Source organism: Euprymna scolopes, chromosome 43, assembly GCF_053919585.1.
Source record: "Euprymna scolopes isolate OS-2025 chromosome 43, ASM5391958v1, whole genome shotgun sequence".
Taxonomy (NCBI): domain Eukaryota; kingdom Metazoa; phylum Mollusca; class Cephalopoda; order Sepiida; family Sepiolidae; genus Euprymna; species Euprymna scolopes.
Window position 1 is genome coordinate 36,591,222 of NC_136524.1, and position 236,489 is coordinate 36,827,710.

General features: G+C 31.0%; 3 protein-coding genes across 5 annotated transcripts in view; 2 read left to right on the forward strand and 1 right to left on the reverse strand.

Annotated features, from left to right (window-relative positions):
* Positions 1 to 19,315: 19,315 nt before the first annotated feature.
* Positions 19,316 to 125,816, forward strand: LOC145268292 (chromatin remodeling protein domino-like). 2 transcript variants are annotated; one of them, XM_080123698.1, is made up of 52 exons: positions 19,893 to 20,273; positions 22,705 to 22,735; positions 33,164 to 33,292; positions 34,654 to 34,926; positions 35,664 to 36,514; positions 46,781 to 47,048; positions 50,907 to 51,216; positions 52,283 to 52,604; positions 54,928 to 55,068; positions 55,422 to 55,629; positions 57,334 to 57,413; positions 58,315 to 58,470; positions 60,932 to 61,064; positions 61,518 to 61,649; positions 61,837 to 61,976; positions 63,078 to 63,182; positions 63,497 to 63,674; positions 64,528 to 64,664; positions 66,007 to 66,117; positions 66,420 to 66,671; positions 67,969 to 68,105; positions 68,726 to 68,912; positions 69,212 to 69,409; positions 70,414 to 70,540; positions 70,666 to 70,863; positions 73,732 to 73,914; positions 74,773 to 74,895; positions 75,688 to 76,011; positions 76,873 to 76,994; positions 77,354 to 77,667; positions 78,265 to 78,467; positions 79,614 to 79,783; positions 80,416 to 80,612; positions 80,761 to 80,875; positions 81,565 to 81,759; positions 82,492 to 82,674; positions 83,909 to 83,992; positions 89,477 to 89,611; positions 102,949 to 102,984; positions 103,912 to 104,068; positions 104,893 to 105,125; positions 105,663 to 105,890; positions 107,037 to 107,321; positions 108,246 to 108,443; positions 110,445 to 110,639; positions 115,750 to 116,023; positions 117,347 to 117,459; positions 119,005 to 119,124; positions 120,606 to 120,815; positions 121,371 to 121,527; positions 123,955 to 124,065; positions 124,682 to 125,816. In XM_080123698.1, the coding sequence occupies exons 4-52, from the start codon at positions 34,677 to 34,679 to the stop codon at positions 125,476 to 125,478; spliced, it is 10,083 nt and encodes a 3,360-aa protein (XP_079979824.1). In that variant the 5' UTR covers positions 19,893 to 20,273; positions 22,705 to 22,735; positions 33,164 to 33,292; positions 34,654 to 34,676; the 3' UTR covers positions 125,479 to 125,816. The 2 variants fall into 2 exon arrangements, with proteins under 2 accessions (XP_079979825.1, XP_079979824.1); XM_080123699.1 differs by lacking the exon at positions 22,705 to 22,735 and having other exon boundaries at positions 19,316 to 20,273; positions 46,781 to 46,883.
* Positions 125,817 to 152,597: 26,781 nt separating this feature from the next.
* Positions 152,598 to 186,286, forward strand: LOC145268290 (transmembrane protein 47-like). The gene is made up of 4 exons (XM_080123697.1): positions 152,598 to 153,109; positions 169,720 to 169,891; positions 181,608 to 181,760; positions 185,827 to 186,286. Exons 1-4 carry the CDS (start codon positions 153,080 to 153,082, stop codon positions 186,042 to 186,044), a joined length of 573 nt encoding a protein of 190 aa, XP_079979823.1. The 5' UTR covers positions 152,598 to 153,079; the 3' UTR covers positions 186,045 to 186,286.
* A 49,901-nt stretch (positions 186,287 to 236,187) lies between these two features.
* Positions 236,188 to 236,489, reverse strand: part of LOC145268293 (angiopoietin-4-like) — a 111,212-nt gene continuing 110,910 nt past the window's right edge. For both annotated transcript variants that reach the window (XM_080123700.1, XM_080123701.1), the window contains exon 5: positions 236,188 to 236,489. This exon is cut by the window's right edge and continues 721 nt beyond it. The gene's annotated coding sequence lies outside the window, so the exon portion shown is untranslated.

The window sequence follows — 236,489 nt, forward strand, 5'->3', positions numbered from 1 at the left end:
AGAATGTCAATCCAGTTCATGGAGAGAGAAAGCGTATAAAGTGTACGTACTGTCAGTTAGCTCTTTGTCCCACATAGTAGCAAATGGCGTGAGGCACGCCAAAAAGGCACGCTGTCGGTTCGTAGACCGCCCAGCTAGGAAGCTGGTCTGAAAAAAGGCTGGAAACAGTGCGTACATGGGCGCGTGTGTGAGTATATGTGTGTATGTTAGTGTGTGTGTGTGTGTGTGTATACACGTGAATGTGAGTGTATATACGCGAATGTGAATATATGTACGTGTGTGTACATGTGCGCGTATGTATATGACAAGTAATATAGCTCGAGATGTGAATGCATGTTTTTGTGTGAGACTAGAAAAGGCTCCCACAATCTAAAACAACGCTTCTGTCTTTACATCATCAATGCTCTGATCCCCATCTGGCATAAATTGAAATGGATGGCTCTTGTCTTGGAGAGGCTCCATGTTTTGATAAGCTTCTGGGCTTGACCATTACTGCTGATCTGAAATGGAACACGTGCATCAAATCTGTTGCCAAGGTCGCTGGAAAAATAGTGGGGTCCTTCTACCACTCCAGTAAATATCTCACTGCTGATGCAATTCTCTATCTATATAAAAGCCAAGTACGTCCAAGGATCGAGTACCGATGCCATATCTGGGCAGGAGCTGTTAAAAACAGCTTATTCTGCCTTGACAGAGTACAAAATATACTTCGTAGCTTAGTAGGGGATACCCTTTTCTCTTCTCTCAGAAGAGATGTTGCGAGCCTGTCTTTGTTTTATCGTTATTTCCATGGCAAGTACTCATCTGAGCTCCAATCTCCCCCCCCCCCAATCTTTCACGAAAAACACCCATCTAGCTGAAACCACTGTCAATAATTTTCTCCACTCTTTATCTGTGCCTAAATCAAAATGTAGATTCCATGAAGGAGATTCAGTTTCTATCCGTCGCGGTTACTACCTGACGAAGGCCAGAGGAATAGTTGGCCGAAACGTCGTGAAACAACAACTAATAAAAATGAGAATAATAGTCTGCAATAAAAATAAATTAATATAAATAATTCTCATCTCAATTCAATGAATTCCAATTAAAATAATATATAATAATACCAAAAGTCCATCTTGAAATTTGCAATTGCATTACATTTTATGTTTTATTTTACTTCTGACAAGCTAAAAACCCTTGTCTCTCCTCGACGTAAATACACCCGACAAACTCGACAAGCAGCAAAATCCCACCCCTACACAGTAAAGATCCCTAGATGTAAGAAGGCCTTTTACTCTAATAGTTTCTTCCCTAGAACTGCTAGATGTCCGGGTTCCTGCTTTCCCAACTGTATTGACATGCAGAAGTTCAAGTGTAATGTGAACAGACGTCTTGCTGTTCAACTCCCTACATAGTATCCCTGCAATTTATGGCCCCGATAGTAGCCCCCCCCCCCCACATCAAAGTGGCAGTGTGCCTTTGTTTGGGGTGAAAGCGGAATAAAAATAAAAAAAAATTTTTTTTTAGTTTAAATTTTTGTGAAAATGCTTTAAAATCTCTAAAAGTTAAAATATAAATAATTTTCATATAATGTTTTTGTTTTATTTAAAAAGCAAATTGTCCATTTAAAACAAATAGCTATTTTTTTTTTTTTTTTTTAACTAGCTTCAAAGCTCATTATTTGAAAAAAATCCTGTTTCTAATTTGCGATAAGAATTGATTATTCGTCTTCTTTAGACTGCTGTACTCATCTTGAGTGTTATTTTTACAACGTTTCAGTCGATGTAACCTCCAACCTTCTTCAGGTGTATCTCGCCAAACCCAGTCTTTGCTATTTTATTTTTTATTTCTTTATTCACAGACTATTATCCTTATCTTTATAGTTGCTGTTTTAAAACGTTTCGGCCAACTATTCCTCGCGACGGGATAGAAATGCAGAATCTTTAACAGTATCTTCAGTAATTACTGCCTTTCATAGTTATTCAGGTCCTGTGGCACAGTAGATAGACGTAAATCTCTACAGTTTCAGGTGAGCATTGTCTGAAGATAGCGGTTTCAATCTTACCCGAAGCCGGCCAGAGTGAATGATTTATTTATATCGGAAATTATGTCAAGTGCATTAAAAAGCATTGAAATATGCTAATATATATATCACATCATGCCCATGCTAGTTATGTTGTCTGAAATAGCAGCTGCAGTGAATGTTTTTTTAGGTGTCAATTTTTGATTGTACAAAAGTTTAAATAAGCACTAACAGTCTGATGCTTTTTCTCTTGTTGAAAAGTTTGTATCTCAAAATACACCTTGGAGCCAAATCTCTTTCCCAGAAGCATTCTTTTGAGGTCTGTAAACAGCAAATAGTAACTGAGATGGGGAGGTGGAAATCTGAAAAATAGGGTGAGTTCAAAAGCAATTCAGTGTACACTTCATTGCCATTGTTGAGATCAAATTGTGAAAAGGTGCATTGTCTTAGTAAAAGAGCACTTTTTATTCATTTGTGGCAGTATTTTGGTGATTTCTTCCATTTGTGGCAGTATTTTGGTGATTTCTTCCAATAATGCTATATAATGTTCGTTATTGATGGTAATTTTTTTTTTGTAAGATAATCAATGAAGAAAATCTCTTGCACATCCCAAAATACAGAGGCCTAAACCTTAGCTGCTGATGTTTGTGTCTTTGATTAGCTTTCACTTGTAAACTGGTGCATCCATATATATTATTTACTTGGAATTCATTATTGAGATGAGTATTATTTATTGCAATAACGACTAAAAAAGATGAGGATAATAGTCCACAATAAATAAATTAATAAATAATACTCATCTCAATAATGAATTCCAATTAAATAATATATATACCATTCGGTACGGACCCGACTATGGAAGATCAGATTATAAATAAACGTGGATTTATAAGATCAAAATATCCAACCTTAATCGCCCTTCGGGGCCCAAGGCACAGTGGTTAGAGACGTTGAATCTCTACAGTTCCAGGTGAGAATTGTCTGAAGATAGCAGTTTCAATCCTAACCAAATTAGATGTATTGAAGAGAGAGGACCAAACCAAATCAGAGGCATAATAGTGTTTAGTTTAGACATTTTTAGCAGATTTTAGCTCCACCTCCGATAACATGAATTTATCCATAAAGAGATTCATTCTTGCTGTAGCTGTCCATTTTAAATGAGTGTTTAGTGTTTAGAGTTTGAAAAACCAGTGCTTGTGCATCTATTACTCTGCTATTTTTAATAGTATTTTCAAGTTAAATTTAATTTTTATGAAATTTTTGTTTATTAAATTTTTAGGTAAAAGTACAGAATAGTTACAATACAACCTCCTTCCCATATTAAGAATGGCTTTCTAAATAAGTTATTTTAGCACAATAATGCACACATAACAAAAAACATTTAAAGGAGTTTCCTTATTTACTTGCATTAATCTTTGTGGGTTATCTGATTTTAAAACTATAATTTTAGAAGCAAAATACTGCTTAAAGACAATTACTCCCTAAAAATAAAAGAAATTAAAAATTGATACTAATTTTCTGCAAAGTATTTTTTATAAGTAGAAAAATTTGAAAATTTATGTGGTTATGTTTCGTAAAGAAATGTGTAGAATAAACTTGTATGGACTATTTTTTTTTTTTTTTTTTTAATATAACTGGAGTATTACCATATTTTAATAAAAATTTCAAATAGAATTTGATGTGAAATATTAGGTTGGTGCAAAAATAATGTTTTTGACGTTCGTTTAAACGTCCAAAAAATGCCATTATTTTTGCACCAACCTAATAGAAAAATAAATTAAAAAAGATAAAACAAATATGTTTAAATTCACGGCAGACACTTGAAATATAATAATACATATTTTAAACAAGTCTTTTTCGTTTTTTCTTTCGAAATAATGCAGCCTAAATCGTAATGTTTTCAAATTAAATAATAAACAAACGTTAATTTTCAATATCAATAACGAGCATGTTTGCGACAGTGAAATCTAAAATGTTTCCACTCCAAAAAAGTTCCTGAAATGAAAAAGCGAACTTTGGTCGTTATTATTTAAAAAAACATAATTTTGCCTTTACAGTTAATATTTATTTTATTAATTCATTATCCTCATTCATTTTATTTAAAAATGTAGTTTAAAACATATTGCAAATAATGATTCCATTTTCTTGGGTACGGATTGTTTTGATGACGGGACGTTCTTAACAATACACCGAAAACTTTTAATCGCTTCAGTTTTTCAACTTTTAAAGTCATTTCCTCAAACAAAGATAACGATTTTGAGGAAAATATTTTGTGTAGGTCTTTTCTATGTCAAACCCCAACTATCATCACCATTGCCTCACCGGGGTTCCAAAATCGACCTGCCCTAATGTGCAAATGTAAAATGGTTACAGGACTGATTAGGAAATAATACTTTATCGAACACAAATTCAAATTTATTAAAACTTTCATCGAACCAATATCATGTATGTCGCGTTAGCTCAGTTAGTTAAGGCCTTAGTTCATTATCTAAACGTTTTGGGTTCGAATCGTGGTGTGAGACGTTTTTTTTTGTTTTTTTTCGATTTTTTAAATTTAAATATTGAACCAGTGTTATTTAAGCCATTTTTCACGTAACGTTCATTTTTCTGCTTTTCTTTTTTTTTTTTTTACTTCGCTTATTCTTATTTTTAAAACTTTCATCGTAGCTTAACTTAAATAATTGTATTTGTAAAGTAATAACCCGATTAGGCTTACATTTTGGCATGTGTGATTTGCATATAGATTTATGTATCAAGCCCAGAACTTATTGTGTGATGTGTTACAGCACAAGAAATATTCAGTTGCCAATTTATGTGCATTCTACAAAAAAAATAAAACATCCTTTTTCTTTCATCTGCTTCTTGTGGAAAAAATAAGGGAAGGACCAATGCCGAGAAGTTTTACCGGTTTTACCCTGAGGCATCTTTGACTCTGCCATTTTACGTTGTTACTGGGAAGAGTGGTGGGAGATGCTGGCCCTTAGATGTATATGGAACATGCCTTGTGTGTTAGTGATTCATGCACACCGCTTTATTCGAGACAGTTCTGAGAGATGCCGACGCTGTCCGTGTTCTGCGGTGTTCCCTGTTTGCCCAGTAGTTTTCTTGTATGGCATCTATTCATGTTACGTGATGAGGTAGGTTGCTAGCAGTACCACGGTGAGCACTTTATCTGTTACCAGTTGCTTGCTGATGTACATGCACCTTCCAAGTCAGGGCGTGGTATGAGGTATGCTGTGGATGGGGGCCTCTGCTGAATGCAGGTGTCGTTGGTTCCTTTTGGAGCTTGTCCAACATCTCTCCAGAGAATCAATGCGTCGTATTTCTTCAACTAGCAGCTATCTGACTCCTGAGTTAGGGTCGCGAAATAACAAGCATTTTGCAATCTTTATATTGGCCCTATCTCGGACCATCCAGCCCAACTATGGTCGGAATTAAATTTTTTCAAACAACATACTGCCAAAACAAATTTGAGTACTCAATTTCTCCTTATAGAGGAAACACTAGAACATTCTCAGATCATTTGAACTCTCATTCTTCATGAATATTTTATTTCATATTATCTTAACAAAGTTGCTGATAAAAGTTATTTATGTTGTATGCATATAAAGTCATTCTTCTTTTCTTTTGATAAGGTCCTATATTCCACAATGTTATTGGGCAATGGAGATAATGTTGCAGGTTCGAATACAAGTATCGATCATTTCAACTTTTAGCTTTGAAATATGGATAGGCATTAAAGACTTTACAAATAGAAATCTGAACATGTATATATATATATATATATATATATCTTCTATATATATAAAAGCGAAAATGTATGTATGTGTGTATGTTTGGATTAGTGGTGGGACGATTAATCGGAATCGTTAATCGTAAGAATCGTGTATTTTGGGAGGTATCGGAATCGGAATCGCATCGTTAAAAAATACCTTAATTTTCCGATTCCTTCATTACGATTCTTTTAGTCTGATGTTGAAAAAAAGAAAAAAATTTCCTGATATTTCTAACCGCAAGAGAGAAATAAAAAGAAACCTAAGAAATTCATTATTAACAGGGCAATGCTTAGTGCCCCTCCCTTACAAGGTTCATTCATTCAGATCTATTGTAATCAAAACTACAAGAGAGGTAACTTGAAAAGAAGTATGCAGGGCTCTACATTGCGAGTAAAAATAAAAAAAAAACGCTTATCTTTTTGGCAATTGTTTTTTTTTACTGACAAATCTTCTAATACTGAATAAAAATGCTTTTTCAACTTATATTTTCTTAAAATAAAACGAGCAAAGTCAAATTATTTAAACAGTAAAAGGTTTAATAGAACAATATACTTTTTTTTTCTTTTTTTAAAAGAAGGCTTTTGAAAGAAATATCTCTAAAATGAAATTGATCACGTTGTATTATTTTGCAAAGTTTTGACAGTAGTCGGTTTCTTTTGAAGTTTCAAAAAAATCGACCCCATACCTATCTCTTCCAAACCTAAAGTTATTAAATAACCCCTTCCTTAATTTAAGGGTAATTAATTCAATTCAGTCAAGTTTTTTTTTTGTTAATTTCATTGAAATAAAATCCATTATTTTTTTTTCTCCAGAAAGATAAAACCCTGAATTTGATTATATTAAAAGTAGAATAATATAATCTTTTTTCTAGAATTTTAAATTGAAAATTAAAAGGTTTTGCGCAGTTTTTTGCCGAACGAAAAAGAAATTAATATATATATATTTTTAAAAGGTTTTGTAATCAATTAATTTTTATATCTAAATAATATTTACGATTAATTAAATAATTTCATTTTAAAAAGTATTTATAAATAGAATTTTACTAAGGACTTATAGTTTAGCAATATTGAACCGCATCAACCATGTGTGAATTGAACACAGTCAACCAAAAAAAAAATTCAAAAGAAAATGCATATTTGCATTTCATTATGTAAACTTTTATACATTGGTTTCAAAAATTAAATTCTATAAGTTTTTTTTGTTAACTACCGGTTGGTACAATTTACCGCCCCATCCCTTTATATTTTTTTCTTTTTGTCTTTTTTAGCGGATTATTTTCAATTAATTATCCAAATAAGTGACTAGCTTTAAAACAAAATTTAATAGTAAATTATTTGTTTACAGATAAACTGAATTTTCTAATATGGCCAAAAGTCCAAAAAAAAAGTCTTTTTGAAGATGATGAGTTGAAAGCCATTTGCAAAGTCTGTCAAATTAAAATATCGCGAGGAATAAAACCATCTAACATGACCACAACCAACATGTTAAAACATTTTACTATGAAGCATCCAAATAAATTGGAGGAGCAAAATAAAAAAGAAAAGGGACAAAAAATTACCAACTAGTCACTCAGAGCAGTTTTATTAGTGAGGGTCGAAATCGCAGTGTCTTTTTTTTTTTTTGCCTACGTCACCATCTAGGTGTCACCATTTTTTTTAACCCTCCTTAACTTCAAAGAGTAAATACAATATATACAACTAAAAAAATAATTTAAAAAAATGCTGATTCCATTCATGAAAAATTCTTTTAACTAAAAATTAAAACTTAGGTAAAGATAGCTGACTGACAGCAACAGGAGCACTGGTTAACTACTGAACCACGTGGAAAGGTGTAGGGGGGGGAGGAAAAAAAGGAAATTAAATGATGATAATAAATTATGATAACCGTCTTTGAAAGGCACTAAACTCCTAAAATTTACTTCTTTAAAATTTTAGGCGGCACTCCCCGGCGATTTTAAAGCGCTCTCTCTCTCTCTCTCTCTCTCTCTCTCTCTCTCTCTCTCTCTCTCTCTCTCTCTCAAAAAAAAAAAAAAAAGATTTAATTTTTAAGTTTGGGAAAGATATATTTATTATAACCAAATTCCTGTATGAAGACTGGATCTACTTTATTGGACGTTAATTTGTGAGATAAGTAATTTTTCAATGTTTAATATGTTTTAAAAGTTTCAATTATCAATTAAATTTTTTTAATTGCATTTATTTTTCAATTATTTTTTAAAAAAAACAGGGTTTTAAATGTATTTTTCAAGGTAACAAGCTTCGAAAGAAGTCTAATAAAAAAAAATCACTTAATTCTTAATTTTGACAACCCTGAGAATTTAATTATTAAAAAAATATTGAAATGTGACATTTTTTTATTTAACATTTCTATTAGTTCAATTAATTTTCTTTCAATAATTCATTTCACTCAACAAACTTCACCATTTTTTTTTTTTTTTTTTTTTTAATCTTTTTCTGTAATTTTGGTAATTATGTTTGCTCAATTTTATCTAGTATTTCATTTGTTTTTTATAGTGGTATCATTTTTATGTGTTCCTTTGATATACCCTATTTCAAAATTAGTTTGGCTAAACTTATTCTTCATGTTAGAAACAACGTGTAAAAGCAATGAAAAAGTAAGAAAAAATAATAGGTGTTAACTACTCCTTGTGAATTATGGAGGTCTGAAGAACTGCCGTCACAAATACAACTATCAATAGCACAGAGTTTTTTTTCCATTTCCTTTCCACCGTTCAAGCCTACCTTTATACTAAAACTATTTTTTTTCTTTTACACCTCCAAACAACCGGCCAACGTTTTTTTTTTTTTTTTTTTTTTTTTTTTTTAACAGGGTTGTTTTGATCTACCCCCCACCCCCACCCCACCCCATCAACACACATCTCCAAACATGTAGGCAACGCCGGGTACCCCGCTAGTATAATATAAAGCTGAACGTCTGTTTGTGTCCAGTCACGAATAGGCTCCTATATGGTTTACTATTATAGAAAACTAATCACAGATGATGATAGAAGATGTATCGAGACACAGGAATGGGTATGTTTGATCTGGCATAATGATGATTCATTAAAATTGTTGGGTCTGCATACGCGCCTGGTCCACAAAGTATGGAAATAAAAAATTAAAAAAAACGTTTACAAGTGCTTTTGATATAGATGTACATAATACTTTGATAAGTATGTTTTAACTTAAATAGGGAGAGTATAATAAAATTGTGGGGTCTACGTTCATACCTGGCCTCCATAGAATGGAAATAGGCACAAACTTTAATAAAGACATTTCATATCTATCTGCGTAAGTATACTTTGATAATTATGTTTCAGTTTGAAGAAATATGATATAATAAAATTATGGGGTGTTCGTTCGCACCTGACCTCCATAGAATGGAAATATATCACAAAGTTTAACAAGGTTTTTTTAATATAAATCCACAGAATATTGTGATAAGTGTTTCAGTGTGAACAGGTATGGTATAATAAATTATGGGGTTTATCTCTTTTATTTTTACTTTCATCATATTTTGCATTGGTTTTTGATATCCCCAAATTCGAAGCTATCTCTTTACAACCCTTCCTTTTCATAAGCTATCATACTTTCATAAATCAGAGTCGATTTTCTGTAGGCTGTTTTTGAACCCAGTCAACAACGGGTACTTTTGCTAGTATATATATAAAGGCAAAATGGCCACATGCATTTTTTGTATGTCCGAGAAAGGCTTTTGTCAGGGGGTGATGGGGGTCCCGAGAGTGTTACTATTTTCAAGAACTTTTCATATACTCCCTAGATCATAATATCTACAATTTGCAAACGGATGTCGTCTCTCCATTTATTTTGATTGACTTTTATAAAATTCATGCTATTCCATCCTTTTGCGTGTTTGTTTGTCTTGTTTGTATAAATAAAGTGAAACTAATCGAAGCAAAGACATCAGCTGCCTTTCATGCCAGGACGTCTTAAAAGCAATTAGCTTTGATCAGTGTAGGGGAAAACATTCACATCAGGCAATAGCTATTTATTTGAGAGTTCCCCCTTTTTCGGGGGAGATTGGTTTCCCCAACATCGTGGGAAAACAAATAAATGAAACGGCGGAAAACTGAACTGGCCTTCAGCCAATGCTCATTTCTGCACCTGCGTGATTCTGAACTTATTGTTCAAGTCAACTTTTTGATTAACATCACTTAATTTGACCGCTTTTCACTTCCTGTGGCATTATAGCGTCGCGGTAAGATGTCAGGTTTTCTTTCACTTTCTTTTCCACCTTTGCGTCACAGGTTCATCACGGGTTCGAGCCTGCCTGCCGGCCAACACTTTTTTTTTGTGCTCAATGCATCTCCAAACACCCAAACAACACCGGGTACCCCCGCCAGGTACCTCTTGCATCATAATGCAGCGGTAAGATCTCCGTTTTTCTTTCACTTTGTTCTTTTCCGCGTTCAGGTCACGGGTTCGAGCCTGCCTGCCTGCCTATTAACACTTTTCTTTTTTTCTTTTACACCTCCAAACACCCGGGCAACACTGGGCACCCCCACTAGTTTATGATATAAAAGGCAAAATGGGCGCACGTGCTTGTGTACGTCTGCGAAAGGCTTTTTGGTCTGCCTTCTCGTGTCGGTTACATTTATGGAGAAGTTTTCTTATACTTCCTAGATCGTAATATTTGAGATTTTTTTTTTTTTTTTACACCTACAAACACTCGGGCAACACTGGGCATCCCTGCTAGTATATTATATATATCTATGAACTGTATTTGTGTGTTCATTGAACGACATATATATATTTTGTTGGACACTATATCTAAATGTCTATAAAAGTCTTATTCATCCGATGAGGCTTTTTTTCATTAAGGACTGGAATTAGCTTTTAAGGACATACTTGGATGCTAATGTTATTTTATGAATAAGCATATGGTGGCAAGATAGAAACAGACAAACAATAAAAGTTTAATTTTAAGCGATTGATTGCTCAATCATTTATTTCTAAAAATAAACTTAATAAAAGTAAAATTCACAAGAAACACTCGTCTAGCTGTAAACACTATCAATAATTCCCCCCCCCTCTTTATCTGTGCCTAAACCTAAACGTAGATTCCATGAACAAAGCTTCTTTCTTAGAACTGCACGCCTGTGGAATTGTCTTCTGTTTTCCTGCTTTCCGGCTGACTACAATATGGTTGTGTTCAAGTCTAACGTAAATAAGTTCTTGATGAGCCGTTCCATATAAGTTATCAAATTTACCAAATTTTCATTACTAATGATTACTATATTGTCCAATTTCTACTGTACACTTTGTAACCCTTATCTTTGAGTGGCCTCTTGGCCTTGATAATGTGGTGATTCCTGTGTAAAAAAAAAAAATAAATAAATAAAGTGTTCTTCAGTTGAACAACAGTTTGTCCCTGCTGATAAAGTTATTCATTTCAGCATAGTTTTTATCGGCGATAGAGAAGCGTTAATGTTGTTCATGTCTTTTTTTGTGGATAAAATATGTCGATATATGATGTTCTTTGCTGGGTTTGTATGATAACAAAGTCGAAGAACAAAAGTTTGTTTTTGTTTTTTTTTACGTGGGGGGGTCACCACTTATCAAGGCCCGGAGGCCACTTGGGGATAAGGGTTATTGTGTGTACAGTAATCAATGAGATAGTATTGTAGTAATCATTAGTATTGGAGATTTGATAGTGTCTTACTTAAGGGGGCGGTTTGTCAGGAATTTGTCTATGTTGGATTTGAATACATCCAAGTTGTAGTCAGGTAGGAAACAGGCAAACGGAAGAGAGTTCCACAATCGTGCACTTTTGAGAAAGAAGCTCTGCTCATGGAATTTACGTTTGGATTTAGGCACAGATAAAGAGTGGGGAAAATTATTGACTGTAGTTTCAGCCAGACGGGTGTTTCTCGTGAAAGATTGGCGAGGGGGGACGAGAGCTTGGAGCTCAGACGACCACTTGCCATGGAAATAACGATAAAACAAAGACAGGCTCGCAATGTCTCTTCTGTAGGAGAGAGGCTGCAGGGAGGAGAAAGGGCATCCCCCACTAAGCTACGAAGTCTATTTTGTACTCTGTCAAGGCAAGGCTGTTTTTGGCAGCTCCTGCCCAGATGTGGCAGCAGTACTCCATCCTTTGACATACTTGGCTTTTATATAGATAGAGAATTGCATCAGTAGTGAAATATCTTCTGGAGCTGTAGAAGGATCCCACCATTTTCCCAGCGTCCCTGGCAACAGATTTGATATATGTGTTCCATTTCAGATCAGTAGTAAAGGTCAAACCCAGAAGCTTGTCAACACATGGAGCCTCCACAAGACAAGAGCCATCCATTTCAATTGGGGCCAGATGGGGATCAGAGCGTTGATGATGTAAAGATAGAAGCTTGGTTTTGGATGCATTAAAAGTGACCAGCCACCTCTTCCCCCATTGTACCACGTGCTCAAGATCAGAGGAGAGAGAATTAGAGAGAACTTTGTCATTTACGGCCTTTGATGTGTTGCCATAGATGGTTGTGTCATCAGCATAGATGTCAACGAATGATTTAAGTATGTGTTTTGGGAGATCATTGATGTAGATCAGGAAGAGAGTTGGGCCCAGGATGGACTCCAGCACTAATAGTGTGGGCCTCTGATTTCTGCCCATCAACCACTACTCTTATGAACCTGTCAGAGAGAAATGATTTAATGATTGAGAAAACATTTCTAGTAATACTGTAGCTGGAAATCTTGTGAAGTAGGCCCTTATGCCATACCTTATCGAAGGCTTTCAATATGTCGTTGCAAAGCGGAAACCATATTGCATATCACTAAGAAGGTTGTTTCTGTTGAGGTGGTTGACTACTTCTTTATTTAATATGGATTCCAACAATTTGCTCATGACACACAGGAGACTTATTGGTCTGTACTGAGAGGGAGATGACTTTTCACCTGAATTTCTAAATACAGGGCATACTGATGAGGTTTTCCAGGGTGTTGGAAAGCACTTCTTAAGGCAACGCTTAAACAGTTTTGTAAGTATGGCGGCAAGTTCTTGTTGGAGCTTTTTCAGCACTATAACTGGAATGCCATCAGAGCCAGTTGCTTTACTGGAATCAAGGTTCTTGATTAGCTTGGTGACCTCACGCACAGATATTTGTATGTTGGATAGTGTGTTGTCTGTTATAGGAGGAAATACAGGGAGTTGATGACCATTGTCGCATAGGGTAGAATTAGCTGCAAAGTTCTTGGCAAATAGTCTGGCCTTGTCTGATGCAGACGAGATGACCTCAGGTCCATCGATGATAGTTGGGATAGAACGCACGCTTCTGTTCAAGATCCTGTTTGCTATTTGCCAGAACTGGTGGGAACCAAGCCGCTGCTCAGCTACTTTGGATTTAACAGACTGAGCATATAGCTCTCTTGCATGTTTTATTACTCTTTTACAGTGGTTGCTGGCAGTCCTGAAAGCAGCTTTAGTCTCAGTACATCTATTACGTTGGTAGCTATGGAAAAAGTGATTTCTTTGCGCAATGGCAGCAGCACATTCAGGGGAGAACCTTGGCTGGCTGTTAGGTTTTTGTTGGAATTTTTTAGATGGTATGAATTGGTCTATGCCTACAATTAACCATTCAGTCAGGTCTGATACTATAGAGGACACATCCTTTTTAAACATGGAATGCAGAGGCAGGTCAGATATGAATGTACGGAAGCTATCCCAGTCAGCCATAGAGTATCGATATATAGTACGGTGGAGAGGTACGTCTGAAGACTTATTACATTTCATTTTTATCTTAACTGCTACAACAGTGGTCAAAGGATTCCAGAGGAGATAGAACGGAACATGAACACAGCTCAGGGGAAGTTGTGAGGAAAATATCTAGAAGGCTTGCATATTGACCGGGTGTATCGGGCACATGGGTGGGTTCGTGAACAATTTGAGTGAGGTCATAGGAAATGGCAAAATCATGACAAAACCTCCCCTCGGCATCAGTTTTATTTGAGTGGGTCAGCCATTCCACATTATGGACATTGAAGTCACTGCAAATGTGGATGTTAGCTGAAGGATGAGCAGGCAGGATGTGGTCATTTTTCTCAGATACGCTCTTAAAGATAGTTACCCCACTGTTGTGGGGACGATAGAGGGCAAATATAAATGCAGTGGTGTAAGCTAGTGCAACCTGGAAGCACATATAAGGTAAATTAGGATCTTCTCTGGAGATATCCCTACCACATGGAAAGCCATCTTTGATGTAGGCACATATTCCATGCCCATGGCGATCTTGGGGGTCAGATTTAGATGTTAAGTTATGAATTCGTCTAGAGAAGTGGTTGGCCCTATGCCAGTTTCGCTTAGAAAGAATATGTCCAGTTTTGTCTCCTGTAATTGTGTTTCAACCTCTGGAAGGTTGGAACATAGACCCCTGATGTTGGAGAAGGAGACCTGGTAATAGAGGTCTACATTGGAGGATGGGGTTCTAGGTTTATTCATGTTTCTTTTTTGCAGATTTGTCATGATTGTTGAGGTTTTGGAGTTTGTGGAGCAGGTCGGTAGACTTGGTTGGAGCAGGACATGGAGGGAAAATAAGAGAAAAAGACAAGAAATTCTTTTTTTTTTTTTTTTTTTTGTAGCACAGGATAAGGTAAAGCCGTAACAATTACCCACTAGTATGGCATCGAGAGGCCCTACCAGAAACTACTGTATGATCCAGAATCCATTCACCAAATGGCAATACAGCAGCCCCGGTACTTTGCACCTGCTGATAGGACAGCCTCTTTAGTGGTTAATCCAAGGTTCAGGTTCCTGACTATCAGGCGGGTAACGTCAGCCCAGATGAAACGTTTACCTGCAGCACCCTTACTAGTGACATAACCACATCGATAGACATAGAAACAGAAATTTTCCGACATCTCAGGCTACTCTTTACAAAGTACTAGCGACCTGGAAAGCAGCTTTTTCTTCACCCTTTGTCAGAAAAATCATTCATTGGAAATGAGGACTGAAGGACGAAAAAGAAGAAGTGAGTTACTGGAGCTGCCGATAACACATCCATATGCATTATCTACTCTCCATTGAGAAAAAATAAATAAATAAAATAAAATAAAAAAAAAAAAAAGGTGAGAAGGACTTATTAATATCTACCCCATCTCCGGCTTAGGATAGTACTTGAAGATAGTCTCCCCTCCCATGGATACTTTTGCCTTTATCTAGGTCGAGCTGGGATGTTAAACCATTCCAGCTCCACCCCATAATAAATATGCTAATATGGAACTTTTATCAAATTGAAAAAGTCTGGTTATTTTTAACTCGTTTAAAAAGCTGGTTAAGAAGTAATACCTTTAGGGTTATGTATTAACTTTAGCTAGAAGTAATGCATACTTTAGAAGGAAAAAAAAAAAGCCGCGTGTTTTTGAGTTCAGATAATATGCAAATATAATTTGGGAAATGTTCAATTTCATGGGAGACTTTTTTTTTTTTCTCGTTTTAAATATAAGAAAAGTATTGGTTAATAATAGTATTTTTGACAAAGATTTAGGAGAAAGATGAGAACACAAGACAAATATTCAGGATTAAAGTCAAACCTGTGATAAGGAAAAAGAGAAAAAAATAAAAAAAGTAAACATGTTAGTGTTTTTAAATTAGTAGGCGGCAAAAGTTACGAACAGAAAAGTTTCTTAGCTTTTGGGACCGTAGAGTTCGACTTAGCTTGGAGTCGATAGCTTGTTTCATTGAGGAATGTTTGAATGGGACAACACAGATTTGTCGTCTACTTGTTTGAAAATTTTGTTCCTCTCACGTTTAGATGCGGCGGTTGTTCAGTTATGCTTTATGGCTTTGATTCTAAACTCGGTACAGATTTGTTGTCTGTCACTCAGCGATGTCCAATTCGTTATCAGTAGCCTTCGTTCCCTTTGGGCAAGTTGTCATGTCTCCTGGTGTAGGTAGTAGCAGCATTACTAGTAGTAGTGCCGTCAACGGCTCTAAAATTAATTTTGAGGGTGAATTAATTACCAACACAACATTGCTGGGAAAAACTAAAAAGCTCAAAATATATGTATTAAAAATATGTATTAATAATAGTAAAAACCTGTTAGGCTCCGATTGGATGAACTTATCTCCACATTTTGCAAAAAAAATAGAAGCCTGCCCAGCAGAAACTAAAAAACTAATGACTAGCTTTAAAGAACAATTCCCAGATGTGTTCACTCCTTGCCTTGGAAGGTATACAAAAATGGGCACGGATTTTAAGTTGAAACCGGGCATGCAACCGGCTTTAAAAAAAAACAAAAATGTAACGTCCCTTTCACATCCCTGAACAAAATAAATCAAGTACTGAACAGATTGGAAAACATAGGTAATCTGTCTAAAATTTCGCTGGCAGTCTACATAAAAAAAGGTCCGGAGAAATCCGCGTTTGTGTCTTCTCGACCAGACTCATCGGGTCGTTAGAATACGTCTACTATCGATTACCCAGCCCGGAGGAAGTATTCACATAATTAATGGCGGCAAGTTTTTTTTCTAAGATCGACCTGAGCGATGCTTATTTACAAATTCTAATAGAAAAAAAACCTGGGAAATTTTAAATGATTCACGTCGAACCTGGAAAATTAAAAGTCGCATTGAAAATTGGAAAGCGTTGTCAAAGAGAGAATTAAGTGAGTCATGTCAAACTGCGAGGGTTGAAGATATGATGAAGTGAGTCGGACTTTTTTGTCTTTTTGTTTGTTTATAATTCCCAGTAGGATTCGTTGGATTTCTTTAACTATCGTCGTCAAATGAATGTGTTGGAATGTGATTCAGTCTACTTGTAGGTATTAAAAAGTTGTTTCTAAACAAGGAATTTGGAATGAAATTCGGTTATATTTGCTGAAAAAAAGTCGCCGCTGTTAACAGAACTTAAAATGCAATTCAGACGACTTGTGCGTATTAGAGTCGTCGTTTCTCAACGAGGAATTTAAAATGAAATCCTGTTCTGTTGAAAAGAAAAAAAGATGTGGTTTTTAAGCGAAAATTATTTTATGAAAGTACAATTCGAGTTGGATTTTATTGAGTTTGAAAAAAAAGTCGTCGCTGTTAAAAAAAACTTATAATGCGATTTGGACGACTTGTTTGCATTTTTTTTTTTTTTTTTTTTTTTTTTTTACACCGGAATCACCACTTATCAAGGCCCAGGGGCCACTCGAGGATAAGGGTTAATGAGTATACATTAGTCAATGCTATTATAGCATAGTAAACATAAGTAGTAGGAATTTTGTAAATTGGATTACTTGGGGATGGGTCATCAAGAACTTGTTTACATTGGACTTGAAGACAATCAGATTGTAGTCAGCTGGAAAGCAAGCAATTGGAAGAGAGTTCCACAGGTATGTAGTTCTAAGAAAGAAGCTTTGTTCATGGAATCTACATTTAGGTTTAGGCACAGATGTCATTTTCACAATTCTTTGGTTAATGTAACCTCCGACCTTCTTCAGGTGTATCTTGTTGAACTTGGGAATTTTTCTGTCAATCTCAGGAATCGGCACAGAATTTCACAAGGACTGCTGGCATAGTGGATAAAGTACTAGATAAATTAAGTTTTAAAGTTACACTTTTCTGGATATTATAGGTTCAATCCTGCTGTGTTTAAAAGAAAAGTTGTCGTTATTAAACGAAAATTATTTTATAAAAATACAATTATAGTTGGATTTTATTGTTTGAAAAAAAAGTGGTCGCTGTTAAAAGAACTTAAAATGTGATTCGGACGACTTGTATGTATTGAAAAGCTATTTTTCAGTGTGGAATTTAAACTGAAATCCTGTTGTGCTGAAAAGAAAGCTGTTTTCAAACAAGAGTTATTTTATGAAAGTACCATTGGAGTAGGATTTTATTTTGTCTATGAAATAACAAAAGTCGTCACTGTTAACAGACCTTAAAATGCGATTCAGGCGACATGTTTGCATTAAAGCCGCCGTTTATCAACAAGGAATTTAAAAAGAAATCCTTCTGTCTTGAAAAGAAAAAAAGGTGTTGTTTTTAAACGATAGATTCATTTTAATGAAAGTACGATTTGAGTTGGATTTTTTTGTTTGTTTTTGAAAAAAAGTCATAGCTGTTAAAAGAATTTACAATGCGATTCAGTCGACTTGTATGTAAAGTCGTTTTTAAATGAGAAATTTTAAAAATTAATTGCTATATGTCTGGCCGTGGGCTAGCTGTGTCTAGCCATGTAGCCCCACTTTTGCTAAGGAGTATCCGACAAAGACAGATACTACTTCCCTACCTAGTTTATGATCATGAGATCAGGGAAGAGTGTAGGGAAAATTTTGGTGTGACTGCAGTCATGGAGGCGGACTGCTAAGGGTGGCATGTGTGAACTCGAAACCCGACCAACGGGATACAGAAAGGCGACAAATCATCAGGTTCAATTGCGTCTTAATTTGCATGAATGAGACAATATTAGGCTGGCAGTGAAGAGGTCAGGAACGAGTTGAGTCGAGTTGTGTTCTCGAGAACCAGAGTGAACGTGTTAGAGAGGAGAATGTTGCCAATAATCCAGTCCAGGTTCTCTAGGAAAAATGTAGAAAGGTGTTGTGTTTAACTTTTTATACTATACACTGGCTTTCTCTAATTAAATGAAAGAAACTATTAAATGGAGATTATGTTCAATGAAGAGTTGTTATTCAAATATCACATTTATTGTGCTGTTCCTCTCAATGACTTAAAAATACTTAATTATTTATTGCTTATTAGTTTTCTTTAATAGTTACAGAATAAAATGTTATTCGAAATCGTTGTAAAAAAAAAAAAGTTAAAACTTAAAATGCCCAAGTTGATTCAAGAATATTTATTTGTAAAGTTTTCATTAATAATTGCTTTCAAATAGATACATTTATAAAATAGTAAAGAAAAAATAAAAATTCAAAAACGCTTACACAATATTTGAAGACCAAACTGTTTGAAAAATTATAACATTTTCTTTAATAATTATTATCAAATAAATATTTTGTTAAAATAATCAGAAAAAAAAGAAGCCAAATTCTTAAAAAGGCCAAATACAGGCTAAACTGTTTTAAAAAGGCCAAATTCGGGAAATTTGGCCCTAAAAAGGCTAATCTGGTAACCCTGAACTCCTATTCAGTACAGCAGATTAGGAATATATGCTCGCAGCAAATTCCGGAAATTAAAAAAATATATATATAAAAAAAAATAATTAGAATAATATATAACAAGTTGAAAATATACAAAAAAAAAATTGAGTGTGTATATATATATATATATATATATATAATTTTTTTTTTTTTTCAAAATTAAAGTACAATAAACGAACATACAGAATATCTAATCTGTGATTCTGTTGCACTAGAAACTCAGAAATACATATTCCCGCAGCAAATTCAGGAAATATTTTTTAAAATAAGACAAATAAATATAATTTAAATAATATGTAGCACGGTGAAAATACAAAAAAATACTTGAGTATATAAAAAATGTTATATTTTTAATGAAAGTACAAAACACGAATATAGTGAATATCTAATCCGTGATTCCGTTGTACTAGCAGCAGCAGCAGCAGCAGCAGGAGGAGCTCAGAAATATATGCGCGCAGGCGCATTAACCCAACCGAGAGCAAAGGAGAAAAACGTCTTAGCGTGTCAGTGTGTAGTCGGGATTTCTTTCTACCATATATTCATACATACACATACAAAGCAGTATATATATATATATATATGCTTTTACGAACAGAAACGTAAATTCATCTATGTATGTACGATTATTATTGATTATATATATATGTATACGAACACAAATCTGTATACTCCGGTCTTGACGCACACATACTTACGAAAACTGCTTCGCATTTCTTTTTAATGGTTATATACCGTTAAAAGGATATACACTTGAACTTATACAAATAGATAATAGTTATAAAAATCTTAATTAAGGTTATTGTCATATTTGTTCGTATTAGCATTGCGTACTATATTACATACATTAACCGGGTTTTTTTTTTTTTTTGCGGACATTTTATTCTATCGCATTGAGTAATAATGATTGGCTTGAGTTGGCTTGAGTAATTTTTTTACGTTTATTTTTTAATCGTCCATAAAACTTTTTTTTTTTATATTAAGCTATTTTTAAAGAGACTTATCGTTTAGAGGCACAACAAATATAGGCTGTATTTTTCCGTCTCTTTGTGCCATGTGGTGTACTTTTTTTTTTTTTTTTTAAGTAATTGTGCTCAACTATATTAACGTTTCCTCCTTATACGCGCGTACATGTGTTGGAGCCTCGAGTCTTCATATAACTCATAACTGCCTCCGCATACACACATACTTAGTCTCCACATACAAATACATACGTATACATATATGCACGCGCATATACGTTTGCATATATATCGATCACATGTATAGTTATTTTTGAGATTTTAAAGAAACCAGGAGTGAAAAGACTTTTTCCCCCCCCTTAAAAAAATCTGGACAAATTCAAAGGAGGAAGAAGAAAAGACGAACAAGCCATGGAGATGGGACAAGCTGGGAGATCTCTAACAGGTGCCTCTTATTTTTTTATTTATTTATATATATATATATGTGTGTGTGTGTGAAATATTTATTTCATTGAAAAATGAATTTATCTCTGAATTTTATTTTGATTTGTTTTGAATGAAATTGAGTATTTGTGAAAAAAAAATTAATTTAACTTGATTTTTTTTCTTTTTGCTAAAGTATATATTTTCATCGCTTTGTTTCGTTTATGTATCGTTTTATGAATACTTTTTACAAAAAAAAAACAAAGGGAGAACTAAACTGAAAATTATTTTTTGTTTTATTTTATGTACCTTAAATATATTTCTGCATTATATACGTCGGTTTGTTTCTTTCTTTCGATTTTAGAATTCAAATCTTATTCACAATCTTAAATTTATCTTTTCATTAAACTAAAAAATGAGAAAGGAACAATTTCAACGGTACAAATTAAACTAAATCCAAATTATATTATCTTTTATTGCATTTATTCTATTGTCGCTACAATGTAAAAAAAAAAAAAATAAATAAATAAAAATCACCCTATTTGATTTCTGTTAATTTACATTAAATTTTTCTATTTCGTTTTAATGTTAAGCGATGCAATATGGCGGTGACTAGTATCGCAAAGCTTCTTGCTCCATTTTATGGGGGAAAAACACTAATCCACTCCTTTAATCGTTGTACAAATTTCTACGATTTATAGTTTTTTTAATTTTTTTTTTATTCCTGTTATATTATACATTAAAAATCATTGCACAAACCAAGGAAGCTATATAATTGTACAATTAAAAAAAAAGAAAAAAACGAGAGACGGAAACCATCTCAAATATTCTTTTTTTCTCTTCCCCCCACTACACGTGCACACACGCAATTTTCAAAATGGCGGCCGCTCTTCTCGCTCGCGATCTATTACTATTTTCTAGTTTTCTGTCTTGATATTTCCCCTCCTTGACTTCATTGTTTTAATGCACAACACATATTTTCTGAATATTTTTAGGAATAATCATATGTATATAAAATATTAATATTTGAATTAGAAATTTATATTTTATATAAAGCTTCCTCCTTTGTGTGTACTTTTTTTTTTTTTTTTTTTTTTACTATTGTGATGTGAAAACAATTTGGTTTGTGTTCGCTTTGAACGTCCTAAATTCCTCTTCTCGCACAACGCATCAAATTCTATATAATGAATCAATTTCTTTTTTAAAATCACATTTAAAAATTAAAATCTAAATTAATAATTTTAAAACGTTCGTGTTCTGTTGCATAGTACCAACTTTTATATTTAGATCTATCGTCTTTGAGTTAGGGTTAGAGCTAAGGTTAATTAAAACTTATTTTTGTCTTAACCAATAATTTCTTTCTTTTTTTTTTCGTTTTAATATTAATTAAAAGAAAATTAAGTAAAATAAAATTCTTCCTGAATACTATCACTTTGTTCCTACATCGTGAATTGTGGTGGAATGAAACAGAAACACCGTCTTCGTCTTTTGAAGTAGTTTTAAGTTATGAGATTTTTTACAAAAAGGGGAGGTATGTTAAATGTTTACTTTTCTCTAATCAAAACTGTTTTAACCCTTTAAAATTCCCCAAAGAAACTTAAATTTGAAATGTCGCTTTCTTCTTTTTATTTATTTATAATAGACAATAAGATAAAAAGAAAAGTTATCAAAGGCAAAATTAAGTTACTCTTCTACCTGCATAAACGTTTTTTTTTTTTTTTTTTTTTTTTTTTTTTTTTTTTTTGTGCTTATGTATTTTTTGGTTCCGCGCTGTTTTTATCATGTTAAATTCGACTTTCACGATACCTTTTTTTTTTTTTAATTTTTTAAGTGGAAGCACAGAATAATTACAAAACCTCCCATGTTAAAAATGGCTTTCGAAATATTATTTCAGCGCAGTCGCAGTACCAAAAATATATAAGTAGTTTTTTTTTTTTTTTTTTTTTTTTTTTAAGTGCTTATTCGGTTAAAAAAAGTAATGTTAAATGCTATATAAAAACAAAAAATCGCCGATATGAGGGAGGGTCACATATATTTAGAATTTCGATAATTGCTTGTTACAGAATCGTCGGCAACATCTCATGCCGATGTCACGGTAACATTGAAATTTAATAAAAATCGGAGCTATCTGAATTTTCACGAAGTTCTCTATTGCGTTTTTACCCCTCTCCTCTACACTAAATTAAACTAAAAATAAACTACACGATTCAGTTCACCCTTACGCTTAGAGACTGTTCCAAAATTCATAATGATTGAATAAGTAGCTTAGGAGTGAATACAAATATAGCCATACTTAACTTTATATAGATACGTAAAATAATCCTTAATATGCTTATTGTTTTTAACGATTACTCTAAGAAAATTTCATTTTTCTTCGAACTTTTCGTTGGATGTACGTTTTGGTGCATTAAAATATTTACCTAGATTTGTCCAAACCTTATTTTTCTTTATAGTTTGCAAAATATATTTTTATTGGTGCTACTCGTAAGTTTCATTTTATTAAATTAACTTGACGAAACTCGCTAAAAAAATTAAAAAAAAAATATTTTATCTTTTTTGCATGTGGAGCAATTTTGATTTTTAAATGTTCAATTTTGATGTCTTTATTTTGTTTGTTTCGTTTTTTTCTTGCTTTTCATTTTTTTTTTTTTAAGATCAACATCCTTGTTTTGAAAAAAAAAAAAAAAAAGGCTTTCTGTTTCAGCTAGACGAAAAAATAAATCTTACATTTCCTCCCACGTTTTTTTTCTTTATAATGTTTGCTTAAATGTAAAATGTCGTTTCATAAAGATTTTTATTATAAAAGTTCAGGATCGCAGAAAATCTTGTGAAAGCCTTTGTAAACACGGGTGCTGATTTTAAAGAAAGCCTTTTTTTTTTTTTTTTTTTTTTTTTTTTTCTTTCGCTCCTAATAATATATTTAAGAAAAAAATCTTTTAGTTGAGTAACATTTTTAACAAAGAAACTGAGTTTTATATTAATAAATTAATATTAACCCAACCAGACCAGCAGGGGTGCCTCTTTCATTTTTGTTTTTTACTCATTGGCCTCCTGGCGTTTTTTTTTTCTCCAAATTCTTTGCAAGAAAGATATTTTTTTAAATATAATATAGTCATCCATTAAATTATGTATACACCCCCCCCCCAAAAAAAAAAGAACATACGTTTTGCAATAAAATGGATGAAATATTTGGATTCAAATTCCTTAAAGATTTTTCTCTTCAATTTATAAAATATACACGCTAGAGTGTTTTTTTTTTGGGGGGGGGGGGTTTCTTATATAGGATTTTAAAACTATTAATCCGTTTAATTATAGTATAAAAATACGTGAATTATACAATGACCAAGTTTTGTATTTGTTATTGATTAGTAGTAACTTGTTGCATTGCAGTTTTCCTAATAAAAATAAAAATGAAATATTTAATCAGAAATCTTATAAGAAATTCATAAAGGTCCGCTCTTTTACATTGTCTACATCGCATTATCTTCTATTAATAAAACTATCAGACAAGATCTCGTGTATCTGCGCGTGCTTCAACTTTGATTAGTAAATATAAAAAAAAAAAATGTAAGTTACGTAGAAATGAGAAAAACATAAGGTCACAATTTTATTTTAGATTAAAAATACGAATTAGATTTATTTTTAATCGATTGTTGCACCTAGTTTTAATAAATAACTTTAATAAAATATGGCGACTCATTGCATAAAAATTAAAAAAAAAAATAAGCGAAGAACATTTTCCCGAAAATGATGCTTGAATCCCATTTCTTTGTTTTTAAATGAAATTAAAACAAAGATCGTCTTACTATCGACTTAATGGGTGTTGGGATCTTTTTCTATTTCTAAGTTTCCCTCATGACCAAAGCTTTTTGAAATTAAAACGATTAATAGAATTCAATTAAACATTTTTCTCTTTCAATCAAGTTCTTATTCGAGTTATTAATTCCAAATTCGTTAATTTGCGTTTGTTTTAATTAATATATACTAAAACAATTTTGCAAAAATACATAAAATAACAAATAAGTCGAAATCGTTAAAGTTTCGTTTTTCATTTCAGCTTCGATTAAATCTTTTTCTAAAAGACCAACTGATTCAATGATACAATATTGGCTTGGCCTTCGGGACAAGATCAAAGTGTAGTATCTGTTCCTCAGATGCTGCACTTCTATTTCTTCTCTTTCGGTGGAGAAATCCTTCACGACTGAGACAATTTTTATTTTTGTACCTTTTCTCCACGTTAAAAAACGACCCTGGTGTCTAACTCTGTCCCGTGGGGAGGCATAGTAAATAGGTACAATAGTGGTGTGGCGCGCTCGAAACATTGTTTCTTTTGTTTAAATATTTTGTCGTATAAATTTTAATTCAAGCCAGTAATTTTTTTTTTTAAATTTTACACGATCACCATTAGATCTATATTAATAAAATTGCATTTATTTTATTTAGTTTTTTTTTTTATTAAAAAAAAAAAAAAAAAGAGTGTATATTAAAATTAACGTTTTAGAAGTCCGGCGTTCTTGCAGCGGAAAATTCAAAAGTAAACATAATTTATACCAAACGCAAGAAATTAATTTTAAAATATGAAAACAGATTTAGAGATTTCTTTTAGGTATTATTCTAAACAATTATAGGAGATCCAATCTCCCAGTTTTTACCTCCTGAGAAGGGATTTATTGCTAATTGCCGATAATTAGCCTAGTCAGGTATTTTTCGTAGACCGGAGTGAGTTTATGGTAGTAAAGCGGGTTTTTTGAAAAATCATCCCTAACGTTGTATTTGATCTAAAAAGGAAATGTTATTACCACTTTCAAATAGTCGAACATGAATACATGAATTGCGGTCGATTTTGTTTAGAAATACTCCCTAGCTACGATAAAAAGTTATTAATCCCCTCCACACACACCATGTTTAAATTTTTACAGGCAAATGCGAAAGTACAGTAATTATTTTAGTAATGAAACACCAACAAACATTAGTCATCGACGAAATCTTAAATTTAAATAACTTTAAGATAGTTTCTGAACTTTAAAATCAATTGTACAGGTTGATCAAAAATTTACTTTTCTTGCGGTTGGTTGAACTTATTAGTTTTTGTTTTCGATTTCTCGGCTGTTAACTATACTAAATGAATGAAAAGAATCCATAAAAAATTTGATTATAAAATAAAAATCTACCCGGCCGAATGCACTTTGGTTTATTTGAAAGCAAGTCAGACATTTTAATCTTTTTTTTTTATGTAATGGTTAAAAAGGAATAACTGTGTGATCCTTCTAAATTTCAAAAGAATTTAGAAAGTACTCATTTAAAATAAAGCGCAACAAAAATGAAACGACGATTAGATACAACTGCTATTCTAGAATGAGGAAAATGGTCGGGGCCTTAGATATTCGAAAATGATTCCGGAACCTTTAAATTATCGAATGTTTTTAAGACAATCCGTTTATCTTTTAAACTAAACAAAAACAGTATCGCAGATATTTTATAATATTAATAAAAAGCTTTAAAATTTGCTTAAGCAACAAAAATGTCCAATATTTCTAATCAGTTGATATTGTTCTTGTTCAGTGTTCACGTTATCTGGCGTTGGCCGGAAGTACCTTTACTTTCATTTTCTATGGCTTTTTTTTTTTTTTTTTTTTTTTTTTTTTTGAAGAATTTAAATTTACTTTACAGTATATCATTTGACCATGAAATTATTAAACTAATTCTTTTATAAAATTATAACTAACTTTTTATATTGTTTTTTAATTATTAAGAACCAATTTGCACGTTATAAAAATTTTGGAAGCTATTTTTTTAACCGTTAAGTTAATTTTTAACCTTTCGTTAATTTTGAAGAGTCACAAAGTAATTTACTTTATTATATAAATTGTTTGACTTGTTTACGAAGATACCAAAATGCACTCTGGCCGATTTAATTTCGTAATTAAATAGTTTTTAAAATGATTTTAAAATATTACATTACTGCATTTTTTTTATTTCAATAAATGAATTAAAGATTTTTGTGATCACAGTAAAATATGGACGCATTGACACGCGATATCATTACATTACGAATGTAGATCTTATATACGAATGGTGTAAAGTAGAAAATAATTTAACTGCCACTCCACTCGCTGGTTAAAAAAAAAAAAAGCAAGGTTCCCCGCCACTGCTGCTAGACAACTACGACCAATAAAGACATGACTCAGTTTTATGTATATTTACAGTGTAAGGGGACATGAAAAAAACACTCCTTATTTTCTCCCTCTTTTCTCTCTCCCTTGCTTAAATCTTATCTTTATTCTTATTCGTAACTCCGATAGTTACGTATTGGATTATAAAGAATGAATTTAATAAAAAAATATGCACATAGAATGAAATAAAACATTTAAGTACTATTTAACAAAAAATGTAGCTATAATTATGTAATCTAGAAATTTGAAAGGAAATCAAAAGCTGTCGAAATGAAAGTCATTTAAAGTGACTTCAAAATTTCGTAAGCTATAATTTTATAAAAACGAAAACATTACCCTAAGAATTAGTTAGGGGTTTATAACGATTAGTTCAATGAATAATTCATTAACCGAACGATGTTGTAACAATTCAAATTCAGCTTTTTAAATTCTTATCAAAAAAATTTGCTAAATAAAAACAATGATTCCCAGCCAACGTCAAGTAGCTGCAGTTATTCATAAATACAGTTCCGGCGCTATTTTTACTTTCGCTAGAACTAAATCTATTATATTATTTTAAATGATATATATTACAATTGTAATACTCTGTTGTGCGTAGCCTTAGTTATAACATTTTGTGTATTGTGTGAAACCTTTTTTGGTTGCCGCTGCTGTCGTTGCCGGCTTTGCTTAACGACAGCGTATCTTAAAACCATTGTCTATATTGAACGACTGCAATCGGAGAAACTATCTAAAATGTTATCTCCCATTTAAAAAAAAAAAAAAAAAAAAGCCTATCCTAAAAAAAATAATTCATAATGATATGGTGCAAGATTAATGTGCACATACACAGTACTATTTCACATATTTTATGTATACACTGATATTAGATGTAATACATTACCTATAGAGTTTTAATATTTGCTTTAACAATGCTCAATATGTGAGTAGAGCTTAAAGTGAGTGTCTAACAATTCACTGCAAAGAATGAAACGGACGTCCCTGTATGGAGTAATCGGTAATGTCACTATATAGGGTTTTTGGGTGATGTGAGGAAAATAAGGCATTATAAATATTGATAATCTTAAACATTATCACATATGGAGTCCTTGCGTGTAAAAAGTTTATTTAACCCATTGAAACTCGAGAATTGCACGGTTAAAATGTGTAAACATTCGATGAATAAAAAAGCAACATGACCTCCAGTTGTTGCAATTCGTTGCAATTTTTGCGATCAAAAAACCAAAATTGAGTCAAATGGAACGAATTGACAGGACTAAGGTGGATCTGTTCGTATCTTTATGAATTTATGTGGAGAGAGCAAGTGGCACAAATAAATTCGGTGAAATCCTTTGCATTTTGTGCATTTATTTTACATAAATTATTTTTCATTTTAAATTGAAACTAAACTTAATAAAGGTTGTTAAAAAGTTGCTTAAATTGTCATTCTAAGATGCAGAGGAAAAAATTATTCTAAGTAAAAAAAAAAAAAAAAAAGTTTAAATTGCCATGAAATGCAAAAATGATGCAACAAAGGATTTCTCCAAATTTATTTTTGCCACCACTCGCTCTCTCCACATAAATTCATAAAGATACGAATAGATTCACCTTAGTCCTGTCGATTCGTTCCATTTGACTTGTTTAAGATATTAAACATTTTTAATGCTTTATTTTTCTTATATATCATCCGCAAACCCTATTTAGTCATATTACCATTGAATTATAGATATATATTCATACTTATTGATCCATATATCCAGCTTGTATTAGATCTGGTTATGCAACTAAATTATAATAAAACTTAACTTTTGCTCAACCAAACAAGGCATATTACCATTAAAAAATAAGTACTTACCCTGCTTAGTGGTCAGATTTAAGACTTATCTTAAGTGCAGAGTTGTGCAGTAAGATGTTTCCTTCATTACATTTAACTCTCTGCATGATGGTACAGTTGGAAGCAGGGAAGGAATTCCAAAGGCAAGTACTCGAGGAAAGGTACTATTAGAGTAGACTGCTAGTTGATTGGGTGTAATTATGTTAAGGAAATACCACTGCAGAAAGTTCACTGAGTACATTCTGTGAAAGTACTTGTAAAACGAGCACAAAGATGTCACATTGGGCTGGAGGTTTGGTAGGCAGTGTACCTTTTGGGTCAGATTTTTTCCCCGCACTCTATCCAAAACAATTTTGTGGTTGGTGCACCAGCTCAGATATGACAACAATAGTCCATGCATGGTTAAATGGCGGCTTTATAGAAATATAGAATACTGGCAGATATAAGAAATTTTCTATCTCAATCTTTCAGCAAATTTTGCAATATTTATTTATTCCAACTTGGGGTAACTACCTGACAATGGTAGTCCAAGGATTTTCAATGTTGGAATCTCAAGATAGGCACTTTTTCTCAAACTGGTTGGAAAAGTTTCTTATAATTGTTAAATGAAAGATGCTTTGTCTTGGTAGCAATGGATGTGAGTAGCAATTTTTGTCCAGATTCTATTACAGACTGGCTCTCATTTCTAAGGATTCAGCTATTACCTTAAGTATGAGTTTGATTTGAAAATATGTTGAGAATAGACCATGGTGTTATTAGCAAATATACCCATCTTGAACATGATTTTATTGAGAAGGTTGCTTATGTAGATGAAGAATAATAAATGTTCAAGTTTCGACCCCTGGGCAACAACCGCGTTAGTGTTATGTTTGGATGTATGGCCATCAAGAACAATCTAGACTTTTTTTAAACTAAAGTTACGATAAAAGAAGAGGTACTATTTAAAATTGCTGCAAATCATTTCTTTTGTTTGCATATTTTAAACTAAAAACGAATCAGAAATGACTTTTCTAGAGCATTCATCATCAAGCCGAAATATCAGCTGATGTGATAATCAGTCCAGTAATACCATACAAATTAATTTTTCTGAAGAGATCTTGTCAATCTTAATTGAATGAAGATTTGACAAGAATTTTGAAGTCAGTTTAAATGACTTTCTATTCAACAGCTTAAATGCTTTTCAAATTTCCTGTACTTGCAAAGCAGTTCATTTTTCTTTTTTTAAACAACTATTAACAAATGATTTAAATAGCTAAACTTGTTTATTTATGAGAAAACCGAAGTGTGTAGATAGGATGTAAAGTTTTATTTTATGCTGTTGTATTTAAGATTTCAATAAATATTTTTACAAAATGTAATGTTTATTTATCAAAGTTATGTTTATGCGAGGAATACACACGTGAAGTTGTCTGATAATATTAATAATATTGAAATTTAATAAAGTAACATTTCACTAAAATAGCTTATTTATTTCTGATTACTTTGGAAAAATTAATTCAAAGTTTTTTAGTTTTATAAAATCTAAATTTTTCAAGTTATTTTTAGCTGAATATCAAATAAAATTCTAAGTATTTTTAGCTTTTGTGATTGAAGTACTTTGAATTGAAATGCAACGTTAACAAAGAATGTTATTTGAGATTTTAGTTTGAATTGAAACTGTTTTGGAACAAATGTGATACTGTTAATTTGAATAAACAAAATTACAAAGTTCTTCAAGTCTTTTAATGTATGTTGGATTTTGTACACATTTATTAAAGAACTGAGGTTAGTGTATTTTTATTCAAATCATTACTAACAAGTATCCAAGATCTTTTCATATGATTATTTTTAGTTATACAAAATTACATTATTTTTGACATTGTTCTCAAATCGTATTCTGATGAAGTACAATCTCAATAATACTCAGGAAAAAGAAACAATATCCAAGAAAAAACGTTTTTCAAAATTAAAACTTCAAGTGTAAATATGTTAAATACCTTTGTAAAATATGAAATTATATACACATCACTGTTTATCATGTTACGCAATCTGGGATTTTCATGAAGTATTTCTGCAGATTTTGCAAGTTATGAAAATAATTTATTTTGTATAACTAAAAAACATATCTGGAAATGGCTGGCTGGATGCCTGGCATTGCCCGATCACACAATATGCTTAAACATGATATTTTAATTCATGATTGCATATGTATTATAGAATCAATTCTCTATTGAATATTATATATTACGAGGAATGATTGGCCCGATGGACTAATTCGGAAAAAAAAAAAAAAAAAAAAGGATATAAAAATGATAATGTCGTTCATCAAATTCCATCTGTTTGTTTACAATATTATGTCAGCTGATATTTGGCTTGCTGATGAATGCTCTGGAAAGTCATTTCTGATTAATTTTTAATTAAATATGCAAACGAATAGATGATTTGTGGCAATTTTAAATGGTAACTCTTTTATCGTAACTTGAACTCATCAATGAGCTATATTTCCAAATGTCAATAATTCTGTTTTTTTTTTTTGTTTTTTTTAAGAAATGATGTGCTAAGATTTTATCTCCCTTGCCTATGTTACATATAAAAATTCCCTTGGAAAATTTTTTTTTTTTTTTTTATCTTTAAGAAAGAAACTATTTTTAAGATTGGATTTTTTCCAATTCTTATCGGATGAATTTCTGTACAAAACATCTAAGAACACTGCCAGACATATAAATTAGTTTTGTGTGAAATTTGCAAAAGACAGGTTTAGCTGTTTGAAGAAACTCACACACACACACACACACCCAAGTGACTTTTATATAATAGTAGAGATTGTGTGCTCTTTGTATGCAATATGATTTGAAAATAATTTAAATCTTCAATATATTTAGATATACATAACCTAGAAACTTGTATTTAAATTATATATTGAAAAAATGTTTTGAATAATATTTAGTAAAAAATATTGCAACACTCCCCCATTTTTAAAATTAGAATCGGTAAATATATGATTTGAACATTTTTTTGTCCCAGGTTATATATCTATTAGTATTCAAATTCTGTATTCTGTTTGTTTGTCCCCTTGCACACTGAATGACAATAAAACAGATGGAGAGTAGTTAGACGCTGTAGATAATGTCACAAAAGGTGATTCATCAGAAAAAGGGAGGATATAATTTACAACTAAAACTGGATCATGTCTGTATGTTGCGATAATAAGTGACATCACTAAAATGCTGATAACCTCAGGGTCTGGTGTACTATTAAACTCTGTATCTTTTCATCATGCATACAAAAGGATATCACAAAAGCATATGAGTGACAGTTATGTCATCCATTTTCAAATAAATATATAAATGAATGAACTTCATTTATATATTTATTTGATGGTTAACATAGTATTAATTTATGAATGCATATGTTTTGATATTACTGTACATAAAATATTTGGAAACTCCAAAAGGTTTTCATAAGGACCCGCACAAACCAAACTTTATAACAAGTACTAATGTTGAGTTGCCATTCAGCAATATTGGATAGCATCACAAAAGGCAAATATCTTAAATCAAAATAGTGAGAGCAAGAAATGGTGTAAATAATTAGAAGGGGAGAGGGTGATAGATAAAAAGAATGACTACTATCAAGGAGTATATATATTTTTTTAAATAAAAAGAAATAGCTATCCAAGTTACAAATATTATATATATGCACACACCTGTAAAACAATACTACTGGGACATGTCTAGCTATTGCAAACTCAATTTAAATAATAAAAAAAGAAAATGTAAATTATCATTCAGTGAATTTGGTTCATTTGTTTACGTTTGGATAAACAAGCCAAAATATTGTTTAATTCTTGCTTTGTAATCAGAACCTCTCTCATCTAATCTATTTTGTTGGCCTCTCTGCAGAGTAGTGTTTGAGACAAATTTCACACTTTTTGCTAAAGAGTAACTCAAAGTTCAAAATGCATTTGTATTTTTGCTGAATATAGCTTATTTAAAGAAACCACCTTGAGCATTCACTGCTGTTCTTAGTGTCTTTAAAAAAAAAAAAGACCTTAGAAATCCACTAATCCCTAGAGTTTCAAATTTTACAATTGGTGCCTTTCTCAAGTGCACAATCAGGCGAATTGAGAAGTGGGAAGATGCTCACTCTGAAGTCATGGAAATTCTCAAACATTTGGCACTAAGCTGAATCCTGTTGCTACACATAAGCATAATGTGACCCTCACTGATTACACACCCAAAAGGCCAACAATTTGAGGGAACTTTGTCTTTATGACATGTAAAACTTTGTGCAGAATGTTGGTTAGCAATGCCGGGTTGTGCAACTGGTCCTAATAAGAACCAGTATCTTTGTTGATTAGGAGTTTTTTAGGTTTCGTTAGATGATTCTCTTGGGCTTTGCTGGGGTTTACTCTTGCATGAACAGTAGTGGAGATCCTTCTTAGCGCTTTTTTTCTTTTTTCATAGTTGCCACTCATCACAGCTATCTCTCTTGTCATGTTCTGTATTACTTTATCTGGATCTTGCCAAAACATCTCTGAATTCCATTGTGCAATAAGAACACCTGTTATGATCTTTTCTGCTAACCACTGCTTCTACATGTCTGTTGCAATTTTAATTCTCCACCTCACAGCTTTCCAAGATATTCAAAGACCGCTGAGCTATAACTAAAATTTTCTGGCACAAATCAATATCCTGGTGCTTCCTGTTGTTTATGGTCTTCAGCATGAAAGAATATATTAAAAAAAATCAAATTTGTCTGAAACATCCTGTACATCTTGTAATTTTAAGCATGTATATTTTGGAAAACACTGCTTGTTAACATAACCTCCTTTGCTCCTTTTTCAATTACCGAAGACTGAAAAGTGGTGGAATTTTTTCAAGCATGTGATGAAGATCTGTGATTTGCAAATAAATCATGTCAAGTTTTTAATGTCTTCTATTACAGAAGAAAGCTGAATAATGTTTAATGTCAACCCAAATCGGTTACAGGCTACACATAAAATGAGCCAGATGTTATAAGTGGCAACTTGAAATTGAAAGCAAGTGCTCTGTTTGGGCAACAAGTTTATTTCAGGTAAAGATTGTTGTATTCTTAAAGTAATAAAGTAATAACTATTTTCTCTCTCTCTCTCTCTCTCTCTCTCTCTCTCTCTCTCTCTCTCTCTATATATATATATATATATATATATATATATTCTCTCTCTCTCTCTCTCTCTTAAGTGTAACTATTAAATTAACAAAAAATAAGAAATAGACAATTATATAGTATGAATAAATCAGATTTCTGTATTGATAAACTATTGGGCAAGATCTTGATTATTGCTTATAGTTTTGATAAATCTTTAAGTGTTTTTTCTCTTGATGGGTTAATGGGTTAGATATTGGTATCTCTACAATTTTCTATCACTTTTGATTTATCAAACTCCAACTGTCTTTAGCTACGAACTCTGTTCAATTAAATATCTACCCGCTTTTGGTGGGTCACCTATCTCTGTTAAAATACTTTTCTAATATCGTCTGAAGACATTTTTTTATACATGACTGAGCCAATCTTATACTTTGGATAACTTCCGCAACATCAGTCACCAAAGATTAGAAGATGTATACTGATGAATCAATCAAATACATCTTCTGTCTGATCATTTTATGTCCTAACACAACACTAGACATTTTATCATTCTTTAGTACTTAATCTTACTATTGAGTGAAAACCAAAGTAAAATGAGGGAGAAATAAATTTCACTCTTCAGAACTATCGTATGGTCGATGTGAATGTCAGACTAGCGTGTTGTTGGCAATATCTGGACAAACTGCAAGAGGCTGCACTTTGCATAGTTATTCGCAGCAACCCAAGGTTCTCTCTTAATTATTCTATCTTGGTGGACATGGAGTCATTTGTGTACCTTTGGTCCATTGTTGTTCCATCTGAGTAGGGTACAGCAGAGGTTGATTGTAGAATTTTGACTGTTAGATTTCTCCTTTGGGCATCTCTAATGATCGTTGTAGGATATTGGGAGATCTCAATATTCATGAAGAGGCATCTACTAATCTTATCTGGTTGATCCTTTCTATAGCTGTGAGATGTGAGTGTGGTCTATCGGTAGAAGCTGGAAGTTTTTTTTACAATGGCTGCCTCTGTTTTATTTGTATTGCTCTGGGTTAATTGTGTCCCAATTACTGTTCTTTATCAACATTTCAATCTAGGTAGTCTCTATCATCTGCCTTGTTGGAGCAATGTCTGTAATGTAAAAAAAAAAAAAAGTATAGGCTATTCAACTTTGAATTATTTTTCTTTAAACCCTCTACACTTTATATTTTATAAAAATTCTTTTATGATAATCTCTAAAGATATTCTTTCTATTTAGAACAAACTTTTTCATTATTTATAAATCAACGACTCATTATTATATAGGCTAATTTCATTCATGTTTACAGCGAAAAACTTCCAGCTTGCTACTATGCAGCGAGGCAATGAACTTGGAGATGTCTTGAAGAAATCTGCTGCTGTGGCTATAGATACAACAGTGTCGCCAACCAATGTATCTGTGACCAACTTTCAGTCAGCATTGGCATCTCAGCCGAGCCAAGCAGCTACATTTAACCAGGGCGGATTACAGCATTATGTAATTGCCGCTCCAATTCAGAGCGTGCCTACTGCCACCACGGCTGTTGCTGCCGCTGTTGCACCACCAAACAGACAAGCTACTGGTAAGTCTTGTTCATATCAAATGTAGAACAGATTAATTCAGGGTCAGGTTAGGACATTTTTTAATGTAATAAATATATTACAATTTCTAATTTCTTCATAGTTTCATTGAACACATTTCTTTTTGACATTAAAGAATAAAATTTTAACTTTTCTGTTGCTATAAATGAACATTTAAATTTTTCCTTGTGGTTTTACTTGAACAGGCCTGCTGAACCATTTGCATATATTAAATTATAAAAGTATATATCACGATAAATTTTTTTAGCTGGGGGAAACAAATTTTCCACTTTTTTTTTACAGTGGTGAGTTCTTTTTGGTAGGATTCTACTTTTTTTTTTTTTTTTTTTTTTTTTTTTCAGAGAAATCATATTTTAAGTTAAAATACACACTGCGTTTTCAGATAAGATAAATCTGATTTCTGTCAAATTTTTTAGCTTTTTTTGCGTCACTGACTCAATTTTTTTTGTCTTTCTTCCTTTATTAAAATACTTTGGTATTAATTGGTCTAGACTGTGGAATTGGCTATCCCTTGTTCAAATCCACATCTAGTGTGGTCATATAAACTATCTGCAACTTGTGTTCAACTAATTTTATTCAATGAGTATTTTCTTTGGTCATAAACTAACCCTATGAAGATTTTTTGCAGTCAAGCCAACAATCCAAACGATTTAAATGAAATAAAATGAATTATTACTGTTTTGCTTATTTATTAATTTTTTGTTTTTATTTATTCTAGATATATTGGGAGCATCATCATTAACACCTACACAGAATTTGCAGCCAACACAAACGCAACAAGCTGTGGTTGTCACTCAAGGTGGCTCCCTAACGGCTACTCATCCAACTCTATCTGTTCAGGATGCCAACACCATCCAGCAAGTTCTCTCTCTAGCTGCTTCTTCTGCAGCAGGATTACAGCAACAGCAGCAGCAGCAACAACAGCAGCAGCAGCAGTCTCTCTCTGGCAGTACTATCCATCATCATGGACAACAATTACAAATAAGTTCAACCAGCACGGGAATACCTCCTCTCTCAGTCTGTGTAACTAATCACCATCATCCCCAACAACAAGCACAACTAGGATTTAGTATGACTTTACCAACGTCTCAGCGTGTTGCTCAGAGACATCCTAGTGGGCAGGCAAAAGGAGTCAGTGTTCCTTTAACATCTGATGCCAGTGGAGTGACTACTGGTACATGTTCCTCTGTAGATATTACACCCATATTGACTACGAGCACAGGTAGTTTTCCCCTGACTGTTTCTTCAAATACAGTTTTAAGTACAGGTTTGCCACCACCAAGGAAACGGATTAAATTAGAAGAGAAACCTCCTGGCACACCGGAAATTGCAGCATATAGGAAAAAAATTCTTGATCATAAACGTAAAGAAATGTCCGAATTAAAAGAAAATCACAAAGAACATTGGACAGAACGTTACTTCTTAAAGAATAATGGAAATATTATGGACTTGTTTCATTGGAAGAAACGGCCAACGCCTCAGCTTATTCAGTTTTTAAAAGATAAAAATTTGGATAGTGACGATAATGACGATGCCATCACTACTGAACCAAAATCTTCACAAGCAGGTGTAAGTTTTTTTTTGTTTTTTTTTTTTTTTTTTTTTCGTTTTTTATTTATTTTTTAATAATTCTGAATGCCTTTGGATATGACTAATTTTATGCCTTGTTTTTTTATTTAAAAACTGTTTTTTTTTTGTTTTTTTTTTTAAAGACAATGTAACTTATTTGAAGGGTATAAATGTATATCATCATACTCAAATCTTGGAACCAGTAGGTTAGATATAGAAATTAGAATGTATTAAGATTGGAAAATGTGATGGGTAACTAAAATAACGAAAATTAATGAAATCTTTGTAAAATAGACTAAAATCCTTAGACTTTACTTTATACAATAGAAGAATGGAACCATACCTTTTAGATTTTCATTCACTTGATATGATTTTGAACAAATTACTTAGAGTGAATTAGAAATACAGATATAAAAATGAAATTGTAGATGTTGGATCTTTATAAGTTATATAAAAGAATTTGATCTGTATATTTTTATTCTGAGAATGTGTATGTATATATATATATATATATATATAATATATATATATATGCCTGGTCTTAAAATACACTTCATTATATTTTAATTTATGGAAATTTCATGTTTATTATAGAGCCAATTCTCTATTAATTATTATATTGTATGTATGTATATATATATATATATATGAGTGGTGATTTCAAAATTTTAAAAAACTTGGGTGTCATCAGCTAGAATCAAAGCTAAAACATTTAGCTTTCCAGTGTTATTCACTATCATATGACCTAAAAATAGATATCAGAACTTAAATTAAGATAGTTTAATTTATAAATGTATATTTGCGCACACGTAGAGGAGCACTTTAAGTTGACTTAGACCTGCTAAGTTCTAATGTTTTTCAATTTTGACCTGATAGTAGCTATTTTTTATCAAATTTATTTCACAGGTCCGAATCCCTTTCAAGTTTCAAGTCTGTAGATTAAAAATTGAAAGTAGTTTGATAGAGATCACTCCATACGCACACACGCTCACTTTTGATGCATACAGATGTGTGTATGTGGTAAAAAGTTAATGTAAAACTATTTTTAAATAGTTTTACACAAGATTTTTAGCACAATGTTAAATAACTTTTATTTTACTGAATACAAGGAGTGATCTTTTTATAGCAAAAAGTTGTTAGTCTAAAACCCTTATGTCTGTATAGGTAAAGAAAAGGTAAACAATATGGAGGGGCTTGAATAATGACAGGACTAACAAATTTTATGTTGATACTTGAATGTATAAACATTCTAATTTCTTCAGATGTTTTTTTTAACAGCCTTCGTAAAAAAAAAAATATATTGTTCTATTAAACTTTTGTTTAAATAATTTAACTTTGTTCGTTTTATAAAAAAAAAAAAGTTCAAAAGATATTTTTCACTCAGTAGTGAGGTTTGGAAGATTGCCCGTGAAAGAAATTCAATCGCCAAAAGATAAGCGTTTCATTATTTCTAGTTGCCACTTTGAAAAATCACTCGCAAATGCGACTGTTTTACTCGCAATGTAGAATGATTAAAAGTGTAAGATCTATAGAAATGTAGAAAAAATTTAATTAAAGTTGAAAATAGATTGTTTAAAATAAGATGTCCAAAGTCACAAATAAAAATCAAACAAAAAGACATTTGAATACAACCCAATAAACTTTTGTTCTGCTGTTTTGTCGTTGAAGTCGTTTTATAACATCTTGAACTACTGTGTAATAATGTTAGGATGAAACAAAAAAAATTCAGTTTTCTGGAAAACAGTTTTGATCACTATGCAAAAATGTTTTCTTACAAGTAGGAGGTAAAGTTTAATTATTAAAATCAATCATCTGTTTAAGATGTTTTATTTGTAAGAAATATATATATATATATATATATATATATATATATATATATATATATATATATATGCTGCATAATTACATTGACAGACCAGTTCTCATTAGATCATCAAAGTTGAGCAATATTGAGCCTATCACACAACCTGATGGGTGATCATTTGCAAACATAAGGCACTGTGTGTAGGATGTCAATCAATATTTCCCCTAACCTGAGAATGTACACGTGACTGGCAACTGCTGGTGAATTTGATATTCCCTAGACACTTCCTCCTTTTAAGGGAAGCCAGTTCAATCCATATAGGGTTAATGCCACTAGTATATTAAGATTTCATAAGTCATAAGATGGCATTTCTGTAACCATTCACCATATTTTATTGCAAAGCTCAAATTTATAGAAAACTTAATTCCTTGTATGTGCATATTAGTATCTATTGTATGTTTAAATGTGTCTGTATGGGTGTATCTAAATCTGCTTATCTGTGTTCATGAATGTAATCCCCTGTATGTTTGTATGTGTATGTATTGGGTAGTTGTAATACTGTTACATAATTGTTGAAAGATTTTAAAATAAAAATGTAAAAAAAAGAAAAATATTGTCTAAAGTTTAATTGTAACCATTTAAATGGGGGGAAAAATGGTTTAGTGACACTGATAACTCGCGTGTCTATATTCAAGAAAATGAGTCCCAACTAAATATATTAATAAAATGTGATCATTTCTTATGTCTTTGTTTCCTACATCAATGTAACTTACACATGTACCATTAATCGATTAATTAAATGAAATCATTTGGCTTCTGTTGTCTGTCAGTGGCAACTAGCAGAACCCACTGGCTTTAATTGTCATCAATGTTGGTTAGTGATGATTATTGCTGGTTTTGTCGATTACTGGTGTTTTCTGGTAGTCACTGGCTGCCTTTGCAACTGGAACTTGAAATTGGCCATGCTTCAAACTGAAATCGTCTGTCTTTAACTGTCAGGCACTGGCATCCACTGTCTTTCAATAGATGCTTGTGACGGAGAGTCATGATCACTAACAGTGCTGTATCAAGGCGTTTACTAGCAGATCTTAGCTGCCTTTATTAAAAAGGTTCCTGGCATACAGTGTCAGTCACTGGCAGCTATGAGCATTATCAGTCTCCATGGGATTGCTCTGAAATAAAATTGAGGCAGTTATTTTCATTTACTTGTGGGCACTGGCTTCCTCTGCAATTATCGCTCATGACAAGTGTATGACTGCTCTGATATGAAATTGAATGTGTTCACTGTCTCTTTTTGACAGAGGTGGGCACTGTCAGACAAATCTATTGTCTCCAAATGTCAGGCACTGTCATCCACAGTGGTCATTGCTCTTTTAAGGTGGTTACTACCACTTTACAGCATGGGTGGGTACTTGTGCTATTTTGTAGACGTGATGTCCGAATTTGATGTAACTGTATACTGTATAAACAATAATGCTGCAATGTTTTTATTAAATTGTTAGATGAAAATACTGAATGCTCACAAAAATCCTTGTTCATATTCTACATGAGCATATTAGAAACAAAAAACGATTTTTTTTTAACATGCAATCAAATTGGCCTGAAAAAAAAATGTGAAATTGTGATACACAATGTAATAACACTTATATTTTTGCATAAAACAGACAAATGCAAAAGTTTTACTGTTTATTTCATTTTTTTAAATCTACCATAATAGACGATATAGTACTTGTGTGTGAATATTTCTTTTCTCTTAAAATATTTCAAGCTAAAATACCATTGGTATAATAAAGAAAACACTTAAACATGGTTGCTAACGATTATTTAAAAAAAACAAAAAAACACGATTCCGTTTTGGTAAGAGGAACGTTAGTACATCATTAAGTGATTTTCAAATGAGACCCGTCTTAGCAACTTATCCTTATTTGTTGAATACTGAAAATAATAATAGAAGTAGTATTAGGAATAGCAGCAAAAAAAAAAAAAAAAAAAAAAAAAAAGTAATAGTATTTAGATAATCTATGAACTATATACGGTAATATCTCTTTCTATAAAAACTACAGAACACTAGTAATATTAAACAAAAAGACAATGTTTATGAAAGTGTTAGGCGAAGCTACTTAGTCATTGTGGTATCCAAGTCAGCATATTTCCAGAAATTGAACCGTTATATTTGTTTTACAATATAATTTTTATGTGGTATGGGGAAAGTAAAGAACAAGTAAGAATGGTATTGTTTTCAACAGGAGTATTAAGTTTTAAAATCAATAAAATAAAACAAAATATTAGCAACAGCAAAACAAATCACAATATTAGTAATAGCAGTTAGACAATATAAGCTTTGTGTGACTAAGGTATTTGCTGTGTTCTGAAATATGAACTGCAAAAAATACTGTACTATATTATTAATATAGGAAAAAAAATTTAAAACATACATGAAAGTTAGATTTTCTGGAAAATGGTGTACTGTTAGGTTCACACTAACGAAAGTATTTGTTGTTGGGCGACGACTGTGTGTGTTTGTGAAAGTTTAACTGTTCGGAAATTGCTTATTCCGTTATTCCTTAATTCCAAGAAAGCATATGCTAACAACGAATGAAAACTTGCCGGCACTATTGCAGGGAGCAATCCTTATTTCTAGCCTTGTTGATGAAAGGATTAATATGAAATGTATAGGAATAAAAACATAACATGAACGGCATTCTTGTTAGAAGCTGTGCCTAATATAGACAAGTTTCCAGTTACATTGAGGAAAGGAAGAGAAGAAAACGGTGATCAAAAATCTTGCTACCGTTAAATCTGACTTAATGTGGAATGTAACTCGTGTAAGAATTGATATGATTGTTTGATAACGGGCAAAAGTGAATAATATGCACAAAACTAACAACTGAGTTTATATGTTGCATTTGCAAAGCTGTGGCAGGTTTTCTCAGAGGAGAATAATTGTTTTTATTTTATTAATATAGATAAAATAATTATCTCTGGCTCATTAATGCAGCTGACTAGACTGAGGATTGACCCTGTAACCACGGAGCTTGTGGTTAGATGTGTTACTGTTATGCTACAGTCTCAACTGATATTATGTCTATTTTATCACCTTATACTTAGTTATTCCTTCTGGTAGTTGTCTCCCTTACATTCTAGTTGTGTCACATTCAAGGAATGTGGACAAATTATATATAATACCCCCAACAAGCAGATGCCACAAAACCTATTCTAATAGTCACCACCACCACCTCCCCGAACTGCTAGACTTTGTAATTTCCTTTCGGGTTCCTACTTCTCCGGTGTTACTTGCATACAGAAGTACAATGTAAATAGACAGCGTGTGTAATGTAAGTTTATTGTAAATAGACATCTTGCTACTCAACTCCCTTCATAGTATCCCTGTTATAGCTCCCTACATCAAAGTGTTTGGGGTGAAAAGGCTATATATATATATATATATAATCTCCGCGTTCTCTTACAGAAATACAATTATTACAACAAAAAACGAAAAATAAAAACTCTACATATATAAGTGAGTTCAGTTGTGACAATACCAGAATTAACTTTGATATAACACTTATATAAAAACAAATGATGCTATTATGGAAAAAGATGGACATTAAGACAATTGGTTAATGTGCCCATAGGCAAGGATCTCCTGTCATGCAATCAAACTTCATAACATGAAGACACAGGTATGAGGTATACAAGCAAAAAAACGAATCCATTTGGTGTCCGTTTTGCATGCAAGCATGTGGTGAACAGCTTTTAGAAATTGATTTCTAAAGCATTTTTTCCCCTGATGAGATATGCATTCTTTTAAGTCCATCCTTATCACTTCCTTTCATGTTTTCGTTGGGCTTCCCCTGTAAACTGAACCTGCTGCACCAACTGTTGTGTATCAACTCATCCATTCTTTAAATATGGCCATGCCACCAAAGTCTTCTGTTTTGCATACATCTTAGACGGCAAGATTTAATTCTTATCTGAGGTCATTAGACCTAAGCCTGTTTTTTCACATTGCACATCTACTGTATCATTCTTACATCACTTTGTTCATACATCTTTACACTGTCTATACATGCGTGATACTCTTTTCTCAGTCAACAGTGGTAATTGCAATCTGTGCCATACACTTTGTTTGTGAATTTTTTTAATGAGGATTTGATTGTTCGGAGTATTCTTCTTGTCTATCTTGTCAGCAATATCCATCTATTACATATTTCCTATATTCTACTAAAATAGTTTTAAGATTCCTAAAATTCATATTATTGTCAAGATGAACCCATGGGACAACAGATAAAGAGTTAATTAGTTCTAAGTAACATCCTTTTGGAAGTTAAAGGTTGAATGCTGAGTATAGGTGATGGTAAGAATTGCTTGAGATTTTTACCTCGTCATGGAACAAAAGTAGTGTACCTCTATGGATTTAATGCGTACAGTTTGAAATTCTGTACAGATTCCAGAGTTAAGCAAACCCATCAACGTCTGCTTTTACATTGGCTGAAAAGCCGTGAGAATAATCAAGATGTGATTGTGTGCCATTTTAAGTAATTTTTTATTTGACAGTTTAAATACTTTCAAATTTCCAAGGGTTATAAAATAATTCTTTTATTTTTTTAACTATTAAGTTCAAATATCAGACTTATTTCTGAATAAAAATCAAATAAGTACAGGGGCATCAAGTGGATAGTTCTGTAACAATGTTTGTTGGCATTACATTTAAATTTTTGCATGTTGATGCAGCCAGAAAGCAGGCTAATGGCTCATGGTAAGAAGCTATTAGAGTAAAAGTTTTCTGGCATCTGGAGCAAAGGGGGGGATTTTGTTGATAGATGGGTTGTACTGCAATATTAATGCTGAAAGGGCACCAGTGCCGCAAGTTCTTAGGAACACATTCCATTCAAGTACTTGTAAAACAAATACAGGAATGCAACATTGGGATTGGAGATTATTAGATTAAAGGCTCTCTGTTTGGATCCTGCATAAGAGATACTCATGGTGACAACACTATATGCAGGGATGAATGATGATTTTGTAAAGATATGTAGGATACAGACAAGTGAGTAGCTATCTAGTATATTAGAGGGAGTCCACTTTTTTTTTTTTTGTAGCAACCTTAGGTAATGTCTTCTGTGTAGGTCATTCATCTTACCTGTGAATGTTACCATCCATTTTTATGCCCCCCCCCCTCATTCCACTACAAATTGGAAGTCATTTTCTAAAGATTCAACCATTACTTTGGGTATCTGTGTTTGATTTGGCAGATGTTGAGAATAGTGTTGTCATCAGGTTCAAAGATCACCAACCCCCTTCCTAGAGAACACTTATTTTAATGTCATGTTTAGATGTATGGCCATCGCAAACAACCTTTCTTTTGGTTAAGAAAGATCTGATTATATTAAATATTTATCCAGTAATATTGTACAAATTTTTAGATCTTCATGTCAAATCTTGTCACTGTTCAGATATCCACAGTAGAATGGGTTTGTCTGAATCTATACTGTTGATCTGAAAGGATAGCATTAAAGAGGTGCTTGACTATCACTAGATTGATGAATGATTCACAGATTTATGGAAGCGCAGGAGTAAACTGATAGGGTGATTAATTTTGCAGATTGGTCTTTTCAATAGGGTTCTTGAAGGTTGTTACCACAGTCAAAATTTCAGCTATCAGGGAATCAAGATTTGGCAAGCCATATATAGTTTGAAAAGGATAGGTGCCCACGCAGCAAAGCGTTTTTTTATAGCAGGGATAAGATCAGGTTCACATGCTTTAAAGGGATCATGGTTTTTATATATATTTGAACTTAAGAAACAATGATAATTGTTGAGTGTGGCAATGTCTGCATGGCAGTGGGAAATTTAAGAGGGAGTGATTTTTGGAGACCAAGATGAGTTCCTGCTTGAACTGCTGAGCAAACCTTATCAGTTGCTGTGCAAGTGACATCAGTGATTAGATAGCAAGGAATTATTATCCGTTATTCAGTACACTATTATTGACTTTTCCATGAACTCGAGAGTTCTTAATTTGTGACTCAATGCTTTCTTTTGATGATCTTAGCTACAGTTATTACATTTTTACAATGATTATATGCTAATCTACCATTAACACAGTGATGAGTGCTTCTGAGTAGGTTATGAGCATTCCTTACACCAGCCTCAGCTAGTGTAGTGCAGAATAGGTCAAGAAGTGAGCCTTGCTGATCCTCCCAATCTGGGAGGTGGATCAGTAAATTGACAGTCTGCAAGGGAATATGCAATAAAGAAACTACTTGCTGTTACTTAACTGCATCTGTAAAGTCTGAAAAACTATAATTATTCGTATGGTTTCTAAAATCCCTGAATACATGAATTTGGGCACTTGTATCAAGAGTGTTGCATTAATTTCTGATAGAAACCTAATCAAACAAGAGCAAAGTAAATATAAATAATAAACGCTGTAAAAAGATTAATTTGAAGTACATGTAGGCCAGATCATCTGCTTCTAGACTCGGGTATGAAATTGGTATATTCAGTTTTTGCCAGATTGAATAATTACTTTCTGAATAGACGAGTGCATATTTAATCCAGTAATTATGTTTCTAAAATGGTAATAAAATATATCATTGTAATTTTTAACCTACTCAAACTGCCATCAATAATTTAGACTGCCGTGTTGAAACAGCAATTTTTGTTACACCAAAATTAAAATATATATTTCTATTGCCATCTAAGCTAACTAGTTTGCTAGCCCTTCTTGTCTCATACCATCTAGCCAGCTCTGGTCGTCTCTCACGCCATTTAGTTAACTAGCTTTTGCTAGATATAGATTAAATAATATTACTACCATGGTAATATGTGCTATATTTTTTTCCTTTGTTTATAAAAAGCTTAGTGAATGGGGGTTTCTTTTAAGAACATAGTCATGGAAACTTAGTAAAAGATGGCTCACTTTTGCTTCATCTTCTTATTCTTTCTCTTTGCTTCGTCCTCTTTCTCTTTGCTTCGTCCTCTTTCTCTTTGCTTCGTCCTCTTTCTCTTTGCTTCGTCCTCTTTCTCTTTGCTTCGTGCTCTTTCTCTTTGCTTCGTGCTCTTTCTCTTTGCTTCGTGCTCTTTCTCTTTGCTTCGTGCTCTTTCTCTTTGCTTCGTGCTCTTTCTCTTTGCTTCGTGCTCTTTCTCTTTGCTTCGTGCTCTTTCTCTTTGCTTCGTGCTCTTTCTCTTTGCTTCGTGCTCTTTCTCTTTGCTTCGTGCTCTTTCTCTTTGCTTCGTGCTCTTTCTCTTTGCTTCGCCCTCTTTCTCTTTGCTTCGCCCTCTTTCTCTTTGCTTCGCCCTCTTTCTCTTTGCTTCGCCCTCTTTCTCTTTGCTTCGCCCTCTTTCTCTTTGCTTCGCCCTCTTTCTCTTTGCTTCGCCCTCTTTCTCTTTGCTTCGTCCTCTTTCTCTTTGCTTCGTCCTCTTTCTCTTTGCTTCGTCCTCTTTCTCTTTGCTTCGTGCTCTTTCTCTTTGCTTCGTGCTCTTTCTCTTTGCTTCGCGCTCTTTCTCTTTGCTTCGCGCTCTTTCTCTTTGCTTCGCGCTCTTTCTCTTTGCTTCGCGCTCTTTCTCTTTGCTTCGCGCTCTTTCTCTTTGCTTCGCGCTCTTTCTCTTTGCTTCGCCCTCTTTCTCTTTGCTTCGCCCTCTTTCTCTTTGCTTCGCCCTCTTTCTCTTTGCTTCGCCCTCTTTCTCTTTGCTTCGCCCTCTTTCTCTTTGCTTCGCCCTCTTTCTCTTTGCTTCGCCCTCTTTCTCTTTGCTTCGCCCTCTTTCTCTTTGCTTCGCCCTCTTTCTCTTTGCTTCGCCCTCTTTCTCTTTGCTTCGCCCTCTTTCTCTTTGCTTCGCCCTCTTTCTCTTTGCTTCGCCCTCTTTCTCTTTGCTTCGCCCTCTTTCTCTTTGCTTCGCCCTCTTTCTCTTTGCTTCGCCCTCTTTCTCTTTGCTTCGCCCTCTTTCTCTTTGCTTCGCCCTCTTTCTCTTTGCTTCGCGCTCTTTCTCTTTGCTTCGCGCTCTTTCTCTTTGCTTCGTGCTCTTACATGTCCATCAAAAAATGATCCCCTCCCCTGACATGCGCACACACACACACACACTCGTTGCCTTTCTTTTTATTTTTATTAGTTGAAACTGATCGAAATTATTTTAGAAATTTTTTTTTTTTTCTTGCTGCCTGTTTCACATTAAAAATATTTTCTTACTCTTATGCTTCCTGTTGACAATTGGGATTGAATCTGTCATTGTCCTCTACTACCTGGTCAGTACTGGTAATAACCAACAATCCAAGATCATCTATGTTTTATTTACTGATCAGTACCAGATTGCTTAAGAAAGGTTACTAAATCATAAATTAAATCCTGATAGATTTTTCAATTATAGAAAGCGTTTTATTTTACATTTTTCAATATAACAACTTGTGCAAATAAATTGAAATGTCGTTAATATGTATATATTTTTTATTTTTTATTTTTAAATAGATAAAGAATACAGGAAATGTTGGAAATATTTTGTCTTCACCGAGTATGCCGACCAGTGTATCAACGACACTTACGCCCACGCTGGCTGCATTGACACAGCAAGGTATTGCAGTATTTCAACTTGCAACATCTCCTCTCACCCTTAATCCTGGTAGTTTGGAGTGGCTACAGGAGTTTCAGAGACAGATTTCTTCACAACACCACCAACACCAGCTACAACAACATCATCACCAACATCATCATCATCACCAACATCATCAGCAGCACGGTATCTCCACATTTCATATTGCGAAGGCATTCAATGTGGCTGGCTCAGCGTTGTCTGTCTGTTACGTGTGCTTTAAGAATGGCTTTTCAGTCCAAAAAAAAAAATACAAAAAAATATGGCATATTCCTATGTTGTGTGCATGCTATTATAGTACATCAACATTATTTCTGTCTCTAAACCTTCTGGAAAACTCCTGGTGCCACCAAAACTTTCCAGGATGTTTGTTTTGATTGATTTATATATTTTTTTTTTTTTTTGGTTTTGTTTTTGTTTTGTATTTATGTTATTTCTTTATTTTGTTTATGTTGCATAATTATTTTAATTTTAACCTTAGTTTTATGGCTTTATCAATTTCAGCAATATATGTGAATACATACACAAAGCATCACACTATATTAAGCTAATCCTATGAGGAAATATTAAAAACGCTTCACAATTCTTTTAAGCATTGAACAATTTATTTGGTTGTACATAGGAAGAGAAAAAGTCTTTTCTGTACGATCAACTATTTAACATATAGTTTGGTATACAATACTAATGAAGTGGTGGATGAGACAGCATCTTGATAACCACATTCGATTCCATACATATATATATATATATATATATATATATATATATATATATGCGTGTCTATTGATAATGGAGATTTTGAATCTGTCTGAAACCAAAACTACTATTTAAAAATTATTTCAACCTACATAAATTAGTTTAGTGATGACAGGGTTTAGGAATTTCAGATTTTATTAATTAATTATCCAAATTTAAAAAAAAAAAAAAAAGTTTAAATGAATTTTGAATATAAATAGTAACAGGTTGGACCCCCACATGTACATTTCTTTACTTTAATGTATGAATTATGCAAAATTGTCTCACAGTAAAACACATTCATCTAATATCTAACAGCAATTACGAATGTGTACTTTGATAGATGTGTGTTACTGTGACTAATATTAAGTTTATTTTTGCTTTTTACTGCAAAAACATTTAAAACAAATGTTAAATTTCATTTTGATTTATTTTTTTAGCATAACTCTTGGCCTTCAGGACAAGATCAAACTAGTATCTGTTCTTCAGATGCTGCACTTCAATTTCATGTTCTGTCAGTGGAGGAGAAATCCTCCACGACGGAGACAATTTTTATTTTTGTTCCTTTTCTCCACATTAAAAAACGACCCCGGTGTCTAACTCTGTCCCTTGGGGAGGCATTGTAAATAGGAACTCTTATCCAGACTTATTCCTAAAAGTCTTGATATGAAGTTTTACTTTACACAAATTCTCAGCTGATAAGTAAACATTTTTACAACTTTTCTTATTTATAGTTTAATTTACTTAAATTAACTACGAATTAAATAAATTAAAAAAAAATCAAGTTAACTTTAACTGTTTCTTTGACATTTTAGTATAAACAGAAGAAATATGTCTGAATTTACCAATAAGTATTGTTTCAGCATGAAATCGTCTAATCTAAATCAAAAAAAAGTATAAAACTTCATTGAGGTTATTTTTAACAGGGTTGCAAAGTTGAAGGCTTTTGGTTGGAATCTAACTTGTAAGAATGCTTAGAGTTGGGCATTTTTAATATCTGTAGAAATGGCAGTTGTAAAATGAGTTAAGTTTGATGTTTTGAAATTCTGAGATTCTGGCTTTAATTCAAATCTTAATTATTCTGTCTTGAAAGTTCTTCATAACCTTTTTGCTAGTTCTTATATAGAACTAGCAGGGTTATCTGATATTGATCAGGTTCAGTGTGAAATAGCATCACACACAGCAACATATTACTTGAACCTTGATCTTATCTCAGCTAGATATGTTATATATGCTAATACTCTTAACTGAACATCTATAAATACATTAATTTCATTGTACCAACATATTAAAGTATCATTAGCTCCTTTACGGACTAACTAGAGAAGCAGAAATACTTCCATTATTTTCACATGCAAATTGTATGAGAATGCACTTCTGAGTATGTTATTGCTTCATGAAAACCTTAGGTTATTTTATATATATTTAAATTTCATAAAAATAGGGTATATTCAAAGTTTTAAAGAGATTATGCCTTTATAGCTCCTTTAGAGGTGCACTTAAAAATTTGGGAATACTTCTATTGTCTTCCCTGGTAAAATTTTACATAAAGAATGCATTTTTAGTTTTTTGTAAATTCTCTAATCTTTTATTTTCCTGGGATCACACACAAACATTGAACTTATAGCTTTAAAAAAAAAAAAGTGGAATTCAGAAAATTTTGCTTAATAATTATGAATCCGAATCAATACAAATCTGTAATATTTGATTTCTTTCAAATAACAGTTTATGCTTTCTAAAATACTCCAAACAAGCTGACATTTGGAGAATATTATCTTATGCCTATTAACACTTTCATAAAAGTTGGTGGTATTTGAATCTTCACGAAAGGATTCCACTTCATTTTTATAAAAATTATCAGTTTAGCATTGAATCCTGTACATGTACACATATCTAACTTTATATAGATATACATTCGATCACATTGTTATATTGCTTTCAGTTTGCTTTGACAGCTTTTGGAATGTGTACCATCATACATAAAATGCTTTGCTTTAATGACAAACGTTACATATGTATTTTATACTTTAAGCAAAATATAGTTGATCATTTTTTAGAGATTAATTTTCATTGAAACTAATTGAAATCTTATTAAATACATCGCCTTGATATTTGCTTTGCATGTTTTATGTATTTTTAATGTTATTACAAAGTATATTTCTTTAATGGAGGGTACATGCTGCCATTATGAATCTTGGTGCATGCAGTATTTAAAAAAACAATATTTTTCCCAAGAAAATTATTCTTGAAGTTCGTCAAACCATAATCACCATATTTGTTTAATTAATCAAATTTTATAGTATCAATTTCATTTTATAATAAACTATTAAACTTATGTACTATAATTCCCTAAACACAATTCTTTATACATGGTGACAATAAAATAGTACGTGCATTATGAGTGCATATCTCCTTAAAGGAACGTGTAAGTTAATATGTAATGTCTACACCTACCTGGCATTACCAAGTTTTTACTTTCACCTTTAGTTGTGATCACAATACCACCTCTCACTCCCACCAACAGATTTTTTGTTCATAATTTTCTTAAAGGAAAATTCTTTTAAGCTTTGCTAAGTCATCATTGTTGTGTAAGCATTACTCGATACTGTCTCTCTAATTATTGTCCAGAATTTTCCCTAGTGGAACAAAACTGATATTCCAAAAATCATGTAAATTGATTAATTTCATTTTTAAATAATAAAATCAAATTTTAGTATTAAGCGAAGAGGGACTGTCCTGCATCGCCATCTTCAAGAAACAAAAGGAGACAACTCAATGACTCAAACTTATGAGCTCAGAATTGTGATGGCTATAATTTCCCTATTAACTGTTTAAAAATTATCTTTATAAAAATGAAACTACTTAATCAATTTACATGATTTATGGAATGTGAGCTTTTCGTTCAGTCATGGGTGCATACATAGGATTTTTCTATATTTGTGTTTTTTAATGGGCGGGGGGGGGGGTCTGAACAACCACTTTTTATTCCCCCCCCCCCCCCCCCAAAAAAAAAAAAATAAGTTAATGTCTTAATTGAAACAAAGCATGGTATTGTTAATTATGAACGAGTTAATTAAAAAATTTGTAAGATTAAATATTATGTATTTGACATTTATCCTATTGAACTTTACCTTGTCTTTATTTGGTTAAATTGAATTTTCCCTTGTATTTATTTGTTTAAAGTAAGATTTTAAACATTGCTACAAAATCAATTAAATAAAAAAAAAATTGTTCTTAATTTGACTTTTTTAAAAAATTTTATTTTGCCAGGTACTACAACAAATTTGCCACCTGTCCTGACCAATTCTCCCGCCAACAGTGCAGTTAGTACTTCTAACGCAAGTTCTACCGTACCTACAGCGACTGCTACTGGTACAGTTACAACCACCACAGTTACAACAGTCTCAACTACGCCCACTGCTACGGACAGTTTACCTGGAACATCTACCATCACTTCACTAATGTCACCAAAACATTCACTGACATCTCTAACGATGTCAACAAAGAGTGCTGCAGATATGAAAACACCATTAGCTCAAAGTTCTCACATGATTAAAAGTGCTCTTTTATCCCCAACAGTGTAAGTTTATAATTTAGAAAAATTGTATTTCAAATAAAGTTTCTTATATAAGGCAGGCAAACTTTAAAAAAAAAAAAATTTATAGCTATATTTATTTGCAAAAATCATTTATTTTCCATAGTTGCAAAAGTATTTAGAAAAGATGATTTGCATATGCTACTGTTTAGACCTCCCCCCCCTTCTTTTCCTTCACGGTACGGATTGAAGCCTGCTGCCTACTACCACTTTTTTTTTCTTGCTCAACCAACACCCTTACACACACCTCCACTTTTTTTCCCCGCCTTCGTGTCACCGGTTTGAGCCTGCCTACCTACCTACTACAACCTTTTTTTTTTTATTTTTTTTTGCTCCACACCTCTTCAAACACTCAGGCAACGCTGAGCACCCAGGCTTTTATGCCTATAAAAGAAAGCGAGCTGCAAGTTAGAAATTTTCAAATGTATTTAGGAGAGCATCTTGATAATAAGCAGTCACAGTATCCATAAACTTTGTCAATGGCCACGAACTGGTGACTTATCAAATAGAATTCATTGGTTTTGTCAGTTACCTTTATTATTTACCTTGGGGGGGTACCCTTGTGTTCAATAAGTGCCACACCTCTACATGAAACTCGACTTTGTGTCATTTCTAAAACAAATGCTTTTATTTAATTCTGATAGCGCTCGACACTGGATTAGCAATTATATAGATCCTTAATTTCCTATATGACACAAGCCCTTGTCTAGCTATCACAATTGCAAAGAACATCTGTATACCTAAAACCAAATGGAGCTTCCATGAATAAAGTTTCTTTCCAAGAACTCCATATCACAGAACTGCTTTCCTGCTGACTACGGCAGTTGTCTTCAAGTTCAATGTCATAAATACTGGTTGAACAATCCTCTGAAGTGAAATCCTTCCTTTTCCACATATTGTATCCAAAGTGTCTATAGTTTACAAACATAAGCAACTTTATTTGATGAAATTAGTTTAGTTGTATAAAAGATCTGTTGTATTAAAATATATGTAAATGTGTTTTTGTTTCTTTTTTCTGGTCTTATAAATATTCACCTTTTTTTTTCTCCAGTGGCTCTCAGTGTCCTAGAACATCTAAATCTCCGACATCTCCAGCTCACAGGCTGAATACTCGACAACAAGCGATATCAGCTGTGTACGACAGTGCGATAGGTTCACAAGAAGCTATTGTGGAAAGAGCCAAACAGGAAGCTCAAGTCATGCACAGAGTGGCGGAACTCAGGAAGGATGGATTGTGGTCTGCCCGCCGCTTACCAAAAGTACAAGAACCAACTCGAAACAAGGCACATTGGGATTATTTATTAGAAGAGATGCAGTGGTTGGCAGCAGATTTTGCTCAAGAGAGAAAGTGGAAGAAAGCTGCTGCACGAAAAGTAAGTATAAACATTTGATGAATGTTAAGACAGGTTTACCGTATACACTTGTGTATAAGTAGAATTTCTGGGAGATAATTTTAAGGTTATTTGGGTGGGGGAGGGGTCTTATTGGTAAAGTTTTTGGAAATGTTAAAAAGCGGTTCGGCACTAGATCATAATATAGAAAACCCCATTTTGTTGGTGCATTCAGTATATACCAGTAATCCTAGTAATTTATCGCATTTCTTCCAAACCCAACTACAGCGTGTTTGCCAGCATGTAAGCACATGTGCAGTTTTTCAGTGGGAGGCTTAATAATTGAAATAGTTCTCAAAATGTTCACTCTCTAGATGTAGCTATAGGCCTAAGTTCAATTTGATATGGTGTTTTTTTTTTTTTTTTTTTTTTTTTTTTTTTTAATAGGTTAGGAAATGTAGGGTTTATATATTGTTTTCCCCTAAGTTCAACAAGTTTTAACAATTTAATGGCACTTAACACATGCGTTCACACTGTTACAATATATTATGGCTCGTGCAATGTATGCATTTACGCTATGGTATATGATATAAATTATGTCTAAAAATAGTAACTGCGCCTGGAATCTACAGCATGTCATTGATCAGAATTTCTAATTAGCAACATTTGCGTTCGTTGCATGTAAGTGTGCAGCAGATTGGTTCTATATATGAAAATCAAGTAGACCACACTTGCGTAAATGCATGTATCGCTTGCGGATGCTGAGAAATAATTTGTCTTTCAAAAAAAAAAAAAAACACCAAAAAGAAAATTGTGTTAGAAATAGTTAGATGAACCATTTAATTTGTCTATAATCTAGTCGACTTAGACACAGGTAATACCTAAAATGAAACAATTTTTGGTCTTAAAATGCACATCGACTTATACACAAGTATATACAGTTTATATTTTATTTTTTTTTATCTTTGGTCATTTTATATTTTAATCAATTTTGTTTTCCCATTAAATGGGAAAACTATTTCATAGAATATATAAGAATACACAAATCAAATTCCCTTAAATCTTTCTTTCAATTTTTTTTATTTTGTTCTAGCTGGTAGGATTCCAGACATTCATCTATCTGACACATATTTCCACCTAGAGATTTTTTAAAACTTCTAACTGTCCCTTTAAATGCAATTGTTTGTAGTTCTTGTACTTGGTTCACTGGGTATATTTGCTAGGTAGTTTTAAAAAAAAAAAAAAAATTTTTGAGTCAAGTTCCTGAAGATCTTACTAAGATTTTAGTTTCTTTTCATGTTCTACATTAAAACCTTGGTATTTCATTATTTTTTTTTGGCCTCTGCTTTGTTTATCCCAGTGTCATTGGTGCTAACTTGTACTAAGGTTGCTTCTTTCTTATCTATATCCACTATGCCAGGTTTACTTCCAAATCTTGTAAATTCATAATTTTTTCATTTAATAAAATGTCTCTAGATTGATAGTGTTTCTAACTAAGCAATTTTATCTATAAATTCATTACAATTAAATAAAAAAAAAAAAAAATACCTAATTTTGTGGTGGATTACATTTTTACTGAAAATTAGTAACTCCTGAGACCATTTTTCAGCAGATGAAAAGCTGTAATTTTTTTTTTTTTTTAAACTTATTTTCTTTATATAAAGTATGTTTTAATAAATATGCTTGATTTTTTTCTAAGGCCACAATTACAATTAATAGTAGGCAAAATTTAAACAAGATTCTCAGAATTTCTTTGTAGAGTTTAGATATCCCATGCACACCTGTGAAAATTGAAGTATTTTAATGAAATCATAACACTGGTATTCCTGAAAATTCTGTTTCTTTGGAACATTTTAAAGAATTGTCACAGCGATAAAATTTGGCATAAACCCTTTCCCTTATTTGAAAGTATTATTTCCAATTTACAATAATGACACAAGATTTCACAAATTTTAATTTCTTTGGATAGACTAAGTCAGTTAATGCGCTAAGACTTTCAATCCACTTTTTGAGTTAAAATATTTTTGCTATATATCAAATTTTAACCACAGGTAGAGATATTGATATTCCAACAGTTTCATTTTCTTTGGGTACCATACAAATTTCTTTTAATGGACGTATATCTCATAAAAAAAAAAAAATAAAAAAAAGATTCAGAAAGAAATATATTTACCAAAAGCTATTTAAAGCTGAAGTTGTGAAAGACTTGGTTGTTATAGATTAGAAAACACCTTTGTGCACCTTAATTTTGATATATTCCATTTACCATGTTGAAATGTAGGGTGAATTTGTGAATGTTACTTTTGAGGAAGAAATTCATAAGTTTAATGACTTTTATAATGATTTCTATGCTTTTCTGTTGCAGTTGTCTCGAATGGTTGCTAAATATCACCAAGAGCAAGAACAAAAAGAACAAAGAGCAGTAAAAGAAGAAGCCCAAAAACTGAAGAGAATTGCTGGTCAGATAGCAAAGCAGGTGAAAGAGTTCTGGGCAAATATTGAAAAGGTGAATATACATACACTCTCTAAAATTCCAGCTTATTAGAGGTTGTCCCAAATTCCTCCTATATTTAAAAACAAAAATACAGTAACATGTTTATGATGTATGTACCAACAAACAAATAATCATATTCCAAATCAAGTAGTTTTTTTTTTTTTTTTTTTTTTTTTTTTTTTTTTAATTTTAGTTTTATATATTAATAATTTCCAAACACAAACATCTTGAGGTATTCATAATTTGCATATTTTTAAACAGTTTCTAATGAATTAATATTATTTAATATACGTTTGTAATTTGCATTGTCATGTTTTCTTTTTAAGATTTTATTTTATTTTTTTTCTATTTCAATTTTTTTCTAGGTTGTTCAATATAAACAGCAGACACGACTAGAAGAGAAACGGAGAAAATCTCTAGATCTTCATTTAAACTTCATTGTCGACCAAACAGAAAAATATTCATCTTGGTTAACAGAAGGACTAACAAAGTCTGGTCGGGGAAATAGTGTTTCTTCCTCTGTTGTTGGATCTATATCAAGTACTCCCGAACATTCCAGCGCCAGTGGTGATGGTAAGTAAAATATTTTATATCTTTCTAGGTATGTACATTAGATATTAGGAAAGAGTTTTGAATATATTCTATTAGCTTTATTTAAAAAAAAAAAAATATTCACTTTAATGTCTGTTTTAAATGTTGGTATGCATGGATGTTTTTTTTAAGTCCTCTTTTATTTCCTTCCATGTTTTCCTTAATATTTTTCTGTGAACTGAACCTGCTATATATCATCACACTGCATACACGTTTTCTGGCTTGACTGATAATGCTCAAAAGTAAGGCTTAAAAACTTGTTTTAGTACTTTAAATTATTAATTGCAATAAATTGATAAAAAAATTACATTACTTTATGGAAGCAATTACCAGATTATGCTTCAATTTTTAATACCGAAGCCAGAGTTCTAACTTAGCTCTAAACCTCATTATTTACCTTGTCCATGATAAATTTATGATATTCTCAGATTCCTGATTAGTACTTGAATCCTTAAAAAACTAAAACTTAAATAACCCACTAACCGTCAATCTACTACAAAGAAAAAATACCCCCCCCCCCCCCAAAAAAAAAAAAATTAATAAAAACATCAAATACTGCTGAATCCAGTCATTTTGGATTTCAAGGAAATGAAGACTGACATGGTCGCCAAAAACTTGCTGAAACTTAATAAGTAATATGAAAATCCCAACACAGACTACAAACCACTTAATATCATTATGAAGAAATGGCAATACGATTGGAACACTTATAAAAACAAATTCTTTAAAAATAATCCCATACTTAATGAAACCCAGTGTCCAGAAAGTCACGCAAAGAGGAAATGATTTTGTTCTATTTTTGCATAGGACATGCACACACAACTCATTCCTCCCTTATGGAAAATGAACCCCCTAATGCTTGGCATCCCAAGAACACTTCACTTGTAAAGCACTTTTAAATTGTGGCAATCTCACATATATTTGTCAAAATTTTTTATGTCAACAATATGAAAGAACTATTTTAAAAAATTAACCCTAACACTTTTCATTAAAAAAGCAAATCTGTACAAGAAAATATAATCCTAACCTAACCTGACTCAATTTGATAAATTACTCAAAGAACCTGACATGACCCAACAAATAAATTGAAGAACCTAACTTGCTTTAAGAAAAAGTTCTAATTCAATAAATGGTTTGGCATTAAATGACTCACAGTGGTGTTAATGTGCCATAAAATGCCAATAAACCAAACATAAAATGATTTTTAAGGTTTTTTTTTTTTTTAAATATTTAAAAAAAAAAATGTCAAGTTTCAAATTTTATTTAATCAAAAGTTTATGGAAATTTTGCATATGAGGACAAAAATAATTTAATGTTTTTATTTGAACACATTAATTTAATAGTAATCTATTTTTAATAAATATAATTGCATTTCTGATTCAAATGGCGAGAACCTAAAGTTCCTTTGGTTTGGAGGCCCTAATTTGGGAGCTTTGAGAATGATCGCCACTTGGTTACCAGTATGCTTAGGTTTGTTATTAGTTCAAAATTTATTTAGCTTTAATTGGATATTTTATTTATACATATATATATATATATTATATACATTAGTTTTTGTACAATTATATAATCCTCCCAGCTTAGCCAAAATATGCAACAGGAGGGAGCATGTGTTTTCTCATTTGTATTTGTATTCTCTGGACTACTGTTCTCATTTTTTTAATGTCATTTTCTTTAATCTTGTAGATGACTTTGAACCTGATCAGAGTGAAACCGATGATGAAGAAACTATTGATCGAGAAGAGAGAGAAACTGGAAATAATGAAGTGAGATTACTTTTCAATTTTGCTTACATATTTACTTATTTTAATTTTTTTAATTAAAAAAAAATAACAAATGTGTAAGATGTAGGCTCTTAAATCACACTTGGAGTTATCTCTTTGTAATTTTGGTGATGAGAAAGGTAAGAGAGTGATAGGCATGCAATTTTGAGCTTTTTAATAATGCATAAAACAACAATGCCTATCAATATGAGCTCGTTTAAATGTCAAACATGTAATATCTTAATTGTTTTATCATTCCAGATATAATTTTATTTTTTTCTTATTTACATAATCAGATAGCAATTCACTTTTTAATTTCTTAATTTTTTCAAAAAAATTAAAGATAATAGTTAATTAAATATATTATTCATAAGAATTAACTAACTTTCAATTACATTTACACTACGACATTGAGTAATAAGACAAAGTATGTTTACTGAAGTGGGATTAAAATCTATTTTTAGTGAACAGTAATACTATGGTATGTTACAATTTCTAAATTATATTGATACAACTTGTTGTTGCTTAGGGTCTGTTAATTTCAGTTCTTTTAAACTTTTGACTGAAAGAGTAAGTGACAAGCAGCTATTTTTTTTTTTTTTTTTTCCTGTGAAAATATCACTTCAAACTTTTATTGCATTTTGTGTGTGTGTGTGTGTTTTAAAATAATTTTCTGACTTCCTACTTTTTACTTTTGACTGGAGTCAGTGTGAGTGCATTTAAAGAAATTCTCGAATTCGTCAAGAGTAGTAAGATTTTCAGAAGTGTTTTACGACAATAAGTTTTTCAGGTGATTCTGGCAGATGGACAGATTTTTCATTAGTTGAATGGTATTTTAAAAATTTTTGTTTCTAACTGTTTATTAAACTTAATAATCTAATGTGATTTTTTCTTCCCCCTCCAGACAAATGTTCAAGATGAAATAGCATTATTAAAAGAAGAGAGTAGCGTTCCATTGGAAGAATTGTTAAAAATGTTACCTGATAACATCCTGGAACAAAGACATGCAGAAGAAAATAAGTATATTGAATCTGCAATAGCAGAGATGTCTGAATATGAGGTAAAGAAAATTTCTTTTTTTTTTTTTTTTTTTTTAATATATATATAGGCATAACCACTTATCAAGGCCGATAGACCACTCAAGGATAAGGGTTAAAGATTGTGCAGTAGTCAAAAGGACAATATAGTAATCGATAGTAATGGCAGTTCGGTAAATTTGTTAACTTAAGTGGAACGGCTCATCAGAAACTTGTTCATGTTGGACTTGAAGACAACCATATTATAGACAGCTGGAAAGCAGGAAAACGGAAGAAGACAATTCCACAGGTGTGCAGTTCTAAGAAAGAAGCTTTGATCATGGAATCTATGTTTAGGTTTAGGCACAGATAAAGAGTGGGGGTAATTATTGAGTGTTTTCAGCTAGTCTAGTGTTTCTTATGAAAGTTTGGTGAGGGGGAACCATAGATTGAAGCTCAGTTGAACACTTCCCATGAAAATAACGATAAATCAGAGAAAAACTCGCAACATCTCTTCTGTAAGATAGAGGTTGTAGAGAAGAGAAAAGGACATCTCACACCAGGCCACAAAGTCTATTTTGAACCCTATTAAGGCAGGACAAGTCTTTTCTAGTAGCTTCTGCCCATATGGGGGGAAATGGGTCACTGTGACCTATTTAACCCCCAAATAGCTTAATGAAAAAGTACTTTATATAGTGATTTTAATTTAATACACTAGAACCCTAGGATGCAGCGTTAAAAATGTAATAAAATACAATATAGTATATAATACACATGTATATAATCAACATAACACAGTAAGGCAGTGCAAATACTGTGTAACCAGAGGCTGGAAAAACATTGTATTCCACACTGTAATCTAAAAAAATAAAAAAACATATCCTGGGGTTCTACTTTTTAAATATCAATAATTATATTATTCACTTTTCTATCTAATTTCATTGTGGTGTGAAAAAGTTGCAACACCATCATCACCATCATCAACCATAGCAAGTCCAATTCCTTGCAGTTGGGAGCCTGGAACAGACTATTTTTAGTTGGTCAGGTTGTTTGGTTCAGATACTTGTTATTTTGTTCAGTTTTGTCTCCAGCTGGATAAGAATTGGTCAGAAGTACAGTCAAAGGTTGAATTGTCTGGGAACTTTTATTCAAAGCAAACGTTCTTCAAAAAGTAGAGTTCCTCTCCTTTACTGCTGATTGTATTATCCCTGCTTGCAAACTGCTTAAAGATTTTCACATGTTTTCTCCTGTTGCTTCTTTGGAAGAAAGGAAAACCGTGTTTAAACTCGTCCGTACTCAATACCTGAGGGAGGAAGGCATCAGAAGTGCCGGCAGTTTGTAGACCTGCTGAAAGATTGACTGTTCTGGGTCTCACTTTGTTACAAGATAATCTATCGGTCCCTGCAGTTGAGAAAGCCTTTCCTAACCTCACAACACTCTTTGGTCTGGGGACTGGAGCCCTTGTATGGCCTACAAAGAAATTATAGGGAATTAGTAGTAGATACTGCTTCATATCTGATTGGATAGTGTCTGTAATTGTTGGAGATCGGCTCTCAATGGAGTTGGGTGCAGTTTAGTTATCTAAACAATTTTAAATATTTTCTGCTTGGTGACTGGTTTAGAATGCACTACCCCTTGATGTCTAATTATGCAGATTGACTAAGGAAGAACCCTTATTCCAATGCTGTGAGGAGAAATGGATGAGCATGCCTATTTGACTTGCAGCAAAGTGTCTGGGAGTATGTCAGGGTGACAGTTCTTATCAATGCTGAATAGCCGGTGATCCTTGATGTAGCATTCATCCTCAGAAACAACCTGCTGTGGTCTAGGGAGAAAGGTTAATGTAAAGTGCTTAGTCGCCTCCCTACATACATTTGCACACTTCCTAAATATGTCAAACCATAGGGTTGAAAAGAATTTGTCAAATTCTTGTCTTTCCTAGCATTCTCAATGTGTATATAAACTGATCTGTTGTGCATGAATTTGAAGATGTAAATTTTAGTCTTGTGTTGGGAAACATTGCAACACTTTTTTCTCCCCGATCCAGAAAGGTTGTTGGTTTGTGATATTAAAAATTAGATGTATTATTCTTATTTGGATTCTTTGGACTACTGTTCTCATCTTGAGTGTTATTTTCACATTTTGGTAGATATAACCTCCAACCTTCTTGTTGATCTCTGAAATCTGCATAGAATTTCAAACAGAATCCTTAATTTACTTCACTAGGGTAACATGCTCTCTTTCCGTCAGCCGTGATTGAATAGAGGTCCTAAGTAATTTGCAATTGTTTTTCAGTCATGCACACTGAGAATTCAACCTTCAGGAGAATACTACTTTATAATAGTTTTTCCAGATACTCTAGTCACTGCATCACGGATTAAAAAAAACAAAAAAAAACAAAAGTAAAATCAGAAACATTAGACGTTTATTTAATTTTTTTTGTAATATTTAAATAACGTTTTCACTTACATGTTAAAGTTTATAATACTTCATTTATTTCCTTAGAACAAAATAAGCGACGAAGAATTTCAGACAGATGATCAGGAGGAGGAAGATGTGGAAGATACAATTGAAGAACAAGAAATGCATGAAAACAAAGAAGATCATGCGGAAGAATTATCAGAATTGCAAAAAGAAAGTAAGTTTATTTTTTATTCATGAATTTTTTGCCTGAAACTTGTATAAACTGTTAAATCTTGAAAGTTTTTTCCTTAGGTGACTATAAACAACGTTGAGTTAAAAGTTTATTTCATTGAAGAAAGTTTACCTGTACCCTTCTATCATGTTGGCCAATTTTAAAGAGAAAATAAGTGAATTTTGAAAAATTAATTTTCTGAAATTCCAAGCTTTCCGTCAGTTATTAGTTTTGTCATCACTAAAGTCTTAAGGAATTTAGGTAAAAATGACTTTGTACAAAATTTTACAAGTGGATGAATAGGAAAAATAACACAGAAAATAAATCTCACAAGTTTATCAAAATCTTGGATATATAAACGTTTTGAAAAAGTTGTCTCCCCCCCCCTCTTTCTCCCTCCCCCTCTCTTTCTCATTTAGATTTGAAATCTTTACATTTTCATCTTTGAATTTTTAGGTGAAATGTCTATGGAAGAACTTGTAAAGAAATATGAAGGTGCTTACAGCAGTGATTTTGAAATGGCTAAAGAAGAATCTGCTGCTACAAGTGATGATGATACAGAAGAATATGCTGATAGATCTGAAAATGGTTTGTTCATATTTATTTATATTACACAGATTAAATTCCAACAAATTTTAAAATGAATGAAAAATAAAATATGGCAAATGGCCACTTCAGTATTTTTACTGTGATTCCTTTTATGGTATAGTCATTTTTATAGCGTTTTATTATGTAAAAAAATTTTTTATTTTCATATATTTTGAATGTATTTCAGATGACACGGAGGAGGAGGAGGAGGAGGAAGAAGAGGAGGAGGAGGAGGAGGAAGATGCTGCTAGTAGTAATGATGAAAATGAAGAAATTGGTTTAGAATATTTGATGCATCCAGAGATACAGGAAGGAAGTGAGACTAAGGCATGGAACATTTTTTTTATTTATTTAAAGAAAATCTAAATGTTAAAAACATCTCTTAAAATAGCTTAATTTTCTTGATTCATTTATTGAAATTGCTATTCATGCGCAAAATTGGGCTGTTATGTTTCACATTAAAAAGTAAAATTATTTTATTTATCTTTCCTCAAATCAACATTGTTCATACACTTCATCACACACACACACACGCGTGTGTAATAATCTAAGCATGTAATGAACTTGATGCTGTGCGAAAAAAACATGTCTTAGTAACATGTTTTAATTTTAGTAACTGTTCGATTATGAGAAGTTTCAGAATGGACGAACTTTGGCAATGTGTTATTTATGAATTTGAAAGATTGTTATATCTATGTGCAATTACGATGGGTGTAATCACAGTATCTGTGGAAAATGTAGATTTGGTCTGTGACAACTGGTAGAAGTGTTAGCACTAAATAGAGAGGAAAGTAGGGACTCCTTCCTCTAAAGATGTTGCGATTGTGATGGTGTTGCTCATCGGATGCAATGTAGCATTTTATTATCACGACTGAATGTATCTAAAATGGTGTTTGAAAGCTACATAAAAATATTGGCTATTAGGCTAGATGTGTTGAATTTTTATCTGACACCTGTTTGAAACCTATTGATACTTTGGTCCAGAGGGGAATTTCTGCAGTTATTTTGTTATATAGGAGATATATATATATATATATATATATATATATATATATATATATTAGTCAGTTTTGATATAAAAATGGGCTATATTTATCTGGCGTTGTCAGGATGGTGACATTGATGCATTTACTCCTCAAAATAGTAGTCTGAATTGATACAAGAGTAAAATTAAGTTTTGGATTTCTCTTTTACTGACGACTCAGCAGACAGGAGAGATGAACTTCAATATCAGAACAGATACTATACTTTGTTCTCAAATCGGCAAGAAACAGACATGGTTTGATAGTTTTATCAAAATACAGTAATGTAAAAAAAAAAAAACAACAAAAAAACAAACTTCAAATCAATTAATAACATGAATAACATAAATATCAAATTAATAAACACATTTTCTCAAAATATATATTCCTTAATTTTTAATTATAGGCTTGCTCGGCACCTAAAGGAAAAGTTCCAGGTAAAGAGATCACAGACATTGCTGCTGAAGCCTTGAGTTTACAGCCAAAAGGATATACATTGGAAACCACTCAGGTAAGATGGCTATGCATTACATCTCTTAACTTTATATTTATGAGAAAAAAGTTCAACTAAGTAACTGATTTTTTTTCAATATTTTGTTTTGACAATTCATGCTAAGTTAGCCAGAATGTGGGGGTTTAACTAACTTCACTATGAATGAGATAATGCTTGAAAAGTAAAAATATTGTTAATGTCTGACATCATAGATATATATATATATATATATATATATATATATATTTTTTTTTTTTTTCTTTTTATTACATCGCAGACTTTTGCATTTATTTCTTTTAAAAATTAACATAAATTTTAAAATTTTATTTCAGGTGAAAGTTGCCGTCCCATTCTTGCTAAAACACCCTCTTCGTGAATATCAACACGTTGGGCTGGATTGGTTAGCCACCATGCATGAAAAAAAACTGAATGGTATTCTTGCTGATGAAATGGGTTTGGGTAAAACTATTCAGACCATTGCATTATTAGCCCATTTGGCTTGTGACAAAGGTGATTTTTTTTTTTTTTTTTTTTTAAATACTTTCAGTTGTTAAAGGATAAATTCAAACTTTTATTCTTGCAAATGCTTTGTAGATTTAAAATAATTAAGTTCAAGCACAACATCTTAATTATATTAAAGAACAAATGCATAAATCAAATAAAAAAATTCTTAACCAGTGTTACTAGTAAAATACCATTTCTAAAATGTCTATTTTTCAATCTTGCGTTGTATATATCAATCAAGATTTCTAGTCTGTAATACTGAATTTGGGAAATGGGGTGGGACATTGAGATAACATACAGTACCAATGTAAATTTTAGGAGACAAAATAAATTAAATATTAAATTGGCCCATTTTGTTATTCTAATTTCACCAGCTTTTAATTTTTTTTTTTTTCTAATAGTTTATTTTCTGTAATTGTCACATTTAATTGTAATTTACCTGTGTGGTAATAAATCTTAAAGTAGATATGTTAGTACATGCAACTATTTAGAAATTTATTACTAATTTTTATGTTTGATAGCATAGTATTATCCTAGCTACTTTTTTTATATCTATAAATCCCAGCTACTTTTTTTATGTCTATAAATCCCAGCTACTTTTTTTATGTCTATAAATCCCAGCTACTTTTTTTATGTCTATAAATCCCAGCTACTTTTTTTTATGTCTATAAAGGTGTGGGGGAAGGAACATAAAGTGATTTCAGAATGAGGTTGGAAAATACATGAATACGATTGAGAAAATCTGACCTATACCATGTTTTGTTGATCAAATTATTTTTATCATATCTGTCTATATCTTTAGCTTAATTTTTTTTTTTTTTTAATCTCTAATGAAAGTTTTTTTTGTTTGTACTTTTAGGCGTTTGGGGGCCACATTTGATCGTGGTGCCAACGAGTGTGATGCTCAACTGGGAAATGGAGTTTAAAAAATGGTGCCCAGCATTTAAAATTTTAACATATTATGGTAATCCGAAAGAAAGAAAAGCTAAAAGAACGGTAAGTTTTTTTATAAAAGGTAAATCGCTTTCCATGAATGCAAAACTATACCATCCTGACTGCAGTATTTCAGATCGAAAAAAAATTGCATGTCTTCATAAGAAATTGTTGCATAATGTGTCATTTGGTATGGCTACATCGCCCGTTATTGGTCATTCAAACCAAATATGTATCCTACATTGATGGTGGCCTGATCTTAGCATAAACAAAATGAAAACAGAAAATAAAATTTGTCTTCCATAAAATATCTAACCTTAGTCTGAAACAAGACAGAAAATGAAAATAAAGGAAAAATTTCATTTTTGGTTATTTTATTTGTTGGGATATATATGTCTCAATTTTCAAATCTGCATCCAACTAAGTGGGCAGCAACAGATGCAAGCCATCCAAGCAAGTTGTTTAAGTTGAAATTGATATAACTGTCTTCAGAGGTTCGAATGTCCTTAAAATGGAGGATCATTTTGTGTTAAATTTATATGCACAGTTGATTCTCCTTAAATTTAATTCTAATTTTCTTGCTTTTTTTCCTCTTCAAGTTCAAACATAATTGCCTTGAAAAACAATGTTTTTATTTTAAATTTGTGACCTGACTAGAATTAAGTCAAATTGATAAGAATGAATATTTTGCAATAAAATTTTATGGATTTCTAAAGATCTTCCTGGATAGATATGATTCCACAAAAATCTTTTTCACCAATTTAAATTTTGGAAAAAAAATTTATGGAAACTTACTGTATCACAACACTTTAACTTTGATAACTGATTATGGTCAAACTATTTGACAAACCCAAAGTACAAATAAGACATTTTTTTCCTTGATTTTGAATGCCAAACTTGCTCAAATTCCCACCACTCAGTGCATTAGAATTGAGTGAAACATGCAAGTAGCCTTTACACATTTAACATTGCTAAAACTTCAAAAAAAAAAAAAAAAAAAATACACACGTAAATAACATTAGTTCCTTTGGTTTGATGTAGCTTCTACATGATTTTACAGGGTTATTGCAATTTTGTCATTCCAGTTTTTAGTATTTTACAAGTTACCTTCAAAATGAAACTATTGGTCTTGAATATTACATAATAATAGAATGCTCAAGATAACTGGAAATTGCTTTAAATTTTAAGCCAAAAATTGTTTTTTACAGAACAAATACAGGGTATCAAATCCTAGAAAGCAACTATGAATAAAGTCAAATTTTGCTTTAAAGTTATATTAGTTAGGATTATGATTTAATTAGGGATGAGTCATTTATATACAAAGATGAATAATAATAAAAAATGTACTGTCAAAACTTATATGTTGTAGTAGTAGAAATTGCAGTATTTTCTATTGTCGTTGCAGGGTTGGACAAAAACAAATGCTTTCCACGTTTGTATAACATCTTACAAACTTGTAATTCAAGATCATCAAGCCTTTAGACGAAAGAAATGGAAATATTTCATTTTGGATGAAGTAAGTTATTGTTTTAATATTTATTTCATTCTGTATGTTTTGCTTAAGGTGTTCTCTCTTCAGCACACGCACACCTATCTGCAAATGCATACTCAACATGTTATGTACACATTTCTGATATTCAGCATTATTTTTTTTCAAAATATAGTTTTTTGATTTGCATTTAAACTAAAGTATTTGTTTTATAATTTATAAATATCTCCAATCCATTTCAATTTCAAGCTTTTATTCAATTTGTTACACTAAAGCATTGTTTGTTATTTTACTTTGAATAATTTGAATGTATTTTAAACTTTTAACAGGCCCAAAATATAAAGAACTTCAAGTCTCAGCGTTGGCAAACCCTCCTGAACTTCCAAAGTCAGCGACGACTTCTGTTAACAGGAACTCCCCTCCAAAACAGTTTAATGGAACTTTGGTCACTGATGCATTTCCTCATGCCAAATGTTTTTGCCTCCCATAAAGACTTCAAGGAATGGTTTGCAAATCCACTTTCAGGAATGATTGAAGGAAGTCATGAATACAATGACAATCTTATCAAACGTTTGCATAAAGTAAGCTTTATTTTTATTTTCTTGTCTTAAGAAATATGGCTTATTGCATTTTTATTAAATTTTAATGTTTTGAAAGTAGTTTTTAATTTAATTATCATTTTTTTTGTTTGCATTAAATAATTCTTTTAAATATGTAGAATTTATTCAATAACAGCAAATATTAATGTTTGGAACATTTCATTCATCAAAATGCATAACATTTACTTTTAATAGTAAGACGGACAGTTTTTAATGTGATGAAAAATGAATTTTGGATTCAGATATAAATAAGAATTGCTTAAGTGTTCAAGGATTTCTTCACTAACCTAGGATAAAAAAGGAAACCTATGTGAATCTAAAAATATCTAGTTTACTGAATTATCTACTAAAACAATACTTAGTACTGCAGTGAGGAAGAATCAAAACAAGGTTTTCCTTAATTGGTAGACATTTTGAACTTGTTTTTCTAAGTAAAAACATAAATATACAAAAATTTTTCTCCATTTCTGAAATAGTTTTAAGCAACAAGAAAATATTTTTAAAATTTAAAAAAAAGGTAGAATCTCATTTTGGTGGAAGAGGCTTAGCTGAGGGTATTTTCTAGAAAGTAGTTCACCATGACCTGTTTTTAGGGGAGAAAAATATTTCGTGATACATTTTCCAATGTTTTGATTTTTCAATGACTCTCATTCATTAATAGTTTACCTTTTAAAAATGCATATTTTTTATTAGTTCATTTTGTTTTAAAAGATTTCACTAGGTATTTGAATAAAGCCATTTTCTTTTGTGTCAAAAACTTTTGATATTGAAGTAGAATGGACCTATTTTTGAGATTCCCTTATATGCACTTTTAAACAAAAATGAAGATATTAAAGCAATAAAGTCTGAAAATGCACAGAAATGGATTTATAAGTCAAATTATGAAAGTAAGATCACTCTTATAACAAATTTGATTATTTATATCCCATAAGATATTTTGAAAAATTTACTTTTGTTGGAATCGTCCGTTTCACTGTCCTCTTATCTACCTTCATTATTACGTCTGATTGTTTTTACATGCTGTTGGAGTCATCAAAACTAAGGACTACTGTAAGTGGAGTCGAGTTAAGATAACCAATATTAAATTTTCAACCCCTTTAGAAGTCAATAAAGGCCTGTAAAAAAAAAAAAAGTATCATTTAAAACCAAAATATCATTAAAAAAAAAAAAAGAAATTGTATTTCACTCAATCTACAAATTTTTGATGACGCTTATTCTTACGTTCATATTTTTCCTGTCTTGTATTTTTTATACTAATCAATCTTATTTGCATTTTCAGGTTTTACGTCCATTCTTATTGCGACGATTGAAAGATGATGTTGAAAAACAAATGCCCAAAAAATATGAACATGTTATCATGTGTCGATTGTCGAAGAGGCAAAGATTTCTCTATGATGAATTCATGTCTCAGACTAAGTAAGTAACACTACCATAAAATACTGAGCACTTTTTTTTTTTCATCTGTTAGAAAAAGAATTTCTCATTTTTGTGTATTTATTGGCATAGAAAAAGTATATATTAGCACACTGTTTTGCTATTCATCATGATTCTATAGAACAAAAATAACCAATATCCACGAATTCTATGGGAACCCTGTGTCTAAGTTGCTAAAATTTTATAATGCTACCAATTTCTCCAATTATTTCGTAACTTTAAAAAGTTAAGAAATTGTACATTTACATGATTTTTTGTTTTGATGGATCTTAATCGGCTGTTGAATGGAAACTAGGCTGGTTTATGGTACAAATATTATTAATCAGATTGTTTTATTGAAATTAAAAATTTAATCAAAAAACTGAAACGAATAAAAAAATTTTTAAAAAATGCAAACATTATAATATTGCATTTTTTTCTGAGTCCTTCTCCACCTGGCAATATGTCCTCACATGTACCCTGTCAGGTAAATGCAGTTAGGTTCGTTTCATATACATTATAATTGTTATAGTATTTATAGAATAGACAATGTTTTGTGATGCACTTGATATTCTAAGTTGCTCATATTTGTACTTTTCTTTTTTTTCTTTTTCCTCCTATAGAACGAAAGAAACTTTAGCCACTGGTCATTTCATGAGTGTGATTAATGTGCTGATGCAACTTCGTAAAGTTTGTAATCATCCTAACCTTTTTGATCCACGACCGATAGTGTCACCTTTTCAAATGGAAGGGTTAGTCTATTCAACTGCATCCCAAGTTGTGAAAGCATTGGAAAAGGAACCTTTTGAGGTAAGATATTATCTAAACTATTTTTGTAACATTTAAATTTTTAGAAACTACTAAACAGCCTGTATCCAATTGGTTAAGCATTTATTTATGTTAGTTAATATATAATTTAACTTTGATTTGTTATTACAAAAATTAAAAATGAAAGGATGCCAGAATACAATGTGATGTCATAATAGACACTAATCCTCCTTTATACATCTCTTCCCCCACCTGCCACCTTATAAGATAAAGGATAGGAAAAACATTGTGTATATCAATTTAAAAAAATAAAACATTTTTTTTTTTTCTTCCTATTTCAGTCTGTTAATTTGCGGCTGCTCTATCCCAGTTTGTGTGACATGGAGTATGATTTACCTAAATTCATATCAGAGCGTGTTCACAAGCTACGAACCTCTCGAAATTTAATTTTAGAAATAGACAGCCAACCAGACCCACCTCTACGACCTAAGCCAACTAAATTAAAATCTTTACACTTGAAGAGTTCTTCTTTGATTCAGGTAAGTTAGTAAATTGTTTTCTCTTTTTCATGACTTTATAAGAATTATCTTTTTGCGATATTGACTTGAAACCTCATTTCCCCTTATTTCTATTTTGTTACTCTAATTTATCGTAGTATAATTCTAATTGGTAGATATTGTTTTATAAATTTTATTTTCATATCAGAAGTAAAAGATTTTCATTATTAATAATTGTATGGCAGTTTGATAAATGAGTGATTAATTTTAAGTGTTGAAAGTAATTCGCAATTGTATTTTTCACTGAGAATTAAACCTTCAATCTCTAGAAGAGTGTTATTTACAACTGAAAAAAATTTTTTCCCTCTAAAATACTATTGTGATCACTATTTAATGAATACTACTTTCATTCTGGGAAGAAAGCAAATTAACGTCTTAAATATTTAGAAAATGTGATTTCTCTTTTTTTTTTTTTTTTTTTCTTTTTTTTTTTTTTTTTTTTTTTTTTTGTTCTCACAACATTTTAGGCAATGTCATTTCCAGTAATTTACATTGGGGTTTGACTTGAACATGTGGTATGAAGGTTTTAAGCAATAATCAGTTTTAAGTGACAGTATTTTGAAGGCGTAATCCTCACTGCAGGCGATACTAAGAATAAAATAAAAGTTACTTAAGAATTCTACTTGGTGATTAATAGAGCGAGAGTATTCCAATCCCTGAATTAAATAAACGGAGTTAAAAATTCTACATAGATTCCCCGAGTTCAACAAGATGCACCTGAAGAAGGTTGGAGGTTACATCAACCAAAACATTGCGAGAATATCCAAAATAGAACAGTACTCTGAATAATTGAATACATCTTATATATTGTTGATCAAAATTTAAATTTTTATGCTCATTTTAGCCTGTGTTTATTACTGCATATCTGAACATCTATCCTGGATTTTATTTGCAAATATTTTGATTTATCTTTCCTATTAACCACCCTCTTTTTGTGAAACATTTTTAATATATTTTCGATTGTTTTAAAATCCTTTTTCATTTAGCCTGGAAGAGGTTCACCTGTATCAACTCCACAGACTTCTACAACTCCAACTACAATTATTGCTGCAAAACCAAATATAGTTAAACCTGTTACAGTTATACCTCAGGCATCTGTGTGTACAACTCAACGTAAGTGTTGCTTGTATTTTGTGTAAACAGGAAAAACGCTTCATGCGTTTTATATTTTTCATATTAATTACTTTAAAAAATTAACAATATAAAAAAAATTATAAAACTTTTTATTTCTATTTTAGCTACCATGCCAATTCGAATTGGATTAGTTCCTCAAATCCGTGCAAATATTCCACATCAACAAACTCAAAGTGGAGTATCTGGAACGCCATCATCAATTGCCGCTGTGGTTCTCTCTTCTGCTAGTGTAGGCACAACACCACAAACTCTGTCTCCTTTGCCCAGTTTTGCTACCATCCAAGCAAAAGTGCTACCTCCTGGTAAGTGAACTGTTCATTTCTAAGCAATCATATGTTACTATTTAAATGACATTGTATGATGTCTCATATAAATAATTGATTTAAACTAACTTTTAAAACTTTTCTTTTTTGATTAAATTTTTTTTTTTTTTATTTACTATAATTTTATAAATATGGAAATCAGCCTAAAAATAATTACTCCATACTTTGCACAAAATTTTAAATTTAGGATTTCATGTTTGCGTTAAGAAAAAAAAAAAACCCAAAAAACACTTATCAACGAAAATAAAATGATTTCAATTATCGCATGCGTTACACTAACTTGTCTTCACTCCTACATCACCCCAAAAATCTATATATTTTTTTGTCTATCTATATCACCCTCCTCATCTAGAAATTCTTGGCCACGACACAAAATTGCATTCGTTAGTAAATTTAGGGAGTTTTTTACACACCTGCACACGCATTAGTGTGTAGTCAGTCTTTGGTTGATATTACTTCCACTTAAAATACTCTTTTAAACACTCGATTTATATATTTGAATTCCACACTTGGAGAAACTGTTAAAAAACTAGTGTGCCTATAAAAACTTTTTTCTTTTAAATTTATTTTTCCTAATTAAATCAGTAAATGCATTTACCCCCTGATTAACTTATGGTTCTTACCCAGAATTTTCCTTATATTAAATAGCAAAAAGTGAGGAAAAATCTTTGTATATACCCATGAATGAATGAAAATATATTCTAAAAGTCACATAAATTGCTCAAACAGTTTTATTTTTATAAAGAAAATCATTTCTATGCAATTAATTGGAATTCTAGAAATCGGTCTCCAACATCATGGCAGAAATCTTGCAAATTGGAATTGTTGAATTATCCTTTGTTTCTTGAGATTATTTTTCAAGATGGTGACGTGAGACAGTTGTCCCCCCCCCCTTATTTATAAAATTTGATTTTCTTTAAAATAAAATTACTTAGTCGATTTACATGATTTTTAAAAAAATATTTTTGTTCTTTATGAGAGTATGGATTTTTCTTCATTTTTGCTTAAATATAGTGGAAATTCTGGACAAAAACCCAAGTTAAATTAAAATTCATTGAAATATATTAAGAACTTGAAACAGCTTTAGCAAAATGACTGGATTTAGCACTAGATTATTCTGACTACTAAATTTAGAAGTTTTTGGTTTTCTGATATGTATACATTTGTAGGTGTAAGGTGCATGGATGTTTTGTCATAAGTAGCACTGTGACAACAGAATATTCTTTTCACTGTTTTGACTCTTGAGTATAAATCCGTTGATATGTTTTTATATAAAGTGTAATTCTTGGTTGATTAACTGAGTCTGTGTCGGATATATACTCAAAGTCAAAACAATGAAAAGAATATGCTGTTGTCACAGCCCTAGTCATAAGTTAGCCGGCTGATTTCTATGTCCAAAGCTATTCATAATACAACCTATTTTAAATCTATTAATGTTTTGCAATTTCTTTGTTTTGTTTTTTTATGTTGATGAGTAATTTAAATTTCAACGACTATTCTCAATTTGTTATATTCAGAATGTTTTGGACCAATATAACCTCTGACCTTTTTAAGCATCTTTTCAAAATTTGTGCAAACTTGGAATGTAATTGTTAAAAGCTTTTTCTTTTTTTAATTTTTTTTTTTTATTTGGAGTAATCTGAATCTTGAAATTTCAATTCTTATGGGCAATAACTAAAAATAATATAAATTAACACTTCCTCTTTGTCAATGCTGATGGAATGAGAACAGTCTACATACATGGATTAGACAAAGGATTTGGTTCAATTGAAAGCTTTTTAAATTTTAAAAAATGCATTTGAAGATCGGAGGTTATACGAGTCGAAATGTGAATATAAAAAAAGATCAAAATAGTAATCTGAAAAATTGATGATTTTTCAAACTTATTAGGATATGTAATATTTAAAGACCAGAACATTTTTTGTAGAACAACTGTTCCATTTAAGAATGCTATTTAATTTGGTATTTAAGACTATTTTATTTGGTGTAGCATTTCGTTAGAATCATAAGTTAGTGATTCACTCAATTTAAATAAAATGCTGATACTTGACAAATGATTATATCTAAACATATTTTTTTTACATACTGAATTATTTTTCGCCTTAATTTTTATATTTCAATGTGTATGGGTATATATACATATATATCCCCAAACATTTGATTAAATAGTACAGACATATTATGTCTGCATATCTTGTTTTATCCTCTCAAGTTGTCTACTGAGTGTTTGAAACTAGCTGATGAATTCGCCATAATGGTTATGGACTTTTCGTTTATTCTAGAACCGTCATTGGGTAGTTAAGTATCAAGTAAATACAGCAAGCTATTAGCCCTTTTAATGGAGCTTTTTGTGGAACAGTTAAGATTAATCATAGTATTATAGCATTAGTATTATTAAAGATATTTTCATTGTATTAAAAAAAATTTATTTTATTTCTAGTATTTTCTATTTTAGTTATTAATCTTAACTGTCATGCTAAAATCTCATATTCAAGAGTTTACTGTCTTTACTTGATACCAACCTTGATGACGGGTCGAAAGTACTAGAGTTCATAACCGGCAAGTTTATCAGTTTAAAATTAGAATATTCATTAACTCATTAGCCAATTTCAGCAGATAAAAATAAAGATATTAAGACATACTATTTTTCCATACTATTTAACTAAATATGCTTGCCCAAATAAACATTTATATAATGGTATACTTGTTATTGTGAAATATTTTAATCAAATAAGATCAGCCTTTGATCACAGTTAAATCGGGTGAATCTAATGTCCATATTCATTTGTAAAAAAAAAAAAAAAAAAAAAATTATATTTGGGTATCAATTGTACGTCTTGAATCTAGGTTCACGTACAAATTTCATGACAGGTACAATACATACATCAACAGCAGTTGCAGCGACAACATCCACTTCCTCTTCAACGTCCACCTCTGTCCTACCTTCCCAACCCTTCACTGTTCAGATTCAACAAACAGACCAAGGAACCCGGCTTATGATCCCCACTGGCCAATTTTCTCAGTTTTCAAGTATGTATATTTTTTATGATCTAGTAAAAGATAAGACATGTATTTTTTTTTTTTTTTTTAACTCAACCATTTCAGAGTCATTAGATTATAAAATGAATGTCAACTGCTCTAGGTTAAATTAAAAATATAAATTTATATCAAATTGAATTTTAATTTTCAATATGTGATCCATTGGATAATTTTGTTATACTACCATTAAAAATAAACTGTAAATATGTATTTTATTGCGACAAAATCCCTTAACGCACTTGTCTTTCTCTTTCTTTTTTACATCACCCCTCTTTCTTTACCCCCCTTTCTTTACATCACCCCTCTCTTTTTTGCTTTACACCACCCATCTTTCTTTACATCACCCCTCTCTTTTGCTTTACACCACCCCTCTCTTTTGCTTTACACCACCCCTCTCTTTTGCTTTACACCACCCCTCTCTTTTGCTTTACACCACCCCTCTCTTTTGCTTTACACCACCCCTCTCTCTTTTGCTTTACACCACCCCTCTCTCTTTTGCTTTACACCACCCCTCTCTTTTGCTTTACACCACCCCTCTCTTTTGCTTTACACCACCCCTCTCTTTTGCTTTACACCACCCCTCTCTTTTGCTTTACACCACCCCTCTCTCTTTTGCTTTACACCACCCCTCTCTCTTTTGCTTTACACCACTGTTTTTCCTATTTGTCCTTATGCACTTATCTGTTCCCCTATCACCTATTTGCTTTCTCTTATCATCTAAAAATAAGTGTGCATGCTGACAAGCAATTAAGATAATGTCAAAGTTTTAGTATGTATGAATTTTATTTATTAATTGTAAAAAAAAAAAAAAAAAAAAAAATTATTTAAAAATGTCTGCTCTTCTTTTAGCCGGTTTCATTCAGATTGTTCAAACCTCATCTGGACAACAACTTATAGCTACCTCCACCCCTCCAGTACAGTCGGTAATTCCTGTACAAACTGTAACAACTTCCTCTTCTGCCATGCCTGTTGGTAAGTTGATATCTTTGATTTTCATTATTTCTCTTCACATTTTTATCTTTAATTATAAATTAGCAAAGTTAAATGTTTATATATATATATATATATAATCAACAATATTAGCATATAAGTAACATTGATTTTGTATTGACAAATGCATTTCTGATATATCACAATGCTGGCTAGAAACAGTTAGGTATAAAGAAAATAAAAAAAATTTCTTTATATATAAAGTAATTGTGATCTAAAAAAAAGGAAAAAATTAAAATAAAAATGTTAAAAAAATAAAATAAAACAAAGAAACTAAAAAAAAAAGCAAAAACAAACTTTGATCAACATTAAGTAAATACATCTATAATATTATCAAAGTTAAAGTAAAATACACAATATCAGTTTTATTATTAATACATAGATGAATAATAGTTTCTTGTTCAGAATTCAACCTAATTAAAAAAAATACAAAAACAATCTTTATAATGTACCCATCACAGAATGAAAAAATCACAAATTGATAGTTTTTTTTATATAAAGAAAATCATTTTTAGATGATTTGAAACAACTAATGCGAAATCATTAGGATTACAATTTGAATTATTGTGAGATTATTTGCTTATCCCCCCCCCCTTTTTTTTAACATGGTTTTTAGTTAAAAACAAAAGTACTTATGTGATTTTTGAAATGACATCTTTGTTCTGTGATGGGTAGGTACATTATAATGATTTTTCTGTGCTTTTGTTTTTAATTGGGTTGAATTTTAAGACTTAAATATCTTAAAAAATAACCATATTTTTGGTATATTTCCAGTGAATGGTCCTGGCTTAGTATCCAGTTTGTCATCTTCAAGCACATCTATTGCAAGTAGTAGTACCACCACTACTACTACTAGTAATACTACAGCAGTTACTTCAGCAGTCCCAACATTGGTAAAAACAGTTCATCTACCCATTACAACATCAGCAGCTACGGCAGGGAAACCTGTTATGAAAGTACAACCTCTGTCCACGGAACTTTCGTCAACAATGCAGTACCATTACCAACACCAACAGAAATCATCTCAGGTGGTGCTAGCCACTGCCACTGCTGCTGCCGCCACAACTACAACCACATCTTCCATGGCACAAACACTGGGTAGGTTTTATTTCAATAACATTATTTTCATTAAAAAAAAAAAAATAAAATAAAAATAAGAAATAAGTAAAAGGATAGGTTCTTGTCTAGAATTCCCCCATATTTAAGAAAAAAAAAAAAAAAAAAAAATCCATGAAAAAAAATGTTAAAAAAAAAAAAAAAAAAAAAAAATGCAAATCATTTATTTTTTGAGAAAATCGAGTAATATTAGGCAGCTATCTTGTCCACCATTTTGAAAACAAGCTTTAAAAACCAAAAAAGAATAAAACAAAGGACGATAACTTTCACAATAATGGAAACTTGTGAGATTTGTTGTAATGCCTACAAATTGCCATGAATTGCTTGAAAATGATTTTCTTGGAAAAAATAAAATTACTTGATTAATATATGTAATTTTACTGAATACGTATAATAAAGATGTTATTTTTTTTGTATGTAAAGACAATTCTGGACAAGAACTAAAGGATAAATATATCTTAAATTAAGCTTATGTATTTTTTTTTTTTTTTTTTTTTAATTATTTAGTAATGTTGGGTGGGGTGGGAGGGGTTCTAAAAAGTTTTCAAGCAGCTATTCCTTTATTTTATTTTTTTTTTGAGATGTGACTTGTATCAAGGCAACGCAGTGTAGATTATCTCCTATCTTATAATATGAAGATGCCCTATGGTTTTGTTGGTCAGGGTTTGTTGACTCAGAATAGTGAATTTTATTTTTTTATTAAAATTCTACTTGTTTATTTTCTATAATTTTATCCATGTTTTTATTTCATTTGGAACTGCCATATTTTGTATGCATCTCAACAAATATAATGAACATGAAATAAATAAAACACTGGTTTTTTTTTTTTTTTCTTCTATCCAGTTACATCAAGACCTACTGGTCATACCAGCATTTTTTACAAACATTTTTCTCCAACTACTACAAAATTACCAACAGCCACAACCAAAACAATTGTTCATCAGATAAGATCAGAATTCTACTTGGTAAGTATTCAAGCTTTTTATCCTTTTTTATTATATAAAATGTAGCTGTTTGTATGTTCATCAAAAAAAACATGCAACAAACACATTTTTTTATCAGTGTTAGTGTGGGGAAAAATATCTAAAATATAGGGAGGGGAGTCCAGGAAATAAGTCAGAATTGTATGTTTGCAGTTCTTTGGCATGGTTATTTCATAAATTTGGCCCTGGGAATGCTCTGTTCTTTATTGTAATCTTTTCTCAAGTTCAGTCATTGACTTTATTGCTTCTAAAATAATTTCCTTTAAAAAAGCTTATATTTTTTCTGTAAATATTTAACCTTTTCTGTTTCCTTGTATAACTTTTTTTTTCTTCTGTTGCAGGAATCTCTTCAGCAAAAAAGAAAGCAGTGCAGGAGGGAAAAATTGAATATGTTAGACCAAATAAACAAGAGACATTGTGATATGAATGTTGTTTATGGACAAAATTTATTAGATCATTTGAGTCTGATGCATCACCCAACAAATCAAGAGTCTACTCGTCATAATTGGAACGGTCATGGATATTTTCATTGTCACAAAGCCCATCTCGATTATTCATATAAATACAATTCCTTATGGTGTCGAACTGCAGCAATCGAAAAACTGGTGCATACTCCTGAGCAATATCTTGAAGAATTGTCAGATGTTTTATCTAGGTAACAACTTTTATAAATTCATATTCTTGTGATTTTGTTTTACTTACACTTTATGCTTATATTAAATGTAATTTCAAGAATCAATTTTTTCATGTTCACAAAATAAAGATGCTCCAGTGTATCCTATGCTTACAATGTAAACATTTAAAAAAAAAACTTGCAATAACCCTTATCCCTGAGTGGCTTCCGGGCCTTGATAAGTGGTGACCACCGTGTAAAAAGAAAAAAAATGTTTATACAGAACTGATCTGAGGCAGTTTGTAATTTTAAAAAAAAAATTATTTAGCAAAATAATCGCTTTCCTCAAGTGATTATTTTTCTTGACAATAAGAAGCTGATACACCTTTCAAAACTTCAATTTAAAACATTTCTACCCATTCCGATAACTTATTTTATTTGGAAATTTTTTTTTTCTTTTGATAGAACATTATTTACAAATAATCTGATAGCATACTACACATGATAGATAACCTGTGTGTATGATGCCAGTAGTAGGATTACCAATTTCCCTTGTGATTTTGTCAAGATTAAAAGCGATGTTGGAAAGAAAACCACTGTACTAAAGTATATTTTATTGGGTTTTTTTTTTTTCTCCAGATTTGTCTTTGCTATTCCATCAGTATCAAGTCAAGGGATTAGGCTACATGTATCACATCCTTCTGCATCTGTTACGGCTAAAGAAGATTACCAGAGATATGTTTTACATAAAGAATTGTCACCAAAAGCTTCTTGCCTTCACAAGAATCAAGCATCCATGGCTGTACAGTTCCCAGAACTTCGTTTGATACAGTATGACTGTGGTAAGTTATTTTGCTTTCTTACTGTTTAATATATCAATCTTTTTATAGCAGTGTTTTGATGTTATGGACAAAATGTCATGGACTTGGTTTACAGTATTATCAGCCTCTTTTGGGTTATTTAATGCCGAAACCTTAATTATTTAGGCTATTTAATGCCGAAACCTTAATTATTTAGGCTATTTAATGCCGAAACCTTAATTATTTAGGCTATTTAATGCCGAAACCTTAATTATTTAGGCTATTTAATGCCGAAACCTTAATTATTTAGGCTATTTAATGCCGAAACCTTAATTATAAAATGATAAATGGAAGTTAAATGTTAACGCTTCAGTAAACCTTGTGATTATATTTTGTTGTAGGTTTTTGTTCATTTTAGGAATTCAAAATATTTTCTTGGTCAGCCTTACTAAATATTTGTTGAATTATTTTCTTGGTAGTGTTTCATTCGGGTTTGTTCAAAATCCACACAACCTGTTAGTATGTATGTATGGTTCTTGGCATGTTATGCAAAGTTGTCCTTTCAGTAAATGATTGGTGGCCAACGATTGTCCTAGTTATTACCTTTATTACCCTTACGTTTATTACCCTTCTTGACATCTTCATTTTTGTGTCTTCTATTCTGATGATTAAAATCAAGATGATTACTTGTGCTGTTTCTCGTTGAATCTGAGAACTGGAAAATTTGTCTTTTCCTTGCTGATATTTAAACCTGTATATCTTACTTACACTTTCCATTTAATATTGATATTGTCTTTATGAAACTATCATCACCATCATAATATGTCGATTTTTATATGCTGCTATGCCTTGGACAACTTCTAGAAATTGATGTTCAAACTAACCTATCTTGGACCATGTTTATTTATCCTTTTTGTCTTTGTTCCTCCTTCCCACTTCCTCCCAATTGGAAAGATAAATCCGAAATCTCCATCTACGAGGTGAAATTTTGTGAATAGAATAACCCAGATGGAAGAAATCTGAGTCGATACTGAATGCTTCCATAGTTTCATAAGACACTCCACTATACGAAGGATATCATAGGAAACAAAGTTGATTAGTGAAAAAATTTTACTTCTGCATTTTATTGTTGCTTTCAAAATATATATTTTTTAATTATATAAATCTATCTATCTATAAACCTTTCAGGAAAATTACAAACCCTTGACGTTCTACTCCGGCAGCTGAAAACTGGTCATCATCGTGTGTTGATCTTTACTCAAATGACCAAAATGTTGGATGTTTTAGAAACATTTCTTAATTATCATGGTCATAGATATTTACGTTTGGATGGAACAACCAGAGTTGAACAGAGACAGGTAAACAACTTTCCTTTTTTTCTTTTTCCTTTTTTTTCTTTTCTTATCTTTTTTTTCCTTCTATTTTCTTTTTCTATTCATTTTTATTTTTCATTTTCTTTTTCACTTTTTCCTTTTTATTTTTCTATGTACAAATGTCAAATGTCAACCTGATTTGCATATACTGTGATTAGACTTGTGGTGAACAAAGGTTTTAAAAACAATTATTAATCCTTGTAAGATAAGGATAGCAAATTTTAATATTACACATAGAATAGAAATAACAAATACCCAACTTTATGTATTTTTAAAGGTGATTAATGAATCATTGTGAATTGAGGAACACGCATACCATGTATAAAAGGTCTAAATGTTAATTTTTATGCAAAATTAGGATGAAAAGGGGGAGAAACCCGCTTGCAAGAATTTAGAATCTGTTGATTTTTTTAATGAAAATTTAATAGGTATTAGACAAATCTAAATATTTCCAATATTTCCGTTTCTTTGTAGTAGTATTTTAGTTATTTTTAGGTGATAGTATAGGTATTAAGCTACAGATGTGTAAACACATTTTTTTTTTTTTTTGTGTGTGCTTATATATATATATATACTGTAGAATTAATATATTTCTATTTTTCCAATTATATTTCCAGGCCTTGATGGAGCGTTTTAATGCTGATAAACGTATCTTTGTATTCATCCTGTCTACACGTTCTGGTGGGATTGGTGTGAATTTGACTGGTGCTGATACTGTGATATTTTATGATAGCGATTGGAATCCAACGATGGATGCTCAAGCCCAAGACAGATGCCATCGAATTGGGCAAACACGAGATGTACATATTTATAGGTAAATATGGGAAACAAAGCTCAAATTTTTTTTTTCTTACTATTTTTTTCCCCCCAATTTATATATAAACTTATATACTTGTTTAAATACCTGTCTGTGTTTGCAAAGTAAAACTAGTTTATATATATATTTTTTTATTTTATTAAAGGCTCATCAGTGAAAGAACTATTGAAGAGAATATTTTGAAGAAAGCTGATCAGAAACGATTGCTCGGTGATGTAGCTATTGAAGGTGGAAACTTCACTACGGCTTTCTTTAAACAGGTAGAATTTTATTTTATTAGTATTTTTTTAATTATCTTTTTAATGTCATTCGTTAACTATGTTGAGTTTCCCAAATCTACCTATTTCAGTAGCTTTTTTGCCTCAACCACCTTTCTTTTTTTATTGCTATTTGATTGGATTTCTCTTTTCTGTCTGTCTCTCTCTTTTTATTTTTTGCTTTATCTTCAGTCAATCTCGTCTTTCCTCCCTCTTTTTCTTTAGAGTAGAAGAGAGAACCTACGTTATGAGAAGCAGAATGAGCAATAGATTTAATGGAAGTTTTAGTCGATTTCTTGTAAAGAATATCATCCATTAAAATCTTTCTCCATCTCTATGAATTTTTTTTGTTTATGTCTCAACCCTATATCTTTATAGTTTAGTTCTCAGTTGAATTACCCTCCTTGAAAATTAATGAACAACTATTTAAAGAAAATGTTTTAGTAATTTATCTATATATTAATTTATTTATGAACTCACTTAAATCACTATAAATATCAATAAAAACTGTTGCACGCACACACACAAAATTAGAGTAATAAGGAAAAAACACCAAATGCTAATTGATTGTAAATTATTAAAAATAGTTATACAAATTGGGCATATAGATAGCTGTTTGGCACCTTTTTCTCTATTATTCTCGATTTAAAAAAAAAAACTTATATTGTATTTTTTTTTTTTTTTTTTTTAAGAATACTATCAAAGAATTATTTGATGAACCAACTGGATTGCATCTTTTGGCAAAAGAGAAGGAAACTCGAGCACACCAACTTGAAAAACAACAATTGGAATCTCAACAAACCATGGTTCCTTCACCCAAAGTAGCCAAAACTTCACCTGAAGGAAGTACTGGCAAAGAAACAAATTTGACTAACCAGCTGGAACAAGTAAGTTTCATTTTGATGATTAAGTTAGTATTAAGTCCTGGCAACTCTCTCTTCAGGCCAAGAACCAAGTGTAGTATCTGTTTTGATGCTACACTTCAATTTTTTGTTCTGTTAGTGGAGAAATCCTTCACAACTGAGACAATTTTTATTTTTGTTTCTTCCTCACATTAAAAACCTACTTTGGTTCTAATTCTGCTCTCGTGGGGAGGCAAGTAACGAGCTAATAAAAAAAAAAAAAAAAGAAATTTGTACTTCCAAGTTCAAAAACTTGCCAGCAATAAGTGTTAGAATAGATTCTGACCCAGAAAACAGATTCTTCATTCTTTATTAGAAATATCACTCCTGGAACGTGAGGACTGAATGACAAAATAAGGGAGTGAGTTACACGATTGCCAAAAGGAACCCCAACATTCATTTTCTATTCTCCTTAATGCTTTCTTTTATTTCTCCATTTTGATAAGTATTGTTATAAATAAACATTGATTCCTTAGTATTTTTTGCAGGATACAATACAAACAAGTTTCATTAAAAAAAGAAATTGTTTTTCATATTTTACTTTGATAAAACTGCCAAGAATTCATAAATATTTTTTGATGTTCAAATTTCAATAGTTATCAGTAATAAATTTTTATTACTAGTAATGATGTTCAAATTGTGTAAAATAGCTTTAAAAAAAAAAAAAAAAAAAATTTCATCCTTGTCTAAAATGTCCTTTTATTTTAATGTTTATAGGCATTGTGTAAAGCTGAAGATGAAACTGATGTAATTGCTGCTGATTTGGTGATGGCCGAACAAAAGGCAGAGTTGGCTGAATTTGATGAGAATATTCCTTGGGATGATAAGGAAGCTGAGAAAAGGCTAGATGACGAAGAGACTTCTAAAGCAGAGATGGAACTAACACTTTTGGAAAAAGAGGTAAATTTTCTGTTTCAACTTGAGATAATCATTCTGTATTATATTTACTTCTACACTGGTTTTGTGGAGTCATACTCAAACAGAATTCAGTGCTGAAAAAGTTAAAGTTGCTAAAAATTGACAACTTCTTATGTGAAAAATAAAAGAAGAATGTAAACAAGCAGCAGTGTTCTTCAATGGAACGTAATTCATACTGGTCGTGATACTTTTGAAGTGTAGTCTGACGAACCAACCTGAGGTTGCTATGTGAGTCTGAACTTTGCGATGAGAATTATATTTAGAACAGTGTCATCGCAACCCCATCAACAGTCTAGACAGTTATTTTTAGCATGTCAGCGTGGCACTGGCACCATGTAATTTAATTGGTTGACCCTCTTTTTTGTGTGGAATGACAAAGGACCATGAGGTGTCCAAAAAGTTAAAAAAAAATAATAATGATGATAAATCAATAAATAAAATATAAGGTCAGTAAACTTCAATACAATGAACAAAGCGGATGTATCTTGGGATGATAGTAATTAATACCACAAAAAAACAAAACTTGTTCAAATAATCGGTTTAGCATCGTGTAAGGATTTGAGAAACAAATAAGAAATGGACTTTCTTTTACCATTGGATAAAAAGAAGAAAAAAAAGTAATAAACGCAGTAAAGGGAGTGCAAAACAGAACTGCAAACAATGATCAAATTTAAAAAGGAACTGATAGCGAAATTTGAAGGAGGAATATGCATGTCAGCACTTACAAAGGAATATAAAATGGCAGTGCAATTAAATGTAGGAAATCCTCATTTACAGATAAAAAGGGACCTATTCTTCAGTCAGTGTTATAACTTTGTACAAGACTTGAGTAAGTTTGACCATTTTAAAATTTTATTAATCTGAGCTAAGTCCGTATTTGCTTGTTTAGCCCAGGAGGGCAGTTAAACACATTTTTTTTTTTTTTTAATTGGGACAACACAATTCACCAAATAAAGGGAACTTCTGATTGGACAACAATAAAAATTATCTCCATTCTCAGTCTAGAAGAATTTTTCCTCACTAATTGAGAGCAGGAAAAATTAAGTGTCATTATAAGACCACCACACTCAGCTCCTAGTCAAATTTGAGGCTACCAACTCCACAACCTATGTCAATGTATTGTGTAATCATGTATTGAATGAATTGGCTATTATCAATTTTACTTATGAATATTTATATTCTTAGATTTTATCCAATTCTTTGTTTTCTCTTTTAGTTGTCTCCTGTTGAACGATATGCTGTTCTCTTTATGGAAACTCAAATGGAGCCTTTCTGTGCCGAGGAACTTCAAATGGCAGAAGTAAGTTTTATGTTTTCTTGGAATCAAGAGGTTTTAGTATAGAATATTCACCCATCTATACAATATGTTAAGACATTTCATATTATGTACATTACCATTTTTTATGTACAATTAAATCGTCTGATCAGCAAAGCTGGTGATCAGTGATTTATCTGATGTCGGCAAGGTGAACCATTCTAACTTTACTCATTTATCTGATGTCGGCAAGGTAAACCATCCTAACTTTACTCATTTATCTGATGTCGGCAAGGTAAACCATCCTAACTTTACTCATTTATCTGATGTCGGCAAGGTAAACCATCCTAACTTTACTCATTTATCTGATGTCGGCAAGGTAAACCATCCTAACTTTACTCATTTATCTGATGTCGGCAAGGTGAACCATTCTAACTTTACTCATTTATCTGATGTCGGCAAGGTGAACCATTCTAACTTTACTCATTTATCTGATGTCGGCAAGGTAAACCATCCTAACTTTACTCATTTATCTGATGTCGGCAAGGTAAACCATCCTAACTTTACTCATTTATCTGATGTCGGCAAGGTAAACCATCCTAACTTTACTCATTTATCTGATGTCGGCAAGGTAAACCATCCTAACTTTACTCATTTATCTGATGTCGGCAAGGTAAACCATCCTAACTTTACTCATTTATCTGATGTCGGCAAGGTGAACCATTCTAACTTTACTCATTTATCTGATGTCGGCAAGGTAAACCATCCTAACTTTACTCATTTATCTGATGTCGGCAAGGTAAACCATCCTAACTTTACTCATTTATCTGATGTCGGCAAGGTGAACCATTCTAACTTTACTCATTTATCTGATGTCGGCAAGGTGAACCATTCTAACTTTACTCATTTATCTGATGTCGGCAAGGTAAACCATCCTAACTTTACTCATTTATCTGATGTCGGCAAGGTAAACCATCCTAACTTTACTCATTTATCTGATGTCGGCAAGGTAAACCATCCTAACTTTACTCATTTATCTGATGTCGGCAAGGTAAACCATCCTAACTTTACTCATTTATCTGATGTCGGCAAGGTGAACCATTCTAACTTTACTCATTTATCTGATGTCGGCAAGGTAAACCATCCTAACTTTACTCATTTATCTGATGTCGGCAAGGTAAACCATCCTAACTTTACTCATTTATCTGATGTCGGCAAGGTAAACCATCCTAACTTTACTCATTTATCTGATGTCGGCAAGGTAAACCATCCTAACTTTACTCATTTATCTGATGTCGGCAAGGTGAACCATTCTAACTTTACTCATTTATCTGATGTCGGCAAGGTGAACCATTCTAACTTTACTCATTTATCTGATGTCGGCAAGGTAAACCATCCTAACTTTACTCATTTATCTGATGTCGGCAAGGTAAACCATCCTAACTTTACTCATTTATCTGATGTCGGCAAGGTAAACCATCCTAACTTTACTCATTTATCTGATGTCGGCAAGGTAAACCATCCTAACTTTACTCATTTATCTGATGTCGGCAAGGTGAACCATTCTAACTTTACTCATTTATCTGATGTCGGCAAGGTGAACCATTCTAACTTTACTCATTTATCTGATGTCGGCAAGGTAAACCATCCTAACTTTACTCATTTATCTGATGTCGGCAAGGTAAACCATCCTAACTTTACTCATTTATCTGATGTCGGCAAGGTGAACCATTCTAACTTTACTCATTTATCTGATGTCGGCAAGGTGAACCATTCTAACTTTACTCATTTATCTGATGTCGGCAAGGTAAACCATCCTAACTTTACTCATTTATCTGATGTCGGCAAGGTAAACCATCCTAACTTTACTCATTTATCTGATGTCGGCAAGGTGAACCATTCTAACTTTACTCATTTATCTGATGTCGGCAAGGTGAACCATTCTAACTTTACTCATTTATCTGATGTCGGCAAGGTGAACCATTCTAACTTTACTCATTTATCTGATGTCGGCAAGGTAAACCATCCTAACTTTACTCATTTATCTGATGTCGGCAAGGTAAACCATCCTAACTTTACTCATTTATCTGATGTCGGCAAGGTGAACCATTCTAACTTTACTCATTTATCTGATGTCGGCAAGGTGAACCATTCTAACTTTACTCATTTATCTGATGTCGGCAAGGTAAACCATCCTAACTTTACTCATTTATCTGATGTCGGCAAGGTAAACCATCCTAACTTTACTCATTTATCTGATGTCGGCAAGGTGAACCATTCTAACTTTACTCATTTATCTGATGTCGGCAAGGTGAACCATTCTAACTTTACTCATTTATCTGATGTCGGCAAGGTAAACCATCCTAACTTTACTCATTTATCTGATGTCGGCAAGGTAAACCATCCTAACTTTACTCATTTATCTGATGTCGGCAAGGTAAACCATCCTAACTTTACTCATTTATCTGATGTCGGCAAGGTGAACCATTCTAACTTTACTCATTTATCTGATGTCGGCAAGGTAAACCATCCTAACTTTACTCATTTATCTGATGTCGGCAAGGTAAACCATCCTAACTTTACTCATTTATCTGATGTCGGCAAGGTGAACCATTCTAACTTTACTCATTTATCTGATGTCGGCAAGGTGAACCATTCTAACTTTACTCATTTATCTGATGTCGGCAAGGTAAACCATCCTAACTTTACTCATTTATCTGATGTCGGCAAGGTAAACCATCCTAACTTTACTCATTTATCTGATGTCGGCAAGGTAAACCATCCTAACTTTACTCATTTATCTGATGTCGGCAAGGTGAACCATTCTAACTTTACTCATTTATCTGATGTCGGCAAGGTAAACCATCCTAACTTTACTCATTTATCTGATGTCGGCAAGGTAAACCATCCTAACTTTACTCATTTATCTGATGTCGGCAAGGTGAACCATTCTAACTTTACTCATTTATCTGATGTCGGCAAGGTGAACCATTCTAACTTTACTCATTTATCTGATGTCGGCAAGGTAAACCATCCTAACTTTACTCATTTATCTGATGTCGGCAAGGTAAACCATCCTAACTTTACTCATTTATCTGATGTCGGCAAGGTAAACCATCCTAACTTTACTCATTTATCTGATGTCGGCAAGGTGAACCATTCTAACTTTACTCATTTATCTGATGTCGGCAAGGTAAACCATCCTAACTTTACTCATTTATCTGATGTCGGCAAGGTAAACCATCCTAACTTTACTCATTTATCTGATGTCGGCAAGGTAAACCATCCTAACTTTACTCATTTATCTGATGTCGGCAAGGTGAACCATTCTAACTTTACTCATTTATCTGATGTCGGCAAGGTAAACCATCCTAACTTTACTCATTTATCTGATGTCGGCAAGGTAAACCATCCTAACTTTACTCATTTATCTGATGTCGGCAAGGTGAACCATTCTAACTTTACTCATTTATCTGATGTCGGCAAGGTGAACCATTCTAACTTTACTCATTTATCTGATGTCGGCAAGGTAAACCATCCTAACTTTACTCATTTATCTGATGTCGGCAAGGTAAACCATCCTAACTTTACTCATTTATCTGATGTCGGCAAGGTAAACCATCCTAACTTTACTCATTTATCTGATGTCGGCAAGGTGAACCATTCTAACTTTACTCATTTATCTGATGTCGGCAAGGTAAACCATCCTAACTTTACTCATTTATCTGATGTCGGCAAGGTAAACCATCCTAACTTTACTCATTTATCTGATGTCGGCAAGGTGAACCATTCTAACTTTACTCATTTATCTGATGTCGGCAAGGTGAACCATTCTAACTTTACTCATTTATCTGATGTCGGCAAGGTAAACCATCCTAACTTTACTCATTTATCTGATGTCGGCAAGGTAAACCATCCTAACTTTACTCATTTATCTGATGTCGGCAAGGTAAACCATCCTAACTTTACTCATTTATCTGATGTCGGCAAGGTGAACCATTCTAACTTTACTCATTTATCTGATGTCGGCAAGGTAAACCATCCTAACTTTACTCATTTATCTGATGTCGGCAAGGTAAACCATCCTAACTTTACTCATTTATCTGATGTCGGCAAGGTGAACCATTCTAACTTTACTCATTTATCTGATGTCGGCAAGGTGAACCATTCTAACTTTACTCATTTAAGAATGGATTGTTCCAAAATTTTAAAAGTTCCTTTAAAATAGCACCATTTTAAATAAGTACATCACAAAAAGTGACATTTGTACTTTGGATCTCAAGAATCTTTATCTGACAATCATTTTTATGGTGATTGAACGAATCTTTATCACTTTGATAATTAAATTGTTACAAGTTTAAATAACAATATAGAGAGAGACATGCTAGCTTTTATCTATATAAATAAAACAGTTGGTGTGTGTGTGTGTACATATTTTACTGATAGACTCTTAAACTACTAGTCATATGACACTAAAAGTAACAAGAAATAATAATCATACACCAAGCATGGTTTATAAGAGCTTTAGACCATCCTTGGTGTATGATTACTATTTCCTATTAATTTCAGTGTCATGTAGCCAGTTGTTTAAAGTTAAATATTCACACACACACACACACACACCTACTGTTTTATTTATATAAATGAACATCTTCTACATTGATCTCCAAAGGGGGAGATAATAAGTGGGGAACATAATATCATGACCCTCCCCTCCCTAAAAAAAGTTTAAAGAGGATGATATGGCAAGAAAAATAAGTGTACTAACTCCCCCCCCCCCACCTTTCCTCAAGACAAGATAAACATGGATAGAGGGCATCATGAGAAATAAAAATATACTGACCCCCCCCCCCCCCAAATACACACACACCATCTGTAAATAAGTATATCATGGAAATAACAGATACTACCATTAATTCTATCATCTCATAAAGGAGAAGGTAGTTCCTGGGAAGGTGGTATCATAGCAAATGCAACAGATGCTAATTCCCCTCCAAAAGAGGATGTAATGGGAGTATTACTAGTAGGATTTAGCTTTGGAATTTTTCACAAACACAAGCTTTATTTATTTATTTATTTATTGTAAGAAATTATTTTTGAAAAGATAATTCAGTAAAAGAATATATTCCATAAAACGAGTCTTTACATTAAATCCGTATGTCATGTAACGATATGTTGAAATTTAAATCCAATAAAGTTTTGTTTTCAACTGCATTATGAAATGTAGAAATCAATTAACAAATTGAAATTCTTAAAGGGAAAAATCTTTCACTAAAAAGATTTTTCCTTTGTAGACATGGTATGAAATATTTTTTAAAATCTGTTTTTGTGAATTGAATTTACCTATATTGTTTGCACTAATTTAAACAAAAAAAAATGTTTAGAATTATAACATACCTAAAAATCTTGAAAAGCTACGTTTGAATATGAATTTACCACAACAGTATCTGGTTTGATGTTTTTATTATACAGACGCACTAAATAGTTAAAACCAATCGTCATATGTTGTTTTGTATTTTCTACTTTCAGGAAGATATAGAATCTGCCAAAAAAGATTGGGAGTTGGCACGTCTTAAGGCATTGAAAGAAGAAGAAGAAATGAGAGCGGAATTAGAAGAGGACGAGATGCTATTTACGTACGCCAGGGATGATGCATACAATCAGGTGAAGAATAAATCTAAAAAGAATAAATCTGTTAAGACAAATAATAAAAATAAAAGCAGTAGTAAGGTAGCTAATTCTAAAAAGGTAGGGGTTGGCCGCAAAAGTTCTCGAAGATCTGCTGGTAGCTCAGACATTGCAAAGTCGAAAAGCAATGGGGTTCATGGTACAAAACGGTCATTGTCTAATAACAATGGTGCTAATTCAGATTCTGATGTAGTCGTCCCAAGCCGTGGTGGTAAAACTAAAGGAAATAGTTTTAAATCTGATCAGACCTCCCAAGAATCTGTTCATTCTAAACAAAATTCAAAGAAAGATACAAAAAATTCATCCACAAATACAAACTTATTGAATAAATCTAATGCAAGCCAAAAATGTTCTCTCCAAAATTCTATTGTTAATGCTAAATCTTCTGTTTCTAATTCGGTGACTGGGTCAAAAGCATCCACATCTAATTCTTCTAACCAAAAGATAAATCCTGGTTCAACTTCTAAAAAATCAAAAAAGACTAGTTTAAATAAAAAGGTTGCAACTCCAGCTGTTGCTAAGAAAACGTCTGGGTCTACAACAACAAAAAAGGGCAAAAAGTCACCTGGCACAAAAAAGTCACCTGGATCAGCTTCTGGAAAATCGTGTTGCTCTCCCTCATCCAAGAAGGTATCAGGTTCTCCCCTAAATAAGAAAATGCCTATTTCAACCAGTATAACTACTGTTGCTACGAATACTCCTGTTGCTGTTAGTAAAAAGGGGACAGGAACCAAAAAGGTATCAAAAAATAGTACTTCCAAGAAATTATTTGAAGTAACATCCTCATCTTCATTACCATCTCCATCTTCGGTAATGACAGCCTCGTTACAGGTGTGTTCTCCAATGCAGATGGTGTCTCTGGCTACTACTGCCAATTCACAGAGCACAATTATGACCTCCAGTTCACAAACGTTGCCAACTAGTGTGATCAGTACCCAACTTTTGCCAATTAGTACTGTTGATACTCCTGTGCTAACGACAACAGTAGCAACAACTTCAGCGACTAAAGTTCTGTTTTCTACTGGTACTCAAGTTATGTCTGCTACATCTGCAGCTACAAAAGCACTATCTTTTAGTGGTGCAAAGGTATTTCAGACTACTTCGCTTGGTACTCAGTTCATACAAAGAACATCAGCTGGGACTCATCTTATGCCAGTTATTACCACTAACACCAACCAGATAATGCCAGTGCCATTGTCTTCCTTGACACATAAAGTACCGTTAGCAAACTTTGCTCATAAAGTTCCTATAAGTCATATTACTAAAATGGTCCCTATTACACAAAAAGTTGGAACTTCTAAAATTACCAAAAAGGTTCAGATGAAAATTCCTGAAACGATCCTTTCTCAAAATATACAAGGTACCACAATTACTCAAAAAATACCCGTTAATGCGATAACACAAAAGGTTCCTATGGCTACTATTACGCAAAAAGTACCTATTAATACTATTACACAAAAAGTACCAATAAATACAATAACCCAGAAAGTACCCATAACAACCCTAACCCAGAAAGTACCGCTAACCACTGTTACACAGAAATTACCTGTTTCAACAGTGTCACAAAAGATGCCTGTTACAACAATGGCGCAAAAGGTTCCAATAACGACGATGATGCAGAAGGTGCCCATATCTACAATGACGCAAAAGGTACCCATAACAGCCATAACACAGAAGGTGCCGATGACTCAGAAAGTACCCATATCTACGATGACGCAAAGGGTGCCCATATCTACGATGACACAAAAGGTGCCCATATCTACGATGATGCAAAGGGTTCCCATTTCGACAGTGACGCAAAGGGTGCCTATATCGACAGTGACACAGAGGGTACCCATATCTACGGTAACGCAGAGGGTACCTATATCTACGATGACACAGAGGGTGCCTGTTTCAACAGCTACCCAAAAGATTCCAATAAATACACCTTCTCATAAGGGGCCCATAGCTACAATAACTCATAAAGTACCATTTACTACAATCACCCATTTACCCGTTTCCTCCATAACTCCAAAGATATCCACCCCATCTATTTCACAAGTTCCAATTACTTCTATTACTCAAATACCCGTCACCTCAATAGCTAATAAAATACCTACTTCAGTACATCAGAATGTTGGTCAAAAGTTGCCGATTACAACCATTACTCAAAAATTGCCCATAAGTACGCTAGCTCATAAGATACCAGTCACTATTGCTACTCAAAAATTGCCTGTATCTGTGCTTCAGCAAAAATTGCCAATGGCTATAGCAACTCAAAAAATGCCAGCAACTACTCTTACACAAAAGTTTATTGTTTCTACCCCCACTCAGAAATTGTTAGTATCCACTCCAACCCAGAAGCTACTTGTCCCCTCTCAAGGTCAGAAGCTACTTGTCCCCTCTCAAGGTCAGAAGCTACTTGTCCCCTCTCAAAACCAGAAAATGCTTGTTACTTCTTCGACCACACAAAAGATTCTGGTGTCTGCACCCACTCAGAAGTTGCTTGTTTCGGCGCCAACTCAAACCCTCTTAGTTTCCACCTCCCCAAGCCAGAAATTTCCCTTGTTGTCCACTCAAACGATACTTCCAAAGGCTGCTACTACTTTATCCACCCAGAACTGCCCAAATGTTGAGAGTGTCCTAACTGCCCCTGTTCAATATACGTCAGTTATTACGACCCCAATCACTACAGCAACATCATCGTTCACTCAGCCATGGTCAAATCCAAATCTTGTGATACGTACCAGGCGTGCATCTATGCAAGAGTCTAAGAAGCGAGCAGATTCTTCAGAGAGCCGCGAGCCAGATAGAGAAGGATTAAGTAACGAAAATGTAGAGCGCACTTTAAATGTAACGAATAATCTGAACAATATCAGTATAGATCTACCAGAGAGCCTACGCCTCGCAGATACAATTACGACTGATGGGGAGGGAAAACAGATATTAAAAATCTCACAGCAGCCTAACTCGAAACAGATTCAAAATATTAACGGACCAAAGTTGCCAGAGAAAATTACAACTTATTGTATAGAATCAGGAGATATATTGCCAGAGAACGGATGATTTAAAATAGATAATCAATAGAAATAATGTTACCATATATTATATACATATGCCGCCACCATTCTTAAATGTTTTTTTTTATTTTGTAAAAAAAAAAAAGTCCTTTTTTTTAACATTTTTTTATATATAAATATAACAAAGATTGTTATTGAATGAAAAGTAAAAATAACAAGGATTCTCTCCGATCTTGCAGTTTTTTGTACTGCATTAAAGTTTTTTTCAGGGCTTAATAATGTTGTGATATCTCATGGCGAAAAAAAAAAAAAAAAAAAAAAAAAAAAAAAAAAATCATGATGTAAGATTTTTATTTTATTTTCTTTTTTAATTTTTTTTTTTTTTTTTTTTTTTTTTTTCCTGTGAAAAATAAATGAGTGAACAAAACCTATCCACTTGTTATCAGCATCTCATTATTCCTGGTGTGTGTGTTATGTTGCTGTGTGTTGAGGCAAGGGCACTTCTTTTAATGATTCAAGGTTTTTGGTGTTAACCATTTTTATCAACCTAGATCATCTCATTTCGCTGGTGTGCTGCAGTACATGGAGCTCCCCATCCCACCATTTTTTTTTTTATTTCGTCTCCCCTTTTGAAACTGATCATTGCATAATTAGTCAATCGTTTATTGAATATTATGGTTATTTTAAAGTTTTTTTTTTTTTGTTTTTTTTTTTTGTACAATGACTTTACAAAAAAATTAATTTTATATTTCGCTTGTCATGTTCTTTATTCAACCAAAGTTTAATCGTTAAAAAAAATGCAATGACCAAAATCACTTATTTAGAACAAACAACATAAAACTTTTAATTTATACCCAATCTCCTAGATTATTTTCGTTCATTTTCGTAAAACTAAACCTCGCATAAGGACTTGTTTTATACGAGATATAATAGTTTTTAGCTTGTAAGCTCGGCTAAGATCACTTTTCAATTTAATATTAGCTTAATTTTCCTTTTTTTTTTTTTTTTTTTTGACAAATATTAAAATAAAAACTATTCTTGAAATATATTTAATTTGTATTTTTTTTTTAATCTTTGATCTGAGATTTTTTTTTTTTTTTTTTGACAAATTATTTCTAATTCATAGAATTAGTTAAAACTCAAGTTTTTATTAATTTTCTCTAAAGTCTATTGTCTCTAGATTTGTCTTCTATCTTTTTTGTATGTGTGTTGTATAAGTAACTAAAGTAACTCACCCTCAGTTCAGTAGTTGGTTTCATTATGTTTACATAGGTGCATACATAAGTATGTACTTGAAAACATGATTATGTATATATGCTTCTATATATAGTTGTTAGTCGGCACCAAATACCTTGTATCAAGCTGTGCCTCCCAGACAGCTCCTTACACCAAGGAAATGAGATGCTGATTAGCTGCAGAATCGTTAACATTCAGCTGTTAATCACAGGAAATATTTAATTTGCAATTTTAGGGGGGGGAAACATATAATGCTTGCACTGGTGTGCAGTTGTAAATAAACACTTAGCATTATGAGCAAGTGCAATTTTTCAATGCATTTCTCACTCCACTTTATTTGTTGAGTGTGTGTGTGTATATATATATATATATATGTATGTATATATATATATATATATATGTGTAATCAAATTAACTAAATCTTCATTTTTCAGAATTTATTTTTTTATTGTTCAGTTATATAACATTTACTAGATTTTTTAAAAATGTTTTTATATTAAATTTTAAGATACAATTTAAAAAGAAATAGATTCAAACAGTTTATGAAAATCTATAAAAATAAGGAAAAAAAGTCATTTTTATTTAGTACTATAGAACTTCACCAAATACCTTTGATGATAGAAGTGGCCAGGCTTGGAATGTTTTTATTCAACTTCTGAATATTATTACATTGAAGTTGAATTAATTTTTTTTTTTTTTTAGTTTTGATTGTTGCATGCTTTGTATATATTTATTTTAGCTGTTTTTGTTATGCTGTTTTTTTTAAATTATGATTTTTGTGCCATCTCTTATCGATAATATTTCAAGTAAGTATAAAAAAAAAATCTTTGGAATAGCCAATCAAAATAACCAAAACAAAGAAAGTCTGGCATAAGGGAGCATCATGTACTTAGTTTGAAAATGGAGAGTGAATAACGAACAATAGCAAGAATAAAAAAACAAAAAAAAACTAAAGGTCGTTCGACAAAATAGTTATTTTATGAAAAAGACTAAGTGGGTGGCAATTGTAGCAGTAGTAGTAATAAAGGTATATTTTTCAAGGACACTCAAGATTAGTCTAAAGGGTTACCCAAACAGATCCGCATATGCAACTTTTCGTTAATCTTTAATGAAATAGGCAAAAAAATCGTTTTATTATGAAGATACTTAAACGAAACAAGAAAAAAGGATGAAACCTTAAATTAAGAATAACTTTTTTCTTCAATTTTTTTCACTGATTATGTATTTAAAAAAAAAAAAAAAAAAATTCCAGAATGTTTGGGTTTGGTTTATTGAGTGGGAACAAAGGAGGCAAAAGTAACACCTGGAACATCTACCTTATAAAAATGTGTCCATTACTATTCTATTCAGGGATGGGACTTCTCAAATTCAGAAAAGGCAAACATTTACTTTCTAAAATTTTATTACCTAGATAGAGGTTTACGTATTCACAAATTATTTTCACCTAGAACTCATAAAAACCTACATATATAAATAATGGATCGAGAACTGTCACTTTAACAAAAATAATTTTTTTTTTTTTTATGTAATGTTTAATAAATTTTAAACAAAAGAAAGGTTGAACGATTAATATTGTGCATACAGAGATAATAACAAACTAAATTTAAATAAAATGAGTGACATAAAGAGGAAAATTCTGCAGTCCAGTGGTTGGAAAGAGCATTGGAGGCAATTCAATTTTTAATAAGTGCAGTGGAATTACTAGTAAGTTTAGAGATGGACCAGTCTGTAAGAAGTTTAAGACGATATAACTATCTTTGTGTGACAAAGCTATTGAGGTTGTTCAGAAGTTTTTGCTACCTAGGTGATAACATTGGAACGCAGAGAGGAGCAGGTGCTAGTGTGATTGCAAGAATTAGGAATAGATGAAATCTGCCATTACTAACCAGCAGAGCGTTACCACTGTCCACCAAGTGAAGAGTCTTATCAAGCATGTGTACGCAATGTGATGTATGGGAGATAAAATCTGGCCAGTGAGGGTTGAGGACATGTGTTGCATGGAGAGAAATGTGAAATTGATATAATGTGAGTCTTAGAATGACTGAATATGATCTCTCATAAGAAGATTAAATCTAGATAGTATGGGGAGATGTGTGCAAAACATGATACTTTGATATTATGGCTATGTTGAAAGAATGAGTGAGAGTTCTTGAGCTAGTAGATGTAGAAGGTTCAGTTCCTGGAGGAAGATCAAGAAAAACATGGAAGTGGCACTAATGGACTTGATAGATAAAGGGACCAAGACCTTGCTAAAGATAGGTTAAAAGTGGGCCAATATGTCAGCATGTAAAATGGGCATTAAACAACATGAGGCCTTTCAGATTTTATCTATTTAAAACTAGCAAATACATGCCCCCCCCCCCCATTTATTTTTGCTAGCCTATGAGTGTTGAATGTACATATACTACATTGAACAATGGAGGAGGTAATGATAAAAGATAGCATTATGATGAATTAACAGTACCTCCTTCACCTTCCAAAAAAATTAAGAAAGCTTGGGAGGACGATGCCATAACAATAAAACAGATGTACATTCCCCTACCCGCCCCCCCCCCTCTCAAGAAAAAGGAAGAATACTATGACTACTAAAAGATATACTACATAGCCCCCACCCTCCAAAGAGGAGGTAATGCTAGACATTTCACACACTCCTTTAAAAACAAAAGAACTTTGGAGAGTGATTTAACAAAACATATCCCTTCCAAAAAAAAGGGGGGGGGGTAATACCTAGGAGTTTTGTATGGCAATAGAACAGATGCTATACCCCTTTCCCTATTCTTTTAACTCTTCTATGTTTTCTAGGTAACTATGCTAGTATTGTATAAGGAATTAATGCTCCGTGGTCAAAAGCTTGTGATCTTGGTTTTAACGATTAATTTGAAACATACTGTGCCACTATGAGGGATTCTTGGTTACAAAGCCATCTTGGCAACTCTTTTAAAGAATGCCTATAACTTCTGTAATTTTCTTTGTATTAAAAAACTATTAATTCTAAATACCTAGCTTTTTTTTTTTTTTTTTTTACTTTTGTCATAAGGAGCTTCAGGTAAAGTTATTTTCAGTAGAAATTTATTTCTAGTTTTATAATAACCTATATTTAATGGGACCTCTTGTAATATAATTTTACTTATGTGGAGAGGGAAAAAAAATTAATAACAAAAACTGGTACATAACTTCATTACTTGTGATTAAAATTTTGACTTTAATAATAAATTTATAACAATTTTTTAAAGTTAAATATAAAGTATTAAAAAACAAAAGATTTTAAATTATCTAGTGACCTCTAGCTTTATGTGAGGATATAACATTAATGAAAGTAAACTTGAGAAAAAAAGATGTCTATTTTGTTTGCAAGACAATCTCTTGCAACCACTGTATTAGTTCGCTTCCAAGAATTCACACAAGTTCTAATATTATTTTAATGATCATCAGTTTATCATGACACACTCTTTCGGGGATTGAAAAGCAAAACGGTATATTAAATCATAGCTCCCAGCAATGTTAATTATAAAATCCCTTAAAAAAAACATTCCAACCATCAGATCTTTTTTATTTTATTTTCTCCAGATTAATTTGCTAACCTAGTCATGTTAAGAAAAAAAAAAAATTATATATACACACATTGATAAAGACAATTAACAAAATAGTCATTCAATTGCTAACTGCGTATGTTAGATTTCATGATTCTAAAAAGAAACGTTTCTCCGATTTTAAGTTTACTCACTCTAAGACTTTAACCAAGTTTCACATCTTATTTATCAAACTAATTTTGTGGATCTTCTATTTAGGAGACACATTTTACTAATTTTATCTCTTTTTATTTGAATAAATTTCAATTTTGCATAGTTGTTTCGACTATTCAAAGAAGTTAATCAACTTCATGGGTGGTTATAAGATATCAAGAAAATTAATAAATATTGGCCATTTTTAATACGCATTAGATATTTAGAAAGCTTGTTTCCAATCACATAAATATTTTAAAAATTGAAGTAGAAAATACACAAAATTTTGCAAGTTGAATTGATTATGGTGTGAATTTGATAATGTTACATGATTATAGACAATTAGTTGGGAATGAGAGTAGCAGAAACTCATTATGAAAACGAGGGACTAATAAGACATTATTTGGAAGAAAAAAGCTTGTAGTCTGGTATATAATTGTTTATTAGCTGTTTTCACTTATGAGGTAGTTCATTCCTGCCTACAAATAACATTGGGTCATCAGAAGAGAATGCGCACTGTTTCAGGACCTCCCTCTATCTATTTTTCTAATGTCATTTATTTGTTTATTTTTGTTTGTGATACTTTTAAACAGATTCAATTATTTATATGAAAGAGCAGTTTTACCTTAATGCTAGTTGGGAATAATTTTCCTTTCATTAAAGTGATGCTTTCAGATGGGAAGCACAATTATATTTTAAAGATTTAATTATGCACCGATGTTTGTCGTTTACAAGCTATCAATGTAGCTGAACCTCACTAGGTTCAGCTACATTGATAAGTTGTAAACGACAAAACATCGGTGGATAATCAAATCTTTAAAATATAATTGTGCTAAAAGAGGGAAAAGTATTGCAAACAAAAATGACATCTATAAAAAATGCGGTACATATTCGCACTAGTGTGAGTTAACTGGTAGAGCTCTAGGGCCCTCGACTCTGGGATCCTGGTTTCGAATCATGCTGATGAATCAGATGACGAAACGTGTTAAAAAATTATCCACGCAAGCATGCACAAGCTTCTGCCTCTGAAAATAACATACATGCGAGTCAAAATGACTAATACGTACTCAGTACAAGGGTACTAGAATATCATTATACAAATAAGAAAAACAAATCTAATTTTGTAATGAAATAATTTTTTTACTGCGCAAATAAAGTTACTTCTAGGGAATAGGTATTAAGAGGATTTCAGTACTCAAGCAAGTATCGTGAAGAATCTAGAGTCAGTCCTGGAAAGGAGCAAAGCAGTTTACGATTTGAAAAACAAAATAAAAACTGTAAAAACACTAAACTTGTGCCCCCTCAACGTACATATCCCCAACAAACCTGCTTAGCAACAAAATCTCACTCATCCTTTCATTAAGTACCAGAAAGCTTTCTACTCTAATAGTTTCTTCTCTCGAACATGTAGACTTTGGAATTCCTTTCTGCTAACTGCTTCCCTGACTATACTGGTATGCAAAAATTTAAATCTAACATAAACCAACATCTTGTTAATCTTTCTTAGGCATGGTCCCAAACCTTACGTTCAAATGACAGTATGCTTTGTTAGGGGTGAACGTGAATTTAAAAAAAAAAAAAAAAAAAAAAAAGGAAAAGGAAAGGGTTAGTGTAAAAAAAAAAATTTTTTAAATTAAAAAAAAAAAAAATTTTACGGGTTAGAGCAGGTGCTTATTGTAATTGTAGGAGTGGATGGACTAAGTTCAGAGATCTGTTATTACTAACCAGCAGATTGTTACCAGTGTCAACCAAAGAAAGAACTCATCAAGCAATGCATATACAGTGTGATGTCTGGAACTTAAACCTGACAAGTAAGTTATGAGGACCTGCATTGCATAGAGAGAAATGATATGAGAATGATACAACATATATGTAATGTGTTAATGACAGATTTAGATCTGATGACCTCAGAGGAAGATTAAGAGAAATGTGTGCAGAACAAGACTCCATTAATTTGGTCACATTGAAAAAAAAGATGGATGAGTTGGGTTTGGGGGGGGGGGGGTGTTAGATGTAGACTAGATGAAGTGGCAGTCAGTTGGCAGAATAACACTAAGAAAAATGAGGCAAATGATAATGGATTGAAGAGAACAAAGCATAAAGATTTGGCTAAATTTGAAAATCACTTTCTACAAAAAAAGTATTCAGCATATGCCAGCATGTAAAATGTTCGTTAGGAACCTTTCCCCGTGAACCACATTCTACCAAATTGTTTTCCCAACAAAAATATTATACAAACTTGTTACCGAATGAAATATTTAATTCTGATGAACCTAAACCAAATATTCAAATGTTTTAAAAAAAAAATTAAAAAAAAAAAAAAAAATCTATTATAAAAATGACTCCAAAAATGAATAAATAAAAATTAAAGGAAGAAAATTATTGTCTGTTTATATGTAAGTCCATCTATGTATGTGTGTGTGTGTGTGTGTGTATAATTTTCAGAAAGTTGATAAAATCTCTAAGAAACAACATTAATAAACTTAAAATTTTAGAAAATAAACAGTTTGGCAACTACTTAAAGATTTTTATTAAAGGAAAAAAATTTCAATTAAAAAAAAAAATTCTTTTCTTTTTATAATTGAAATATATCTTAAATTTCGCATTGTAAAATATACATCAAAGAAGGAAGATATATTTTTCTTTAAGTAAAATATCAGTCTTCGTGTGTTTTTATTTTTTAACAATGTCTGTCTGAATATATATAATTATCACACTTTTCTTTTCGGCATGAAAGGACCAAGGTTGAAATGCTGTTAAAATTAAACAATCAAAACCAAATAAGCTTTTTTTTTTTTTTTTTCTAGTTGGGGATGGCTCATCCTACTGAATGCCAGATATTCCAATCAGATCTTTTTAAAGCTTCTGTCCCTTAAGTACAACTGTCATAATTCTGCTCAAGGAAGTCTTATTAAACTTTGCATCAGGATGAAAATAATTTGCTTCAGTTTAGAGTAATATTAACACCTGTGATATGTTTTTCTCATCAGTCACTAATCAAAGGTGCTGGCAGTTTCAATATTATTATTCCTAGTGTCATCGGCAGTTTTTGTCGTCGGAATTAGCCTATAAAAACTGTAGTCGTTTTTGTAGATCCTTATTGAAACTCCTTCATTTTTTGGCGGTTTATGATATTATGTACATGGTCATAAAACCGTTAGCAATAAGACAGAAACTACTAAGCTAATCAGGGAATGCATAAAACCCGGGAACATCACGATGGTTAGACAATACAGAACTCTGCAAATATGACAATGGTATATGTTCATTCATGTAATTCTGAGGCAGTACGTTCAGGACTGCAGAACACAATACGAAAGGAAATCGCTGGTACATCTCTGAGCAAAAACTGGTATGATTAAGCAGAGGCTCTAGTGTGAATGTATATCGTTGCAAGTTTGGTTTGTTCAACCGCAGCAGAGGGCGGTATTTACTTGTTGATTAATGTCACATAAACACGTGGGAATAGTAATTTATCCCTGTTCATCTTATCTTTTATGTTAAGCTCTCCCTATTTACTTGCCTCCCCACAAGGGCAAAGTTAGACATAAGGTCAATTTTTAATGTGGAGAAAATCCAACCCCTCACCTAAAAAAAAAAAGTCTCAGTCCAAATAAAGCTTACTCCTTTACTGACCGAGGACAGCGAAGATGAAGTGTAGTATCAGAAATTTTCTCTGTGGAGAAAAAAAAGATTCTTGAGTTGTTTTAAAATGAGAGCTAAAAATCTCTATGAAAGTAAAATAAACTCGAGTTGCGTTCATTCGTAACTTAAATGAAAATATGCAACCGCAGTTATTTAATCAAAGACAAGTTAAGTGAAAATGGACATTGTTAGCGATGCCATGTCTTATAGTATATATCTAAAATAAAATTAAATATGACATCTCTGATAGATTAAAACTAGTAAAAAGACCTATGCACAGGATTGTATTCACTAAGGGTGAGAACCAAGAACGTAGTGTTGATTGCTTTGTATGTGTGTGTGTGTGTGTGTGGGCGGGGGGTAAATAAAGTGAGACTCCCATTGAGGCCCACCTGGCATTTTCCAAGAATTATTGAGAACCTCTGTGCACTCTTGCTTAATTTTTTTTTTTTTTTTTTTTTTTTTTTTTTTTTTTTTTTTTTTTTTAATAATTTTCACCTTATAAATAAAATAAAGTACAGTGTTGTATTTCCATTTTTATCAATATCAAGTGCCAAGAAGACACCATGATATTGTCGTACTCTCTTTAATTAAAATCAAATACTCCTAATCCTTGTACTCCTTGTAATATAGCGTCCGGATATATATTTATGCTCATAGGAGTCTATCTCCAAAAACCGGAAAGGTGCTACAACTTTAGATAAAAAGATAAACAGTTTACTTCATGCAAGGTAATCCTTTATAATGTTAATGTTAAAATAATCAGTTCATTGGATTTTTGAGGTGGGGATTAATTTCCAAGAAATAAAGTTTGATTGCTCACCCTCACATAAACATTGATTACTCGAATGAGTTGCTGAGGCTGTCAAAGATGTAGATAATGTAAATAGTCTTAAAAATAACTTTGCCTGATTTTACATTTATGGCATCAAAAATTGATTGCATAGCAATATTGGGAGCTTTCTTATTTAAAACCTTTTTTATTATTTACTTTAAAAATCTTTCTATATTTACTCTCTAAAACTTTATTATTTAACCCCCTCCTTCTTTTGTTTATTTTAAAACCTTTTTTATTTAAAAATATTTTATTCTTTACTCTAAAAATTGTTTATTTAATGTGTAATTTTTTTAAAACTAAATTTTATTAAAAAAAAGACTTAGCTAATTTTTAAATCTGTACAAGATTATTAAATTTTTCTTTGAGATAATTTAAAATGTTTGCAAAGTAAAATGTTTTTAAATGAATAAAAGTTTTTTTGAAGTAAACAAAAGTTTTAAGTAAATAAAAAAAGCTTATCAAAGTAAATAATGAAAAAACCGTTTTAGTTGAAGACAATTGGGTAAAAGTTTTTTTTTATTCTCTTTGTTGACCCCCTTTTCAAATCCTGTTTTCCTGAGCTTTTTCCAGTTCCAATGCAAAAACATTTTCACGCATTCAAAAATTCTTTTTGTTTCAAATGTTTCATGTCTACATTTGATGGCAATAGTTCAGTTATAAGTAACTAACATTTAATGAAGTAAAACTTATTCATTATCCTATAATAAACACACTTTTAGAAGTTTGCAAGAGTTAAAATATTGGCTTTCCAAAGATTTTACTGATATAATTTTCTATTTATTACAGATAATGTACAATGTCAGTTTTTTCTTTTCACTGCATTATTTTAAAATGAAGTTAATATTAATTACTTGTGTATACTTTATTTTTTAGGTTTATGAATGTGATATTGACCATGAACCAATGCCAGTAAGTATATTTTTTATTTTTGTAACTTTTAGATCCCCATCCACCTCGCTAAGAAAAAAAACAACTTAGATTAATCATTTTATTCAAAACAATTTTATTTCAATTTTTGAGAAGCTTCTTTTCAGTTGTGCTCTTTACTTTTTTGTTCTTCTTTATTCATCTCTTACTTTCTCTCTCTCTCTCTCCTTTTCCCTTTCTCTTTTTCCTTTTCTCATCTCTCTCCTCCCTTTATTTTATTTCCCCCTTTTTTTTAACCTTCCCACTTTTCTCCTCTTTCTTCCATTTCTCCCTTTTTTATCACCTACTTATTTTACTCTGTTCACTCTCTACTATTCTCCTTCTTTGCTATCTTTTCCTCTTTCTTTTCTTTCCATTCTCCACCCTCACAAAAACACCTATAATTATAAATATGAAACTTGTTAACTTTAGAGGAGGTATTAATGATTCCTTCTGCTAGATGTGCCTTCTATGCAATTTGGTTGACTTATCAACTTGCTCTCCCCATAACTTGGCTAAAAACTATTCAAAAAAATTATTTAAGGCATCATTTTGTATAAATTATAAAGAAAAGATATAGCTGTAACTTAAAAATAAAAGAATACTTTAGCTGACTGACTTTTCATTCAGTGGCCCTGGCTTTTTGCCTTTTGACTTTTATTTAAAATCCTGTTTTCTTAGCTCTTTCTAGTTCTGATGCTAAAAACCTTTTCATACATTAAAAAAATCCCTTTCCGTTCAAGTTTTTGACTCCTGTATAGCAATGGCTTAGGTATTTAGAAATTTGCAAGAATGAATACCTCTTCAAAATTAAATAAATCGAAATATTAAATTTTTTTTTTTTTTTTTTTTTTTTTTTTTTTTTTTTTTACTAATGATTTTCTATTTATTACAAATGTTATACAAAATCAATTTTTTTTTTTTTTTCAGATGTGGGCTCCTCCAACACCTCCTCAAGATGACAATGATGTTTACATTGATAAGACAATGTTTTTCTTATATGAACCAACTGTCATGCCAGAAACACAGTTACCACCAGTTTATGTCAGGAAGGAACACAAGCGTCCTAAAATTGAAACTGTAACGAGTATGTATCAAGTTTATATATAACTAGCTTACTCGTATTCCGTTGTTGCCCTAGAAATGAAATTAACTTCAGAAATTAAACTATTAAATATTAACTATTAATAATAATAATCATAATAATAATAAAAACAATAAGACTAACAATATAATAGGTTACAGTGGCTGTAATGTTCCTTATTAATTTTTCCTAATTTTGTGGATTTTTTTTTTTGTTTTTTTTAATTTATTTTTCAAATAGTAATATTTTTTCTGATCTTTGTTGATGATTTTTTTTTATTTCTATTATATTTTCATTTTTATTTTTCTAATTGAAGATGAACAGTTTTAAGCTACACAAAAATAAACCCCACTAACCCTAAGTAATGTTGATAACTATTCCATTTCGCTTTGTTCAAATGGTCTTTTTGGAGCACTTGGACTTAGGGCTATTGTTTAGGTTAAAAAAATACTATTACTACTACTAATAATAATCATACTATGCCTTTCTAAACATTTCAGAGAAACTGAAATTTAGGGAGTATTTATTAATTGATGTCTAATGCCTAATGAAATTTCATAAAAATCAAAGGTATCAGAATTTTCATAAAGGGCTTGCATTCTCTTTGCTTAGTCTGCATAAAACTGAATTAAAATAGATATAGCACACATTACCTACCCTTATGTCTAGCAGCTGTTTCAAAATTAAAAATGATCCATTAATTGACTTTGAAATAAATCTTACATATAGAAATATATATTAATTTTATTTGTATTTTTTTCTTTCCTTTTGTACTATCTATCCATTAACATTATAAAAAAACAAAATGTTTTATTCCTCTTCTTCAGCACGAAAGCAGAAGCAGCGCAAAGAAGAACAGTTGAGAGTTCCTCGTTCATTGTTTGATCGACCAACAGCAGCCCTGCTAAAGATGCGTCGTGAGGCCAAACTCCAGAAACTAAAACATGGCTTGGTTAAGCCAATCCGTCCGATGCAGGTAGCATCTTCAAATAGGCAACCAGTTGAACCAGTGGAAGAACATCCAGAATGGTTGATTCATGAGGACTGGGCTTTGTTACAAGTAAGTATCTACAAAATAATCATGGTGTTATTTTGGACAATTTTTTTTGCTTGTTTCAATTTTTGAATGACTCCTTTCAGAATCAGGGGAGACAAATTATGTAACTTTATGCAAAAGCAAAATAAATACACTAAAGTAATACAATAACACAAAATAAAGTATTAATTATGTGAACATTTATTGAAATAAAATTAGGAAAAAAATAAGTGAAAGTTGTCATATGAAAATGTATGACTTAAAATTTAGTTTTGAGCAATCGTTATTGGAAAGTGTGAGACTTTTTTCTTTTCTTTTTTTTTCTTTTTTTTTTTTTTTTTTTTTTTTTTTTTTTTTTTTTTTTTTAGAAAGCAAAGTTTTTTAAAAAAATGGGCCAAAAACATTAATTCTTTGACGGAGTACCTCATCTTCTTCCATACTTTTATTATTTCCTGTTAGAATGCAAGCATTCCTTTCCTACTCTTTTTTTTTTTTTTTTTTGATTTTTTATTTTATTTTTCTTATTATTAAAAAAAAACTTTTAAAAAATATTTTTTACAGTCTGTCTTGTCACTTTTGGACCTAACATTGAACCTGACAGTATTATCACCGGCACGCATTGCCAACTGGGAATTAGTAGCTGATGTTGTCAATTGTTGTAGCAGAAATTACCGGTCACCTAAACAATGCAAAAACCGTTACGAAAACGTGATTATTCCACGTGAAGAAGGACGTCTTCTTTATGATATGAATCCACGGAAACAAAAGAAGACGAAAGGGATATATAAGGTATAAAAAAATTTTTTTATTTTTTTTATTTCTTCAAATAATGTTTCGTTTAAGACAAAGTTCTTAATTTGTCTTTTCTAAATACTTGGATTTGCTTTGAGAGAAATATTTTCATGAATGTTTATCATTACCTTTGAAAACTGAAACAGAATTTTATGAATAAGATTTTATTAAATGCATAAATTTTGATTCATCATTATAGCCTACTGGGAGGTTGAGGTTTTCTAGCCTAGTAAAGGGAAACTACTTTCTTTGTGGCAACATCTTATGTACTATTTCACTTCATATCTGAGATACAAAAATATTTAAACATGTTTTAAGTTTGAATCATCTCTATGATAATAATAACCATTTTAGGCTATCCGAAAAAAAAACAATACTGTGCGTGAGGTAATAAACAAACAAATTCCTTTCATAAATATCTAATAAATAGAATCCGTTCCATTTTTAGTACATTCAGTCGCATAATTTTATAGATAATTCCCCATACATTAAAAAGCAGAAATAAAGAAAACATCTGTACGATGTACATACCCATGAAAAAAATAAAAACGAGAACATATTCCAAAAATTATATAAATCTATTAATAGTTTATTTTTATAAAAAAAAATAATTTTGAAGCAATTAATGGTAATTTGTATGCATTATAACATAAATCTTGGAAGCTTGAATTATTGAGTTGTCTCCCTTTTGTTTCTTGCCTTTTTTTTTTTTTTAATCAAACTGATCAGTGGGGCAGTTACTGCAAGGACACTCATAAAATTTGATTCTCTTATATGGAAAAAAAAATCACTTACTCAGTTTACATGATTTTTGGAATATGATATTTTTGTTTTGTTACAAGTATGTATAACATACAGATTTTTTTTTTGATTTTTTTTTAATTTTCCTTTTTTTTTTTTTTTAATTTTCCTTTTTTTTTTTTTTAATTTTCCTTTTTTTTTTTTTTAATTTTCCTTTTTTTTTTTTTTAATTTTCCTTTTTTTTTTTTTAATTTTCCTTTTTTTTTTAATATGAGAATTCTGGACAAGAACCATATAAAGATTATAAAATTTTGTATCTATTAATATATATTCATTTATATTGTTTTAAATGTGATTTTTTTTTTTATGCTTATTTAATTTTTTTTATTTTTATTTTTAAAGACAAAGAATAATCGACCAATTAAAACTAGTCAACTATTTGGGCAGGATAGCTACTCGGCAGCCACAACTTTGTACACAAGTCGCTTTGAGACAATAAAAAGCCTCTCTGTCAAAAGACAGCCTCCCTTACGCCAAACAGGTAGTCAGGGACCAAAGAATCCAAAGCATATGTCTGTATTAACAGATAATGGCATTGAATATGAGCAACCATTAAACCCAATTGACGTAGCTGCTAACCGTGCAGAAAGGATACAACGAGAAAAGAAGCAAAATCAAGCTGCAACGGTAAGTTCAACATCTTCAGTTAAGTAAAGCGATTATTACGATTAATTATCAAGCTAGTATGCTGATACAGTTGAAAATTGCAAAATGTTTTTATTATTTTAATGCTTTTCTAGTTGTCAGCGTAATTAATTATTGGTTTTAATGTTTGTGTTACACACTAGCATGTATTGGATGGTTTTTAGTGATTGACTTCCAAACTAACCTCTTTTTTCCCCCAAGTTCATTCATAATCACTTCTCAAGTTCATTCATAATCACTTCTCAAGTTCATTCATAATCACTTCTTCCAAACGTTTTCCTTGGCCATCCTCTGCCAACTGATCTTGTTAGAGGTAATCGATAGTAACTAAATATCGATTATTACCTTAAAGGGCATGTTAAGATGAATATAGATTGCAGAGAGAAAAAACAAACAAACAAACAAACATGTGTCTCAAACTGTTAAAATCCAGAGTGATTCAGAACCTGGATGGCCCAGGGCCTGTAACTCCTGTGCCATTCAATTATCTCCCTTTTAACACAATGTTTACAAGAAGGACATTACAGTTATCTCAACATTTTAATCTAAGAGTTCTCATCCATTCTTTCGACATCTTACGTAAGCTGACCAGAAAATTCCGACAATAGCACGATCCCTATTTTGCATAAGTACTAGAAAATCTGTGAAAGAAACGGAAGAGATCTAAATTATACAAAGTCAATTTGTAACAATAAATGTGTGCATATCCCAAAATGCAAGAGAATAGAATTCCATCGATAGGCATTCTTTCACAGGTATCCCGAACTGATTACCTGTACGGACTATATGATTTGTCAATGTTATTGCTTCACTTAAACTTTGTAAAGAATTCACTTTGTTTATCATCAATCTCGATTATTACAATTTTTTTTTTTTTTTTTTTTTTTTTTTTAATTTATCATACAGCATGTGCCTGCAGACCAGCAGCTAACACCGGCTAGAACTTTGCAGCCTGGTCAGGTGCAGCTTCCGGTCACTCAGCAACAGCAACAGCAGCAACAGATACCTCAGGTTGTTGCAGCTAACCCTGCTCATGTATCAACTGTAGCAGCAGCCCAAGCGCAACAACTTCAATCAATTGGTCCTGTTTCTGGAACAGTCATGGTAAGACTTAACACTTATTACCTACATTACCAAACTTTATTTGATATCAAACCACACACCCATGAACCATAACCCATTTCCTGTCTAATATGTTTCTTTTTTTTAATTAATAAATTGCCTGGGTTTTTTTTTATTTTGTTTTGTTTTGTTTGCCTTTGAAATATTTTTAGTCTTTTACTTTTAGCATTAGTGCTTCTTTGTTATGAGCAAAGTTACCAATTTTTTTTTTTTTTTTTTTTAGGTGTGGAATATCAGTATTATGTGTAGTTTTGGCATTAGTGTGCATACTCTCCATATCCTCATTCTTTTAAGTCATTTCTTAACCTTTTTTTTTTCTTTTTGTACTTTTTGATACCAGCTTCACAATACTTGCTGTTTTTATTTTTACTATCTAACACATGTACGAACACTTCTCATAGGTTCACTTAAATTCTATATTTGTATCTCTTTCCCTCTCTCATACACGCACAAACACATACATTTCAATTAACATTAGTTCCATCAATACTTTTGATTTCACAAGTACACTACAAACTTGATCTGCAGGAATTTTTTTATGGTATTGATGGAAGATCTAATGTGTAATGTCAATTGAAAAAAAAATGTTCTTGCACAATTGAGCACTGGTTATTTATCTCGTAAAATTAAATTTTTATATATATATATAAAAGCAAACATGTAAGCAAAACGAGTTAAGTATTAGGTATTAATTTTAAAGCCATACTTACAGCAGTCTGAAAATCTGTGGTGTATTATGCTATGTAGGGTAAGCGAAGCTTTCAATGTTTTTGTTGAAGCAAGTAAGGAGGGAAGCCATATTGAATTTTAGTAAAATCATTCTGAAAGTGTTTGAAAATGTAATCTCTTATACTGAAACAATTCTGAGCAGTCAAAGTGTTGGAAGCCCCCAAAAAATGAAACGAAAGGGAACGTACATTATTTATATACTGAATAAGTATTGGATGACTGTTACAACTAAATGATAAAATGAAATAATTATGGGCACGTTCAATAATTGAATCCTATGAAATATTTGGTAATGTTGTAAGCTGGGATAGGAGGAGGACATTACAATGAATGAGGAAGTATCTTGCTACCACCTGCAAGTATGACTTGTTTGGGAGAGTGATTCTCCTCAGAATTATTGTAGGAATTTAGTATATTAAAATAAATTGATATCAATAACCAGAAAACAAACATTAGTGGTAGTGTGACCATATTAAGTGTATATATGGTGTTTGTGTTTTTATTGATATATTTTTTTTCTAGAGGGGGGAAAATTGTTCTTATTTCATAGAGATATAAAGTAAACAATATTTTAATTTTCAGTGACCAGGTTATTATTTATTTTTTTATTATTAAAATTTAGAATAAAAAAATTAAAAAAAAAAAAAAAAAAAAAAGTAATAAACATTTAACTACTAGTATATATCAGTCATGCAGCTCATTAGAAGACCAAAAATATTTCCCAAAAGAAAACTCTTGAGCTAAAGAATACACAAAACTTTTACATGCATTATACATGGAACCCAGTTCCTTACTGAGAGCAAGGATTTTTTTTCCATAGTTAGCCATATTGAATTTACTATACAGTCATGGAGGTCTACTAACAATGCAAAACAGATTTTCTAATATTAAATGTACTGTTAAGAAATTTTTTTAAATATCAAAAAGAATATCGTTAACTTTAAATAAGACAGAAATTATTTCAAACTCAAATACATGAAAATTGGGTACATAAACTATGACTAAATAAATGCTTAAAGTTTTTGCTTACTAACATCTAAATTTTATTTACGTGTTATTTTCTATCAATTTAATAATCAAAAGATTATTTAAGCCAACAAAACCTTTTTGTTTTTAATACATGTTTGAACGTCTGTATTTTCATGATTTTGTGACCCAGAACTTTTGGTTTTCAATAAACTTTATATACGTTTGTATTGTATGTCCATATTTCAAATGTTTTATGATATACTAAGCTTATTGTCTGCTGTGCAGACTGGATTGTTACAGAAAGCAGATGGCATAGGAGTGAGATCAAGTTTAAAAGCTGTCCCTATTTCGTGTACCAAAGGAAATCAGAGAAACATTCTCATCAACACTACAGGAGGCACCATATCTTCAAATTCCTTTGCCGCTATCAACAAGCATGTCTCTCAGGGCCACACAAATTCTCCCCAAGTCACTACAGTTGTGAGTTTCATACTTTTAACACAGATAATTGAAAATTCAAAAGATCTAATCTGATTGAGGACAAAAAAAAAAAAAAAAAATTTTTTTTTTTTTCAATTAGATAGATGACAAATGTTAAAATAAGTTTTTTTTTTTTTTGTTTTTTGTTTTTTTTTTTGTTCATGTATTGTTTGTATTAAGATCTCTTTTTTTTGTCAGTTAATTAAAAGAAATTGTTTATATTTCATGTTAATTTTTTGTTAGATGGAATTGGTTCAATGAGTTTTCTGTTGGATCAAATAAGATTTGAGGAACCCCATAATGAGCAACAACCAAAAGGTCACATTTTGTCAGAACATTGATTTAAAGGGGAGGGAGAAGGTTTTACAATTTGAAAAAGATATTTTAAGTATTGGATACATTACTACAAAATCTGTAAATCTGTTATACATATGTCTGGGAGTGTTCTTATATGGATTTTGTACCGGAATGTGTCTGAAAAGTATTGAAAAAAATCTGATTTAAGGAGAAAGTCTGATTTTCACCAAAGTTAACACTTATACAACCCCAAATCACAAATGCATTTGAGAAGTTTTATCATTGCACAAACAGAAAGGCTCAGCCTATAAAATAAACTCCCTAACTAGTATAGGCAATTAATGGATTTTATTAAAAGATGGGTGATTTCACAAATTTTAATGACAATAAAGGTATGGGAGGGTGGAATATTTATTGATCTTCATTCAATCCCGGACAACATGGGGTTTCCCTACTATTAAACAAAACTGGAAGTATTGGTATAAAGACAAAATGTTTCCTTTTTGTTGTTTTTCATTCTGAGATGCCTCAAATTTATTTTATTAGATCTATTATATTCACTTATGATGCACTCTTACCATTAAGAAACCTATGACCCATATCATCCTGGATGTGGAAAAGAAAAATAAGTTCAAATCAAATGAGTTTTTAACATTATGCGTAGATAACTAATTTTTTACTTAACCCTATTTTCAATTTAAAAAAAAAAAAGAAGTTATAAACACTTTGTTATAGGAAGTTTTATAATATATGTGAAACACCAAAATGAAAACTCACCCTGAAAAAAATATTTTCACAAATATGTCAAGAAAATGGCTAGTGAAGAAAGAACAAAAACTCAAGTTTCAAATCCCGTGTTTTAACTAAAAAAAAAATTATGAACGTGAGTTCTCGTTTTTTCCTACTAGGCGTGCTTTTGCCGCACTAGTTTTCATGTTTACATTGAAAATTTGTCCTAACTTTGTTTTTAATATTTTTTTAATTGAAAAATGGTTTAAGTAAAAAAAAAAAAAAAAATATGAAACGCCCCAAAATGCATCAGGAGGTGAAACCTCAATTTGCATATTTGGGGGAGAGAGGGGGTGGGGTAATCACTTAAACTATTTCTTTACATGTGTGCACAAAACAGCTTAATAATCTACAAAATAATCATAAATGTAAATCAAAAACCAATTTTGTTGTATTCATAAAATAAAATACGAATTTTGAATTTCTAATAAATAAAATAAATGAGCCCTTTAGATCATCTGTGGACACTGGTTGTGAATCCTTACTTGTAACTTATATGTAAACTATATTGTGAAGTTAGAGAAAGTTTTTAGCTCGATTGGTGAATCTGCTTATTAAGATTTATTGTTTTCATTTTAATCCTAAAGTCATCTATAGTTTTATTTATTACAAAAATTACCTGTACCCACCCGGTGTCGTCTGGGTGTTTTTTTTTTTTAACTTTCATTTTTGTTTTGATTTTTCATTAATTTTATTGTTTTAACCAAATTGGATAGGGGGAGGGGCTTAATTTGAAAGCTAAAGTTTATTATTATGATATTGTATAATTATTAAATTAATAATTGAACCAAATCATGAAAAAGAATTATGACTAATTGCTGTTGAGGTAATGTTTTAATATTAATTTATAAAGTTATTTAGATATAAGTAGTTTCCTAAAACTTTCAATTTGAGGATTTGCTAATAATTTTAAAGGCAGCTTTAAAAGATTCTTTATTTGAAAGTTTAAATGCTTCCAAATTCTTTTTAAATTTTGGCAGGATCACAAAGTAATTCACCCCCACCCTCATCTCCTCTCCTACAATATATCAGAAGTGCATTCTGGTAGATTCAATTTCATAATTTAAAAAAAAAATTTTTTAAATAGGATTAAAAAAAACTTAGCTTTAATATATTACATGATTGAATAGTTTAGTTCAATTAAAGTAAATAAAAATGTATATAAAAGATGCAAGAAACATAGGCACACAAAGTGCTCACACAATTTTATTAATATATAAATTGTGTTAATTCAATTTACTTGGCATTTGTTTTGTTAACTAATCTGAGTGCCCTCCCTTATCTTTTTTTTTATTATCAAGTTATTATTTCTGCATGGCTCACTTTGTTTCCCCTCATTCCTTAATATACCTTGTCTTGTAATTTGCCCATGATTTGTCTGTTATTATTTTTGTTTATATAAGTGTTGTTCATTTTCTAATGTTTCTAATTTCCTCTGTTTAAAAACACTTGATGTACAATCTGAAAACCATTCCGAATTTTAGTGCTTTTGTAACAGTACATTTTGTACGATTAAAATAAGTCTTTTTTTTTTTTTTTTTAATTTCTTTGGGCAAAACATGAAGCCACTTGATTTAAATACTACTACAAGGTCAAAAACTAACCAATGATAAGTCTTAGACGAATAGGGTTTTTAGTTCTCCCCCACTGCAAGAATTGTGACACTAGGCGGAAAATGGGATTGAGAATTCAGCGTCTCAGAGGAGGGGCAGTCTGACTTGCAAAAAAAAAAAGTGCCTGGGCAGCCCTGTTGGCATTCTCTAGTAAGGGTGGCTCAAGCTATTAGCAATAAACAACGCTTCTACACTATCAGAACAAAATTTTGTCGTCAATAAATGAAATTTTCAGATAAAAAAACGATGGTTTCTACTGATTATTTTGTCAATTCCAAATTATGCAATCGAAGTTACCTGAATATTATTGAATCATTTAAAAAAAAAAAGTTTAATCGTGTTAGCAGATGAAAAATTGCCTCCATCTTATTTAAATCAAAACAGAAAATTACCTCTCCTTTCAACTCTCCTGTGTCTTAGATAAGGAGTGATGCCCACAGCAAATGATCGTTTTCTTCAAATTCTATTTTTTAAAAAAAAATTTTTTTTAACATGGAGTTCACCACTTATCAAGGCCCATGGGCCACTCGAGGATAAGGGTTATTGTGTGTACAGTAATCAATGGGATAGTGTAGTAATAGTATTAGAGAATTGATAAAGTGTCATTACTTAAGGGGGCGGTTCATCAGGAATTTGTGTTGGACTTGAAGACATCCAGGTTGAAGTCGAGAGGGAAACAGGCAAGTGGAACAGAGTTTCACAGGCGTGCAGTTCTAAGAAAGAAGCTTTGTTCATGGAATCTACGTTTTGATTTAGGCACAGATAAGGAGTGGGGAAAATTATTGACAGTGGTTTCAGCTAGTCGGGTGTTTTTTGAAAAAGATTGGTGAGGGGGGACCAGAGAATGGAGCTCATACAAGCACTTGCCATGGAAATAATGATAGAACAAAGATAGGCTTGCTAACGTCTCTTCTGTGGGAAAGAGCTTGCAGGGAAGAGAAAATAATTTTAATAAATAATTTTCTACCTTATCGATTTTCATAATTGTTGGATATGTTCATCATAAAAATACAAGGAATACATAGTTACCATTGTTTTCATGTGAAATTCAGTTTTACGATTTCTGAAATTTTGTTCTGATAGTGTAGAAGCACCCAATAAACTAATCCTATCTCAAAGAGAACACAAAACTTAGGAAGGTAGACGCCCTAGAACTCTGCAGAACAAACACTACACTGCAAAATCAACAGGGACCAAGTCATTACAAAAATGATCTAATTTTTGTTGATTTCGGGGGCCAAGATAGAAATCCTTAGCTATAGTATTATTAGATGAATAAATTCTGACACAGAAAACAGCAATTCTTTCTCCTTTTGTCAGAAACATTGATTATAGAATGTGAAGACTAAAGTCTACAGTATGCTGTTGTCCAAAATCCATTAGTAAATAAAATTAAGACTGTTTTTTAGTACAACAGATTTAAGGATATTTTTTACAGACTACCTGCAGTGACAAAATAAATATGGAAAATGAAGTGTAAAAATAAAATATTGTGGAAAGTAAAATAAACATGTAAAAAACATGGGTTGAACTAAGAACAAACAGTCTCACCAAAACTGTTGGTAAAAGCATAATATAAGGCGACATGGTGTTCTTGGTATTGGAAGAATAGGCAGAATTTGCTCAAGAGCTTTAGAAAGTTTATTCAGTGTACATTAAGTAATGTTATACATTCCTCTATTGTTAAACGTATTTTTCTCCTCTTGAACCTAACCTAATCAATGGCAAAAGTTTTGAAGTTGAACTTTGATAATAAATTTTTTTTTTTTTTCTTTGCTAAACTTAAAAATCAGGAGTCAGAGTTGGATACTTTAGAATTGTCAGTCAGAATTTTGCGGAAGGTTAAATTTCCTTACAAAAGAAACAAAAAAAATAATTCAGTCCCAAAGATGCCTTTAACAAATGCTTAAGTGACTGAAATAATGCATAAATGTCTGGCATCCTTTAGAATGCTCCATCCCCAGTAAAAAAAAAAAAAAAAAAAAAAAAAAAATATGAAAATTAAACAAAAGAGAAACAACTGCCCAACTGTTCTCAATCATGTGGCAAAGCTTTGAAGAGTATGTTATCGTTTTTTTTTTTTTTTTTTTTTTTTCATAGTGGGATAGTGGACTCAATTATGTTTTCCTATAAAAATCTGTTTATTTAGCAAATTTTTAATCTTTACTGAAGTAAAAATTAAAAAAAAGACTTCATTTTTAGGAATTTTACTAATACAGAAAAATACAACTTAATTTGACGTAAATTTAATTTGAAATATACTCATAACCTTGTCATTAGAATGTAGAGTTTAATTTTTTTTATTCTAATCTTTTTTTTATCATCAGCTTTCAATGTATCATGAAGACAATTTGTTATAAAGATATTATAGATGTCTTTATTTAATAAGAAATGTATTTTCTTTTTTGTAGGCTATGAGTGGGAGTTTAAGTCCTGCTGTACGAGCAGCTACACGGCAACCAATTTCTCTAACTGTGCAAGACCTTACTTCGGTATCAGCTACGCAGGTGGCTGCTCAAGTGGTCGCTGCCACACAACAGGGAGTTGCTCAATCGGCAACTCCAGGACAAGCAACTGCAGCAACATTGCAAACTACAGTCGGGACAGCTGCAACTGCAGTGATGCCCACAGCAAATTTGACTGCAATGCAAATAACAAATCCCCAGAGAATAATTACAACTACAGGTATTTTAACCTTTTTTATTTAAATTAGAAATTTTTAAAATATCATATTCGTATTTGTTTATTTATTTATTTATTTTTTTTTTTTTTTTTTTGTCAGGATAGATTAAATAATTTTCGAAATTTTATAAAGTGAAAATGAGCAAATAAAAATTCCAGGGATCCTGTTTTTATTAAAAGATTAGCATGGGTGCCTGGCGTTGCCTGGGTGTTGGAGGTGTATTCTGAGCAAAAAAAAAAAAAAAAAAAAAAAAAACGGGCAATTTTCTTTTTTTAACTTAGACCCCTTAACATTTATGGTTTTGGGCTCAAATCAAGTTATTAAGTTAGATCCATGTCCAAGGAACCTAAAATTGTCGGAGGAGTTTGGTAGAGTTCTCAAAGGTCAAATCGTTGAACTTTGACCCCTTAACAGCCAAATTTCTGGCCGAAACCCGATCACATAGATTTTCCCAAATCTTAGGCATCAAGCAATAAGCCCACTCCCCCCAGAAAAGACTTTAGAATGTTTTGAAATATGTATAAATAAAGGTTTTTGCAATAGTTCCATAATATAGAACCAGAGCTGTAATAATAAAGGATCAAATGTAGGGGACAAATTTATTAAATAGTTTTTATTTGCATACAATTGTTTCAGCCTACCTCAGTCTTCATGATATAGAGTATGCTCTTATTAATCATGTAATAAAAAATTCATCATGCAAATAAGAATTGTTCTTCAATGAATTTAGAAAAAAAATTGTGTTTCTCAATTTTTGATATAAGGATTAATTATTCATATTATTTGGATTATTCAAACTACTGTTCTCATCTTGAGTGGTATTCTTGGAACGGTTCAGTTGATATAACCTCCAACCTTCAGGTGTATCTTGTTAAACTTGGGAATCTATACAGAATTTTGAATGGAACGGGATAGATGCTCTCATTCTCGCAGTCTGAACCAAGTACAAGTTTTAAGTAATTGGCAATTATATTTTTAATATTGCCTGCAGTAAGGATTGAATTTTCAACCTCCAAAAGAGTGTCACTTAGAACTCATAGAGTACTAAGTAAAATTTAGTATTAAGTTACGATGTTACTCCCATGGATTAAATAAAGATTCACTTGAAGAAGATTGGTGATAACATCTGAAACATTGTTAGAATAACATCCAAGATACAAACAGTACTCCGAATAATATAAATTTTAAAAATTTGTTCAATATATTTGCTGATGTTTACATAATATTAGAATATTTTGAATCAATTTTAATCTCTAGGAATTTCCACTCTTATTATTGTGAGTTTGTACAAATGTTTAATTTTTTTTTATTCTTATTTTTTACAGCAAGCACCACAGTAAAACATAAAGTTGCTCAACAACAAAAAGGACTTTCACCTCAGATGGTCTTAAAAACTGCATCCATTCCTGCTCAGAAGTTGGGAGGAGCACAATTAACTGTAAGTAAAACACATGCGTTTCTTTAAAAATATATATTTTTTTGTCATGCGTGTCAGATTTTTGTATTTATCACAATCCAGCTGTAAAGTTCTGTTCGGAGGGGAGGGGGGCAGCTACTATATAATGCGACACAATAGAGTGCATAAATATCTCCACTGGACCATCTGTAAAAAAGTTGGATAACGAATGCAGCAGAAAGTCCTGGGAACATGTTTACCAGAAACAACAGTTGGAAATAAGTCATACACCATCCACTGTAGACTATGCAATTCCTACAACTGCATATCTAGAAAACGGCGCTAATCAGCCTGACATAATGATATTGTACAAGGAGAAAGGAGCAACCCTAGTAGAAGTTAATGTCCTCGGTGATGCTGGGTTAAACAGAGCTGAGAGGGAAAAGATAAAATCTCATGTACAACATGAAAAGAAACTGGAATCTTAGTAAGTTTGCCATCTTTCCAGTAATTATAGGAGCAACTGGACTTCTTAAGAATTTCAAAAACTACCTGACAAGTATACCCAATGAACTAAGTGTAAGAGAAATTCAAACAATTGCATTTAAAGGGGTAGTTATAGTCTTAAAACAACCTCTTCATTGGAATGTATGAGTTTGCGGGTGAATGCCTGGCATCTGGTAAAACAAAATAAGATAATTGAATATATATATATATATATATATATATATATACACACACACACATACACACCAAGGATTGCTAGAAACACCATTCATTGATTTCACTTTGTCCTACACAAGCCTAACAGTTGTCAATTACATAGGATGTGTTTAGCGGTAGAGGATACTTTGAGATCAATATGAGCTGTCACCTCATCGATTTACCCAGAGATTGTGACATTGGATGAAAGCATGAGGTGTTTCTTCTTCAAGTGTATTGTAGCATGAACATCCAAGCCATCCCCAATTCTGGAACTGTGTTGTATGTCATTGAGAGATGACATATTCCGGGACAATTGCTAAGTTAGAGAGTTACTGAGATGGTTCATTGCTGGCACCTAACTCAATTCTGAAGAGATCTCCTCTTATCATTTGAACCACTCAATGAATGAATCATCAGCTGTCCCATCAATAATCTCCTCTGGAATTCCTTTTCTGGAAAATCAAGAATTAGTCACTGGATCAAGTGGATGAAAGGTTACTGTAATTTAAAACATGTGAATTAAATGTTTTGTATTGAATATCTTATATATAATTTCTCATATGATTGCCAGGTTTTGATTTTTCTGTTATAATATATTTTGTTTTCCCATCTTTAACATATGTAAGTCTGTCATTTCTAACCATCCTACATCACTCCATAGAACCTACATGCCATCCCACACTCACCAAACCTAATTTAACATGGAGAACACGACCCATTCTCTCCACCAGACAGTTGATGACTGCTCAGATACACAATATGTACTGTATCTGTATATAAATCAATTGTTTGCATTCTTTATCAATTCTCTTTATATTGTTTATATATTTTTTTATATAATTTAAGTGTTTTTTATTAAAAACAACTTCATATTTTCAACAGAAAAACCATGTTGAATTACTACGCCAGCAGCAAGCAAAAAGAACTACACTTACTTCTCCAGCAGTTACGCTGACCAGCACCCAAAAATCTCTCAATTTATCTGATGTTGTTCAAATGCAGGTAAGATTACTATACTTGTTTATATTTTCTAATATGTTGTGTTTTATTTTTTTGCTTGATGCTGACTCAATGTGATTAGAATTGTTAAATGTGATTTTGATCTGGTTAAACAAAAAATTAAAATGTATTAAGGTATATCTAAACTTTTCTCTAGAAAAATATTTCTTTTAATTTTATGCAATCAGGTTCACATATAAAAAAAAAAAAAAAATATATAAGGACCAGCAAAAAAAATGTAGTTTGAATTATTTTGATTTGTTTAAAAACAAAATTATGTTTAACACACATGCACACAGTATAATTTTTTTTATTATTATTTATCTAAACAATATAAGCTATTCAATTGCGACTTTATTCAAAATTCCAGTATCATCAGGTGATTATACATTTGCTAAAGCAATAAGTGAATTATTAATTTGATTTATTCAGAAAAGTACCAACCAACCTCTTTACTCCAATACGACTTTTAAAACACAACAAAAAACTCACTTAGATTAGATGTATATTTTGCTGTCTCCACATGGGGGTCATCTCTCTAGGTTAATACCAATAAAATGAAAAAAAAGGATGTTTTGCTTTGATAAGGGCATGTATTTGCTGAAAGACTCAGCTTTTAAAATAAATGAATTTATATATATATATATATATATATATATATACACACACACACACACACACACACACACACACACAATTAAGCTTTTAAATTTCGATAAGTAATACCATACAAAAGTAATAATCTTGAAAAAGGTGTATTATAACAAAGGCTCAGAAAAATTATTTTTAATGATTTTAATAATTTAATAAAGTATTTCATAACATTTCTTGGTTTTCTAATATTTTCAAATTAAAATATACAGTGTACAGTTATTTCATTGAAATTATACAACTTTTCATATATTTATTTATATTTAAAAAAAAAAAAAAAAATTGATAATTTTGTTAATACTACTTTTGGATTTGTTTAACAATAGACAGAGGTATGAAAAGTGGTCAAAAACAAATATAAGAAATAAATGTTACCAAAGTTACTTTTCTATATATCTGGATAAGTTTTTGTTTTAACTGATTTTAAAGTGTGAAAAGCAAGTGGTGCTGAGCGCTTCAGTTAAAATGAAAACAAAGATGGCGCTCTGATGCTCTCTTTCCTTTGGAGTCTCAAGAATTGATCAAAACTTAAAAAAAAAAAAAAAAAAATGAAGATACTGACAGAAATCCATCCAATAAATGTCACAGTGATTGTGTTTCGCATTTTAAACACTCTTTAAAATATATTAAACCACTAAAAACTTATCCAATTAGGAAGAGGAGTAACTTATCTTGCCTTTGGTAACATTTATTTGTTATGCCTTTGTTTTTTTGACTATATTATGTATTTGTTTTTCGTACCTTGATGGATTATAAAATAAACCCCTACTTTTAGTTCAATTTGAAGATTACCTAGATGTAAAGATTAAAATGACATTTAAAATATTTTATAGCAGCAAGGTCAGAAACATAAAGACAGGACAAACTTGAGGCATACTGAGGTGGCTATGATAATTAATCGTCATCGCATGGCACAACAGCAGCAGCAACAACAACAACAGCAGCAGCAGCAGCAACCACAACAGAGTTTACAAATACAGAAAATGGTGGCACAAGCTCAAAGCACCCAAACTCAGGCTACAGTTACCGCAACACAAGCACAGGTAAGACATTAAATAAATGCTTTTTAAAAAAATCTTTGATGCTACATCTGAGATGGGATTGCAGTTATTTAGACATTATTTAGTCAAGTGGATAAAAAAAAAATATGTGAATAAATGATTTTGCAGAAGAATAAATGACACAAGTTTACAGCAAACAGTGTCAGATAAAATATTTATTTTGTTTTCTTAAAAAAAAATTTTTTTTTTTTAAATCAATTTCATGCAGGAATATATTTTTTATAAAAACTAAAATCAAATTCAAAACAATGAAACAGCAACATTTTATTATTCTATGCAAAAAATAATTAAGTTTAATGCAAATTATTTTATCTGACACCGTTTGCAGACGAACTGTTTGCAGCAATCAGTGTCAGATAAAAAATTATTCTGTTTTCCTAAGAAAAAAAACAAAAAAAAAACAATAAATATTTCATAAAGTAATATATATTTTTATATTAAAAACAAATTCCAAACAATAACGTTTTTATTATTTTATGCAACAAGTAATTGTGTATGATGCCAATTATTAATATGTATCTTTTATTAAATCTTCAGGCATTATCTTCTGCTCAGATCATAAGCCAGGCTGTTACTGCTCAAACAGCAACTTCTTCAGCTGCAACCTCACTTCCAGCCATCATGAAAACAATTACAACACATGGGACGCCATTATCTATACCTGTAAATATGACCGGACAAAAAACGCAAGTTGGTAAGTCGTCAGTATTGTAAATAGATATTTATATCAGCTCTAACGTAATTTTTTTATTTAATTTTTTTTTTTTTTTTTTTTTTTTTTTTTATAGAAATCAATATGTTAACAGTTAAAACAAATAAGTTTCAATTCTGCAAAGAATCTAGACACCATTGGAATTTTCCTTCAATTCCATCAAGGGTCACTAGGGCTAATTATTGGTTAGGTCTATAATATAACTGAATTATATTAGAACATAAATTCATTTTCTTTAAATAAATTTTCTTTGTATTATAAGTATAAATAAATTAAACAATGAATGTATTGGTGAAGAATATTTGAAACAATTTTTATTGGTCGTTTTGAAATAACAAATTTGGGATTCATGAAACCCATTTGTTTTACAGTTGTAAGTTTTTTTGTTGTATATTTTTGTTTAAGGAAACATCACTGCTAACAGTTCTTTTTATTGATGTCATATTTCACTTATTTTAAAATTTAATTTCAAAGCAAAAAATTGTAAGCATGGCTATATTTGAGCAATATGTATCCATACAGCCAACGCTCAGTGAACATTACTTATATATATATATATATATATAGTGCTTGTGTCTTATAATTGGATATCAAAACAGGCGTTTTAAGTAATATATTCAAAAGTAGTAAAACTTCTAAAAATTAAAAAAAAAAAAAAAAAAAAAATTGAATAAAAAAAAATAATTGCAAGAAAAATAAAATTTATCTAATAATGCAGTTCTAATGGTTCTGTATGACAAATGGAATCACTGAATCAATGAGTATCCAAGTGTACTCCTGCCTCGTTCTGAACCCCATATTACCATGTCACAGTCACACATGATGTGCTGTCCTTCATTAAATACCATTTCTTATAGGCATGCATACACTGAACCGAAAGAGTTTGCAAGTGTCTAAATTTGAATTATTTCCTTAAGGAAAATAATATAATGCAAATAATGCAAACATAATTTTATGTGAAGTATTCAAATTTTCAGTGAACAGAAAGTTTTGCAAAATACAAAAATAAAAAAATCGACAAATACTTATTAATGTATTCACATTTTCTTATGCACTTATTAATACGTTTTGCCACTAAGTATTTCAGTCTAAAGTATGTTTGTTTAAATATCGATTTGCTCGAATGAGTCATTTAATGTATTCAGATCTTCCACCTATAGATTTTATCAGCTTAACTAGTCTCTTATCAACACCATGAACAAAATTTTTCAATTGTTCTCCTGGAACTTCTCTGCAGGCTTTGCAAACAGCTTCTCTCACAGGTTGTCTACTCTTGACTACTGTTTGCCATTCTCATAAACCTTTATCAGTGACCACATCATCTCAATGGGATTCTAAATCAGGGTTATTAAGTGGCCAGATCATTAGCTTAAATCCATCAATGTCATGAGTGCTGAACCAAGATCTGGAAACATGTGAAGGCATGTTATCGTGCTTTCCTCATCCGATATCTTTTGATACCATGGGTGGAAATTTCTTGTTAAGATGCAGTAGATTTCAGAGTTCATTTTCACATTTTGTTGAACTCTGAAAGGACCAGCAATTGTTTCCAAGCAATCTTTTCCAAAACATGACACCTCCACCACTTTGTTGCCTTTTCATCCGAATCCAGGATTGTCTTCCATTCAAAATCCATCCTCTTGCCCATCTATCTGGGCAATCCAAGGAGGCCCGACATTCATATATCCAAAAAATAACTTTGTAAAGTCTTGCTTCATGTATCAGCCTGGCCATTCCAGTTGTTTTTGACAGTGTAATTTTGATAGAGGAGGAGAGGCAACCATTTTTTTTATGATATCCAGCTTTTGATGGTCGACGTTGCTGGTTGTTTTGGGTATATCAACAATCGCAGCTTCATCGAAAATGGTATTACTGTTTGCATTTGGGTTCTTGATCAGTGCAGATTTCAATTTATGAACTTGTGCAGAAGAAAGAGCTTTTGATTTGAATTTTGAGTTTCATTCGGATGACACCACCATCTTTAACAAATTTCTTCATTTTACAATGATCACGCTTCAATTGTTTGGCATGTTGACTTCCCAGTTGATAATAAATTTATAATTTTAGTTTCATCTTATGTTAATGGAACTCTTCTTGCCATCTTTAGGATGCTTGCAAACTTTAATGGTTCAGTTTAATTTGCCAAAAAAAAAAAAAAAGGGTAAAATTAGCTAAATATCTGTAATAGAACTATTTCATTGAAGTTGATGATAGAAATTACATTTGTTGGTTTTTCATAATTTAAACAGTGAATTATTGGTGTGTGTGTGGGGGGGGAGCATGTTTACCTGCAAATTCTTTCGGTTTGCAGTGTAGATTTAAGGAATGTCTATGTCAAATAAAAACTATATGAGTGTAAATAAAAAGTAGAAATAAAAACTGAGTGTAAAAACTTTTTTTGTTTTTTAGCTAAAGGGACAACTTTTGGACAACTTACACAGATGAAACAGGTTCATTACTCACAACATCAGCATCAGCAATTGCAACGTAGAACTGCATTCCAAGCACCTAAAGGATCAAGTAAGTATTTTATGAACAAAATGTAAAGAACTATTAAAAATATCATAATGATAAATGTCTACAAACAATAAAATATTACAATCTTGGTAAACTTTTTAATTTTCTTTCTATTTTTAATATTTTTCATCAGAAATCACTACTTTTTTCGGGTCCCCCTTTTTTTTTTCTTTTTTTCTTTTTTTTTTTTTAATTGTAATTGAATTCAGCCAATTTCTGAAATTTTAAAAGTTTTGAATCATAAAGCAATAACTTTATCCTAGCTCTGGATCCATAGCATTGCTTTAAATTCTGCTGATGAAAGATCTGAAGAGACTTCAACAAAAATAGATTCATTTTTATCATATTTTTACATTTTTTTATTTTTCATTTTATACTTAATATATTTTTGCAAGATTTTACAAAATATAAAAATAATTTTTTTTTTAAATTTAAATCTTCGAATTTTAGTCTGGCTTCAATGCTAGAAAGGAATAATAATAATACGAATACAAATTTTTATGATTATAAAAAAATTCATTGTTATCATTATTTTCTTTTTCCAGCATTGGGCCAGACCTATGTGTTTTTTCTTGTTTTTTCAATCATTCTCATCATTGTTCTTTTCTTTTTTTTCTAGCTTTGAGCCAGGCCCAAGTTGGAGGCAAAACACCTTTAGTTCAAATAATCCCAACACAGAAAACGATAATGATGCAACAACTAAATCAACTCATGAAGAGTCAGACAGCCAATCAAAGTGCAGCCATACAGCAAATTATCACAACACAGCCAACCATTATTGCTACCATGAACCAACCTCAACCAACAGGGACTCACATGGTTGCTAAAGTGTCCCTGGCAACAGGTACCCCAACCTCTCAGATACAAACAATATCTGCATCGCAAATCAACATCACTCAGGAATCTGCAATAAGTGGTTCAACTCGGACAGTGAGCACACTCGCTCAACCCACGTCAGCTGTTGTTAAAACAGTTGGTCACGAGACCAGTGTCCAAGTTCATCCAACACATACTACACTGACACAAAGTACAAAACTGACAAGCCTGTCACCAGTGGTATCACAGGCGCTGCAGGCAAATCAGTCATTGCAGCATTTGCAAATGACATTTCCTCCTAGACACGTGCAATCAGCCCAGTCTTCTGGGCTCCCTACACTTCCCACAACAGTGACTGTAACACCAGCATCACAGACTGTACACCACACACCTGTTACAGTTGCAACTGTGGTCAGCCAACCAATACAACAGCAACAAGTAGTACAACAAGTAGTACAGCAACAACAACAACAAACACCACAGCAACAGCAGCAGCAAACAGTTCAACAGACACCACAGACTGTTTTACAACAACAGCAGCAACAACAGCAAAAACCTTCCCATTATGCAATGAGAACCCGAAACACCCCAAAACATTAAATCCTATCTCCTAATTTCTCTCTCCTTTCATTTTAAAAAAAATAATGTTAATTTTTAAAACTGTTATTCTTTTATCTTTTTATTCAAATTATTAAGCCAAAAAGTACACCTTAAATTTCCAGATGTCTTTTGAATGTTCATTCAAAAGAAAAGGAAAAAATTATAAAATTTTGTTTTAGAATGAAAAATATATTTACTCATATTTTTCTTTTGTAAGTTTTAAAAATAATTTAGAGGAGGTGGTGGAGGGCAAGGTGTATGTAATAATATTTGAATTTAAATTCAGATCTCTGATAATAATTTTTTTTTTTTTTTTTTTTTTTTTTTTTTTTTTTTTTTGCCTTCTTCAAAAAAAAAAATATTTGGGTTTGTTGAAGATCTAGTCCTACCTTCCTTCACTTTAAAAAAATTTCTGTTCGTGTCAGGTTTTATTTTTTATTATTTCATTTTAATACTGCACGTTTAGTTAATTATGTGTGTGTTAAGAATAATCAACTTATCTATCTTAGTGCCTACATTATAAAAAATATTACGTTAGCTTTATAAATGTTGATACAAAATTCTCTTGTACATTATATATGTACATACACACACACACGTCTAAATTATTGCAAAGCACATTAATATCTATAAAATACTATATATATATTTGTTCAAGATTTATATATATATATTTTCAAGATTTTTATATATTTTATATATATATATATATATATATATATTTTCAAGATTTATATTATATATATATATATATGTGTTCATTCGAGATTAAAGATCATGCCTCGACTAAAACCAGAGGCTGTTTTTGTCGCCTGATGATGTCTTTAGACTGAAACAGTAGATTTACTGTCGCGACTAATGGTAATTTTGTTTACCTGTGTGTGTGTGTGTGTGTGTGTGTGTATACATGTACATCTCTCAAATGTTGGTTATGTGAATTATTTGAAATGCATAAAATAGTTATCCCGTAAAATATTTCCCCAAGTTGAGACAATCTGTGTATTAAGATGCGATCCTCAGACACATGGTTGTATGTATGTGTGGGATTTAAGATCTCAAGACGACCTCGTAAATGTTGTGTAATGTATGGTGTTTGTCTTCGTTCTTTGCTTACAGGCCATGTAGATCTGCAGCTGGTCTGAGTAGTAACAGTGGAGAAATGTGATGAGGTTGCACTCAGTTGTGAAGTAGCAGCAAAGTATTCTTATGTGTGTATGTACATAAATGTATGTGTATTTATATTTTTAATGGTTGTGTGTGTGTGTGTGTATGTAAATATCTGTATTTATATTTTTGTGTGTGTGTGTACGTACGTAAATATCTATTTATATTTTTAATGGTTGTGTTTATGTGCATAAATGTATATGTATTTATACTTGTAATGGTTGTGTGTGTGTGTACGTAAATATCTGTATTTATATTTTTAATAGTTGTGTGTGTGTGTGTGTACATAAATGTGTATTTATATTTTAATGGTTATGTGTGTATGTGTATTTATATTTTCAATGGTTATATTGCTGATAAGACTTTATTTGGTTTTAGTTACCACATAAGATAAACTTGTATTTAGATTAAGTGTTTTTTAAAAAAAATATCTCTAAATTCTATATTTTTTAAATCTAAATTCAACAAATTTAAGGACAGAACGGATTATAAATAAAGATATTTTGGCAACTGTTAGCTTTGCTCTCCGACTGAGAGCAAGGTGTAGTATCCGTTTTGTCCTCAGTGAGAAAGATATTTTTAGAGTAGGGTGACTTTAAAAAAAAAAATTTTGTACCAATCCAGAGTAACTTTTTTTTTTTTTTTTTTTTTTGAAGAGCTGGATTTTACCCCTTCCCTATCGACCCCGGTCCCCACCACCACCTCATTAGAAACCTATTTTGTGTCTAACTCTGCCCTCAAAGAGAGGCAAATAAATAGGAACTGCTAATTCATAAAAGAATTTTGTGATATTTTTTCTCTAGATGTCATTAAGCTACACCAACATTTCAGATATTGATAAATTGAAAAAGATGATTTTGCAGGCCCTCATCAGCAAAGGATATGTTCAAATCTGTGCATATTTAGAATTGCACTTAATTTTTTAAAATATATATAGAGAGAGAGAGACAGAAATCTTGATAATGTATCTACTCCTCATAGAACAAAAATGTCTTATTCCAAAAGTCATGTAAATTGATCAAGTAGTTTGTTTTTGTTTTTTTTAAGAGGGGGATTTTACGATTTTTAGTGATTAAACAAAGTTTCATTTTGAAAGCAAACAAAATCTATAATCGAATTGAATTGTCATTCTTGAATTTTGGCAAAATTTAAAACAATATGGCTGCTGTCAGCCTCCCTGTTACTTCCTCATAAAATTTGATCTTAAAAAAAAAAAAAAGACTACTCGAGCAATTTACGTGATTTTTGGAATATGATATCTTCGTTCCGTGATAAGTGCATACATCATAAAGATTTTTCTGTGTTTTTGTTTTTTAACTAAATGTAATCTACTATTATATAAAAGGAACTTTGTGCGCGAGTTCGTTCTCTATGGACTTCGAAATAGCTGACCTGGTTTTTATGAAATTTTGCACAAATGTACTTTACATATCTGGCAGTCTTCTTAGATAGGTTTTATATCAAAATGTCTAATAAGTGTTGATAATCTCATGATAGAAGGAACAGGCGATTTTAATGAAAATTAATACCTTATACAGCCCAACATCACAAGTACATTTGAGAAGTTTTCTTACCACACAAGCCGAGAGGCTTGACATATAAAATTAACAGTAAGTTCTTTGACATGATAGGTGTTTGAAATTAATGTTTCTGATTAGATAACAGTTAAACCATGATAGTTGACTTGCATTTTAAGCTTTAATTCAAGCCGTTATATATAAAAATAATTTTATAAAATCAACAATAGGTTCTCTACAGATTACAATGTATTGTGGACTAAGTCACTGCGGGAAGACATGTAAAGGTTCCTCCCGGTGTACCACAATGGAGCAGGCAATTAATCGATTTGATTGAAAAATGGCCGATTTCGCCGATTTCAATGACAATAAAAATATGGGAGTGGAAAACATTTGTTGATCATCATTCAATCCTGGACAACGTCAGGTCTCTCTGCTAGTCTTAAATAAACACTAAATAATCAGTTAAGTCCTGGTTAAGATATAAAGAAAATAGTACTTTCATTACCATGAAGGTCAGTAAAAAAAACACAAAAAGATGATTTTTCATTTGAAGAGTTTTAAAGATCTTTCATTTTTTAGTTTTATAACATTTTATCTTTTTGCACTTGAACTTTAAACTTTGTCTTTTTTTTTAAATTTATTTATTAATTTCTTCTTCACTAACCTCCATGCTAATAACAGTATTCTGATTTTTTTTGTATTTGGATTCTTCAGAAATATTGTTCTTATCGTGAGTTCAACGAATTCAAAAACATCATCTTCTGATATTGGTGAACTTTTTTTCTTTTTTTTTTTTTTTTAACTTTAATAACTTAACTGATTAATATTAATATAATTAAGAACGATTATATTGTGTCTGATTAATCCTAAAGTAGATGATATATTTAAGTCCCATAATCCAATTCATTATTTCATTTCTTGGCAGAGCATTAGTTATTTCCTTTGACAGATAACAAAACTTGTTTTGTTTCACACACATGGGGGGGGGGCAGATATTTTTTTCCCTCATTGATTTCTTTCAAAAATCAACAAATGGTCTCTCATGACTAGTTTGCCTGTCTATCAGACTTTATCTTCTTGGGAACTATGTCCCCCCTCCTTTTAAATAACAGCTGGTTATGTTGATTAATATCAGCTGTGGATCAAATTAGTTTCATTTAACTCATGGATGTTATGGACAAACGAATGTTTCTGCTTTGCCATTTCAATCCAAAATAAATTTTTGTTGTTTTATTTTTTACTGTAAATCCATCTACTGCTGTCCGGTTTGTTTTGTTCTATTCCTGATGAATGTTAGAATTGTTGAACATACTCTTTCTGGTGAGGGTCCATAACATGTATCTGTAGTTTATGAATATTTTCTTAGAATGTTGTCATTGTTTAGTGTAATAACTAGTTCCCTATTAGATATTAGTTTCAGTTAGTATTACAGATAAACATTAACATTAATTGGTATGTTTTTTTTTTAGTTTTTTATTTTTTTTATTTTATTTTATAATTTTACAAAATGGTACAATGCCTAATAACACAGAAAGCACTGTTGTTTTTTTTTTTTTTTTTTTTTTTTTTTTTCTTTAATGTGCTACAAATGAAAATTACTTAAAACCAGCTTTTTAAAATGATGGAGAAGGAAGTGGAGAGAAAAAAAAAAAAAAACATTATTTGGTTTATTCATGTTGCAAAAAAAAAAAAAACATAAAAGTATTAATTTAATGAATGTAATCTCTGTTTGATTCTAGAAACAGGCATTTTAAGATAATTTTTTTTACTATTTGGTTGCCAATAGTGAGATGAGTTTCCGCATTATTCCCAAACCACTTATTTTTGCTTGGTATATGCAAAGTTATAAATAAAAATTAGTCATATTCAAATAATCCAATATGGAGTCTGAGAGAATTATATGTAATCATAATAACTAAGGGAGGTAATTATGCTCTCTTTAATATTTTTATGGTGAGCTTTAGTTACTTACGTTTGTTTGATATTGTGATTGCATATTTATCTCTATGCCACCTTTTCTGAAATTGCAGGACTATATTGAATTTTTAATATATAATTTTGTTTATTGTAACTCATAATTTTAAGTAAAAATAATTTGTTAGGGAGTAATGCTGAAATTCCTTATAAATAAAGAACCATACATTAAGAAATTATTCATTTTTTATATCTTTTTTTTTTTTTTTAAATAGGAAAACAACAAAACACAAGGTCTTGGGATTTTATCATTACCCAATTAAATTTTCTGGCTTATTTTTCTGTTTTTTTTTTCCAGTTTTTTTTTTCAATGAATTCTATTAGGTTTTGAATGCAAATCAGATGAAACAAAAAATTATTAAACAACAAACAATTAGTTTGTTTTTGTTTTTTCTGAGTATACAAAAATTTAATTCGTAGTTTGTTTTTATTATTCTTTTGTAATTCTGGAGGAAAAAAAGCTATCTTTAGACAAAACTGATTTGATTTCTCTTATGCTATACAAGGTAAACGAATGTTTTAACCTTTTCAATTTTTTAAAGCAGATTGGAAAAAGAAAAAAAATCAGCAAATTAGTGAACTCATATAAATTGAACATTGCTAAACAAAGTAATATTACAAAAAGAAAACTTTCAAGAAGTAATAATTTAGTCATTTATTAAGTTTAACATTCTATTGAAAATATCCACCATAGCCATTTTGAAAACTTGTTTGAAAGATCTAACATTTGAAGTCTTTTAATGGAGATTAGAAACCAGTTCACTCAAGTTTTAACCGCTGATAAAATATGCTTAAATATATTTTAATTCATGCAGATTTTGCATTTATTATTACGGAGTCAATTCTCTATTGTACCTAAAAAAAAAAAAAAAAAAAAAGACTTTGGTGCCATCAGCTTGAATCAAAGCCAAAGCATTTAGTTCCCTATCATTGACAGATAAGAAAGATTTAAAATTAAACCACTTTGAGTTATTAATGAATTTGCACATGCACAAAAATTTAAAAAATATATCTACAAGTTGAAATCATCATTTTGTATTTCAACTTGCCGACATATATCTGTATTCGTTATTTGTCCATCCCAACCAAAGATTTTACTCAATATCAACCATCCTTAGTGTGTGATTTCTATTTCCTGTTAATTTCAGCATTATGTAACCAGTAAGTAGTGTAAGAGTTTATCGGTTAAATATTTACAAACGTACTGTTTTATTTATATAGATAAATTGTTGTACTAACTAGTTAATTATGCCAGGCCAGTTGTATTGTTGTTTTACTATTTTAAAAAAAAAAACAACTTTTTTCACCCCTTTCTCATAAGCCATTCATTAATTAATTACAACCATGTATTTGCACTTTAAACAGTAAGGTTTAAAAAAAATATTAAGCAGCTCCGAATGTTGTCTGTATTATTAACCTTGTTGTTTAACCTCTAATGCCATTAATATTTTCTTGTCTTTTCTCTACACAATTTAAAAAGAAAATGTCCCAGAAGAGGTGAATGCATGCATGAAAGAAACCTCATGTTCATTTTCCTTATTTTTTTTTTTTTCATCTTTTTTTCATCCTTATTTTTTTTATAGACATCATCTTTTATATTTTTATTTTACATTTTGTACAGTGTCTTTTTTTTTTTTCTTTTTTTTTGTATGTAAAAATCTTGAATTGTAAAAAAGTTTTAAATAATAATAAAATATTTAAAAATTGCAACCTCTTTACATTCAAATTATTCTCTTTTCTGATCGCATTTTGGGGTTATGTCAGCTAATGTACTTCCTAAATTCCAGTGTAGCTCTACCGTAAGTCGTGACAAGGCAAATCAGTTTCTTCACTTTTATTGTTCTTCAATATTTCTATTGTGAAGCGATGTATTGAAATAAAATATGAGAAAAGGACATTATTGAAAATAAAAATTAACAAAATTATAAAAAAGATAAAAATAACGCAATTAGTCTTTATTTGCACTTTTAATAACAAAATTTAAAAAAAAAAAGTTTGTATTTTATTTGGAATCTTATAGGAAATATGTTTATGAAATTATAAAAACACATTTTTTTGTTTTTAATTTTTAAAAATAGGCTTTTTATTTGAATTTATATAATAAATATATCCTTATGAAAGTATAAAAGTAAAGTTATTGAAATCAAAATAAATTTCAAACATCATTAAAAAACCTATCCAATATTCCCAAAATGGTTTAAAAAGTGTTTACAATGATTTAAAAAAAAAAAAAAAAAAAAAAAAAAAACTGATTTGAATAATTTGTTCCCCCAACAAAGGAGGGATTGGACCTAGTAATTCACTCCTGTTTGTCTGTTTGCACTTTTCTTATTAACGCCTTGGATGTTTAAAGTTCTGCACAAACATTAGTCATGGTGAAAGTAAATTTTTGCCAGAATGGGTTTTCTTGGATAACTGATTGTCCCCTCCAGGTGTAAAATGTCCCCCAAATCATTCATCTATTTGTTTGCACTTTTCTCAATAACCTCGCCTTGGATTTTTAACAAAAAATTTTCATGAACATTAATCATGGTGAAAGTAAATTTTTTTATTTGTGGAGGGGGACGTTGCATGCTCAGCTTGTTCTTAATTAAAATAAAGCCAAAAAAACTTTTCAATGATTATTAAATAAAAAAAAAAAAGAAGCATCAGAAAAACGTAATCAAAAAATAGTATCTACACACACGCACACACACACACACACACACACAGGGGAGATATAGGCGTGAGAGAAGAAAAGCAAAGGAACTGATTTGCATTGTCACTGTTTCTGGTATCAGCCACGCGGGAAGTTCGGAAGTAGGTTAGCTTTTGTTAATATTTTTTTTCTGCATTTTTGTTACATTCTGAACTTGTTCAAAAGTCATACAGGGTTCGGAGATCTGCTGATTAATACCCTCACCTGTCTCAATTCCTAGCCAAAATAGAAAAGATTCTACTTGTTTTGGTGAGTAGATGTGAACACCCTCCAAAACCTACTAGAAAAGAAAAAACAAAAAAGAAAAATTATTTCTAAATGTGAAGGTGGCTGAATTTTCAAATATGAATTTTATGTAAAACTAGTAGGGCTGCCCAGGTGTGTTGAGGTGGGGGGGGGGGGACACATGGTAGTAGGCAGGCAGGTTCGAACCCATACCATGAAGGAGGAAAAGAATGTGGAAAAAAAAAAAGTGATGTCTTTGCTGTTGCGTCCATCGCAAAACCGGAAGTGACGAACGTCAAAATTAACGCTAGTCAATCAAAGAGTGGATGACTTTCGAAAATATCTGAAAAAAAGCGACCTGTCCTTGTAGAAAACTGACTTGTTGAGGATGAAGGAATTAATGTTTTTGGCCAATTTTTTGATATTTGTTGTCCGAAAGTTTGAGGTTTAAAACAATACCAGTTTCATCACGTTACGACGCGTCTGTCAAAAGTTTTATACATACATACACAGACAGGTGACATTTATATTATAGACTAGCCTGGGTGCCCAGGGGTTGGGTGTGTGTTGAGCAAAAAAAAAAAAAATGGTATTAGGGAGGCAGGCTTGAACCTCTACTGCGAAGGAGGAAAAGAATGAAAAAAAATGTGACGTTTTTGCTGTTGCACTCCAAACCAGAAATGACGTAGGTTTAAATTAAGGCTAGATAATTGAAAAGAAGGGATTACTTTCGATGAGGGTAAAGGAATTAATGTTTTTGGCCAATTTTTTTATGTTTGTCATCTGAAGGGTCGGGCTTCAAAACAATACCGATCTCATGAAAATCCGTCGCCTCTGTCAAAAGTTTTAGGCAAACATACAAACTTACATACATTTAAACAGACAGGTCAGATTTATATTATAGATGACTCACTAAATTTTTTGTACCACTAACCCTAAGTCCAACTGGCAAGGTCTTAAAATCACATGCAGTATTATTTTTTTTATAAGTACCATATAATCAATGCACAGATATTATCTCCCATAGCAAAAATATATATATATATATATATATATATATATATATATATATATATATATATTCTTTTTAATTTAAAACAAGAGTAACTCTTAAATATTTATATAAAAACTGATTACACACTCTTAAAAAATCTGTTTTTTGTTTGTTTGTTTGTACAAGTTTTTAAGGGTGTCAACATGTAATCACCTAAAAACTAAAAAGTAGAACATTTCTTTTTTTTTTTTACTTTTTTTTTTTTTTTTTTTTTTTTTTTTTTTTAGACGGGGGACAAATTGAATGGGGATGTTAATCTGCAGTCATAGTCGAACCGTCACATCCAGGCAACCCAGGCATAGTTGATCAGATCTTAATTTGCAATTTCCTTGCCATGTGCATCATGCTTATGAGGAAGCATCATGCTTTAAAAAAAAAAAAAAAGTCTTTGTTCAGAATTTCTCCTATATTAAAAATCAAAAATGAAGAAAAATCCATACAATGTATGTACCTGTAGCAAAACGAAAACTTCACATGCCAAAAATTATGTAAATTTATCAAGTAAATTAATTTTTATAAACAAAAACCATACCTAAGTGAATAATAGGAATTTGTAGGCATTACAACATAAACCTAATAAGCATAAATTATTCTTGAGTTATCTCCCTTAGTTTCTTTAATTTTCTTTTTTTTCTCCAAATGTCAGACAATGGTCAAGCTTCTCGATCAATTTTCATGATTTTTGGAATATGATATTTTCATTTCATTAAAGGTATGTTCATCATACAGATTCTTCTTTATTTTTTTTGTTTTGTTTTGCTTGTTTGCTTTTTAATATAGGGGGCATTCTGAATAAGAACTGATGAAATAAAATCGACAAAGAATATCTGTTATTCTTGATTAAGCATATCTAAAGAAACGATTGATAGCTAAATTCGCAATGCATGAATGGCCTTCTTCTGATTGAAGAAACAATGGACACCTTCTGTATGCTTGTTTGCACAATAGGCTTTTTAGGGAGGAGGCAAAAGATGCAGATTCATCACAATCGGTGGCTACATTTCTGTTAACCAATATTGTTTTAAAGAGAAATCCAAGTTTCTGAGAAGCAATTCCGGGATAAGTGGAGAAGAAAGACTGGTGTTATTTTGGAGTTTTCCTTTTTCTAAGTCTATCAAAAGCTTGTGAGTCTGGCTAAATATTTGATCGATAGCTACTTAATATAAGTTCATTTGACATGTTATGGGGAAAGTGTGGCAATAGGTTCTCCTCTCACTAACTGAAGTTTTATTCTGGCTAACCAGAATTCAGTTGGTAAAGTTTACATATGTAATTCTACTCAGCTTTTCACCTTGAGTCATTCCCGATTTGATTTGAATGGAAATTGTCTACCCCTTTTGCTAACATATTCAACGCTAGGTGGCACTTTATTAGTATTACTATTTGAAAAGTCTACTAAAAAGAATAGCATTGACTGGGTTTGTTTGTTTTTTTTTGTTATTGTTTCTTTTTTTTTTTTTTTTTTTTTTTTGCAAAAGAGCGTATGAGCAAACATTGATTCAGAATGTGTTTATTTTGAGGAAAATAGCAAATTAACAATAAATTCCAATAATAAATAGTTTTTTTTTAATTTTAGTGACAGGGTGGGGGCGGCAAGCATAAAAGAAAAATAATTAGATAAATAAATACATATACTCAATAACGGAAATAAAAACAAACTTTAAAAATTCTTTCTTTTTTTTTTTTTTTTTTTTTGCTTATCAGAATTCGGTTGTTAAAGTGTATGTATGTAATTCTTGGAGCTACTTAGCTTTTTACCTCAAGTCATTCCTGACTTGATTTGAAAGAAAATTGTCTCCCCCTTTTGCTAAACTAACTATTTGACACTAGGTGGCACTTTAATAGTATTACTATTTGAAAAGTCTACTAAGAAAAATAGCATCAACTGTTTTTTTTTTTGTTTGTTTTTTTTTTTTTTGCAAAAGAATGCATGGGCAGACATTGATTTAAAATTGGAAAATGCGTTTATTTTGAGGAAAATAGCAAGCAAATCACAAACCGCAAATTGACAACAAATTTTAACAGTTAAAAAAAAAGAAGCTGGACACTGAGGTCAATTCCTTCAATGTGTTTGCTAGGTGATACTCGTGATAGACAGTCTGCTCTGCAATTGATACTGTTTTTCCTGGGGTATATTTTATTATTCAATCATATCCTCCCACTTTCAATAGCATTCTTGCAAATCTTGAAGGTGATAGGTTATTTAGTGCTATCGATTCTAATGGCTTATAATGTGTGTGGATGATTATTTTGTGACTTTACACATAATAGTGAAGTCTCTCCAAGCCCCCCCAAAAAAACATGGCTTACATCTCCCTCATGATGTTTAAGTATCGAGTTTCTGGGCCTCACAGTATCATGCTTGCAAATGCAACTGGTATCCGCCTTGTAGCAGAGTTGCACCTACACCTGCAGTCGATGCATCCACTTGTAACTCAATATATTCTTTTGGGTCGAAATATTGGAATCTTTGTCTTTCTTCTCATCTCTTCTTTGATTTCGTCAAATGCTTTCTGTTGCTGGGATGACCGCGTGAAATCGTTTCTTTTAAATATCAAGTCACAGAAAAGGGATTTAGTCGAGGTTGAAAGTCGAAGTGAGAATTTGTTCAAGTAATTAACTAATCCTAGAAAACTGGTGAGTTGCTTTACATTCTCGGGTGATTGCATTTGTATAATAACTACTTTCTTAGGATCTGTTTGATGCCATATTTCAAGATGATACGACTGAAAAAAAGGTATTTCAGATGTCTTTACCACAAATTTCTCTGAGTTGAACTTTTGCTTTACTCTAAGCATTAGTTGCGACAGTGCTTCGTCATAATCACCGCCATCTTCTTTTAATCCATGTACGATTATGTCATTATATATAGAAAGGACGTTTTTAAGGTCACCAAAATTCTCGGTACTAGTACAGTTCAATCAAGACATAAAAAAATGAAGATATCGAAAAAAAAGTTTAAATTGTACGTATCCGTTATGGAATGAAGTACTCCGAAAAAAATAATTTCATTAATTTCATCAAGTAGTTTTTGTTTTACAGCGAAAAAACAATTTTTTATGATACCGAGCAAAAGGTTCGATTTTTTTAGGAAGAAAAGCTAGTATTAAAGATGGGGAGGGAGTGTCGGCACTTTAAACTGAGTTATCTCCCCGTGGCGTTTCTAAAATCCAAACAAAAATTTTTTTAAAAATCCAAGATGTCTGCCTTCAACGTGCTGTTATAAAAACGTTTTTTTTTCTGCTATAAAAAAAACAAACTACTCGATCAAATTACAGTAAACTTTTGTTCAAAACGGATACATACAATATAACCTTTTTTTTTTTTTTTAAATATTTTCATTTTTTAATGTCTTGATTAAACTGTACAAATACCAAATTCTCTCTCATGGCTCTCTGAAATTCATCTGGAGTGCATTTTACTTACTTTTATACAGGAAACCGGTTTAACACATCTACCATATGGTGTTATAAATGCCGTAAGTCTTCTTGAATTCTCGTCCATGGTTTAGGTGTAAGTATCCACACTTGATGTCAATGGTTGTGAGCCATTTTGTGCCATTTAACTCAGCAGACACGTCCTCAAATTTGGAGTTATATGATGTGGTCTGCACACTGCTTTGTTTAAGTCATAAGGGAGGGTCTAGGCATAGTCTCACCAAACCATTGGTTTTAGTTACATAAATAAATGAATTCATGCATGGTGTTGATTTTGTCACAGGGGACATTATGCCTTGGGCTACTAAGGAGTCCAATTTCATTTTTAATTATTCTTTTAGAGCTATCAGGATTCATCAAGGTGGGTGTACAACTAGTGGTACTTCTGAGTCCACATTAATAGTTTATTCACCAGGTAGACAACCAATAGGACCAAATACTTCAGATGTCTCTCAGTTAAATTTCTCTTTACGACAGGATCTTAGCATTGGAAATGGTTTTGTATCTTACTGAGATGCTTGTCATCGTTTGTCTGTATCTGATGATTTTTTTGTAGCTGTAGTACCTGATTTTACAGCTAAGTTTAGGATCACTAATCATAACTCCCATGATGTTTGTAGCCCTATCAATATTCATTGTTTTGAATTTGCAACATGGAATATTGCCCCTATAAATCTGTTACGGAATCTTACTCCTAGCCAACAGTTTACTTCTCAATCAATTGTTCCACCAAAAAGCAATTAATAGTATTGCTGTCACTTTGCGTGGTACTTCATGCAGTTTTTTTTTTTTTTTTATATATATTTCCTTGGACAAAATGTTGCTCATAGAACCTGTATTGACCTTAGTGTCATATACATCAAGGAACACAAGTTATCTCCCCTGAACTGGAATTACTCCCACATAATACAACACTTAGCATTGACGTCTATCTGCATTTGTCTGTTGCTAATTTTAAATTTGGCATATGCCTTTGTAGTAGGTGATGGTAACTGCTGAATCGTGTGGAAATATATATCTTCATTTGAACCACTAGCATTGCATTCATTTTGTGTCACCATGTGGAGCTTCCTGTTTTTATGCCATTGTGACTGTATCATTCTTTCAGCTGCTTGTGTTTTTTTTTGTTTTTTTTCTATCCTGCGACCGACCTATCCATAAGCTAGTACTGTTGCTCCACTCTGAGACTAAAAGTGATGGGAAATAGTTATGTCTCCAGAGATGTATAGAACATATGAAGATCTAAATAGTTGTGACCGTGGCTTAACACTGAAGAAAACAAAAACCATATTCGAAAACCTTGTCATTTTAGATGTGTACGGTATTATAAAAATGAAGTTTCCTGTTTTTATGCCACTGTGACTGTCTTCTACTTGCTTTTGGTCTTGGATATGACCTTAAACTATATCCAGTGGTGAGGCCCCAGCTTGTGGGCTTTGGGGAGTGTGGAGCCACCCTTTAATTACCATTGCTTCCAGGTCCACTCTGACCTAGAGTGGTAGTACCTGTTAGGGTCCCAACTATGGGTTAAATAGAAACCGACTTGAAAACAACAAATATATTCTATTAAAACAAAATTTTCTTCAAAATCTTTGGATTCGGCATTAAATAACCCGAAAAGGGTTGATATGCCGTAAAACAAAAACAACCAACCAACCTATCCTAGAGCGGCAAACATTAGAAAAATGTCTCTCTTCGTTGCATATCATGCATGATTTTCCTTTTGCTGGACATTCTTCTCGAAAATATCTTTTGCTACCCACACTGTGTTGGCTCTTTATTATTCTAAGCCTGAATTGCATGTGCACTGTTTTCTTCTACTGAAGTTTGTACAGCTTCAAATTGCTTGCAAGTTGCCTCTTCTGTCTCTACTATGCGTATCGCTTTTGCTATACTCAGATAATTACCTTCCTTCATTAAGGATTTCTGCGCTGACTTTAGATAAATGCCGAATATGAAGAGATCGACTACAAGGTTGTCTTCTACCATTTGGTTGTATTCACATTTTGGCTATTGTATTCCACTGATTTAGCAAGGTTTGTGCTGGTTCAATATATTGCTGGTGGAAGTACTTGAGATGAAGTTGGCATGCTAAATTTTATTGTTTCGGTATAAAGGTAATTATCTTACCTTAAGTGTTTACCAGCTACGCACATATATGTTTTTTTGTTTAATTATTATGGAAAAAAAAAAATGTCACGGATAATTCACTATTTGGTATAAGTGTGTCCTTATAATTCATTTTTGGTATAAGTGTGTTCTTATAATTCATTATTTGGTATAAGTGTGTCCTTATAGTTCATTTTTGGTATAAGTGTGTCCTTATAGTTCATTTTTGGTATAAGTGTGTCCTTATAATTCATTATTTGGTATAAATGTGTTCTTATAATTCATTATTTGGTATAAGTGTGTCCTTATAATTCATTATTTGTTATAAGTTTGCCCTTATAATTCATTTTCGGTATAAGTGTGTCCTTATAATTCATTATTTGGTATAAGTGTGTTCTTGTAATTCATTATTTGGTATAAGTGTGCTTATAATTCATTATTTGGTATAAGTGTGTTCTTGTAATTCATTATTTGGTATAAGTGTGTCCTTATAATTCATTTTCAGTATAAGTGTGTCCTTATAATTCATTATTTGGTATAAGTGTGTTCTTGTAATTCATTATTTGGTATAAATGTGTCGTTATAATTCCGATTCTAACAACATATGCATCATGTGGATTATCAGATAAGATGGTTGTGATAATGGACGTACAAGATCAGAGTTGCTTCATCGCATGCTTTATTTTTGAAACACCATTACAAGAAAATCAATAATAACTAAGGGCAATAATTCCTCTCTATTTCCGAGTTATACAAGGGACATAACTATCACGACAATCAGGAGTAAAAAAAAAAAAGAAAAGAAATAAAACTCATGAGACCTTCAGAGAACTACTGAAAACGGCAAATAAAATTAAGAATGCCCTTAGAGCACTACTAAAACTAAGTTTCTCCCACATATTCCTTTCTTGGTAAAGAAATGACAATAGTAAAGATACGATAAATCAAATCTGGAATTAGCGTCTTTCAATTTGAAAAAAAAAAAAAAAAGAAAAAAAAAGCTGACAAATTTTCTGGGCTGTATTAATACATGATAACATTAAAAATTGTGTTCCAAAAGGACGAATCCTTTTTTTTCTAAATTATTTTTTCTGGGGTTAAGTTGATTAAAAAATATCAATTTTGTAAGGGTTTGCTGTGCTGTGCATTTTTTTTTTTTTTTTTATGGAATTTCGCTTGAAAATAATGACCAGACGATCTTTTTTGTTCATGTTTAAATGATGATCTTTAAATTATCATTTAATTAATTATGTTTAAATGATGGTCTTTAAATTATCATTTAATTAATTATGTTTAAATGATAGTTTTTAAATTATCATTTAATTAATTATGTTTAAATGATGGTCTTTAAATTATCATTTAATTAATTATGTTTAAATGATAGTTTTTAAATTATCATTTAATTAATTATGTTTAAATGATAGTTTTTAAATTATCATTTAATTAATTATGTTTAAATGATGGTCTTTAAATTATCATTTAATTAATTATGTTTAAATGATGGTCTTTAAATTATCATTTAATTAATTATGTTTAAATGATGGTCTTTAAATTATCATTTAATTAATTATGTTTAAATGATAGTTTTTAAATTATCATTTAATTAATTATGTTTAAATGATGGTCTTTAAATTATCATTTAATTAATTATGTTTAAATGATGGTCTTTAAATTATCATTTAATTAATTATGTTTAAATGATGGTCTTTAAATTATCATTTAATTAATTATGTTTAAATGATGGTCTTTAAATTATCATTTAATTAATTATGTTTAAATGATGGTCTTTAAATTATCATTTAATTAATTATGTTTAAATGATGGTCTTTAAATTATCATTTAATTAATTATGTTTAAATGATGATCTTTAAATTATCATTTAATTAATTATGTTTAAATGATGGTCTTTAAATTATCATTTAATTAATTATGTTTAAATGATAGTTTTTAAATTATCATTTAATTAATTATGTTTAAATGATGGTCTTTAAATTATCATTTAATTAATTATGTTTAAATGATGGTCTTTAAATTATCATTTAATTAATTATGTTTAAATGATGGTCTTTAAATTATCATTTAATTAATTATGTTTAAATGATGGTCTTTAAATTATCATTTAATTAATTATGTTTAAATGATGGTCTTTAAATTATCATTTAATTAATTATGTTTAAATGATGGTCTTTAAATTATCATTTAATTAATTATGTTTAAATGATAGTTTTTAAATTATCATTTAATTAATTATGTTTAAATGATGGTCTTTAAATTATCATTTAATTAATTATGTTTAAATGATAGTTTTAAAATTATCATTTAATTAATTATGTTTAAATGATAGTTTTTAAATTATCATTTAATTAATTATGTTTAAATGATGGTCTTTAAATTATCATTTAATTAATTATGTTTAAATGATAGTTTTTAAATTATCATTTAATTAATTATGTTTAAATGATAGTTTTTAAATTATCATTTAATTAATTATGTTTAAATGATGGTCTTTAAATTATCATTTAATTAATTATGTTTAAATGATGGTCTTTAAATTATCATTTAATTAATTATGTTTAAATTATGGTCTTTAAATTATCATTTAATTAATTATGTTTAAATGATAGTTTTTAAATTATCATTTAATTAATTATGTTTAAATGATGGTCTTTAAATTATCATTTAATTAATTATGTTTAAATGATGGTCTTTAAATTATCATTTAATTAATTATGTTTAAATGATGGTCTTTAAATTATCATTTAATTAATTATGTTTAAATGATAGTTTTTAAATTATCATTTAATTAATTATGTTTAAATGATGATCTTTAAATTATCATTTAATTAATTATGTTTAAATGATAGTTTTTAAATTATCATTTAATTAATTATGTTTAAATGAGAGTTTTAAAATTATCATTTAATTAATTATGTTTAAATGATGGTCTTTAAATTATCATTTAATTAATTATGTTTAAATGATGGTCTTTAAATTATCATTTAATTAATTATGTTTAAATGATGGTCTTTAAATTATCATTTAATTAATTATGTTTAAATGATAGTCTTTAAATTATCATTTAATTAATTATGTTTAAATGATGGTCTTTAAATTATCATTTAATTAATTATGTTTAAATGATGGTCTTTAAATTATCATTTAATTAATTATGTTTAAATGATAGTTTTTAAATTATCATTTAATTAATTATGTTTAAATGATGGTCTTTAAATTATCATTTAATTAATTATGTTTAAATGATAGTTTTAAAATTATCATTTAATTAATTATGTTTAAATGATAGTTTTTAAATTATCATTTAATTAATTATGTTTAAATGATGGTCTTTAAATTATCATTTAATTAATTATGTTTAAATGATAGTTTTTAAATTATCATTTAATTAATTATGTTTAAATGATAGTTTTTAAATTATCATTTAATTAATTATGTTTAAATGATGGTCTTTAAATTATCATTTAATTAATTATGTTTAAATGATGGTCTTTAAATTATCATTTAATTAATTATGTTTAAATGATGGTCTTTAAATTATCATTTAATTAATTATGTTTAAATGATAGTTTTTAAATTATCATTTAATTAATTATGTTTAAATGATGGTCTTTAAATTATCATTTAATTAATTATGTTTAAATGATGGTCTTTAAATTATCATTTAATTAATTATGTTTAAATGATGGTCTTTAAATTATCATTTAATTAATTATGTTTAAATGATAGTTTTTAAATTATCATTTAATTAATTATGTTTAAATGATGATCTTTAAATTATCATTTAATTAATTATGTTTAAATGATAGTTTTTAAATTATCATTTAATTAATTATGTTTAAATGATAGTTTTAAAATTATCATTTAATTAATTATGTTTAAATGATGGTCTTTAAATTATCATTTAATTAATTATGTTTAAATGATGGTCTTTAAATTATCATTTAATTAATTATGTTTAAATGATGGTCTTTAAATTATCATTTAATTAATTATGTTTAAATGATAGTCTTTAAATTATCATTTAATTAATTATGTTTAAATGATGGTCTTTAAATTATCATTTAATTAATTATGTTTAAATGATGGTCTTTAAATTATCATTTAATTAATTATGTTTAAATGATAGTTTTTAAATTATCATTTAATTAATTATGTTTAAATGATGGTCTTTAAATTATCATTTAATTAATTATGTTTAAATGATGGTCTTTAAATTATCATTTAATTAATTATGTTTAAATGATGGTCTTTAAATTATCATTTAATTAATTATGTTTAAATGATAGTTTTAAAATTATCATTTAATTAATTATGTTTAAATGATGGTCTTTAAATTATCATTTAATTAATTATGTTTAAATGATGGTCTTTAAATTATCATTTAATTAATTATGTTTAAATGATGGTCTTTAAATTATCATTTAATTAATTATGTTTAAATGATGGTCTTTAAATTATAATTTAATTAATTATGTTTAAATGATAGTTTTTAAATTATCATTTAATTAATTATGTTTAAATGATGGTCTTTAAATTATCATTTAATTAATTATGTTTACATGATGGTCTTTAAATTATCATTTAATTAATTATGTTTAAATGATAGTTTTAAAATTATCATTTAATTAATTATGTTTAAATGATGGTCTTTAAATTATCATTTAATTAATTATGTTTACATGATGGTCTTTAAATTATCATTTAATTAATTGATTTTCGTCCCGTGACAGTTTTTAAATTGTAAATACAGGCACATGACAATTTGAATTTTTTTTTTTTTTTTGTAGATGAGATTTTGGTGTTGAACAATCAACATCTTATTTTTCATCTCAGTGCATACAATTTCCTATGTCATAAAATTGTATTTATGTAAATTTATTTTTCTCTTTTTATGATAGCACAATTTAAGAATGTTGAGAAAGATATCTGAATGCACTTTATTTTATCAAACCTTTTAACATATATACAAGTTGAGACAATTGATCTCTTATTATGCAATTTTTAGTTATTTTTTCATCTATGGACAATTTTGTGAAGTTGTAGACAAATTCATTTCTGGGGGAAAAAAACGAAAATTAAAAAAAAAAAAAAGAAGATCATTCACACTGAAGAAGACTGAAGGATCGGTCGAAAATTATGTGCTTTTGAAAGAACCATTTGCATTTTTTTCAAAAGACTTTTTGTATTCCTACACGTCAACACATAGCAAATAAATACAGAAAAGATATAAACATTTATATTTATATAATTTTTGTATTGATTTTTTATCCATACATATTTATAAAATTAAAAAAAAAAAAAAGATATACTGGCAGAGAAAGTGAAGAAAATTTATTAAATTTATTTGGGGAAATCTGAGAATTAGAAAAAAAAATTAGCGACAAAAAGTCATTATTTGAAATTATATTTGGAGAAATCCCCAAATATTTATTGAAAATACCAGAAAATAATTCACATGCTTGTATTTTAGTCAGAGTGACTAATATCCAAACGATAAATGAATGAAAAAGAAAATATATGTTTTCGTATATTTAATTTAATGTCCACAGACCAGAAATTCTTATTTTTTTATATAAAAAAAAAAAGAAGAAATTATTTAAGAAAAATATAATAAAATTAAGGTTAGGATATAAATACCTATGATATATGATTTTAGGATATAAATATCCATGATTGAAACATTTTATAGCTGTAAAAAAGTGCCAAAAACAGGCTCTGGATAATGGATGACCCATTTAATGTGCAACCTTCAGGGCAAATATAACATAGCTCACTACATAATTCAGGTCACTACCTTTCCAACAAGCTTCCATTTGTTAAATTCTGATCAGTAGTCGCTGAGATTTGGAACTTAAAAAGTTGCCTAAAAAAGTGGTGTATCTATCTCTCTCTCTCTCTCTCTCTCTCTCTCTCTATATATATATATATATATATATATATATATATATATATATATATATATATATATATATAATTAGTGGTCTGGCAAAACCACAGGAGAGACAACGAAACAAAAAAAAAACCCTAAGCAAAATTCATCCCAAATCAGCAAAACTGAAGCTGGCTTGCCAGGATACTATATATACAAATGTAGTCAAATCTGGGCATATTTTATTGGTTTAGAAAATATAGGTTGTTTTTTACCAATTGTCATAAAATTTTAATCATAGAATAGTATTATAATCTTCAAAAAGCCTGCAAATTTTCATATAGTTTCGTCCCATAGAACCAAAGATATGAGCATTTCAATATTCAATTTGGCTATAAGCACATATATATATATATATATATATATATATATATATATATATATATATATATATATATATATATATATATATTCCTCAAACCTCTGGTCTTGATGGAGGTGTCACGGTTCTAGGCCCGGAGAACGCAGGGGGAAGAAAAATGAAACATAAGAGTGGACGTAAGTCAAGCATTAGACATAAGTCCATGGCAGAAAGAAACTAAATGACTGCAATGCTGCCAGAGTCAAGCTATTTTTAGAATCGACGTAAGACCATGCCAAGGTCACATAGGGAACCCCAGGTGTAGCCGGAAAGAAGAAAGAGAGACGAGGGGGAGAAAAGGAGGAAGAAAAGGAGATTCTGGGTTTGTCACTATTTGGCAAGTGATGACTGAGTTTTTCGCTGGGTTCCGAAAAGTAAGAGAAAAAAGGTTTGTGAATTTGTCTTTATCTATTCCCCACCAAAACGACTTTTATGTTGTTTTCAACAGCCGGTTTTTATCGGTGCGAATGTATCATTAAACGAACTATTGATCCCATCCCGGAACTAATCTAACCCCCCCCCCAACCTTCCTCAGGGGCTAGTGGCGACCGCCTTTTTGCTTGTTTGTTTGTAGATAAAATAAATAAATAAACCCCACAAAAATATATCTATAAAATATATTTCTGTCTCTGGCCTCCTCATTCTGACATTTTGAATTTTTGTCTCATATTTTTCTTTGCATGCTTCACTTCTAACCGTTTTAATTGGAGATTCAGGAAAATTTGATAGATAATTAAATTTTCTTACAATAGCTTGATGGGAACTAGCCGAGTAGCCATCCTTGGAGGTAAAGTCCCTTACCTTTTTTTTTTTTCCATGGAGGTCACCACTTATCAAGGTCCAGAAGCCACTCGGGGATAAGGGTTATTGTGTGTACAGTAATCAATGGGATAGTATCATAGTAATAGTATTGGAGATTTGATAAAGTGTCATTACTTAAGGGGGCGGTTCATCAGGAATTTGTTTGTGTTGGACTTGAAGACATCTAAGTTGAAGTCGGGAGGGAAACAGGCAAGCAGAAGAGAGTTCCTCAGGCATGCAGTTCTAAGAAAGAAGCTTTGTTCATGGAATGTACGTTTTGATTTAGGCACAGATAAAGAGTGGGGGAAATTATTGACAGTGGTTTCAGCTAGACGGGTATTTTTCATGAAAGATTAGCGAAGGGGGACCAGAGATTGGAGCTCAGACGAGCACTTGCCATGGAAATAACGATAAAACAAAGATAGGCTTGCAACGTCTCTTCTGTTGGAGAGAGGTTGCAGGGAAGAGAAAAGGACATCCCCCACTAAGCCACAAAGTCTATTTTGTACTCTGTCAAGGCAGAATAGACTGTTTTTAGCAGCTCCTGCCCAGATGTGGCAGCAGAACTCCATCCTTGGACGTACTTGGCTTTTATACAGATAGAGAACTGCATCCGTAGTGAGATATCTTCTGGAGCAGTAGAAGGATCCCACCATTTTCCCAGCGACCTTGGCCACAGACTTGATGTATGTGTTCCATTTCTGATCAGTAAAGGTCAAACCCAGAAGCTTATCAAAACATGAGGCTTCCCCTAGACGAGAGCCATCCATTTCGATTGATGCCAGATGGGGATCAGAGCGTTTATGGTGTAAAGATAGGAGCTTGGTTTTAGATGCATTAAAGGTGACCAGCCACCTCTTCCCCCACTGTACCATGCGCTCAAGATCTGGAATTGTAAGCATAAATATAAGTATAAAAATTAAGTATACCTTAAATAATACAATACACATATATAAAAGACTTAGAAATCAAATAGCCTGCATACCTCCCTCAACTATTTAAAATAAAATAAAATAAATAAAAGGTTAAAAATAAATAAGATAGATTAATTACCTCCCTTGGACCAACTGAAACATGGATTATCTCCCCTTAACTGAAACAAAGAAGGAAACGATGGTACCAATGTTTTTCTGAACTTCTGCACTATTATATATATATATATATATATATATATATATATATATATATATATATATATATATATATATATATATATATAAAGCTGAATGTATGTGTGTGTGTGTGTCTGGTCCCGAATAGACTCCTATATGGTTGACTATTATAGAAAACTGATCACATATAATGATAGATGTATCGAGATAGGAATGGGTATGTTTGATCTGGCAGAACGGTGGTTCATTAAAATTGTGCGGTCTGCGTTCACGTCTGGTCCACAAAGTATGAAAATAAAAAATTTAAATATGAAAAAAAAAAAAAAAACGTCTACAAGTGTTTTTGATATAGATTTACATAATAATACTTTGATAAGTATGTTTTAACTTAAATAGGGATGGTATAATAAAATTGTGGGGTCTGCGTTTGCACCTGGCCTACATAGAATGGAAATAGGCACAAACTTTAATAGAGACTTTTCATATCTATCTGCGTAAGTATACTTTGATAATTATGTTTCAGTTTGAAGAAATATGGTATAATAAAATTATGGGGTGTACATTCGGGCCTGAACTCTATAGAATGGAAATATGTCACAAAGTTTAACAAGGTTTTTTAATATATATCCACAGAATATTGTGATAAGTGTTTCAGTGTGAACAGGTATGGTATAATAAATTATGGGGTTTATCTATTTTATTTTTACTTTCATCATATTTTGCTTTGGTTTTAATACCCCCAAATTCGAAGCTATCTCTTTACAATCCTTCCTTTTCATAACCTATCATACTTTCATAAATCAGAGTCCATTTTCTGTCGGCTGTTTTTGGACCTAGTCAACAATGGGTACTTTTGCTAGTATATGTATATAAAACATGTTAAAAAACACTTTGAAAAAGAGTTAAAAACATATTTAATCTGAAAAGGAAACACTTAATAAGTGGATAGTCCTATTATAAGCTCTATCTCCTACTTGGTTTTATCGAGCTTTTGCATCTGGTTGAGATTACTTTATAAATGTTAATTCTTTAATATTTATAATATACTTTAGTTTTACAATCTTGGATCATTTTGGTAAATTTAATTAGTTCCAGCATCTTATAAACACATCAACCTCCTCATATTGTTTTTTTTTTTCAAATATATATATATAGTCATCCACATACAGTACTGTTTCGCTGTTTCACAGCTCATCAGTGCGGCTAGACAGGCAACTACCTCAAGCCAGGATTGAAACCCCACCGTCTGTACGGCAGTAAAATAAAAATTACAATTAAATGTACCAAAATGATCCAAGATGGTAAAACTAAAGTATATTATAAATATTAAAGAATTAATATATATATTTAAATAATTGGTATTTTTTTTACGACCTGCCTCAGCGTAGTATAAACACTCCCAACCACCAAATGTTTAGAATGGCTTTCGAAATAAACCCTTCCCTCCAACCTCCCCATGTTAAGAATGGCTTTCAAGGTTTGGGGCATTTTTATTCCAAAAGCCGTTCTTAAAAAGCCGCCAACCCCCAATATTTCCTCCTGTATCAGAAAACGTGCTATGTGATATACAAATATCTGTATGTGATGTTGTCAAGCTAATCAAAAACCTTGATTCCAGTAAAGCAACCGACCCTGACTGTATTCCAATTATAGTAATCAAAAAACTTCAACCAAAACTAACGCCCATACTTACAAAACGTTGTCTTAAGGAGAATTTCTTCCCATCACTCTGGAAAACCTCATCAATATGCCCTGTATTTCAGAATTCAGGTGATCGCTCATCTCCCTCCCAGTACACGCCAATAAGTCTCCTGTGCGTCAGGAGTAAGTTGCTGGAATCTGTGTTAAATAGAGAAGTAATCAACCATCTCAGCAAAAATAACCTTCTTAGTGGCATGCAATATGGTTTCCGTTCTGCTTGATCTACAGCAGATGTGTTTACAGTTATATCTCATAGGATTAGCGAATCTCTCGACGGAGGTTACCTTTCTAGGGCAATTGCTCTCGACATATCAAAAGCCTTTGATAGAGTATGGCATAAAGGTTTACTTCACAAAATCTCCAGCTATGGTATAACTGGAAATGTCTTCTCAATCATTAAATCATTTCTCTCTGATAGATTCATAATAGTAGTGGTTGATGGGCAGAAATCAGAAGCTCACAGTATTAATGCTGGAGTCCCTCAGAGGTCTATCCTAGGCCCAACTCTCTTCCTGATCTACATTAATGATCTTCCAAATGACATCCTTACATCATTCGTAGACATTTTTGCTCATGACACTACTATCCATGGTAGCACATCTAAGATCATAAACAACCAAGTTCTCTCCGATTCTCTCTCCTCTGATCTTGAGCAAGTGGTACAATGGGGAAAGAGGTAGCTTGTTATTTTTAATGTATCTAAAACCAAGTTTCTATCTTTACATCATCAATGCTCTGATCTCCATCTGGCATCAATTGAAATGAATGGCTCTCGTCTTGGGGAGGCCTTATGTTTTGACAAGCTTCTAGGTTTGACCTTTACTCCTGATCTTAAATGGAACACATACATTAAATCTGTTGCCAAGGCTGGTGGAAAAATGGTGGGATCCTTCTATCGATCCAGTAGATATCTCACTGCTGATGCAGTTCTCTATCTATATAATAGCCAGGTACCTCCAAGGATGGAGTACTGTTGCCACATCTGGGCAGGAGCTGCTAGAAAAGACTTATCCTGTCTTGATAGAGTTCAAAATAGACTTTGTAGCCTCGTAGGGAATGTCCTTTTCTCTTCCCTGCAACCTCTTTCTCACAGAAGACATGTTGCGAGTTTGTCTCTGCTTTATCGTTATTTTCATGGCAAGTGCTCGCCTGAGCTTCAATCTATGGTTCCCCCCTCGCCAAACTTTCACAAGAAACACTCATCTAGCTGAAAACATTATCAATAATTCCCCCCCACTCTTTATCTGTGCCTAAACGTAAACGTAGATTCCATGAACAAAGCTTCTTTCTTAGAACTGCACGCCTGTGGAATTGTCTTCCGTTTTCCTGCTTTCCAGCTTACTACAATATGGTTGTCTTCAAGCCTAACGTAAACAAGTTTTTGATGAGCCATTCCATATAAGTTAACAAATTTACCAAATTTCCATTACTAACGCTTACTTTATCTTCCAATTATGTACTGTACACTCTTTAACCTTTATTCTCGAGTGGCCTCTTGGCCTTGATAAGTGGTGATGCCTTTGAAAAAAAAAACAATATGAGGAGGTTGATGTGTTTATAAGATGCTGGAACACATTGTAAAAATTTATCAACAAATTTTTTGATATAAAAATTTACAAAACTTATTCAAATTTTAATTAATTTAATTAAAGTATTGTTTTTGCTGCTTGTTATCTATATATATATATATATATATACTAGCAATTCAGCCCGACTTTGCTCGGGCCCTATGTACTGTTCATAACTTGCCCAACGTGTGAATACACTTCATGTAAGATTTCAACTATTTAGATCTAAAATTGTCTGAGTAATTTCGTAGAGACCACAGATGTAAATTTTTATAAATTGGACGCCAATTTTGACCCTCTTGACATTAATCATTTTGGTTTCAAATCAAAATATAAAGTTTTACCCATGTCCAAGTTACCTACATTTAAAATTTCAAGTCTTTAGACCCAAAATTGGTGGAGAAATTTCATAGAATCGGCAAAGATCAACTCTTTTAACTTTGACATTTTGGCAACCAAATTTTCGCCTCAAAACTGATTAAAATGCTTGACACCTGTGTGAATACCCGTGATGTGTAAATTTTAAATGATTTGACCCCAAATTCAGTGAGTAGTTTTCTAGACACCGCAAAGGTCAAATCTGTTGAACTTTGACCTCTCAGAAGCTTAAATTTTCGACCCAAACCGATTAAAAAGCTTGCCCTATCTCTGAATACCCTTTATGTAAAATTTCAAATGTTTAGATTAGAAATTGTCTGAGTAATTTGATAGAGACGGCAGAGATCAAATTTTTTAAACTTTGACCCCTATTATGACCCCTTAACATTTATAATTTTAGGCTCAAATCAAGTTATTAAGTTAGATCCATGTCCAAGGAACCTATATCTAAAATGTCAAGTGTTTAGACCGAAAATTGTCGGAGGAGTTTGGTAGAGTTTTCAAAGGTCAAATCGTTGAACTTTGACCCCCTTAACAGCCAAATTTCTGGCCGAAAACGGATTCCAAAGATTTTCCCAAATCTCAGTACCCTGTATATCAAATTTCGAGTCTGTAGACGAAAAATTGACAGAGTTATTGTGTATGGAAATGTACACAGACCGACAGACAGACACGTTCACTTATATATATATATATATATATATATATATATATATATATATATATTTAGTAGAAACTGAAGAAAGTGCTCAATACTGTTGTAGAGGTAATAAAAAATAAAACATATATATATATATATATATATATATATATATATATATATATATATATATATATATATATATATATACAGGGCGTCCACAAAGTCTGGCTACTTAATGTAGGCAAATTTTGTGGACACCCTGTAGATTATGCAGCCAGACTTTGTGGGCACACACACTCTATCTATCTATCTATCTATCTATCTATCTATCTATATATATATATATATATATATATATATATATATATATATATATATATATATATATATATATATATATATATATATATATATAGAGAGAGAGAGAGAGAGAGAGAGATTGATTTTATAATATACATAACCCAGTTGTGTGCAAAGAAAAAAAAAGTTAGCTAGTAAAAAAAAAAAAAATGGGGGCCAAGACTATTTCAAATGTTTAGGGGAATCGAGAAAGCGCATAGCAAGACATCACTTTCCTCTATTTTCATGATAATACGTTTTCTTTCGCGCCCATTTTTGTTATACGGATTTACGATTTTGCTTTCCATTGTGTGTGTGTTTTTTTTTTTTTGTTTTTTTTTAACTTATCCATTGAGATGTTATTTTATATGAATATTAGCACGAACATTTTTTTTTCTTCCTCGAGTTTTCTTTTTTCTTTTCTTAGGTACATTACTTAACGCCCTCTGTGTTTCATAACATTTACCTGAAATCAAGGGGAGGTAAGCATTAATTTGGCAATTTCCGAAAAACAAAACAAACACAACAAACTTTTTAAAGTTTTCTTTTTTTCCCAGCCAAGCAACGACAATGTCTGTTACCGTCATTAGACCCTTTAAGGTAATTCATTTCTTTTTATTTTTAATTTTAAATAATAACGAAAGATAAAACGTAAAAGTTTTCATGTTAAACTCTTTTTATATGTTCTTTTGAGGATGTTCACAACACAACAGGTGACATTTTCCCTAATATTTTAGTTTTATCACCTTAATAATGATAATATCGTTTTTTTCTACCATTAAATCATAATTCGTTATTTATGTATTTATTGTTCATGATAACTCATTTAAAAAAAATGTTTATTTTTTATTTATTTATTTTTTTTTTTTTAGATTATTTAGTTAGTGTTTCACTCCCATTAATACCCCCACCTCACCCTCAATGTTGTGATAGTTTTACCTGTAAATTTACCGCCGAAATAATTCGGTCATATTGACATAAAGGTGTTCTTTTTTAAAATTTATTTTTTTAAAATATTTTTTATTTGAATAGAAAATGTAATTATTTAAGTTGGAGTTATTTAAAATTATCTAGGCATATGAATATTTGATGAAGTTATTGATTTTAGTGTACGCCGCATTTTTTTTTTTTTTTTTTTTTTTTAACTCTTAAAACTACCCGTGTGTCACACGGGCCGTGTCGTGTGATTAGAATTAGTTGTTCTATAAAAACCTTTTTCATTTTCTAGTTTTCTTAGTTTATTGCCCCCCCCCCCGGACTTAATTAATCGTTTAGGTTAAAATCAAGTTCCGGCCGTTTTTGTTTACATTCTTCGTCAGCTGATATTTGGATACTTGTGCTTTTCACGATGAATACCCTGGAAATGCCACTTCTGATTAATGTTTAGCAATTTTAAAAATATCTGTAACGCCGAAAAAAAAACAAAAAAAACAGCCAAGTTCGTTTGCATATTTTGAAAACTGGAAAACAGAAGTGACTTTTCCAGGGCATTCATCGTGAAAGCACAAGTACCCAAATATTAACTGATGAAGAATGTAAACAAAGACGGACGGAACTTGATTTTAAGCATCGTTTATTTAACGGTATTTCTCACGAATCAAAAAAACAAACAAAAAAAACAAACAAAAACAGTATAATATACACGCTCTCGTGCAACCCATTATTTGTTGTGAACCAAATTATAGAAAACAAGTTTTTAAAACGCAAGAGGTGGCATCATGTCTCCCTCCCACGATCGGAAAATGTGACTCAACGGTCGGAAAGTGGAATTGAAGAGACAGCGCTCTACAGGAGTGGAGTAGTGGTGTGGTGGTGGTGTGGTGTGTGCTGTGCTCAGGCCTGCAAAAAAAAAAAAAAAAAAATGTCTGAGCAGCCCCGACTGCATTTCCTGGAAAAAGCACTTGAGGCGATTAGCTTAACCACTTCTTAAAGAATGAGAAGGCAACGCCTGTCGGGTGAACCTCCTAGAACTGCACATGACCAGACCGCAGTCAACAGGGGAGAAAAAAAAAACATGTCAGAAACGGGTACTTGTACAGTTTAATCAAGACATTAAAAAATGAAAATATCGAAAAAAGTTTTGTACGTATCTATTATGGAATGAAGTTCTCCGAAAAAAAAAAATTCACTTAATTTTATTAAGTAGTTTTTTTTTGTTTTTTTTTTACAGCGAAAATCATTTTATGATACCGACCAAAAGGTTCGAGTTTTAGGTGTGTGTGTGTGTGGGGGGGAAGCTAGTATTAAAGATGGGGAGGGAGTGTCGGCGTTTTAAATTGAGTTATCTCCCCGTGGCGTGTTAAAAAATTCAAAGAGACTACCTTCAATGTGCTGTCATAAAAACGTGCTTTTCCACTGTAAAAAAAAAAAAAAAAAAAAAAAAAAGCCCTACTCAATCAAATTAAATTAAATTTTGGTACTTCTACAATTTATCGCCGAAAATGGAGACGCCATTTTTTTTTGGGGGGGGGGGCACCTGTTGTGAAAATCCGAGGGAGAAATCAGTATTTTAAATTATGACCGAAGTAGGAAATAAATAACAAAAAAAATTACAAAATTGTTTTATTAAAATTATATCTTCTTACGCAGACTTTTTAATAAATGTCTTTACAATTATATTTTGATACATTTTTATACAACAAATGTTTTGATTTTCAAACGGTGCTCGCGCTCGCCCAGTTTAAATAATTATGAATATGTCATTTTCATTTTCTGTTTTAATAATAATAAAAAAATGTGTACGTTTCATAAAAAGTTTTCCCGTTTTCATTAATTAAATCAAAACATTTCCAATTAAACAATTACGTATATATCTCTTTCACGTTCTTTATTTACTTTTTTGGGTTTGTATTACTGTACACATAGATTCGAAAAAGTTGTCAAAAAACAAATATATAACAAATAAATGTTATCAAAAGCAAGATAAGTTACTTTTCTACCTAACTGGATATATTTTTCGTGTTTTTATTCAATGTAACATGTTTATTTAGCTCGAAAAACATAGTGTTTACCGATGTATTGGAAAATTCAAGATGGCGTCTGATTCTCTCTTTAACACGGTAAGTTTGGGAAAAGGTGTTATAAATAAAAAACTATACAAAATACTATTAAAAACCCGCCGAATATATGTCAACCTATGTCACGGTAACATATATTGAGCGAGTTTTTAACAGTATTTTATCTTGATTTTTATTTATAACACCTTTTCCCAAACTTACCGTGTTAAAGAGAGAATCAGACGCCATCTTGAATATTCGAATACATCGGTAAACACTATGTTTTTCGAGCTGAATAAATATGTTACATTGAATAAAAACACGAAAAATATATCCAGTTAGATAGAAAAGTAACTTATCTTGCCTTTTATAACATTTATTTGTTATATATTTGTTTTTTGACAACTTTTTCGAATCTATGTGTACAGTAATACAAACCCACTTTTTTTTTTTCATAGTTATTTCCGGAAGTAATTAATATCTAGTTTAATTTTTTTTTTTTTCCTACTTTGGCCATAGTTTAAAATACTGATTTCTCCCTCTTAATCTAATGACGAGTGCCCGAAAAAAACAAAACAAAAAACAAACAAAAACGGCGTCTCCATTCTCGGCGATAAACTGTAGAAGTACCGAAATACTTTTTTGAGATGTTCAGTCCAAAACGAATACATACAATATAACCTTTTTTCGATATTTTCATTTTTTAATATCTTGATTAAACTGTACAAGTATCCAGAAATGACCTAGACTCTGTTGGCTTTTGGGACCGAGCGGGGGAAAAAAAATCCCCCCGGAACTTCAAATTCTTTTCAAAGCTTTATTTTTATTGATGCCTGTATTGTAGATTAATTCCCTTAGTTAAATTCCACCATCACTCCATAGAAAATAAAAGATTTTACTGTTTTATTATTATTATTATTATTATTGGGGAGAGGTGATTAAGTGTGAGCACCTCGAAAACATGGCAGAAAAAAAGTTACTTTAGAATAAAGGATCAGTTTTATAAGTAAATTTAACGTAAAATTGTTTTTAATATTTATATGTTGATATATGATGACAGATGGCGAAAGTCATCGATCAGTAGTGTAATTGTTACAATACTAATTTTGATATAAAAAAAAATCAGTGTGCGCATCGCTTCAGTGGTGTAGGTGCATGTATAGGTGTATCAGAATTTTTGGGCAAAACGCCATTGCCAACATTTGATTAAATAGGCTCTCCATGTCTACAAGCTTATAACAATATAAAACAATATAAAAATGTAATTTCAAACCCTAATTTTTATTTCAATAAAATGAGCAAAGACCAAATTTTAAAATCATAAAAGGTTTAATCGAAAAATATACATTTTTTTTTTCATCGGTTTTCTTTAAAAAAGATTTCACGAAAATCAACGAATTTAACTTAATCGAAATCTAATGAATATATATAACTGCCAAAAAATCACTTACCTGTTCAAAATTACTAAGCCATGGTTGCTTCTATTCTTCATGTATAAGAAGTTGTCCATATTTATATATTATATTCCATGTATTTTTTAAATAAAAGGATTTTTAAACCAAGAGTCCTGGAAAAACGTCTTTTCGACAATTGTTATCCGTCATTAGCGAAACCGGATGTTCTTCGATTTGTTATATACGGAAGCATCAAAGTGACAAAAATAATTATTTATGTCATGCAGCCTTATCTCCTTTTTGTATTTTTGATATATTTCATTTCAACTACAAAGTGGTCAGTATATGCTACCATATTTGCAAAATAATAACATTTCATTCATGGATTTTGGCTGATTACTAAAAATTTGCTCTACCAAATTTCCATTTTTTTTTTTATTCTCTTAAAAGAAATACATGAATTTTTGATTTAATATATTTTAATTCTTCTTTATAGAGTGAATTTTTTTTTTTAAATATCTAAAAAAAAAGAAAGAAAACATCGAATGAATTAGAAAAAATTGTCGTCAGCGTGCAATATTTACTTGACAATCTAAGCATAACATAAGCTTCCACTTTAAAAAAAAAATCAACCTGGTTTTAAAAAAAAAGGTTTTACACTTTGGACTTTACAAAAAACACTTCTCTTCTTTTTTGTTTTAAATTAGAATATTTCATTTATGGAGCTTTTATCTTCAATTTGAGATATATAAAACTTTGAGTAAATTATTTAAATTTTAATAGACATTTCAAAATGGGGGGGGTGAATTAAAAAAAACATTTGTCTAAAATATTCTATATATTATTGGAAAGAGTATAAAATTTCACATTGACCCTGAAAACATCGTAAAAATTGAACCAATAGAAAAATTTTGATAGATTTTTAAAGTTTAAAAACTGAAAAATATTTAACTCGTAAAAGTCAATTGATTTCATTATGTAAAAAACATGGCTGCATGAACGCGCGCAGGCGCTTTGTAAACACTGTTTTTTTGAAAAATAAAAAATATTTCTATTATTTTTTAAGCAACTTTAATAGTTCATTTTAGAAGTATATTCCATAAAGAAAATAAACAACCCACTTTAAACAGAACTTACGAGTTTTTTATATTTTATTCACAGTTTTGTGTTAGGGGTGACAAAAATTCCCCCAAAATTCTGATACACCTAGTGCATGTGTAAATTAGTGATCATTTAAACCAACGCATTTCAGGTGGAAACATCATTATGTACTTGTGTGTCATTTTGAAATTAATATAAATTCCATAGGCATCACCACGAAGGTGTGTAAAACGTCAGCATTCTACACATTAACAGCAACATCATCATTTTGTGTGTTGTGTCAATTTCTATGTATGGGCATTCATGTTATAATGTTTAATGGAGGTAATGTTCTTTTTTGCTATGGATAAAAAGCAATATGACTTACCTTAATTTTTATTAATAAACTACACAGCCGACAGATAATAAAATAAAATTATTTTTAACATCTTTTGTTGATACTTCTGTATCTAAAGATAATGTTGCTTGTAGGCCTCCATACTTTTTTTGAAAAAAGTTGCCAAAAAATACAGATTACCCTCTATCAATTTAAATAATAAAATCAAAACAAATTTTTTTTTTTTTTTTTTTTTTTTAAGCTGATTTGGGATTTGCAATTTTTATTATCTCAAGAGTCATATATGAATATATTTTTTTTATTATTGGAAACGTGTTATAAAATTTTTTTTGTTTAAACTGCATATTGCGTAATATTTAAAATTAATATCATTTAAAGCTTTTTAAAAATAATTATTTTTTAGAATTCTGTATTTTTGTTGTAAATCAAATAATTATATTACCGAGAAAAAAAAATTATCAAGAAAAGTATTTGTTTTTGTTTTTTAGCATGATAATATTGATTTTTATGTCCAATTTTATTTACAACTTTAAGGTAAGTGAAATAAATAACAGGATTTGGTATTTTTTACGACCTGCCTCAGCGTAATATAAACACCCCCAACCTCCTCATGTTAAGAACGGCTTTCGAGGTTGGGGGATATTTATTCTGAAAGCCGTTCTTAACATGGGAAGTTGGGGTGTTTATTATATGCTGAGGCACATCGTAAAAATTTACGTAGGATTTTATATATATATATATATGAAAACAATAGGAGTGGGAAATGAAGACACAGAACTATATATTGGTGGATATAGATTGGTTCATTTATTCAATAAAGGAATACAATCGATTAGTTGGGATAGAAGGGACTCTTTATGCCAAGGCATTTCAAAGCCTAATACTTCTCACCAGAAGAGTAGAGTAGTAAAATTACTTAGAGTAGGTAACATAGTGAGGATGTGGCGTCTAGCGTTAGATTCATTAGGAACGAAATAGATCAAAACAAATTAAAACAAATTAAAATTATATCCAGTTAAGCCCCAACTTTAATCCTAAAACATATACTACATACACTTAAGACTATGATAAAGACTCTATAAACCTTTCTGCATTACACTATATATATAATACGCTCCTCCTTTATTTAGAATTCGACCCCCCAACATCATATATAATTTCAATTTTATTTGATCTATTTCGTTCCTAATGAATCCCACGCTAGATGCCGCATAACCACTGTTACCTAGCATCTTCTCTACTCTTCTGATGAGAAGCATTAGGCTTTGAAATGCTTTGGCATAAAGAGCCCCTTCTATCCCCTAGCTAATTGATTGTATTTTCTTATTGAATAAATGAACCCATCTATATCCACCAATATATAGTTCTGTGACTTCATTTCCCACTCCTATTGTTTTCATATATAAGCTCCAAAGATACTTAAGCTTTATAATGTCCAGATAAGTCTCCTCTCATAGAATTGAGCTTGCTCTTTTCCTCTAACGCTCTAAACTATATATATATATATATATATATATATATATATATATAACTATTTTTTAATTATTTGATCATTTCAGCTTTAAAAAATGTTGGAATTTTTATCAACCTACATTTATTTTGTTTAGTTTTCGTAACATGAAATATAGGGGGGTGGGGGGTAGAACACCTAAAAAAAACTATTTCCTCTAGTATATTTAACACTTTTATTATGTAAGAATGAATAAATATCGAAAATTTCAGGAAGATATGACTATTATTACGTCTACAGCTTCAAAAACATCAATGTTGTTTTAAAGCGTCGATAATGTAAACACAGTTTTTGTCCCGCATTTTCATTATTTTTGTATGCTGTAAAATTCTTTAAAACTATTAGCAGTTTATTTGAAGCTTCTTTTAAATGATAAAAAAGGATGATATTAAATTACAGTTGCATATTGGGGTGGGGGGTGGGGTAAAATTGTGGCGCATGTTGGAGGTACCTAAAATTCCAAAAATTACGAAAAATGATCCAGTAGATGTGCTATATGTATTTTTTAAGTAAAAAATATCATCCATAATTACGATCTATTTAAGAATGACAGACTCTTCATTTAAGTCAAGGGAGATAAGTCAGTTTGTCATACTGAATTGGTCGCCCAACTTCCACATTAAAACATACAATAGAACTCGATAATTTGATAAAACTATTTTTTTTGGTACTTGTACAGTTTAATCAAGACATTAAAAAATGAAAATATCGAAAAAAAAAAAAAAAAGGTTATATTGTACATATCCGTTTTGGACCGAAGATCTCCGAAAAAAAAATTTCACTTAATTTGATCTAGTTTTTTTTTTTTTTTTTTTTTTTTTTTTACAGCGGAAAAACACGTTTTTATGAGAGCGCGTTAAAGTCAGCCGCAGGGAAATAACTCCAGTTAAAGTGCCAACACCCCTCCCCATCTTTAATACTAGCTTTTCTTCGGAAACATCAAACCTTTTGCTCGGTATCATAACAAATTGTTTTTTCGCTGTAAAAAAAAAAAAACTACTTGATGAAATTAAGTGAAATTTTTTTTTGGAGAACTTTGTTCCATAACGGATACATACAATTCAAACTTTTTTGGATATTTTCATTTTTTAATGTCTTGATTAAACTGTACAAGTACCTTTTTTTAAAGTTTTTACTTGTAATTATTTTTTCTACTGGGTCACTTATTATAATTTTTTACATTTATTCTAATTTCGACATAACATGTAAGCATTTAATAATGTTTTCACCTGAAATGCGTTGGTTTAAAAGATCACTAATCCACACAAGTACCAATAAGTATGTTTATGCTTGTACAATAGAACCCCGGGATACAGTGGCTCTAGGATATGTTTTTTTTTTTTTTTTTTTCATGTTACGATGTAGAATATAATACTTTTCTGGCCCCTGGTTACAATATTTGCCTTGCCTTACAGTGTTATTTATAATGTTATTTGATTATATACATGTGTATTACGTAGTGTACTGTATTTTGTTACTGAGTTTTAATGCTGCATCCCGGGTTCTACTGTATAGTATTTATCTGTACATGTGAACTTACTACTCGTTATCAATTTTGGAACATAGCTGTTAGGCGTAAGGGTCTATATTTAGTTTAATTTAGTTTTATGCAAGGGGTGGTGGTGGAAGTTCTTTACGAAAATGCTGATGCTTCGGCATACAAATCGAACACATATATATATATCCAAAGCAATGGCTAAATCCTTAGAAAATGAGTTCCAGACTGTAGTTTCAAACATGGATGGTTGCATTGTATGTTACCAAGACATATATGGCATAATCACGTTGAAACACCAGATCACCAAAGTTAAGCAATGATGAGTCTAACAAGTAGCACATGGGTAACCATTTGGGAACCATTGTATGTACCGTGCTGGGATGTAGAAATATCTAGGTTGGTATCTGGGAGGGGGGGTGCGTTTAATCCACTGGGAAAGATGCAGCCTCAGTCTTCTTTAAGCCATGCATCTAAAAGAAGGAAAAACTCTGATGTAAAAACCTGAGGTCTGCTTGATGGTCTCTCTTGTGGCAGCCCTTGCACCAACAAAGATTAGCAGTTGTACCAAAAAGTGGTTGGTTCTGCACAAAGCCTTCACCACAATAAACAAATCACCTGTGTGGATTTCCGAATAACTTGCTTTCTGTGGCGGACCTTATATGTTGAAATTGACAAATAAAAACCAAAACAAAAGCTCCTTGATTTTTCAAAACTCTAAGAATTACCATGGATGATAATACCCTGCTCAGGAGTTTAGCGTTCAGACTTCTTGGCCTAATATTCACATCTAGTGATAAAAAAAAAAAAACAGTGTACCAAAACAACTCTTGTTGGTGTTTTTCTTGGGAGATGGTGGCCTCCTTTTTTATTCAATTCCGGTTAGATGTGTCCAGGCATAAACTAACTATATCAATTTACTTTCTTCATCTGCATATGACTTTAAAAGACATCTAGTGGTGAGACCCCATTTGGAGGCTGTGGGAAATCTGGGGTTGGCCATTAGTTACCATTGCTCCCAGGTTCACTTTGGCTCAGAGTGGTAATACTTGTTAGGGCATTTGGTGCTACCACATTAGGCTGTCTGAAGATACTGACCTCCTGACTAAAAATGCACCAAACATTACAGGTGACTGGGGACCACCTGTGAATTTAATATTCCCTTGACATTTCCTCCTTTGGAGAAAGGCTGTTCAATCTGACTAGAGTGAATGCATATAACAAAGAATTCTTTGAGACCAATCATCTCGCAACTAGATTTGCTTGGATCTTATAGAAATGAACAGAACATTCAAATAAGTTTCGATATATTTAAAGTAATCTAAAGACACTGTTGAAATACTATTTTGATTTCTGTGTGGATCACTAGGGGCAAGTATCAATTAGGTCCATAAAATAACCGAAATACATCAGGACATAAAGAAACGAAATTTGTTCTATAAAAATAGGTTTTCTCCGTTCCATAAACCAAAAAATTAAACAAAAGTTTAAAAACAAAAATGTCATTTATATGATCATTTTTATTAGTATTTTTAAAGTTTGAAATTCATTAATTTCTTTTCTTCGAATTTGTTTCAATTCGTTGACTCCGTGTACTGTTTTATAATTGTTTGTTCACAACATGGTTTATTTTTAGTTACAGCACCACATATTATGTTATTTTCAATTAAAAAAAAAACAGTTATAGACATTACTATATTTGAAACTAGCAGGGGGCAACCGGCATTGCCCAGTCGTAAAATACTTGGTTGTAAAATATGCTTAAATCTGATATTTTAATTTATGCAGATTTCATATATATTATTATAGACAGACACACATACTGAGTTTATAAATTAGATTAAAACGAGACAAAGATAATTTGTCTTATAAATGAGATTAAAATATTTTTTATTTTATTCAATTTTCACTCCAAACAAGGCACTGTGCCACTTTGAAGTAGGTGGCTACTATCGGGGGACATAAGTTGCAGGGATATTATGAAGGGAGATGAGTAGTAAGATGTCTGTTTACATTACACTTGAACTTCTGCATGTCAGTACAGTTGGGGAAAGCAGAATCCTGGAAGGGGGTTCCAAAGTCTAGCAGTTGTGGGGAAGACTTTTGCAATTATACTAGTGTTGTGTTATTATGTGGGGAAGAAATTATTGGAATAGAAGGCTTTCTTACGCCTAGGGATCTCTACTGTGTAGAGGTGGGATTTACCTGCTTTTCGGGTTTGTCGGGGGTATTCACGTCGAGAGGGTACAAGTGCTTGTAGTTCATCAGAGCATTCACCATTAAAATACTTGTAGAACAGGCAGAGGGATGCAACAATTCGTCGATGGGACAGAGGCTGAAACCTAGATGATAGTTTAGGACCTATTAGGTTGACGACTCTCTTTTGAACCTTGTCTAGGAGTGAGAGACTAGTAGCAGATGCACCAGCCCAAATATGACAACAGTACTCTATACATGGGTGAATGGTGGCCTTATACTAGGATACATTCAGGCGTAAGTAGCAGCTTCTTAAAAAATAGTTTACACCTCATCTCTCTTCTAAAAAATATAGCTTTCAAATCGTAAACTGCTCTGACCGTTTCCATCAGCAACTATTTTAACTGGGTAAAGACCCGTAAAAAACAGTCTACACAAAATGCAATCATTTGATCCAGCTTACATTGCTTTGCGACCTTCCTTCTCGAAGGAGATACAGTTTGAAAAAAATGGTAGGTTTATAGATGACTAACCCGTGAAAAAAGTATAAGAGTGATGAAAGATGAGAACTCTGATGTGGGGATAATATATTTGGTTAGTGAGAGTGTTGTGATTGTTGAAAAGTTTTATTGGTCCCCGAATTTATCGGAGAAGGGCCTAGGTTTTCAGTGGCGTCTGTGCGTTTGCCAGATAACGGTCCATTAGTTTTTCCTGAAATTTTGCCACAAATTGTATTTCATTAAATAGATGTGCACAGTAAAAATATTTTTTTGCAAAATTTCCCATTGCATACCCAGGAGTTAAGAGGTAGAAAATGCCCCAAAATAGCCAAAAATTACACATTTTGCCCCATAACTTTGATCCATCCATTAAATTTTTCTGAAACTTTGCCAAAATGTGGAGCCTATTGTTCTTAATATAAATCCAGTATGGGTGACCCTGGCAAAATTCTGGTTCATGTCCCCGGAGACTTTTAGTGCTAAAAACATCCCTTTTTTTTGGGGGGGGGGAGCTCTTTTTTCATATTTCTTAACAAAAACTTTGTCTGACTATATAGTGGTTTTACACAGTGGTCAACTCAAATATACATGTGTTAAGGCCTGAAACTACACCGTTGTCCATTTACATTGGAATTTGACATCCTCAGGGGCTCAAAAGAGGTAAAAAAATGCCCATATAGCATTTGATCCATCCATTAGATTTTCTTGAAACTTGGCCAAAATGTGGAGGCCATTGTTCTTAATAAAAATTCAGTATGGGTGACCCTGGCAAAATTCTGGTTTGCATCCCTCTGAGACTTTTAGAGCTAAAAAACATGCCTTTTTGGAGCTTTTTTTTTTTCATATTACTATAAAACTTGATATGTATGTCTATATAGTGGTTTTCCATGGTGCTGAATTCAAATACACATGTCTTAAGGCGTGAAACTGCACCATTTGTCCATTTTCACTGGAATTCGGCATTCATAAAGGGGTCACAAGAAAAGTTTTGCATCGTAGAATTAAAGAAACAGGTGTTCCCAATGTTGATGAGTCCGACAGGAGAAAGCGTGTTGCTTGGGATGATTGAATTGTGAGAAGTGGTTGGGGGAGTATCCTGAAAGCACTGTAATTTCTTAGGACACCCAGGGTTAAAAAGAGCGACGAATGTGATAAGTTCAAATCAAATTACTCAATTTTTAACTATGAGGAAGTAATATTTGTTTTTAGGACTAACTCAACCTTCACATTTCTCACAGTCATCATTTCCTCACTATTTTTTGAAGTGTCATCTCACATGCAGCATCAGAGAGGAACCATGCACACACGGTTTGTTATCTTAGTGGAGCACAGGGTGGAGGAGAGTGGAGTTTCAGGTGGCAAAGGGGACAGTCAGCTGTCCGGGTTTTTTTTAGATGACATCAAAGAAAGGTGAATCAAATCCTTGATCCAGGTTCTCCAGAAATTACATCAAACAAGTCAGAATGGAGAACGTAGAATCCCTGGGAATTAGGTTAACGGGACTGACCAATATTCTGACGTCATCCGTGCCAATAAAATACAGGTAGCAGACAACAATGAGGGAAGAAGAGTAGTGACAATAGAGAGGACAAGTGGACACATTATCTTTGTCATTTTAAACACACACACCCCATCTTGTAACCACTCCATGTTGTCAGCAGGTACACCTAAGTTGTACGGATTTCAAACAAACCCTAATTAGCGATCCAGTTAGTATAATTGCAAAAGATAAAAATGGATGGAATAAGTTCAGGGAACTTTTGCCATTACTAACCAGCAGAGCGTTACCAAGGAAAGTGCTGATCAGACATGTGTATGAAGTGTAATGTATGGAAGTAAAACCTAGCCTGTGAAGGTTGATAGAAATTATGACAATTATACAATCAATCTGTAATGTGAAGCTTAAAGACAGTATTAGATCTGATGACCTCAGAGGATTATGAAATCTGGACAGTATAGAACTGTGTGCAGAATTGGAGACTTTCAATGGTATGGCCATGTTGATAGAATGGGTACGAGTTCTTGGGTTAGTAGATAGGGAAAGGCCAGGGAAAATGTGGTAGAATACGATAAGAGGCGATTGAGAGAAAAAGGGATAAATAAAGACTCGGCCAGAGATAGGTTAGTTTGAAAATAAATTTCTGCAAAATATCCAACGCATGGACAATAAACTGATGATGATGATAGTGTTTTACACTTTCAACACAATTATATAGTTGTAGTCATGTCTAATTTATTTTATTATTTGGCTTTTTGCTCACTATTCTATTTGAGTCCCAGCAAAATACTATAATTATCTGTTGATTTACACTTGATGGTGCTTAAAAACCTACTTTTTTTTTTTTTTTTTTTTTTTTTTTTTTTGAACTCATTGAGCCCCCCACCCCCCATTGTTAATTTACACACACACACACACACACACACACACACACACACACACACACACACACACACACAAGAACTGCGCTCATTACCCCAAGTAACGATGGCCTTAATAGAGTTGAACGGGGAAAAGATAACAAAATATCAGGACCTGACGAATGATTTAAAAACATGGTCCCTTAAAGAAATCAATATTATACCAATTGTGATAGGAGCAACTGGCTTAATGAAAATAAAATCTGCAGAAATACCTGAAAAAAAAATCCCTGGAAGACCAAGTTGACACGAAATACAGATAGCAGCCATAAAGGGGAACAACATCTATTCTTAAAAGAGTCCTCGAATATAAATTCAAAGCATAATGAAATTAAGTGTTAGTTCCAGGAGGAGTTAGCTCCCTTGATCTCTTCAAACTAACAAAAGTAAAATAATAAAACATACATGCGCGCACACGCACGCACGCACACACACACACACAGAGGTTAACATTATACCAAGTAATATAAAGAAACCAGTGTCTACCAAGACTGTATCTGCCAAGAAGAGCAGGAGGTATGGGCTTATCAGAGATTAACTATCAACATCGAGCCACTATTGTGAGCACTGAGCAATATCTGATAAGCTCCCAGAATCCAAACCTTAAAATGGTATATGGACACCAAGAAAAAAAGAGCCAGTAGAACTACTTCCATCACAAAACGGGCCAAACATTTTGCACAAGACTTATCTTACAAATGAGACAGAAACAGAAAGCAAGCTCGCAACGGAAATAGCCCAAAAGAGTCGGCAAAAATACACTAAGACCTTCCATCGCAGAAAACTGGAAGAATGGGCTAACCAACAGTGGGCAAAGTATTGCCTAGATGAACTATCACATGAATATATAGATAAAGAACGCTCTGTAGATTGGCTTAAAAAAGGAATCTCTTCACTATGATCAGGAGAGAATGATAATGGCCGCTCAAGATCAAAGCTTGATGACCAATGCTTTTTAAAAGATGAGTGCAGGTTCTGCCACACAGAAGTAGAGTGTGAGCCACCTTACATCCAGTTGTAAAGTCCTGTTGGAGGACGGCTATTATACAATGCGACACAATGGAGTGTTTAAATATCTCCACTGGAAAATCTGTAAAAACCTGAATATCTCATGTAATAGCAAATCTTGGCAACATGTTTACCAGAAAGAACAGTTGGAAATAAGTCATACACCATTCACTATGACTGCGAAATTCCTACAGCTACATACCTAGAAAATGGGGCTATTAAGCCTTAGTGATATGGGACAAGGAGAATGCGGCAATCCTAGTTGAAGTAAGCGTCCCTAATGATGTTGGCCTTAACAGAGCTGATCAAAACTTGATGACCAATGCTTTTTAAAAGATGAGTGCAGGTTCTGCCACACAGAAGTAGAGTGTGAGCCACCTTACATCCAGTTGTAAAGTCCTGTTGGAGGACGGCTATTATACAATGCGACACAATGGAGTGTTTAAATATCTCCACTGGAAAATCTGTAAAAACCCGAATATCTCATGTAATAGCAAATCTTGGCAACATGTTTACCAGAAAGAACAGTTGGAAATAAGTCATACACCATTCACTATGACTACGAAATTCCTATAGCTACATACCTAGAAAATGGGGCTATTAAGCCTTAGTGATATGGAACAAGGAGAATGCGGCAATCCTAGTTGAAGTAAGCGTCCCTAATGATGTTGGCCTTAACAGAGCTGAGAGGGAGAAATAAAATGCGAAGGGTTTATGTACAACATGAAAAGAAACTGGAATCTTAAGAAAGTATCAATCATACCAGTAATCATAGGAGCAATTGGGCTAATGAAAAAGAATTTTAAAAACTATCTGGCGAATATACCCGGTGAACCAAGTGCAAAAGAAATACAAACAATAGCACTTGAAGGGACAGTTAGAATCTTAAAATGATCTCTCGGTTGGAGTAACTAAACTAATAGGAGAATGTTTGGTATCCGGTAGAATGCCCCATCCCCAAGAAAAACAAAGTGATAAGAAAATTAAAACAAAAAAGTGTATAAATATTCTACTAATCATAGAAACAACTGTGCTCATGAAAAAAGAATTTCGTAACCCTACCTGGCGAAATATACCTGTTGTACCAGATGCAAAAGTGATAAATAATTGCACGTAAAGAGACGGTTAGAATCTTAAAAAGATCTTTCGGTTTGGGTCTCTGAAATAGCAAGCGAATGTTTAGCAGGATGCCGTGTCCCCAGCAAAAATAAAGATAAAAAATTTAAATAAATAAATAAGTGTAGTCTTTTTCTGTTCTATCTAAAATAAATTTTAAAAAAATTACAAAAGATATAATTATCTGAATAGCATAGTTGGAGAAACATCAAACTGATTATATAATTGTTTAAGTTTTAATCACACATCCTGATACATGCTTTTTAATTTTTTAATCTATTATTAATAAATTAATCATTTACAATAAAGAAAGCAATAATGTAAGCTAATGCGTTTCTGTTTCATTTATAAACAAGTCAACCATTTTGATTAATGTAAAAAAAACAAAAACAAAACAGTTTTGAATAAAAAGGCACAGTTAAAAAATATATACTGAAAGTCAGTCTCTATAGCGTTTTTTTATGTTCCTTTGTAAAAGCATGTTGTTAATAAAAAATAAAATAATTTGATATAATTTATTCCAGAAAATACTTTGTCCAGGTTGGAATTATATTTCAATGGCTGCCATCTTTAAAAGATAAAAAAAGGATATAATTCTGTATTTATCAATACAGACTTTTCTTCTCTTTTATTGGAACCAAAAAAAAGAAAAAAAGCGGGTGAAGATAGCGATCTATCTATCTTCAATCTCTCTCTCATACATATATTATATCTCCAATCTCTCTCTCTCTCTCTCTCTCTCTCTCTCTCTCTTTCTACTCGCTCTCTCTCCCTACTTGCTTTCTTCACTCTTTTACTCTTTCTTCACCACTTCCACTATTGCCTCTCTCTCTCTCTCTCTCTCTCTCTCCTGTCTCTCTTTATCTACCTCCTCTCTTAGAACAATTAAAACATAATTTTGTGTTATTTCCAGAACTAAGGAATATTTTCATATACATTTTGTGTTATTAAAATAAATGGGGAACACAAAAACTTAAGGCAAATAAACTTTGATCACCTTACATTGTAATTTCAACATACACCATTATTTGCATGACTAGCTACAAAGCTTGCAAAGTTGGAAGGTGTAATGTGTGATTCCTATTCTGTAACTCTGGTCTCTGCAGTCCAATATAAAACCTTTTTTCTTCTAATTTCAGCTGATTGCTATTATTGCTGGTTTCATTGCCATTATCTTGCTGATAGTATCGATTGCTGGAATAAATTGGATCGAAGGGAAAAAAGGTGACAATGTCTTGCTCCAGGGTTTATGGAAAAGATGCGAAACAAAAAATGATGTTGAAAGCTGCACACAGGAAGAAGTTATAAAAGGTTTGTATACTTTTTTTCCCCACTTTTTTTTTATTGCATGAACAGGCTAAGACCAAAGTGTAGTATGTGTGCCAATATTTAGTCCTCCATCTTCTCTGATGCCTTCTTCCCTTGTATCTACCTTGGTATCAAACTAAAATATTTTAGAAGAATTTTTGGTTCTTGTCTAGAATTACCCCGAAATTAAAAAATATAATAAAGAAAAATTTGTATGATGTACATATCCATGACAAAACAAAAACATCATATTCCAAAAATCACAAATTGAACCTCATATTGTATGAATCCAAAGATTCTCTTGTTGATATTGGTTTTCCTGATAATTTTCTAGTCAGAATTTCTTCTAGAAAAAAATCAGGTACTTATGAAGGGGGGGAGGTCACATGAAGGTTGCCAATGTCCGAAGTGAAAATGATTTTTTTGTGAAACAAATTGGATTCAAACTTAGAACACCCAGGTCATCAGTCCATATCATTAACCACTAGACCACTGTCGCCACCCACATAAATTAATGAAGTAGTTTTATTTTTAAATAGGAAAATAAAATTTTCTGAATTAAAGAAAAGCAACTGTCTTGTTCTGAAAAAAAAAAAACGACAGAAGATAACTCAATGATAATTTAAACTTATGAAAATTATGCTGTAATGCTTACGAACGCCCATTAATCTCTTAAAATGATTTTCTATATATACATATAACTACTATAGTCCCCCCTCACCAAACTTTCACAAGAAACACCCGTCTAGCAGAAAACACTATCAATAATTTCCCCACTCTTTATCTGTGCCTAAACCTAAATGTAGATTCCATGAACAAAGCTTCTTTCTTAGTACTGCACGCCTATGGAATTGTCTTCCGTTTTTCTGCTTTCCAGCTGACTACAATATAGTTGTCTTCAAGTCTAACGTAAACAAGTTTTTGATGAGCCGTTCCATATAAGTTAACAAATTTACCGAATTTCCATTACTAACAATTACTATATTGTCCAATTTCTACTGTGCACTCTTTAGCGCTTATCCTCGAGTGGCCTCTTGGCCTTGATAATGTGGTGATGCTTATGTAAAAAAAAAAAAAAAAAAACCCAAAAAACCTACTTGATCAATTTATGTCACAAGTATGTACATCATAAAGATTTTTTTCTTTATTTTTGTTATATTTTGAATTTTGGGCTAGAATTATATTCTTGCAATTTTGAATGCAATTAAGCAGATGCATTTCCTATCATTATTATGTATTTCTTTTCTTTTCATTTTTTTTTAAAACTGGGAGGAGCGGATTTGCCTGGGCGTAAACTATGCTTAATTTGTATAACAATTTTTTTTCAATTTTTAACCCCTTAAAAACTATTTGTACCAGCTATAAAAGAACGGCCTGTAAAAAAACGCAATCATTTGAGGCCACTCTGCGACTTTTAGTTTGAGAGGAGATAGTTTGAAAATATGGAAATAGACAGATGTATAGCTTTTTATATAGTAGATAAATATTGCAAGATATAAACAATTAGATTTCTAAAATTTATTATTTCATTTCTAATAAAAGGTATCCATTTAATGTTTGATTTTTGTTCAACCTTTATCCCAAAAAGTTACATAATGTTGATGAAAATTTTGTACAGATGTTGATGAAATTTAAATTTGAACGTCTGAATGCTTTTCTATCATATTCTCTTGAATACGAGCGTTAGATAGTAATCGTATCATAGCGAATGACCCGGAGTGGTAGTACCTGTTAGGATCTATGGGTTAAATAGAAACCGACGTGAAAACAACAAATATATTCTATTAAAAAATTTTTCTTCAAAATCTTTGGATTCGACATTAAATAACCCAAAAAGGGTTGATATGCCATAAAACAAAAACAACCAACCAACCAACCAATTCTGACCAAAAATGTACCAAACATTGATGTTATTGAGGGTTTTTTTTCTTTCTCTTTGCAAAATTTAATCATTTCCTGCAAAGTCAAAAACAAAAATAATTTTTTCTACAAAACCGCTTATTTGAAAACTACTTATTTGCAAAAAATGTAGATGCGATATTCATTTTCAGCATATCCAAAAAAGGAAAATGTTAACCCTAACCCGAAAACCGCTAAAAGTCGTCATTTTAAAGGAAAATGTTAAGGTGGATACCAAGTAAAAATTTGCCAAAACTTCTATTTTTATATTTGTTTTAAAAAAAGGTACATTATATACAGTGTTGATCATCCGTACCTTAAAATTTGTCTGACATCATTTCAGTAAACAAAGAAGTGTGACTCTTAACGAAAGCACTTATCACAAGTCAACAGCTATAACTTTTGCCAGCACTGTTGGATATATTGTCACTAATTTGAGGGAGATAACTCTATTTTACTAAAACATTACTTCCACATTATGTTCAGAAAATAAGCAGAAAAATACTTCCATCATTAATTATGCAGAAAAATAAATAAAATACTGATTTAGTGTTTCAACATTATGCTTATAAATTATGATAAAACTTGCTGTGTATGCGCTGTTTGAGGGTTGTTGTAAAAATGGAACGGAAACTTAAATTTCGCTCCATTTTAATCTTTCTTAATTTTTTAATTGTGCCCCCCCCCAAACGAATATAATCAAAACAGTAACATTCAACAATTGTACTTTATGTATATAAAACACAAAATATTTTAAAAAAAAAAGTTAATAACGAAAGGGAAATAATTCCATTTTTAAACGAAAAAGTCAGTGTGGTATATCTTTTTGTTATTTTTTACATAAGTCCAGCTTACCATTCACATTGGAAATGTCAACATTTATAGGTTGTCGGGTACGTTTACAACGAATAAACACTCCAATCTAGTAGATGTATCAGAATTTTTGTAGGAATTTTTGACACCCCTATCACGAAACTGCGAATAAAATATAAAAAACTCGTAATTTCTCTTTTAAAATTGGGTTGTTTATTTTCTTTATGGATTATACTTCCAAAATAAACTATTAAAGTTGTTTTAAAAGTAATAGAAATATTTTTTTTTTATTTTTTAAAAAACAGTAATGAATTTTACGAACTCAATATTTTTCAATTTTTAAACTTTAAAAATCTATCAAAATTTTTCTATTGATTCTATTTTTACAATATTTTCAGGATCAATGTGAAATTCTATACTCTTTCCAATAAACCGAATATAATATTTTAGACAAACGTTTTTTTTAATTCACGCCCCCCCCATTTTCAAGTGTCTGTTAAAAAGTAAATAATTAATTTACTCACCAAAGTTTTATATATCACAAATTGAAGAGAAAAGGGTCAATAAATAATATATTCAAATTTAAAACAAAAAAAAGTAGTGTTTTTTTAGAAATTTACCTGTAAAGTTCGAAGTTTTTTTTTTTAAAAACCATGTTGTTTGTATTTTCTTTTGTTTTTTTGTTTTTAATGAAACCTTGGTCCTTGCTCCTTTAATTGAAAAAAAAATTAGGGCTTGAATTACATTTTTCGAGTAGTTATAAGCTTGAAAAGACAGGGGGTCGAATAATTCACGCCTCCCATTTTGAAATGTCTATTAAAAAGTAAATAATTAATTTACTAACCAAAGTTTTATATATCACAAATTGAAGAGAAAAGGTCAATAAATAATATATTCAAATTTAAAACAAAAATAGTAGTGTTTTTTAGAAATTTACCTGTAAAGTTCGAAGACGGGGTGGAATTATTCACTATTTTTCACGAAATTTCTGACACACCTACCAATCTACCCATGTTAAGAACGGCTTTCGGAATAGACACCCCTAACCTTGCCAGCATACCCGAAAAGCTATAAAAGTTGACGTGTCGAATATGAACGATGAGTTGGACGTAATGTAAAAATGTACCGAATTTAAAAGGGAACGAAATTCAAATTTCCGTTCCATTTTTACAACAATTGTAAAGCAGAGCATTCTATGCAAATTTTACCTAACTTACTGTATTAATACTATTTTTTTTTAAACAAAAAAAAAAAATTTAGGTTTGGCTATAAATTCCTAAACTCATTTCACCCTAAATAATTTAGGTGACTGAAATAGGAATCTAATTGAATCTTTAATTTTTTGAATAGTATGCGAGAAATTCATTTTTCTTCGAGTTATATTGAATTCATTAATACAGACTTTAGGGGCTTTTTTCGGAATGTTCTTGTAAAAATTATTTTTTATTGTTACAAATTACGATGCTTTATTTAAATAAAAAAAAAGCAAAAATAAATTCTTGCTTTTTTATTTACTACTGAAAACCATAACTTTAGTAAAGGTATTTTTTGTTTAAACAAAATAAAACATTTTCACTAAGAGTTAAGTAAAAATAATTAGTTCATTATATTCTGTGATCATTATTTGATAAATACTGAAATTTTCATTAAAATTGGTTAATTTCCTGATTTTTGGTGAATTTTTAAGTAAAGGGAGGGGTCAAAATGTTTATACACTTTGAGCCTCGGCATTCATTTTGTCTGTAGCTACCATTTTTCCATGAATATTTGATAGGAAAACGAATCAAATTTCAATCACATGGTTACATTATCAATAATCATGTGATTAAACCCATTGAAAATTTACCGATATTGTAAACATATTCTGTTTACATTAAGCCTGTGACACTAAAATATCCTTTTCTGAGATTTAAAAACCCCCCGCGAGATCAGGAGAAAAAAATGTCCAGAAAATCGCTAGATTTTTAACTTTTATCATCTGAAATTTTCAAAAATCGCTAATTCCCCCCCCCCCCAAACTCCATATTTTAACTTCCTACAATACAAAAATTATAAATATAGTATATTCAATATATAAAATGTTCCGTGTTTTCTCACTATATGTTTCTGGAATTATATTGAAGCGGTTAGCTCCCCAGAAGGCTTACATGTTTTTTCAGAGAGGGTATTTTTTTTTTTTTTTTTTTTTGCAAGAAACAAATTATAAACTCAAACTTTTTATAATAAAAGTTAAATTGAAATATTCTGCAAAAAACTAAACTTTGGAGGTTGGAATGCCTCCCCCCCACTTGAAATGTACTTGGAAAAATCGATTTTATAGCGAAATTTAAGAATGGTTAGCCGAAAAAAAGGTGAAAAACAAAACAAATAATAAATAAATAATTGTTACCAAAGGCAATAAATGCTACTTTTTTTTTACTTACATGAATGAGTTTATTTTATGTTTTAAAGTATTTTCAAGCGCTTTTCTTTATTTTTTAATCTAAAATTGCAGGTGTGTGGGTGCTAAATATCTCCAGATTTTCTAGAATTCCCCGCTAGATTGCAAACGAAATCTCCAGATCTAGCAGGAAAACCGCTAAATTGGAAACACTGGTCACGTGACAGGAAGCGGTAATAAATAATTGTCCTTAAATAAAAAAAATGCTGTATCGATACAAAGAAAAACACCTATTTATCATAGAAAAATTAAGTATAATGTTATAATTAAAAAGAAATATATAAAAACACACATGGATATAGTAAACATATTATACCAAAATGTGAAAGCCATCCGTCCAGTGGTTTTTTAGACTATTAATTGCGAACGAACCAAGAGTTACATTTATATATATATATATATATATATATATATACTAGCAAAAGTACCCGTCATTGACTGGGTTCAAAAACAGCCTACAGAAAATGGACTCTTATTTATGAAAGTATGATAGGTTATGAAAAGGAAGGGTTGTAAATTTGGGTTGAATTTGAGGGCATCAAAACCAAAGCAAAATATGATGAAAGTAAAAATAAAATAGATAAACCCCATAATTTATAATACCATACCTGTTCACACTGAAACACTTATCACAATATTCTGTGGATCTATATTAAAAAAAAACTTGTTAAACTTTGTGACATATTTCCATTCTATAGAGGTCAGGTGCGAATAAACACCCCATAATTTTATTATACCATATTTCTTCAAACTGAAACATAATTATCAAAGTATACTTACGCAGATAGATATGAAAAGTCTTTATTAAAGTTTGTGCCTATTTCCATTCTATGGGGGCTAGGCGCGAACGCAGACCCCACAATTTTATTATACCATCCCTATTTAAGTTAAAACATACTTATCAAAATATTCTCATGTGCATCTATATCAAAAACATTTGTAAGCGTTTTTTTTTTTTAATTTATAAATTTTTTATTTCCATATTTTGTGGACCAGGCGTGAACGCAGACCTCACAATTTTAATGAACCACCGTTCTGCCAGATCAAACATACCCATTCCTGTGTCTCGATACATCTTCTATCATTATATGTAATCAGTTTTTTTAAAATAGTCAACCATATAGGAGCCTATTCGTGACCAGGCACACACACACACACAGCTTTATATATATATATATATATATATATATATATATATATACTAGATTACCTGTGACCCGTAGGGTCAGTATATGTAATGGCTAGTTATGGAATAGTGAGTATATTAATTATGGCAAAAAATATTAGTGAGTATATTAATTATGGCAAAAAATATTAGTGAGTATATTAATTATGGCAAAAAATATTAGTGAGTATATTAATTATGGCAAAAAATATTAGTTAGTATATTAATTATGGCAAAAAATATTAGTTAGTATATTAATTATGGCAAAAAATATTAGTGAGTATATTAATTATGGCAAAAAATATTAGTGAGTATATTAATTATGGCAAAAAATATTAGTTAGTATATTAATTATGGCAAAAAATATTAGTGAGTATATTAATTATGGCAAAAAATATTAGTGAGTATATTAATTATGGCAAAAAATATTAATGAGTATATTAATTATGGCAAAAAATATGCACACTTACACATTTAGATTGTGTGTCCAACAATGGCTACCACTTTTAACATAGAAAATGACATTTTTTTTCAGCATACCTGAAAACCTTTTAAAGGAAAATGTTAACCCTAACCCGAAAACCGCTAAAAGTCGTCATTTTAAAGGAAAATGTTAAGGTGGAAATCAAGTAAAAATTTACCAAAACTTCTATTTTTATATTTGCTTTTAAAAAAAAAAGGTACATCATATACAGTGTTGGTCATCCGTACCTTAAAATTTGCATGATGTCACTTTTGCCATTTTTAATAGGGTGTTGTTTGTATGATTTGTAACATCTTTTTTAAATTGCTAATTACAGAATATAATGCAATAGAAAAGATTTAAAAATAGTTTAAATCATAAAAAAAAACAAAGTAAATATGTAAGAAAAGTAATAGCTATTGCATTTGGTTACAGTTATAGTGAGAAATAGGACTTCTTCGTTTTTTTGTTTTTTTTAACCAACCAGTTAATTATGAGATGTCAGTTTTCTTGCCTTTGGTAACAGTTATTTATTGTACGAGTTTTTGTTATGTTCCATCTATAAAAATAGCTAGATGTTATATGTTTGTAATAAGGTAGTTGTTTTTTTTTTTTTTTAGTTTCAACGTCTGGGCAAGCTGATCTGAGTAATGTTAATGTCTTTAAACTGTCAATTATAGAATATATAAAAGATTTTAAAATAGATTAAACCGTAAACATGTTTTTGTTTGAAAACGATTCCAACTTGGAATGAAAAAATACACTTAAAATTTGTAAAATGTCAATGTAAAAAAACAAAAAGTAAAAAGAAATTAAATTTCTTTTTATTAGCATATTTTAAACGCAGAAAAAATTGGCAATTAAAAAAAAAACAACAACAAAACTTTCATGGCTTTGTTTTTGTTTCTTACGTATGTGCAGAGTTTTTCAAACTGAAAGCTGTAAACCAGATGGGCGTTGCTCAAGCAAGATGATTTGGGTGTTATAATAATATAATAGATGGATAACTGAGATTTGTTAAGGGGTTCTTCATTATTGTAGCAAAATTCCAAACTGTATCAACAAAATTGAATTTTACTAAATAAGAAACCGAAAAGTTTGAATCATAATAAGAGTTACCTCCCTGTTTTTCAAAACTGAAAATCTTTGGCCAGTTTAGCAAAACTTATTTTTCACTAATTGTCTTTGAAAACTGTTTTCATTAATAATTAAATTTCTACCGTATCGTTTTTCGTAATTTTTGGATATATTCATTACTGCTATATGGCAATTAAGTAGATCACATTGGTTTTACTTGAAATTCAATATTTTGATTTTTCAGTTTTCTACAATAGCAAAGAAGAACCTGTCAAGGTTCATGGAGTCTCTGCCGTTTGAATGAAGATTTCTAAAGATGAGATGACCATTAATACATTATCATTGCAACATTGTGTAAACAATATAATGGCGAAAGGCAACTAACTGGTTATTTAATGCATATATATCCATTTATCTTTTACTGTTTTACTGGTTATATCTACTCAGTGTTGCTTGGGATATTCTGAATTCTTTTTAATTTTTATTTGTTTGCATATTTTAAAACTTAAGGTAGACAACTATTATTATATTCAATTTGAAATGAGTTATCCATCTTGCAGAGTTTTATTTTTAGTTTTTATTTTATTTTTTTTTTTACTTATTTTTTATTCAATTTTCACCCAAAACAAGGTACAGGGCAACTTTGAAGTAGGGGGCCACTATCAGGGACATAGGTTGCAGGAGTATTATGAAGGGAGATGAGTAGCAAGATGTCTGTTCACATTACACTTGAACTTCTACATGTCAGTACAGTTGGGAAAGCAGAATCTCAGAAAGAAGTTCCAAAGTCTAGCAGTTCTGGGGAAGAAACTATTGGAGTAAAAGGCTTTCTTATACCTAGGGATCTCTATTGTGAAGGGTTGGGATTTAACTGCTTGTCGGGTTTGTCAGATATACAAGTGCTTGTAGTTCGTCAGAGCATTCACGATTAAAGTACTTGTAGAACAGGCAGAGTGATGCAACATTTCGTTGATGGGACAGAGGCTGAAACCTAGATGACAGTTCAGGACCTATCAAGTTAGCGACTCTTTTGAACTCTGTCTGGGAGTGAAAAACAAGTAGCAGATGCACCAGCCCAAATATGACAACAGTACTCCATACATGGGTGAATGGTGGGAACTTTTTTCATATTAGCAATCGCTACTCAATAATTCAAACTTGCAAGATTTATGTTGTAATGCCTACGAATTCCCATTAATTACTTAAAAAATTATTTTCTTTATAAAAATAAAATTACCTGAGCAATTGGACGTGGTTTTTGGAATATGTTTTCATTTTATCATAGGTACGCACATCATACAGATTTTTCTTTATTTTTGTTTTTTTAATATAGGTTGAATTCCAGAGAAGAACTATAAATAAAAGTTGGCTAGTCAGAAAATAAGTTAAATGCTGTTTGTTTGATTTTAAAAATCCAAGAAGATAATTTTATCAGAGTTCTTCATTTTTTAGTAGTATACCACATTTTTCTTTTTATCCCCAAAATGCATATTTCTACTTAAATCACTGTCAGCTTTCTGCTTTTTGGTCAAAATTATTTTTTTTTGTTTAACAAGAAAAAGTTGATTTCTGTCAAATTGCTAGGACCTTACCTCCTTATTATTGACCAAAACAACAATAGGCAGTTTGGGTGGAGAGAGGCATTAAAAAAGAAAAAAGAAAACGTGGTAGTAGGCAGGCAGGCTCGAACCCGTGACGCAAAGAAGAAAAAGGCTAAAAAATAACATAACGTCTTAGCCAATGCCTCCATGGCAAAATCAGAAGTCGCAAATGTTGAAATTAAGGCTAGTCAATCGAAAGGAGATGATGACTTGCAATAATATTGGCAAAAAAGGCGATCCCCTCCTTGTAGAAAACTGACCAGTTGAGGGTGAAGGAATTAATGTTTTTGGCAAATTTTTTTATATTTGTCGTCCGAAAGATTGAGGTTACAAACGATACCGGTTTCGTCATGCTCCGACGCGTCTTTCGGAAGTTTTTGTGAGACATCACACGCACACACACATTTTACCTTTTCTATATATAGACTAGCAGGGGTGCCCGGCGTTGCCCGGGTGTTTGTAGGTGTAAAAGAAAAATAAAAAAAAAATTTTTGTAGGCAGGTAGGCTTGAACTCGAATCATTGAGGCGAAAGCAAAAAAAAGGTTAACATGTTACCACGACGCTAAGAAAGCAGAGATGTGAGAAAGGTTGAAATTAACTGATTAAAAACTGAAGTGAATGAGTTCACACAGGTGCGTAAATTTAATGAGGTCAAACGTAACGCCATAGGGGAATGAAATCCTGCACTTAACTTTGGCTGCGAGGCAGTTTTTTTGGTTTTGTTACCCCGAGATGTTGGGGAAAACCGGCTCCCTACATAAAGGGGAGTGTCCAAATGAATAGCAATTGTCTGATATGACGGTTTCCACCGCATTGATCAAAGCTGATTGCTTTTGGGACGTCCCTGGCAGGAAAGCCAAGGAACCGACTTCATTTCAATTTAGTTTCACTTTTATACTAAAAACCCAAACAAACACGTGACAGAATGGAATAGCACAAATTTTATAAAAGTCGATCAAAATAAATTTACACACAAAGTCCTTTCGCAAATCATAGATATTACAATCTAGGCGGTATATAAAAAGTTCTAAGACATAATCCCCCCCCCCCCGAGAACCCCATCGAAAAAGCCTTTGCTGTACATACAAACATACGCATGCCGCTTTTGCCTTATATATATATATAGACTAGTGTGGGTGCTCGGGTGTTTGTCAGTGTAAAAGAAAAAAAGAAATTTTGGTAGGGAGGTAGGCTCAAACCCGAAAGTGTAAAAGAAAGGGAAAAAAAACCCTGACATCTTACCGTTCGGCCACAACTGGACAGGAATTAAAAAGCGTTTTAATTTAACAATTAAAAAGTTAAGTGACAGGTGTGTGAATTTAATGAGGTTAAACATCACGCAACTTACCTTTGGCTGCAAACCAGTTTGCTTCCCCCGAAGATGTTGGGGAAAATCAGCTTCCCATTAATAGGGGAGTGTCCAAATGAATAGCAATTGTCTGATATAAGGGGTTTCCTCCACATTGATCAAAGCTGATTGCTTTTCTGGACATCCTTGCATGAATGCCAGGTAGACGATTTGTTCGTATTCACTTTCGCTTATATACGGAAAAGCCCAATAAACATGCGGAGTCTAAGAAATACTGCGAAAATAGCATGTAAAAGTCGCCTAAATAAAAGATATACACCACCCTCTTTCGTAAATCAGATATTATAATCTAAGTAGCATATAAAAGGTTCTAAGAAACGATGCCCCCCCTCTGAGTGCCCCCCCACCCTCACCAAAGTGTTTGATGGATATACACAAAATGTGCACACACACACACAGACTAATACACATTTTGCCTTTTATATATATTTATATATATAATTATTTTTTTACTATAATAATTAAATATATATATATATATGAGAGAGAAAATGGTTCCCATATTGTGTTAAATTCTATACTAGATCTACTTAGTAAGTGAACAGATACCTTTGAGCGAACTCTCTTACTGGAGACAAGATTTCCAGTCAAGATCAGAAGATATCGTTTTAGCTGCTAACACTTCACTGTTCAAAGAAAATGATGAAGGTTGGAGATTGTATCAACTGAAACGTTGCAAAAATGACAATCAAAAAGTTATACAAATGATCCATATAATCAATCCTCATCTCAAATATTCAGAAACATAATAAGAAAAAGTTGTTTTATTGTTCTGTTCGCTCTCCAACCACACACACACAAGTTGTTGGGAGGCTCCCTACCCCTAGGTTGGGAAATTTGTTTCTATTTCATCTTTTTTGTGCAATGATGCATTGTTATTCTTCATTTCAGATTATCATAAAGTGACTGCAGCCCTAAGTATAATGACGTTGATGATTTGTATTGCTATGACGATAATGGCATTAATGACTTTAATCAGTGGAAAAGATGGACACAAGAAACGTACATTATATTTAATTTCTGGATCTGGAATGGTAATTGCCTGTAAGTAATATTTGTGCTTATCTCAACACCTACTATTATTATGTTTAACTTATGCGAATCAATGATTTTTTTTTGTTTTCTTTTTTTTTTTTTTTACAGATTTTCATAATATTAAAATATATATGCTAAAATATTCTTTAGTTCTGAGATTGAGTTATGTTCAAGGCCATCTTTTATAACAGGTTTAGTGATCTAGAATTTGATTGGTTTGGTAAAAGAGAGTTGAAAGAACAATTAGTGATTTAACCATTTTCCGATAGCTTAATTGGACAACAACAAGGCCATCCCTATAAAAGGCCAAGAGATCAAACCTTTGAGCGAGCTCTCTTACTGGAGACAAGATTTCCAGTCAAGGTCAGAAGATATCGTTTTAGCTGCTAACACTTCACTGTTCAAAGAAAATGTCATTCTGAAAAGTGATTCTAACCAACCAAATTTATTTCAGTTAAGATTCTGTATTATACAGTGATATCTCGGTACTCAACCATAATTTGTTCCAGATGTTTGTTTGAACACCAAAATGTTTGACAACCGAAACGGTATTTCCCCTTTAAATTAACCGAAATATAATTAATTGGTTCAAGAGTTTAAAAGTCCCTTTTTATCCATAAACTTTGAGGATTTTATACATTTAATTGCACTGCCATTTTGTGTTCCATTGCATATGTATTCCTCTTTCAAATTTCGCTATCAGTTCCTTTTTAAATTTGATCGTTGCTTGCATAGTTTTCTGTTTTGCATTCGCTTTACTGCTTTTATTTTTCTTTTCTTTCTTTTTATCTAATGGTAAAAGAATGCCCATTGTTTTTTTCTTCGTTTTTAAATTTTTTTACACAACGCTAAACTTTTTTTTTTTTTTTTTGTGCAATTAATTACCTGTCCCAAGAAACGTCTGTTCTGTTTATTGTATTGAAGTTTACTGATTTTTTTACTTTTTGAACACTTAAAGGTCTTTTGTCGCATCCAAAAAAGGGATCGACCAATCAAATTGCGTAGTTCTGGTGCAACGCTGATGTGCTAAAAGTAACTCAGACATTATGTAGACTATCGAAGGGGTTGCGATGACGCTGTTTTAGATATAACTCTCTTCACAAAGTTCAGACTTGTGTGATCTTGGCATTGTTTCCACTCGCCTTGCACTTCTCCTTGCCACTGGACTCAAGTAGTGCTGATTCAGGAGAGGTGTGGTTTGAACTTGTGTATCCCTTGCCTCACAATTACACACGCAGCTACCTGTACAGGGGTATCTATTGTTTCAAGACTGAACGGAGGCATCTGAATATTCAGTAAAAAGTCAAAATTAAAGTTTATTTATTTTATCTTTATTAATAAGAAGATTCAAACTTATTTAAGCCACTGCAGGCTTTCCAATCAATCAGCAGATATATATTTTAGCTATTAACACATTTCTCTTATTGATCAGAAAATTTCATTTTGAAAGGAGAGAAACTCTACCGCCTACTGGATACTAACCTTGAGTATCTAAAGTTTCTCTATACAGGAGTTTTGTCAGGACAACCTGGCATGAGGATTCTTTTCCCTAGAAGTAAATCCTGACCAAATATTCAAAGTCACATAGTATTTACGGCCCAAATAACATCCTGTCTGTATGGCTTTTACGGAGAATGGTGCACTTTCTCCAAGTGACATTGCATTAGATAACAGCGCGAAGCTAGATACGCTACTAGATTAAATGATTCTTGTCCTGTTAGACCAAGAGACCACAAGAAAGATAGGTAATGGTGCATAAAAGGAGACACTAATTTTTAAACACACCTGTTGGAAGTTGGCACCCGCAACTCTCAATTTAGGTATGGAAGCACAAAATTGATACAATTTCCTATTATATTTTATGTTTAGTATTTTTTTTCACCCCTCTTATAATAAAAATATATGAAAATATGTAAACTTTTTGAGCAATTATTTTTTTATTCTTTAATAGCACACTATATATATATATATATATATATATATATATATATATATATATATATATATATATATAATCAGTAGAAATTCAATTGATGTAAAGGAATAAAATACAAAATTGTCAACATCCTGTATTTTGGAATATAAATTTTTGTCATTTATTATATATATATATATGTGTGTGTGTGTATTATAACATATTAACTTAATTCAACATTGCTATTTAAAAAGATATGCGATTTTAAAAAAACAATTGATAAAAAAGTTTGTCTTTTTATATATTTTTATAAATTTTTTAATATATTTTTTCAAACATATTTAGGTTTTGTTTTTTTTTTCGAATAGTTTTATTATTTAAACCTGTGTAATGTATTACGATTTATTTATCAATGTTTTAAAATATTTTTTTAATTGCATATCTTATCAAATAACTATGTTTAATTAAGTTAATGTTATATATATATATATATATATATATATATATATATATATATATATATATATATATATATATATAGATATGCACTTAAAAATAAAAAAAAAATAATTGCTAAAAAGGTTTACATATTTTTATTATAAGGGGGTGAAAAAAAACCATAAAATATGAGATTGAAAATTGTATCTATTCTGTGCTTCCATACCTAAATTGAGAGACGTGTGTGCCAAGTTCGGGTGTGTTTAAAAGTTAGTGTCTCCTTTTATGTACCATTAATGAAAGATATACTATAACATATTTAAATGGTTAATTAGGGAGAGGAAAATTGTTCTAAACTTTATTAACTTAACATTTGAGAGATAAAGAAGTTTAATGGAATATTCGAACATCTATGTATTTCTGTATAGAGATCAACTATTAGCCCCAAGAAGGAGATCTCTTGATTTCTGAGAACTTTGACTGAATTATCATTTTAATTCAGTAAGGTGAAAGGAATCTATCAAAAATTACATTTTGATTATAAGTTTGTGAGTATACAAAAATAAAAAAAGAAAAAGAAAAATAGAATTGAATTAGAGAATTTTGTTGAACTATTCTTTATTAATAAAAGTATTTGGTTTTTATTCATTATTGTGTAACAAGAATTATGGACCTGGAAAACGTCAGGTTGTCTTGCTGTTGGGTCAGGAAGATTTCTGGGTGGTCCTTTTGTTGAGGATTTACAAATATTGGTAAAGTAGAAAATTAATTATTAATGAAAACAGTTTTCGAAGACAATTAGCGAAAATTGAATTTTTGCTAAATTGGCCAAAGATTTTCAGTTTTCAGAAAAGATTTACCTCCCTTTTGTTATGATTCAAACTCTTCATTTTTTTTTTTTTTTTTTTTTTTTTACCAAACTCCATTTTCGCTAATTGTTTTAAAAAAATTATTTGCATTAATAATTAATTTTCTACCTTATCGGTTTTCGTAATTTTTGGATATGTTCATTACTGCAACATGGCAATTCTGTAGATATCATTGATTTTACTTGAAATTCAATATTTTGATTTTTGAATTTTGTTACAATCTATCTATATATCTATAAAAGTGAAAGTGTGTGTGTGTACATTTCCCTATGCAATAACTCTGTCAATTTTTTGTCTACAGACTCGAAATTTGATATATAGGGTACTGAGATTTGGGAAAATCGATGTGATCGGTTTGCGGCCAGAAATTTGGCGATTAAGGGGTCAAAGTTCAACAATTTGACCTTTGAGAACTTTATCAAACTCCTCCGACAATTTTGGGTCTACACACTTGAAATTTTAGATATAGGTTCCTTGGACATGGATCTAACTTAATAACTTGAATTGAGCCCCAAACAATAAATGTTAAGAGGTCATAATAGGGGTCAAAGTTAAAAAAAATTGACCGCTTTCTTATTTTATTTTTTTTGTGCTCAACACACACCTCCAAACACCTGGACAACACCGGGCTGAAATACTAGTAACGAAGAAGAACCAAATATTTAAAAAAAAAAAATTAATTTCATTAAGCAAAATTTTTCAGAGTTTTATGCAGCTGCCAAAAGTAAATCCAAGATCTACTTTCTACTCTCATTAATGTTTTGATTTTTTTCATTTTTCGTTACTTATTTAATTTTCTAACTGAAAACGTCTTTATTAATGGTCTCATTTTTTAATTTTTTTTTATTTTCAGTAATCCTGGAGTTTATAGGTTTAGTTGCATTTATTCCAAGTGCAAAGGCTGAATTACCGATGGGAACCACCATCAAAGATTGGTGGTATGGTTGGGCTTTTGGCGTGGCTTGGGGATCTATTATCCTGATGCTTGGTTCAGCAATCTTATTACTCATAAAGCAGGAATCCCAAGAAATTACGCATGAAAAAAAAGTCTATTACACAAATGATGTCTAAAAAAAAAAAAAAAAAATATTCATTTTATTACTTTTACAAATTCTTAGCTTTGGTTGACAATATTGGCTTGATAAATTCTCAAGTTATTGGAAACAGCCAAAAAACAACAATACAAAAAAACAAAACAAAAAAAAACAAACAAACAAATACTATTTTACTCACTCTGTTGTATTTTTCTTTAAGGGAATTATAACAACTGAAAACTCATAGTGCCTTAGGTCACAGATTTTTTTTTTTTTTTTTTTACAATTGTTCCAACCTAATTAATGTCTACAAGTTACTAAATTTTAAAAAAATTTTAAATCTTCTACTATATTTCTCTTCATTTGCTTCTCTCCCCATTCCATTTTTACTTGGAAACTAATGGTCTGATCTGACTGAAATTTTGTATGAACCTTTGTTACGATAAGGTGCAGCGAATTAGGTATTATGGTATCCATTTGATGCACAGTTAGGGATTAATAGGGATTAGTCAACGCAATACAACATTTGTGTGATATAAAGCACTTATTTCGAGTCAACGGGCTCTAACTTTTGCCTGTTTTTAATGGGCTAAAAAATATTTAGTTTAATCTGTATAGCTCTGAAACTCGTTATTTGACTTCCTCTAAACAGGGATGGTGAATTAATGAAAATAAAAAGTGATTGATGGTAAAGCATTGAAAAGGAAAGTGAGAAGAATGGAAGTGCAAACAATGAAATTCTGAGATGCTTTCATAAATATTTAATAATAAACATAACACATACTGACCCAATATTGATCCCTGGCCATTTGATCAAATGTTTTTTGATCAAATGTCTTAAGTAGGATGCCCCCCCCCCCCCGAGTAAATGTGTTATTGTGGTGACAGATGATTCTAGTTAAGAATAGGATAGACATTTTTATCACTTTAGACCAAGAATAACCAACGACTCTCTTTTTTTCCTCGCACTTTTGATGTCCTTGTGCCTAATTTGTTCTAAATGTAATTTTTTTTTTAAATTAATTTCTGTAAATAAATAATTCAAAGTATTGTATCTGTGATTACAGATAAATATGCTTGTGAACAAGATTAAAATTACCTACTTGTGTGCTATTTCGAAATTACCGAAAAATTCCCCAAATTTACGAAAAATAATCGAAAGAAAAATAATTACAAGTAAAAATAAAATTTATTATCAATCTGCCATTTTCTGATTTAAAATTATAGAAAAGAAGGGAGGTAAGTCAGTTTGTCATATGAAATTGTGTATGATAAACTGATTTATCTTTGCAATAAAGGAAACATTTTTTTTTTTTTTGTCATTTTAAGAAACTAAAACTGCATTATGCAATAGACCATGAATGACCAACGACTCCCTTTTTCCCTGCACTTTTGATGGCCTTGTGCTTAATTTGCTTTAAATGTAAATTTTTAAAAATTATTTCTGCAAATAAATGATTCAAAGTGTAGTATCTGTGATACAGATAAATACTTATGAACAAAATTAAAATTTTCAAATGAATTTGAGAATATCTTAAATAGGATGGCCACTAGAGTAAATGCAATATCATTGTAACTAATTTACAGATTTGAGATGAGTCTAATTAAGAATGCAGTAGATATTTTTATAACTCTTGATCACAGATAACCAATGGCACCCAGTTTTCCCACACTTTTCATAGCCTTGTGCCTTATTTGTTAGGCTGTAACATTTTTACCATATAGCAAATAAATAATTCAAAGTGTAGTATCTGTTCTGTCCTTAGTGAAGGAGAACTCCTACCAGACCTAAACAATTAAAAATTTTTTTTGTCCAATCATGCCTCTTTTATGGGAGCTGGGCATTCCTTATATTAAACACTGACCTTGTGTCTAACTCAGCTTTCATGGAAAGGTAGATGAATAGGAACACTGACCCAACTTGTCACGATTAGTCTTCTAATTAGAACAAAAAGAACAATAAAATGCAGCAATATAAAAATATCACTAAGTCTTTTTTGTCTTCTCGGTTTGTTTTATGATTGTTGATTTTTGGCTGTTTCCATGCATAATATTGTCAGCCATGGGTAGCGATCTGTACAAGTACACTCTATTATTATTTCATTTCTTTTCTTTTTTTTTTTTCTGAAGAAGTGAAATAGAAATTATCATTTTTATAACTTGCTTTGCAAAATTATAACTTTATTTTTTTAATCTGCTTGATATATGCAAGGTGCCACACATAAAATGCTCTACAACTTATGTAATGAATATATTCTGGTTATAATGAAGGTATTAGCTTCCAAAAATAGCTGCCAAATTGTATCGACTAGATTTGTCTGATTTTGTAAGCGGTTTCAGGCCATATTATTAATCCATCATTTTTTGCAGATTTTTTTTTTTTTTCAATTAATTTATTTTTTTACTTTTATAGATTAAATTGCATTTTGTAAATTTTTCTGATTTAAGAAAAAAAAATTTTTTTTAGGATTTCTTCTGAATTTTTTTTTTTTCTTTTGTAATTTCTATTTTGCAAATATTCTGAATTATTAAAGATTAGCATTTTTAAGTAACTAAAAGAAAAAATAAGGAAAAGAACTCCTTCAATCCTATCACCAACCCTTAATTCAGATGGCAACCGACTCTCTTTTCTTTCTGGGTTCGTTTGGAAGAGAGGATGCTGCCATTTTCCCTTAGGGTTAGTGATAAGGTCAAGAGAAGGTGGGTTGATTTCCCCCATATTAAAATACAAAAATAAAGAAAAATCTGTATGATGTACATAACCATGATGTAATGAAAATATATTCCAAAAATCATGTAAATTGACTAAGTAGTTTTATTTTTAAATAAGAAAGTCAAATTTGAAATGATTAATGGGAATTCGTAGACATTACAACATAAATTTAGTCTGAATAATTGAATTATCTTCCCTTGTTTTTAGAAATTTTTTTCTAAATGATAGGTGAAAAAGTCACTCTTCAAATACTCATAATATTTTTATTTTCTTATTTAAAAATAAAATTACTTAATCAATTTGCATGATTTTTGGAATATACTTTCGTTTTGTCATGGGTATGTACATCATACAAATTTGTCTTTCTTTTTAGTTTTTAATATAAGGGAATTTCTAAACAAGAACCAAAGAAACAAATACTAAAACTAAACAGTGTTTAGTAAGATGAAAATAAAATATATTTCAAATTTAAGCAAATAATGGCATATACAATGGAGAATATTGTCATTGTTTGATTGAATAAATAATTTGCTGGTTGAACTAATCTTCTAAAATCAGGCAACTAATTAATATTTGCAATTATAAAATACATTTTAAAAAATTGAACAGCAAATGAATATGGTAGATCAATTTTCCTTGCACAAAATCAGACAAAAGTTTTTGATTGAATTTTTTGGAGTTAACAGCTTCAGTATAAGCTAGATACTTTGTTACATTTACTTTCTAGTAACTTAACTTGATGTTTCAATTCTTGTGCATTATAAGTGGATATCTAAAAAAAAAAAAAAAAAAAAAAAAATCAGAATAATGCATTATCAGTAAAAACACTATGACCTACTTATGTACGTCATTTCAAAATTACCAAAGATTCCCAAGTTTATAAAAAATGATCGAAATAACAAGCAACAAAATCCCACCCCTCGCTGTTGAAGTCCCTAGATGCTGAAAAGCTTTCTACTCTAATAGTTCCTTCTTTTAGAATGCTAGACTTTGGAATTCCCTCCCTGTTTTCGGTTTCCCTGATTTCACTAACCTGCAGGTTTAAATGTAATGTGAACAGATATCTCGCTGCTTAACTCCCTACAGTGCATTGTGCATTGTTAACACTATCCCAAATAGTAGCCCCTTACTAATTGAATATAATATATAATGGAATATAAATTGATTGCTATTTCGATTTTATATAACAAATGCATACTGAAAAATTCCTGAATCAGTGGCTAGTTAGAATCAAATATCGATTCGTCAGATGCAATACTATGTAGATCTAATGTCGAGAATACAGCTGACTTTTCTTTATATATAAAAATACTAGCTGTCCATACCCAACGGTGCCTGGGATGCAGTAAAGTCATTTTACTTTATAAGTTTTTTTTTCTTTCTTTATACATATTTAAAACATATACTCGGTCGCTGGAAAGATGGTGGGATCCTTCTACCGCTCCAGAAGATATCTCACTACTGATGCAATTCTCTATCTATATAAAAGCCAAGTACGGCCAAGGATTGAATACTGTTGCCATATCTGGGCAGGAGCTGCCAAAAACAGCCTATCATGTCTTGACAGAGTACAAAATAGACTTTGTGGTTTAGTGGGGGATGCCCTTTTCTCTACCCTGCAACCCCTCTCCCACAGAAGAGACGTTGCGAGCCTATCCTTGTTTTATCGTTAATTTCATGGCAGGTGCTCGTCTGAACTCCAATCCCTGGTCCCCCCTCGCCAATCTTTCACGAAAAACACCCGTCTAGCTGAATCCACTGTGAAAAATTTCCCCCACTCTATATCTGTGCCTAAATCAAAACGCGGATTCCATGAACAAAGCTTCTTTCTTAGAACTGCACGCCTGTGGAACTCTGTTCCGTCTGCCTGGTTCCCTCCGGACTACAACTTGGATGTCTTCAAGTCTAATGTTAACAAATTCCTAATGAACCGCCCCCTTAAGTAAACACTTATCAAATCTCCACACTAACGTAATGTACTTGCAATAACCCTTATCCCTGAGTGGCTTCCGGGCCTTGATAAGTGGTGATCACTGTGTAAAAAAAAAAAAAAAAAAAAAAAAAATTACAAGTAAAAATAAAATTTATCAACCTGCAATTTTCTAATTTAAAATCGTGGAAAACAAGGGAGATAAGTCAGTTTGTTATATGAAATTGTGTATGATAAACTGATTTATTTTTCACGATAAAAGAAACATTTTTTTTTTTTTTGTTATTTTAAGAAACTAAAACTGCATTACCCAATAAATTTTATTTTTTCTTGTAATAATTTTTCTGGTCAATATTTTTTTTATTTTTATTTTTTATAATTTCTGGGGAGAATTTTTGATAATTTCAACACAGCACATGAGTGTTTTACTGAAAATGCATTATTTTTTAGTTTTTTTTTTTAATTTTAGAAATCCACTTATAATGCACAAGCACCAATGTCTTTTTGGACTATTGTCTCTGTCAAGGTTGATATTCATATTTATACTATGTTTGTGTTCTGATATTTATATTACAATGTGCTCTCTGCCTTTCTTTATTATTATTGTTGTTGTTGTTGTTCATAAGTGTACATTGATCTTTTGTTTTAAATATTATTTTGTAAATTCCTTGTGTACATTGGTGTTTTTACATACGTGATCAACCATACTGATGAACCAATGATTTTGATATTTATATATATAGACTAGAAGAATACCCATTCCAGGATAGGTAAAGTTAATTTCTCAAGCAGAGCAATTGGTGCATATTCAAATTGGGATTCATGACGGCATTTAAAAAGACAGAAAATACAGAAATGTCTGTATGATGTCCGTACTAGTCACGGGACGAAGATTAAAAATTCAAAAAATTCTATAATTTGATCAAATAGTTTTTTTTTTTGTTTTTTTTTTTTCATTATTCAAGAAAATCAAATTTTACTGTTTAGATGAAAATGAAAAAAAAAAAATGAAATCAACAAATTGATGGACAAGGGCAGACAACCCTAATGTATCTGAAAACTTAAAATAATTACTGATTACCTCCCCTTATGTTCTCTAGAGAAATATTACGTCGTCTGTCACTACAAGTAGGTACAATATAAAAGTTTTTCTTCATTTTTTTTTTTATAGCTGTAAATGCCAATCTGAATAAGCATCAAACAGTTTTGCACCCCTTTTATGCCCTCTTCTGAGAATTAGAAATCAAATTACTAAGCCTAATGCCTAAAATTCTTATTTCAATTTTGATCAAAATCCGTTACATGATTTTGAATCTATTTAAATTAAAGGAATCTTGCTTAATGACTACGGATCAAATTTATTGCAAATCTGAAATATTTGAATTTTCCAACTAGTAGGTTGCACCAATATTATGCCTCCTTAAAAACCATTTGAAATGTTCCAAAGAATGTTCCAAAGAAACTTATGTTTGGGGAACATTTATTAAGTGAAGACTAATACCGATTGTTGAAATTTTACAAAAATCAGAGATATCTGAATTTTTAGACAGTGCTTTTACACCCTTTTTTTTTTGCTCCCCCTTTTTTTCTCCCATTTTTTAACTTCCTTTTTCATTCCTCTTTTTTTAAATTCCTTTTTTATTCCCTTTTTTTACTGTTTTTACTTCCTTTTCTTTACTCCCTTTTTCTTTTTACTCCTGTTTGCATAAAACTAAAATATAATCCCCATTACTGGCCCTCTTTCATTCCCTTTTTTATTGCCTTTTTTATTTCCTTTTTTACTCCATTTTTTTTTTACTCCCTTTTTCTTTTTATTCCCTTTTTCTTTTTACTCCTCTTTGCATAAAACTATAATCCACATTATTCACCCTTATACTTGGTTGGAACAACCTAGCATAAGTACAAATTCTTTTAGACGTCTTATTCTCCAGTATGCACCTATCAGTTATATTTCACAACACATGAACAGATGAGCCTACTTTCCTTTGAACTATAACCAACATCTAACTTCTCTGTATACTTGCTAGTAGCCCTCTCTTTGCTACTCCCAACATTATTTTCAGTTATCCCACAATAATATACCTATATATACTTGGTTGGAACAACCTAGCATAAGTACAAATTCTTTTAGACGTCTTATTCTCCAGTATGCACCTATCAGTTATATTTCACAACACATGAACAGATGAGCCTACTTTCCTTTGAACTATAACCAACATCTAACTTCTCTGTATACTTGCTAGTAGCCCTCTCTTTGCTACTCCCAACATTATTTTCAGTTATCCCACAATAATATACCTATATATAAACAATATGAAAGAGATTTTGGTTCTTGTCAAGAATTATCCGTATATCATAAAACAAAAATAAAGAACATATAGCTAACATACTTCCTAACTTCTGATGTGTCTGCTACCGGAAGCGGTGACAAGGCAAATCATTTCCTTCACTTTTAATGTTCTTCAGTATTTCTATTGTGAAGCGATTTATTGAAATAAAATATAAGAAAAGGACATTATTGGAAAGTATACAATAAAAAAATTAAAAAAAACTATTTGGTTGGTGCAAAAATAATGTCGTTTTTTTTGGCGCTCAACTTCATATCAAAAAAACGACAATAACCTAATAACAAAATCATATGGATGAAAATAACACAATCAGTCTTTATTAAATAGTTCATTACTTAAAAAGATTTTAAAAAATGTTTTCAATAATTCTTAATCAAAATAAGATTGGAAATTTTTTTCAATGATTATTAAATAAAATAAAAAAGAAAGATCGGGGGTGGGGGGGTTGAAGAAAAAAAAATGTGTGTTACCTGACTATAACCGAACAATCAGCATGATGTCTATACCTGTGACAAAACGAAAATATATTCCAAAAATCCAAAGTAGTTAACAATTTGAAAACAAATAAAAAAAAAAAACTGCTAAAAAAACCCAGATGACACTAAGTATGCAAAAAAAAAAAATGTGCTTGGTTCTTGTCCAAAATTCCCTCATATTAAAAAAAAAAAAATAAGGAAAAACCTGTATAATGTAATGTAAAGCCATGACTGAACAAAAATATCATATTCCAAAAATGTAAATTGATGAAGTAGTTTTATTTTTATAAAAGAAATTCATTTTTAAGTGATTCATGGGAATTTGTAAGCATTACAACATAAATCTTGAAAATTTTAATTATTGAGTTATCTACCTTTGTTTTTGATTTCAAAGTGGCAGACATAACAGCTGGTCTCTGTTACTCATAAAATTTAATTTTCTTATTTGATCAATGCATGCGATTTTTGGAATATAATATTTTTGTTTCATCATGGGTACGTACATCATACAGATTGTTCTTTTTTTAATATAGGGTGGATTCTAGACATGAACCAAATTTTAAAACAAAAATAGATTAATTGTAATAAGGGATGACCAGAATACTCTCTTTTAGTTGGCTACTACATTGAGATGTAGGGGTGAGTATCACTCTTTTCCCTGGATTGCTTCACTTATCCTTGATCCTTCATATAATTTTGAGTGTTTAGCAAGGCGGCATCAAGTACCATTTCTTTTGGAGTCTCCAGTATGACTTGGTCGAGGATTGAATCCAGGTTTCCCAGCTCATTAATGAACATTCTAATCAGTGAACCAGCACACAACAAAATATCACAAAATTATATATACTGCAAATAATGTTTCTTTGCTAAAACATTGAACAATGGTTGTTTAAGATTTTTATGCAGTCATTAAATTTTGTACAAATTTCCATTTTTGAAAATTTAGACTTAAACTTACAAAATTATTGACACAAAATGTAGTAAAATAATTAATGGGTCACCTATATAGACTAACATTCATACAGGTCGTCCACCATGAGTAGCTATGTATTTAATTTTATTTAAAGTATTTTTCTTTTCCTTAATTTAGCTATGGTCATAAAACCGTTAGCAATAGACAGAAGTTACTAAGCTAATTAGAGAATGCATAAAACTTAGGAACATCACAATAGACAATACAGAACTCCAAAAATGTGACAGTGATACAGGCTCCTTCACACAATTCTGAGGCAGCACATTCAGGACTGCAGAACACAATGCGAAAAGAGATTGGCAGTCCATTGCTGAGCAAACACCGATGTGATTATGCAGAGGGTCTAATGTGAAAGTATATCATTGCAAGTTTGGTCTGTTCAGCTGCAACGCAGGGTGGTATTTAAGCATTGTGGGGTGGCAAGAACCATAAAATAATCTGTAAGCAACAGAAGCAACTATTACATTCCGGAAAGTAGACGGCAGATCTAATCCCTGCAGATCATATAATCCAGAGGAAACAGGGTCGTGGCAGGGAATATGTACTATATATGTCTGATTACATGACTCTGTAGATTCTTAAGAGAATGAGAACACCTTGACAACTTCAATGAATATTAGGGACGTCCGTATTCCAAGTGGGGTCAAAGCATTACCTTGTAAAGCCTAGCAAGCAAATGCCATTCACAAGAAATTTGGTAGCTCAGTATACACAACATGTAAAGCTCCCTATTAGCCTTATGAAATGTAGGAGACAAGTGACATCAAACATAATAAATGTAGCATGGAAGAAGTATGCAGCTTTAAGTAACAGAAGAGACACTTTAGTTTTTTAGCATCATAAAGCACAGTGTTTATTAAAAAAATTCATTAAATTTTCATGTGCTCTCCATCAAGCTCAAAGTGACCTTCTTTTGGTGCACAGCCTCAATGGCATTTGAGCAATGGTAGCTCAGATTTATTCCTCAAGTTCAATGTTTCTACAGGACTTTGCTAAGTAGACTTTAAGATCATAAGAAAAATCACAAAATAAATAAAGGGATAATTAAGCAGAGATTTCTGTTAATTTTTTTTTTTTTAACAATGTTTGCTTAAATGAAAAATACTGCCTAAATACAGCAATTATATATCGATTGATGCCTCTGTTCGTTCTCAAAAGGGAATGGATACCTCCTGCAAGTGTAGCTGCACAAATAATTGTGAGGCAAGGGTTGCGCAATCCTCAACCACACCTCTTTTGAATTGGCACTGCTTGAGTCCAATGGTTCAACATTGCTTAACTTCGGTGATCTCTGTCTGTCTCTGTCTCTGTCTCTGTCTCTCTCTCTCTCTCTCTCTCTCTCTCTATATATATATATATATATATATATATATATATATATATATTAGTTTTTATTATTCTTTATGTAAATACAGTCATATCTTGCTATGATGTGCAGATTGTTTCGATCATAATTGATCTCATCAGGCAAGAAAATTAAAAAATTAAAAAGGATTCAAGACCATTTTTAATTTTAGAGGAGAGAAAATATACTATGCCATGACTGGCGTGAAGCAAGGTTAATGTCCTCATGCATTTAAATTTAATTACAAAAATCAAATTTCAGTTAAAAAAGTGGGGAGGGGGGGGTAAAAAGATAGTCTTTGAGAAAGATTAGAGAGAGTAATAAGAAGGGAAAGCATAACACAAAGATAAAGAGGGGGGTATGAATTGACTAAGAGGGAGAAAGGAGGGGTGGGAAAGAGGACGTACAGAAGAAAACAGTTGACATGTAACGATTAGGGTGTCAGGAGGCGATATTTACTATTTTATAATTCAAGTCATTTATAAATGTCTCAATCATGGAGAAGGGTTATCTGAATTGGGTCATATTGTCTGTCTATAAAACACAACATTTGTCGTTCAATTTTTTTTTATTTGTTTATTTATTTATTTTTTTTTAATTATATCTTTTGTTTTGAAATTAACACTGACTTTTTAATATGAGATCAGATCTGGCGTTGCCAAGTAGTCTGGGTTAGACTTCATTTTTTTTATTTTTCATATGTATTTTCGAGTTATATCAAATAGAATATTTATTTCTTTAATTTATATCTTATATATAGTTTTCAGAATGTGAGAGATTATATAATTATTTCCACAGCCAAATAATGTCACAGCTCACAAGAGCCATGGCAGTCAACAAACAGGAAGTCCAAGACTTGAGTTTCGCTCCCATTTGGGCTCATCAGTTAGCCATATCCGAACTCAGGATTTGAACCTGAGCCTCTTGCTCTGTTGGCAAAGTGTTTGCATTGCACGCAAGTTTGCTCAGTTAGCAAAGTGCTTGCTTCGCATGCAAGTTTGTTCAATTGGCAGAGTGCTTGCCTCACATGCAAGAGGCTCGGATTTTGAATCCTGAGTTCGGCTATGTCTAACTGATGAGCCCAAATGAGAACGAAACTCGAGTCTTTAACTTCCAGTTTGTTGAATGTCATGACTCTTGTGAGTTGCTACATTGTTTGGCTGTGGAAATAATTATATATATATATATATATATATATTACTAGCATTTCAGCCCGGCATTACCCGGGTATTTGGATGTGTATGTTGAGCAAAAAAAAAAAAAGAAAAGTGGTAGTAGGAAGGCAGGCTCGAACCCATACCGCGAAGGAGGAAAAGAACAGGAAAAAAGCCTGACATCTTTGCTGTTACGACCACCTCCAATCCGGAAGTGACGTAAGTTTAAATTAAGGGTAGACAATCGAAAGGAGAGGATGACTTTCAAAAATATCGGCGAAAAAACCGGACCCCTCCCCCCCCCCCCGCTGTTGAAAAGTGCCCAGTTGAAGTCGAAGATATTAATGTTTTTAGCCAATTTTTCAATATTTGTTGTCTGAAAGGTCGAACTTCAAAACAATACTGATCTTGGTAAAATCCATCGCCTCTCTCAAAAGTTTTAGGCAGACATGCAAACATACATACATACATACATTTATATATTGGTAACTAAAAATTTTCGACCCAAACCAATTAAAAAGCTTGCCCTACCTCTGAATACCCTTTATGTAAAATTTCAAATGTTTAGACCAGAAATTGTCTGAGTAATTTGGTAGAGACCGCAGAGGTAAAATTTTTTTAACTTTGACCCCTATTACGACCCCTTAACATTTATGGTTTTCGGCTCAAATCAAGTTATTAAGTTAGATCCATATCCAAGGAACCTATATCTAAAATTTCAAGTATTTAGACCCAAAATTGTCGGAGTTTGGTAGAGTTCTCAAAGGTCAAATCATTGAACTTTGACCCCTTAACAGCCAAATTTCTAGCTGAAAACCGATCACAAAGATTTTCCCAAATCTCAGTACCCTGTATATCAAATTTCGAGTCTATAGACTTAAAATTGAGAGAGTTATTGCATAGGGAAATACACACATACACACAGATACGTTCACTTATATATATATATATATATAAATTTTATAAAGCCTGATGAATCCTAGCGTGGATGAAACGCGGAATATTTTGTGTAGCTTAATTGCCATATATATTTTATAAAGCTTGATAAATCCTAGCATGGATGAAGCGCGGAATATTCTGTGTAGCTTAATTGCCATATATGTTTTATAACTTACTACCTAACTCTTCTACGTACGTATTGAGCACTGTTGAACTAAATATGTAAAGTTTACGCATAAATTTATACTTTCGTATATTAATTTATGTGATTAAATTAAGTAATTATATATATATATATAAAATAGATTAATTAAGTTCAGGTATATTGTTAACATGTACTAAAAATCAATATTTCTTCAAAAGTGCTCAATATGTGTGTAGAGCTTGCAAGGTCCAATTGGAGTCTTGACAAAACATAAAAATGTTGAAACAATCGATCTGCTTATCCTGCCAATCCATTAACCAGAAAGGTTGTCATGCACTTAGTTTGCACTAGTTCAGCCTAATACTAGACTGGTGCCCAGTCCTATTCAAAGTACAGTCCCTCTTCACTATCCTACTCTTGTTTAAACGGCAAAGCTGCTATTGTATTGCTGTGTAGTCAGTATATAGTTACTTATGGCTGGCCCTGTTTTATTTAAATTTGACTCCTATTTATTTTTTACTACTTTTGGTTATTTTTTTTTGTTTTTTACAACTCCTCATTAAAAAAAATAAAAATTCTATGCTTTTTTGCGGAATCGTCCACTAAAGACGAAGTGTATTTATTTAGACGAACCCACATATTAATTTTCTTAAGCCATTTCCTGTTTTGAATGTTGTTACACGTCATAGGAAATAGAGGTTTTAGTTATTTAGTTAATTTGTCGACACCGCCCAATTATATTCCGCGCTTTCTTGTTTGTTTGATTTCATTTTTGCGCAGTTTTTTAATAAGAAATATTTTTTAAATATAATAAATAAGACTATTCATAAACTGTTTTCTTTTTTTAAAATAAAAAGGTTTATTTACGTTTTTTTTTTTCAAATGTTTATTTACAATCTTTTTGCAAATAAACATCTTTATGAATATGTTTATTTACATTTTTTTGCAAATAAATGTTTATTTACATTTTCTTTTCACAAATATTTATTCGCATATTTTTTCAAATAAATGTTTTATATATATATATATATATTATTTTTTTCAAATATGTTTATTTATAGACAGATTCTCACAATAATAATGATATAACAATGTAGCCTTGATTAAAGGAATGTAGCTGAGCCTGTTTAAGAAAAAAAAATGTAAACAAATATTTATTTGAAAAAAAATTTCGGTTTACAAATATTCTTATATTTAAAAACAATATTTTTTATTTAAAGTTTGTGAGAATGAATTAAACAAGAAAACGTGGAATGTTAATGGGCGGGGTCGCCAAATGAACTAACATGTAATAATGTTCAAAATAAGAAATGGCTTGAGAAAGTTAATATGTGGGTTCGCCTTTATTTCTGTATTTATATATAGATAGATAACTATATGTACTTCCGTCCTATGTATACCTTCCATCCTATCGCTTTAATGTTGGTGAGTAAAACATGTGCCTTTTTCTAGGCTCTGGATGAAAACATTTCCAGTGGTGCAGAATAGGGATACAGCAAATAGCAAGTCGTATAACACCTCGTCAAAAGTAAAGCCTCCAATTTTTTTATTTTTGCTCGAATGGATCAGAGGGGATTGATTACTAAACTTATGCATTCATGACTTTTTTTGTAGATATTGATGGTGTGAGACTTTAAAAAAGCGGATGAATAAATGCAAACATTTTTTTTTTAAATTTTTTATTCATCACACTTATATTAGCATCAAAACTACTTACTTTTTTTTTTTTTTTAAATAACTAGGAGGGGGGCTTACTGAGTCGTAAAATAGGCTTAAATATATTTTAATTCATGCAGATTTCATATTCATTATTACTGTTGAATACATAGTAGTGATTTCAAAAGTTTAAAAAAAAATGACTTGGGTACCATCAGCTAGAATCGAAACCAAAACATTTAGCACTCTAGCTGCATTCCCTACTGATGTATATATCAAGAGATAGATAAGAAAGATTTAATATTAAACAACTTGAAGAAATGAAGAGTTTGCATTTCAACTATGTCGCATTATTATTCCATCCAAACAAAGATTTTACTTGCTATAAACCATCCTTGGTGTATGATTACTATTTCCTGTTAATTTCAGTGTTATGTGACCAGTAGTTTAACAGTTTATCAGTTAAATATTTACACACACAAACAGACACACATACATACATCTACTGTTTTATTTATATAGAACTAGCCTGGGTGCCCAGCGTTGCCCGAGTGTTTGAAGGTGTGTGTTGAGAAAAAAAAAAAGGTGGTAGTAGGCTGGCTGACTTGAACCCATACTGCGAAGGAGGAAAAGAATGTGTAAAAAAACCCAAAAAGTGACGTCTCTGCTGCTGTGCCCATTGCCAAGCCAGAAATGATGAATGTTTAAATTAAGGCTAGTCAATCGAAAAGAGAGGATTACTTTAAAACATATTGGTGAAAAAAGTGACACCTCCATGTAGAAAAGTGCCTAGTTGAGGATGAAGAAATTAATGTTTTTAGCCAATTTTTCAATATTTGTCATCCGAAGGGTTGAACTTCAAAATGATACCGATCTTGTGAAAATCTGTTGCCGCTGTCAAAAGTTTTAGGCAGGCATACAAACATACATTTAAACAGACAGGTGAGATTTATATTATAGACTAGTGTGGGTGCCTGGAGTTGCCCGGGTGATTGTAGGTGTGTGTGTGAAGGGAAAAAAAGTGTTAGTAGGCAGGCAGGCTCGAACCCGTAACCTTGAGGTGAAGGTGAAAAAGAAAGTGTCAAAAATCCTGAGACGTTACCGCTGCGCCAAGACGCGAGGGGAAGTGAAAAATGTTGAAATTTAGTGATTAAAAAATTAAGTGAATGAGTTCACACAGGTGTATAAATTTAACAAGGTCAAACATCACATCATAGGGGAAAGAAATCATGTACTTAACTTTGGCTGCAAGCCAGTTAAGCTTTACGCTCCACAAGATGTTAGGGAAAACCACCTCCCGATAAGTCGATCAAAATAAATTTAGATACGACCTCCGTTTGCAAATCATAGATATTATAATCTAAGGAGTATATAAAATGTTCTAAGAAGCAGTACTCCCCTCCAGTGCTCCTCCAAAAAAAGCCTTTTCCGAACATACAAAAAAATTGCACGCAGACACACACACGCACACACACATTTTGGCTTTTATATTAAAAGTCAGACATACACAAAAAGTGAACATATACATACATGCACACACACATTTTCGCTTTTATATATATATATATATATATATATATATATATAGGCTAGCAGGGGGTACCCGGCGTTGCCCAGGTGTTTGGAGGTGTAAAAGAAAAAAAATGTTTTAGTAGGAAGGTAGGATTTAACCCCGAAGCCTTGATGCGAAGGTGGAAATGAAAAGGAAAAAAGCCAGACACCTAACCATCTCGGCCACAAGGGAAAGGAACTGATAAAGGCATTAAGTGGATATTTATGAAGCGAAATAAACAGGTGCGAGGAAGTGGTGTGGTGTCTGACTTAGTTTTGTGCTGCAGGCCAGATCATTCGCTTTTCGAAGCGGCGAGCTGGTAAAAGTCAGGAAAATTAAATACACACGTGACCCCTGTTCATAACTCTTAGATATCATTTAGACGTGATATAAAAAGTTTTAAGGAGTGAGCCGACCGATCACTTCTCGGAAAAAAGCATTTCATGGACATACACAAAAAGCGAACATACATACATACATACATACACACACACATTTTGCCTTTTATATATATAGATAATAAAGCATACGCTTTTAAAATACTGTACATATAAACATAACTATTTGCATGCATAATTTTCATATTTATTTTTTGTAACAGTTTATAATAAATTAATGTTTGGTGTTATTCATTGTTAATTTTGTTGTCCTATATATATATGTGTATATATATATATATGTGTATATATATATATATGTGTATATATATATATATGTGTATATATATATATGTGTATATATATATATATGTGTATATATATATATGTGTGTATATATATATATATATATATATGTGTGTATATATATATATATATATATATGCAATAGGTTTGTCAATATTACCAGTAAGTAATTAAAACGATTTTGATAATAATAATAATCAAAAAAAATTAAATTACCAAAACCTTTCCTAAAATATTATTTTCATTAATTTTTCAAGGGAGATAATTTAAATGAAAACTATTAGTCTATTGAAATTACAATAGATTTCTATTAAAAAAAAATGTGAACTTATACATTTAAAAAGAACACTTAGAGCTAGATTAATAGATGCCGGATGGCAGGTAGTTTTTATTTGTTACATGGTATAAATTAAGCTGATGTAGCACAATTGTTTGGTGCTTCTTCATTATTACAACAAAATGCGAAAAATTAAAACATTGAATTTCAAGTAAAACCAATGCTTAATTGTCATGTCACAGTAATGAACATATCCAAAAATTACAAAAAAAAACCCCCAAAAAACCATGAGGTAGAAAATTAATTATTAATGAAAATAGTTTTCAAAGAAAATTAGCGAAAATTGAGTTTTGCTAAAAAGAAATAAAATAACAGAGTTCGAATTGTAACAATGGAGGTAATTATTTGCTGAAAACTTTGAAAATCTTAGACCAATTTATCAAAACTCAATTTTCAATGATTGTTTTTAAAAATGTTTCCTTATTTTGTTTAAATAGCAAGTTTACAAAAAAAGAATGTGCCCATGTTACTCGGTGTTGCCTAGAATATATGAATCATATAACAAAGAAATCTCTCTCTCTCTCTCTCTCTCTCTCTCATTACCACCCACTCATGTTTTAACATGTCAACCGGTGGATATGTTAAAACATGAGGGGGAGGTAATTCACCGCCCGATGTAGTTTTTAATGAAAAGAAAAATATGTCAAGATACGTGCAAATTTTGTATTCTTTTTCAATCATATCTGATGAGATGTAAATATGAACATTTTTAAATGATATAAAATTCACAACTGTCTGATTTATGTCGAAACAACTGTAATACCCCCCCCCCAAATACAAATATGAGGTTATTCCTTCTTGTTGTTTTTGGTTTTGTCTCCCTCTCTCTCTACACACATATACGCACACGCACCTAATTTTATATGTATGTAATATATATATATATATATATATATATATATATATATATTCCATAATTCTTAATTATTGGTTCATTAGTTTGGGAGTGAATCAAAATACATAGACACACGTACACATATATATATATATATGCCTATATCTATAAAGAAAATCAAATTATGCTTTGTAAATTAGAATTTAAAACCATTTTAAATGTTCAATTTGTATTCCTTGTCGAATAATAATTTGCTGTAAATTCTACTTTACAGAGGTTAAATTGATTTTATGTCAATGCTCTATCTCGAAAATTTGAAATTTTCATTTGGTTAGGATTATCCTTTAAATATTAATATTTTTTACTTGCTTTGCATATAGAATTATTCTGTTTGTGGGATTTTTGGAATATATATATTTATAATAAGTGAAAAAGATTAGGAATAAAATTACACGGAAACTTTTGTATTATTAATTCAATGACGGTTAAAGAAAGTGGGAGGGAGGGAGGGAGGGGGGACCTCTTTAGGCCATGGCATTTCGAAGCCAAATGCTTCTCATCAGAAGAGAAAAAATCAGCATGATTCAAAAATAAGGGGGAAAAGATATCGACTTCAAATACATTTATTTTAATTAAGAATGAAAAAATTTAGTGGAGGAGAGAATTAAGTAAGTAAAATATAGAAGGAAAGCAAAAAAAAAAAAAAAATGACTATAGGTAGATCAGCTCAAGTTCATGGAGGCTTAACTCAGGAAATAGGAATAGTCCAAAATAAAGTGAATTGAAAATAAAAAAATCTGATGCAATTGTGGGCAAAATAATCCTGAAGAAAGTTTTTAATGTCTGTAATTAATCTGAAGAGATGCCGAAGATGTAATCCAGTTCTGGATTCTTGATTAAAAAGATCCTCACGAAAATATCATGTTTCAGTGTTCTGTCTTCATATAATGTACATTCATGCATATCAAAAAGCTTTTAAAAGGTGCAGTAATAGTCCAGAGAAATAGCACTCTAAGCACATGTTGGGGTGTAATGTTAAGTATTTCAAATTTCGAGTAAAACCTTTTTCTAATTTTAAGGAAAAAAAAACTGTTCAAATTTAAATTATATAGATAACCAAAAATTTTATTTAATTTTTTTTCTTAAATTTTAATTTTAGATTTTCTAATTTTATTAACAGTCTTCTTTTTGTTTCTATTGTTCATGCAGTCTGAATCCTTTTTGACTTTTTATCCTGGTTCATTATTTGATTCTAAACACCATTCTTAAAAAAACTTTTATAAACCCTATTTTATTAACTTTAATTTTTGTTTATCTATAATTTTAATTTTTCCATAAATTTAATCGGCTATCTATAATTTTAATTTTTCCATAAATTTATATAAAGGGGCTTGAATCAGAATTTGAATTACTTCACATTGAACCCTAACATCTGCTTTGTGCACTATTTTTCTGGACTATTACTGCACCCTTTTAAAGCCTCTTTGATATGCAGGAACATACATTATATGGAGACAAAATACTGGAACATGATATTTTTGTGAGGATCTCTTTAATCAAGAATCCAGAACAGGATTACATCTTCGGCATCTCTCTGGATCAATCGCAGACATTAAAAACTTTCTTCAGGATTATTTTGCCCCCAATCATTCTGGATTTTACTTTCAATTCCCTTTATTTTGAAGTCCTCCTATCTCCTTTGGATTAAGCTCCCATGAATTTGATCTGGTTTACCTATAAGCATTCTTTCTTTTTTTTCTTTCCTTTGATATTTTAATTATTTAATTCTCCACCCACTAAATTTTTTTCCATTTCATCCATTTCTAATCTAAATGTATTTGAAGTTGGTTTTATCTTTTTACCCTTATTTTTATATAATGCTGGTTTTTTCTCCTCTTTTGATGAGAAGCATTTGGCTTCAAAATGCCATGACTTAAAGAAGTTCTCTCCCCCTTTATTTTTCCTTTCTTTAACACTTATTGAATTGATAATGAAATAAAGTTTCTATGTAACTTTACTCCTTATCTTTTTAACATTTTTATTTTTATTTTAACTTATTTGCTTTTCTTAAATTGGGTAGAGTTTTCCTATCTGGATAGGTTTGCTTTTAGTTGAAAATGTGCTTTTTCATGTTAATTAATTTATGTTGTTTTAACAAACTCAAGACAAGATTGGATAGCAACAAATAGTGTATTTTCATTTTATATATATGAATATATGAATGCTCAATTACAAAAGATGGTAATTTTGAAGCTTACAAATTGTCACCTTATACCGACTTAAAATTTATTTGTATATGAACAATTATCGAATTTTCAATGATATAAACATAATAAAATTCAGAATATTATATAATATATATATATATATATATATATATATCTTATATATAATATTCCGAATTTTATTATATATATGTCTTCATACTAATCGATAGCATGATGTTTGTTACCGAAAAAGTAATCAACATTTAAAGTACTTGAATAATTTGGATTATTCCAACTATTGTTCTCACCTTGGATGTTATTTTCACAACATTTTTGTCAATGTAACCTCTGACCTTTTTCAGGCGAATATTGTCGAATTCGAGAATCTGTATGGAATTTTGAACAGAATCCTTTATTTAATCGACGGAGGTAATTTGCACCTGTTTTGTCAACCATGAACACGTAGAAGTCCAAAATAATTCACAATTCGACAAACGAGGGATTGGACAGTAATTTACTCTCGTTCGTTTGTACTTTTCTCAATAACCACGCCTTGGATTTTTTTTTTTTAATTTTGTACAAACATTAGTCATGGTGAAAGTAAATTTTTCACTCATAGAGGGGAACCTTGCATGCTCGGCTTGTTGTGTTGTGGATTAAACCATCAATCTTCAGAATACTCTCATTTTGAACTTAGCACTTTTATCCATTGTGCCATGGATCTTTGCAATGAATAAAAGTGCTGAGTAAAAATCAGTGACAGTCTTCTGTAGGTTGAAAGTTCAATCCTCAGTGCGGACGATATTAAAAATAGACTTGAAAAGTACTTAAGATTTCTACCTGGCTGACTGAACGAGAGGCATTTTAAACCTTAGATTAAATAAAGGATTCCTTTTCAAAATTTCATACAAATTCTTGAGTTCTCGAGTACCTGAAGAAGGTTGAGGGTTACATTGGCTGCAACATTATTGGAATAACATCCAAGATGAGAACAGTAGTCTGAAGAATCCAAATTATACGAACTTCATCGCAAAAATTCTGAAACTTGAATAAGTTCTTAAGTTAGTTTGTTTATAAGCGTGTCATTTAGCCTTTCATTAAAAAAAAAAAAAAATGGCATATTAAACTTAATGTTATTGTTTGATCACATTTTAGTTCTTGTCCAGATTTCTCCCTATACTTAAAAAAAAAAGCAAAAATAAAGAAAAAAATCTGCATGAAACCCATGTCGAAACGAAAATGTCATTTTCCAAAAATCATATAAATTGATCACATAATTTTATTTTTGAATAAGAAAATTGTTTTAAAGCAATTAATAGCAATTACGACAAAAATTTTGAATGATCATTGAGTTGTCTCTCTATGTTTCTTGGGATTTTTTTCAAAATGTCAGGCAAGATCGTCAATCCTCAGTTAGTCATAAAAATTTTTTTTATTTATTTTTATTTTTTTTAAATTACCGGATCAATCTTATGTGATTTTTTTTGTTTTATTTTGTATTTTTTTTTTTTTTTTTGTATCACAGGTATGTACCTAATACAGACTTTTCTTTATTTATGTCTTTTTGTTTTAATAATGAGGGAATTCTGGACCAGAACCTACATTTCTTTGGAAAATTCTATTTTCATATACATTCTAAATCTGTAGACAAAACAAAACCCTATTTATTTGTTGTGTTTTTTTACATTCCAAAACGAATGATAATAAAAAAAAAAAAAAAATCTTTTACAGACGTGGCAGGGGAATAAACCGATTTTCTGATGCAAAGGAACTAGCCACGTGACAATTCTGAAAAATGCCTTGAAATCATTTTAAACAATGTTTATTGGAATCTCATATTTGGGGAGGGGGTTCATGCAACAATTTTTACAGTAAACATTTTATTTGATAAAAAAAAAAGATTAACTAAAATAAAATTCTGAATTTATAACATTTGAATTTGCATTCATTAATAAAATTGGGGCATTTTAGATGTTCTTATAGCATAAAAGGATATAATGTGTGATATAACACACACATGCATATATATATATATATATATATATATATATATATGACTTGACCTATATACCATTGCTTAATGAGTTCAGCAGCTGCTCTGGACAAATTTCCTTCTAAAACAAAATGGATGCAAGATTTATTTTTATTTATTTATTTATTTTTTCCACATTTATTTTTTCTTTTTCTAAATTTTTAACAGAAATAAGATGAAAAATATATTTGATATATTTTTCATCTTATATATTATCACTATTCAGTTTCTAATTAACAACATATTTTATGAATGATTCTATTTTGTTGTACTAACCTAAATATTATTCACTAATTAAAAAAAAAAAAAAAATCCCAACTAAATGTTATCTACTTAGATAACATTTAGTTGGGATTTTTTTTTTTTATCCGCGTTTATAATTAATGTTATCAGGTCGCATAAATACAATTCATATGATCGGCAAGTTTTCTTTTTCATTTGTTTTTTTTTTTTTTTTTTTTTCTTTTTGACTTGCTTCATTGGATATTGATTTACTCTGACTTTTAGATTAGGTACTCACGATAGGGACCATGTGAAGTTTGCCAACATACCTAATAAAAGTCATGCTATGGATCTGACAGAAATCTAACATGGCACACAGTTGGCAGTCCACGCCCATATCGTCATCTAATAAAGATGAGTATAAAAAAAAAAAAAATGGAATCAAAGATTAATCTGCGGTTATAATCAGCTAATGCACTTCCTGACTTCTGGCATAGTGCTACCGGAAGTGATGACAAGGCAAATCAGTTCCTTAACATTTATTTATTTATGTATTTATTTTTTTTACATAGGCATAACCACTTATTAAGGCCCAGAGACCACTCGAGAATAAGAGTTAAGAGTGTACAGTAGTCAATTGAACAATATAGTAATCGTTAGTAATAGAAATTCAGTTAATTTAACTTATATGGAATGGTTCATCAAGAACTTGTTTACGTTGGACTTGAAGACAACCATATTGTAGTCAGCTGGAAAGCAGGAAAATGGAAGACAATTCCACAGGCGAGCAGTTCTACGAAAGAAGCTTTGTTCATGGAATCTACGTTTAGGTTTAGGCACAGATAAAGAGTGGGAGCAATTATTGATAGTGTTTTCAGCTAGATGAGTGTTTCTTGTGAATGTTTCTTATTCATCTTCAGTATCTATTCAGAAGTGATTTATTGAAATAAAATATAAGAAAAGTACATTATTGAAAAGTATACAATAAAAAGTAAATCAACAAAATTATACAAATAAAAATGACACAATTAGTCTTTATTAGCACTTTTAATAACAAAATTTTAAAGAAATAAGTTTTCATTTTATTTAAAATTTTATAAGAAATACAGGTTTATGAAATTATAAGAAGTTTTTTTTTGTTTTTTTTAAATTTAAAAAATAAGTTTTTATTTGAAATTTTTATAATAAATATGTTTATAAAAGTATAAAAATAAAATTATTGAAATCAAAATAACAAAATTGCAAACATCATAAAAAAAAAAACATATTTAATCTATAATAGTCCCGAAATAGTTGACTTTGATTTTTCAACTCCGCAGGAATTCTTACAGATGACTATCGAAGAAGACTAATTGTGTTAAATTTTACTGCATAACTTTTATTAATTTTTATTGTATACTTTTCAATAATGCCCTTTTCTTATATTGTACCTATTTACAATGCCTCCCCATGGGACAGAGTTAGACACCAGGGTCATTTTTTAACGTGGAGAAAAGGTACAAAAATAAAAAATTGTCTCAGTCGTGAAGGACTGTTCCTCCACTGAAAGAGAACAAGAAATGGAAATGCAGCATCTGAAGAACAGATACTACACTTTGAGATATTAAATCTTTTATTCAGGCAAAAAAAGAACATGAACAAAAAAATTAGGCACAAGGCCAACTCAAAAGGGGGGAGCAGATGGGGGTCGTTGGTCATCCTTGTCACTCTAGAACTAAACAAAAGTTTCTCTTAGCTAGAATCTTCTTTCACCATAATACCGCATTCGCCCTTTCGTACTTGGGGATGTTCTACTTGGCACCCAATTGTTTAAAATATTTTATTTTCGTGTAAAAACAAAAAAGATAACAATGATGATACGATATACTACACTTTGATCTTGGCCAAAACACTAAAAGTGAAGGAATTGATTTGCCTTGTCACTTCTTCCAGGTAGCGCTACCCTGGAAGTTATGAAGTACGTTAACTGATTATAACCCAATCCAATTCTTTAGTCACACAAATGAGTATTCTAATCTCTGATATTTGTTGCATTTATTCAAATAACAATTTACAATTTTACAGTTTTATATAGCTTTCTCCCAGGTTTTAGCATAATTTGTAGAAGGCGACAAATGACCTTCACCTTCAGACATGTTGTCATGATTATTTTCTATATTTCTTTTATCCTATTTTGATACAAAAAAATTTGACAAAATATTTTACACTTTTGTAAAATAAAATTATTTCAAAGTACTCATTCTTGTTTTTTATTTATTTTTTTTAATTCTATTTTTTTATTAACACTGCAACAACATTATTACATTTGTTGATCAAAATTAAAAATGGTTGGATGCAAAATGAAATTATTATGACGTCAATATGTATAAAAAAAATAATTAGTAAACGTTTTTTTTTTTTTTTTCTGTTTTTTTTGGGGTTTTTTTTTGTAAATTTTTCTATTTTTCATTGCAACTTTTGCTTGTTAATCAAAGACCTCCTTCTCCAACTTGATTTTTTTTTTTTTTTTTTTTTACACAGGAATCACCACGTTATCAAGGCCAAGAGGCCACTCAAGGATAAGGGTTAAAGAGTGTACAGTAGAAATTGGACAATATAGTAATCATTAGTAATGAAAATTCAGTAAATTTGATAACTTATATGGAACGGCTCATCAAGAACTTATTTACATTAGACTTGAACACAACCATATTGTAGTCAGCTGGAAAGCAGGAAAACGGAAGACAATTCCATAGGCGTGCAGTTCTAAGAAAGAAGCTTTGTTCATGGAATCTACGTTTAGGTTTAGACACAGATAAAGAGTGGGGCAATTATTGATAGTGTTTTCAGCTAGACTGGTGTTTCTTGTGAAAGTTTGGCGAGGGGGGACCATAGACTTAAGCTCAGTCGAACACTTTCCATGAAAGTAACGATACATTAGAGACAAACTCGCAACATCTCTTCTGTGAGATAAAGGTTGCAGGGAAGAGAAAAGGACATCTCCTATGAGGCTACGAAGTCTATTTTGAACTCTATCAAGGCAGGACAAGTCCTTTCTAGCAGCTCCTGTCCAGATGTGGCAACAGTATTCCATCCTTGGATGTACCTGGCTCTTATATAGATAGAGAATTGCATCAGCAATGAGATATCTACTGGATCAATAGAAAGATCCCACCATTTTTCCAGCGGCCTTGGCAACAGATTTGATGTACTTGATTTAATTTTATTTTATTTATTTATTCATTTTTTTAGAAATCATTTCATTTTCAGAGGTATGTGCAGGACATGAGACTTTTCTGATGACATTGAAAAATGTGAATGCTTGGGGTAGTAGATGTAATAGGTTCAGTTGTCAGGGGTGGAGCGACAAAACATGGGAAAAATAAGGATGGATTTCAGAGAAGAAAAATAAGTAAAAATCTAGCTAGAGCCAGTTAAAAAAAAAAAATAAATAAATAAAATAAAAATTTTAATCCCAAACAAGGCATATTGCCAGTTAGAATGTAAGGGGATTTGGTATTGTGTTAAACAAGGGACTGTGGAGAATTTAGTAGCGAGATGTCTGTTCACATTGCGTTTATGTATGTCAGTACAATTAGGGAAGCGGGAAACAGGGAGGGAATTCCAAAGGTTTAGCAGTCCAAGAGAAGAAAATATTAGAGTAGAAGACTTTTCTGTATTTAGATACCTCTACAATGAAGTGGTGGGAATTATTGCACTTGTCCGGTTAGTCTGGAGTATGTACGTCGAGGGGGCGCAAGCGCTACAAGTTCATCAGAGCATATTCCATTAAAGTGCTTGTAAAACAGGTGCAGGGTGCGAAATTGTGGCAATGGACAGAGATATGAGCTTGGTTGAGAATGCAGGACCTATCAGATTTGAGACTCTTTTTTTGGACCCCATCTAAGGAGAGACTAGTGGTAGATGCGCCTGCCCAGATGTGGCAACAATACTATGTACTACATGTATGGGCGAATGGTGACTTTGTAAAGATATAGGATACTCTTTGGAGTGAGTAATTTTCTAGTAAAGGGAACCCACCTTCTCCACGGCAGTCTTGGCAATTTCCTTAATTGTTCCAATTCATGTTGCCTGTGAACGTTGAGCCGATGAGTTTGAAGGATGAACTCTCAAGTAGGGTGTTATTTGTCACAACAATCAGTGGTTGAGAAGGCTTCTTTTTTTTTTTTTTGTAATTGTTAAATGAAAGAAGCTTAGTCTTAGTAGCATCAAATGCTACCATCCATTTACAGCCCCATTCCATTACAGACTGAAGGTCATTTTCTAAGGCTTCTGCAAATGCTTTGAACATGTATTCATTCGGGGTTTTTTCCCCCATTATATCTGTTATAGAGTGTGGTGTCGTCAGTAAATATACCTATTTCAGACAATTTTATTCAGCAGGTCGTTTATGAATATCAGGAATATTAAAGGTTCAAGGATTGACCTTAAGTTTGAAAGTCAATTTCTAAGACTTACCCAGCTTGCGTAAAACAGAAGTTGAACCAAATATATAATAATGACGGCAGCGCTCAAAAAATGTATGATTGTTTGTGACCAAAAGCAATGCGTCAACACTTCTTGCAGTATCTAAGACATGCATACAAGCCATAGAGCACATTTCATTTCTTGCTGAAAAAAAAAAAGGCGACAAAAACCAAAAACTGTGATGCTAAAGTCAGAAAGTGGGATTGAAAAAGCCAGTGCTCCAAAGAAGGAGCCCTCTGACTCTACAAAAGATGCCTGTGCAGCCCTGTCTGCATTCCCAATAGGGTGCCTGAGGCGATTAGCAATAAACTAACCCCTTCTCAAAGAGAGAAGGCAAAACCTGGGAGCATGGACCTCCTAGAATTACACAGAACCAGCATTACACCACAACCATCAGGGACCAGATAATTACAGGAATCTAACCTCTTAATCTGTTGATTTTGGTGTCCAAGAGTAAAAATCCCAGGCTGAGTTATCTAGAAATAATTGGAAAGGTCTTATTAACCAAATTTTTTGTTGTTTGTTTTTTTTTTGTTTTTTTTTTCCAATCCCTCAATTTCATTCCAATGAAATCCTTGTACATATGTATACTTACAAACAATAATTAATTATATTCATGAATTTTCGAGACAAGGATTGATTATATGTATTATTTGGATTTTTTGGACTACTGTTCTAATCTTAAGTTTCTTTCTTTCTTTTTTTTTTACACTGGAATCACAACTTATCAAGGCCCGGAGGCCACTCGAGGATAAGGGTTAATGGGTATACATTAGTAAATGTGATTATAGCGTAGTAAAGGGGGACGGTTCATCAAGAACTTGTTTACGTTGGACTTGAAGACAATCAAATTGTAGTTAGCTGGAAAGCAGACAATCGGAAGAGAGTTCCACAGACATGCAGTTCTAAGAAAGAAGCTTTGTTCATGGAATCTATGTTTAGATTTAGGCACAGATAAAGAGTGTGGGAAATTGTTGATAGTGGTTTTGGCTAGGCGAGCGTTTTTCATGAAAGTTTCGCAAGGGGGGGGGAGCTATAGATTGGAGCTCAGACGAGCACTTGACATGCTACATATTATTACTATATTAGGTACGTGCAAAATTAATGCCGATGCTCAAAATCTATAAACATTCTGACCACTCCTTTCACTTAAAGATTCACCAAAAATCAGGAAATTAACCAATTGTAATGAAATTTTCAGTACAGTAGAACCCCAGGATATGACATTAATCCGTTCTTGGATTGGAATCGTAATGTGAAATCACTGTATGGTGGGGCCTAAGCAAAATTTGATACAGTACATATTAAAACTTAGTAACAAAGTAGAGTACAGTATATAATACACATGTATATAATCAAATTACATTATAAATAACACCATAAGGCAGGATGGATTAATACCGTAACCAGGGACCGGAAAAACATTGTATTCCACATCATAACATCGTAAGGATTTCACCCCCCCCCTTCCTTGATTAGATTTTTTTTATTCGATTGTTGAAAAGTGACAGTCATTCATAAATGGCCACATTTTAAAAGTTATGAGCAGATGCTAGCCAGACAAATAATCTCATCAAACCCCTTGTCATGTCACATATATCTTTATCCTCATACCCCACCCCCCTCAGATCTGTTCTTCTCCCTAAAGGTAAAGAGACAGAGAGTAAGTAATTTGAACCAGAGTTGGTGCGAAAACAGACCACATAGTGCAGAAAATATTAAAAAACAAAAAGAGCATTGAATTCTATGGCGAAAACATTGCTAAATCCATCATGCTCCTGAATCAACTCAATGGTTTTTAACTGTTCTGGAGAAAGGGTAAACACCTCAAAAACCATATTTTACCACAAAGTAATGGACATATTACTATGAACATGAAAGGACTATTAAAATTCCGTGAAAGTTGGATGATTACTTCTTGAATATTTTATTTCTGTTGGACATTCCCTTTGGTCCGAATTATACCTTTTTGAATAGCAAAGTACTCTGCGATTATTAACACCTTCCATCCTGACACCTGCTCATTTCCAATGAACAGCAGAACTAAATTCCTCAGATATTTGTTCTCGGACAACCAAATTTTATTCTATACGATATAAAGAAAAGACAATCAAACATTATTCAATATGATATAAAGAAAATACAATAAAACATTATTCTATATAATATAAAGAAAAAACAATTAAACATTATTCTATATGATATAAAGAAAAGATAATTAAACATTATTCTTTATATTACAAAGAAAAGACAATCAAACATTATTCTATATAATATAAAGAAAAGACAGACATTATTCTATATGATACAAAGAAAAGACAATTAAACATTATTCTTTATATTATAAAGAAAAGGCAATCCAACATTATTCTTTATAATATAAAGAAAAGACAATTAAACATTATTCTATAAAATATAAAGAAAAGACAATCAAACATTATTCTTTCTATTATAAAGAAAAGACAATCAAACATTATTCCATATGATATAAAGAAAATACACTCAAACATTATATATTATAAAGAAAAGACAATCAAATATTATTCTATATATTATAAAGAAAAGACAATTAAACGTTATTCTATCTATTATAAAGAAAAGACAATTAAACATTATTCTTTATATTATAAAGAAAAGACAATCAAACATTATTTATATGATATAAAGAAAAGACCATTAAACATTATTCTATATGATATAAAGAAAAGGCAATCAAACATTATTCTATATTTTATAAAGAAAAGACAATCAAAAATTATTCTATATATTATAAAGAAAAGACAATTAAACGGTATTCTATATTATATAAAAAAAGACAATTAAACATTATTCTTTATATTATAAAGAAAAGACAATTAAACATTATTCTATATTTTATAAAGAAAAGACAATCAAACATTATTCTATATGATATAAAGAAAAGACAAACATTATTCTTTATATTATAAAGAAAAGACAATCAAACATTATTCTATATAATATAAAGAAAAGGTAATCAAACATTATTCTTTATATTATACAGAAAAGACAATTAAACATTATTCTATATAATATAAAGAAAAGACAATCAAACATTATTCTATATATTATAAAGAAAAGACAATAAAACATTATTCTATATAATATAAAGAAAAGACAATCAAACATTATTCTATATGATACAAAGAAAAGACAATCAAACATTATTCTATATAATATAAAGAAAAGACAATCAAACATTATTCTATATAATATAAAGAAAAGACAATCAAACATTATTCTATATAATATAAAGAAAAGACAATTAAACATTATTCTTTATATTATAAAGAAAAGACAATCAAACATTATTCTATATAATATAAAGAAAAGACAATCAAACATTATTCTATATATTATAAAGAAAAGACAATACAACATTATTCTATATAATATAAAGAAAAGACAATCAAACATTATTCTATATGATACAAAGAAAAGACAATCAAACATTATTCTATATGATATAAAGAAAAGACAATTAAACATTATTCTTTATATTACAAAGAAAAGACAATCAAACATTATTCTATATAATATAAAGAAAAGACAATTAAACATTATTCTTTATATTATAAAGAAAAGACAATCAAACATTATTCTATATAATATAAAGAAAAGACAATCAAACATTATTCTATATATTATAAAGAAAAGACAATACAACATTATTCTATATAATAGAAAGAAAAGACAATTAAACATTATTCTTTATATTACAAAGAAAAGACAATCAAACATTATTCTATATAATATAAAGAAAAGACAATCAAACATTATTCTATATAGTATAAAGAAAAGACAATACAACATTATTCTATATAATATAAAGAAAAGACAATCAAACATTATTCTTTATATTCCAAAGAAAAGACAATCAAACATTATTCTATATAATATAAAGAAAAGACAATCAAACATTATTCTATATAATATAAAGAAAAGACAATTACACATTATTCTATATATATATATATATATATATATATATATATATATATATATATATAAAGAAAAGACAATCAAACATTATTCTATATGATACAAAGAAAAGACGATCAAACATTATTCTATATAATATAAAGAAAAGACAATTAAACATTATTCTATATAATAAAAGAAAAGACAATCAAATATTATTCTATATAATATAAAGAAAAGACAAAGTAACGTTATTCTATATATTATAAAGAAACGACAATTAAACATTATTCTATATGTTATAAAGAAAAGACAATCAAACATTATTCTATATGATATAAAGGAAATACAATTAAACGTTATTCTATATATTATAAATAAACGACAATTAAACGTTATTCTATATAATACAAAGAAAAGACAATCAAATATTATTCTATATGATATAAAGAAAAAACAATTAAACATTATCCTTTATATTATAAAGAAACGACAATTAAACATTATTCTATTTATTATAAAGAAAAGACAATAAAATATTATTCTATATAATATAAAGAAAAGACAATACAATATTATTCTATATAATATAAAGAAAATACAATTAAACGTTATTCTACATATTATAAAGAAAAGACAATCAAACATTATTCTTTATATTATAAAGAAAAGACAATAAAATATTATTCTATATAATATAAAGAAAAGACAATCAAAAATTATTCTATATAATATAAAGAAAAGACAATCAAACATTATTCTATATAATATAAAGAAAACACAATCGAACATTATTCTATATAATATAAAGAAAAGAGGATCAAACATTATTCTATATGATATAAAGAAAAGACAATCAAACATTATTCTTTATATTATAAAGAAAAGACAATCAAACATTATTCTATATATTATAAAGAAAAGACAATCAAACATTATTCTTTATATTATAAAGAAAAGACAATCAAACATTATTCTTTATATTATAAAGAAATGACAATCAAACATTATTCTATATAATATAAAGAAAAGTCAATTAAATATTATTCTATATAATATAAAGAAAAGACAATCAAACATTATTCTATATAAAATTAAGAAAAGACAATCAAACATTATTCTTTATATTATAAAGAAAAGACAATCAAACATTATTCTATATAATATAAAGAAAAGACAATCAAACATTATTCTATATAATATAAAGAAAAGACAATCAAACATTATTCTTTATATTATAAAGAAAAGACAATCAAACATTATTCTATATATTATAAAGAAAAGACAATCAAACATTATTCTTTATATTATAAAGAAATGACAATCAAACATTATTCTATATAATATAAAGAAAAGACAATTAAACATTATTCTATATAATATAAAGAAAAGACAATCAAACATTATTCTTTATATTATAAAGAAAAGACAATCAAACATTATTCTATATAATATAAAGAAAAGACAATCAAACATTATTCTATATAATATAAAGAAAAGACAATCAAACATTATTCTTTATATTATAAAGAAAAGACAATCAAACATTATTCTATATAATATAAAGAAAAGACAATCAAACATTATTCTATATAATATAAAGAAAAGACAATCAAACATTATTCTTTATATTATAAAGAAAAGACAATCAAACATTATTCTATATAATATAAAGAAAAGACAATTAAACATTATTCTACATATTATAAAGAAAAGACAATCAAACATTATTCTTTATATTATAAAGAAAAGACAATCAAACATTATTCTATATAATATAAAGAAAAGACAATCAAACATTATTCTTTATATTATAAAGAAAAGACAATCAAACATTATTCTATATAATATAAAGAAAAGACAATCAAACATTATTCTATATAATATAAAGAAAAGACAATCAAACATTATTCTATATAATATAAAGAAAAGACAATCAAACATTATTCTATATAATATAAAGAAAAGACAATCAAACATTATTCTTTATATTATAAAGAAAAGACAATCAAACATTATTCTATATAATATAAAGAAAAGACAATCAAACATTATTCTTTATAATATAAAGAAAAGACAATCAAACATTATTCTTTATATTATAAAGAAAAGACAATCAAACATTATTCTTTATATTATAAAGAAAAGACAATCAAACATTATTCTTTATATTATAAAGAAAAGACAATCAAACATTATTCTATATAATATAAAGAAAAGACAATCAAACATTATTCTATATAATATAAAGAAAAGACAATCAAACATTATTCTATATAATATAAAGAAAAGACAATCAAACATTATTCTTTATATTATAAAGAAAAGACAATCAAACATTATTCTATATAATATAAAGAAAAGACAATTAAACATTATTCTATATAATATAAAGAAAAGACAATCAAACATTATTCTATATAATATAAAGAAAAGACAATCAAACATTATTCTATATAATATAAAGAAAAGACAATCAAACATTATTCTATATAATATAAAGAAAAGACAATCAAACATTATTCTTTATATTATAAAGAAAAGACAATCAAACATTATTCTATATAATATAAAGAAAAGACAATCAAACATTATTCTTTATAATATAAAGAAAAGACAATCAAACATTATTCTTTATATTATAAAGAAAAGACAATCAAACATTATTCTTTATATTATAAAGAAAAGACAATCAAACATATTTCTATATAATATAAAGAAAATACAATCAAACATTATTCTTTATATTATAAAGAAAAGACAATCAAACATTATTCTATATAATATAAAGAAAAGACAATCAAACATTATTCTATATAATATAAAGAAAAGACAATTAAACATTATTCTACATATTATAAAGAAAAGACAATCAAACATTATTCTTTATATTATAAAGAAAAGACAATCAAACATTATTCTATATAATATAAAGAAAAGACAATCAAACATTATTCTATATAATATAAAGAAAAGACAATCAAACATTATTCTTTATATTATAAAGAAAAGACAATCAAACATTATTCTTTATATTATAAAGAAAAGACAATCAAACATTATTCTATATAATATAAAGAAAAGACAATAAAACATTATTCTATATAATATAAAGAAAAGACAATAAAACATTATTCTATATAATATAAAGAAAAGACAATCAAACATTATTCTTTATAATATAAAGAAAAGACAATCAAACATTATTCTTTATATTATAAAGAAAAGACAATCAAACATTATTCTATATAATATAAAGAAAAGACAATCAAACATTATTCTATATAATATAAAGAAAAGACAATTAAACATTATTCTACATATTATAAAGAAAAGACAATCAAACATTATTCTTTATATTATAAAGAAATGACAATCAAACATTATTCTATATAATATAAAGAAAAGACAATTAAACATTATTCTATATAATATAAAGAAAATACAATTAAACGTTATTCTACATATTATAAAGAAAAGACAATCAAACATTATTCTTTATATTATAAAGAAATGACAATCAAACATTATTCTATATAATATAAAGAAAAGTCAATTAAATATTATTCTATATAATATAAAGAAAAGACAATCAAACATTATTCTATATAAAATTAAGAAAAGACAATCAAACATTATTCTTTATATTATAAAGAAAAGACAATCAAACATTATTCTATATAATATAAAGAAAAGACAATCAAACATTATTCTATATAATATAAAGAAAAGACAATCAAACATTATTCTTTATATTATAAAGAAAAGACAATCAAACATTATTCTATATATTATAAAGAAAAGACAATCAAACATTATTCTTTATATTATAAAGAAATGACAATCAAACATTATTCTATATAATATAAAGAAAAGACAATTAAACATTATTCTATATAATATAAAGAAAAGACAATCAAACATTATTCTATATAAAATTAAGAAAAGACAATCAAACATTATTCTTTATATTATAAAGAAAAGACAATCAAACATTATTCTATATAATATAAAGAAAAGACAATCAAACATTATTCTATATAATATAAAGAAAAGACAATCAAACATTATTCTTTATATTATAAAGAAAAGACAATCAAACATTATTCTATATAATATAAAGAAAAGACAATCAAACATTATTCTATATAATATAAAGAAAAGACAATCAAACATTATTCTTTATATTATAAAGAAAAGACAATCAAACATTATTCTATATAATATAAAGAAAAGACAATTAAACATTATTCTACATATTATAAAGAAAAGACAATCAAACATTATTCTTTATATTATAAAGAAAAGACAATCAAACATTATTCTATATAATATAAAGAAAAGACAATCAAACATTATTCTTTATATTATAAAGAAAAGACAATCAAACATTATTCTATATAATATAAAGAAAAGACAATTAAACATTATTCTACATATTATAAAGAAAAGACAATCAAACATTATTCTTTATATTATAAAGAAAAGACAATCAAACATTATTCTATATAATATAAAGAAAAGACAATCAAACATTATTCTTTATATTATAAAGAAAAGACAATCAAACATTATTCTATATAATATAAAGAAAAGACAATCAAACATTATTCTATATAATATAAAGAAAAGACAATCAAACATTATTCTTTATATTATAAAGAAAAGACAATCAAACATTATTCTTTATATTATAAAGAAAAGACAATCAAACATTATTCTTTATATTATAAAGAAAAGACAATCAAACATTATTCTATATAATATAAAGAAAAGACAATCAAACATTATTCTATATAATATAAAGAAAAGACAATCAAACATTATTCTATATAATATAAAGAAAAGACAATCAAACATTATTCTTTATATTATAAAGAAAAGACAATCAAACATTATTCTATATAATATAAAGAAAAGACAATTAAACATTATTCTATATAATATAAAGAAAAGACAATCAAACATTATTCTATATAATATAAAGAAAAGACAATCAAACATTATTCTATATAATATAAAGAAAAGACAATCAAACATTATTCTATATAATATAAAGAAAAGACAATCAAACATTATTCTTTATATTATAAAGAAAAGACAATCAAACATTATTCTATATAATATAAAGAAAAGACAATCAAACATTATTCTTTATAATATAAAGAAAAGACAATCAAACATTATTCTTTATATTATAAAGAAAAGACAATCAAACATTATTCTTTATATTATAAAGAAAAGACAATCAAACATATTTCTATATAATATAAAGAAAATACAATCAAACATTATTCTTTATATTATAAAGAAAAGACAATCAAACATTATTCTATATAATATAAAGAAAAGACAATCAAACATTATTCTATATAATATAAAGAAAAGACAATTAAACATTATTCTACATATTATAAAGAAAAGACAATCAAACATTATTCTTTATATTATAAAGAAAAGACAATCAAACATTATTCTATATAATATAAAGAAAAGACAATCAAACATTATTCTATATAATATAAAGAAAAGACAATCAAACATTATTCTTTATATTATAAAGAAAAGACAATCAAACATTATTCTTTATATTATAAAGAAAAGACAATCAAACATTATTCTATATAATATAAAGAAAAGACAATAAAACATTATTCTATATAATATAAAGAAAAGACAATAAAACATTATTCTATATAATATAAAGAAAAGACAATCAAACATTATTCTTTATAATATAAAGAAAAGACAATCAAACATTATTCTTTATATTATAAAGAAAAGACAATCAAACATTATTCTATATAATATAAAGAAAAGACAATCAAACATTATTCTATATAATATAAAGAAAAGACAATTAAACATTATTCTACATATTATAAAGAAAAGACAATCAAACATTATTCTTTATATTATAAAGAAATGACAATCAAACATTATTCTATATAATATAAAGAAAAGACAATTAAACATTATTCTATATGATATAAAGAAGATAATCAAACATTATTCTATATAATATAAAGAAAAGACAATTAAACATTATTCTATATAATATAAAGAAAAGACAATCAAACATTATTCTATATATTATAAAGAAATGACAATCAAACATTATTCTATATAATATAAAGAAAAGACAATTAAACATTATTCTATATGATATAAAGAAGATAATCAAACATTATTCTATATAATATAAAGAAAAGACAATTAAACATTATTCTGTATAATATAAAGAAAAGACAATCAAACATTATTCTTTATATTATAAAGAAATGACAATCAAACATTATTCTATATAATATAAAGAAAAGACAATCAAACATTATTCTATATGATATAAAGAAAAAATAACAAGAGAAAAGAAAGATATTGTTTAATTTGCCGATCTTGTACATTAACAACCGTTCTTTGAAAGAAAATAAGCAAGGGTTCCAGGACCTGATCTGAGAATATTTTTACCAGTGGCTGGTGGTCACTGTAACCAATGAATCTGGGCACCCCAAAACAAACATCCTATAAGACTCCAGTCTTTATATCAATGCCAAAGCTTCTCTTCTATGGTGGAGTAACAAGATTCTGTATTCTTCTTAAAATGAGATCCGGTCCAAATCATTTACCAGTGGTCCTAATTCTGTTGGCCATTAGCAGTGTTTCTGAAACAGAAAATACCCGACCCTGCTATAGTCCGTTGAGAGGCAAGTTTCCCTGTTCATCTTGAATATTTTTACCTCCTTCTAGATTTTCCAAACAATGTTTTTTTTTTACTCATTTAGAGTAGCATCCCAACAAAATCTTTTGTGCGCGACAATTTTCGAAAGGGGAACATGATATCGGTCTGTGAAAATGCGTATGATACCTGGTTAACCTGTCCAAACCATCATCTGATGCCGATGATGTTCATCAGCGTCAGGAAGTTGAGAATGACTACAGTCATTTTTTTATTTGGCTTTACGACATCAGTAGTTATTAAAAAGTTGGCAAATTCAACTTCATCGCCTGCAAATTGAAACTTGTTGGAATTGAAGACAATTCGATTTCTGCTGCAATGGGTGATATAGTCCAAAGAAAGCAGATTCCATAGTTTTATCCCAGATTATTGCCAATAGGGGTAAACGGGATTCTTGTAGTCTTATTCAATATCTGGTGTGGGAAGGTGTGAGGAATTAACTCTAAGTCTTTCAGTGCTGACTCGGATAAGTAAAATCCCGACATGTTTTCTGATACAGACTTGTCTGGTTTCTTAAGGCCAACTTTAATATGTGTAAAAATTATTTCCTTAATTTGTAGTAAGTCGTCCATGATCCCACATATCCTATGGGTAGTTGGTATTAGCGCATCGATAGTGCATCCCAATACTTCCAATATTTCAGGGCTACTCGAACGTGTTTGAGCACCAGTATCTGCAATGATCTGGATATGATGTATTCGCCGATAAGTCTCCTTATCTAAGGTATGCCCAAATTCAGCATGAGACTCTGGTATCAAAAATGTTTGGACTTTTATGGAGGATGGCGGTTCATCACATCTGAGTTCTCACCCGTCATTACTGTTGCACTTTTTTCACATAAACTAGTTCATCATCTCTCAACCTACCAGTACTTCCACTGCACTTCTTGCGTACCCAATGCTGTTTTAAATTTTTTATGGAAATCGTTGCAGACAAGGCATGAAACCACTTTGTGTAAGTGTTGAATAATAGAGCCCAGGCAATACCAGGTTTCCCAGAAAGATAGCAGGCGGAAGAAAGAGTTACAGTTTCTGACCAGTGACATAGAAAGACGCCAATGCTAAAACAAAGAGACAATGGAATTCCGACTGATGCAATGATAATAAGAGTGAATGGTTTTGAGTCAGGAGAGACGAGTTATTAGATGAGATGAGACGAGAGACGATCATCAGCCGATGTGTTGCCTGCCACTCCCCCCCTCTCTCTCTCTCTCTCTCTGCCACACGCTACATGCTGATTGTCAAAATAAAATGCATTTTATTTTTTATATCAACAAAGGAAATCGTTCATTTTGTTATGGAAAACACAGTATATCCATCCATCCATCCATCCATCCATATCCCTTGAGCCCCTGGAGGGGCATAGGCCATCTACAACTTTTTGTAGATGTTTTTGTAGCAAGGAGTTCTTTTTACAGGGTGAGGGTGCTGGCCCCCACACCCAACCTTCCCAGAAGGTACATACAGCGCCAGCCTTCCCAAATGGTCACCCATCTGGTACTGGCCAGGCTCAACGTTGCTTAACTTCGGTGATCTGGCGAGAACTGGTGTGTCAACGTGATTGTGCCGTACCAGTATATACTCGCTGATGTTGAAAACAGTTCAACGTTGTAGTTTATACATGCATTTTAAGACTTGCTCGTTATCCAACATACTGAGTTAAAAAAAAAAAAATTTTTTTTAAACTACTTCAAGGTTAAAAAACTAGCCAATGATAAATGCTAGATGAGCTGATTATGATCCAGAAAACAGCAATTCTTTCCACCCCTTTGTCAAAAACATTGGTCATGGAATATGAGGATTAAAGGACAAAGTAAGGAAAGCAATAGTTATGAGGAACCTGAAAGTAAATGCAAGGTCCATATTTTTTACTCAGCTTCTTTTCCACAAACTTTTAACATGACCATGCCATTGAAATCTACACTTCTGCACACATCTCTCCAGATTTTATCTCCTCCTTGTATTTGTGTATCCCTTTTTCTCTCACCTGCTACCTCATCTGTTTCATATCTACTGCCTAAAACATTCTAATTCATTTTATCAACAGCGCCATACCATTGAAACTTACTCTTCTGCACACATCTCTCCAGATTTTATCTCGTTCTTGCCTCATCAGATTTAAACCTCAGACTCATATTTATGCTATTGTCATATTTCACTTCATGCTACAAATATCCTCAACTCACACTGGCCAAGTTCACTTCCACCTATCATCACACTGCATGCACATGCCTCATAGTGTCCCCTTGATCAACAAAACGTTTTGATGCTGGTTAGTAATAGCAAAAGTTCCATGAACTAACTTCATCTACTCCTAATTCCTGCAAGCACACTAGCATTAAGATACCACCCTCCTACGAAATGAAAAATAAATTAACTTTCAACCAAACTTATCTCTGGACAAGTATTTGTGTATCCCTCTTTCTCTCATCTGCTACCTCATTTGTTCCATATCTACTATCAAACGTATTCTAATTTATTTTATCAATACGGCCATGCCATTGAAACTTACTCTTCTGCACACATCTCTCTATACTGCCCAGATTTAATCTTCCTCTGAAGTCATCTGATCCAAGTCTGTCATTAAGACTCATATTACACACCCATCTTAATATTCCCGTATCATTTTGTGTCATACATTGCATTTCTTCCATATTCACTAGCCAGGTATCACTTCCATACATCTGTGACACTGACTCCCAACGTCGTGTGTCATGGAGTTTTCATTTGACTATTCTTCTTATTGCCAGATCGTCATTTTATAGCGACAGTCGGTGGAAATGCACGTGGGTCCACAAAGTAAAAGAATAGAGTAAAGCAACCACAAAAAACACAGACACCAATATTCACATATATTTGACGCTTGGACTTGTGAGTGTCTGTCTTCTCTCCGTTCTATCGATGTTACGTTCGTCTGTCAGTCGCAATTCGTCTCTATTTCTGTTTTGCAGTCAACTCTAAAAACTGTCAAACCGTTGTTGCTATCAGCTCCCATCTGCCGCAAACAGCATCTAGTAGTCAACTGTCTTCTCTGTGTCGGTATCTTCTGAAGTCCCCCACCACTCCAGCTACCGGAAGCTGCCCTTCTCTGTGTTATCTGTAGGTTTCTATTGTCATTGTCAAATCCAAAAGGCTCAATCTAAAGATACCTACAGATTCATTGTTTGCTACTTTCCGTTTCTTTGTTTATTGTAAAAGACTTCCTATTCCTTTGTATATTGCACCCCTCTCAGCATTTAGTGACTCAGGTTCACTTTATAGTATCACACATCATCACACTACATACACATCTGATAGACTCTTCCCTTGGTTAACAGAGGTAACGTTCTGTTAGTTAGTAATGGTAGTGGTTCTCTAAACTTATTTCATCCACTTGCAATCACACCAGCACCTGCTCCAATGCTAACACCAAGATAACAAAAACATTATCAACATCCTCAATAGTTTCACCATTCAAATATGCTTTATCTACATCTGAGTTCTTGTCCATCTCTAATTAGAGTTCTTGCATATAAGCTGGTTCATCATCTCTCAACCTACCAGTACTTCCACTGCACTTTTTGCATACTCAATGTTTGCAAGTACCACAAAAATTTGAATCGCATCTGACACTCTTTCTACAAACTTAGCAGAGAAGCTTTCTTCCTTGGGGTAGCTTTCCAACACTATACTCACTTTGGTTTTGGTAATATTCACTTTTCCATAGCACTTTATAAGAGCCAAATACGTACAAGAATGGAGTACTATTGCCACATTTGGGCAGAAGCTGCTAGAAGCAGCTTATCTTGCCTTGACAGAGTTCAAAATAGCCTTTGTAGCGTAATGGGGGATGCCCTTTTCTCTTCTCTGCAACCTCTTTCCCACAGAAAAGACATTGCGAGCCTGTCTCTGCTTTATCATTATTTTCATGGTAAGTGCTCGTTCGAGCTCCAATCTATGGTCTCCCCCTGGCCTGACATTCACAAAAAACACTCGCCTAGCTGAAATCACTATCAATAATTTTCCCCACTCTTTACCACAATGTACCAGTGATAGGATTTTCATGGCCTCCTTGTCTGTTTTGGTAGTTTGCCATTTTACCTTATGTACAAACGTCACAGTTTGTCAAATTTTTTGAAGTTTTTATTTTCATTCCATCAACCATATTTGGCAACTTTATGATATCTGGAATATTGCGGTGCCCAAGAATTTTATGCCATGTCTGTAAATCATAGTAGGCGGTTTTTGATGGGACTACACTGTTTAAATAATATAGTCTTCCATTTTCTTTAATATCGAATACAGTTCCATTCGGGTACACCAGTTTTCATTTATTAGGGCTAAAGTTTATACTTGCACCTTGTTTAGTGGCAGCTTGTACAGAAAATATATTTTGTTTAAATTTCGGAATTAGAAGAGCGTTTTTCAGAATACAGAAACAAAGTTCACCTTTATTGTTCCCTAGTGAGATTTTAGCATCGTCTCTCTTCAAAACGATATTGTTTACTCGACTGCCGTCGGCCAGCTCTACAAAGTGACTCTGAGGCTTAAATTTGGGATCAAAATTGATAAAATCAGATTCCTTCATAATTACATGTGCCGTTGCACCACACTCAACAAGAAAATTGTTACTGTTTTGTGAAGCGTCAAACATACATGAAAATAAAAATGTATTTTCGCTAACAGAGCTCTTCACATTGCTCCCTGGAGAGACAACTTCAGCTACACATTGTAGAACCAATCAGAGGAATGGCAGTTACCGGTCAACAGCCCAAAGCTAGATTGGTGTACAGCTAGGCGCCAGGAGCCATTCCTGACGGTGAGAGGGGTTAATCAACCCCATTGGACAGCTACCACCCTCCTTAAGTTGAGCAGCCCTCAGCAAGTAAGGTGCTGTCCCACCACTGGCCACCTGCCTCATAGGGTGTATGAGGCATAGGATCTCCTCTGAAAAGTGGACAGATACCGATGCACCAAACAATCAAACTGAACCCAAAAAGAAACCAGCACTTAAGCTCGGGTGTTGGAATGTCCGCACAATGCTGACAAGCTTAACAAACGTTCTCCACTCCATCTTTGACATGCAGAAAACTGCCATCATCAATAAAGAACTATAACGCCTACAGATAGACATTGCCGCCCTGCAGGAAACCTGAATCACAGAGAGTCAGTCTACACCTTCTTTTGGCAAGAGAAAAAAGAACGTGAAACAAGAGAGCACAATGTTGGCTTTGCGGTCAAAAAAACTCTCCTCGACAAGGTCCAGTTAGATTAGAACGGGTGGAGACCAAAAGACTATTCAGGAAGGCCAGTCAACAAAATTCAACAGACCACTAACACGGCGCACCGACCTTCACCTGCGACGTCTGCAACCGACAATCTAGATCAAAGATAGGTTTATTCAGCCACAAAAGACAGTGTTTGACCACCTCTACAGGCGCAACCCCATAGTCTCCTAGACTGATGGATGCCAACAATATATATTACCTTCTGATTTGGGAGAAGTGCAGTATATATTCGTTCCTCGTATATATATATATATATATATATATATATATATATATATATATATATATATATTATAATAAAATCCGTATTTTCTTCACAATGACATCATAGCATATATGTTATGTATGATATAATAGCAGATGACATAAAGTATGATGTCATGCATGACGTCATGTATGGGGGGCAAAAATGAAAGTAGATTCCTTGGGCAACGCCGGGCAGCCTGCTAGTATATATATATATATATATATATATATATATATATATATATATATATATATATATATATTATTTATTCGAAGGTAAACAGTTACATTTGGTCGCTACAAACAGCCATCTGTTTCAGTCAATGAGACTTCATCAGGCGACCCTGAATCATCTGATGCTGAAGAAAAGAGAAAAAAGTTTGTAGTAACCAAATGTAACTGTTTATCTTCTAATAAATAAAAAATATTTAGCTCTTGTTATCGAGCACTATCTAACAACCTTGTTGAGTTCATTAGTTCCTACTTTTGAATATCTCAAGCCTGCCTTTATATATATGTGTGTGTGTGTGTGTGTGTGTGTGTGTGTGTGTGTGTGTGTGTGTGTGTGTGTGTTTGACTGTGGAGATAATTATATCATCTCTCACATTTTGAAAAAAATATATATATGTATTTCATGATTTTTAGGCGATTACAACCTTTTAAGATTTTAAAGAGAGTGCTATTCTATTTCGGTTTTTAGATGTTGCAAGGAGATATCTAAAAAAAAAAAAAACACAGTGTTGTTTCGAATGAAGGCACTAGAACATGAAACCAGACTCTTAGGGATCGATTCTATAAGTCTATCGTCCATTCATGTGAAATCCGACGTTTCGACTGATATAAGCTATAAAATGAACCGGCCAGTTTAATGAATTATATTTGCCATTTTTTTCTAGTTTGGCTGCAGTACCAGGATTGACAGCAGATTTTGGAATTCTTGATGGCATGGAATGGTCAAAACAAGGGGCATCCCATATGAATAGCTATCCAGCTCTAAAAGTAAAGAATTCTATGGTGGCTCAATTGTGGAGTGATTTGGATGAATTCTTATTTTTCATTTGCAGGGTCCAGTTAGAGGTCTCTATATTTTTTTGACGGACTCTAACAAATCACAATTTGAGAAACTTAGTTGCCAGTATGAAACCTGGAAAAGGTGCAAAATATATCATACCCACCTTATTTTTTTTTTCCATTTCTTATCTAAATGTCTTTAAAATCGGTACATTGCCAGCTTTTTCTCCTCTTTTGATGAGAAGCATTTAGGTTTGAAATGCCATGACCTAACAAATTAATAAATAAACAGTGATTAAATATGTGGTGATTGAATCGCAAAGTGATTCGAATGAATGCTAAAAAGCAAATGACTCTAATAAGATACCCTGTTTCTTTTCTTCATTTCATTTGGATTCACTTCCTTTGTCACTTCCTAAGGCAAATAAGTTTTCATTGAGACGTGTTAACCCAAACGATTTTCAGCCAATATAAATCGAATGAATAGTAGTCACAAGTTAAAATGTTTATAGCATAAATAATATGAGTATGTAAGATACTTATGTGAGTATTTGGCAGCGTGGCATTGTGTATGTGTATTGGTTCACCTTGTTCTTGTTAATGAATATATAGATGTGTGTGAATTGATGTTACTTTTGAAAGGTTTAGAACGATTTTGATTGGATTCTGTGTTCAGTAAAGAAAGTTAGGTTAGTAGCCACAAGTCAAAATGTTTATAGTGTGAATAATATGTGTATATACATAATAATTGTATGCGAACATTTGGCAGTGTGGCACTGTGTATTTATGTGCATTGGTTTACCTTGTAATTACTGTTAGCAGCAATCCGTTTCCATTTGCCTGACTGTGTGTAAGGATGTGTGCACAGGAGGAAAAAGGGCTGGTGTGCGAGTCACTGACTCCTTTGCGACTTACCCCTCCCAGCTCCAAAGACACGGGGAATGGGTGTTGGTGATCATACGTTACTGAGGTCCTTTGCTACTGCGTCCAGTTTGAGAATTCTGGAGAAACAATGATTTTGTTGACTGGGTGGGCCCTGTAGGAGTTTCTAAGTCCAGACTGGCTTATTACTTTCACATAGATGTGTTACTTTTGGAGTTTGAGACGATTTTCATTGGTAGAAAATATTTTGAATTAAGCCGTGAAAACTTAGTTGCTTTTAAGAAGTGATGAAGAAAGTGAATTGAAATGTAGTGAATAAAGAGAGAGAGAGAGAGAGAGAGAGAGAGAGAGAGAGAGAGAGAGAGAGTAACTTATTAGAGCAATTTGCTTTTTTCAGAAATCATTTGAATCCCTTTGCGATTCAGTTACCACAGTTACAGTTCCATGCTATTGAGCTAGCAAATATCGTCTATGTCTAGACTGCCTGAATTGAAAATTGATGCAAAACTGACAAAAATGGAGATATAATTTGACTATTTTGGGTATGGAGTGATGAGGCAGACAACAGATGCTCAATCTGCACGGATGCAGGGTAAACTCGTCTACAGTTTTGTCTGTCAGAAATAACACGGATAACACAGGATTCCTGATTGGTTGATATTATAACTTCAGGCAGAAGACAGGGATTGCACCTTTGGCGGGAATTTTGACTTTACAGTTAATTTGTAATAAAATGTTTCACCGAATGCAACTCATAATGGGTCTTCTAATTTGAACATAACTATATTTCACTTTGTCTAATGGAGTTGGCGGGACTTATACGCCTTTATAAAATATTATTATGACAGCTAATGGAAATTGAAAAATTGATTAATTATCAAGCTATTTATGCATGTTTCTTTTTCTCAAACTAATATGTCGACAAACGGCATCACTACCTGGCTCGAATCACCAGCTAAATTAACCCACTTTTGATTTAGCAAGACGAATCCAGAATGGAGAAAACATCCAGCAGGTAAGTCCTTGTTTTTATCTCTGGTTGATTCTGGCAAAGATATCTGTCTTACTTAATTTCTCACACGTCACAGTTGTATTGATGTGGATGAAAAAGAGATCCCGAATCGTTGTGAGACAGCAAATTCGATGTCATTACCTAAAACGATCCTTGAAAAAATTATTTATAAATGTTTTTATTTCAGCACAAACATTTCTTGCTTTACCCCCAAAATATTTAAATTATTATTATTATTGGCTCACATGGAGCTTTCACACAAGTCAGCAAACGATCTGATTGGAGACCTGTGGTGTTCTCTGGAAACTGAGTGACAACAAGTCTCCCCAGACGTCTAGCTCTCTCCTCCTCCTTTGTTAGCATTTGCAAATAAATTTGCATCATCGCAACAGCCATTTACCATTGATTTCTCGCTGGCAGTAGCCATTGGTTTATACTGGAATTTGAGTGGCACTAAGCCTCCCCAAGATCCCAGTTCTCTTTGCACTTGTCCAGCGGAGGTCTGGCCAGTGCTCCCTCCTCGTTCTTTCCATCCTCCTTGACCCTTCTCGGCTCTTCTGTATCAATCACTTTTCTATTGGTGAAACAATGGAGGGATGCATGATGGGGGTGTAGAGCATGTAGATCTGCAGCTTCGGTGTTCTTCATTCCCTGTAACGCTTCTTCGTTATATTGTCTTGTGTTATTCTCTGCATTCAAGGGTTTTCCTTAATATTTCAGCCGTTTTCATTATCGTTAGGCATTGTATTTTTGCAGCCATTCCTCTGATTCCAATTTCTGACATTCTTTTTTCCAGGTTTTTCGGAATTGTTCCTGGTGCTCCTACTATTATCGGTACTATTTTGATTTTCTTCATCATCCAAATCCCTTTTAACTCTCTGGCTAGCTCTGTGTATTTGCTTCGTTTCTCCTTTTCTTTCATACTCATCGTGTGGTCAGCTGGGACAGCAAAGTCTACGATTTGACAGGAGTTCTCTTTCTTGGTAATTATTACGACATCTGGTCTTCTTGCTTGGATGGGTTTGTCCGTTTGTATATCCATGTCCCATAGGATTTTGTGGTTCTTGTTTTCGAGTGCTGTTGCGGGTTTATGCTTGTACCATTTATCTGTACGCTCAAAATGCAGTCGTTTGCACAATTCCCAGTGCACCACCCTCCCCACTTGGTCATGCCTGTTTTTGTATTCTTTTTGGGCCAGTTTGCTTCATTCACTTACTATATGGTTTATCGTTTCGTCTCTTTGTCCACAGAGTCTGCATTTGCTGTTTTCTTGTATTTTATCGATCCTTGCTTTGATATGGTTGGTTCTTATCGAGTTATCTTGTGCTGCAGTTATTAGAGATTCAGTTTATTATTATTATTATTATTATTATTATTATTATTATTATTATTATTATTATTATCATTATTTATTTATTTTTTTTTAGATAAATCGTGTTTCTTTGTTAAGTCAAAACATAAAATACAAACAAGATGAAAAAGACGTAGCGAGACAACAACAACTATGGAAGGCAGTAATTGCTGAGAATGCAGTCAGGAGATTCGGAGTTCCTATCCCATCGCGGTTACCACCTGACAAAGGCCAGAGGAATAGTTGGCCGAAACGTCGTGAAACAACATCTAAGAAAAGATGAAGATAATAGTCCGCAATAAATAAATAAAGATGCAATTTTTTAAAACGTTTTTATTTCTATAAAAAGCATTCTTTGTCGATTAATAAAAAAAGATATGTTTTTTTTTTTATGATACAAATAATTACATTTTTTTTTTGAAGCACAAAAAAAGTAAATTTGAAAAAAAAAAAACCAAACAAATAAAAGGTAACATGGTTTTATTTCTACAAAATAATTCTTGATTATATTAAAAAGGTTGTTTGACGATAAAAATAATTACAAAAAAAAAAAAAACGTGCTGGATGATACAAATAATTATAGAAACGTTTCTTTGAATACAAGCCAAGATTGCTTTTCATAATTAATATTTTTAGAATTACTCATAATTTATATGATATCTATATAATAATAGCTAAGGTATTACACGTTCATGCATACATTATCACCTTTCACACATATTAAAATAAAAAAGATCTCTTGATATGGTGATGGTGATTAATTTGATGTCGCTATAAAGCAGTCAATTCAGACTTTACCCATTTTAAAATGAACTGCTCCAAAGACAAATTATGGCGTATGTAATAGTAGACAATCAATTGCTATTGATAAAAATAAATTACTTACTGCTTCCCCAGGGCAACGCCGGCTGCCCTGCTAGTTGTGAATAATAATGAAATAATTGAAAGTATGACGATATATTTTAGGGCATCTCTTTTTTCTCTGGGGTTAATTCTCCAAGGACTAGGGCTGGTTTATTCATAAACTTTCTGTTTTTTTTTTTTTTCTTATTTTATTCATTTTTTTTTTCTTCGCTTTTTATTTTTTTATTTTTCATTTTTGGCCTTGCTTACATTTTTCTTTCTCTTCCTCTTTTTTTTTTTTTTTTTTTTTTTAAATTTTCCTTACATACATTTCCTCATCTTATATTTATTACAACATTTTTCTGGTTTCTTCTTCTTATTATTTCCCCCCGCCCCTTCTTTTGCTTTTCAAACTCTCCTTCAATGCTATTCCTTCTCCATCATATCCCCACTTCCGATATTTTTTCTAATCTGAATGTTTTTTTAAAGTCAGTGTTGTCTTTTTACCCTTATCTTTGTATAATGCCGGCTTTTTCTCCTCTTCTGATGAAAAACATTTAGCTTCGAAATGCCATGGCCTAAAGAGGTTTATTCCCTTTTCCCCTCTTTCTTTAATCCTTATTGAACTGATAACGTAATAAAGTTCCTATATAACTTTATTCACCTTCTTAATATATATATATATATATATATATATATATATATATATATATATATATATATATATATATATAGGACAACAAGAGAATGAAATGAAGACACAAAACTATATATAGGTAGATATAGAATGGATCATTTATTGTGGAATTGATCTTTTTCTTTTCTCTTTTACTTATATATATATGTGTGTGTGTGTGTGTGTGTGTGTGTGTGTGTGTGTGTGTATTACATATATTACATATGTATATATATGAATATATATATATGTGTGTGTATTACATATATTACATATATATATGTATATATATGTGTGTGTATTACGTATATTACATATGTATATATATGTATATATATGTGTGTGTATTACATGTATTACATATGTATATATAGGTATATATATGTATATATATATGTATTTATATATATATATATATATATATATATATATATATATGTATGTATATATATGTGTGTGTTTGTGTGAAGTATGCTTATTCAATTATATTAACTTTTTATTTACACCAATCCTTTAATTTATGAAGTTCAGTGTAACTGCACAGCATACACAAATAGATGACAAAAGGTCTATATTTCAAATTTCAAGATGTTGTCGATCTTACCATTTATTTCTTTAAGTATGTTTCTTTAAGAATTGAACATTTTAGCATATTTAAAGAAAAAATGGTAAGATCGAAAATATCTTGCAATATAGACCCTTTTGTCAGTTATTTTTGTTAGAGAGAGAGAGAGAGAGAGAGAGAGAGAGAGAGAGAGAGAGAGAGAGAGAGAGAGAGAGGGGGGTCCAAAAAAGTGCCCGGTTTTGTTTTTCTTCCCAAATTTGTGTTTTACAATTTTGTTCCGTATTTTTCAGGTTGTGTAGAATGCAGGAAAGATTTTGGCAGTAACAATGTACCTGATTGAAGGACACTTCAACGTTTGGTGTTCAAATTTCGGGAGACAGGAAGTGTGGCAGATGTAAAACAACAACAACAACAACAATAATAACAATAATAATAATAATAATAATAATAATAATAATAATAATAATAAAGCAGTGGGCAACATCGTTCAGCCATAATTCCTGACAATATTCAAATTTTGCGGGAACACTCTCATGAATCCCTCATAAATTTATATATATAAAAAATTAATTTCGTTTATTCACGTCCTAATATATTTTCTGCTTCTTCGTTATGAATGCAAAATTAAAAAAAAATCAAAATATTGAATTTGAAGTAAAACCAATGGTATCTACTTAATTATCATATTGTTATAATGAACATATCCAAAAATTACGAAAAACGATAAAGTAGAAAATTAATTATTAATGAAAATAGTTTTTGTAGAAAAATAGCAAAATTTGAGTTTTTGCTAAAAAAAAAAACAATAACAGGAGAATTCGACTTATAACAAGGGAGGTAATTATTTTCTGAAAATTGAAAATCTTAGGCCAATTTAGCAAAATTCAATTTTTGCTAATTGTCTTTGAAAACTGTTTTCATTATTAATTAATTTTCTACCTTATCGTTTTTCGTAATTTTTGGATATGCTCATTATTGCGCATGCCAATTAAGTAGATACCATTCGCTTCACTTGAAATTCAATATATCATTTTTCGAATTTCGCTTTAATATCAAATAATAAAAAAAAAAACTATTAGCATATGGCCTTCTACTCTAACGGTTTCTTCCCCCAAACTGCTAGACTTGGGAATTCCTTTCCTGTTTCCTTCTCCCATTGCCTGTACTCACATACAGAAACTTAAATGAAATGTGAATAGGCATCTCGCTACTCAACTCTCCACAATACCCTGTTAGACATGATCCCAAATAATGGCAATACGCATACGCCTTGTTTGGAGTGAAAAATGAATAATATATATATATATATATATATATATATATATATATATATATATATATATATATATATAGTAAGTTATAAAATATATATGGTGATTAAGCTACACTGAATATTCCGCATTTCATCCACTCTAGGACTCTTCAGGCTTATGCGCGAATTTTGTGGTTGTCTGTCGTTTTTATATACACACTTTCTATTGAGATTTTAGTTAGCCAATCAGCTTTCTAGTATCCATTATAACTTACTAACTAGCTCTACCTACGTATTGAGCACTTTTGAAGTAAATACTTAAAGTTTACGCATAAATTTATACTTATTTTATGTTAATTTTATGTGAGGAAATGAAGTAGTTATATATATATATATATATATATATATATATATATATATATATATATATATATTAGAAGGGTGTTAAAGAAGTACATAAAACTTCTTTAAGATTAGACATATCAACGAGTATGGTAGCGCTTAAATATAGTAATAGCAATTATAGACAAAACAAATCATCCCCCTAGCTAGATGTTGCATTGAAATGTTTGCAACCTAGCGCCCATAGCCCCTCTTCTGATGAGAAGCATTAGACTTTGAAATAATTATGTATAAAGAGCATATAACACCTACCCCGACTCCCCAAATACGTGTTCTCCTTATTACAT

Bases quoted from the DNA above. Each gene is read 5' to 3' on its own strand.
- LOC145268292 (XM_080123698.1), top strand. From the start codon at position 34,677: ATGCAGCGAGGCAATGAACTTGGAGATGTCTTGAAGAAATCTGCTGCT. The intron at 47,049-50,906 runs GTATCTCCACAT...TTATTTTGCCAG, and splicing joins CCAACATCATCAGCAGCACG to GTACTACAACAAATTTGCCA. The intron at 63,675-64,527 runs GTGATTTTTTTT...TTGTACTTTTAG, and splicing joins CCATTTGGCTTGTGACAAAG to GCGTTTGGGGGCCACATTTG.
- LOC145268290 (XM_080123697.1), top strand. From the start codon at position 153,080: ATGTCTGTTACCGTCATTAGACCCTTTAAG. The intron at 169,892-181,607 runs GTTTGTATACTT...TCTTCATTTCAG, and splicing joins ACAGGAAGAAGTTATAAAAG to ATTATCATAAAGTGACTGCA. The intron at 181,761-185,826 runs GTAAGTAATATT...TTTTATTTTCAG, and splicing joins ATCTGGAATGGTAATTGCCT to TAATCCTGGAGTTTATAGGT.